At 35.7% G+C, this 260,000-nt stretch overlaps 1 protein-coding gene across 2 annotated transcripts; it reads right to left on the reverse strand.

Annotated features, from left to right (window-relative positions):
* Positions 1-97,433: 97,433 nt before the first annotated feature.
* LOC131061613 (adenylylsulfatase HINT3) lies at positions 97,434-215,080 on the reverse strand. Of its 2 annotated transcripts, XM_057995385.2 has the most exons (8): positions 214,310-215,074; positions 181,384-181,439; positions 151,796-151,853; positions 145,600-145,666; positions 129,444-129,499; positions 129,263-129,316; positions 128,230-128,340; positions 97,434-98,195 (listed from the first exon to the last, which is right to left on the reverse strand). In XM_057995385.2, the coding sequence occupies exons 1-7, from the start codon at positions 214,703-214,705 to the stop codon at positions 128,251-128,253; spliced, it is 777 nt and encodes a 258-aa protein (XP_057851368.1). In that variant the 5' UTR covers positions 214,706-215,074; the 3' UTR covers positions 97,434-98,195; positions 128,230-128,250. The 2 variants fall into 2 exon arrangements, with proteins under 2 accessions (XP_057851368.1, XP_057851369.1); XM_057995386.2 differs by lacking the exon at positions 128,230-128,340 and having other exon boundaries at positions 214,310-215,080.
* Positions 215,081-260,000: the final 44,920 nt, after the last annotated feature.

Consider the following 260,000-nt stretch of genomic DNA (forward strand, 5'->3'; position numbering starts at 1 on the left):
TTAGGGTAAGGAATATGGTTAGGCTTAGGGTTTAGGGTTATGGTTAGGATTATGGCTAGGGTTAGGCTTTACATGATGGTTACAGCTATGGTTAGGATTTACATGATGGTTAGGGTTAGGGTTAGGTTAGGGTTAGGGTTAGGGTTTACATAATGGTAAGGATCAGGGATAGGTTATGGTTATGATTTACATCATCATTATGATTAGGGTTAGGATTATGGTTAGGCTTAGGGCTTAAGATTACGGTAAGAAATATGGTTATGGTTACCTATTAGGATTCACATCATCATTGGGATTAGGGTTTGAGGGTTAATCTTAGGGTTAGGGTTAGGCTTTATACTTATGGTTAGGATTATGGCTAGGGTTAGCATTCATGTCATAGTTAGGGTAAGGTTTAGGATTTACATCATGGTTAGGGTTAGGGTTAGGGTTGGGGTTATGATTATGGTTAGGCTTAGGGCTTAGTATTATGGTTAGGGTTAGAATTTACATTATAGTTGGGGTTATGGTTAGGTTTATGGTTAGGCTTAGGGTACAGGATAATGGTTAGGATTAGGATTGGGATTTTATTCAAGGTTAGGTTAGGTTTAGGGTTAGGTTTAGGGTTATGGTTAGGATTTAATTCAGGGCTAGGGTGAGGGTTAAGGTTAGGATTATGGTTAGGGTTCAAATAGGGTTAGATTTATAGCTTAATTAGGGTTATGGTTCATTTACAATTAGATTTAGTGTTAAAATTAGGTTAGGATTGGAGGGGAGTATTTTAGTTAGAGTCAAGGTTAGAGTTAATTAGGGTTAAGATTCAATTATGGTTAGACTTTGATTATCTTTAGAGTTTAATTGCACTTACAGTTAGGATTTAAGTTTAATTAGGGTTAGGCTCCAATTATATTAGGGTTATGGCCTTTATGTTAGCATTCAATTAGGATTATGGTTCAAATAGGGTTAGGTTTATTTTTCAATTATGCTTAGATTATAGTTTGAATTTGAGGTAGGGTTTAATTGGTCTCAAGGTTAAATTTAATGTTGAATTGTGTTTATGGTTCAATTACGGTTAGATTAGGGTAATGGATAAAGTTAGTTTGGGGTTAGGGTTAAAGTTAGGCTACAACTAAGATTACTATTCTAGGTTAATTTTGGGGTTAGGGTTGAGGATCAATTAGATTTAGTGTTAGGGTTAGAGTTAATGTGCAATTAGGATATTATTACAATTCAATTAGGGTTATATTTAGTGTTAGGACTCAAATAGGGTTAGGATTTAAGGATAAAGCACGATGTTACGGTTAGGGTTCTATAATAAAGCTTGGGTTCAAGGTTAGGGTTAAGTTATTGGTTAGGTTAACATTGGGGTTCAATTAAGATTAGGGATTGACTAGAACTAATGTCAGGATTAGAGTTAGTATTCAACTAATATGTATTACAATTCAATTAGGGTTGCATATAGTGTTAGGAAGGGTTCAAGGATAATGCATGTTTTGGATTGAAAAAGAAGTGTTAAATAGGGCGCTGACCCTTTACATAGCCAAAGACTATCAATTTTAAATAGACCAAGAAGGGGTGCAAACCCCAAAAGACCAAAGTCGGATAGGCCAAACAAACCTATTAAACTAGCAAAAACCCAACCCAACTCAAGAGTGGGGAGAAATACCCAAAACTTGACAATAGGGGGGTTGGGAAAGGGGGGTAGATTTTCCCTTTCGCCTATGACATACAACCATCCAGGAAACACTATGATTAGGAACCTTCAAACAAAAATCAAGTGGGGAAGCCCCCACAGAATCACTGCAAGACTGTTGCTACAGAACCACATCAAGTTATTGTTGTAGAACAGCAACAAGAGCAGAATCACCAAGATAATGCATGTTGTTAGGGTTAGGGTTCTATAATAAAGCTTAATTTTAGTGTTAGGGTTAAGGCTAACATTTAGTTAGGGTTACGTTATGGATTGCATTAGCATAAAGGTTTAATTAGGGTTAGGGTCAATTTTAGGTTGAGTTTAGGGTTAATATTACCTTAGTGTTTAGGTTATTGTTCAAGATACGTTTTAATTAGGGTTAGGATTCATTTAAGAGTTAGTTTATTCTTATGATTGAATTGGGGTTAGATTAGGATTATGGATCTAGGATTAATGTTAGGTTATAATTAAAGTTACTATTCTTAGATAAATCTTGGGGTTAGGGTTAAGGTTGATATAACTTTAGTTAAAGTCTAATTCAATCCTTATTTAATCATAATTAAAATAGTAATTATAATTAAAAATTATACCTAACCTTGATTAGGCCCTAACATTAACTTAATCCTCAATTATAATTGTAATTTCTAAACAAGTATTTCATCTTTTACACCTATTTTAACTTAAAGGGTTATTTACCCTTTTATCTTATTTTAGTTACATTTTTTTAGTTATTTATAATTTTTTTATAAAGTATGCATAAATATATGATTAAAGAAAAATTTCCATAATAAGTTAAATATAGTGCATTAAACTTTTAGATGAAGAATTATTAATTAATTATCGATTTTTCTTTTCAACAACCGATTCTCTAACATAATTATTTAGATATCAATTATGTTTCTACCATTTTAGGGATCTCCAAAGATTAACAAGATTCTTATCACTAAATTAAGACAATCTAAAATTGGATAACTAAATTGATTCAGAATTCTTAAAGAATTTTTTAAGGAATTCAAAACTACAATTCTAAGATAAAGCTTGGGGTAAGGGATAGGGTTAATATAAGTTGTGTTAACGTCTAGCCCTAATTTAATCATAATTTGACAATAACTATAAAATTATAATTACAAACTATACCTAAGGGTATGTGCAAGCTAATGAGTCACAAATTCACAGAAGTCTGTACATTGGAAAACGTGCTCTACAAAACGGGCCCCCATTTTCAAAAAATGGGGGCCCGTTAATGGTTCGGCCTCCCGAGCTGAAAGATGACGAGGGGCCGAAGCTAAATAAAATGGGCCCCCATTTCTAAAAAAAATGGGGGGCCATTTTTAAATAACGGGGGGCCGTTTTTAAATAACGGGGGGCCGTTTTGAAAAAACGGGCCCCCGTTTTTAAATTCTAGTTTTACCATTTTTTTGGGGCAATTTTTTCATTTTCACCATGACAGTGAATTGACAAGAGGAGATCAAAAATGGGCCCCCGTGCTGTGGTTTCCATTTCAAGCCTCCACCACTATCCCAGGTACACATTCAGTCATCTATTTTCACATTTCATAATTTTCTTGTATATTTTTCTTTTTTTTTGTGTATTATTTAGTTTTTTTTGTATTATTTTAGTTTTTTTTTATAGTAGCCTATAAATAAATTATTTTTTATATTTGTAAATTCTTGATTTTGATCTAAAATATTTTTGAACAGTTAACCCTAAAACGTAATCAACAAATTTAGAAATCAAAACCAAACCTAGATAATTAACAAAACGAAATCGACACAAACAAAAAAACGAAAATGAAATGGAAACAAAAACAAAAATGTTCGAAAATGAAATCGAAATAAAACCGAACATATGTACCTAAATTTTTCTTAATCCTCATTAGGCAATACAAAAGTTACCACTAAATTAGTATAACCTTAAAATTAATTAACATTACTCTTCAAATTTTAGATATCAAAGTTTAGGCTTAGGTTTATGTCATGTCATAGCATAAAGGTCCTATTATGGTCCTATTATGTCATGTGATGGTATAAAAGGATCAATTATGGACACATTATGTCATGTCATGGCATAATAGGACATATTATGACATGATGGCATAATATGTCCTATTATGCCATGACATTGCATAATGGGTTCATAGTTGGTCCTATTATATCATGTCATGGCATAATAGGACCTATTATGCCATCATGGCATAATAGCTCCTATTATGCCATGACATTGCATAATAGTCCACCTATTATGCCATCATGGCATAACAGGTCCGTAATAGGACCTATTAAGCCACAACATGACATGATTTTCTCAAAAATTGCCAACTTCATCATCTAATTCATCTCCAACACTAAAATTATGCTAATTCGACATGTTTACTTACTATGATAGGACCAATTATGGACCTATTATGCCATGATGGCATAATATGTCCTATTATGCCATGACATTGCATAATGGATCCATAGTTGGTCCTATTATGTCATGTCATGGCATAATAGGACCTATTATGCCATCATGGCATAATAGGTCCTATTATGCCATGACATTGCATAATAGTCCACCTATTATGCCATAATAGGACCTACTAAGCCACAACATGACATGATTTTCTCAAAAATTGCCAACTTCATCATCTAATTCATCTCCAACACTGCAACTATGCTAATTCGACATGTTTACTTAGTATGATAGGACCAATTATGGACCTATTATGCCATGATGGCATAATAGGTCCTATTATGCCATGACATTGCATAATATGTCCATAGTTTGTCCTATTATTAGATTTTTAAAAACTTATAAATATCCTGTGTATCATTTAACATATCCACACCTAAAGGATTTGGTTTTGCATAAAAATTAAAAAAGAGAGAAAAGGAAACATAATTTTTTTATTCATGGTGAAAACCGTTCTTATGACACCTTGGACAAGTACCTTGGCATCATGTATAATTTTTTTTAAAAGTACCCTACACTTGGAGCGTACCACAATCCATTCAAATTCTCTTTATTCTCAACCATCCTTGTCATCATCCATATCATGTATCTCACATTCCTAGTTTTTGACCTTGATTCAAGTCTTGGTTCGGCCCCACATGGATACATTATGAGTGTACATTAGTTGCATGATCAATCACAACATTTCAACAATCTTCCACTTGGATACTGATCAGGCTCCACACCAAATAATATCCCACTTGGAGACTGATCCCAAATGACACTGCTGCACTTGCAGCTCTCACTAGATAAAACACCTAGACTTGGTTGTTCCTTAATTCTATGATATTCAGTCAAGAATTCCAATAGAAATTGATGATGAAGTCAGCTTCTCTTGTGTGATTGCCTTCATGAACATATCTATAGGATTTTCACTTGTGTGAATCTTTTCAAGTCGTAACTAGTCATCCTCCAAAATAGATCGTATCAAGTGGTACCTGAGTTGAATGTGTTAGAGGATTCTAAACTCCCTAAAAAATCATATATCTAGAAAATAATATTTATGTGTTAGAGGATAATAAATCTTATATCCTTTTACAATCTCACTATAACCAAACAAGATGAATTTCCATACTTTTGGATCTAGTTTAGATCACTTCTCTTGAGGCACCTAAGAAAATCCTCACAAATAAAGACCCTTAAGTTTGAAACAAAAGCCTTTCTACCTATCCACACTTCATAAGGAAAATTATTGATAAGAGTTGAATAAGGAGATTGATTAATCAATTAATATGCAGTACTTACAACTTCTACTCAAAAGCATCTATCAATCTTAGCACCACTCAACACGCTTCTATCTCTTTCCACAAAGGTTCAATTCATTCTTTTTGCTATGGTCCCATTTTGTTGTGGGTAATATAAGGACTAGTACACTACTCAATAATAAATGCATGCTTACAACAAAACTCATCAAATTCACTAGAACAATATTCACCCCCATTATCAAATCTCAACATCCTTATCTTATAATATAATTGTTTCTCAACTAAGTCTTTAAATTCCTTAAACTTAGTTAATACCATAGATATTGCATGCATAAATAAATCCACATGTATCTTGAAACATCATCAATGAAAGTAACATAACAACAATAATTTCCAAAATAGTCAACAGCCACTAGCCGAAACACATCACAATGAATGATCTCTAATAATCTCTCAAACTTATTGGCACCATGGGTAAGTGCACAAAGATGGTGGTCAGAAAAGTGGACACACCAAAAAAAAAACATGAAAAACACCAAAACGCGCACAGGATATTTCAAATTTAAAGAACCCCGTACGCGTTTAGGCTCGTTTTGCCGAGCCTAACCAAAGCTAAACCGCATGCACAGTTTAAAACATAATAACCGCATACACGGTTTAAAGAATACTAACCACATACATGGTTTAAAGCATACTAACTGCGTACACAGTTTAAAAACTAAAAGCACGTACGCGGTTCTGTCTATCAATAAAATGCAATTCATTTACATTCCATTAGGTTTTTCAATAGGATATATACATAAAATATAACATTTAAGTATAAGTGATACTTAAATGTTATATTTTATGTATATATTGTTAGGATGTTTGAGAGTGGTTCCAGATCTCTAAGAGTTATAATGCAGATTCTATTTTTTTGAGTATTCTTATAAATTTCAGACTTAGTCAAATTTCAGTAATCAGCATGCTCATATCAGCATTATGTCTCTCATCTCTTCCCTACATTCCCCCTCTCTCTTCCTTAACCCCTACCTTTTTGTCTCTTAGGCATCTCCCTCTCTACTCTCTTCCCTCTCTCGGGTATCTCTCCGTCTCTTTCTCATCTCCCTCACCCTCTTTCTCTCTTTCATATATCCCTCTCTTTCTCCCCCTCTCTCAAATATCTCTATCTCTCACTCTCTCCCCATCTCTTAAGTGTCTCTCTCTCTCATTCTCTCCCTCTCCCTCCCCCTCCCTTTCTCTTCCTTTGTCAAGTATTTCTTTCCCTCTAACTCTCTTTATCTCTCCCCCTCTCGCTCCATTTCTCTTTCTCTCAAGTCTCTCTCCTTCTCTCTATCATATCTCTGGCTATCAACCTTTATCTCTCTCTCTCTCGCCTCTTCTATAAAGTCTCTCTCTCTCTCTCTCTCCTCTCTCTCTCTCTCTCTCTCTCTCTCTCTCTCTCTCTCTCTCTCTCTCTCTTAAGTCTCTCTCCCTATCTACCTCTATCTCTCTATCTCACTCTCCTCCTCTATCAAGTGTATCTCTTTCCCACTCTCTCCCTACCTCCCCACCTCCCTTTCTATTTTTCACTTAAGTCTCTCTCTCTCTCTCTCTCTCTCTCTCTCTCTCTCTCTCTCTCTCTCTCTCTCTCTCCTCTTCTCTCTCTCTCTCTCTCTCTCTCTCTCTCTCTCTCTCTCTCTCTCTCTCTCTCTCTCTCTCTCTCTCTCTCTCTCTCTCACACACACACACACACACACATTTATCTCTTGTCTCTCCCTCTCAGTCTCTATCTCGGTCTCCTCCTCTCTTAGGTGTATCTCTCTCCTATTGCCTCCCTCTCCTCCCCCTCTCTCCCTCTCTACGGTCAAAAGGTATTCTTAGGGGTCATATGGTATCCTAGGGATCCATGCATGTTTCCTAAGGGATCATAGGACACCATATGACCCATAACGACACATAAGAGGTCATATGGAGTCCTAAGGGGTCATAAGACACCATATGACCCCTTAGAACACCATACGACCCATAATGACACCAAATGGTATCCTAAGGGGTCATAAAATACTATATGACCTCTTAGGACACCATACGACTAATAACGACACCATATGGAGTCTTAAGGGGTCAAATAGTGTCCTAAGGGGTTGTAGGAGACCATATGACCCCTTAGGACACCATATGACCGCTAATGACACCATATGGTGTCCTAAGTGGTCATAAGGTGTCTTAGGGGTCATATGACACCATAAGACACATAACGATACCATGTGGTGTCCAATGGGTCATTGGACACCATATGACCCTTAGAACACAATACGACTCCTAACAACATCTAAGGGGTCATAGGACACTATATGATCCCTTAGAATACCATAGGAACTACAGTGATGCCAAATAGTGCCCTAAGGGGTCATAGAACACCATATGACCCTTTTGGGCACCATATGGTGGTGTTATGGGTCGTATGGTATCCTGAGGGGTCATATGGCATCCTATGACCCCTTAGGACACCATATGACCTCTTAGGAGACAATATGACCTCTAATGACACCTAAGGGATTATATGGTGTCCTGGGAGGTCATAGAATACCATATAACTCTTTAGGACACCATACGACCCATAATGACACCATATGGAGTCCTAAGGGATCATAGAACACCATATGACCTGTTAGAACACCATGTGACCCATAACGACATGTAAGAGGTCATATGGAGTCCTAAGGGGTTATAAGACACCATATGACACCTTAGCACACCATACAACCCATAATGACACCAAATGGTGTCCTAAGGGGTCATAAAACACTATATGACCTCTTAGGACACCATACGACCCATAATGACACCATATGGAGTCCTAAGGGATCGTAGGACACCATATGAGCCCTAATGACACCATATGGTGTCCTAAGTGGTCATAAGGTGTCCTAGGGGTCATATGACAACATAAGACACATAACGATACCATATGGTGTCCTAATGGCTCATAGGACACCATATGACCCTTAGAACACAATATGAACCCTAACAACATCTAAGGGATCATATGGTATCCTAAGGGGTCATAGGACACTATATGATCCCTTAGCACACCATAGGACCTATAATGACATGTAAGGGATCATATGGTATCCTAAGGGTTCATAGAATACCATATGACCCTTTAGGACACAATATGACCCATAATGACACCATATGGAGTCCTAAAGGGTCATATGGTGTCCTAAGGGATCATAGAACACCATATGACCCATAACGACACCTAAGGGGTCATAATACACCATATGACCCCTTAGTACACCATACGAACCATAAATATTATCCAACTAATACATCCACACAATAGAAAGAAACCAATACGTTCATTTTCTTCAAACGTTCTACTATATATCCTATCTTCTTTTAAAAAAAAAAAGAAAACCGACCACCTTGTCAATCTTCTTATCACCTTATATATATGCAAACAAAAAGAAGATATATTGGAGGGAGAGAGAGAGAGAGAGAGAGAGAGAGAGAGAGAGATGGGCTATGGAGGAAGGGAGAAGGGGAGAGAGGGAGAAGGAGTGAGAGAGAGATGGGGAGAGGGAGAGAGTGGGGGAGAGGGAGAGAGTGGGGGAGAGAGGGAGAGGGAGGGAGAGAGAGAGAGAGAGAGAGAGAAAGAGAGAGAGGGAGAGAGAGAGAGAGAGAGAGAGAGAGAGAGAAAGAGAGGCACTTTTTACGTGCTTGAGAGTGGAAGAGACTCTTAAAAAAATCATTTTCAAAAGAAAAATTCATTTCTTCGTCCGAGACAATACACATAGATACACACATATGTGTGTATATATATACTTAATTTATTATATATATATATACATATATATAAATATTATTATATATTATTATATACATATATATAAATATTATATATTATATATTTTTATATTATATATAAATAATATATTATATATATACACATATTATATATACAATATCATACTATACACACTCCCAAAATTTAAACGTTAAAAGTGCATACGCGCTTTTTATAGTAAAAAGCGCGCTTCTTACACCATAAGTACCCCATACGCACTTTTTATACCATAGGTACCCCGTATGCGCTTTTGACTGTTTAGGCTTGGAAATAGGCCTAGATGACAAAGCTACAGTTTGGAAGTTTGATTTCCCTCCATTTCCCTCCTTTTTGACATGTTTTATTTTATCAACTTGGTTTCTCAACTCTGTCATCATCAGGTTTACACTTCATCAAGTGGGTATTTCTAAAATTGCCACCATATTTTCACCCATCTTCTTCAAACGTTCTACTTTATATCCTATCTTCTTTTAAAAAAAAAAGAAAACTGACCACCTTGTCAATCTTCTTATCACCTTATATATATGCAAAAAAAAAGAAGATATATTGGAGGGAGAGAGAGAGAGAGATGGGCTATGGAGGAAGGGAGAAGGGGAGAGAGGGAGAAGGAGTGAGAGAGAGATGGGGAGAGGGAGAGAGTGGGGGAGAGAGGGAGAGGGAGGGAGAGAGAGAGAAAGAGAGAGAGGGAGAGAGAGAGAGAGAGAGAGAGAGAGAGAGAGAGAGAGAGAAAGAGAGGCACCTTGTACGTGCTTGAGAGCGGGAGAGACTCTTTAAAAAATCATTTTCAAAAGAAAAATTCATTTCTTCGTCCGAGACAATACACATAGATACACACATATGTGTGTATATATATACTTAATTTATTATATATATATATATAGACACACACACATATATATATATTATTATATATTATTATATACATATATATAAATATTATATATTATATATTTTTATATTATATATAAATTATATATTATATATATACACATATTATATATACAATATCATACTATACACACTCCCAAAATTTAAACATTAAAAGCGCGTACGCGCTTTTTATAGTAAAAAACATGCTTCTTACACCATAAGTACCCCGTACGTGCTTTTTATACCATAGGTACCCCGTACGCGCTTTTGACTGTTTAGGCTTCGAAATAGGCCTAGATGACAAAGCTACAGTTTGGAAGTTTGATTTCCCTCCATTTCCCTCCTTTTTGACGTGTTTTATTTTATCAACTTGGTTTCTCAACTCTGTCATCATCCGGTTTACACTTCATCAAGTGGGTATTTCTAAAATTGCCACCATATTTTCACCCATCTTCTGAGCTTTCTAACCATATAATTTTTTTAAAATTTGAACAAAAATAACATATTATTATTGAATTTCTTTTACCAGTGTCTCCATAGTTCTCACAGACATATGTGCACCATTTTTTTAATAATTTTTGATATACTTATCCAAATTTTAAAAAAATTATATATTATTGTAGTGCACTTGATTATTTACAATTTTAAAAAAAAAAAATTATTTTCGATTTTTTTAGTACAACTTATGCTTCGCGCATGAACAAGTACCTAATTTTCAGGATGTGCTCGATTGGAAAAATCATTAAAAAAAAAATACTCAACAAAAAATTACAAAAAAATACACATCTTCTAGTCCTCACTCTTAACTATCTTTTTGCCAAAGGATTTGTCAAAATAATAAATCTAACTATGAATTTTTTGATGCGCACGTCAGACACTATGTTATGTTTTTCTGAAAAAATCAGGGACTGTTTTTCGTGCGTGAAGGATTTGACCCCCTTAATCTTATCCAATTTTGAGAAAATTTAGTAGTTTGGAAACTAGATTCAGAGTACTACAATATTTGTTCTTTGATTATCTTCATATCCCAAGTGGATGACTTTCAAATTTTGCCTCCAAGTTCATGTTCACCTGATTTCAGAAAAAAAGTGTCCACTTATACCCCCCTTTTTTACCACCATCTTTGTGCACTTACCCCCATTAGAAAATGATGACCTATTCTATTTATCAAACACACAGTGCTCATAGAAATCATTTTTTCCAACAAAATAATTAGAAATACCATCAACCAAATTTATATTCAAAACAGTCTTAAGACCCTTTTTAGTTATGTAAGCCAATTTATGGTGGCACAACATACATGCATTTTTAGTGTCGGCTACATTGGTAGAGTTACAAAAAGTGGAATCATTAAGCCTTAAAAAATTCTCTATCTAAGATCCCTTAGCAATCACCAAATTGTCTCTCACCAACCTACAACTAGACTTGTCAAATGTCACATATATTTTAGGATCATTCAACTTGGATACTAAAAGTAAACTTCTATACGTCTTAATGTGTAAAACATTAGAACTAGGTTTTGACCCTCCTATTACTAGAACACAACTTTACCTTTTCATTATTGATAATATTCCTTGTATTTTTATCATCGAGAAAAACCAAGATCCTCCATCATATTCTAAATATTTAGAAAATTGCTCCTTGTGAGGACTCATATGGTAGGAGCAACCTAAATAAATAATTCAAGAATAATTACAAATAGAGTTAGTTGAATTAAATAAAGAATTAAAATCATCATCATCAAAGGACTTTTTCATGGAGGAATTTGCACTCTTTATCTTGTTCTTACTTTCCTTCGCATGCCCTCTTTTGTAACAATTTCAACACTTCACTCTTCTCTTTCTAGGGGTCTTAGAACATCCTTTTGACTTGTCCTTTCTTTTATCCCCTTTAGGTCCTTTCTATTTAGACCTTATCGATACATGCAAGGCATCTTGAGAGCCAACTTTCACAAAATTTCTCTACATCTCCTCTGAAAGAGATATATGAATAGTATTGTCCGTCTTTGGTTCTATACCACCACTACTTATGACAATTATTATATTTTCCCAAGATTCAAGCAAAGAGAAAAGAAACAAAAAAGCACTTATCATCATCTTCTAACTTAAAATTTATTGATTCACGTTGACTTATCATCAAGTTAAAAGCATTCAATTTTTTTCAATAGAATTAACATCCTTCAATTTTAATGAATGCAAACATCTTTTAGATATAACTTGTTAGACAAAATTTTGGTCTGGTGTATTTTACCTATCTTCCTCTACAACTTGTATGTGGTGTCTTTTGTAGAGACATTCAAGAAGACCAAATTTATGGTTACCTATGCCTTCTTGTCTATCTTATTCCAATCTTTGCATGTTATTGCAGATGGCTTTGATTCTTGTGAAATCCATAACCATTGATCTCTCTCTTCAAGGAGATCATCCACCTTTAACTTCCACATCTCATAACTAGTTCTAGTGAACTTCTCAATATCCTAGCAAGAGTTGGTGGCCATGGTATACAATCTTCTTCAAAATATTGCACAACCTACAATGTAAAATCTCCCACTTTAGCTAAAAAACCTTCAACACTTAAGAGAAAGGTGTTCCTCTCTCAACATAATTATTAGCTCTAATACAAGATGTTGAGATTCAAGGTGAATAAATCTTGCAATATGAACTTAAAAACAAAGTAATCCAAATTCAAAAACTAAGATTACCAATGTAGAATATTTCATTTCACATTCAACGTAAAGAATAAAATCAGAAATACCAAAGATAGCACTAGATTAATGTGGAGAAACCCTTTCAAAAAAAACTACACTAGAAAAAGAGGGAAAGTATATTATTAATCTCAAAAGATGTATACAATAATATGCTTCATTGCAATCATGTGAGTATCTAACAACACCCTGTTATCTTAAACCTCCAAATGAATCATATAAAATTACTAACTCAAGGCTCTAATATATAGAGATTTATGAGGAGGAGAAACCATTGTTCTAAAACAACAAGCTAAAACCACTTGGAAAACCCATGCCTCCCTTAGTGGATATCCTATAAATATAGTAAATAATATCTAATGTCCATGTGACCTTCACATGGGCACCTAACCCATAGCCAATCAAAAGTATTAAAACCCATGTGCTTCATTACTATTCAATGGCTCTAATGGCCCACTACCAAAACATGCAAACTTGAGTGCCCTACTTTGGGTAACATGCAAGAGTGTGTGCTCCCCACCTAAAAAGTGGATGCCTAGGAGGAATATTCTCCCAAAATGCTCTATAACCGTCACCAACAAGTGGCTACCTCTATGGGATGCAATTAAAATATTCCATTTGCAATAAATAACAAATATTTTATCTCTTATGTCCCCTAGAATACTTTCAAATGAACGTGGAGACACATGAAAATGACTTAGGAACGCAAGGTTAATGTCACCTATCCTAACAATATTCTTCATTAATTAGAAATTATTAGTTGTGATCTCCATGATGCTAGAGAAATATTGGTAAGCATTTTGCTAACTAGTTTTAGATAGGCATTAGTCAAGCATGAGAGTGATGTCTAAAGTTAGATTTTAGAGAAACCCAAAAATGTCTCTAATTCCATATGTTTTCTATATAGAAACATGACCTTTATATGCATAAGCAAGGAAAGAAAGGAAATATTGTTGGTCATCAATAAGTGAGAGTATAGAAAGCTCTAGAAATAGAAACTAAGTGTGTTCATCCAAGTGATGCCTATAAGGATGATGTTATCTCTCTTTCAATCCATGTGGTTTATCTTTCTCCAATATTTGTTGTGAAATGATTTTATTTTGATATGTACAACTTTATTTATTATTAACATATAAATTTCTTGACCCTATATACTTATAGTTATTAATCATAATAATAATTTATTCAAAATCCATTAACATTAAGGACACTTAAAGGAACTTTTTTATTCTTTAAAAAGTGTTATATACACAAGTAGAAGTGGTGGGGACATTAAATTTTTTTTAATTCTTAAAAAATTAATTATTTTTCAGAAAATTTTTACCACATGGTTTTAGTAGATACTTTCAACTGGCCAAAATATATCTAAACTATAATAAATTGCTAGTTGGAAATGATTTTTTAGTCAAAAATATTTAAAGTCAAGTAATTGCCCAAAATGGTCATACGGATTTGTGGTTTTACATAGAGGTTGATTGTTATGGTGAGTATCATATAGGTGGGATGTATAGAAGTGGAACAAATCACAATAGTATCAGGAGGAGAAATGGTAGTGGTCATAAAAATATTAATATGGGAACCTATGTACAACCAAAAGTAGAGGTAAGTGAAGTACCAAAAGGTAAATATTATGGGGAAGAAATAATACGTAAGAAGTTAAAGAAGTGGTTAAAATTAAGAACGAGAGGGAGGAGGAACAACACTAGAAGTGGGCATGGTTGAAGGTCATGGAAATGTATGTAGAGTAGGAATGGTAGTCTCTAGAAGAACTAATAGACGTAGATGTATATTGAGGAGTCTTGATAGGGTAGAAGATATGGACATGAGAATGCACAATTTCTAATTTTTTAATTTATTTCTATCCTTATGACATTGGTGAGGATTCCTTCTAGTAAGTTAATATGTTCAAATGGGATGGTAGCAACATTAGGACTTATGGTATTCTTGACTTCTTAAAATTGAGAAATGATCTTTATCTTTTGAATAAGTCAAGATTTCCTTGATAAAAGTTATTAGTTAAAATAAAGAAGGAAATGGCTTTAAGTTAGAAGTAGATGAAGGAAATAAACTATCCATAATAGGATGTATGCAATGGGCTACAATGAGATATGGACCTAGAAAAAATATGATTAGTGGCTTTATGATAAGTAATATGGTAGGACACATGAATAAAAGGGTATTAAGAACAATAAAAATAAAAAATATAACAAAGGATAATTGAAGGTGAATGGTGAAGGAAAATAAAAAGGTAATAAACGTGGATGAAATAGTATAAATAAGGTTTATAGTTGGTAGAGACAACACAAAAAAAGACAAGGTAAAACAAAAAATAAGCTAAACTAAGACACCCAAATTATAGCACAATAAAATCACCCTATTATGAAAATGGAAATTAATAAGGTACAAGTTAATTTAACAAATCAAATAAAAAATATTTATTATAAGATAATTCCAACTTCACCAAATGAAAGAATACAAAATTTGCTTCTTATTTGTAAAATTTATAGATGTTAAGATAAATAATTAAACTAATAGTGTTATTTTATGCATGTATATTAAAATGATAAAATAAAAATATGTAAAATTTTAAGCTGGGGAGTATTACCCTAAACTAATCTCACATACACTATAGTTGATACATACAACACATTTGGAAACATAGAATTAGAAGCTAACTAGAAAATTAGCTTTGTAAGAAATATATGTAAACATTAAATGAATAACTTATGCACCTAGGAAAAGAAATATATGTAAAGATGAGATGACTACGATTATCAAAAAAATCTTACTACGAGGTTTGGAAACTCCAAGACCTATATTTTACAAATGGGCACAAACTCCCTATGAGGGGATACAAATGACACCATACTAGACTAGAATCAACAGAACTAAAGATTAAGTTCTAAAAAGTGACACTTAATTATATTAAAGATAAAACAAATTATTTTCCCACAATCCATGATAGTTGCTACTATTGCTTCTAGTTTTGATTGTGTGTGACTTTTTGTATCAATGTTTTGGATCACAGAGTGTGATCTGAAACGTTGATGCAAAAAATCACACACAATCAAAACTAGAAGCAATAATAGCAATTTCAAAGATGTGAAAATATAAAGAAATATCATAGTGAAAATGGTAAAAGCACAAAAAATACATTAGAAAAACAAACATCATATAGAGATTTGAGCATGCTACAAATAATTAAAATTTTGAAAAAGAGGATGGATTTAGTTGGAAATGATTAAATATATCTTATACAGAACATTGGTTATGTTGTCATCACTCTCGAACATAATGATGATTTCAATATCAAGATAATCCCAAGTGGTGTAAGTGGCACCAATTCACAAAATGGTCTACAAAATTTATGAGACTTCATGAAGTTTTGAGATTCACTTCTTATAAATATCTCTTTATGTGAGTCTACTTTAAAAATTTACAAAACAAGAAACCCTACAAATAAAAAGTAGTAAGGAGGATCACATATGAAGTAGCCCCCTAGGGGTTACTCCAACAAAGAACACTACATGAAATGCTTGAAAAATGACTCCTAATCTAGGGAATGAAAATAAATGGCTATAATAGTTAAAAATGGTAGAAGCAAGAAAAACCCTAGAGTGCAAAGGCTAACCCTAGGAGGTATACAAGAACAATAATAATTGGGAGATGAAAATAAATAGTTATAACAGATAATAATAGTAGAAACAAGAAAAACCCTGGAGAGAAAAGGCTAACCCTAGGAGGTATACAAAAATAATAATAATTGGGAGATGATAAAATGAATATAGATTAGGGATTTGACATAAAAGGAAGATGGGAGAGAGTGTTGGAAAGAGAGTATGTACAATTGGGAGACTAAATGGGGTTCCTAGTGGCCAGGGAGATGGAGAAAATGAATGCTTGATATTGATGAAAAAGGGAATGAAAGAGCCATAAGATCACTAGATTGAGGACAAGGCAAGATCGAAAAGAATTAGCTTCACTAGAACCAAGATTCACTAATATTTCCTCAAGAGAGCACTCGTATAATGAAACTATCACTTTAAAGTGTAAGTATCGGTGCAAAGATGGATTGTAATGATGAGTAAATGAGAATAATAAAGGTTTTATAGGATTTTAGAGGATTTTTCATAGATGAATATGGAATGAAAAGGTGGTGTCATTAATGAGGTTTCCTATGATTTTGGTGGTGGATCTCACCAAAACCAAATGCATTAGGTAAGGAATACAATTGATAGAAAAAATGTCATAGGAGGTGCAAATGTCATATAATGTTGGAGCACCCAAACTTTACGAAGAGGAGAAGGGGTCTAAAATAATCTCATAGGAGGTTGCCAAGATTATTATTATAGAAAACATTGTTTTTTAAGTGATCCTTGGGAGAGGCTATAAAGATTCAAAATCATATTCAAATTTTAATAGGGATGAGGATTTGGACTTAACTAGAAGTATCATCAACAAAATAATTATTATAAATTAGTGAATTGCAAGTATAAATAATTATGTTATTTTATTAAGGTTCAATTTTGTATTTTTAAGTTAGTGACATATATTTCATGAGTCGTAGTTTGCACAAACCCATCTCTAATGAGCATGAATAATCCACATAGCACTCATTGCATCTAGTTGATGTTCATAAGGTGAAGCGTTCAAACTTTTTGAGAGGTCACCCGTGCCAGTTCTATTTCAACTCAGACATGCTTAACTATGGAATTCATCCTAAGATCAAGCAAGCTTAACTTACTACCTCATTTGTAAAACCTTCAACAAATAGTATGTTATAAACAATTAATTATATAGCTCTTTAATTGTAATTTTTAACAAAAAAAATCAAATAACGTTACTTGTCAATATAATTTTATTTTTTTCAGCTATATATTTAACATTTTCTCATATAATGGATCCAATGATTACCATGTGCTTTCATCTTCATTACACAATAAATAATGTGACATGATAGAAAACTTCTAATTCGACTTTGGATCAGATTGAAAGTTGAATCATTCAAAAATTTAGATAATGATAATAAATTTGAGCCCCAATTCAAATGTTATGTCCAAATAAAGACATTTGAAGCACAATCATAGAATCATAAAATCAGTTCTAATGACTATTGATTCTTTGTATTAAAAAATTATACACAAACCATTTAGATGGACCGTTGCCTTCTTGTGTTTAGAATAAACAAAGGCGAATTTAACCATTACAAACGTTTTTACAAAGTGCAAATTGCTTGTATAGTATAATAATATCTAGGAACAATTATGGATACGTTAGCAACATTGAGAGAGTTATTATGGGGGAGAGGCGTCTGTTCGTTTCGACGTAAGGATTGAGCTCTATTTAAAAATCTTAGACAGCCACTTGCCAATCGTCTGTGATATTGTAAAGATTGAGAAAAACATTTGATTTTAGAATTAAATCTATATAGAACTTTCCCAATGAAACTCCCGCGACGTGGAAGTGGAAGTGAAAATAGCGCTGCAAATCAAAATGTTGCGGCTTTTGTTGAAAATGTCATAATACATGCTACTCAACTACTTACCATGCAACTGGAATGTATACACGTTGATTCACGTAGTAATGCAAAGAGATCTATTGTAGCAGCTTGGCTTAACAGCTTGTTTGACTCTCTACATCTCCCAAACGTGCCTTCTGAAGAAGAACTAAGAAGGTGTTTGAGAGATGGAAGCCTTCTCTGCCATCTTATGAACAAAATCAATGCGGGAAGCATACCAAACATCATATTATTCAGACTATCAGAAGGTGCTAAATTTTCAGAACAGGAAAGATTTGATAATGTTAGGAATTTCCTAGTAGCAATAGATGGTTTACGACTACCCACTTTTAAACAGTGTGATTTGGAGAAGGGTAGTATGGTGAGTGTTGTGGACTGCCTTTTATCTCTAAGAGAATATTATGTTTTGGGTAATCAGCAAAAGTTGTGTAATATGTCTGCTGATGAGTCACCAGAGAAAATAACAGGGGAATCCCCTCTAAAGATGGGTGATGTTAGTTTAGACAAAATGTTTGATCCTGAAAACCCAACATGGATGCAAAGAGGACAGCAGAAGTTAAGTAATATGTCTGCTGATGAATCGCCAGGAATGAATGGTAAAAGAGCAGAAGAATCTCCTCTAAAGATGGGTGGTGTTAGTTTTGACAAAATGTTTGAGTTTGAAAGCCTTTTCTCTGATTCAATTGTGCCCAATTCTGCTATATCAAATTCAACATGGATGCAAATAGGACAGCCCTTCCAGGAGGTTATGCAAGTGAAAGCAATGACATCTCCGGATGTTAAATCAATAGAGAAATCTAAGTTGTTGAAATCTATTGACAAAACACCACCTAAACCTCTTTGGAGTGTTGTGAGGGCTGTTCTTGGTGACAAACAGATTGATGAACTTCATAATGTGGTAGAAGTTGTACTGAAAAATGTAATGGAAAAGTTTGAACTTTGCCTTCTAAACCAACAGGAACACATTAAGGAACTCAAACATATGTTAAGGTATGGATTCGAAACCATGAAAAGGAAGTATCAAGAAAATGTGGAACAATTGCAGTCTGAAAAAAGGGAAGTAGAATTAGGGTTGCAGAAGAAAATAGAGGAAATTCAAGATAAAGAAATTAAAGAGAGGTTGCAGAGCGAGGCTTCTATTTGTGCTTTGCAGGATGAATTAGAAACTATGAAAAAGAAAAATCAAGAAAATGTGGAACAATTACAATCTGGAAAAAGTGAAGTAGAAGAGTTGCAGAAGAAAATAGAGGAAATTCAAGATAAAGAAATAAAACAGAGGGTGCAGAGCGAGGCTTTTATCTGTGCTTTGAAAGACGAATTAGAAACCACGAAAAGGGCTAATAAAGAAGAGTTAGAAACTATGTGGAGGACTAATCAGAAACATGTGCGGCAATTGCAGTTGGAAAAAAGCAAGGCTGAATTAGAGTTGCAAAAGAAAATAGATGAAACCCAAAATAAACAAATAAAAGAGAGGGTGGAAAGTGAATCTGCAATCCGTGCTCTGAAATATGAATTAGAAACTGTAAAACAGAGCAATCAGGAAGAATTAGAGGCTATAAAAAGAATGAATCAAGAAAATGTGCAAAAACTGCAGTCGGAAAAAAGGGAAGTTGAATTAGACTTGCTTACGAAATTGGAAGAAAACCATAATACAAAAATGAGAGAGAGGGTGAAGAGTGAGGCTGCTATCCGTCTGTTAAAAGATGAATTAGAAACTATGAGTAAGACTAATCAGGAGCATGTGCAAAAGCTGCAATCTGACAAAATGGAGGTTCAAATAGAATTGCAGAAGAAAGTGGAAGAAACCATAGAGAAGGGATTAAAAGAGAGGCTGGAGAGTGAGACTATTATTTGTGCCCTGGAAGCTGAATTAGAAACTATGAAAAAGACTAATGAAGAACATGTGCAACAATTACAGTCCGCAAAAAAAAGGTATGTTTAGAGTTGCAGAAAACAAATGATAAAATACAGGCTCTTTTGTCTCAACGAGAAAGGAAAAATACTGAGCTAGAAGAGAACTCTTCCCAGGAGTTGAAAAAATACTGAGCAATTAAATTCACAGTATAACCTTCATTCTGGCTGAATAATGTAGAATGTCTTTTCAGTCTATTAAATTTTGAGGGCATATGGAGGTTTGATCAAAGTTTGATCATAAAAAAGACACTATAATTCTATTGATCAGGAAATAATCGAACTTAAGTGCGTAGTTGTTTAAGGCTAGTGAATGCTTTAATATGTGTATTTCCACTCATTACAAGATGCAAAAGAGGAAAAAATAGAGAATATAGAGAATGATTTATCAAACATGTTGAGGAAGGGCGTAAGGACGATCCATATGTTTAAAGGCCCAACTACATTTCAAATATGTTTTATTTTTTTTTGACATAATATGTTAAAGTTCAAAAAGTAAACTAAATTAATATAATTTGTTAGGTTAAAAAATTGTTGTGATAACTTTTTAAGTATAAATATATTGATATGAATTTCACATCTTATCTCCATCATCATCTTGATTTTCCAACATACTCTTATTCTTCACAAGGGTTTTCTAATCTCTAATTTCTAATTTCTTGAGACCACTCATGTTAAGCATTATACTAGTTACATAGTAGAGAGCTATGATATGTAAAAATATGGTTTAATTTTGAAGGTTTGAAAATAAACAAGGGTTTTATCATAAATTAATTAGATGCATTCTCTAATTTGTTCACATTATCAACTACTTTCTTAAAATTGTAAGGTGTGAGATAAGATTTAAAAGGAAAGGTAGGATGGAGTAGCATTTCACTTGAGGATTATGAAACAATCTATTTCAAATTCTTAATCTCAACAATATATCATCAAAAGTTATTTGAGACAAATTGGATATATCATAATGTTGGGAGTCTTATAACTAAGACATTCCACTAAGAGAGAGTGGGTAGAGAAATAGTAGAGTTGCATCTTCCAAAATTTCTATTGGAAAAGGATAGTAGTGTATGTGAAAAGTTTTTGACAAAATGTCTCTAAAGAAGAGGAAGAGATGTACCATGAGAAGACCTATGAGAATTTTGTATTGGGAAGAATGGTGAGACAAGAGGTTTAAGAAATTTATTATTGAAGAACTTATAAAGATCTAGGATAGATTGAATATGATGGAGATTGAACAAACAAAAGAAATTAAAATGGGTAAAACATCCTTTTTAAAGAGAACAACAAATAAAAGAAAGAGGAAAAGCAAAGATTTGGCAAAAAGGATAGCAAAAAGAGGAAAGAGAAAATGCAAAGTTGTAGCCCTATGATGGAAAGGACATGGAAAGAACATGTGGCAACAGTCCACAAAATTGTTGATGAAAGAAAGTAAGTAACGAAAATAATGGAGAAAGAAAGAGAAAATGGACTTTCAGATTCTTAAGTTTGATAAACAGATACATGAAGATGAAGATGAAGATCTCCTATTGAAAGAGGAGATAAAGAAGGAAGAAAATTTATTTGAAGGAGACATGACAGAGAAAATGAAGCTGGGAAAGATAAATAGCATGTTTTACATGTCCTAATATTGGTTTGAATTTGTGTAAATGAGAAGATGTAGTAGCTTGTCATGTATATTGCACTGAAGAAGAAAAAACCTCATGTGAGAGGATAAAGAAGAGGATGAGGAAAAGAAAAAAGTAGCAACTAATATATGTCTTTTTAAAATCATAAAAATGAAGGGAAATGAAGTTACATGCATAGAAAAAGAAGTTCTAGCAGCAAAAATAGAGGTATTATCTCATTCTTCTGAGATTTACAAAGATAATATTGATGTTGATTTTCATGTACAAAAGATGGAGAGATATGTTGAAGCAAGTAATTGTGAATTTAGGGTTGCAGTTGGTCCTTGGAAGGACATAATGATGTTGAAGAAAATGACACAGTTGAGTGCAATGAAGAAGATAGAAAAAGAAAACAACAAGATTTCAACTAGAATAACAATGTAAATCACATACCTAATGGGTTATCTTTTTTATATTTGCAAGAGTGAGTTTGATGTTAATAAGGCAAATATTTTTTTAGATGTGAAGATGATTAAAAATAATAGTATTCTTGCACTAAATAATAATAAAATGGCAAAGATGAAGAATAGTAAAGTTGTTACAACAAAGTATGGTCCTATGAAGGATATTGAAATAATGAGAAATCTAAGATAGTAATGCCAGGAGAGTACATGGAAATGATGATTGATGAAAAGAGTGAAGAGGCAACAAAAAATGAGGGAGATGACATATTACTTCAAATTGCAAAATCATTTAAAAAAAGAAGAATAAAGAAGAGAGGAAAGCAAAGAAAGTGGAAAAAGAAAAATTTTGCATATGGGAAGTGGAATAAAAGGCAATAACTCAAAGATGTATTCATCATGCAAAGTGAAATGAAATTAGGAATTTATTCTCCAATTTTTCCTTTGTTTCTCTCTAATCTTATTCTCTTCTATTTTTGTAAATGCATATGTAATTGTTCATTTGAACAAATAAGCATATAAATTTTTACTGGTGAAGCTTTACAAAATGTACTCAACCCTTTGAAGGAAAAATATTTTATCATTGTACCAGCAAATAGCATTTTTTGTAATCATGCTATTTATAGGAGTTGAGAAATACAACCCCACAGTAGCCTGAAGATCTTCTACAAGCCGAATAACCTGTTACAAGGAGAAGAAATGAGGCAAAATCTGAAGAACAAGAAAAACACAGGAAAAATATTCTCCAAAAAAAAGAGCTCCAATTCACCAGAAAAAGTATATTGAAAAAGATAATACAATGAAAAGAAAAAGTAACCTCTAATAGGTCAAGAAACCCTAAAAAGGGAAAACCCTAGGTTTGCACATAATAATTAATTAAAATAATTAATTATATGCACCTAATGTTAGCTTAAGTGTAAAAAGATAATTGGAAACTTAAAGAATTAAACAAATAATGTTTAATTAATCAAGTAAAGACCCAATTACTCTAACACCCCCCCTTAAGCTAGACTTAGGGAGAAGCTAAAACCTACTGAGATAAAATGTCATCATGCATTGTTTACTTGGAATCTTGCATATCTTATGTCTTGTTGTACATGCACTGTTGATCAAGTGCCATGATGGGGTTGATGTTTGCCTGTTGTTTGCCATCTTCCTTTGTCAAGTGAGTGTTCCTTCCACGACATTCGCCTCATGATGATGTGTCTCAGCACCTTTGATGTTCTTGGTTCTTCGTCATGCAGTTGTTTTTGGTTGTCCTTTTCAGTGTTCCTGTCCCTCTCCCCCTTCCGCATTATGGGGAGGTTTATCCTATTGGTTCTAATGCTTCTGTGGTTCGATTGATCAACTCTTCAGGCTTTGGTTTCTCATGCCATCTGTATCTTCGATTTCAGTTGTTTTGCCTTGTTTGCCTCCTAATTTGAGTAGTGTCATTTGAGGGCACTCATGCAGATTATAGTCTTCTCTACCTGGTCATGTTCTAGTTCAGTGGATGTTCTTCAGATCAGCAGTTATTCTTCGACAAAGTTTGCAGGGTCTTCATGCTTCAGTGATATTTTTTCCATCTCCTTTTGGAGTAGAGTTTTGTTCCCATGTGGTTTTCTCTATTTCTCCAGTTCATAGAGATTTTATTGTATTTGGGTACCTGATCAGGCCTTGTTGTCGGGACCCATCTTTATTGCTTTCAGGAGATGTTCTAGGTTTTAGCTTCTCCCTAAGTCTAGCTTAAGGGGGGGGTTAGAGTATTCGGGTATTTACTTGATTAATTAAATATTCTTTGTTTAATTATTTAAGTTCCCTTTATCTCTTTTACACTTAAGCTAACTTTAGGTACATATAATTAATTATTTTAATTAATAATTATGTGCAAACCTAGGTTTTCCCTTTTTAGGGTTTCTTGACCTATTAAAGGTTGTGTTCTTCCTTTTCATTATAAGAATCACATTACATATTTTTGTGAATATTGAGCTCTCTCTTTTTGAGCATATTCTTTGTGTTTTGTATGTTCTTCAGATTTTGCTTCATTGCTTCTCTTTGTAACAGGTTATTCGGCTTGCAGAAGATCTTCGGGCCGGGCGCATGTGGTGCTTGGGTCGAGCGCAGGAGGTGCTGCGGCGGAGCGGAGCTCTGCCCGGTGGTGGTGGCTCGCCGGCGAGGTGGGAGTGGCGGTCGGAGCGGCGGCCGAAGCGGAAGGAAAGGCACCGGCGGGAGACGGAGCAGCGGCCGACGGCAAGGACTTCACGGATGGCAAGGATGGCACGGACGGCGAGGACTGCACGAGCAGCGAGGACGGCACGGACGGCGAGGACGACACGGACGGCCGAGAAAAAAACACAGACAGCAAGAAAATGTCGGCGGGAGCCAGAGGCAAGGGCCTATGGTGCCAATGGGGTCGGCCTGACAGGTCCGTACGGCGTCAGACTGTCAAGTCCGGTACCCTAAAATTTGGGTTAAAAAAACATTTTTTTTAATGCTTCTTTTTGATTTGTTTGGTTTTTTTTTTTGTAAAATTTTTTGAAAAATCAAAATAATTCGGCCTGCATGCCGTAAAAAGGCAATTTTTTAATTTTTTTTGCAAATTTTTTTCCTCGATTTGCGTGCCAGGGTCGTACGGCCTGGCTTGGAGAAAAAAAATCACCCAAATGCTCAGGGGTCAAAAATGGACAAATTTTATATGACTATAGGGGTTTTTGGGACTTCTGAGCACGATGGTGAGGTCCGTTTAGGCCCAAAGTGCTCAAAAAAAAAACCTTAACCCTAAGCACACAAAAAATGCATGAAACCCCAGATCTGCTTCAAATGCAAAATTCTCAACTCCTATATGGTATCAAAGCTTTCCAACGCCTATTCATTTTTGAAAAACGGAGTCTGTTTGCCCATTCTAAGACCCCGAAAGTGCAAAAAGAAGCCCGACTTTGACTGGTAAAAAACATAGTCAAATAGTAGATCCAGGAAAAAAATCCACCACCACGAGGTCCGGCTTGGAATCGCCTTTCCAACACCTATTCGTTTGCCAAAATTCGACTCTGGATGTACGATCTAGGCCCAAAAAACCAACCCCCTCTCAAAAAGACTAGAGAGGAGGGGCTGGTGGTGCTCCGGGCGGAGGTGGCTCTCGGGCGGGGCACAGGTGGTGCTCGGGCCGGGCGCAGGAGGTGCTGGGGCGGAGCGGAGCTCTGCCCGGCAGTGGTGGCTCGTCGGCGGGGCGGGAGCGGCGATCGGAGCGGCGGCCGGAGCAAAAGGAAAGGCGCCAGCAGGAGACGAAGCAGCGGTCGATGGTGAGGACTTCACGAACGGCGAGGACCACACGGACGGCGAGGACTCCACGGGCGGCGAGGACGGCATGGACGGCGAGGACGGCACAGACGGCCGAGAAAAAAACACAGACGACGAGAAAATGCCAGCCGGAGCCGAAGGCGAGGGCCTGCGGCACCAGTGGGGCCGGCCTAACAGGTCCATACGGCGCCGGACAGTCAGGTCCGGTACCCTAAAATTTGGGTTAAAAAAACCTTTTTTTTTAATGCTCTATTCAGATTTGTGATCTTTTTTCTTAGAATTTTCGCCAGATACATGAGATATCAGTTTGAAGTTTTTTTGCTTATGCACTACTTCCTTCTCAGTACTATGTACTAGGGTTTGGGTTTCTCCATTGTGGGGGGGTGTTTTTTTCTCTCTTTCTGTCATGTATATCAAAAATCAGGAACACCTAAACTCTCAAAACAAACAAACCCTTCTGCATCTTCTGTCTATTCTGAAAGATCACATAATAAAAACAACCAACAAGCATGTGCAAGTGCAGAGTTCTTTTCTTTATTCTCATGGCAGATCCTTCAGTTGAGTTGTTGACTTCACACAACTGTCACACCTGGAAGCCCTGCATCACAAGGCTTCTCAGGTCACGCGGGTTGTGGGCTACATTGGATGAGGTTCAGCCAGACCTTCACCGTCCTTATGAGGTTCTTATGTACCGGAACAAGCTGGATGAGGCCATGGGTTTGATCGCTTTGCATGTCTCTGACAGTCTTTTGTTTCACCTTGATGAGTTGCTTACTCCTCGGGATATGTGGTTGAAGTTTGATTTTCTCTTCGGGAGGGTCAATGAGATTCGGGCATTACAGATTGAGGCAGAGTTGACTTCATTGTTACCTGATACCTTTCCCACTATTGAGAATTTTTTGAACAAATTCAAGACTACCAGATCTGTTCTTCAGGGATGTGGAAAGAACAAGACTGATACAAAGTGCATTCATTTGATTCTTTTGAAGCTTCGGGGTCCCTTTCAGTTTTTTGCCTTTGCTTTCTACTCCACTATGGATGGTTTGGGTACTAATTTCACCATGCCTAGCTTTGATGTCTTTTGTGAGTGCTTGTCTCGTGAGCAGTCTCATCTTTCTCAGTTGGATATGCTCTCAGGCTCGAAGAACAAAGCATTGGTTGCTCAGTCCTCTAAGGAGAAGGACAAATAGAAGCAGAAACCGAAGCAGAAAAAGCCTTCTGCAAGTAGTGAGAATTCCTCCAAGCCTGCTCCTAAGTCTGATTCAAAACCAATTCCTCCCAAACAAGGGAAATATTCACAGTCCGGTGAGTCTTCCTCCAAGACTAAGAAGAAATCATCAGACACTTGCAGTTTTTGTGGAAAGGACGGATATCCAGTTTCTAGGTGTTGGAAACGATTAAAGGCTTTAGAGGAAGCCATGCAGCAGCATCACATTTCCTCACCTCAGGCATCTTCTCCTTCCACAGGGAAAGGTCATGCTCTCACTGCTCGAGCTTCGACCTCTGGGTCCACTTGGATTCTAGATTCTGGTGCTTCTCACCATATGACACACACTCAGTAGTTGGTTACTTCTCTTGCCTCTTGTGGTATTTCACATATTATAGTGGGTGACTCAGTTCAGCTTTCCGTCTTGGGTTCAGGTTCTGTCTCTTTGGATGGGGGTACTCTACAGGATGTTCTAGTTGTCCCTGACATCTCGATGAACCTCTTGTCCATTTATCAGATTTGCCACTTTGGCTCTGGTAAGACAGTTGAGTTCTCACCACATGATGTGGTTATTCAGGACCTCCATGACCCTGATTTGGTTGTGGCTTCTGGTAGTGTGGATTTTGCATCTCGTCTCTACATATTTGACGAATTTGAGCCCTCTTCGGGTACTGGTTCATCTCTCATAGCACATGCAGATTCAGTGAGTAAGCTTTGGCATGAGCGATTGGGCCATGTCAATTATAGATATCTTCAGCAGATGAGTACACAGGCACTTGTTCTTGGGCTCCCACAGATTTCCTGCACTGATGGTGTTTGCCATGGTTGTGTTCTTGGCAAGCATCACAGAGATCCCTTTCCCAAGGGGAGAGCCTCTCGTGCTTTGGCACCCATGGAGTTCATTCACAATGATCTCATGTCATTTCCCACACCTTCTTTTTCAGGGGCCAAGTATGTACTCACGTTTATTGATGACTTCTCCAGACGCACATGGGTGTACTTTCTTAAGTACAAGTCTGATGTCTTTGATTCATTTCGAATCTTCAAGACATTTGTCGAGAAGCAATCTAGTTGTTCTATTCGGCGGATACGTACAGATAATGGGGGGAGTATGTGAATCAGGCTTTCAGAGATTTTTGCACTGAGCATGGTTTGCAACATCAGTTTACTGTTCCCTACACCCCTCAGCAAAATGGTGTCGCTGAACGCAAGAACAGAACTTTACGGGAGATGGCGAATTGTATGATTCAGTCCATGTCCATGGATTCGTCTTTTTGGGCTGAGGCAATCAATTGTGCCAACTATATTCAGAATCAGATGTCTCATAAGGTTATTCGACATATGACTCCTGAGGAGGCTTGGTCTCATGACAAGCCTGATGTTTTCTTTTTTGGGTATTTGGTAGTGAGGCATGGGCCTTTATTCCTGATGCTCAGAGGAAAGCCATGGAGCGGAAGAGCCGACCTCTCATTTTTGTTGGCTACTGTGAGGATGTTAAGGCATACAGGTTGTTTGATCCTGATTCCAGAGAGGTCCTGTTTTGATGGGATGTTCAGTTTGATGAGCGTCTTCCCACAGTGGATACCCTGACTCCTGTGTCTACTCCTCTGCCTACTCCAGCCACTGCACCACTTCAGGATCTTTTTGAGGATGATTCTGATGATGGTGCTAATGATCCACCATCCCCACCACCACCATCCCCACCTCCACTTTCTCCACCTCAGATGCCCAAGTGGGCTCGCCTTACTGTTGCAGCGGCAGGTCCTCTGGCTAGTGACCCTTCACATACTCGTCGCACTTGTTCTCACACAGTGGGTTCTAGTCTTTTGAGTCATGTTATTTTAGATGATCCTCAAAAATTTTCAGAGGCGACAGGTCACCCTGAGTGGGATTGTGCTATGGAGGAGGAGTATTCTTCTTTGATGAGGAATCATACATGGGATCTTTGTCCTCTTCCTAAGGGCAGAAAGATGGTTAGGTGTCGCTGGTTGTATCGCACTAAATATGCTGCTGATGGTTCCATTGATAAGTACAAGGCATGTCTTGTTGCGAAGGGTTTTTCACAGGTTGAGGGTATTGTTTACTCTGAGACATTTGCCCCTGTCGCCAAGATGAATTACATTCGCTTTGTACTCTCTCTTGCAGCTTCTCGGCGTTGGCCTGTTTTTCAGATGGATGTGAAGAGTGCCTTCTTGCACGGCGATCTACAGGAGGAAATCTACATGGAACAACCTCAAGGATTTGTGCAGGATAGTTCTTTGGTTTGCAGACTTCGGCGTTCATTGTATGGTCTCAAACAGGCCCCTCGGGCTTGGTATGAGAAAATGGACTCTTTCTTGCTCTCCATTGGATTCTCCCGCAGTCATTCTGAACACACCGTCTACATTCAGCTTCTTGAGACTGACATTTTGATTCTTGTGCTATATGTTGATGATCTTCTCATCACGGGTAGCTCATCCTCTATGATTCAGCATATTCAGCGCGCCTTGATGGATCAGTTTAAGATGACAGATATCGGTCTCTTGCACTATTTCCTTGGTCTTCAGGTGATTCGGTCTTCTGATGGGATCTCTCTCTACCACTAGAAGTATGCTCTTGACATTCTTCAGCGCTTCGGCATGCTTGATTGTAAGCCTTCTCCCACACCATTTCAATCAGGGGTTGTTTTGACCACATCTTGTCCCACTCCTTCAGTCAATTCTACACTTTACAGGCAATTGGTTGGCAGTTTGTCGTACCTGACTCACACCCATCCTGATATTTCCTTTGCGGTTGGTCTTGTCTCTTGATTCTCCCATGATCCTCATGAGAGTCATTGGCAAGCTGCCAAACATATTTTGAGGTACATTTAGGGCACTAGTTCTCATGGCATTCATTATACATCAGGGGAACCACACATTGTTGGCTACACTGACTCAGACTGGGCTGGTGATGTCACTGATTGGAAGTCTACTTCCGGCTTTATTTTCTGTCTTGGCTCTGGTCCTATCACATGGTCTTGCAAGAAGCAGACTGCCCATGCATTATCATCTACAGAGGCTGACTACCGCTCTGCTGTGCTCGCTAGTCGGGAGATCTTATGGCTTCGACAGTTGCTGACTGAGTTTGGTTTTCCTCCTGATAGTCCCACTGTTCTTTGGTGTGACAATCAGAGTGCTATTCATATTTCCCGCAACCTGGTAGAGCATCAGTGGATGAAGCACATTGAGCTTCACATGCATTTCATCTGTCAGTTGATTCAGGATTGTGTTCTCATTATGGAGTACATTCCCACTTCTGAGCAGGTTGCAAACATCTTCACGAAACCTTTTGCATTGCCGTGCTATCTTCAGTAGCGCTCTATGCTTGGTGTGAAGGAAGTTGTCCTTGTGGGGTCTTTATGAGGCCTTCCTTCCTTCTTCTTCTTTCAGCATGTTCTTTTATCTCTTTTTGGAGAGGAGTTCTTTTCCCACTGGGTTTTCTTCTTTGTCTCCGTTTCATAGAGATTTCATTGTATTTGGGTACCTGATCAGGCCTTGTTGCCGGGACCCATCTTTCATGCTTTCAGTAGTTGTTCTAGGTTTTAGCTTCTCCCTAAGTCTAGCTTAAGGGGGGGTGTTAGAGTAATTGGGTCTTTACTTGATTAATTAAACATTATTTGTTTAATTCTTTAAGTTTCCAATTATTTTTTTACACTTAAGCTAATATTAGGTGCATATAATTAATTATTTTAATTAATTATTATGTGCAAACCTAGGGTTTTCCCTTTTTAGGAGCAGCGGTCAGAGCGGCGGTCGGAGCGGAAGGAAAGGCACCGGCAAGAGATGGAGCAGCGGCCGGCGGCGAGGACTTCACGGGCGGCGAGGACGGCACAGACCGCGAAGACTTCACGAGCAGGGAGGATGGCATAGACGGCCGAGAAAAAAACACAGACAGCGAGAAAATGTCGGCGGGAGCCGAAGGTGAGGGCTTGCGGCGCCAATGGGGCCGGCCTGACAGGTCCGTACAACGCCGGACTATCAAGTCCGGTACCCTAAAATTTGGGTTAAAAAAACCTTTTTTTTAATGCTTTTTTTTAATTTGTTTTTTTTTTTTTTCTAAAATTTTTTGAAAAATCAAAAAAATTCGGCCTGCATGCCGTAAAAAGGTAATTTTTTTCTCGATTTCCGTGTTAGGGTCGTACGACCTGGCTTGGAGAAAACAAATCACCCAGATGCTCAGGGGTCAAAAATGGACAAATTTTATATAACTATAGGGGTTTTTGGGTCTTCTAAGCACGATGGTGAGGTCCATTTAGGCCCAAAGTGCTCCAAAAAAAAAACCTTAAACCTAAGCACACAAAAAATGCCTGAAACCCCAGATCTGCTTCAAATGCAAAATTCTCAAAAAACAGGAACAGGTAGCTGCAGATCTGAGCTCTGATACCATATAGGAGTTGAGAAATACAACCCCACAGTAGCCTGAAGATCTTCTGCAAGCTGAATAACCTTTTACAAGGAGAAGCAATGAAGCAAAATCTAAAGAACAAGAAAAACACAGGAAAAATATTCTCCAAAAAAAGAGCTCCAATTCACTAGAAAAAGTATATTGAAAAAGATAATACAATGAAAAGAAAAAGTAACCTCTAATAGGTCAAGAAACCCTAAAAAGGGAAAACCCTAGGTTTGCACATAATAATTAATTAAAATAATTAATTATATGCACCTAATGTTAGCTTAAGTGTAAAAAGATAATTGGAAACTTAAAGAATTAAACAAATAATGTTTAATTAATCAAGTAAAGACCCAATTACTCTAACACTATTGATCATTTTACATTATCTATTTAAGTATTTTAGAATGAAATGCAATGGTAAATATATTCCCGCCTTATTGTTTTATACTTGTATCTTTCATTTGTAAATTTTTAATTATCAAACCTCTAATAAAGTAATTATTATTCCAATATCACTTCTATTGTTGCATCTATGTTCATTTTATTTTGTGATTTCAAATTGTGTATCATGTACACAATAAGTCATATACAAGTGAGAGGATTTTATAATTGGTGCATTATCAATTTTGTTAGGATTTGTTTTCCTATTTCCTTCTTCTCTTTTCTCTTCAAGGTTGAAAAAATTCACTAAAAATTCTATGAAGATTCAAATTCTAAACTCCTAGAAGTTATTTTGCAAACTACATCTCATGTTTGTAAATATTCCCATATTAATGTAGGTTTGTATACGAGTGTAACTTTTAGGTGCAAATTTTAAATATTAATAATTTTAGCATGCTCAATGAGAAATGAATTAAATAACTTGATCATTGTTTTATTTGACATTGTTTTAAATTTTATGATTTTAGTAGGGGAAGAGCACCAATAGCCATTATAGTTCCAATAGGCGTTCACTCCTTGTGCACTTAACCCTCAATTACTAACTTTAAATAAACTAAAAATAATAATAACTAAAATTCCATTGATAAATTTCACACATGCCAATTGTTGCTCACTTTTTTAGCTTTATTGGACCATAATTGGCTCATTTGTGCACAACTACCAAAGCATTTATGCACCACTACCGGGCCATTTGTGCATGACTGTTGAGCCATTTGTGCATAAGAATTAGAAATTTTAAATGCATAGTTATTGGGGCACCTTTGAGTAAGTATCGGGTGACACTGTAACATGTGTGTTTTTTATCCTTGCGTGCAAAATAGATCCTACAATGTGCATCCTTACCACCCAGAGGGCAAAACGATATCTATAAACAGTTAAGTTGCATTCAAAGACAACCAAACAAAAAAATTTGAAATCCAGTGTGTCATTTAGGATTTGTAGGAGGACAAAGTTAGCTATAATGGCTACTAGTACGCTTCCCCTAATAAATAACAAAAATATCATCTCATATAAGTATGAATCTTCCACTTGGTGAATCCATTGAATAAAAGATTCAAAATCTTTGTTCTTGTAGCAGCTCATAATATTCATGTGCATTTGGATAATGTGAAAATAAATCTACCATTTACAGCATGGTATTGAAGTGGTCCTTTCTTACAATGACAAAGGTGTTAGATTATTTAAACGATATTGAAAGTATTACCTCACTTCTATGGAGATGGTTTCATTTGCCCTTGAGAAGCATTTTGTGATATTGGAAATTTATGCAATATTCATCAAAACAACAATGAAAATGTGTCTCTTTGAATAAATACTTATTTTCTCTCTTAGAGGCGAAGCATGTGATTTGTACAAATTATTGTAACCTCGATCAACTACCAATTGGGATCAACTTAGTCATTTTGTTTTTAATCATTTTGAATAAAAGGTGCGTACAAGATCTCTTTAACAAACTTCATTGGAATCAAATTATTTCCTACAGGAAATATGCATGACTTCGTATCATGGTTTGACAAGACATGGAATAAATTCCCTATCAATGTTTGACCACCTCCAGGATTTGCATTCTTCTATTTCCTAAAATATTTGAATTTTAAAATTAGGGAACTAAAGAAGCAAGTTTCAAAACTGAAGCATTTCATTGTAAAGAAAGATATTGTTTAATAGGTTTGAAAAAACTAAAACCACAAAAATGAGCATCATCTACTAACACATTCTTAATAAATGTCATCTACTCCTCTTAGATTAACTAGCTTATTATTGTTATTATTGTTATTATTGTTATTATTGTTATTATTGTTATTTTTATTATTGTTATTGTTATTGTTATTGTTATTGTTATTGTTATTGTTATTGTTATTGTTATTGTTATTGTTATTGTTATTGTTATTGTTATTGTTATTGTTATTATTGTTGTTGTTGTTCTTGTTGTTGTTGTTGTTGTTGTTGTTGTTGTTCTTGTTCTTGTTGTTCTTGTTGTTCTTGTTCTTGTTCTTGTTCTTGTTCTTGTTGTTCTTGTTGTTGTTGTTATTGTTATTGTTATTGTTATTGTTATTGTTATTGTTATTGTTATTGTTATTGTTATTGTTATTGTTGTTATTATTATTATTGTTATTATTATTATATATCTAAAATACACCGAGAGATATCCTTCTTGAATCGCCTATTTGACTTTAGGGTTTTAAATTGACAAAAAATAGGCACCTTGAGAAGGATATCTCTCAACATATTTATATACAATATTAATATATATATATAAGCTACTAGTAATCACGACACGACGCGACATGAAAGATGTTAAATAAGAATATATAATTATACTATTGTATTATTAGGCTTAGGGTTAAGGTTAGAGTTTAAGGTTATATGATTATGATTAGGGTTAGGGTCTATATCATGGTTAGGGTCGGGGTTAGGTTTAGGGATAGCTTATGGGTTAAGATTTAGGGTTTGGTTTAGTTATGACCTTATAGTTAAGTTTAGGGTTAGAATAGGATTATTGTTAGGGTAAGTGTTTAGGGTTATGGCTAGGTTAGGGTTAGGACTAGGGTTAGGGTTATGATTGTGATGAGGGTTAGGGTTTAAGGTTATGGTTGTAGTTATGGTTATGGTAAACATCGTGGTTGGAGTTAGTGTTAGGGTAAGGAATATGGTTAGGCTTAGGGTTTAGGGTTATGGTTAGGATTATGGCTAGGGTTAGGCTTTACATGATGGTTACAGCTATGGTTAGGATTTACATGATGGTTAGGGTTAGGGTTAGGTTAGGGTTAGGGTTAGGGTTTACATAATGGTAAGGATCAGGGATAGGTTATGGTTATGATTTACATCATCATTACGATTAGGGTTAGGATTATGGTTAGGCTTAGGGCTTAAGATTACGGTAAGAAATATGGTTATGGTTACCTATTAGGATTCACATCATCATTGGGATTAGGGTTTGTGGGTTAATCTTAGGGTTAGGGTTAGGCTTTATACTTATGGTTAGGATTATGGCTAGGGTTAGCATTCATGTCATAGTTAGGGTAAGGTTTAGGATTTACATCATGGTTAGGGTTAGGGTTAGGGTTGGGGTTATGATTATGGTTAGGCTTAGGGCTTAGTATTATGGTTAGGGTTAGAATTTACATTATAGTTGGGGTTATGGTTAGGTTTATGGTTAGGCTTAGGGTACAGGATTATGGTTAGGATTAGGATTGGGATTTTATTCAAGGTTAGGTTAGGTTTAGGGTTAGTTTTAGGGTTATGGTTAGGATTTAATTCAGGGCTAGGGTGAGGGTTAAGGTTAGGATTATGGTTAGGGTTCAAATAGGGTTAGATTTATAGCTTAATTAGGGTTATGGTTCATTTACAATTAGATTTAGTGTTAAAATTAGGTTAGGATTGGAGGGGAGTATTTTAGTTAGAGTCAAGGTTAGAGTTAATTAGGGTTAAGATTCAATTATGGTTAGACTTTGATTATCTTTAGAGTTTAATTGCACTTACAGTTAGGATTTAAGTTTAATTAGGGTTAGGCTCCAATTATATTAGGGTTATGGCCTTTATGTTAGCATTCAATCAGGATTATGGTTCAAATAGGGTTAGGTTTATTTTTCAATTATGCTTAGATTATAGTTTGAATTTGAGGTAGGGTTTAATTAGTCTCAAGGTTAAATTCAATGTTGAATTGTGTTTATGGTTCAATTACGGTTAGATTAGGGTAATGGATAAAGTTAGTTTGGGGTTAGGGTTAAAGTTAGGCTATAACTAAGATTACTATTCTAGGTTAATTTTGGGGTTAGGGTTGAGGATCAATTAGATTTAGTGTTAGGGTTAGAGTTAATGTGCAATTAGGATATTATTACAATTCAATTAGGGTTATATTTAGTGTTAGGAATCAAATAGGGTTAGGGTTTAAGGATAAAGCACGATGTTACGGTTAGGGTTCTATAATAAAGCTTGGGTTCAAGGTTAGGGTTAAGTTATTGGTTAGGTTAACATTGGGGTTCAATTAAGATTAGGGATTGACTAGAACTAATGTCAGGATTAGAGTTAGTATTCAACTAATATGTATTACAATTCAATTAGGGTTGCATATAGTGTTAGGAAGGGTTCAAGGATAATGCATGTTTTGGATTGAAAAAGAAGTGTTAAATAGGGCGCTGACCCTTTACATAGCCAAAGACTATCAATTTTAAATAGACCAAGAAGGGGTGCAAACCCCAAAAGAACAAAGTCGGATAGGCCAAACAAACCTATTAAACTAGCAAAAACCCAACCCAACTCAAGAGTGGGGAGAAATACCCAAAACTTGACAATAGGGGGGTTGGGAAAGGGGGGTAGATTTTCGCTTTCGCCTATGACATACAACCATCCAGGAAACACTATGATTAGGAACCTTCAAAGAAAAATCAAGTGGGGAAGCCCCCACAGAATCACTGCAAGACTGTTGCTACAGAACCACATCAGGTTGTTGTTGTAGAACAGCAACAAGAGCAGAATCACCAAGATAATGCATGTTGTTAGGGTTACGGTTCTATAATAAAGCTTAATTTTAATGCTAGGGTTAATATTTATTTAGGGTTAAGGCTAACATTTAGTTAGGGTTACGTTATGGATTGCATTAGCATAAAGGTTTAATTAGGGTTAGGGTCAATTTTAGGTTGAGTTTAGGGTTAATATTACCTTAGTATTTAGATTATTGTTCAAGATACGTTTTAATTAGGGTTAGGATTCATTTAAGAGTTAGTTTATTCTTATGATTGAATTGGGGTTAGATTAGGATTATGGATCTAGGATTAATGTTAGGTTATAATTAAAGTTACTATTCTTAGATAAATCTTGGGGTTAGGGTTAAGGTTGATATAACTTTAGTTAAAGTCTAATTCAATCCTTATTTAATCATAATTAAAATAGTAATTATAATTAAAAATTATACCTAACCTTGATTAGGCCCTAACATTAACTTAATCCTCATTTATAATTGTAATTTCTAAACAAGTATTTCATCTTTTACACCTATTTTAACTTAAAGGGTTATTGATCCTTTTATCTTATTTTAGTTACATTTTTTTAGTTATTTATAATTTTTTTATAAAGTATGCATAAATATATGATTAAAGAAAAATTTCCATAATAAGTTAAATATAGTGCATTAAACTTTTAGATGAAGAATTATTAATTAATTATCGATTTTTCTTTTCAACAACCGATTTTCTAACATAATTATTTAGATATCAATTATGTTTCTACCATTTTAGGGATCTCCAAAGATTAACAAGATTCTTATCACTAAATTAAGACAATCTAAAATTGGATAACTAAATTGATTCAAAATACTTAAAGAATTTTTTAAGGAATTCAAAACTACAATTCTAAGATAAAGCTTGGGGTAAGGGATAGGGTTAATATAAGTTGTGTTAACGTCTAGCCCTAATTTAATCATAATTTGACCATAACTATAAAATTATAATTACAAACTATACCTAAGGGTATGTGCAAGCTAATGAGTCACAAATTCGCGAAAGTCTGTACATTGGAAAACGTGCTCTGCAAAACGAGCCCCCATTTTCAAAAAACGGGGGCCCGTTAATGGTTCGTCCTCCCGAGCTAAAAGGTGACGAGGTGCCGAAGCTAAATAAAATGGGACCCCATTTCTAAAAAAAGTGGGGGACCGTTTTTAAATAACGGGGGGCCGTTTTGAAAAAACGGGCCCCCGTTTTTAAATTCTAGTTTTACCATTTTTTTGGGGCAATTTTTTCATTTTCACCATGACAGTGAATTGACAAGAGGAGATCAAAAATGGGCCCCCGTGCTGTGGTTTCCATTTCAAGCCTCCACCACTATCCCAGGTACACATTCAGTCATCTCTTTTCACATTTCATAATTTTCTTGTATATTTTTCTTGTTTTTTTGTGTATTATTTAGTTTTTTTTGTATTATTTTAGTTTTTTTTATAGTAGCCTATAAATAAATTATTTTTTATATTTGTAAATTCTTGATTTTGATCTAAAATATTTTTGAACAGTTAACCCTAAACCGTAATCAACAAATTTAGAAATCAAAACCAAACCTAGATAATTAACAAAACGAAATCGACACAAACAAAAAAACGAAAATGAAATGGAAACAAAAACAAAAATGTTCGAAAATGAAATCGAAATAAAACCAAACATATGTACCTAAATTGTTCTTAATCCTCATTAGGCAATACAAAAGTTACCACTAAATTAGTATAACCTTAAAAGTAATTAACATTACTCTTCAAATTTTAGATATCAAAATTTAGGCTTAGGTTTATGTCATGTCATGGCATAAAGGTCCTATTATGGTCCTATTATGTCATGTGATGGTATAAAAGGATCAATTATGGACACATTATGTCATGTCGTGGCATAATAGGACATATTATGACATGATGGCATAATATGTCCTATTATGCCATGACATTGCATAATGGGTTCATAGTTGGTCCGATTATATCATGTCATGGCATAATAGGACCTATTATGCCATCATGGCATAATAGCTCCTATTATGCCATGACATTGCATAATAGTCCACCTATTATGCCATCATGGCATAACAGGTCCGTAATAGGACCTATTAAGCCACAACATGACATGATTTTCTCAAAAATTGCCAACTTCATCATCTAATTCATCTCCAACACTGAAATTATGCTAATTCGACATGTTTACTTACTATGATAGGACCAATTATGGACCTATTATGCCATGACATTGCATAATGGATCCATAGTTGGTCCTATTATGTCATGTCATGGCATTATAGGACCTATTATGCCATCATGGCATAATAGGTCCTATTATGCCATGACATTGCATAATAGTCCACCTATTATGCCATAATAGGACCTACTAAGCCACAACATGACATGATTTTCTCAAAAATTGCCAACTTCATCATCTAATTCATCTCCAACACTAAAACTATGCTAATTCGACATGTTTACTTAGTATGATAGGACCAATTATGGACCTATTATGCCATGACATTGCATAATATGTCCATAGTTTGTCCTATTATTAGATTTTTAAAAACTTATAAATATCCTGTGTATCATTTAACATATCCACATCTAAAGGATTTGGTTTTGCATAAAAATTAAAAAAGAGAGAAAAGTAAACATAATTTTTTTATTCATGGTGAAAACCGTTCTTATGACACCTTGGACAAGTACCTTGGCATCATTTATAATTTTTTTTAAAAGTACCCTACACTTGGAGTGTACCACAATCCATTCAAATTCTCTTTATTCTCAACCATCCTTGTCATCATCCATATCATGTATCTCACATTCCTAGTTTTTGACCTTGATTCAAGTCTTGGCTCGGCCCCACATGGATACATTATGAGTGTACATTAGTTGCATGATAAATCACAACATTTCAACAATCTTCCACTTGGATACTGATCAGGCTCCACACCAAATAATATCCCACTTGGAGACTGATCCCAAATGACACTGCTGCACTTGCAGCTCTCACTAGATAAAACACCTAGACTTGGTTGTTCCTTAATTCTATGATATTCAGTCAAGAATTCCAATAGAAATTGATGATGAAGTCAGCTTCTCTTGTGTGATTGCCTTCATGAACATATCTATAGGATTTTCAATTGTGTGAATCTTTTCAAGTCGTAACTAGTCATCCTCCAAAATAGATCGTATCAAGTGGTACCTGAGTTGAATGTGTTAGAGGATTCTAAACTCCCTAAAAAATCATATATCTAGAAAATAATATTTATGTGTTAGAGGATAATAAATCTTATATCCTTTTACAATCTCACTATAACCAAACAAGATGAATTTCCATACTTTTGGATCTAGTTTAGATCACTTCTCTTGAGGCACCTAAGAAAATCCTCACAAATAAAAACCCTTAAGTTTGAAACAAAAGGCTTTCTACCTATCCACACTTCATAAGGAAATTTATTGATAAGAGTTGAATAAGGAGATTGATTAATCAATTAATATGCAGTACTTACAACTTCTACTCAAAAGCATCTATCAATCTTAGCACCACTCAACACGCTTCTATCTCTTTCCACAAAGGTTCAATTCATTCTTTTTGCTATGGTCCCATTTTGTTGTGGGTAATATAAGGACTAGTACACTACTCAATAATAAATGCATGCTTACAACAAAACTCATCAAATTCACTAGAACAATATTCGCCCCCATTATCAAATCTCAACATCCTTATCTTATAATATAATTGTTTCTCAACTAAGTCTTTAAATTCCTTAAACTTAGTTAATACCATAGATATTGCATGCGTAAATAAATCCATATGTATCTTGAAACATCATCAATGAAAGTAACATAACAACAATAATTTCCAAAATAGTCAACAGCCACTAGCCGAAACACATCACAATGAATGATCTCTAATAATCTCTCAGACTTATTGGCACCATGGGTAAGTGCACAAAGATGGTGGTCAGAAAAGTGGACACACCAAAAAAAAAACATGAAAAACACCAAAACGCGCACGGGATATTTCAAATTTAAAGAACCCCGTACGCGTTTAGGCTCGTTTTGCCGAGCCTAACCAAAGCTAAACCGCATGCACAGTTTAAAACATAATAACCGCATACACGGTTTAAAGAATACTAACCACATACATGGTTTAAAGCATACTAACTGCGTACACAGTTTAAAAACTAAAAGCACGTACGCGGTTCTGTCTATCAATAAAATGCAATTCATTTACATTCCATTAGGTTTTTCAATAGGATATATACATAAAATATAACATTTAAGTATAAGTGATACTTAAATGTTATATTTTATGTATATATTGTTAGGATGTTTGAGAGTGGTTCCAGATCTCTAAGAGTTATAATGCAGATTCTATTTTTTTGAGTATTCTTATAAATTTCAGACTTAGTCAAATTTCAGTAATCAGCATGCTCATATCAGCATTATGTCTCTCATCTCTTCCCTACATTCCCCCTCTCTCTTCATTAACCCCTACCTTTTTGTCTCTTAGGCATCTCCCTCTCTACTCTCTTCCCTCTCTCGGGTATCTCTCCATCTCTTTCTCATCTCCCTCACCCTCTTTCTCTCTTTCATATATCCCTCTCTTTCTCCCCCTCTCTCAAATATCTCTATCTCTCACTCTCTCCCCATCTCTTAAGTGTCTCTCTCTCTCATTCTCTCCATCTCCCTCCCCCTCCCTTTCTCTTCCTTTGTCAAGTATTTCTTTCCCTCTAACTCTCTTTATCTCTTCCCCTCTCGCTCCATTTCTCTTTCTCTCAAGTCTCTCTCCTTCTCTCTATCATATCTCTGGCTATCAACCTTTATCTCTCTCTCTCTCCTCTTCTATAAAGTCTCTCTCTCTCTCTCTCTCTCTCTCTCTCTCTCTCTCTCTCTCTCTCTCTCTCTCTCTCTCTCTCTCTCTCTCTCTCTCTCTCTCTCTCTCTCTCTCTCTCTCACACACACACACATTTATCTCTTGTCTCTCCCTCTCAGTCTCTATCTCGGTCTCCTCCTCTCTTAGGTGTATCTCTCTCCTATTGCCTCCCTCTCCTCCCCCTCTCTCCCTCTCTAGTGTCAAAAGGTATTCTTAGGGGTCATATGGTATCCTAGGGATCCATGCAGGTTTCCTAAGGGATCATAGGACACCATATGACCCATAACGACACATAAGAGGTCATATGGAGTCCTAAGGGGTCATAAGACACCATATGACCCCTTAGAACACCATACGACCCATAATGACACCAAATGGTATCCTAAGGGGTCATAAAATACTATATGACCTCTTAGGACACCATACGACTGATAACGACACCATATGGAGTCTTAAGGGGTCAAATAGTGTCCTAAGGGATTGTAGGAGACCATATGACCCCTTAGGACACCCTATGACCCCTAATGACACCATATGGTGTCCTAAGTGGTCATAAGGTGTCCTAGGGGTCATACGACACCATAAGACACATAACGATACCATGTGGTGTCCAATGGGTCATTGGACACCATATGACCCTTAGAACACAATACAACTCCTAACAACATCTAAGGGGTCGTAGGACACTATATGATCCCTTAGAATACCATAGGACCTACAGTGATGCCAAATAGTGCCCTAAGGGGTCATAGAACACCATATGACCCTTTTGGGCACCATATGGTGGTGTTATGGGTCGTATGGTATCCTGAGGGGTCATATGGCATCCTATGACCCCTTAGGACACCATATGACCTCTTAGGAGACAATATGACCTCTAATGACACCTATGGGATTATATGGTGTCCTAGGAGGTCATAGAATACCATATAACCTTTTAGGACACCATACGACCCATAATGACACCATATGGAGTCCTAAGGGATCATAGAACACCATATGACCCATTAGAACACCATGTGACCCATAACGACATGTAAGAGGTCATATGGAGTCCTAAGAGGTTATAAGACACCATATGACCCCTTAGCACACCATACAACCCATAATGACACCAAATGGTGTCCTAAGGGGTCATAAAAAACTATATGACCTCTTAGGACACCATACGACCCATAATGACACCATATGGAGTCCTAAGGGGTCAAATAGTGTCCTAAGGGGTCGTAGGACACCATATGACCCCTAATGACACCATATGGTATCCTAAGTGGTCATAAGGTGTCCTGGGGGTCATATGACAACATAAGACACATAACGATACCATATGGTGTCCTAATGGCTCATAGGACACCATATGACCCTTAGAACACAATACGACCCCTAACAACATCTAAGGGGTCATATGGTATCCTAAGGGGTCATATGACACTATATGATCCATTAGAACACCATAGGACCTACAATTATGCCAAATAGTATCCTAAGCGGTCATAGAACACCATATGACCCTTTAGGGCACCATATGGTGTTGTTATGGGTAGTATGGTATCTTGAGGGGTCATATGGAATCCTATGACCCCTTAGGACACCATATTGTGTCGTTATGGGTCGTATGGTGTCTTAAGGGGTCATATGGTGTCCTAAGGGGTCATAGGACACCATATGACCTCTTAGGAAAAAATATGACCTCTAATGACACCTAAGGGATCATATGGTGTCCTAAGAGGTCATAGAATACCATATGACCCTTTAGGACACCATACAACCCATAACAACACCGTATGGAGTCCTAAGGGATCATATGGTGTCCTAAGGGATCATAGAACACCATATGACCTGTTAGAACACTATGTAACCCATAACGACATGTAAGAGGTCATATGGAGTCCTAAGGGGTTATAAGACACCATATGACACCTTAGCACACCATACAACCCATAATGACACCAAATGGTGTCCTAAGGGGTCATAAAACACTATATGACCTCTTAGGACACCATACGACCCATAATGACACCATATGGAGTCCTAAGGGGTCGTAGGACACCATATGACCCCTAATGACACCATATGGTGTCCTAAGTGGTCATAAGGTGTCCTAGGGGTAATATGACAACATAAGACACATAACGATACCATATGGTGTCCTAATGGCTCATAGGACACCATATGACCCTTAGAACACAATATGAACCCTAACAACATCTAAGGGATCATATGGTATCCTAAGGGGTCATAGGACACTATATGATCCCTTAGCACACCATAGGACCTATAATGACATGTAAGGGATCATATGGTATCCTAAGGGGTCATAGAATACCATATGACCCTTTAGGACACAATATGACCCATAACGACACCATATGGAGTCCTAAGGGGTCATATGGTGTCCTAAGGGATCATAGAACACCATATGACCCATAACGACACCTAAGGGGTCATAATACACCATATGACCCCTTAGTACACCATACGAACCATAAATATTATCCAACAAATACATCCACACAATAGAAAGAAACCAATACGTTCATTTTCTTCAAACGTTCTACTTTATATCCTATCTTCTTTTAAAAAAAAAGAAAACCGACCACCTTGTCAATCTTCTTATCACCTTATATATATGCAAACAAAAAGAAGATATATTGGAGGAAGAGAGAGAGAGAGAGAGAGAGAGAGAGAGAGAGAGAGAGAGAGAGAGAGAGAAAGAGAGGCACTTTGTACGTGCTTGAGAGTGGGAGAGACTCTTTAAAAAATCATTTTCAAAAGAAAAATTCATTTCTTCGTCCGAGACAATACACATAGATACACACATATGTGTGTATATATATACTTAATTTATTATATATATATATATACATATATATATATATTATTATATATTATTATATACATATATATAAATATTATATATTATATATTTTTATATTATATATAAATTATATATTATATATATACACATATTATATATACAATATCATACTATACACACTCCCAAAATTTAAACATTAAAAGCGCGTACGCGCTTTTTATAGTAAAAAGCGTGCTTCTTACACCATAAGTACCCCATACGCGCTTTTTATACCATAGGTACCCCGTATGCGCTTTTGACTGTTTAGGCTTGGAAATAGGCCTAGATGACAAAGCTATAGTTTGGAAGTTTGATTTCCCTCCATTTCCCTCCTTTTTGACATGTTTTATTTTATCAACTTGGTTTCTCAACTCTGTCATCATCAGGTTTACACTTCATCAAGTGGGTATTTCTAAAATTGCCACCATATTTTCACCCATCTTCTTCAAACGTTCTACTTTATATCCTATCTTCTTTTAAAAAAAAAAGAAAACTGACCACCTTGTCAATCTTCTTATCACCTTATATATATGCAAACAAAAAGAAGATATATTGGAGGGAGAGAGAGAGAGATGGGCTATGGAGGAAGGGAGAAGGGGAGAGAGGGAGAAGGAGTGAGAGAGAGATGGGGAGAGGGAGAGAGTGGGGGAGAGAGGGAGAGGGAGGGAGAGAGAGAGAAAGAGAGAGAGAGAGAGAGAGAGAGAGAGAGAGAGAGAGAGAGAGAGAGAGAGAGAGAGAGAGAGAGAAAGAGAGGCACCTTGTACGTGCTTGAGAGTGGGAGAGACTCTTTAAAAAATCATTTTCAAAAGAAAAATTCATTTCTTCGTTTGAGACAATACACATAGATACACACATATGTGTGTATATATAAACTTAATTTATTATATATATATATATATATATATATATATATATATATGTATATGTATATATACATATATATATATATACATATATATATATATTATATATTATTATATACATATATATAAATATTATATATTATATATTTTTATATTATATATAAATTATATATTATATATATACACATATTATATATACAATATCATACTATACACACTCCCAAAATTTAAACATTAAAAGCGCGTACGCGCTTTTTATAGTAAAAAACGTGCTTCTTACACCATAAGTACCCCGTACGTGCTTTTTATACCATAGGTACCCCGTACGCGCTTTTGACTGTTTAGGCTTTGAAATAGGCCTAGATGACAAAGCTACGGTTTGGAAGTTTGATTTCCCTCCATTTCCCTCCTTTTTGATGTGTTTTATTTTATCAACTTGGTTTCTCAACTCTGTCATCATCCGGTTTACACTTCATCAAGTGGGTATTTCTAAAATTGCCACCATATTTTCACCCATCTTCTGAGCTTTCTAACCATATAATTTTTTTAAAATTTGAACAAAAATAACATATTATTATTGAATTTCTTTTACCAGTGTCTCCATAGTTCTCACAGACATATGTGCACCATTTTTTTAATAATTTTTGATATACTTATCCAAATTTTTAAAAATTTATATATTATTGTAGTGCACTTGATTCTTTACAATTTTTTAAAAAAAAATTATTTTTGATTTTTTTAGTGCAACTTATGCTTCGCGCATGAACAAGTACCTAATTTTCAGGATGTGCTCGATTGGAAAAATCATTTAAAAAAAAATACTCAACAAAAAATTAAAAAAAAATACACATCTTCTAGTCCTCACTCTTAACTATCTTTTTGCCAAAGGATTTGTCAAAATAATAAATCTAACTATGAATTTTTTGATGCGCACGTCAGACACTATGTTATGTTTTTCTGAAAAAATCAGGGACTGTTTTTCATGCGTGAAGGATTTGACCCCCTTAATCTTATCCAATTTTGAGAAAATTTAGTAGTTTGGAAACTAGATTCAGAGTACTACAATATTTGTTCTTTGATTATCTTCATATCCCAAGTGGATGACTTTCAAATTTTGCCTCCAAGTTCATGTTCACCTGATTTCAGAAAAAAAGTGTCCACTTATACCCCCCTTTTTTACCACCATCTTTGTGCACTTACCCCCATTAGAAAATGATGACCTATTCTATTTATCAAACACACAGTGCTCATAGAAATCATTTTTTCCAACAAAATAATTAGAAATACCATCAACCAAATTTATATTCAAAACAGTCTTAAGACCCTTTTCAGTTATGTAAGCCAATTTATGGTGCCACAACATACATGCATTTTTAGTGTCGGCTACATTGGTAGAGTTACAAAAAGTGGAATCATTAAGCCTTAAAAAATTCTCTATCTAAGATCCCTTAGCAATCACCAAATTGTCTCTCACCAACCTACAACTAGACTTGTCAAATGTCACATATATTTTAGGATCATTCAACTTGGATACTAAAAGTAAACTTCTATACGTCCTAATATGTAAAACATTAGAACTAGGTTTTGACCCTCCTATTACTAGAACACAACTTTACCTTTTCATTATTGATAATATTCCTTGTATTTTTATCATCGAGAAAAACCAAGATCCTCCATCATATTCTAAATATTTAGAAAATTGCTCCTTGTGAGGACTCATATGGTAGGAGCAACCTAAATAAATAATTCAAGAATAATTACAAATAGAGTTAGTTGAATTAAATAAAGCATTAAAATCATCATCATCAAAGGACTTTCTCATGGAGGAATTTGCACTCTTTATCTTGTTCTTACTTTCCTTCGCATGCCCTCTTTTGTAACAATTTCAACACTTCACTCTTCTCTTTCTAGGGGTCTTAGAACATCCTTTTGACTTGTCCTTTCTTTTATCCCCTTTAGGTCCTTTCTATTTAGACCTTATCGATACATGCAAGGCATCTTGAGAGCCAACTTTCACAAAATTTCTCTACATCTCCTCTGAAAGAGATATATGAATAGTATTGTCCCTCTTTGGTTCTATACCACCACTACTTATGACAATTATTATATTTTCCCAAGATTCAAGCAAAGAGAAAAGAAACAAAAAAGCACTTATCATCATCTTCTAACTTAAAATTTATTGATTCAAGTTGACTTATCATCAAGTTAAAAGCATTCAATTTTTTTCAATAGAATTAACATCCTTCAATTTTAATGAATGTAAACATCTTTTAGATATAACTTGTTAGACAAAATTTTGGTCTGGTATATTTTACCTATCTTCCTCTACAACTTGTATGTGGTGTCTTTTGTAGAGACATTCAAGAAGACCAAATTTATGGTTACCTATGCCTTCTTGTCTATCTTATTCCAATCTTTGCCTGTTATTGTAGATGGCTTTGATTCTTGTGAAATCCATAACCATTGATCTCTCTCTTCAAGGAGATCATCCACCTTTAACTTCCACATCTCATAACTAGTTCTAGTGAACTTCTCAATATCCTAGCAAGAGTTGGTGGCCATGGTATACAATCTTCTTCAAAATATTGCACAACCTACAATGTAAAATCTCCCACTTTAGCTAAAAAACCTTCAACACTTAAGAGAAAGGTGTTCCTCTCTCAACATAATTATTAGCTCTAATACAAGATGTTGAGATTCAAGGTGAATAAATCTTGCAATATGAACTTAAACAAAGTAATCCAAATTCAAAAACTAAGATTACCAATGTAGAATATTTCATGTCACATTCAACGTAAAGAATGAAATCAGAAATACCAAAGATAGCACTAGATTAATGTGGAGAAACCCTTTCAAAAAAAACTACACTAGAAAAAGAGGGAAAGTATATTATTAATCTCAAAAGATGTATACAATAATATGCTTCATTGCAATCATGTGAGTATCTAACAACACCCTGTTATCTTAAACCTCCAAATGAATCATATAAAATTACTAACTCAAGGCTCTAATATATAGAGATTATGAGGAGGAGAAACCATTGTTCTAAAACAACAAGCTAAAACCACTTGGAAAACCCACGCCTCCCTTAGTGGATATCCTATAAATATAGTAAATAATATCTAATGTCCATGTGACCTTCACATGGGCACCTAACCCATAGCCAATCAAAAGTATTAAAACCCATGTGCTTCATTACTATTCAATGGCTCTAATGGCCCACTACCAAAACATGCAAACTTGAGTGCCCTACTTTGGTTAACATGCAAGAGTGTGTGGTCCCCACCTAAAAAGTGGATGCCTAGGAGGAATATTCTCCCAAAATGCTCTATAACTGTCACCAACAAGTGGCTACCTCTATGGGATGCAATTACAATATTCCATATGCAATAAATAACAAATATTTTATCTCTTATGTCCCCTAGAATACTTTCAAATGAACGTGGAGACACATGAAAATGACTTAGGAACGCAAGGTTAATGTCACCTATCCTAACAATATTCTTCATTAATTAGAAATTATTAGTTGTGATCTCCATGATGCTAGAGAAATATTGGTAAGCATTTTGCTAACTAGTTTTAGATAGGCATTAGTCAAGCATGAGAGTGATGTCTAAAGTTAGATTTTAGAGAAACCCAAAAATGTCTCTAATTCCATATGTTTTCTATATAGAAACATGACCTTTATATGCATAAGCAAGGAAAGAAAGGAAATATTGTTGGTCATCAATAAGTGAGAGTATAGAAAGCTCTAGAAATAGAAACTAAGTGTGTTCATCCAAGTGATGCCTATAAGGATGATGTTATCTCTCTTTCAATCCATGTGGTTTATCTTTCTCCAATATTTGTTGTGAAATGATTTTATTTTGATATGTACAACTTTATTTATTATTAACATATAAATTTCTTGACCCTATATACTTACAGTTATTAATCATAATAATAATTTATTCAAAATCCATTAACATTAAGGACACTTAAAGGAACTTTTTTATTCTTTAAAAAGTGTTATATACACAAGTAGAAGTGGTGGGGACATTAAATTTTTTTTAATTCTTAAAAAATTAAATATTTTTCAGAAAATTTTTACCACATGGTTTTAGTAGATACTTTCAACTAGCCAAAATATATCTAAACTATAATAAATTGCTAGTTGGAAATGATTTTTTAGTCAAAAATATTTAAAGTCAAGTAATTGCCCAAAATGGTCATACGGATTTGTGGTTTTACATAGAGGTTGATTGTTATGGTGAGTATCATATAGGTGGGATGTATAGAAGTGGAACAAATCACAATAGTATTAGGAGGAGAAATGGTAGTGGTCATAAAAATATTAATATGGGAACCTACATACAACCAAAATTAGAGGTAAGTGAAGTACCAAAAGGTAAATATTATGGGGAAGAAATAATATGTAAGAAGTTAAAGAAGTGGTTAAAATTAAGAACGAGAGGGAGGAGGAACAACACTAGAAGTGGGCATGGTTGAAGGTCATGGAAATGTATGTAGAGTAGGAATGGTAGTCTCCAGAAGAACTAATAGACGTAGATGTATATTGAGGAGTCTTGATAGGGTAGAAGATATGGACATGAGAATGCACAATTTCTAATTTTTTAATTTATTTCTATCCTTATAACATTGGTGAGGATTCCTTCTAGTAAGTCAATATGTTCAAATGGGATGGTAGCAACATTAGGACTTATGGTATTCTTGACTTCTTAAAATTGAGAAATGATCTTTATCTTTTGCATAAGTCAAGATTTCCTTGATAAAAGTTATTAGTTAAAATAAAGAAGGAAATGGCTTTAAGTTAGAAGTAGATGAAGGAAATAAATTATCCATAATAGGATGTATGCAATGGGCTACAATGAGATATGGACCTAGAAAAAATATGATTAGTGGCTTTATGATAAGTAATATGGTAGGACAAATGAATAAAAGGGTATTAAGAACAATAAAAATAAAAAATATAACAAAGGATAATTGAAGGTGAATGGTGAAGGAAAATAAAAAGGTAATAAACGTGCATGAAATAGTATAAATAAGGTTTATAGTTGGTAGAGACAACACAAAAAAAGACAAGGTAAAACAAAAAATAAGCTAAACTAAGACACCCAAATTATAGCACAATAAAATCACCCTATTATGAAAATGGAAATTAATAAGGTACAAGTTAATTTAACAAATCAAATAAAAAATATTTATTATAAGATAATTCCAACTTCACCAAATGAAAGAATACAAAATTTGCTTCTTATTTGTAAAATTTATAGATGTTAAGATAAATAATTAAACTAATAGTGTTATTTTATGCATGTATATTAAAATCATAAAATAAAAATATGTAAAATTTTAAGCTGGGGAGTATTACCCTAAACTAATCTCACATAAACTATAGTTGATACATACAACACATTTGGAAACATAGAATTAGAAGCTAACTAGAAAATTAGCTTTGTACGAAATATATGTAAACATTAAATGAATAACTTATGCACCTAGGAAAAGAAATATATGTAAAGATGAGATGACTACGATTATCAAAAAAATCTTACTACGAGGTTTGTAAACTCCAAGACCTATATTTTACAAATGGGCACAAACTCCCTATGAGGGGATACAAATGACACCATACTAGACTAGAATCAACAGAACTAAAGATTAAGTTCTAAAAAGTGACACTTAATTATTTTAAAGATAAAACAAATTATTTTCCCACAATCCATGATAGTTGCTACTATTGCTTCTAGTTTTGATTGTGTGTGACTTTTTGTATCAATGTTTTGGATCACAGAGTGTGATCTGAAACGTCACACACAATCAAAACTAGAAGCAATAATAGCAATTTTAAAGATGTGAAAATATAAAGAAATATCATAGTGAAAATGGTAAAAGCACAAAAAATACATTAGAAAAACAAACATCATATAGAGATTTGAGCATGCTACAAATAATTAAAATTTGAAAAAGAGGATGGATTTAGTTGGAAATGACTAAATATATCTTATACAGAACATTGGGTATGTTGTCATCACTCTCGAACATAATGATGATTTCAATATCAAGATAATCCCAAGTGGTGTAAGTGGCACCAATTCACAAAATGGTCTACAAAATTTATGAGACTTCATGAAGTTTTGAGATTCACTTCTTATAAATATCTCTTTATGTGAGTCTACTTTTAAAATTTACAAAACAAGAAACCCTAAAAATAAAAAGTAGTAAGGAGGATCACATATGAAGTAGCCCCCTAGGGGTTACTCCAACAAAAAACACTACATGAAATGCTTGAAAAATGACTCCTAATCTAGGGAATGAAAATAAATGGCTATAATAGTTAAAAATGGTAGAAGCAAGAAAAACCCTAGAGTGCAAAGGCTAACCCTAGGAGGTATACAAGAACAATAATAATTGGGAGATGAAAATAAATAGTTATAACAGATAATAATAGTAGAAACAAGAAAAACCCTAGAGAGAAAAGGCTAACCCTAGGAGGTATACAAAAATAATAATAATTGGGAGATGATAAAATGAATATAGATTAGGGATTTGACATAAAAGGAAGATGGGAGAGAGTGTTGGAAAGAGAGTATGTACAATTGGGAGACTAAATGGGGTTCCTAGTGGCTAGGGAGATGGAGAAAATGAATGCTTGATATTGATGAAAAAGGAAATGAAAGAGCCATAAGATCACTAGATTGAGGACAAGGCAAGATCGAAAAGAATTAGGTTCACTAGAACCAAGATTCACTAATATTTCCTCAAGAGAGCACTCGTATAATGAAACTATCACTTTAAAGTGTAAGTATCGGTGCAAAGATGGATTGTAATGATGAGTAAATGAGAATAATAAAGGTTTTATAGGATTTTAGAGGATTTTTCATAGATGAATATGGAATGAAAAGGTGGTGTCATTAATGAGGTTTCCTATGATTTTGGTGGTGGATCTCACCAAAACCAAATGCATTAGGTAAGGAATACAATTGATAGAAAAAATGTCATAGGAGGTGCAAATGTCATATAATGTTGGAGCACCCAAACTTTACGAAGAGGAGAAGGGGTCTAAAATAATGTCATAGGAGGTTGCCAAGATTATTATTATAGAAAACATTGTTTTTTAAGTGATCCTTGGGAGAGGCTATAAAGATTCAAAATCGTATTCAAATTTTAATAGGGATGAGGATTTGGACTTAACTAGAAGTATCATCAACAAAATAATTATTATAAATTAGTGAATTGCAAGTATAAATAATTATGTTATTTTATTAAGGTTCAATTTTGTATTTTTAAGTTAGTGACATATATTTCATGAGTCGTAGTTTGCACAAACTCATCTCTAATGAGCATGAATAATCCACATAGCACTCATTGCATCTAGTTGATGTTCATAAGGTGAAGCATTCAAACTTTTTGAGAGGTCACCCGTGCCAGTTCTATTTCAACTCAGACATGCTTAACTATGGAATTCATCCTAAGATCAAGCAAGCTTAACTTACTACCTCATTTGTAAAACCTTCAACAAATATTATGTTATAAACAATTAATTATATAGCTCTTTAATTGTAATTTTTAACAAAAAAAATCAAATAATGTGACTTGTCAATATAATTTTTTTTTTTCAGCTATATATTTAACATTTTCTCATATAATGGATCCAATGATTACCATATGCTTTCATCTTCATTACACAATAAATAATGTGACATGATAGAAAACTTCTAATTCGACTTTGGATCAGATTGAAAGTTGAATCATTCAAAAATTTAGATAATGATAATAAATTTGAGCCCCAATTCAAATGCTGTGTCCAAATAAAGACATTTGAAGCACAATCATAGAATTATAAAATCAGTTCTAATGACTATTGATTCTTTGTATTAAAAAATTATACACAAACTATTTAGATAGACCGTTGCCTTCTTGTGTTTAGAATAAACAAAGGCGAATTTAACCATTACAAACGTTTTTACAAAGTGCAAATTGCTTGTATAGTATAATAATATCTAGGAACAATTATGGATACGTTAGCAACATTGAGAGAGTTATTATGGGGGAGAGGCGTCTGTTCGTTTCGACGTAAGGATTGAGCTCTATTTAAAAATCTTAGACACCCACTTGCCAATCGTCTGTGATATTGTAAAGATTGAGAAAAACATTTGATTTTAGAATTAAATCTATATAGAACTTTCCCAATGAAAATCCCGGGACGTGGAAGTGGGAGTGAAAATAGCGCTGCAAATCAAAATGTTGCAGCTTTTGTTGAAAATGCCATAATACATGCTACTCAACTACTTACCATGCAACTGGAATATATACACGTTGATTCACGTAGTAATGCAAAGAGATCTATTGTAGCAGCTTGGCTTAACAGCTTGTTTGACTCTCTACATCTCCCAAACGTGCCTTCTGAAGAAGAACTAAGAAGGTGTTTGAGAGATGGAAGCGTTCTCTGCCATCTTATGAACAAAATCAATGCAGGAAGCATACCAAACATCATATTATTCAGACTATCAGAAGGTGCTAAATTTTCAGAACAGGAAAGATTTGATAATGTTAGGAATTTCCTAGTGGCAATAGATGGTTTACGACTACCCACTTTTAAACAGTATGATTTGGAGAAGGGTAGTATGGTGAGTGTTGTGGACTGCCTTTTATCTCTAAGAGAATATTATGTTGTGGGTAATCAGCAAAAGTTGTGTAATATGTCTGCTGATGAGTCACCAGAGAAAATAACAGGAGAATCCCCTCTAAAGATGGGTGATGTTAGTTTAGACAAAATGTTTGATCCTGAAAACCCAACATGGATGCAAAGAGGACAGCAGAAGTTAAGTAATCTGTCTGCTGATGAATCGCCAGGAATGAATGGTAAAAGAGCAGAAGAATCTCCTCTAAAGATGGGTGGTGTTAGTTTTGACAAAATGTTTGAGTTTGAAAGCCTTTTGTCTGATTCAATTGTGCCAAATTCTGCTATATCAAATTCAACATGGATGCAAATAGGACGGCCCTTCCAGGAGGTTATGCAAGTGAAAGCAATGACATATCCGAATGTTAAATCAATAGAGAAATCTAAGTTGTGGAAATCTATTTACCAAACACCACCTAAACCTCTTTGGAGTGTTGTGAGGGCTCTTCTTGGTGACAAACAGATTGATGAACTTCATAATGTGGTAGAAGTTGTACTGAAAAATGTAATGGAAAAGTTTGAACTTTGCCTTCTAAACCAACAGGAACACATTAAGGAATTCAAACATATGTTAAGGTATGGATTCGAAACCATGAAAAGGAAGTATCAAGAAAATGTGGAACAATTGCAGTCTGAAAAAAGGGAAGTAGAATTAGGGTTGCAGAAGAAAATAGAGGAAATTCAAGATAAAGAAATTAAAGAGAGGTTGCAGAGCGAGGCTTCTATTTGTGCTTTGCAGGATGAATTAGAAACTATGAAAAAGAAAAATCAAGAAAATGTGGAACAATTACAATCTGGAAAAAGTGAAGTAGAAGAGTTGCAGAAGAAAATAGAGGAAATTCAAGATAAAGAAATAAAACAGAGGGTGCAGAGCGAGGCTTTTATCTGTGCTTTGAAAGACGAACTAGAAACCACGAAAAGGGCTAATAAAGAAGAGTTAGAAACTATGTGGAGGACTAATCAGAAACATGTGCGACAATTGCAGTTGGAAAAAAGCAAGGCTGAATTAGAGTTGCAAAAGAAAATAGATGAAACCCAAAATAAACAAATAAAAGAGAGGGTGGAATGTGAATCTGCAATCCGTGCTCTGAAATATGAATTAGAAACTGTAAAACAGAGCAATCAGGAAGAATTAGAGGCTATAAAAAGAATGAATCAAGAAAATGTGCAAAAACTGCAGTCGGAAAAAAGGGAAGTTGAATTAGACTTGCTTACGAAATTGGAAGAAAACCATAATACAAAAATGAGAGAGAGGGTGAAGAGTGAGGCTGCTATCCGTCTGTTAAAAGATGAATTAGAAACTATGAGTAAGACTAATCAGGAGCATGTGCAAAAGCTGCAATCTGACAAAATGGAGGTTCAAATAGAATTGCAGAAGAAAGTGGAAGAAACCATAGAGAAGGGATTAAAAGAGAGGCTGGAGAGTGAGACTATTATTTGTGCCCTGGAAGCTGAATTAGAAACTATGAAAAAGACTAATGAAGAACATGTGCAACAATTACAGTCCGAAAAAACAGAAGTATGTTTAGAGTTGCAGAAAAAAAATGATAAAATAGAGGCTCTTTTGTCTCAACGAGAAAGGAAAAATACTGAGCTAGAAGAGAACTCTTCCCAGGAGTTGAAAAAATTGAGGCTGAGGTATTCTTGTATCCTAAAACTGCTGGGTGTACATGTTGCAGCACTTCGAGACATTAAAGAAGTCTCTCAACTGACAAATGAAGAAATCTCAATGCTGGAAAAACAACTAAATGGGTTCGCAAATAGTGCAGCAAACTATTCCAAGGTTGTTGCAGAGAACCGACAGCTGTACAATGAAATTCAAGATCTGAAAGGAAATATTCGTGTATACTGTAGGGTGAGGCCTTTCCTTCCCGGTGAGTGTGTGAAACAAACTACAATTGAATGTACTGGTGAAGAAGGGGAGCTGTTAATTTATAACCCTAAAAAGTCAGGCATGGAATCCAAAGAGACATTTAAGTTCAACAGAGTCTTTGATCCTTCTGCTTCTCAAGAGGAAGTATATCGTGACACTGAACCACTTGTAAGGTCTGTTCTAGATGGGTACAATGTATGTATTTTTGCATATGGTCAAACCGGTTCAGGGAAAACCTACACAATGTCTGGTCCTAATATCTTGTCATCAAAAGAAGATTGGGGAGTAAATTACAGAGCACTAAGTGACCTTTTTCAAATTTCACAAGCAAGAAGAGAGTCAATAAAATATGAAATTGGGGTCCAAATGATAGAAATATATAACGAGCAAGTTCGTGATCTGCTGATTAATGGTGACTCACCAAGAACCCCTCGAAGAAAGAGCCTTGAGATTCGAAGCACATCTCAGTCCAGTGGGCTTAGTGTTCCTGATGCAATAATGTGCCATGTTGAGTCAACACAGGATGTTTTAGATTTAATGAAAATTGGTAAGAGAAACAGAGCAGTAGGTGTTACTGCCCTTAATGAAAACAGTAGCCGTTCTCACAGTATCCTGAGTGTACATATTGAAGGGACGGACTTATCTTCTGGAGTAACTCTTAGAGGATCCCTCCATTTGATTGATCTTGCTGGAAGTGAGAGGATTGACAAGTCTGAGGTCGTTGGGGATAGACTTAAAGAAGCAATGCACATAAACAAATCTCTCTCTGCTCTTGGGGATGTCATATTTGCTTTAGCTAATAAGAGTGCCCATGTACCATATCGTAACAGCAAACTTACCCAAATTCTTCAGGATTCCTTGGGTGGCCAAGCTAAGACGCTCATGTTTGTACATCTCAATCCAGACATTGATTCTTACTCGGAGACAACTAGCACATTGAAATTTGCAAGAAGAGTCTCTTGCTTGGAACTGGGTGCTGCACGTAGCAACAAGGAAAGCAAGGAGGTTAGAGACCTTAAGGAACAAGTTTCCAAATTGAAGGAAACTATTGCAAGAAAAGATGTTGAGCTTAAGCGTTTGCAAAAAGTGAAACCGTGAAAATGAGCTGCACACTGATAATAAATGCCACCTACAGATTACTTCATAGTTATTTTTCACGAAAATTCTGGCAGTTTGGTTTGTGTTAATATTAACTCCTTCAATGAGACAATTTCTGGATTGCCGCTCTTGTTATTACTTTGGATTTGTTTTAGATGAACGTTATGCAATTGCTGTGATAGCTAATCTTATATCATTATGTGATTATAATTCTTTGTTAATGTTGGATTCATGATTTTTGGATTTAATTGTGTATTTGTTTTTCATTAATATTTGGGAACATGTTCTATGATTCATCATCAGAATGAGAATTAGGAACAAAAAACAATACTGATTATTTCATCCATTTAATTATCTGTAATGGTGTTATTTTCAAAGATTCTCACAAGAGATGTTCACCTGTATTATTGTGAGCAGCATGTAACAAACCATCTCTAATATAGCGAGATACTATAGTCAATAAGCATATATGATGCAACAAAGGGATATGAGAATTGTCCAAGTGGAATAGTGGTAATACCAGCCTCATAGTTATGAAGGCCATGAAACAGTGAATGAAAGAACAATAATGTCAAAAACAATATCAGAAGCATATATCGGTTGACAATAGTTGAAGGGGTTAGTTATTTTCTTAAATCAATGTAAGTTGTAGAGCATTAGGTTAAAACAAAGACTTCAAGAGCAATTAAATTCACAGTATAACCTTCATTCTGGCTGAATAATGTAGAATGTCTTTTCAGTCTATTAAATTTTGAGGGCATATGGAGGTTTGATCCAAGTTTGATCATAAAAAAGACACTATAATTATATTGATCAGGAAATAATGAAACTTAAGTGCGTAGTTGTTTAAGGCTAGTGAATGCTTTAACCTGTGTATTTCCACTCGTTACAAGATGCAAAAGAGGAAAAAATAGAGAATATAGAGAATGATTTATCAAACATGTTGAGGAAGGGCCTAAGGAGGATCCATATGTTTAAAGGCCCAACTACATTTCAAATATGTTTTATTTTTTTTAAGACATAATATGTTAAAGTTCAAAAAGTAAACTAAATTAATATAATTTGTTAGGTTAAAAACATTGTTGTGATAATTTTTTAAGTATAAATATATTGATATGAATTTCACATCTTATCTCCATCATCATCTTGATTTTCCAACATACTCTTATTTTCCACAAGGGTTCTCTAATCTCTAATTTCTAATTTCTTGAGACCACTCATGTTAAGCATTATACTAGTTACATAGTACAGAGCTATGATATGTAAAAATATGGTTTAATTTTGAAGGTTTGAAAATAAACAAGGGTTTTATCATAAATTAATTAGATGCATTCTCTAATTTGTTCACATTATCAACTACTTTCTTAAAATCATAAGGTGTGAGATAAGATTTAAAAGGAAAGGTAGGATGGAGTAGCATTTCACTTGAGGATTATGAAACAATCTATTTCAAATTCTTAATCTCAACAATATATCATCAAAAGTTATTTGAGACAAATTGGATATATCATAATGTTGGGAGTCTTATAACTAAGACATTCCACTAAGAGAGAGTGGGTAGAGAAATAGTAGAGTTGCATCTTCCAAATTTTCTATTGGAAAAGGATAGTAGTGTATGTGAAAAGTTTTTGACAAAATGTCTCTAAAGAAGAGGAAGAGATGTACAATGAGAAGACCTATGAGAATTTTGTATTGGGAAGAATGGTGAGACAAGAGGTTTAAGAAATTTATTATTGAAGAACTTATAAAGATCTAGGATAGATTGAATATGATGGAGATTGAACAAACAAAAGAAATTAAAATGGGTAAAACATCCTTTTTAAAGAGAACAACAAATAAAATAAAGAGGAAAAGCAAAGATTTGGCAAAAAGGATAGCAAAAAGAGGAAAGAGAAAATGCAAAGTTGTATCCCTATGATGGAAAGGGCATGGAAAGAACATGTGGCAACAGTCCACAAAATTGTTGATGAAAGAAAGTAAGTAACGAAAATAATGGAGAAAGAAAGAGAAAATGGACTTTCAGATTCTTAAGTTTGATAAACAGATACATGAAGATGAAGATGAAGATCTCCTATTGAAAGAGGAGATAAAGAAGGAAGAAAATTTATTTGAAGGAGACATGACAGAGAAAATGAAGCTGGGAAAGATAAATAGCATGTTTTACATGTCCTAATATTGGTATGAATTTGTGTAAATGAGAAGATGTAGTAGCTTGTCATGTATATTGCACTAAAGAAGAAAAAACCTCATGTGAGAGGATAAAGAAGAGCATGAGGAAAAGAAAAAAGTAGCAACTAATATATGTCTTTTTAAAATCATAAAAATGAAGGGAAATGAAGTTACATGCATAGAAAAAGAAGTTCTAGTAGCAAAAATAGAGGTATTATCTCATTTTTATGAGATTTACAAAGATAATATTGATGTTGATTTTCATGTACAAAAGATGGAGAGATATGTTGAAGCAAGTAATTGTGAATTTAGGGTTGCAGTTGGTCCTTGGAAGGACATGATGTTGAAGAAAATGACACAGTTGAGTGCAATGAAGAAGATAGAAAAAGAAAACAACAAGATTTCAACTAGAATAACAATGTAAATCACATACCTAATGGGTTATCTTTTTTATATTTGCAAGAGTGAGTTTGATGTTAATAAGGCAAATTTTTTTTTAGATGTGAAGATGATTAAAAATAATAGTATTCTTGCACTAAATAATAATAAAATGGCAAATATGAAGAATAGTAAAGTTGTTACAACAAAGTATGGTCCTATGAAGGATATTGAAATAATGAGAAATCTAAGATAGTAATGCCAAGGAGAGTACATGGAAATGATGATTGATGAAAAGAGTGAAGAGGCAACAAAAAATGAGGGAGATGACATATTACTTCAAATTGCAAAATCATTTAAAAAAAGAAGAATAAAGAAGAGAGGAAAGCAAAGAAAGTGGAAAAAGAAAAATTTTAATAACTCAAAGATGTATTCATCATGCAAAGTGAAATGAAATTAGGAATTTATTCTCCAATTTTTCCTTTGTTTCTCTCTAATCTTATTCTCTTCTATTTTTGTAAATGCATATGTAATTGTTCATTTGAACAAATAAGCATATAAATTTTTACTGGTGAAGCTTTACAAAATGTACTCAACCCTTTGAAGGAAAAATATTTTATCATTGTACCAGCAAATAGCATTTTTTGTAATCATGCTATTGATCCTTTTACATTATCTATTTAATTATTTTAGAATAAAATGTGTAGTCTTTTGTTTTAATTAAGTTTCATTTTAATTTCAATGGTAAATATATTCCCACCTTATTGTTTTATACTTGTATCTTTCATTTGTAAATTTTTAATTATCAAACCTCTAATAAAGTAATTATTATTCCAATATCACTTCTATTGTTGCATCTATGTTCATTTTATTTTGTGATTTCAAATTGTGTATCATGTACACAATAAGTCATATACAAGTGAGAGGATTTTATAATTGGTGCATTATCAATTTTGTTAGGATTTGTTTTCCTATTTCCTTCTTCTCTTTTCTCTTCAAGGTTGAAAAAATTCACTAAAAATTCTATGAAGATTCAAATTCTAAACTCCTAGAAGTTATTTTGCAAACTACATCTCATGTTTGTAAATATTCCCATATTAATGTAGGTTTGTATACGAGTGTAACTTTTAGGTGCAAATTTTAAATATTAATAATTTTAGCATGCTCAATGAGAAATGAATTAAATAACTTGATCATTGTTTTATTTGACATTGTTTTAAATTTTATGATTTTAGTAGGGGAAGAGCACCAATAGCCATTATAGTTCCAATAGGCGTTCACTCCTTGTGCACTTAACCCTCAATTACTAACTTTAAATAAACTAAAAATAATAATAACTAAAATTCCATTAATAAATTTCACACATGCCAATAGTTGCTCACTTTTTTAGCTTTATTGGACCATAATTGGCTCATTTGTGCACAACTACCAAAGCATTTATGCACCACTACCGGGCCATTTGTGCATGATTGTTGAGCCATTTGTGCATAAGCATTAGAAATTTTAAATGCATAGTTATTGGGGCACCTTTGAGTAAGTATCGGGTGACACTGTAACATGTGTGTTTTTTACCCTTGTGTGCAAAATAGATCCTACAATGTGCATCCTTACCACCCAGAGGGAAAAACAATATCTATAAACAGTTAAGTTGCATTCAAAGACAACCAAACAAAAAAAATTGAAATCCAGTGTCATTTAGGATTTGTAGGAGGACAAAGTTAGCTATAATGGCTACTAGTACGCTTCCCCTAATAAATAACAAAAATATCATCTCATATAAGTATGAATCTTCCACTTGGTGAATCCATTGAATAAAAGATTCAAAATCTTTGTTCTTGTAGCAGCTCATAATATTCATGTGCATTTGGATAATGTGAAAATAAATCTACCATTTACAGCATGGTATTGAAGTGGTCCTTTCTTACAATGACAAAGGTGTTAGATTATTTAAACAATATTGAAAGTATTACCTCACTTCTATGGAGATTGTTTCATTTGCCCTTGAGAAGCATTTTGTGATATTGAAAATTTATGCAATATTCATCAAAACAACAATGAAAATGTGTCTCTTTGACTAAATACTTATTTTCTCTCTTAGAGGCAAAGCATGTGATTTGTACAAATTATTGTAACCTCGATCAACTACCAATTGGGATCAACTTGGTCATTTTATTTTTAATCATTTTGAATAAAAGGTGCGTACAAGATCTCTTTAACAAACTTCATTGGAATCAAATTATTTCCTACAGGAAATATGCATGACTTCGTATCATGGTTTAACAAGACGTGGAATAAATTCCCTATCAATGTTTGACCACCTCCAAGATTTGCATTCTTCTATTTCCTAAAATATTTGAATTTTAAAATTAGAGAACTAAAGAAGCAAGTTTCAAAACTGAAGAATTTCATTCTAAAGAAAGATATTGTTTAATAGGTTTGAAAAAACTAAAACCACAAAAATGAGCATCATCTACTAACACATTCTTAATAAATGACATCTACTCCTCTTAGATTAACTAGCTTATTATTGTTATTATTGTTATTATTGTTATTTTTATTATCGTTATTGTTATTATTATCGTTATTGTTATTATTATCGTTATTGTTATTATTATCGTTATTGTTGTTGTTGTTCTTGTTCTTGTTCTTGTTCTTGTTCTTGTTCCTGTTCTTGTTCTTGTTCTTGTTCTTGTTCTTGTTCTTGTTCTTGTTCTTGTTCTTGTTCTTGTTCTTGTTCTTGTTCTTGTTCTTGTTCTTGTTCTTGTTATTGTTACTGTTACTGTTATTGTTATTGTTGTTGTTGTTGTTGTTAATATTATTATTGTTATTATTATTATATATCTAAAATACACCGAGAGATATCCTTCTTGAATCGCCTATTTGAATTTAGGGTATTAAATTGACAAAAAATAGGCACCTTGACAAGGATATCTCTCAACATATTTATATACAATATTAATATATATATATATATAAGCTACTAGTAATCACGACACGACGCGACATGAAAGATGTTAAATAAGAATATATAATTATACTATTGTATTATTAGGCTTAGGGTTAAGGTTAGAGTTTAACGTTATATGATTATGATTAGGGTTAGGGTCTATATCATGGTTAGGGTTAGGGTTAGGGTTAGGGATAGCTTATGGGTTAAGATTTAGGGTTTGGTTTAGTTATGACCTTATAGTTAAGTTTAGGGTTAGAATAGGATTACTGTTAGGGTAAGTGTTTAGGGTTATGGCTAGGTTAGGGTTAGGACTAGGGTTAGGGTTATGATTGTGATGAGGGTTAGGGTTTAAGGTTATGGTTGTAGTTATGGTTATGGTTAACATCATGGTTGGGGTTAGTGTTAGGATTAGGAATATGGTTAGGCTTAGGGTTTAGGGTTATGGTTAGGATTATGGCTAGGGTTGGGCTTTACATGATGGTTACGGCTATGGTTAGGATTTACATGATGGTTAGGGTTAGGGTTAGGGTTAGGGTTTACATAATGGTAAGGATTAGGGATAGGTTATGGTTATGATTTACATCATCATTACGTTTAGGGTTAGGATTATGGTTAGGCTTAGGGCTTAAGATTACGGTAAGAAATATGGTTATGGTTACCTATTAGGATTCACATCATCATTGGGATTAGGGTTTGAGGGTTAATCTTAGGGTTAGGGTTAGGCTTTATACTTATGGTTAGGATTATGGATAGGGTTAGCATTCATGTCATAGTTAGGGTAAGGTTTAGGATTTACATCATGGTTAGGGTTAGGGTTAGAGTTGGGGTTATGATTATGGTTAGGCTTAGGGCTTAGTATTATGGTTAGGGTTAGAATTTACATTATAGTTGGGTTTATGGTTAGGTTTATGGTTAGGCTTAGGGTACAGGATTATGGTTAGGATTAGGATTGGGATTTTATTCAAGGTTAGGTTAGGTTTAGGGTTAGGTTTAGGGTTATGGTTAGGATTTAATTCAGGGCTAGGGTGAGGGTTAAGGTTAGGATTATGGTTAGGGTTCAAATAGGGTTAGATTTATAGCATAATTAGGGTTATGGTTCATTTACAATTAGATTTAGTGTTAAAATTAGGTTAGGATTGGAGGGGAGTATTTTATTTAGAGTCAAGGTTAGAGTTAATTAGGGTTAAGATTCAATTATGGTTAGACTTTCATTATGTTGAGAGTTTAATTGCACTTACAGTTAGGATTTAAGTTTAATTAGGGTTAGGCTCCAATTATATTAGGGTTATGGCCTTTATGTTAGCATTCAATTAGGGTTATGGTTCAAATAGGGTTAGGGTTATTTTTCAATTATGCTTAGATTATAGTTTGAATTTGAGGTAGGGTTTAATTAGTCTCAAGGTTAAGTTTAATGTTGAATTATGTTTATGGTTCAATTACGGTTAGATTAGGGTAATGGATAAAGTTAGTTTGGGGTTAGGGTTAAAGTTAGGCTACAACTAAGATTACTATTCTAGGTTAATTTTGGGGTTAGGGTTGAGGATCAATTAGATTTAGTGTTAGGGTTAGAGTCAATGTGCAATTAGGATATTATTACAATTCAATTAGGGTTATATTTAGTGTTAGGACTCAAATAGGGTTAGGGTTTAAGCATAAAGCACGATGTTAAGGTTAGGGTTCTATAATAAAGCTTGGGTTCAAGGTTAGGGTTAATATTTAATTAAGGTTAGGGTTAAGTTATTGGTTAGGTTAACATTGGGGTTCAATTAAGATTAGGGATTGACTAGAACTAATGTCAGGATTAGAGTTAGTATTCAACTAATATGTATTACAATTCAATTAGGGTTGCATATAGTGTTAGGAAGGGTTCAAGGATAATGCATGTTTTGGATTGAAAAAGAAGTGTTAAATAGGGCGCTGACCCTTTACATAGCCAAAGACTATCAATTTTAAATAGACCAAGAAGGGGTGCAAACCCCAAAAGAACAAAGTCGGATAGGCCAAACAAACCTATTAAACTAGCAAAAACCCAACCCAACTCAAGAGTGGGGAGAAATACCCAAAACTTGACAATAGGGGGGTTGGGAAAGGGGGGTAGATTTTCCCTTTCGCCTACGACATACAACCATCCAGGAAACACTATGATTAGGAACCTTCAAAGAAAAATCAAGTGGGGAAGCCCCCACAGAATCACTGCAAGACTGTTGCTACAGAACCACATCAGGTTGTTGTTGTAGAACAGCAACAAGAGCAGAATCACCAGGATAATGCATGTTGTTAGGGTTAGGGTTCTATAATAAAGCTTAATTTTAATGTTAGGGTTAATATTTATTTAGGGTTAAGGCTAACATTTAGTTAGGGTTACATTATGGATTGCATTAGCATAAAGGTTTAATTAGGGTTAGGGTCAATTTTAGCTTGAGTTTAGGGTTAATATTACCTTAGTGTTTTGGTTATTGTTCAAGATACGTTTTAATTAGGGTTAGGATTCATTTAAGAGTTAGTTTATTCTTATGATTGAATTGGGGTTAGATTAGGATTATGGATCTAGGATTAATGTTAGGTTATAATTAAAGTTACTATTCTTAGATAAATCTTGGGGTTAGGGTTAAGGTTGATATAACTTTAGTTAAAGTCTAATTCAATCCTTATTTAATCATAATTAAAATAGTAATTATAATTAAAAATTATACCTAACCTTGATTAAGCCCTAACATTAACTTAATCCTCAATTATAATAGTAATTTCTAAACAAGTATTTCATCTTTTACACCTATTTTAACTTAAAGGGTTATTGATCCTTTTATCTTATTTTAGTTACATTTTTTTAGTTATTTATAAATTTTTTATAAAGTATGCATAAATATATGATTAAAGAAAAATTTCCATAATAAGTTAAATATAGTGCATTAAACTTTTAGATGAAGAATTATTAATTAATTATCAATTTTTCTTTTCAACAACCGATTTTCTAACATAATTATTTAGATATCAATTATGTTTCTACCATTTTAGGGATCTCCAAAGATTAACAAGATTATTATCACTAAATTAAGACAATCTAAAATTGGATAACTAAATTGATTGAGAATTCTTAAAGAATTTTTTAAGGAATTCAAAACTACAATTCTAAGATAAAGCTTGGGGTAAGGGATAGGGTTAATATAAGTTGTGTTGACGTCTAGCCCTAATTTAATCATAATTTGACCATAACTATAAAATTATAACTACAAACTATACCTAAGGGTATGTGCAAGCTAATGAGTCACAAATTCATGGAAGTTTGCACGTTGGGAAACGTGCTCCGCAAAACGGGCCCCCGTTTTCAAAAAACGGGGGCCCGTTAATGGTTCGGCCTCCCGAGCCGAAAGGTGACGGGGGGCCGAAGCTAAATAAAACGGTCCCCCATTTCTAAACAAAATGAGGGCCCATTTTTAAATAACGAGGGGTTGTTTTGAAAAAACAGGCCCCCATTTTTAAATTCTAGTTTTACCGTTTTTTGGGGCAATTTTTTCATTTTCACCGTGACAGTGAATTGACAAGAGGAGATAAAAAACGGGCCCCCGTGCTGTGGTTTCCATTTCAAGCCGCCACCACTATCCCAGGTACACATTCAGTCATCTATTTTCACATTTCATAATTTTCTTGTATATTTTTCTTTTTTTTTTGTGTATTATTTAGTTTTTTTTGTATTATTTTAGTTTTTTTTATAGTAGCCTATAAATAAATTATTTTTTATATTTGTAAATTCTTGATTTTGATCTAAAATATTTTTGAACAGTTAACCCTAAACCGTAATCAACAAATTTAGAAATCAAAACCAAACCTAGATAATTAACAAAACAAAATCGACACAAACAAAAAAATGAAAATGAAATGGAAACAAAAACAAAAACGTTCGAAAATGAAATTGAAATAAAACCGAACATATGTACCTAAATTGTTCTTATTCCTCATTAGGCAATACAAAAGTTACCACTAAATTAGTATAACCTTAAAAGTAATTAACATTACTCTTCAAATTTTAGATATCAAAGTTTAGGCTTAGGTTTATGCCATGTCATGGCATAAAGGTCCTATTATGGTCCTATTATGTCATGTGATGGTATAAAAGGATCAATTATGGACACATTATGTCATGTCATGGCATAATAGGACACATTATGACATGATGGCATAATATGTCCTATTATGCCATGACATTGCATAATGGGTTCATAGTTGGTCCTATTATATCATGTCATGGCATAATAGGACCTATTATGCCATCATGGCATAATAGCTCCTATTATGCCATGACATTGCATAATAGTCCAGCTATTATGCCATCATGGCATAACAGGTCCGTAATAGGATCTATTAAGCCACAACATGACATAATTTTCTCAAAAATTGCCAACTTCATCATCTAATTCATCTCCAACACTGAAATTATGCTAATTCGACATGTTTACTTAGTATGATAGGACCAATTATGGACCTATTATGCCATGACATTGCATAATGGATCCATAGTTGGTCCTATTATGTCATGTCATGGCATAATAGGACCTATTATGCCATCATGGCATAATAGGTCCTATTATGCCATGACATTGCATAATAGGTCCTATTATGCCATGACATTGCATAATAGTCCATCTATTATGCTATAATAGGACCTACTAAGCCACAACATGACATGATTTTCTCAAAAATTGCCAACTTCATCATCTAATTCATCTCCAACACTGAAACTATGCTAATTCAACATGTTTACTTAGTATGATAGGACCAATTATGGTCCTATTATGCCATGACATTGCATAATAGGTCCTATTATGCCATGGCATTGCATAATAGGTCCATAGTTGGTCCTATTATTAGATTTTTAAAAACTTATAAATATCCTGTGTATCATTTAACATATCCACACCTAAAGGATTTGGTTTTGCATAAAAATTAAAAAAGAGAGAAAAGTAAACATAATTTTTTTATTCATGGGTGAAAACCATTCTTATGACACCTTGGACAAGTACCTTGGCATCATGTATAATTTTTTTTAAAAGTACCCTACACTTGGAGCATACCACAATCCATTCAAATTCTCTTTATTCTCAACCATCCTTGTCATCATCCATATCATGTATCTCACATTCCTAGTTTTTGACCTTGATTCAATTCTTTTAATCATTTTGAGACATGTTTTAGGAAAATTCTAATATATAAAATCCTATTTACAGAGAACTGTTACAAAAAAATTGAGAAGATGAGTAACATATATCCACATCTCTACCAAAGTAAGGAGTATGAGTTGAACATGTGATGCCTACCTAGGTAGATATCTACCCAAGTAATCTTATCCTATCCTCTAGGTGCAAATATGCAATACAATAGTTAGGTAAATGCAAGAAAATAATGATGCACGAACAAAGTGAGTGTACACATTGAGGTGACACATAACATAAAAGAGAAACCACTAGATATGACATGATTTAATATTTTATGTTTACTTCATATTCTATTACTTCATGTGTTTTATCTCCTATTTTTACATTAAATCTAATCTTTACTAGTAACTACTAATTTCCCATAATGATTGATGTCTTATACTTTAATCTTTGTTCTAGCTTATGATCTTCAAGACTATTTGCTTCACATGTATGTTCATATAGTGTTTTTTTAATCTTATTAAAGCATTATCTTATGTTTGTATATTGGTTAATCTATCTTCTCAAAGTATTATCTTATGTTCATACATTGGCCTATTATTATAGAGAATATAATAGATTATCACTATTTGATCACGCATTTTTGCATCTTAATATCATATGATTGTGCCTCACATGACGATCTTATGATCATATCTTGGTTTATAGAGTGTAATGATCTTAAATTTCAATATCTTATTTTAAGCACTTATCATCAATCCTTATATATTCTTACACTAGAAGGAGGGTCATCTTATTTCTCACTTCTTTATTGATCTTATGTATGAAATATTTTATATTGATTTTAATAGTTGATGCATTTTACAAGAAATGAATTTATTAAATTGAATATATAATAGATTTATGATGTTTCATTGAAAGTTTTTATTAAGTTTTGTGTGCAAATTTTATATTTAAAGATTCAATAGTATGTACATGTATATTTTTTTAAGTTCAATATTATATTATGTATTTCATGTGTATCTCATTCAACAACATAGAAATGTTACTATTTATAAATATGTTTTTTTTTTTAATTTAGTAAAATAGATTCTTCTTTGACATAGAGTTGTATATAATTCATGTATATCTTTATATATGTAGGAGCTCTTTGTTATCATGGATGTCTTTGACATAGATGAACTATTAGGTGAAAATCCCCCACCACAACCCCCTCCTCCTCCTCCTCCACCTCCACCACCACCACCACCTCCACCTCCACCCCCTAGATTGGATGAAATTTTTTTAAGAGAATGAATTAATGAAAACCTACAAGTGATTGAACAAAACATTGCTGCTATCCAAAATGAGCAAATCACACCACCCCATCTTGTAGAGTTTGCAAAATCAATGCAAACTGTTGTCGAGACAGTTAGATCTATTGATTCTCAATTAGATCAATTTCATAGACGACGACAAGAGGTACCTGATTTTTATGCCAATAGTTTAACTTATAGGCAAATCACTGATTTGAAAATAACCAAAGCTCATTTATGTCCATATTTTACCAACCCAAAAACAAGAGAACCAATGCAACCTAACCAGAAAAGAATTTCAATTAGGTGGTGTGTGCATCTAGAAATGGCTAGATACTTTTGGGATAGATGGTGGATGGTTTTTGATTATCCACCACATCGTAATTATGAGGTCCCTTTTTATTTTTTTAAGAAATTATACTGTGAGTTTGTAATGAACCAAAAACCAAATTATTTTGACATTAAGTCATTCCAGGGTGTTGGTCGTGGAATGCCATAGCATAGATTAGTGGCACGGAGTAATAATCCCCTACCGGATCCACCCATAGTTCCACTTGTTGCTCCATCGATCCCTGCAGATGTCCAAAATACATCATTCATTTCGACATTAGATGCTTTGACTTCCCTCACAGGTAACCTGAGTGAGCCAGTTGCTCACATGGCATCTACTCCTCGATGGATGCCACATATGTGTTCGAGTTGTCATGAGACATGTGTAGGTCCTACTACTACTGCAAGATCTACTTCAGTTCCAGTTGAGCATGATGCAGCAGATGATAGTATGATGACATCTTATATGGATTTTCTTTGCTCGGATGTTCATCTTGACCAGGTATAGATATATATACATGTACATGTCAATCTTTTTATACTTCATTAAATATAGGTATAAACTAAGTGCATCTCTTTTTTTTATACAATCTAATATTTCATTAAATAAATTTTGTTTATGGAGATAAGGACTACACCTAATATTAGAGTCAATATTGCATATATTGGAACACAACTCGACACACCTTATGGGGTATAGTATAAATTTCCATCTAGACATTGTACTATCTTTTTAAGTTAATATGTTATCATCATATACTATATAAATTTTCATGTTGATACATTGAATGCTTCTTTCTCCAGGATTCAGGTCATGAGGGACCCTCTACATCACATCGAAAAGAGGGTCTGACTACTGTGACACCATCTATGGTATGTATCTTATAATTCTTAAATTAAATATGAACTCTTACAATATTGTAACTTAACTTCAAATTATTTAGTACACATATATATGTTCACTAAATATGATTTCATTAAATGCATGTATGCAGGTGGACACTACCATTAGGATAGGTTATCCTCATAATTTTGATCAGAGCCAATTTGAACGCACATTGACATCCTTTGAGGTATTAATATGTAATACTTAATTTGATCTTATTTTGACTCTTAATTTAATATTTAATTGGACACTTTGAATTTGACCTTGTACAGGAGTTAGCTAGCACTACATTTGTGTTGATACTGCACAAGATACTGCTAGAGGAGATACTGCTAGAGGATCTGATGAGCATATGGTAAGTTTGTAACTTAATTTATGAATTCTACTATATTTGATAAATGATTCTTTTAATAGTTAATTTCAAGTAATATTTTAATATTATTTTTTTATTGTACAGCATGAGACGGGTGGATCTGGACCATGTCCCGGGGACAAGAGAGATACTGCTAGAGGATCTGATGAGCATATGGTAAGTTTGTAACTTAATTTACGAATTCTACTATATCTGATAAATGATTCTTTTAATAGTTAATTTCAAGTAATATTTTAATATTATTTTTTTCTTGTACAGCATGAGACGAGTGGATCTGGACCACGTCCCGGGGACAAGAGACCACGGGATGTTATTGATGATAGCACTTAGATTTTGCTGTTTATTTGGCTTTGATATGTACTTTTTTAAGGACTTTACACATTTGTTTACACGTGCACATACTTTATATATATGGATAGTTGCATAATAGGATTAGATCATATATATTTTGTGCATACTTTATATATATTGTGCACATTAGATATTATGTGGAGTGAACATCATGTTACCATCTAGATATATATATATATATATATATGGATTAGATATTATATGGATTATGTGGACTTGAAATTTTATTGTTTATTTGGCTCTGATATGTACTATTTTATGGGCTTTACATATTTGTTTACACGTGCACACATACTTTATATATATGGATAGTTGCATAATAGGATTAGATCATATATATTTTGTGAATACTTTATATATTTTGTGCACATTAGATATTATGTGGAGTGAACATCATGTTACTATCTAGATATATATATGGATTAGATATTATATGGATTATGTGGACTTGAAATTTTACTTTATTTGTCTCTGATATGTACTATTTTATGGGCTTTACATATTTGTTCACACGTGCACACATACTTTATATATATGGATAGTTGCATAATAGGATTAGATCATATATATTATGTGCATACTTTATGTGTATTGTGCCCATTAGATATTATGTGGACTTGAAATTATGTGCACATTAGATCATATATATTGACTTGAAATTATGTGGACTTGAAATTATGTGGACTTGAAATTTTGTGCATACTTTATATATTATGTGGACTTGAAATTTTATTTATGGAAGTTGTGCTTAAACAACTTTATAGGCATTATGTGGACTTGTAATTTTATTTTTGGAATTTCATTTAAATAGTTCTTGTGATTAGATAAACTAAAGGTGCATAAATCATGAACTAAGTATCGAAACATATCTTATAATTATAACATATTCTAAATTAAAAAGTATCAAAACAAATATAATGAATAGAACTTGATTAAAACATAATTATCTCATTCATAAATTTGACCAATAGTCTCTCATTTATGTATATTATACACAAAATGTAATCAAGAAGACATATCTAAAATAAAATAAACAGTCTATTTAAATTATAATAATAAGTATTTATATCTCTCAAAATACAACATAAAGTATGCACAAACAATAGTAGTCATTGAGGCCAAGTCTACTCTGAGAGACCTGGAAAAAATAAATACATATGATTAATTTTTATAATCAGGATGCTTTGAATTTAAAATACAAAGGGATTTGTCTTAAGGGTACCAAAATTTAACTTACCTGTAATTATTCAAAATGAAACATAAAGTATGCACAAATAACTTTATTTTCATTGATGCCTTCTACTTGTGGTAGACCTGAAACAAAATTTTACTAGATTAGATTTTATAATTATGATGCATGATATAAAATGCTATATATAATATGCATCATGACTTTTAAAAGAGAGGTGGATTAAGGGTTTAAATTATAACTTACTTGATATTCATTCCGTTATACCATCTGCATCTTCTCTCTTTTGCAAAGCATCTATAATTGTCTCGTGCTCTTCCATAGAGAGAGTCCATAATTGTTTATTAGTAGGCCTGCCACGATATCTATCCAATTTTATATTAGTTGCCACTACCAAATGCGAGTAATGTATAATCTTCTTCTCTAATTCATAATCTTCAAATGCGGGCAATCCATTCTTTCTTGTTAGATATTTGCATAGCCAAGTGCCAACAACAACCACAGATCTTGTTGGATAGTCATAACCATCATCATCTACTCGAGGAGTGGTTAGCTTATGTTTTGGCTCTACACATCGAGCCAACCAATACTCTGTCCCCTCTTCATTGTCCTATGCAACAACAGCATAGACATGTCCTATGCACAAAACAATTTTATTTTAATATTTAATGAGAAATAAAAACAAAAATATACACTGTAAGATTTCATAAATATGTACTATTTAATAAATCAAAACAAATTTCAAAAATAATTTTACCTTCTTGTATAAGATCTGAAATGTGATCATAGTCATTTGATGCAAACATTTGATCCATATCTTCATCAGTTCTTTCATGAGGATCATTTGCATCTATGGGTGTCAATGATCTTTGTTGCCATTCTTCAACCCATTCTTTATTCTCACAAAATTCCCAATCTCTGGAAACACAAAACTGACAAAAGCAAGCAAGTTGCCTTGTGAATATAGTCCATGTGTTTGAATTAGAACTCTTAAACGAATGCCATTTAGCTGATCCAATGATGGTATTACAATCATGCCGAGTAGGAATACTATCTTCCTCTATCAACCAGAAGAAACGTCGAATTGTAGAGTTTTCAGTTGATCCTTTTGACAACTTTGAATTGCACCAATCTACAACTGCACGAGCACCTCTGAATTTCACTCCATCCTCGAATTTCAATTGTTCTCTAGCAAGAGCTCTTTTTATACAGGCACCGGCTCCATCGTGTTCCCCCTTACCATGTCCTGCTTCAAAAAAACTCCATAAATGTTGGACATTCATTATCTTGTGAACTTTGCATAGCCAATAAAACATTCTTGCATTTTTGAATTGTCCAGTGCAGTTATCTGACCATATCATATGTTGTTTCATGTCAATTTCTCTTTCCTTAAGATTATCATAAAATACCTCGAAGCAATGTTGAACAAACTCTGAAGAGTGTAATCGATTATCGCTAACATAGAAATGATATTCCCTCAAAAAATTTATGTTATCTTCTATACTGTCATGGTCATGTCTATATATAATGTGCACAAATATGGCCACTTGCATTGAGTTGTAGTATTGTGATCTAGTTTCCTCTTGTGGGTTTAGAGTATAATTTTCTGCAAAATCCACAACTGATACGATTGTTCCAACTGGAAATGTGTTCTTGCATATGTGAAACTGTCCATCAAGCCATCGGGCATGTTGGGAATGTTTCACATATTTTGGAACAATATGAGTTTTAAACTCACTAATAAATGCATTCACACTATTCTATTCTGTAATCAATTCTAAATGTTTCCCCATCTTTCCATCCTTTAGAGGGTATTCTATATTTTCAAATCTCCTAACATCAACCATTTTTTGTCCAAACTCAGATGAAACATGTTCATGCAAACATTCACCTATCGAAGAATAGTTCCCACATAAATTACAAAGGATATAAATGCATGAACTGGAAAGAAATAATTGTTCATTAGGTGGTTTACAAAATAAACTTCCAATAAAATCTTTTATAGTTTCAGGTGGAACATAAACACCACAATCCTGCACAAGATCATTACCATGCAACATACAACGTATATATCGAAAAACATCATAATAGTAACGAAACTGAACATGAGTTTTACAACAACAAGATATTCTTTGTTTATTGATTTTAACATACCAGGGTTTGCATTTTTCAAATGATCTTTGACTAATTCATAAATTCATTAACATAGATTCATCACTAAATTTTTTAAAGAATTCAGTTTGAGTCATGTCAAGAAGATGGTTTGGATGAGGATCACGAATTTTTGATCCCACCCTTAACTTTAAAACATCTCTAGCATTTGATGAAACTCTAGTGTTATCATGCCAAAATTTTGCAATTAATTTTTTAGTTTCATCATTTAATTTCATGTCCGACCTTTGAAGTCTACCACTAAGACTCCAACAATGGTTTAGTGGATCAATTTCAATTGTCTCTCTTCTTTTGGCCGCTCTTGACAAGGTTCTACGATGTAAGTTCAAATAGCCACTTATATCACTTAACATTCTTTTACTAACAATCATTTTGTCAACTATAGCAGTCATTATAACTCTACGTACTGCATTCTTATCTTTAGATCAACTTGTTTTTCCTATAGAATCGATGGCACTGGCAACAGTAGATACAACTTGCTTATATGATTCATCTTTTCTTTTTGGTTTTGCATAAATACCTATTTTTTTCATGACTTTACACATTTTTAACATTTTTATTAATTGTAGCATTAATTGACATTAGAATCCTAACTTTTTATTATAGAAAAATTGTTTATATAATCTATTTGCATGTGTTCTGATTTGTCTCCAAGAAACTAACCCATTAAGATTATCTAGCACATTGCTATCAATAGTAAACAAATTACATTCATTTTCTTTCAGAGAGGGTGGTGTAATATTTTCAATTTTTATTTCTTTTCGTATTGGTGTATGAAATTTATATCTAGCTTCATTTAAATCAGCAATTTGATTGGCATCATAGTCATCAGGATTTAAAAACATGCCAGGATTCGCATCCACATCAACATTTGCATCAACAGTCATACCCGTGTGTGGTTCTATGTTTCTTGCATCCATCATGATGTCTTCAATGGTCTCATCTACAACGGGCACTGAACTAGATGCTTCAGAAGTGTTATTCAATTGTCGTTGTTGTGATCTTCGATCTCTTTGGCGTTTTGCCTCCTTTTCTTTTTGTGCTTGAATTTCATCCACTGTCATTGTCCTCTTTTTTTTCTTTTGACGTTGCTTAGAACCCATTTTTACAAACTTGTCTTCAAAAAATAATATCTTTTTACTGAGTTCTTCAAAAAATCGTGTAAAAAATATTAAAAAGTACAGCCAAATGATATAAAAAATCTTTGTCGGTATGGATTTCAATGATAGTGTGGTAAATCGATGCAATCTATCTTTTTTTTACAGTAACGGTTATTTAGAAACGGGGGCCCGTTATTAAATCCAATGGGCAAAAAATGGAACGGGCTTCCATTTATAAAACGGGGGCCCGTTATGTACAATTTGAATTCACAACCCGCCACTTGCCTCAGGATTAGGCTCGGGATAGGCCTGGGATGGCCACACCTAATATATGAACTTGCAAATTCAAAGCTCCATGAATGAAAGCATAAATATGAACTTCTGAAATAGTTTACGTGCCTCTAATCAGAGAATTTTTATATGAAATTTAAACCCATTTCAGATTATACTATCTAGATTCTAAATATGTAAATTAATTTAAAAATTGATTATTTTAACTTTTTTTCATTTAATTTATACTAAATCAGGTCCATAAATTTGAAATATTAACTAATTTTCTTAATTTAATAGCTTTTTTATTTTAATGAATTTTGAAAAAAAAATTATATGTCATCAATCTACACAAAATTATTTTCTATTTAAAAAAAAAATTCAAAAAATACTAAGTTTATGTCAAATTATGTGGGTCGTACACGTCAAATTTTTAAAAAGATAATTACGGCCATTAAAAAATTAATTTAAAAAAAATATATCTGAAAAAAAAATACAGAAAAATATGCTCATCAATCTTCAGTGTGTTACAAACCATTTCCCAAAATGGTTTGAGAAAATAATTTTAATTGTGTCAAAAAGTGTGGGTCGTACACATGCATGGTATGGTCCTGAAACAGGCATTTTTAAAACATAGTTTTTAGAACTCCATTCAAAAAGTTATTTTTTATTATGTGGGTATTAAAATAAATTACATATTTGAAAAATACACTCAAAGAACTATCTTTTATATTCCTGACTTTTTCCAAGATTCAATCTCTAAGTGTTTCAAAATTTAAGCTCAAATGAGACAAAATCTGAAAAACAGGAAAAACACTTCCACTTTTTGGCCAAAAAGTGGACTCATCTTCTTGCACTGACCAGTAACCTTAATTTAACCATTTCCATAACTTAACCTTAAATTATAATAGTAATTTCAAAAGGCTTTTTTCACCTTTTACACCTCTTTTAACTTAAAGGGTTATTGATCTTTTTATCTCCTTTTAGTTACAATTTTTGAATTACTTATAAGGTTGTTATTTTATACAAGATACATAAATATATGATTAAAGACACAGATTTGTAATAATTTAAACATGGTGGATTAAACATATAGATGAAGAATTATTAACCAATTATAGATTTTTCTTTACAATAGTTGATTTTCTAACATAATTATTTAGCTATCAATTATATTTCTACCATTTTAGGGATATCCAAAGATTAATAAGATTTTTATCATTAATTAAGATGATTTAAAATTGGCTAACTAAATTGAAACAAAATCATAAAAAAAAATTAAGGAATTAAATAATAGTATTTATGATTGAAGTTGCTATTTGTAAGAATTAGCTATAGCAACTGAATATCTAGAGGCAAATTGAATAGTATAAAAACAAGAGAGAACAATAGAGCCAAGAACAAACTGTATTCTCATAAAGATGCAAATAGTTGGATGAATAAGCATTATACATAAGCTTGTTTATATAGGAAAGCTAAAAGGAAATGAGAGCACACAATAATGGCATGTGGCTCAATGAAATGCAAGGGTAGGTAGGATTTAGTTAGAACACAAGCACCCGACACAAATAACTATGCATCCTAAGAAAGGATAAGTCCACCTAAAATGAAAATGCTCCAACTACTCCCATGCAATTCTCTAAGTAATCTTAAGTGTAATCATACCCTAAGAGATAAATAAAATAAGTTAACTACACCAACACCCCCTTAAGTGTAACATAGGGGAACGTAGACTCGAGCTAACAATGCAAGATGGGTCCCAGCTATTAGGCCATGTTAGGTACCCATGTACAAATGCAATGCAATCTCTCACAAAAGGATAAAAGGAGAAAACCCCATGGAAAAAAACTCCCCCCCAAAAGAGAGATCAAAGCACAAAATAACTCTCAAAGAAGAATGAGAAGGACAAAACATCAAGTGAGGAAAAATTACCCTCCATAAGAGAATGGAGAATTCACTTGAGCCCTCTAATGAAATATCACACACCCCCAAGAGATCTTGCAACTTACGAAACTTACTCTCAGTGAAGGGTTTGGTGAAGATGTTTGTGTATGCTGGAAATGTGGTGTCAACCTGCAGGAGGAGAAAACAATTCAAACACACACATGAAACATTGCATTAGAGGTTAAAAATCAAAACAAATCAAGTTAGTAGATCTGAACTCTTAAAATCGTTCCATACTCCTCTATCTCCAAGGATCTTCAAGATTCAAGGTGGCTCTCAGCTTGGAAGAGCACTTGATTCTTTAAGATGACAACCTAAAGAACAAGATTTATGATTTGAAGATCTAAATGGAATGCAACCAAGATCCTAGTAGTGATGATTTAGATATGATGCTAGATGATGATAAGATGCAAGATATTGATATGAAGCTTGAACTAGTATGAAAATGATACTAAGATGAAGCTAACATGATATATCTAAGATTAGAATGCTATCAAAATGATCTAGCATGCTATTCTATCAAAGAGAGATAATATGCTTAATGTTATGAGACTATAAATTTGATGCACAAAGACTTGATTGTTTTGAAGAAGGAATGGGCTCTATTTATATGGATAATAGGGCAATGGATGGTCAAGATTGGATAATCTTAACAAGGGCCAGGATTGAAAGTTAATCAATCCATATTCGCAATTCTCACCAATGAAATGGTGACAATTTTTAACAAGAGGTTGCTTGAGAGGAGATGAAAGAAGCATTAAATGCTTGAGAAGACCTCATGGTTACCCTAGGAGGTAAGGGTTAAGGTTAGGTTAGGATTACCCATTGGATAAAGATTTTACCCAAGAGGTAAAGTCTTGTGCAAAAGTTAAAGGGATAACCATGGTCAAAGAAATGAATGCTTAATGAGACCCTTGGGTTAGATGAAGGTTGAGTTAAGAGAAAAAGCCTCTAATCATGCTAGAGGGTTGAGTTAACCATTAATGGTTTGGAAGACTTTCAAGGTTAACTTGTTGAAGACATAAAGCCTTTAATGGTTTTCAAAGACTTTGAGGGTTTGAGAAGTGACTTCTCTTTGCTTCGAGATGTGACAATATTTAGGCTAATGGGTTAGGCTAATTTAGAAGTGATTAGAAGAATCTAGAAGAATTTAGGAAGGGAGTTTAGAAGGAAAGTGGGAGATGTAGGATTTTGCAAGTGGGTGGGGAAAATAGAATTTAATTAAAATAAAATTAATTTATTTCAATTGTGGTTGCAACTTGCATTTGTAGGATTTTACAAGTGGAGGATTTAATTAAATGGGCTAGAAGGGGGATTTTAATTAAACGTAAATTTAATTAAATGGGCTAGAAGGGGGATTTTAATTAAATATAAATTTAATTAAATGGGTTAGAAGGGGGATTTAATTAAATATAAATTTAATTAAATGGCTTAGATAGAAGAAGGGTAAATTAATTAAATCTTAATTTAATTAATTGGAAGAATTAAGAATAATTAAATGAATAAAATTCACTTAATTTATTGTGCAACTTTTAGGTGTCTACATTTTGCCCCTCTTTGAGTTAACATGTGACCACATGTTGATTCAAATAAAATTTGTCGGATATGATGCCAAAATTCGATTGATATGATGTTGTGGATATGAAAAATTGTTTTGATATGAAAAGTCGAAATGATGCCCCATATATGAAGAATTGATTTGATATGAAACTGATATGAAATTGATGTCGAGATTTGATATGATAATGCCCCCTCGGAAGATCGTTCGTGCACAAAAGGCATGAATGATCTCTCAAAATAAGAAGAATGCTATTTGAAAGATAGAAGAGTGAATAGTGATGACATGCATGAGTTTGATAAAATTGATTAGATTGATTGGATTGAGATTAAGATGGATTAGATTAAGATCAAGTCTGGTTTCAGGTATGACACTTCCTATATAAGACATGGATGATCGAGCATCTGGTTTCAGGAATGATACTTCTTGTATAAGACATGGATGATCGAGCATCTGGTTTCAGGAAAGATATATCCTATATAAGACCGATCAAAACGTCTGGTTTCAGGAACAATATATCCTATATAAGAGCTGATCAAAACATCTGGTTTCAGGAACGATATATCCTGTATAAGAACTGATCAAAACATCTGGTTTCAGGAAAGATACATCTTGTATAAGAAATGATAGAAGATAGTTTGAAGAATGATAGAAGATAGTTTGGAAGAATGATGAAGATATGAAAGTGAAGAAAGATTCGATGATGATGCAATAGATATGCATGTGAGGGATGCAATGATGAATGATGAATGATATGAATTATGTTTCGATCTGAGATTTTATGAGGATGATTTGATTCTTAGATAATAATGCTCTTGATTTTGATTATGTTGTGAATGTATGATTCATGATTTTGATAAGAAAAATATGATGATGCATTGCTTTGATTTATGAGATGATAATACTGTGAGATGTTTATGATAATGATAATGATAATGAAATGATACTAATGCAAGATTAAGATGATAATGATGTGCAGCTAATGCAAAGCTTAATATGCATTCTCGTTCTTAATGTTGTCATCTATTGTGATCAAAGTGCCAGTGCTTCCTTCGTTTTCATCATCGAGCCTTGATTTGTTGAAAGTTGATACAAGCATCATGGTATAATTGAACCATAATGACCTGAGTATAACTTACATGGATTTTGATATTGCAAGATGACACAAGCATTGAGGTATAATTGAACCAAGATGACCTGAGTGTTTCTTGCATAAAAAGACAAGAGTTAACCTTTGTCCCATACAAATCCAAAATGTCCTCAGCGATATGCCACCTGATTGTTTCATAGGACAAATTTGCATGATAAAAGACTTCACTCATAGATAGAAGACAAATAAAACATCACATTCCTTCCTTGCTTCTCTAGTCGTAAGATATCCTGGAGGTGCTTAGGAGATATGATAAGCAAAAATTAACAACTATAGGTAAGCATGCATGCTATTTGGACTGTATTCTTGTGAAATAAAACATCTTGCAAATAGATCTTTGTTTAGTTGAAATCAGTTCAAGTCTGTGATGTTTAGCCTTCTTGCATTGACGATTGTCATTTGTTGGTTGTTCTGATCCTTGTTGTCTTGCTACGTGTTTGGTCTAATGTTGAAAACCCTAAAGGGAAAATGCCCCCAGCGAGGTCAGGATTTTGCCCCTTGTTGTTGATACTACTTCGATATGGATATGTACACTGATCACCAAGCCATGGTGGAATACGATTTGGATAATTGATTCAGATAAATCAAGGACAATGACTATGCTAAGTATGTCCAGGATTGATAAGCATTTTGTAAATTTCTGGTGATGTCTTAGATGGGTGGATATGATATGTACAATATGACTTGTGAAACATGTACTGCCATCAATTTGATAAATATAAGGCTAACTAGAATAAAATCCAGCAGTCATATTGATCTATGTCATTGTTTTGATTTGTTCAATGATTGATAAGAATGTCTAGTTTCAAAGAGTGAGTACCCCGTATAAGACCGATCTGCTTGGTTTCGAGTGTACCTATTCTGTATAAGACATGTTGATGTTGATGGATAGATTGATTTTCAAGACTCGATGATTGATATGAATGTCTGGTTTCAAAGAGTGAGTACCCTGTATAAGACCGATTTGTCTGGTTTCGAGTGTACCTATCCCTGTATAAGACATGTTTGATATTGGTGTTGATTTCGAGTAATGAATTGATTAACAAGATATGTGATCAGTTTGATTATAGAATTTTGAGAGTTTGCATGTTGTTGATGTGATTTGATGGATGGTCCATGCTTTCATGTTTTTTATTTTCAATTTTGATTTGATTTTGTCGATTTTTTTATTTTTAGTTTTTGGATTTTTTTTTATTTTTTTATTTTTATTTTTTTATTTTTTTTTTGGATATTTTGAAGAAAGATGTATTTGGTTGCCCCAATGTATAGCAAGACAAGAAATATTATGATTGAACTATTGAGGTGGAAATTGATAGGAGAAAGATGAAGGTAGCTTAAGAGCTTTTTGAAATCATGTTTTTGTCCTTAGTTTTGATCAAGATAAAGGATGGAAAAGGGGATATGGATAGAGATAGGATATGGATAGCACTGGATGATGGAAGAAATGAATAGATAGGATAGATGGTATGGATTAGAGGATATGGATAAGGTGAAGAAAGATCATAGATAGCACTGGATGATGGAAGCTATGAATAGATAGGATAGATGGTATGGATTAGAGGATATGGATGAGGTGAAGCAAAAGCATAGATAGCACTAGATGATAGAAGATATGAATAGATAGGATAGCGAAGCAAGATTGTAGAAAGAACTGGATGATAGAAGATATGAATAGATAGGATAGGGGATATGGATTAGAGTGAAGCGAGATTGTAGAAATAATTTGATGATAGAAGATATGAATAGATAGGATAAGGGATATGGATTAGAGTGAAGCAAGATTGTAGATAGCACTGGATGACAGAAGATATGAATAGATAGGATAGCGAAGCAAGATTGTAGAAAGAACTGGATGATAGAAGATATGAATAGATAGGATAGGGGATATGGATTAGAGTGAAGCGAGATTGTAGAAAGAGCTGGATGATAGAAGATATGAATAGATAGGATAAGGGATATGGATTAGAGTGATGCAAGATTGTAGATAGAATTGGATGATAGAAGATATGAATAGATAGGATAGCGAAGCAAGATTGTAGAAATAACTGGATGATAGAAGCAATGAATAGATAGGTTAGATGGTATGGATAAATTGAAGCAAGATTGTAGAAATAACTGGATGATAGAAGATATGAATAGATAGGATAAGGGGTATGGATTAGAGGATATGGATGAGGTGTAGAAAGATTGTAGATAGCACTGGATGATAGAAGCAATGAATATATAGGATAAGGGATATGGATGAGGTGAAGCAAGATTATAGATAATGATGAAGTTAGATAGGGTAAAAGATATTGAAGGAAGGATAATGGGAGATATGGTGGGAAGAATAGAGTGGATGAACTTTTCCCCCAAGCATAGAGGTTTCCATTTGCAAAAAGGTGATCTGTAAGATTGTCACAGCATTTAGCACCATCCGAATAAGTGCTCTTGAACTTTTCAAAGATAGAGACCCAACCCACACTTAGAACCTCTAGAAAATTCAACTGAACATTTCTAGCAACTGGGAAGTAGACTCAAAATGGAAGAAGAATCCCAAACTGGATCAAGGTACTTAGTCTTTGATTACCCATGTGTGTGCAAGTGAGTTCATTTTGGCTTATATGATCATTGTAATCTTCAAAATCCAACATGGCTAGCTACATGAGTTACCTTGACTTCAAAAGCATCCTGAATAGAGCCTCGCTGCCAGCGAGCGTCCATAGCCCCGACGAGGTTATCATTGTAATCTCACAAATATTGCTCCATTGCCAGCCAGGCGTCTATAGCCCCGATGGAGTTACTTGCATGTTCCCATAGCCAATCATTTTGATATTGCATTTCATTGTATTTTTCTTTTCTTGATATTGAATTTCTTTCTCATGCTTTTGATAGTTCTTTTTGCTCTTTATTTTTCTTGCATTGGCTTGTAAGTGATGAAACTTACATGGGTCTGATAATTACAGTGGCGCTGAAGCAATATTTTAGATTTTTCACTAGCCATGTCTTCAATTTAAGAGATCACAATGATTTAGAGCAATCGATTAAGTGTATGAGATACAGTAATCAAAAGATGTCAGTACCAAGATACGATAAGTGGTTCTTTTCTGGATTGAGTATGTATCCCAACCAAAAGAAAATGTTAAAGAGGAACAACCTCAGATTCTAAATCATTTCATGAATAGATATCGAGGAAAAGGATTGAACAGTAAATTCCAGCATGGGCAAGTATGTGACAAAATGACACAAATACCTATTTCATAGATGAAAGATTTATGTAAAGGATTGAATGATAGGGATTGAAGGATAGAAAAGAGGTGTTGGATAATAGATAGAATGTTTGAAGATTTGTGTGAGGATAGATGGAAATGTATTCAGGATGAGTGTTGGTACACAACTCGAAAAGTGATGAAGAGATAGAGGAAAATTGAATTTTGGGACATAAGGACCCAAAATAGATAGAGGAAATGATGGAAGAATAGATTTGGGAAGATGTTTAGATAGATGGTTGAAAGAAGTTTAAAGATGGGTGCCTTTGTTGATCTTTCTTATGGATCATTTGAGGTGATGGATTAGTGGATGGATGAAGGTAAGGACCCAAGATGGATGGAAGGGATGGAGAGTTTGATTGTGGAATGAAAGGACCTAAGATAGATTTGGAGGATGAAGAGATTGACTTTGGAATGAAAGAACCTAAGATAGATTTGGAAGATGAAGAGATTGACTTTGGAAAGAAAGGACCTAAGATAGATTTGGAGGATGAAGAGATTCCTTGATCTTGATCTTGACTTGGAGTAGGATCATTTGACTTTGTGCTTTCCTCTTCATTTGAAATTAGACTAGTGGAGGAGATGGCCGAAGGGATATCATGTTCTTTCTTAGGAGGTGGATGTTGAATGGGACTTTGCTCTTGAGATGGAAGGAGATCATCATGGATGGAATACCAAAATATTAGGGGATCATCATAAGACTCTTGATAGGTGGGATCTTGATCAAAAATGGGATTAGATTGGAGAGCCATGATATCTTGATCTTGATTTACGCTAGGAGTCATTTCCTTTGACTAATTTTCCTTTTTCTTGGTTTGATGATGAATGGCCATACGAATGATCAAATTTGATGTTTTTGATAGGTTGATGTAGAGAAATTTACTCCTTTTGATAAGGGTCCTAGGACTAGGTTGTCTCTTCTTTAACTTAGTTTTGTGATTAAGACTTGTTTGTCTCAAAATATGAGGAGTGGTCATACACGAATGATCAATGGTTTCCTTCGATGTTTGGATTGAGATGCTTCATTTGAAAACTTAAGTCTACTTTTATCAAATGAAGGTTTAGATGCCCCCTCATGACAAAGTGTGTCAAATGATATGGATAAAGTCTCCCAATATGGAAACTTGATTTGACAACTTAAGGTTTAAACTTGGTATGTTGTTTGTTTGATAGAATCCATTGGATGGCGGACCATTTGATTAGTGTGATGATGTAACCTAATTTTGATAGGAAAAAGTGTTATCTTTAGCTAGTTTTGGATTTGACAACTTTTGTTCTAAGGCTGACTTGTTTGATTTGGAAATGATTTCTTTGGTGTTGCTGATTTGATTTCTTATGACCATGTTTGATATTGGACTTGAAAGGATACTCAAGAAGTTTGAATTTTTTTTTTTCAGAAAGGCTTGTTTTGCTCTCTGGTTTTCTAAGTTTTGACCATGCACTAAGCTGGAGACTAGATGCACTAAAGAATGATCCAAATGTGCTATAGGAAGACCCTGATGTGCTCAGTTGCCTTTGCTATGTACTAACTCAAATTGTTTGATTTTGATTGGTCTGGATAGATTACGCGCTAATATGTTTCGATTACGCGCTATTGTTTGAGCTCAAAGTGCTATGATATGTCTTGAATGCGTTAAGCTGGTGTCTGAATGCGCTAGACTGATGCTGACAAGCGCTACTGGATATTTCACCAGTATGATACTGGTTACGCACTATTTTGGTTGCTGAAAGCGCTAAGATTCGGCTTGTATGCGCTAGAGAATGTTTCAGATGTGCTAGGAAGTTGCTCCTACTCGCTAAACTGCCATGATTGCTCTATTTTTGTTGTTTTTGAATTTTAACACTTCTGATTTTGATGGATAATTTTGTTTTGGATACTCAAGCTTACTAAGTTGAATAGATAAACTCTTGATTACTTGGTTTGATATTCCCCTAATCTTGTTGGATGAAAGTCTTTCCTAAAGATAGTTGAAATGTTGATAACCATCTCAAAAGATGCTTTGTTGGATTTGGAAATCTTTTTCACTTTATGATTTTTCCTTGTTTGAATTGACTTTTGAGTTTGATTGTTGGATACTTTACAAGATATTTTAACATTTGTGACAAGAATATAGAGCACACATGAAGACAATGGTCATCCTAATGCTAAACATTGAGTGTATGTTCTTTTGAGGATGTGTTCAAATCCCCAATGTTATCACTTGCTTGATTTACAACAAAAGACACATCAGATAGACTCTTTATTCAAAGGTCATTGTCAATATCATAGCCCACTAGTCTCGATACTCTGTCAGCTCAAACAGCCTTGTCACCCCCTAGGGGGCGCCCATTTTTTTGCCTTTTGCCAAAAATTAACTCAAAGTGAATTGCTTCACAATTGAGTAGTTATCTTGGGAGATATATGGTGAGCAATCTTGGGGGCGGATTCTTCCCCACCCTTGCATTATAATATTACCAATGTTTGGCAACTGATTCAGCTCAAAGTTTTTAATGCTAAGGTTCGTAATCAAGCTTCCTGTTCGGCCGTCAGTGATAAACTCCCTCAGGAGGCTTCCCAACCTTTAGAACAAAGGCTTTACGTATCTCAAGGATAGTAAGGGAAGGCTAATCGCTGCGTGCAACCGTTGAAAAGGACTTTCGTCACTTTCCACTTTTGATTATAGTGGGTTGGAACACTTGGTGTCAAAGTTGTTTCTCACTTAGGTCGTTCCCCTCACAATGGCCAAAGAATGGCTTTAAGAGTTTTTCAACCCCTCGGGAAGGCAGGTCTGCTAAATGTTTTATTGCTTGAAATACTGAAAGCGTAAGAGTTGTTTGGCTTTTTGATCACCCAACTAAGGGGAGAGCATATACCTTCCACTTTCGAGACAAGGCAAACAAGACTCTTTTTAGCCTTCAAGACAATGATTTGCTAACTTCTACTTGGAGACGTTGCTCCAAAAAGCGTGGTGTTCCTTTTAACCCTTCATAGAAAAGTGTGTATTTCCGAAAACCTTTGAAAAATAAGCCTGGTCAACAAAATAAATTGTGATTTTGGTCAACAAAATTAAAGTCGATAAGGGAAAGTTTTCCCTCTTTGCTTTGCATAAAATGAAGATGAGGTTCTTTTTCCTTTTGCAAAATAAAGTGAATCCTTTTAAACACCAAAGGATGGTGAGGTTCTTTTTAAAACTTTTTCCAAAGTAAAGATTCTTGGTTCTTTTTACAGCTTCCAAAATAAAGTGTTTTTCCTCTAATCTTGCAAGAAAGCAAATATGAAGTTGTTGTTCTTTTTACCTTGCAATAAAGAAAGATGAATTTTCTTTTAAAACACCAAAAAGGAAGGCATGAAGTTCATTTTATACATCCAAATGAAATGATGAGGTTTATTTTAACTTTTGCAAAAGGAGAGTGAGCTCTTTTTAACCAACTTTTGTTGAAAGAAAGTGAAAAAATGAAACTTAAAGCCTCTAACTAACTCCTTCCTCTACACAAAAAAAAAGATTAGAACCTACACATAGTCAGTGATCAAATGTTAGTGTGGGCTTACACAAGCCTAAATTCTGATCTTGGTTACAAATTTTACAATTTTGATCCTCAAATGCCCTGAAATTTGACTAAGTCTAAAATTTGGAGGATCTTCCAAAAACTAGATTTTGCATTATATCTCCTAGAGGTCTGAAACCCCTCTGAAACATCCTGACAATATATATGGAATATAACTTAAAGTATAAGACTATTATATTCCATATATATTCTGCCTCCCACAAGCCTAATTTTTGACTCTGCTACAAAATTTTGCCTCTGTCAGCTCTATACGCTAAACTATTGCACAGATGCGCTAAGAGATTATGTCTATGCACTAAGAAAAAGCACCCATGCGCTGTTATGTAGCCCGAATGCGCTAAAACAGTGTTCCTATGCGTTTGACAAGCAAAACAGGAGATGCACCAAAAAGAAGATCAGATGTGCTAAAAGATGGTTTCTATGTGCTAATATGTGTCATCGATGCGCTAAAGTTTAGCATAGATGCGCTACAAAAAGTTCGGAATGCGCTATTCTGGTATTTTTGCGTGATTGTTGTCTTCTACCTGCACGAAAAACATTGTTATTTTTGGGGACATGCCCAATGGTGGGCGCTAGAAATGTATGCTAGAAATGTGGTGTCAACCTGGAGGAGGAGAAAACAATTCAAACACACACATGAAACATTGCATTAGAGGTTAGAAATCAAAACAAATCAAGCTAGTAGATCTAAACTCTTAAAATCATTCCATGCTCCTCTATCTCCAAGGATCTTCAAGATTCAAGGTGGCTCTCAGCTTGGAAGAGCACTTGATTCTTTAAGATGACAACCTAAAGAACGAGATTTATGATTCTAAGATCTAAATGGAATGCAACCAAGATCCTAGTAGTGATGATTTAGATATGAAACTAGATGATGATAAGATGCAAGATATTGATATGAAGCTTGAACTAGTATGAAAATGATACTAAGATGAAGCTAACATGATATATATAAGATTAGAATGCTATCAAAATGATCTTACATGTTATTCTATCAAAGAGAGATAATATGCTTAATGTTATGAGACTATAAATTTGATGCACAAAGACTTGATTGTTTTGAAGAAGGAATGGGCTCTATTTATAGGGAAAATAGTGCAATGGATGGTCAAGATTGGATAATCTTAACAAGGGCCAGGATTGAAAGTTAATCAATCCATGTTTGCAATTCTCACCAATGAAATGGTGACAATTGTCAACAAGAGGTTGCTTGAGAGGAGATGAAAGAAGCATTAAATGGTTAAGAAGACCTCATTGTTGCCCTAGGAGGTAAGGGTTAAGGTTAGGTTAGGATTACCAATTGGATAAAGATTTTACCCAAGAGGTAAACTCTTGTGCAAAGGTTAAAGGGATAACCATGGTCAAAGCAATGAATGCTTGATGAGACCCTTGGGTTAGATGAAGGTTGAGTTAAGAGAAAAAGTCTCTAATCATGCTAGAGGGTTGAGTTAACCATTAATGGTTTGGAAGACTTTCAAGGTTAGCTTGTTGAAGACATAAAGCCTTTAATGGTTTTCAAAGACTTTGAGGGTTTGAGAAGTGACTTCCCTTTGCTTAGGGATGTGACAATATTTAGGCTAATGGGTTAGGCTTTAGTTTAGAAGTAATTAGAAGAATCTAGAAGAATTTAGGAAGGGAGTTTAGAAGGCAAGTGGGAGATGTAATATTTTGCAAGTGGGTGGGGAAAATAGAATTTAATTAAAATAGAATTAATTTATTTCAATTGTGGTTGCAACTTGTATTTGTAGGATTTTGCAAGTTGGGGGATTTCATTAAATGTAAATTTAATTAAATGGGCTAGAAGAGGGATTTTAATTAAATGTGAATTTAATTAAATGGGCTAGAAGGGGGATTTTAATTAAATATAAATTTAATTAAATGGGTTAGAAGGGAGATTTAATTAAATATAAATTTAATTAAATGGCTTAGATAGAAGAAGGGTATATTAATTAAATCTTAATTTAATTAATTGGAAGAATTAAGAATAATTAAATGAATAAATTCACTTAATTTATTGTGCAACTTTTAGGTGTCTACAGTTTGCAACCTACTTTTCTATAGGACAATATTGCAAATCAATGACCTACTCGACCTATATCAGCTCACATGATGTAGTGCATGTGGATCTTATTGTGTTCACTCCTCTAATGGTGAACCAAGTTCTTCAAGATCTAAATGGCACTTCGATTGTCACAATGAAGGATTGTAGGCCATGGGTGGTGAAGTCAAACTTTGATAGAATATTTTGAAGCCAAATAGCCTCAATAACTACATTAATAGCCTCTCAATACTTAGCCTTATTCGAAGAAAGAGAAATGGAATGTTGCTTCTTACTCTGCCAACAAATGGGATCGGAACCAAGATGAAATTGGTAGCCTGAAGTCATCTTACGATCATCAAGATTTTGAGCCCAATCAGATTCTATGTACCCAACCAAGTCAAGTCATGTACCTATTGCATAATTAATCCCAAAGTGATGTGTACCTTGTATGTAATACAATGTGTTTAACAACTTTCCAATGGAGTTCATGTGCTTCCTACATAAAGCGTGAAACGAAGGCAACTACAAAGGAAATATTAGGGCGTGTGTGAGTCAAGTGGATAAGACTCCCAACAAGATGATGATACAGTGTGGCATCAACAAGTGTAGTGGAACAGTTCGCCTCAAGATTGACTCCTAAAAGAGAGGAAGTTAGCGCAAGCTTACAATCAGCCATGTGGAATGTAGATACAAGATTAGGAGCATACTTGGCTTGAGCAAGAGTGATCCCAAAGATAACTGTGAGATCTCAATTCTGAGAAAGTAGTACAAAAGGCCTAAATTAGTCATAGAAAATATCACATGCAAAGAAGATTTGACATTGTCAATGATGGATGAGGTGCTCCCTGTAATGATCAAGTCATCAACATAGAGCACAAGTAGAAAATGGAAGTCATCCTATTACAAAATGTAGACATTCAAATTTTAATGACACCTAGTAACAACTATTGAGAGAAGAAAGGAATCAATCTTGGCATACCAAGCCCTAGGGGTCTGCTTGAGGCCATGGATAGATTTCCTCAATTTGCAAACCAACGAAGAATCCTCAATGAATCCATGCAGTTGCTCCATGTAAATCTCCTCCTGAATATCCTCATAAAGAAAGGCACTCTCCACATCCATCTGATGTACAACCCAACCATGAGCTACAACAATAGAAATTTTCAAGTGAATGGAGTTTATCTTAGCCACAGGGTCAAAGGTCTCTATATAATCAACACCAAGAACCTAGCTATGAGAAACCTTTTGCCACAAGTTAAGCTTTAAACTTGTCCACACTTCCATCTACTACAAACTTATTCGGATATATCCACTTACATTGAACCATCTTTCTCCCCTTAGGGAGAGGAACTAAATATCATGTGTTGTTCCTCATCAAGGAACTATACTCTTTCTCCATTGTTCAATCCCACTCAGGAACTCCTAAGGCTTCCTATAAGGATTGTAGATCAAAAGCACTAGCAGTTTAAACATGTGGAAGATGCTAATGTTGGGACCTAGTCCTTCGAGTGTCTGAAGGATCCTAATATGAGTACTTGCTAACTCAACAGTTTGTCGAGCCCAACGAGATTGTGTAGGAGATGAAGGACAACTCTCCTCAACTGTAAGTAGACCCTGCGGAGGTGTGAACCTACAAGTCTAAGTTAAGGAGGAATCATATTTAAGTCACTTTCCACTATGGAGGAAGGATGAAGATGAAAGAGACCAACCTAGGAGAGATTTCCTCAAAGTGAACACTCCACTCAATGAATAGCTCATGTGTCTCTAGACCCAAAAGTCTATTATCCTTGACACTCTCGGGATACCCAACAAACATGCAAGGCTTACTTTGAGGTTATGATGCCTTTCACTTTCTGTGAAGGTATGTGTGCTCATGTTGGACAACCAAAAAACTTTGAAGTACATCTCACAATCGGTTTTCTACCAGAAAAAGCCTCAAAAGAAGTCATACCTTTCAATGTCTTATGAGGAACCCAATTTTGGGTGTGTGGCACAACTAATAACTTCTGCCTAAAAATTTGGACCAAGAGAATGAGCATGAATCATGGAGCTAGCCATCTCCTTAAGGGTTCTATTCTACCTTTTTGCAACACCATTTTGTTATGGAATGTAGGCAATTGAGTGCTAAAGATCAATCCCCTTAAGAGTACAAAATTTCTCAATTTGTTGGTTCACATATTCCCTTCCATTGTTTGTGTGGATAACCTTGACTTGCTTCCTTGATTACTTCTCAACATAAGCCTCGAAGGCTAGAAACTTGACAAACACTTCGCTCTTGTGAAAAAGAAAGTAGACCCAAATGAAGCGGGATTAGTCATCAATGAAGGTGAGGACATAACAAGCCTTGCTAAATGATGGCACTGAAATGGGCATGCTCCATCACTATGAACTAATTGAAGAACTTCCAAAGCTCTCAAAGACTTCCCTTTGTTAAACTTCTCTCATTGAGATGCCCATGGAACAACTTGAACATACACCATATGAAATACTGATTTGAGGGAGTCATATGACTGTTTCCTTGGAGCTAAGTTGTTGAAGATAGCAAGATTGAGATGTCTAAACTGCTCATGCAATAACTTACTTTCTAAATTTGAATGAGTGAGAAAGGTTGTAAAAAGAGAATGAGGCACAAAGTGGAAGAATGAATAAATTCGAGTGTTGTGATCAACTTGTCCCACTATTACCAAGGCATCATTCTCAAGTTCTTTGACCACAACTAAATCAGGTAGAAAATCAATTTTCTTTCCATATCCAAAGTGAGTGATTTGGTAGATTGAAGGAAAGTTGGTGCTCAAGTTAGGAACATAGAGAGAATTCTCAAATGTTCCATCATCCATGTCAACCAAATCTTTCCCTTCAACTTCCACTTGAGTATCATTACCTATGAAAATGTGAGGTACCTTGGATGGATAGAATGAAGAAAAATGTTCCTTTATAGAACCCATGTGATGAGAGGTACATGAGTCAAGTATCAATTGTTGTGAAGAACTTGTAGTTGCCACAAATGTTTGCCCTTTTCCTTTTGATTGTGAGTAAGTGGAAGGAGATGAATCCTTCTTGTAGGCGGATGGCAAATTGATGTTGTTCTTTTTTGATGATGTTTGTCAACTCATCAATTTGCTTAAAGTGACAATGATGCTCATCATGACCAACTTTCTTGCAATATGAACAAGTTGGTTTATCCTTCTTGGTTGAATTTTCCTTCTTGGAAGAAGAGGAAGAATTGCCTCCTTGTGAAGAGGACGATTGTTCTCTATCCTAGTGTGGTTTCGCTTAGATTGTTTTTGGTTCTTTCCTTTGTCGTGATTCCTTTGATTCTCTTGATCAACCACCAAATCTATTGACTTGGAAGACTTGGCAATCCCCATGTTGATCAACTTTTCTCACTCAAGCATCAACATTTTTGTGAATGAACCAAATGATGGTATAATAAAAGAACTACCTGAGGTCAACGAATGGGTTTGGAAACTAGAAACAAAGGCTTCATACTCTAATGAAAGCTTGTCCAACAAATTGTAGACCAATTGTGCATCCTTCTTGTCAATGCCACGATCCTTGAGTTTTTCTCTTGGCTCAATTGCTCTAGTTACATAATCTTGGATTGTACCAAAATACTTAGGATCCAACATTGTGATTTCATTGTCAAGCTTGTAGCCCATAATCTCATCAACTTGGCCATATAAATCAGCAAAATTTTCCCAAGCATCTTTGATTGTCTTACACTTATCAATGTGAAACATAAGTTCATTTGATACATACTTCCTCAATGTTCCAAGAGCCATAGTATTATTAGTGAGTCATTCCATTTGACCATTTAAATCAGCTTTAGGATCCAGTGGTGCTTAAACAATTCCATCAATGTAATGATTCAGTCATTTTTTCATTAATTTACTCCATGCTTTCATTTTCGATGATGCATAATTATGTGGAGTTAAAAGTGGAAATTTAGGAGAACCCATAACTAAAAAATGAAAGAGAACAAGAGATGTGGAGAGGCACAAGACACTCCCCAATTCATCAATAAAAAAGCCACCAAAAAGGATGATTTGGCACTTTATACTTAATGTGTGTACAATGGGCCACTTGTAAACCAAGGCAAAGTGCGCTTTTGATTTCAATGATTTACAACTACCACAAATCGGCTATAACAGATTCTAATTACTAATGCAAAAGACCTTAGTGGGATCTAAGCATGACATATGTCAAATAGGCCAAAAAAAGAAAAACTTTTGAACGTGATGTTTTTTTCTCTCAATGATATAAAATTGATAGAACCACAAAAAAGGAGACAAAAAATTATGCACTGTTAAAAAAAAGGGCACCTGAAAGGGAGGTCCTATGAGCCTAAACAAAGCCCTAAAAGTTGCAGAAACGAGGATTAGATATGTATAGTTGTGAAAAACTAAAAAAAAATGGAGAATTTGTCCACCAAAATTAGAAACCAACTACACCACAATGAAGTACACAAAAAATTAGATCAAAAAAATTTGCATTGAAAAAGGCCTCAAAATGACCAAGATATGAGCCTTCAAAGTTGGACTACAAAATTGGAAACCTCAATGGAGGGGTCTACAAAATTTTAGAAAGTGTTGACGCAATGCTAATGTCAGCAAAACACATGATTAAATTTGATAGTCGTATGCCCGTCATGCAAAAAAAGCCTTCCTATGTGGATGTTCATATTGTACAAACTGTTGATGTGGCTTTGGCGTGTCAAAGGATGTGGCAGTACAAAAGATTGTGTGGCAGGATGACATAGCAGTATGGAAGTCTATGTGGCAAGATGGCATGGCAACTAATGTGGCAAGGTATGTGGATCATACATTGATGCGTCTTCCATTACGGCAAACACGTAGATGCTAACATGGCATGAATGACTGTGCAAGTCGTACGATGAGGTGGCACGTCATAACTTGTTGACTAGGACTGCCTATGTCAGATCTAACATGGTCGGTAGCTTAGTTGACTGTGCACGTTGAACAGCCTAGGTCACGGGTCGCATGGTACCCCATGTTAGGAAGTAGCGGTCACTGAGATCGGGTTGTCAACGTTGGGAGGTTGTCGAAATGGAAGGCTAGTTGAGGGAGTTACTGGCGGGAGGAGGTGTTTCCAGAACATAGAGCCATTGGAGGAACAATCCTTGTTGGGAAGGAGAAGCCACCATTGCTGGAATGGAGAAGTCGTTGCCAACAAGGCAAGTTTGACAAGGTACGAAGGGGGGCAGGTCTGCGAACATGTACCCTCTTCGAAAACAAAAAACACTTGCTCCAAACAAAACTTTTTGTTTTTTTTAAATAGAACTTTTACACCTAAAAAATTCTATGATAAATAAAAAATTAAATATGCAGAATTAAAAAAAAAAAATTTAAATAAAATCATACCTCCTATGTAGGTAGGGTCGTACATCCCGCTTGCAAAAGAATTTTTGCCTCGAAATCAACTTTCACTTAATATAAGCAAGTTTATAATCAATTTTTTTGAAAACAACCTCTTGAATGCAATGGTGGGCTCAAATTTGGCATAGGACGCTCTTCAAATGCACTTCACCACAAATCTCTCAATATGCCAACCTTCAAATGCACCAAGATCTCTCCAAAGATGATTATCAATGGCACCCTATATGCTTTGATACCATGTAGGAATTGATTATAGCAACCCAAGATTTAGAGGTCAATTGAATAGCACAAAACAAGAGAGAACAATAGAGATAAGAACAAATGGTATTCTCATCAAGATGCAAATAGTTGGATTAATAAACAAAGTACATAAGCCTACTTATATAGGCAAGGTGAAAGGAAATGAGAGCATGCAATAATGACATATGGCTCAATGAAATGCAAGGGTATGTGGGAGCTAGTAAGAACATAACCACCCAACACAAATAACTATGCATGTCCTAGGAAAGGATGAGTCCACCTAAAATGGAAATGCTCCAACTACTCCTATGTAATTTCATAAGTAAGCTTAAGTAAAGTGTAATTATATCTTAGGAGATAAATAAAATAAATTAATTACACTAACGCTACTCTAGGATAAAACTTGGGGTTAGGATTAAAGTTGACATAACTTTAGTTAAGCGCTAAACTATGATGGGGTGGGATAAGGGGGGGATGGTGGGGGGTCGGCAAGGGGGCAAGGCCCCTACTATTCTATGGGCTTCAGATCTGGAACTGAAATTGTTGCCTATGCCTCTATAGGTGAACTATCAGTTCTCACCCGTAGGGGCCTTATAGATAGTAGGGCAATCGCCTAATTGAATCTTTATTTAACTATAACTCTAACAGTAATTATAAATAAAAACTATACCTAACTTTATTAAACTCTAGCCCTAAATTATGATAGTATTTTCTAAAGGCTTATTTCACCTTTTACACCTATTTTAACTTAAAAGGGTTATTGACCTTTTTATCTCCTTTTAATTAAATTTTTTAAGTTATTTCTAAGGTTGTTTCTATAAAGTATACATAAATATATGATTAAAGAAAAAATTTGATAATAATTTAAATATAATGGATTAAACTTTTCAACAAAGAATTATTAATAGATTATATTTTTATTTTCAATAATTGATTGTCTAACATAATTATTTAGATATCAATTATATTTCTACCATTTTAAAGATCTACAAAGATTTATAAGATTCTTATTATTAAGTTAAGGCAATCTAAAACTCGATAATTAAATTGAAACAAAATCATAAATAATTTTTTAAGAAATTCAAGACTATTATTTATTTTTATTTTTCATTTTCACTTTTGCTCCATAATCAAACTAAATTAAAATAATAATTCACACGTAATCCACACCAAACATGAATTTGTTTGGACGACAAACAAAATTTCTGAATGTCATCCAAAAAAAAATTCAATACAACAAGATCATATTGGATGCTTACCACAAGTTCTTTAGATTCAATCCAATGAAGTTTATAGTGCAATTCAATCTTTCATATACTTGATTGTCGTTGCACATATGGATGCATCTAGCATGTTGAATAGCCCCAGTTGTTTCTTTTATTATATATCTAGCACTCGCAAAATTAAAGAGATCTGTATTGAAAACGAAGTTAATGGGCTTCCATCATCGATGCAACATGGATGAAATGGTTGGCATTTCATATGAAATGCCAAGACTCTTCAAATTCCATACATTTTTAATTTAATATGCCACTTCAATTCTAACTGCTCATTCCTTTATGTTTCACGGATGTGCTGAGATTATATAGGAACGCCTCTCGACGTAATGAAATTTATATGATTAATTCTAAATCTCGTCGTTTTAAACTTGATCTTGAAATTAAAATGATATAATATTTGTTCATATAAAAGCATGTGTGTTGTATTGTACTCAGAGACAGTATCAAGCAACTAATAAAGCAATTGATGAATGATGTCATGTCCCATGTTTGATCATTTAACACAATGAAGTAACTAATAAAGCAACCATAATGTGTATATCCCACATAGATTCTTGCAGCTTAAGCAACCCAAATATTTTTATGGAAAAATTCTATGAAAAAATTATTCAAAAGAAAGATAAGAGAAAATTGAACCATTGTTCACTAAACATTCTCAAATTCAACCTTAATTTTTATATATTTCCTATTAAAATCAACATGAAGATATTATAGTTATCAGTTGTGCAACAGTTTGTAAGTTTTTTACATCATGCTCCCTCATGACAAAAAAAAGAATTACATTTTATATCTTAAATTAAATAAGTTTATATGATTGTCAATTTGTCACAACCATACATACTAATTGTTCTTCCTATTGACATAAATCATGTTTTTGATATGAACCAGCTAGGACTCGAACCTAGGACCTTCCATATGTTGTTGGAGTGCTCTACCACTAAGCTATTGGCCCCTCTTGGACCAGTCCATCGTTGGTCCGGGTGTAGCTTATTTCCAACACCAACAACCCCCCTTAAGCCACACCTCTCATGTGTTTGGGGCTCCTAGACTGGACCTGGCTCTGATACCATGTTGGGACATGGACCAGCTAGGACTCAAACGTAGGACCTTCCATACGCTGTTGGAGTGCTCTACCACTGAGCTACTGGCCCCTCTTGGACCAATCCATCATTGGTCCGGGTGTGGCTTATTTCCAACACCAACAAATCAATCTTATATATAATTCATTGTTTGTGAAAGGTCAACATATATGTTGACAATCGAAAAAGTAGTTGCTTGCCTAACTAAAAACACTACTAATCCACGTGTGTTTTAAAAGCATAGTAAAAAACCCTAGGGCTTGATGATTAAAGTAGATTCATTTTCGATTTTTATAAATAAGTGAAAAAATTACTTGATCTAGAGCCTTCTGAAATGTTTTATTAGCTTTCATTTATTATTTAAACAGCAAGCTCCTAAAAGACTGCAAAATTGTTTGAATTGTACCATCGAATATATTTCTCTGTTTAATCTTTAGTACACAAACAAAAAAGATAGTCTATCATCCACACCCAACCAAACTAATGACATAGCTCCAACTTGGAGAAAGAAAGTAGTATATTAAAAGTCAGTCAATAATGTTAATAAGTGAGAGCCATATATTACTAACCTCAATACCTTTTCTTGAGAACCCTTTCTGAAATTTAAAAAAAAAAAGATATTAATGTAAAAATACATTTTCTCTATAGCTTATACTAGCAGAAGAGAGTTCTAAAAGTGTCATTTCTCCGTATGCTCTGGACAAAACTAAAATTCATTTAAATCAGTTGTGGTTCTACATAACTACTACATGTTGTCCATAAGGATAAGGGCTTACAATGCACCACAAACCAGAGTTGCATCCTTTAACCCTAAGTAGATTCCCTGTGATAGGAATAATGGAGGATAGTTGTCCAGTAGGCTTGATATCAAATAGGTTAGTTCATTCTCGTGGTATTGTGTGTTCTGTGCATTAACAATGTAGAATTGAATATGTAATCAGCAAGAAATCAGAATGAAATGCAACATTGCAATTGCATAATAAAGTGCACAATTTGAATTGCTAAAGAGAAAAGCTACTTATATTTTTCAGTATTTGGAAAACAAAGTTCACAAATCGGATTGCTGGATGGAAGAGCTAGTAATATATGTTTTGGAGTGCTTGGCAAATAAAGAGCACGAATCAGATTGCTGAATAGAAAAGCTAATTACATAAAAGTTAAAAACATATAGCTTATGCAAAGAAGTAGGTTCCTTCCTCCTGAAGACCTCTCCATACGTCTTCAAGGGAAGTATAGAACCAGTACCACAATATGCATGAAAAAATGCAATTGGGAATAGAGTGGTGAAAGATCAAGTTATAGAATTCCCAGAATAGAATTATCCTCTCCTCAAGTGATGCACTGATGGGGAAGGACCAATTCAAAAATGAACCACCAAATGTTTAACCATATCTTTGTTAAAAATGAGATACAACATTTTATTTTACAAATTCTTTTGCCTGTAACTTTTTAATGTTGAAATGACCATTATTTACTTGTCACAATTAGGAACCAGAATTCCTCAAATCGTCTCCACATCTGCTCATATTGAGATCAGAATGTGAGTACTCAGTATACATCTTCAATTGTTAATAAGGTAAGATTAGAAATAGAGACAAATAGAAACCAGCATGCAATCAATATCTTCCCTCCATAAGATCAAAAAATGAATACAACCATGCAATGGAATCTAGCTACGTGTATCAGCAAGCAGGTATCATCACAGATAAATCTTCAGCAGGAAACTGAAATCTAACGAACAATTCTGGAGTTTCTTCAACCTGCTCAAAGTCCAACAAATTTCAGATAAGATATCTTCTTACTCAAAAAAATGCAGATGAGACCAAACATAGTCATAGAATTCTGATTCTGAAATCCAGGAAATTCGCCCCATATCACTCATCTTTGTTCAAGAGCACATCCCTACCCACTAATCTATCCATTCATCTAATTCCATGTGCATATGAAAAATAAAGCAAAAAAAAAAGGATGTCTATTAAGATACAAAAATGCTAGTAAGCCAATATTATAGACTTTAAATGTCATCAAAGTATTTACTCTCAAATGTTTCAGCTACTAAATAGTTGTACCACCAATACGTTAATGATACCAATATTCACAATTAAAATGTAATTTAAAGCTATGTTCCACAGCATTTCTGTGACAAGGGCAGCACGAAACTTGGGGACACATTTCTAGGACAGCAGAGAGCATGAGGCCTTTTTAGGGTATGGCAATTAAAAAATAGGGGAAATATAAAAATACAGGAAATTTTCAAATGTTCATATTATAAGGCATTCACCGTTTTCATTATATAATATATAACCATATTATGAAACATTATGGCTGAATTGAGAATTCACAACAAAACATACATATTAACAAATTTCAATGTCCAATCATTTGAGTTTTGTTAACAATGTGCACATACAACAAAATGACAAGGCTAAAAGATTACAACTACAAAATGACAAAATGTAAACTAGAAATACTACTGCTATGCCTCTGCCTCGTCTTTGCCTATATCAATATCAAAGTTTGAATCTAAGTCATTACCACCATGAGGAAATGCCTCATCCAACCCCAACCAATCCATCCTATGCCACCTTCTCATCAACACGTGCGGCATCTTTGGGATCAACATCCCACTAAGCAATTGGAGTTTATCAATACTCTAGAGTCTATGAATCTTTAAGTCACGAGGCACTATGCAAGGCCACCAATTCCTCCACTCATCAAAAGGAAGCCTATTCCCTAACTTGACTGAATGATAAGTTCTATGTAAAACAGAGGAACTAACAACTTGCGAAAGGAGGTGAGCCGAAAGTGGACCCTCTCTACATACATTTGCATCAAATTGAGCTTATGTAGCCCCATCTATTTCTCACCTCTAGTTTGTTAAATGTTGGACCCTAAAGATCAACAAAAGCAATCCATTATCCTCGAAAAAAACTTGCCTACTCAATGCTATACATCTTTTGAAGGACCTTCACGAACCCTTCTTTCACCTTTTGATCATCATAAGAAAGCACTCTCCCAAACACAATGCCATAGCATTTAGGATTTAGAGTAGACATTGCCATATAAAGTAGGGTGTTCATATCACTCAACTGCCACATCACAATGGACCTATATGCTCCTCAAGTTATCCTAAAACAAGATCCTTGTAATGAATTGATTGCTTCATCTATTCATGCATGTTGCCAAATGTCTCATAAATCTCTCCCAAACTACGATAGTCTGTATCAGCATATCTAGAACTTGCAGAATAAGTAAGATGTAAGAGTCTATTAACAATTTTTTTTAAAAAAAATAGGACTCAAATGATAGAGTGAGTATTAATACAATAAATTAAAATAATTTACAAGTTACAAAATTAATTACCTCACAATGGACCACCAATCATCATCAAGGATCTTTTGCTTCACACCCTTTCTTTGAATTATATTTGCCTTTGCACATCTACCCTACTCTAGATTAACTACCATTAACTGTAGAAGTTCATGCAGCTCAAACATCCTCTCTGATAAAATAAAGTAGTTAGCATGCCTAGTATCCACAAGTTTGAGGAATTATTTCCTTGAAAAAGTCCTAAAGGGAGTAATTGATGTATGGTGGTTGCAAATGAACATTTATATATCACTTACTGGTGGTTGCAAATGAACATTTGTATATTTCTTACTTCTGCCACCACTCTCTTCACCCAATCTATCTTCCCTATACCTTTCAATGTATTGTCCAATGCATGAACACAACATAAGGTCCAAAAAATGTGGTTTTAGGTACCCTCCACCATTATACCAAAACACTTACATATACATGCTAAATTGGTGACCAAATGTACAACATTTGAGGACCCAATCTCCTTTATGGAACCAATCACCCTTGCACTTCCTTGGACAATCAAAAACTCTAAGAAAACAAGAGCTAGGTACACATGTGACTATGATATTGATGAATGGTTGATGTCTAATATTCGCCTACCCATCCATGATAAGTGATCGACCTATCTTTAGCTAGGTTTGCCTCATATCCTCCATCAACAAACTTACCTTCAAACATTGTTTGTCGAGGAGATTGGTGTGTAGCCAATGTTCTCTAAAGAGGACATATGAGGAACCATTGTTGTTTGTTTTCTTCAACATGTTCTTAAAATAAGGGGGATGTGTCATATGAAATACATTGGCATGGCATAAAAAAATAGGTAACTATATCATCTATCTCTTCCCATGCTTTAACATTTAACATCCCTACCATCGTCCCCAACATTGCATTAGTCTTACTCTTTCCTTTCATAGAAACCTCACCGCTACAATATTGTTGTTCTTGTGGACACTTGAAGATCCCATGGTCAACTTCTCCACATCAATAGTAAGTGAACCATCTACATCTACACCTTCCTCTTGGTTCTTGATTGCAATTGTGAATTCAAGAAGTGATGCTCTCTTTCACTATTTTTTCGTCTTATATCTTCATCAAATTGTCCTCTTCCTCTAGAATTTTTATGTTGCTTCCTAACTAGCTTCTCATGTGCTCTCAAAGCACGCTAGTAGGCTTATTCTACCTATCTCACTAGGATCATGCTAAACAGCCATGCAAAGTCCATTGATGTAACTTGCAACATTTTCTTCATCATCCCCTACATAGCTAGCTCAATGTTGAAGATAAAACTCTTTGATATAAGCTTTGATAATCAACTCTCTATAGTTTAAGTTCTGTAATTTCTTGACCAATTTTAGACTGTAATTTGTAGGTAGAAAATTCAACTTCAACTTTGCCACCATTTGATCCCATAATCGAATTTTTTCTTTTCCCCTCCTCTCAAACTGTACATGATCCCATCAAAGGCATGCATGACCCTTCAACTTGGTACCAGCAAGCTTCACCCTCTTGGGCTGTTCTAAATTCAATTTTTAAATTACTTATCCATCTTTGCAATCATTTCCATGAGCTCTTCAGCATTCAACTTGCGTTATAGCATGACGTCTCTAACCATGGTCAATTTCAATAACAGATACTACCCCTTATGAAAGGCTCGTTCATATATTATCCTCCTTGTTCAGTTGGTTCTTATGATTTTTTTTCATCCTCACTTATATTGTCAACAGGTATACCTCTCCTTTGTGCTGTTTCCAAGGCCTCTTCTACCTTACTACCATTGCCCTTAAGCATCTCTGCCACTCTAGCATTACCATGTGCCATCTTTTCTTCTTAGCCTTGTACAACTATACAATCCAAACACTTGCAACAAAACCCCTCAAGGCCTTCAAGATTGACTTCTTCAACAATCCCATGAGCTTGAGCAGCTCTAATACCAATTTATGTAGTCCAATATTTGGTTGCCCAAACATGGGCAATAACTCAAGGCAGCCACACACACAAATTCCAATATAATGTAACAACCAACAAGAAGGATAGCGAAGATTTCATAAATATGTAAATACCAACATTATAGTGATTCAAGAAACATAATTTCAGAACTACAAATTCCCAACTAAACCTACATGCATTCCAAAAAACACTTTCTCAACATCATAGGTGCAAGTCCTAAGCAAGGATAGATAACAAATATTGGAGTTGATAATCTTGTGAGGATTAATACCAATAAACTTGTTTCTCTTGCTTTCCTAAAAACCACCTTCCCCCTTCTACAATCTGCACAAGTGTTGGTGCAAAAGTGGTTTTATTCCACTCACATTTAATTAAGTTTTCCTTAGGTAAGCAACATATTAAATTATTAGATATTAATTGCACATTATTTAATAATGTTCATAGTACATTTAATTTTTTCACTTGGTAGTTAGATGGCAGTTATTGCTACCTCATCACACCTCTACCATTTATACAGGGTATTTGTACATTTGTAAATCAGGTTATTGCATGAAATTCTACCCCAAATCAAATTGCTCTAAAATTGGAGATCTTGAGCCTAAGTTATGGCCATTCAAAGTTGGAATGCCAAAACCAAAATGTATATAGTGAGGGAGCAAGTAGGTTGGGGATTGGTTCCTGATGTTAGTAGTTGGAAAACTAAAGTTCATCAATATTTTCTCCAAGTTAACCAAATATTCTTTTTGACAAAGCAGTATATTCTATCAAAATATTCTTCTATCAAATTTTCTTGAGAAATAGAATCCCAAACAGAATAAAGAATATTCTTTTGTTGGTTTTAAAAATGCCCACCAACTACCTTGCCCTTTGCAGTGGCACCACGAGGCACTCGTTGGGCCCACAAGTATTCTGTTGACATAAGCATACCCAACCAAATTTTATTTTACTTATTTATTAATTTTGAAAATTATTCTGAAAATCAAAATATAGGCAAAAAAATTCCTTGAGGGCCTGGGCAAAGTACTCATATTTTGAAGATTTGATAATCAATCTCAAGGTTCTTGGCCTTCCGAACAAAATGGTAGGGTATGCTTAAATCCAAAAGACTCCAATATTGCAGCTACCTTATAGATTTGGCAACCACCTCCCAACTTCAAACCCTTGTAGATTTGGCCTCGCACATCCAATTTGGATGAAACAAAAAGCAAAATTGACTTTGTTGGGCACCCTGAACTCAATGGTGAGCTCATATTTGAACCAAAAAATCTCCCAAATGAAGGTTTAATACAAAATTACAAGGAAGAGCATACTCAAATTTTCCAAAACAGTGTTTCTCTAATTCTCCAAGTCGTATTTGGATGCAAGAGAAAAGAAAACTCAAATTTTCAAGATCCACCAAGATTCACAATCTAGCAAAAGCTCATGCACAAATCACTCTCAAGTCTAAGAAGTTGATTTGCAAATCTGAAGCTCTTAATCTAATACCAAGTTAGAGTCAAGTGGACTCAAGCTCCCAAAATCACATGCAAAACCAGAATGTCTTCCTACAAGAGTAAAGATCAAGTGCATAAATTTGCAATTGTTAAAATAGGATTTAATTTATATCAGACTAATATTATTTGTTCAATGTGCAGATTTAATATCGAGAATTCTAATCCTTCAAGATGAAAGTCAACAATATGTTAATGGTGCTGGAGTTTAATTTCTAACACTGTATTTGCTGATTCAATGGAGAGAGCATAATTTTCGATTTCTATTATTTTCTCCTTCGAAATCGGTTTGTATTTATATCTTCAATAGGGGCACGTTATGTGGGGACATGTCTCTACAACATGGAGGCATGTCCACACACAATGTGTCCCAAGGGATGCATTTGCCTAAAGATTTGTTAACTATCATTTAACTAATTCACAAACACAATATTTATTTATAAGTTCGATATTAATAAATGCGAACATGAATGTTTGATCAATCAATACAATCATGCAACCTTGCACTCGTTGGATGTATTAAGCCTTGGATATCCTTCCACGATTCAAGGCAGGAGAAAAGACAAGGATCTGATCACATACAGATCAGAATGGAGATTCGTTCAGGCATAGAAAGACGGCATGAAATATGATTATGTTTTATTCACACAAGAATGAAGTATGTGTGTATGTATGTCAGTTCACATGGTGGACTGACATACATACAAACATGTTTATGTAGGATTCATATCAATTCGTCATTCCAACGTCTGACCGATGCTATCATTCATCAACACTCCCTCTTAGCTAAGGGAAGATGATTAAGTATGGAGATATCAACTAACTCGTGATATTGAAGGATGAATTAAGAACATCAAGTCACATGAGCATCCTAGTTATGATATGCGCACTGACATCACATCTCATGATGTCTATCATAGCAGGTCATGGCATTTTCATGGATATTACGTCACATAATACCCACCATGATCATCTCATAAGAAGCATAATGATATTCAACTAATATCAAGTCTTGTGATATCTATCACTAAGCCCAAGAAATATAAACTATCATGATATGTCCATGAATATCAAGTCACATGATAATCATCATGATAGTGGATAGATCCTTGTAAAGTTGTCACCTTTCAATAATGTACACAGGGCAGGCCCATAAGTCATAGAATCACACATATGACAAAAGAGTTTACGCTTTAAACATCTTTATTTATATTAATACAATAGAAATTTAGAAATTCTTTCAATAACTTACATTTCAATCATACCAAGTTTCTTCCTGAAGTATTCAACTTTTACTCTGGGGAGAGGTTTGGTAAGAATGTCAACTGTTTGATCACTTGTATTAATATACTCCATCCGAATCACATTCCTTTCTACCATGTCTCTCACATAGTGGTAAGGAATCTCTATATGCTTCGATCTATCATGGAACACTAGATTTACAGACAATTTGATGCAACTTTGATTGTCACAGTGGATGATAGTAGACTTTAGAGGCTCTCCAAATAATCCCACAAGTAGTTTTTGGAGCCATACTGCTTCTCTAGCTCCCAAAGATGCTGCAATGTATTCGGCTTCTGTTGAGCATTGTACTATTGAAGACTGTTTTCTGCATATCCAAGAAATCATAGCTGATCTCAAACTGAAGCAACATCCTGATGTGCTTTTCCTATCAGTCACACTTCCAGCCCAATCGGAATCAGAGTAACCATGTAGATTTAGATGATCATTTTTATATTTGAGTCCAAGTACAATAGTACCTTGAAGGTACCTTAATATATGCTTAGCAGCAACAAGATGTATTTCTCGAGGTTCACACATAAACTGGCTCAAGGCATTTACTGCATAGCAAATATCTCGTCGAGTGTTAACCAGGTACATCAATGACTCAATAATCTGTCTGTAAAGAGTGGGGTTAGCAAGTCTGGATTCTGCCATTGCTTCTTTTAGTTTATGTTAAGTTGGTTTCCATGGGTGTTGACATAGGTCTGCAGCCCCACATTCCAAATCTTTTTAGAATATCTATGGTGTATTTCCCTTGATTTAGAAAAATACCAGGTTTCTGCCAAACTTCCAATCCAAGGAAGTAGTGTAAACTGCCCAAGTCTTTCATATCAAATTTTGATGCCAGGTCCTTACATTGAATAATAAGATGATCTTCTCCTGTAATTAGCAGATCATCAACATATAGGATAAGTATCAAAATATCACCATTAATTACTTTTAAGTAAAGATTTGGATCTGCATCATTTTTGGTGAACCCTAGACCCAACAAATAGATGTCGATCCTCTCATACCAAGCTCGGGGAGCCTGTTTAAGTCCGTATAAAGCTTTCTTTAATTTGCACATATGTGAAGTTGCATTATGAATCACAAAGCCCTCAAGTTGTTCTAGATAGACTTCCTCATCAATAGTCCCATTTAAGAATGCAGTTTTCACGTCCATCTGATGGATCTTCCATCCTTTAGCAGCTGCAATAGCTATGATTGCTCTAACAGAAGTATACTGGGCAACATGTCCAAATGTCTCTTCATAATCAATACCTTCTTTCTGTGAAAATCCTTTGGCAACAAAACATGCTTTATCTTTCTCTGTACTGCCATCTGCAGCATGTTTGATCTTGAAAAGCCATTTGGAGGAGACAACAGATTTCTCTTTTGGTCTAGGAACTATATCCCAAACATTATTCTTTAGAATGGATTGGTACTCTTCTATCATAGCATCCTTCCAAACTTAATGCTTGAGGGCCTCTATAACACCAGTAGGTTCAGAATTTATGATTTCACTCATTAATGCACCATATGTCAATTTCTAAGGCCTCTTGCTCTCTCTGAATGTTCCTTTGGGTGCTGTAAGGATTTATGCTTCATGCATCATCTTTCTGGCCCAAAGTGGTCTCTTGTGATTATTTTCTAGTTCCTCTTCTTGAGTCTTAGGTAGAATCTGACTTTCATTTGTAGTTTCATCTGTATACTCCCTCTGAAACTCAGGGGAAATATCTTCTTCCATCCTTTTATGTGAATCAGGTGTTTCTACCTCATCTGATCTCTTGGACTTCTTAAAGGCAATGCCTTCTTCAAAGATGACATCTCTACTTAGCTCAATTTGTCTTTGTCCAGGTATATATATTTTGTAAGCTTTTGAGGTTTCACTGTAGCCTACAAAAATTCCTCTTCTCCTAGAAGGTTCTAGTTTCAGTCTCTTCTCTTTGGGCACATGAATGTAGACTAGGCACCCAAACATTATTAAGTGACTAATATCTGGTTTTACACCAGTAAAGGCTTCTTCAGGAGTCTTATTTTCCAAATGTGAGTGAGGACATCTATTTTGAATGTATATGGCTGCATTTGAAGCTTCGGCCCAGAATGAAGTTCCTAGGTTTTGATCATAAAGCATAGCTCTGGCTGCTTCTACTATGGTCATGTTTTTCCTCTCAGCAACTCCATTTTGTTGGGGATTATAGGGTACAATAAACTCCCTCTTAATCCCTACATGTACACAAAACTCTATAAAAATTTCAGAAGTGTATTCTTTTCCATTGTCAGTTCTAAGTATTTTAACTTTCTTTACAAAAGAATTCTCAGTGATAGCTTTCAATTCTTTAAACCTATTAAGGATCTCTTTTGATTCTTTGCACTTTAAAAAGTATATCCAGGTCTTCCTGGAGAAATCATCAATGAAAATTACATAATACAAAAATCCCCCTTATGGAGGGTATGGACATGGGTCCACATAAGTCAGAATGAACTAATTCTAACACAGCTTTAGTTTTACTCAAACTATTAGGAAAAGTACTTTTATTATTTTTATCCAAGGCACATCCTTTACATGCCCCATTGTGAGTTTGAATCATTTTAGGTGGTTCGGTTACAAATTCATCCATGGAAGTTAGGGCACGAAAGTGAATATGGCCTAATCTTCGATGCCAGATCTCGTTAGGGTCAGACGTCTCATGTATGAGAGCTTGATTCAACTCAGTGCAAAGTTTGTAAAGGTGTCCTTTCCTTATGCCTATAGTTTGAGCCTTTTTTATGGTTGCGTTTTTTGCCCATGCTAGGTCTTTTCCTTCCATGAATGTAATTTTGTATCCGTCATCTTCAAGGGCTGATATAGATATTAATTTTTTCTTAATACCTGGCACATATTCCAACTTTTACTAGATGTGTCGATTCGTCCCCAATTGTAACTTCTTCGTCAGATTCTTCCATCATGGTCTCTAGGTGATCTCGGTATCCTGTAATGTGCCTAGATGATCCGCTGTCAATTACCCATGTATTTAATTTGTTTGAAACTTGATTGGATAATGCTGAGTAGAAGGCAAATTTCTCATAATCATGGTCTATATTCGTCTTCCCTGTTTTAGCAAATGAGGCTTGTTTTGTCCTGTTAGGGCACTTGACTGCATAGTGTCCGTATTGGTCACACCTAAAACACTGAATTTGTGATAGGTCCTTCTGCTTGGATGAACCTTTTCCATGATAATTTCTCTTCCTTTTAAAGTTCTTCTTCTTCCCTTTCTTATGAGAATTTGTGTTGAGTACATGAATATCCTCATCTATGGATTTCTGCTTTCCCTTTGTTATTTGCCTTGACTCTTCTTGTAGACAGACAGATCTTAATCGATCAAACTTGGGGAGCTTGGATCTTGCGCTTATTCCTTGAACAAAATATTCCCATGAGTTTGGAAGACCGCCTAAGGTTATTAGAGTCAATTCCTTGCTATCAATTTCATAACCAACTGTTGATAGTTGATCCCTTAGTTCAATGAATCTTATGAAGTATGCATTGAGAGATTCTCCCTTGTTCATACTTATATTGTTGATTTGTCTTTTTAGGGCAAGGGTTCTACCTGTATTGTTTATTTCAAATGCACTTTCAAGAGATTTGAACATAAGGTATGCAATTTCATGTTTTGCCAATATAGGTACAATATGATCTCTGACTCCATCCACTATAAGTTTCATGGCTTTCTCATTGCTTTCAATCCATTGAGTTTCTCAGGTTCATTTTCAAGCTCAGTTTTCTTTTCTTTCACGAAGGAGTATAATTTATTCTCCTTTAGAAGCATCATGATTCTTAGCTTCCAAGAGATGAAATTGTTGGCTCCTTCAAGTCGATCTTCAAATCTGATCATGCTTGACATTTTGAAGAATGAAGTGTGACTGTAATATTGAATAAATAATGGTCTGATATCTCAAACTTAATCTTGGATCTTCCTTTACCAAGGCTCTAATACCATGTTAAAATAGGATTAAATTTATATCAGACTAATATTATTTGTTCAATGTGCAGATTTAATATCTAGAATTCTAATCCTTCAAGATGAAAGTCAACAATATGTTAATGGAGTTGGAGTTTAATTTCTAACACTGTATTTGCTGATTCAATGGAGAGATCATAATTTTTTATTTCTATTATTTTCTCCTTTGAAATCGGTTTGTATTTATATCTTCAATAGGGGCACGTTATGTGGGGACATGTCTCCACAAGCGTGGAGGCATGTCCACACACAACGTGTCCCAAGGGATGCGTTTGCCTAAAGATTTTTTAACTATCATTTAACTAATTCACAAACACAACCGCCGATTTATTTATAAGTTCGATATTAATAAATGCGAACCTGAATGTTTGATCAATCAATACAATCATGCAACCTTGAACTCATTGGATGTATTAAGCCTTGGATATCCTTCCACGATTCACGGCAAGAGAAAAGACAAGGATCTGATCACATACAGATCAAAATGGAGATTCATTCAGGCATAGAAAGACGGCATGAAATATGATTATGTTTTATTCACACAAGAATGAAATATGTGTGTGTATGTATGTCAGTTCACATGGTGGACTGACATACATACATACATACTAACATGTTTATGTAGGATTCATATTAATTCGTCATTCTGTCGTCTGACCGATGCTATCATTCATCAACAGCAATAATGGATGCAAAATATATAGATCAAATGTGATCAATAAGGTGCATATGTAATACGAAATGTACCATATGAGACCTTGCTTATATGGGCAAGGTTGAGAGGTCCGACTACCTTCGATGATGACAAATGTCTTAATCCTATGTCATGTGAACAGCTAGGGGATAAGATCCCATGACTACAAGAACTTTCTAGAAAGATTCCTAACTTCTTACGTAAGCCTAACATGTGAACATGTGTGAAAATGGATCTAACTAGGAACTAGTAGGATAATTTGTCGTGTTCTTCACACTACAAAGGGGGGAACCAAATAGAAAATACCCTTGTTTACACCAACACTCTTGACCACTAGTCATTGTGACTCATCCATCCAATAGGGCATATAAATAGTTGTATTTTCTTTTCATTAGGAAAATTAGAAACCAATGAGAATGTCAATTTCTATTAATATGGGCTTTCATTTTCAGTATCAATATAGAAACTTGGTAACAACAATGCCAAAGATCTTGGGTAAAGTTTTTAGGGTAAATTTGAAAATCCTGCATTTTCCACTTGGTGTTTGTGTTTCTCATGGAACTTCAGTAGGTTGTCTTTTGCAAAGGTCTGTCTCCAGTGAGGCTAAGTGTCATGTCCCTTTCCTGATTGGTTGGCCAAAAAATTCAATCTTATGGCCCAATTATCGCTTTAATTGGGCACTCCAATAAAGTATCCTTAATTATGATATTAGGGAAAATTAATTTGAATATAAGAGACCAAAAATAATGTCTGTAAGGGCAAATTCTAGCACCCAGACTATTAATTTCATGAAGTCAATTTTCCACTGGAGCTTTCAAGGACAACTGCCCTTGGTAGCAGGATCTAGGGGACAAAACCCTTTGGAGGCAAAGTGGTTTCTGGACAAAAAGGCCCAAGCTCAAAGAAGAAATTCATATCAGCTGAGTAGCAGCCTTTAGCACGCAAGTGTTGAGGTTGGCAAATTCATTGCTGCACCTTCAGCAGCCCTTTGTGAGGCAAACATATTCATATTTTAATTTATTTTCCCACTTCTATTCAATGGTCAGGTAATCGATTGTTAGTTTCATAATAACTGTCTGTGGCACTTTCATTCTGTATTTTATTTTTATTCCTTAACTGTGCACTGAATATTCATTTGATAAGATTCAATTATTCCGCACTCTATTCTGGTTATTATAATTGCTGGTTACTATGGTCATTTTAAATTGTGGCCATTTGAATCATATCACTGGTTAATGTTTATATATTGCAATCTGGAATTTAATTCATACCATGGTGATTAAGACATCTACTGCTTAATATTTATGATCATCTAAATCCAAAGAATTATCATAGCAAATAAGGATCACTGTTAGCCGCTAACAGTCCGCAATTTATGATATTGCTTTGCTGTCATTCTGCTGTGAATATTGTAGGGTAAATTGTAAAATTTTATCACTTTCCCAATTGATATGGACAAATAAAGTAATAATAACAATCAATCAATCAATCAATATATATGTGTGTGTGTGTGTGTGTGTGTTACAATGGTAATTGCATTATTTTATTCAATGAATGAAGATGTACATATAGCAATAACAAAGACGATGTTTCCTAAAGAAACAATCATTCACTGAGAACGGAATTAGAAAGAACCTAATCTAACTAAGATTACACTAAAAATACATTATTGACCATTAATAATAAGATATGCAAATATTATTCTAATACCCTCCCTTAATGGTCAATCTATCAATTACACCAAGTTGCCCCTTAAATTTTACAAACTTGTCTAGCCTCAGAGACTTCATGAGGATGTTGTAGTCTAATCCTCAGTTAGAACATATTGCAACCCAATCCATCTTCTACAAGCTTGCGAATGAAATGACAATGAAGCTCAACATGCTTGGTCCGCTTATGGAATACTGGATTTTTGGCAAGTTTGAGCACCCCTTGATTGTCACAAAATAGGGGTGAAGGAGCTGCTTGAGACATTTACATGTCAAAAAACATCCTTCAAAGCCAAGCTGCCTAACAAGCTGCTTTAATAATTCCCCAATATTCTGCTTCAGTCAAGGGGAAAACTACTGCCCACTACTTCTTGATGGTCCACATGACTACACCAATGCCTAGATTGAAGACATACCCAAATGTAGATTTCCTGTCATCAGCAAAACTTGCCCAATCTAAGTCTATGAAAATGATGAGTCTAGGATCTTTGCTTCTACCATACAGAATGTCAATGTCAGAAATGCCCTTCACATATCTCAGCACAAGCTTCGCTACAACCAAGTGTTCAGCTTTAGGAGCTCTCATTAAGCGAGAGATGTAGCTCACAACATAACTAAGGTCAAATCTAGTGGCGGTGAGATAGATGAGACTACCCACTAGTTGCCTAAACGCAGATTCATCCACCACAAAGAAATTTGATTTGGCTGACAACTTTAGCCCTTTCTCCATAGGTGTGGATTCTAGAACTTATCCAACAAACTCCTTTCATACTTTGATTGAGAGATGAAGATACTATTATTTGTCTACCAAACATCAACACCTAAGCAGTAATGCAAAAATCCCAAGTGTGTTGTGTCAAAGTACTGGCACAAACTCTGTATGATCTACTTGATTAAAAGTGTCGAACTACCAGTAATAATCAGATCATCAACATAGAGGACAAGTAGAAGAATATCACCACCAATAGTTTTGACATACATATTGAAATCGGAAGGACTTCTCTGAAAGCCTTGATGATTGAGGTACTTATCAATTTTTATGTACCAATCCCGATAACCCTGTTTTAGGCAATAGAGTGCTTTCACCAGTCTGCAAACACGGTGTTCTCTATTGGAAACCTTGAAACCAGGAGGCTGCATCATATTGACTTCTTCCTACAACTCACCATTGAGGAATGCACTCTTAACGTCCATTTGATGGACTTTCCATCCAAACTAAGCTGAAATGGCAAGGACAAGCCAAATGGTACTCATTTTTGTTGTGGGAGCGAAATTCTCCTCATAGTCAATGCCCTTCTTTTGTAAGAACCCCCTAGCAACTAGTTGAGCCTTGTACTTATCAAGGGTTCCATCAGCCTTATACTTAACTTTATACACCCATTTGTAGCCAATGGGCTTCTTCCCTGGTGGAAGATTAAACAAGACCCAAGTATTGTTCTTCAGAAAACTATGGTGTTCAGCTTCCATAACCTTTTCCCACTCAAGTATAACTTTAGCCTCTATATATGTTTGAGGCTCATAAACACTATGAATGTTGGCCATAAAAGCAAAATTTACTGTATGTTGCCGCTTGCTCTTGTTTCTAGATGATCTACCCTCAATGAGCTTGTTAGTTGAAAATTTTGTACACTTGGGGAAATATACAAAATTGTGGTTTCAACCATAGCACACGAGTAAAAACTCTCCTAATTAAGGGAAGGTTCCCCCTATCTAACTAAAACTGAAATAAAAACAGGATGGTACAGCAATCTTCCTTCTTTCTTCAAGAAAGACAATATCCTTTTCTCTTCACAGAAAAGGATAGCGATTGAATATGTACAACAGTAACTACTTTCAAGTGAAATGAGAAAAAGAAAATGAAGTTTCCCTGAAAGCGCAAAGACTTCCGTCACTTCCTTCGGGACAGGACAGCAATATCAAGCTCAAAGACTTGACTATTGGAAATCCTATCTACCCTTTGCTATACTAAATTTTACAATGAATAAAAGACAACAACTCAAAGACTGGAATAATCTATTCTTTCAACACAAAGACAAGAACTAATGCAAGCTCAAAGACCTGCTGCTATTTCTTATCAAACAGTAATTTTTCCTCAAGAATAGACACAAGCTCAAAGACTTGCTGCTCCTTCTAGAGATTTTCCTATTTTAATTAATCTTCTCTACTTGCAGCTCAAAGATTGCAAATCAGATTGGACTAAGCTCCTTTAGAAACACTTTGCATAGAAGAAATAAAAAGATTCAAACTCAAACATGTAGCTCAAAGACTCAAAACTTGAGTAATCCTTCTTTATTATTCTTTAAAACCTTCAATTCACATACATAAGCTCAAAGACTTCTTGCTGTAAATTTGGCAGAGTTTTTGCTTGTTTTCCAAAAGATATCAATTACAACAAACCCCTCAAGTATTTATAGAAGAGGAGCCTTGAGAAAAAGGTGGGAGGATCCTAACTAACTTGAGAGATTCTCTCAACCACCAAGACTCATTCAATAACTAACTAAGACTTATTCCAACTAAAGTCCTAATCGGACACAACTTGTAGTTGCCTTACATGTAATTACAAAAGTGCAAGTAATGTGTAACTTGCATTTTACAAAAAATACTTTTACATGTAACTTGTCAAAACAAAATTACAAATGCATAACTAAAACTATTCCATGTGTCTAAAGACACAACTCTAACTGCAACATTCTTTGTCTGTGATGATCTTCATGTCGCTTCAGCATGCTAGAAGTTGAAGTATTCTGGAGTGGTAAAGACATCTTGAACCGGAACGGGAACTTGCATCCTTATCTTCTTGCTTGTGGTAGTACTAGATTTTCAAGAACGGGTGCCTTCCTTTTTTCATGTCATGACCATCTTTATCTTGAAAGCATTCTATGCTCTCAACCATGAATTGTTGTTGTATCTCTTCTTTGTATCATCCTTCATTCTTAAGATTTGCTTGCAAAATAAGGCCCATGCCTTAATCCATTGATTTGGTAGATCGTGTGTGCAAACCGAACTGACAAGGGAAGAGAGAAATTGATGCAAAAATGGGCTCACAAGTGAATTTCGGGTTTTGGAAGCTGCGTTACATGTGTGGGATAAACAAGAGCATTAACTTGCAATTGTGGGGAGCAAACATGCAACTTCATATGTGTAATGGGTAACTACAAGTTTGCACTTGTAATTGGACCTTTAAAACTCATTTTCAAGTGTTTTTTGAGTGCATTTTGGACCAATTTTGGGTTCTGGATGGCTGACTGCAGGTAGACTTTTAAATGGGGAAAATGAATGAAGGTGTGAAATGAATGGATGAAATGGTATGTACGGATGATGGAAATGAATATGAAAAGATTTTGGGAAGATCATCTTCAAGAAAATGGGAAGAACTTTCAACATGTAATCCGGTTCTAAACACCCGATTTTGAAAGAATGGGTATTTTCATCTTTGCAACTTCATATTTAAACAAAAGATGGTTAAATCTTTTATCCGTAAGGGAAGAACAATGATTTTCATCCAACTTGTAATCGGGATTTAAAATCCCGAATACAAGTAAAGAGGGAAAATGGGGAAGAACAACGCAATTCACAAATTGCTATCAAAGGGGAAAATCTCTCTCACAAAAACCGATTTTTGGGGAAGAACCAACCATTTACAAATTTACAACTAGAAAGAAAAAACAAGAAAACAAGAAAACAAGAAAAATGAAACAAGAAGAAAATAAATCTTACCTTGCTCCAATCTGAAAATGCCTCTCCAAAAGATGATCAATCTTTGAAATAAAGAAGAATATCTCTTAAAAAGAAATTAACCGTATTCCAAAACCCTAGCCACGTTTTTGAAAAAAAAGCCCAAAACTTAAAAACGTGGCAGCAAATGCATGAGAAATGGCATGGAAAATGGCCAAGACTCTTTCTAACCTCAACGCCTTAGCATACCAAGCCAAAACGATTCATAACATTGCTGATTCGTGGCATTCCAAATGGCCAAAAAACGTGGTTTTTGGTAAAAACATGTTTTCTATTATAAACCAAAAAAACAGCAAACTTAACCTCCATGTGGCGTGAAAGGTGTTTGAAAATGCATGGAAATAGGAAGGAATCCAAAATGCCTTCTATCTCCCAAAAAATCTCCACAAAAATTTGCTTAAAATCCTCAAAAAAAAAACGTTTTTCCTTGCAATTTGGGTTTTTTGGAACAAATGGCAAGTTTAAAATGCATGAAACAATGAAAATCGGGTTTTTTGGAGAATATAACAAGTTTAAAATTTCACTTTTTCAACATGTTAGGCAAAATCGGGATTTTTTGGCCAAATAGCAAGTTTAAAATGTCAAAAATGCACTTTATGAGCAAAATCGGGTTTTTTAGACCAAAGTGCAAGTTTTAAATTGTCACTTTTTCACTTACAAGGCAAAATCGGGATTTTTAAGACAAATAGCTAGTTTAAAATTTACTTTTTCACTTACCAAGCAAAAATCGGGATTTTTTAGACAAATGACAAGTTTAAAATTGTCAAAAATGCACTTGCAAGGCAAAATCGGGGTTTTTGGAGAGGAATACAAGTTTTAATTACTTGTAAAAGGGAAATAAAATCCCTACAACAAATTAGAAATACTTGCACATATGTAATGAGGATTTAAAATCCCTATTACATGCAAAAACCATTAAAGTAGGGGTTTTTAGACCAAACTGCAAGTTTACTTGTAATTTAGCCAAAAAATCCCTATTTTAACTAAAAAAGACCAAAAAACAATAAAAATGATAAAAACAACAAAGGAGAAATTTAAAACAAATTACAAGTAACATCTTTTAAATAAAAGAGCACATGTAATAAGCCAAAAATTCCCCTACAAAGACCAAAACAATGAATATTATTTAAAATTGCATTTTGAAGAAAATTCTCCACCTGCAGTCGGGGTTTTAAAACCCGAAATTGAAGGAAAGACATAGCAAACAACCCAGAATTTGACGAAATTCGAAACATAGTTCGAGGATGGACTGAAGATTAAGCCAGTCTAAGAATTAGTCAAAATTTTGCCTCAGGAAGCATGCCATAGAGTAAAATCTTCAACTTGTAGTGACTGTTCTGAAACCCGAAATTGCACAGAAAGCTAGGAAAAGGAAGACCAAAACTCACCAAAACTTAGACAATGATGGAAAAGACACCCCCAATGATTTGACACTATCAAATGTGAGTTTTGTACCTCGTAAAACGTGCCTTGGAGACAAAAATGACACTTTTTAGGCAAAAATTTGTAAGGGTTGTCACATTTTTTAGAATCCAAAAATGAGGACAACAAAGCTCATCATCATGAAGATCACCTATGGTCTTGGCCCACCATTTAGCCCGAAAAGTAGAAGTGCCAACATCTGATTCAGGAGAAGCAACTGGACCTAGGATGGCTAGAACAAGTTCATCAAGATGTAGATCAACATCTTCTTGAGGAAAGTCGGGCGGTGCAATAACATACCCAAGAGACTCCACAACTTTAAAGTCAAAGTTGACTGAATCCCTCCCATCAGGTGGACTTAAGTGAAGACAAACACCCTAATCCTTAGCCTTCAAAGGTTGATCCTCAAGGCTCAAAACAGGAGAAGAGAGATGAAAAGGCCCTAGTTCTTATCAAAAACATCCCAACTAAATATGATACAATCAATGTCTACATCAATCAACCGATAAGCTTTGTGGTTTTCACTATATCCTATGAACATGAATTTCTAGATCTTGGAATCTAGTTTGGTGCGCTTGGCATTTGGAATCCAAACATAAGCTATAGAGCCAAAGACTTTCAAGTGACTGATTTTGGGCTTCCTGCCAGACCAAGCTTCCTTTGGGGTCTTCTTCTTCACGGCTTGTGTGGGAGACCGGTTCAGAAGATAGACAGAAATGTAAAATGCTTTTGCCCAAAAAAAAAATTGAACACTTCTATGTTCCAACGTAGACCGAACCATTTCAGTGATTGTGCGGTTTCTCCGCTCAACAACACCATTCTGCTGAGCGGTGTATGGTGTGGTAAGCTGACACTTGATGCCATGTGCACATAAGTTGGACAAATCATAAGAACAAAATCCCCCCTATTGTCTGACTTAAAGAGTAATTATCTGATGACCGGACTCTTTCTACTAAGGACAAACTTTTGAAACATGCTAAACACCTCTTATTTTTGTTTTAAGGAAATACAACCACATTTTGCGACTAAAATCGTCAACAAAGAACAAAAAATAACTGGACCCAATAACCAAAGGAGTGTTCATTAGTCCACAAATATTAGTAAGAACCAATTGTAATACCTTGGAAGCTTGCCATGTATCACCATCCGCAAATGGAGTTGATGTTACTTTTCAGGCTAAGTCTGAATCTCAGGTAAGCCAACAACTAGACCCTCGCGAACTAGCTAAGATAGATAGTGAATGTTCAAATGCCCATACCGCTAATGCTAGAGATTGTTGATGGAAGAATTTTGGCTGCCATGGCATGCTCCTAGGAATCACCAATGTCAACAAGTCTATAAAAACCATGATCCTCAATACCCGCACCAACTGTAGTGTGAGTCTCCCGATCACCAATACTACATTTGTGTGAACTAAATACCACACCCAACCGAGGAGAGTGTCCCATAATCTGACTAACAGAGAGATGGTTGAGTTCCATGCTTGGAACATAGTATACATTGAGGAAAATTCAATTCCTCCCACTAGATTGAATCTGCATGTTGCCCTTGCTGACAACAGTATACTCTTCCCCTCCTCCAACCATCACTGAATCGGTGAAAGGCATGTAATCTATGAACCAATCCCTTTGATGAGCGAAATGTCTAGAAGCACCTAAATCAATGTACCAGGTAAATGACTTAACATGATCTGCAGGTATTTTAGCCATAAAGGCGTAAAAGGCAGATTCCTTCTACTCAATGCGCTCTACAACATCGACCTTTGGTTGAGACCCTCCCTACTTCTTCTTTTCAGAATCTAAGCATTGCCAATAGTCTTTCTTCATGTGACCATACTTGTGGCAATAATTGCACTGAATGTTCTTCTTGGAGTTGTCCTGAGATTGACCTGGACCATTCTACTAAGAGGAGTGACTTTTCCCTTTGTCCTTAGCAAAGGATTTTGTTGTGAAGGCTTGTTCTGTGGAGAACGAACTAGCACTGTTACCGATCTAATGTCTCCATCATTTGCTGCAAAGATCTGGAAACTTCAAGTCAACATTAGTTTAGGTAATGTTGAGCATCTCAATAAAGTGCTCATAAGTTTTTGATAGACTTTTCAAAGTGATGACTACCATGTCTTCTTCCTCCATCTTCTGACCAATCACCTCTAACTGATCACAGATGTCCTTGATTTCTATGAGATGCTCTTGTAGAGACATCCTCTCATCCATCATGATCGAAAAAAAAGTTCTTCACAAAGAACGCATGGCTCTTGTTGGAATTTTCATGTACATCCTTCAAATGATCCCAAATTTCGGTAGTTGTCTTACCTGAGGGAACCTGTGGTAGCTAATCATCAGTGACCGACAATTTAATAGGCCTCAAGGCTTCTCAATTCCACTCATCAAATTTGTCCTAATCTAAACCCGTCACTGTAGGACGTGTAGACTTGCCCATAACAATCTGGTCAAGACACATATACTCAGAAATCATCATTATTAGCTACTTCCAAGTGTTGTAGTTGCAGTCGATGAATTTCTAACTGCCTTCCCACATAATGTTGGTCAAGGAAGCCATTCTTCACATTTTCTAAGACATGAAAAATGAGGAAGAAAAGGATGATTGGAAGGCACAGATCACAAGAAAAAAGAAGCTATGAACCCACAATCTGCATGGAAAGATTTCAAACCCTCGAAACTCTTAGGTTGTAGTTCTGCAAGAAATCCTGGTTTGAAAGCACTTTAGTAGTTAACCTTGTGACAAACTCATGTGGCATGAAATAAGGGTTAAACGTGGGCTAGATGTAGGAGTAGATGCACAAGCTGACTTCACAAACTCCCGCAACTTGCAAAAAAAGACTCGTGACCTGCAAACAAAGGAGTCACTGCCTACAAACGCCTAGAAAAATAAAATACCAGAAGATCTTTGTCGTTGTTGAAAAACCCTCGCCAAAAAAAATACAGAGGTCAAGCATAGAACAAAGACCCCCGATGTCACACGAAAGAGAAACCATGCAAAAAAACAGATGCGAAACTGAAAGAGTCCCACGAGAGTCAAGATAGAGGTCACGGAGGGAGAAAAAACCATCACGCATTTTAGATGTGTCCAAAAAACTCAAACTAATCCACAAAAATCAAAGGTCGCAAGCATTAAAGACCTTCGAGGAATCACCCATGAAAATAACCCTTCCCGACAATAATAGAAGCCACGAACAAAGATGTCACAGACACACACAGGAGCAGAGATCGAATCCCGTCGCACAGTAATCCTCACAGGACTATTTCAAAAAATCCTTGTGAAAAATTTTTAGAATTATAAAAAAAATTATATTTTTTCAAAATATCATCTCCCGCTCTGATACCATGTTACAATGGTAATTGCATTATTTTCTTCAATGAATGAAGATGCATATAGCAATTACAAAAATGATGTTTCCTAAACAAACAATCGTTCACTAAGGACGGAATTAGAAAGAATCTAATCTAACTAAGATTACACTAAAAATACATTATTGACCATTAATAATGTGTGTATCTGTGTGTTTGTGTCTGTGTGTGTGTGTATATATATTAATTGTCTAGGTCTGAATAGTTATTGCTCATCAAATACTCTGGTAGCTTCCACTATTACAGACATTGAATTGAATTCAAATTGCCACAAAATCCTGTCATATAAACTGTGTATTTTATTTCTATTTCCAGTTTATGATCCAATTAAAATAAAATAGTTATATAGTTGAATACAATCTTGTTTATTAAAAAAGCACGAAAAAAAAAAACTTACAGTTATAGCCGACTTTGTAGTAAGCATCTAGATTGAATTAGACTTCATTTCCATCATTAGTTGTTCCACGAGGATGCATCCCCATCCCCCACAAAAAAACCCCACGTCCCCATATGCGAACATTGCCAAGACTTGGGGGCTTGAGCAAAACGCCCCCCTGCAGTACCATCACCTTTGCCACCTCTATCAGTGGTGTCACTGGGTCACTTGCTTTATGACACACACCATTACATACTGATTGCAACCTTAACTTTGTGAAAACTAGTTTGTCTTTCATGGGGCACTCGTAGAGATGCTATATTGCAGATTTCAGTTCACCTCAATTTGTATAACAATGCTGCCCACCACCTCCCCCCCACCATAACCACTCCTCCATCGTCCCCAAATTTAGACCCTTGGTCCATGTTGGTTGCAAACACACACCCCATTCCAAATGGGGACCCCTCTTTTTGGCCTGTTAGTCTTAGTTGTTTAGCTTTGTTTTGCTTAGCTTGGTGATAATTTTAGTCTCTGGGTTTAGAATGAGAGGGTTTCATTTTGTCAAATCTAGGAGTCCATGAATGAAATTGTGAAATCAAGTCTTGCATGGAAGTGAAACTTCAAGGATAAAAGTTATGAAATTGTGACAACTCAAAGCTTGAAGTTGCAAAAGTGAAAAAGAGCAAGTAATGGGTCAGGAGTTGGTTAAAGTGGTAAGATATCCTTGCAATTCCACTTGGAATTTGCTAGGGCTAGGAAGTGGAATTGTAAGGATTATTTTCGTTTCCCCTAAATCTAATGAGCCTCTTATAATTTAGCTTGTAATTGAGTAAAGAGTTCGCTTGAAGTTGCAAGGATAAGGTTCAAATTCATGCATAAGTTCTATCTCCACCTTGCATTTTGTCAACTTTATATATGAACCTCCAAAATCGCCAAAAATTTCCATGCAAGAATGCTCTAAAACCCTTATCAGAATTGTGCATGAGGTGGTGAAATCCCTGAAAAACTCTATGCAAGACCTTTCAGAATACCCGATTTTATGAAATTTGGACAAAAAATGCAAAGTAATGAAGGTAAAAAACGTGTGAGACAAAATGAAAATAATGCAAACATAATATGCATCCTCGCCTTGCACAAAGTGTGTTTAATGCATGCAACGGCAAAATCCCCACCTTGATTTCAACAATGCACAAACCCTCAAAAACCCTGATTTCAATTATACATGAGTATTCAAAAATGCTGATTTTCTCTATGCAGGCATTCCTAAATTCACCAATTTTTATTGTGCATGCATTACCAAAAACCTTGAAAATATCAATGCATAACTTGCAAAAATCCCCAAAATTTTGAGGGAACTGAGCAAGTTCAAGAAAAAAAGATTTCAAGGTAAAATGTGTGTAGAAGGTGAAAGAGCCGATTTGTTTTTGAGGCAAATTAGCAAAGAAGATTAATGAAAATCAAAGGAAACGCGTGAAACAAGAGGCCCAACTTTGATCAAGGGTGTTAAGTTTTGACGATCAAAGATGTAAGTAATCAGACATATTAATTGGGTGCTCGTTTAACCACCGGCAATGACTCAGATCATTGTTGCCCTCCCAACCATAAACGATAAACTGGTATCATCACCCCCGAGCACATTTCCTCTGAAAAGACCTACTTGTCTTAGAAAAATGATTAATTGTGAAGTGAATGAAATCGTACCTCATATACATGGGTGATACCCTTTCACAAAGGGTCGACCCTCATGACTCAAGCAATAATTAATTAAATTCATTTCATATTTAATATATGAATTGCTTCATCAAGGTCGGCTCATCTAGCAAATATAAAACATAGTGTATTAATAGCTTTGGGATATCTTCCACTGCTAACCACATACATCAACACTCCCTCTTTAGTTAGGGAGATATCTTTCTTGATATCTACAAGTCACATCACCTCATCGTAATGACTAACACAATGACTAAACTCATGTGTATGAAAGAATTTTATCATCTCATCGTGATGTCTGACCACAATGGCTACTCCCATGTGTGGAAAGGAAAGATATCACCTCATCGTGATATCAACCATTATTGTGAGATCGTCGCCTCACAATGATGGTAAAATGCACAAGTGTTCATCATTGTGAGAATGTCACCTCACAATGACATTCACCATGGCTCATCCCAGAGGGTGAATACACAAGTACAAGAAAATCATCACGGTCTCTCTCACGTGATGTTGTCATGGTGTCACACACATGACACCCACTATAACTCACACAAGCGCTAAGTCATGGAGTCTCTCACATGATATCCACCATGCCTACTCGCAAAGGGTGGATCAAGGGCTGGAACCTCAAACTTCTCTCACAGAGAAGAATGCACAACAAGGGTTGATACCTCAAACTTCTCTCACGGAGAAGAATGCACAACAAGGGCTGATACCTCAAACTTCTCTCACGGAGAAGAATGCATAACAAGGGCTGATACCTCAAACTTCTCTCACAGAGAAGAATGCATAACAAGGGCTGATACCTCAAACTTCTCTCACAGAGAAGAATGCATAACAAGGGCTGATACCTCAAACTTCTCTCACAGAGAAGAATGCATAAACCAAAGGATGTGGCTTCCTCTAAAGCTGAAAAGTCAAGCTGCCTCTGAAGCTGAAATGTCAAGCTCCCACTGAAGCTAAAGCGTCATGCTCCCTCTAAAGCAAAAATCAACCTTTTGACCTCTCCATCCAAGGTTACTTCTAACGATACGTCAGACTCCCTTTGAATGTTGATTCTTCCTCTGCGAAGAAATGCAAGCAATCTTCCTTCCTTGAATGCAGTCTCAAAGCATCTAGCGAAGATCTGATGGTTGCGTGGCCTTCGGCCCTTGCCATCCCTCATCATCTATCTTCAGCTCAATGACAACATATATAGATCACTCAAAGCTGTCAACACAGTAGACTGAAATATTATGTGACCATCCATAGAGAGTCTGCTCAATTTTTCACTAAAGAGGATAAACCTTAAGGCCATTAGCCCTGAGAGAAGGATTCCCAAAGAACTCTCTGAAGCTTGCCATATCTTGTTCCACACCAACATTATTCCATGCAGCCAGCATATGGGAAGCTGCTAACACAAAGGATTTGTTGTCTCGAATATAAGAGCCCGTGGAATTTCTTTGATTTAGACAATTAGAATTTGTCATCAGATTTACGAGGAGGAGAGCCCGTTGCTCTGTGCAGATCGTGTTACTACCTCTGTGTGTTCTCTATCGCTGCTGAGGGGTGTCATGACGTGGATGACCCATGATCGCAGGGTGGCTATGCATGCCAATGGGTGTCACCTGAGTGTTGTAGACCCCCACTCATCGCCGCTCTGCAAAGGCCACGCAAAGGAGTCCCCATAGACCCCCTTCGCCTCTATGTGCAGCCCGCATGGAGGAGGTGTGACACGTCGTTGCGTAGAGCTGCCAGCTAAGACATAGACCTCGCCTAGAGGGTGAGCGACAACAAAGACAAGGGTGAGCTACGAGGGTCGAGGGTGAATGCACAGTCGCAGTCAAATGCATCGTGTGAATGCATAGCACCGTCTGTTGATCACCAAGGGCCTAGGTGGGAGGGTCATGGATGTATGCCAATCCGCCCTTCAAAACCCTTCGCATGGATGATGAAATGTAGGTTTGATGCAGGGTCCAAGATACAATTCGAGAATCATCCAGGACTCCCAAACATCCATGATTCCCACTCGATGAAGGAAACTAACACCACAGAAGCTCCGACTTAGATGAGATGTCTAGATTGCTTCAACAAATCTAATCAAATTTCACAACCTTTTCTGATACCATGTTAAGTTTTGACGATCAGAGATGTAAGTAATCAGAAATATTAATTGGGTGCTCCTTTAACCACGGGTAATGACTTGGATCATTGTTGCCCTCCCAACCATAGACGATAAACTGGTATCATCACCCCCGAGCACATTTCCTCTGAAAAAGACCTACTTGTCTTAGAAAAATGATTAATTGTGAAGTGAATGAAATCGTACCTCATATATACATGGGTGATACCCTTTCACAAAGGGTCGGCCCTCATGACTCGAGCAATAATTAATTAAAATCATTTCATATTTAATATATGAATTGCTTCATCAAGGTCGGCTCATCTAGCAAATATAAAACATAGTGTATTAATAGCTTTGGGATATCTCCCGCTGCTAACCACATACATCAACAAAGGGAAGAGCAAAATCCAACAAAAACATGTTGAATAAATCAATAAAACTCCAAAAAAGGCAGGCGACCTAATTGAAATTGCAAGATGTTTTAAGGAAAGCATAAGGAACCAAAATTAAAGTACTCCCTTGGCCGACCCCTTTTGACAAACACAAAGTGTTTTGTGAGAAGCATATAAAATAAGGGCCTAAGAAATCACTTTCCTATTCAATTCATTCCCAAGCGAATTACAGAAACAGAGACAAATTTCATGGTAAAAATGCACAAATTTCAGAGTAAAATCAGATTACAAAGAAGTCAAGTTGAATGAGGAAAGGAGGTGTTTGATGAACAACTAAGATGCTATTAAGTGAATCAACTCGCACCAAAGAGAAGTAGAGAAGAAGCGAATACAAGCAGAGCATGGGGTAAATCAGAAGTGAGTTCAACAACAGATATAGAGAAATTTGATGCAAAGAAGTCTCACCCAAGTAAGTGATAAAGGAGAAAGAAGAGAGAGTTAAAGCTAAAAGAGGGTGAATTGTGAGGAAAGTTAGTTATTAACAAGTTAGTCTCATACAGATCTGACCTATTTCCTCCCCATTTCATGCATTCTCCGGATTTGAGAATCCATTTCCAGAATTCCAAGTTGAATTCCCATTCATTGGAAAGGGTTTGTGAGGTATTTTACATGGATTATTGAGGTTAAGATAAAATGTCTTTACAACTTTCTTTAAGGATTGAAAGGTTAAATTTTCATCTTATTATCACACTGTTTTTGCATTTCATTCTTGTTCACAATCACGATTCATGGGGTTTTCTCTTTTTAGGTGATTGCAAGGAAGCGGATGGAAAAGGACTCGACAATGAGAGGAAAGATAAGATCCACATTTGCAAGAAAATGACAAGGGGGGATTTCTCTATAATGAAGGACTCAACAAGATCAATGAAAGACAACATCAAGATGTTCCAGATGATGATAAAGAAGATGATTACAACATGGAGACAACAATGTGAAGGAGATCATTGAGAAAAGTATTAATGATTTCTTCTTCTTGAGCCAAAATATCCTTGTGAATAAGGAAAATATTGGGAGAGATACAAGCATGATTCATCTCAACATCATGTATAGGGGGACTATCAAAGGTGCAATACGAAACATCTACCAAAGCTTTTATGAAAGCAAAACATGCTATGAACATCTCTCAAATTTTCATTACATAGCAATATGAAACATTTATGAAAGCTTTTAGAAATGAAATAAATATCACGAACATGCTTGAAATCATCATTATGCAATACATTAAGATGCAATGAATCAATGCAAGTAAGATGAAATGGAATATACCTCTTTCCAACAAAAGATCTTAATAAATGTAGCTAATTAGCAATGTAATCAAATGTGAAAGTGCAAACCAATCAGATTTTGTAGGATTCATGAATTAAATAAGAAATCAAATTTGAAAATTCTGAATCAAAATTATGCAAAATGTAAGAAGCATCACGTTCTCCAAAATGAAACGTATGGAAATGGGGTCTTAGCCTAGGGATGCAAACTAAGAACTTATTCATTCACCATTTCCAATTTTAATCATTTCATTGGGGGAACAACCAATAAGGTTCAACTTCAATCCTCAAGAAGAGCTGAACACCTTGATTAATCGTTCTCCTTTTTAATTTGATTTGATAGGATGTGATTTTTATTATGATTATGTGAGATCTAGACAAAGTGATAGGAAATTGACAACATTTGGTATAAATAAAAAGATAAAAATCTGGAGCCAACATAGAAATACAGATTTGGGATTAGGAGACAAAGAAGAACCTGTGACAGCAATATAAAGCTTAGCTGTCGGGCCTGTGTGCTAGGTGCCCTAGTCAGAAGGTGTCTTCATTAACAAAAAGCTTCAGATTTTGAATTGGGTGGCTTTGTAGATCTCTTCCTCCAAAATTCAACCTAAAAGCATTGGATAGGTGTGCAAATCAACACAGTCCAAGAGTTTTCACCTATTTGAAACCTAGGACTATCTGTCTTAATTTGTCTTAATTTGCTATATGCAAATTTGCAATTTTCAGTTGTCGTATATGTACTTGCATACATGAAAGAGGGCAAAAATGGTTGTGCTATATAAGGGCTTGCCTAAGTCAAACCCTGTGTTGGTGTTCCCACCTTCACAACAGCACTGATTGTGTAAAAGAGTGCTTACCCCTAGTAGGGCAAAGGCTAAATCATAATTGAAATGCTAAAATGAAATGATATTACCTTAGGATTGATAATAGTGCTTATACAATGCTCTTTAGACAAGTTTTTCAAGTGTTGATGCAATAACATGACAAGCCCTCCGTAGCTTGTTGCTCCTTATGCTCAAATCTAAAGATACTTGCTCAATAGCAATTATAATTCTTGCTCTTCTTGATCACTTAGACTTTGTGAATGATAAATGATTGATTTATATAGGGTTCTCAAGGTATTTACGAATTTAGGCCAACTTCCAACAGTCAAATGAAAATATCGGGATCAGATCACAAATGGCAAAAGCCAATGCTCACACATATTTGAATCTGGGCCCCTTTTGGAAGCACTAGGGCATTGAGCACCCTAGTCCACTCAAAAAGGAACTAGAGAAATGTGGTTGCAAAGTATCAAGACCCAAGACATAGGATCTCAGCATATGACAACAATCAAGCAAGATAAAGCCAAAATAGGCATAAAATGAACTAGGTGAGAACACACTAAAGAAAGGGTTAAAAAAATAGAGTGTGAAATTGTAAGGGGATACAATTTACGACACTACATATAGGTCATTGTAGATTTACTTGTATTAAATACTATACACTTTTAATGCACAAAAAGGATATTTGATAATATTGGACTGAGGAAAACCATGTGAAATCCCACACATTTGAACAAATGTATTTCATTCCATACATGTTTTAACATTACATTGAAAACCTCATATGGTGTCTCTAATAGAAAGTGAAACTAATATTTATGTATCAAATATTTGTGCATTAAGGTCTACAAATGTATTACTTATTATTCCATTTGAAGAATCTCTAAACATATTTAATTATATAGTTTACTATAAATGTATGCTTTCTAAATTGTATTGTAAACGTATGGCTTATCAACTGGATTTCAAGGACTAACATAAAATCGAGAATAGATTCCTTTTGGCAATGCCTTGGCACCTATAGACTCTATTGGTGATTATAGAACAAATATATTTGCCATCAGATGAATCAATATTGCAGATTGAATTACAAATATAGGCCATTGCTGAAGATGCAGGAAATTATTTCCCCAAGAATAGAATTAAAAAAATGCTATATGATGGTTAGCAGATTTTCAAACACAAATATAAAATGTTTCTCTTCTCTTTCTAGAATATTATAATTCCATTTTACATGAAACAAGGCAAAGAAGCACAAGTAAACTAAATGTGCTATCACAAACAGAATGGACAGTCTACAAATTACTAACTTCTATGTTCTATCACTACTGGAACTTGGAATAATGAATTACTTGCAAGAAAGTAATACAGTTACTTGGGTACCATCAGAATGATACCGTTGAACTCTTCTCATTAACAGTACCCACTGCCTTAACAAAAGAATAATTGAACAATAATATTTCATTAGTAATGTGTGTTCAGTCAAATTTGAGACATAAAAACTGATGCATATATTTTTCCCAGTAAATTAGAAAAGATAATTTTAAAAAACTACAGAATAAAAACAACTCAAAATCCAGATATGATGATCCTTGCCTAAATAAAACATAATCAACAATACTGCTTTAATCAAATGATTGACTAATCTTCTATGTATGATTATTGAACAAATATGATGATGCATTCTTAAGAAAACATTGAATAAATTTGACACTTGTAGACTACAAATAGTAAATAATGTCATAAGAACATTAGTGTGACTTTGCTACTACAGTGAAAACCAATGCCTTTCAAACGACATCTAATGTTAGATTTCCATAGTTGAATATCGCATTGTTCCATGATGAACTGACGATGAGGATACATTCTCAAGAAACATGTAAACCAATACTTATAAACTGCAAACACTAAATCATACCACAAGAATGTTAGATTTGCATAGCTGATTATTGCATTGTTATGTCCAGTAAGGCTTCAGATGCATTCATACAGTCATATTGGGATAAAGCAGGCTTCAGATGCATTCATACAGTCATATTGGGATAAAAAATTTATTTCTGATGCTTACCAAGGGAATATGTTGTTCATATCATGTTTGCAGAGCTGATAACTTTCCCCGAATGCAGTCAGCAAGAAGAGCAGTCTCTTGATTCAAACATAGGGGTCTTCTCCTGGCATTCTGTTAAATGGTTCAGGATAAAATGGAGATGTAAGCTCATTTTGGTAAGAAAATTATTTTCCATTCCCAAAATATATGGGCTGTTTAATCACCATGATTTTCCCCTGAAATCCTAAATTTACATTTAGCTTAAACCTTTTTCTAAACAAACCTACAGAACTGAAAAAAGTTATCTACAACGGGCCTCACAAATGATATGGTGTGTTTCAATATTCATCACTAATGTCAGTGTCTGTGTGTTGGGGATTAGAAATTTATTTTCTATTCGGAAAATATATGCACTGGCCCCTGAACTGCTAAAATTATATTTAGAGTAAATATGTTTTATGAAAACCTAGAAAAGTAAAAACCTTTATATCAAATAGGTCCTACAAATTATATGATGTGCTTCAATATTCATCTCTTGTGTATCAGTATGTGTCTGTGCACATGTATGCATGTGTGTGTTTATCTGCATGCTTGTGTACCATTCCCATACTTGTATGTGAATGCATGCATGGGGGCATGTGTAAGTGTGTGTACATGCATGTGTACCTGTGAGTCATACTTGTGTGGGTGCACACAAAAGGACATGTGTGCACATAATTATGCATTGAAGTGTGTGTGTATATATGTGTACAAGCATGTGCTAGCATGTGTTTGTGCATCCACACTTGCGTGATGCATGTGCATCAATGTGTGTGTGATGGGCAGATGGGTGCATGTGTGAGGGTATGCGTGTGTACGTATGTGTCTGGTCAAGCTGGTCAAGGCAATATTTTTGTGCAGTTTTTATCTCCAGAAAATTGAGACAATAACCAGAAAAAGAAAATATATCCTTTATTTCTATTATTACAAATATCCTAATAACTTTTATCAAAACCCTGATTAAGCATGAAAGAGCTTTTTAAACAAAAAAATGAAAATGGGTATTAGTACTTACCTCGGATCTCCAAAGTTTATCATGTCTACTTCTGGGAATAATATGAAAATGTGTCTGCAACGCATTATATGCCACTAGTCAGAAACAATATTGTATAGATATATAATATAGTATACTTTTTCAAAGTATAATAATTTACGAAGGGATATTTCATGAAAAATGACATATTAAAGTGCCTTACATGAAATATTTCTTGCCCAGCAGAAGCACCACTGTTAACTAATAAATTGAATGAATCTGCCATGTGAGAATCGGTCAGATCATAGAAGATGCATGTTTATCTTTGCAATCACTTCATTAAATTATTAATGCATATTTTGTGAAAGAAAAAGGAAATACAATGTTACATATTTCATTCTTGCAAATTTTGCCAAGTTCAGTTGTCCATTCCAGGATATACGTAATACATAATATGTAGCGAATTTGCTTTTTTTTACTTTTAGAATACAACAAAGACAAAAAAAAACCTTGATTTTATGTCTTTTGGTTGTGTACAGAACGTGACAATTCACTAATTATTTTCGAACTTATAAAACAAGGAGGTTATGGCATACAAATCAGCTGAATGACATTCTTTGAAGTATTATCTTGCATAAAAATTTCTAGGATATCATAATCAGTCAGTGTTGTGCACTCAAAAATTAGAAAAAGAGCATGCTCCTTGTTACAAAACATGAATAACCTTTCATTGTAACACTTGTTCTTGAAATTTTGAATCTATATAATGCATGCAAAGTAATACTCTCAATATTCATAGAGTGATGCATAATTATCATATAATACCAAGTTACTAGCCCATGTCGTTCGACAATAAGCGCTAGATAAAATGCAAATGGACCTTTTACATTTAATGCCAGCTATTTGCAGGTAAATTAGACCGGTCATTTACCCTTCATCAAATATCTGCAAAGAAATTCCATCAGCATTGTTGAGACATGGACCAGTTAGGACTCGAACCTAGGACCTTCCATCGCTGCTGGAGTGCTCTACCACTGAGCTACTGGCCCCTCTTGGACCAGTCCATTGTCGGTCCGGGTGTGGCTTATTTCCAACACCAACACCCCCCTTAAGCCACACCTCTCGTGTGCTTGGGGCTCCTAGCTTGGACCTGGCTCTGATACCATGTTGAGGCATGGACCAGCTAGGACTCGAACCTAGGACCTTCCATCGCTGCTGGAGTGCTTTACCACTGAGCTACTGGCCCCTTGGACCAGTCCATCGTCGGTCCGGGTGTGGCTTATTTCCAACACCAACAAGCATGACATCAAGATAAGATTGTTCCTTTATGTATCAAGCTTTGACCCATATCTAACCTACCTATTGTTAAGAGTCTATAATATTCTTGCAATAACACCCAGACTTCTCGAAGTATCTTCAAAATTCTAGCATTCATGTTTGGGGCCACTTCCTGAACAAAACATAATTGACCAAAACATTCACAGCCTTGCTATAAATTTGTTAACAATAGTTAAATGAAGAATATCTAACCTACCTATTGTTAAGAGTATAATATTCTTGCACTAACATCCAGACTACTCGAAGTATCATCAAAATTCTAGCATTCATGTTTGGGACCACTTGCTGAACAAAACATAATTGACCAAAACATTCACAGCCTTGCTTTAAATTTGTTAACATTAGTTAATGGAGTGCAGAGTTTATCTACAAATCAAATGACCTTTAACAAATCTTACAGTCTTCCCAATATAGTTTGGCAATGACTAAATAATCAGAACATGTACTGATGTATGTAATAATTATTTAATAGCTGTTTGTCCTCCTAATTCAATACTCATAGAAACAAAGTAATTCTCTATTTCTGCTTTTTTATGTTGAGAAATATTTTATTCTAAATTGTACTTATAATTCCTCTTTCACTCAGAGGTATTTGCATACACATAACATGTGGAGGAACATTTGGTGCTGAGGACCATTTGGTATCGAGGACCATTCACACTAAAACAGACAAAAGAATAAAACAAATGAACTAAACTGATTATCATGCTATTATCCAGATATAATAAAACATCTAGTGCACGTGAGCCAAAAACCGAGCACCTAAAGCCTCATAGAATTCCGCAAATTTGATTTTCTAGCAAAGAGAGGCTAATTCTAATTTCAGAGCTCTTTGGTAGAGGTTATATATAAGCAAATTGCCTTCCAAGAATCAACAAAAAGGTGGTAGTGAGTCTGATGGCATCTTCCCACCAAACAATTCAGCCCTTGGTAGAGTCTGAGTCTGAAGGCTGAGAAACTAAATTCCAGATTCTGAATAAGCACAAGCTCTCTCATGATCTCTAGAATTACAAGCTTCAAAGAGTAGATAAGAAGCTTTCATATTGGCTAACCAAACCTCTATCCTCGGCTTGCAAACTCAAGATATGCCCCTTGCAGCCACTCATGTTTATTCTTCCTTCTATTGGGTTCCCTTTAAAGCTACCTTAACTTCTATGGATTTTAATGGGCCAATCATAGGAAGAAGTAATCTACTGTATAGGGTGGGATCTCTATTATATAAGCCTAATGATTCAGGCACATGGACCTCTGATATTTAGAAACTCTTTGTGCTAAGGAGGTTGTTAAAGCCACTCGGGAGCAAGAGGCTTGGAAATTTCTACTAGGGAATTGCATTTCTTCTGGTAGTCCCTATGGCTAATTGTTCATGTGTCTTTTGTACACGACCAAACACAGAATAAAATACCTAAAGGTATCTTATCCTCTCTTGAACAAAGTTTCCTGACTGTTGAAGATCTCGCTGAAGGATCAATCGGAGTAACTCCAAGGTTCTGATATGTAGGTTCTCTACGTGTGGATAAGCTCTTTGCGGTACGATGTGATTTTGCTGGAATCACAAGGGGACTTACATTCGATGACCTGAACCTCTGATTTGCTGGAATCACAAGTCCTATTTACTAACTGGAAGATAAAGAAATGGCAAAAGATACAAGGTTTAGGAAGTCTACTCTAAGACCTAGAATGCAAGAAGATGAATGAATGACTAGGTGGAGTCCAACTGGGCTAGGTCTCACCATCAGGTTGAACAATTCAACACCAACTCAGTGCGATCTTCTAAGGGATGTTTCAAATATGTCCAAATCGTACACCATCAGATACTGATCACCATTCAAGATAATGCGTGAACAACAGAGGTGTTATGACTCGGGATTAAGCTCGTTCTATGCCAGTTGACCACGCAAGGTGCTCTTACAGTCAGCAAGAGGCTAGTGGTTTGGACTAGGTGGATTCCATGCGAGTGCATTCAATAACTTCTTTCATTCAATTTAATTATCTAACATCTAAAATGAAGATTCAACAAGAGACCATGCATATTGCAAAAAAACAACACACTTCACCATAACTTCAATGAAAATGGAGTTTATTTACAATCAATGGCAACAATTTCTTGCCTTATCCTCCTAATCTACTCTAATTGTTGTTCTATCAGCTGACTATTCACTATTTCTAACTATTCACCAACTATTAACCTTTACAAATGAGGAGCCAGAGCTTTATATAGAGAACCCTTTACAAATTGATGGCTCTGATTAACTTAGAACCAATGGCTAGGATTGCAAGATAGAAACCCTAATTAGGGTTTGTTACAACAAATTTCCTTAGCCAATTAGAAAATTACATTCCAAGGGTGAGGACCAATAGGAAGCAGGGGTAGGTACATCGAAGTTTGTGCCGCCTCCGATAAAATTAGGTACATTGAATCTAGTCATGCTGAGGTGGACCAATGCGACTGGAGGAGCAGTGGCTGGGATGCCACCTTGTCTAACGCTTGTGACTTGGTTGATCCTCCTCTGTCTTTGATATGATGAATGATGTACTTCCTTTGCTTGACCAAGCTTCCTTATTGTCAAGTCTTCCTTCTCCAGTAGCATATCTTGCCTTGAAGTGTTGGCAAAGCCTTTCTTTGTCATCTTGTGGTAGAATGAGGTCTTGAGGCTAACTTGAATTCCTTGAACACCCCTAGTCTTCCAATGCTTCAAAACACCCTAAATCCTCCCTTTTTGCATGTGGAACACCCTTGATGATGATGGACTGGAAGAGGTCGTCCTTGCCCTGGCCTAATCTTCTTCCATCTGCAAAACCAACCAAAAGGTGATTAAGGACACATAATGGATTCATTCTAACATAGCATTTCCTACCTTAAATCATCAACAAGAAGACATTAAAATGAAGCTTGCTCAAAATCCTTCCCAAGGACAAGCCCTATAAGAATTTCGCTTTGGACCCTTTGGAAGGGTCAGGGGCAAAATTTGCATTCTTGGCCAATTTAGACCTCATTTCATCATTTCATAATCTTAGGCCTAGCCTTCAAACCTCTTCTCATCATAATCTCACAACTAGCCCTTTGCCTAGCTCAAACAAGGTGAAAAATAAGAGTTTCAAAGGATTTCACCTTAGACCCTCTAGAAGGGTCAGGAGCGAAATTCTTGTTTTAAGTTCAAATTCCATCATTTTATTGGTTCAAAATGCCTCCAAGACAAGCATATGCTATCTTTCTCTTGTCCAAAGCCTAGGAATCCATGTCTTGACCTTCATCATGAGCAAATTAGGTGAAATTGAGAATTTCGCCTTGAACCCTCTAGAAGGGTCAAGAGCGAATTTCTACCCTTATCTCAAAATACTCACTTCTTTCACTCACAATCCCCTATAAGGCATGCTTGTGGCAATATTTAAGCCCAATCTACCTTGATCACGGTCTTGGCCTAGCACAAATTCGAAGGAAAATGACATTTTGAGAATTTCGCACTGGACCCTTTGGAAGAGTCAGGAGCGAAATTCATGTTTTTGCTTGTTTTCCTTCGCTCAACTCCATTACTCTCACTTTGCCTCTCACCTCTGGATCTATCTCTCAACTTGCTTGACAACATTTACTTGGCCTCAAAAATGGCTAAAAGGAGAATTTCGCTAAAAAACATGGCCAAGGACAAGACCTATCTAGGATTTTGCTCTGAACCCTCTGGAAGGGTGAGGAGCGAAATCCTTGTCCAAGCTTAGAATCTTCATTTTTGGAGGCAACAATCCATTCAAGGGCAATCCTAGGGGCATCTCCCAACTTCTCCCACCTTGGTCTAGGCCTAGCTTGGCACAAATTTTGGAGGATATGATGGGTTTTAGGATTTTCGCTCTGGACCCTATGGAAGGGTCAGGAGCGAAAATCTTGTTTTGAGCTTATTTCTTCATTCTTTCAACCTCAATCATCTTCAAAAGACAAGGACACACCTTCTCACTCCCATCCACGCCATAAAAACCAAAAGTTTGACTTGATTTGCAAGGGAAATAGGTGATCTTGGGAATTTCTCTCTGGACCCTTTGGAAGGGTCAAGAGCGAAATTCTAGTTTTTGCTCAATTCCTTCATCCTTATTGATCACTAGCAACTCAAAGTCATTCCTAAGGACAAATCCAATCTCAATTCATCTTGATCCACACTTGTCTTGGCACAAAATTGGGAGAAAAGAGAGGTTTTGGGGAATTTCGCTCTGGACCCTTTGGAAGGGTCAGGAGCGAAATTCCCATTCTAGGCTTGATATTTCATCTTTTCAACTCCAATCTTCTCTGGAAGGCAAACATACATCACTCTCCTTGCATCCACGCCAAGTTCCTGACCTTATCTAAGGAGAAAATGAGTGTTTTCAAGAATTTTGCTCTGGACCCTTTGGAAGGGTCAGGAGCAAAATTCAAGTTTTAAGCTAAAATTCTTCATCTCCTCCACCTCTAGTCACTCCCTAAGGCAAAAAAATGTCAAACACTTCCCAACATGCCTTAGAAACTAAGAATTTGGTCTGAACAAGGGAGAAATTGAGGTTTATGGGGATTTTCGCTCTGGACCCTTTGGAAGGATCAAGAGCGAAATCCATATTCTTGGCTAGTCTTCTACTTCCTTCATCCAATTCTTCCTCAAAACGCAATCAATTCAACTTCCTTCCACCCCAATCAAGGCAATCCACCATCAAAGCTAGCTCCAGACAAGGCTAACCTAGGTCTTAAGGCAAAAAGAAGGTCAAATGGAGGATTTCGCTCTGGACCCTTTGGAAGGGTCAGGAGCGAAATTCTCCTTCCAGGTTGATTCCCATCATTTGATTGCTTCAAACCTCCTTTCCAAGGTAAATATGCATTCAAGGCCTTCAAATCATTCCTTAGAAGCTCCAAACTTGGTCAAGTTAAAGAGAAAAATGGAGAAAAAATGAATTTCGCTCTGGACCCTTTGGAAGGGTCAAGAGCGAAATTCTTGTCTTGGACAAAATCCACATTTTGCAATGCCTTTAATCACTTCTTAGGGCTAGAACATACCAATTTACCCTTACCATGTCGAAGAAACAAAACTTTTAGTGCAAACAAGGCGAAAAAAGGTGTCTTCTAAGAATTTCGCTCTAGACCCTTTGGAAGGGTCAGGAGCGAAATTCACATTTAGGCTCAAATCTTGACTTCATTTCTCACATTTCTTCATCCAAACAAGTGTTTTGCCCTCAATAATGCCTGGGAATGAGTTATTTCTAAGTTTGGGTCAAAGTAGAATGTCTTATGGAGAATTTCGCTCTGGGCCCTTTGGAAGGGTCAGGAGAAGTATAAGTGACATTTCCTTAATCTTTCTTCTTTCTTATACTTTAACTTATATTCCATATATACTGTCAGGATGTTTGAGAGTGGTTTTGGACCTCCAGGAGTTATGATGCAAAATCTAGTTTTTGGAGGATTCTTCAATTTTCCAGACTTAGTCAAATTTCAGGATCAGAATCAGGATGACAATCCAGACTTAGCCAAATTTCAAGACAATTGAAGATCAGGATGACATTCCAGACTTCATCACTCACCAATGAATTAACTCAGACCTCCAAAGATGATACTCACTTACCAAGCTTCATTGACCTCCTCAAACTCAAACAAGACACAATTAGCAACAAGAACAAAACCTTGTCCTAAGGAAGACTTTCAAAGAAACCCTAACCTGGAGCACCTGTTGACTCCCCTTGGCTCAAGCAGAACCTGCCATCCTAGTGATCCCTCTGGCAACACTCAGCATGCAAAGGCTAACAGAAAAAACCCTAAAAGACCTAGAAAAACAAACCCCAGAAAGCAAAAAGTAGGGGGTCCCCATTTGCAATGGGGCGATGTGTGAATACGTCACAACACTAACAAGTTTGGAGAGGGCTTGGATTTTGTTCCCTTTTCATTAACCCTGTCCCTATTAAGATCAGTGGTACATTTGTTGCTGAAAGCACTTGGAATCTTGTGAAAGAATCAAATCTTGGCTTTTGTGAGTGGGTACCCACTTTATGAATGGCCTATCCATTAATAGCCATTCATTGTGGTAGTCTCACATTTCTTCCAACAATGGAAACAGTCTAGCTGAATCTCTAAAAATTTAGGCTAAAACATTTCTGAAAGGGCATATGCATAATTTCTGTTATATTCTGAAACAGTCCTAATATTGGATGATTTGGCTTGCTTTCAAAACCAAGTATAAGCTGTGGTAGAGACTTTGAAACCTAAAATGAGACATCATGGCTACTTCCACAGAATATCTCCGTAAGATGGATCTTTTCCCTCCACATCTGATGGATAGATTGACAATTGCAGATGGATTCCCTTTTTCTTATAAATCCAAAATGGGTTACACTTGCCTCTCGCCTTAGCAATCTCAACTCTTCCTAATACACTTCAGCCAGGAGACTTACCGCTATTTGATGGGAAATAGTTGAGCCCAAAATTCCCGTCTGTCTTACCACAAACTTCCAATTGGGGAAAGGCTTTCCATTATAGGAATTAAAATTCCCAAATAATCCTGCAACCAGCCAGAATCTGTCAAGCACACTTTTTGGTTTAGGTCCTGTACCCAATTAGCCTGAAAGTGGATTTGTTCCTTTTTCAAATGCTTTATCTTAAATTATTTTCTTCCAAATGGCTGAGGAGACCATAAATTGTCTCGTGTGTTACCAAATAAAATAATCTCTTTCTTCCTAATAAATTATTTGTTAAAGTGGATTTGAGTAATGATTGAAAGTTCTTTAGCTTGTTTAAAGTAGAATATGAAATAGACATTTGGTTTATTTTTAGTACTCAATGTGATCCAAATTGCTTCTAATATTTTTTCCATGTGTGTGTAAGATGCTATAATACTATTGAATAGATCATTGAATAACTCATGACAATAGAGAGCTCTAGAGACACTTGCAGTAGAGAGAAGATAGAGAAAACTCCTCTAGACTACCATCACACTCCATTATTCTTGCAAGATCAGTGAGCATCAGTCATTCCTAAATTAATGGGCTAACTATCTGTTTCATGCAAGCTCTGGAGATCTCTTGCACCACGTTAACTTTCTCCACCAAGGATAACTCCAGTTAGCACAACACTTAAATGTCATTGCATGATAATAGCATGATCTTCATGATAATAAGGAATGATTTGGTCAAGTGAACTAAAGAATAATTTCTTCATTCATGTTGAGCACTTGAAGATTTCTTAGAAATTAGGCACAAAGAAAAAGTCAAAAAAAAAATCTCCATAAAACAATGATATCTCCCTCATTTCTTAATGAAATTCAAACATTCAAAATGATTTGGAAAGCTTAAATCACGGGGAACAAAACCCAGAACCTATTTGAAGAGATTTGCAATAGTGAAGGAGTAGTTAATGACAGAAAACAACTGATGAAGGACCACAATTGCAGTTTATTGGGAGTTTGATAAACACCTTCTCAAAAATAGTATCTCTACTCCACATTCTTAGTGGATTGATTGAGTAGATCTAGAATAAGTATTTTATGAATACATTGTAAGCAATTGATCAAAGGGGCGGATTAGAAAGGGCTTGTTTTAGCCTGAGGAAGTAGGTCAGATCTAGTTTGATTTCCAGAGTTGTATTTCCAAAATTTTCTAGAGTAAATTTGATTTCAGCAAGCATTTTATTTCCAGCAAGTGTGAATTAGATTAGCCTAGTCCATTCCTGCAAGTGTGAGTTAGACTAGCCATTTCCTTTCCTGCAGGTGTGCTTTATAGTAGTTTTGATTTATGCATGTGTTGTAGAAGAGATTGTTATGCAAGTTTTCTCTCTTCTTTTTTGCATATAGCCATGGAAACTGCCCTGGATTGATAAATTAAATGATGATGATTACGACGACCCCATCAATGGCCCAAAGTAGATATTTTGCACTTCCAACAAAATTTAGGAAAATTTGGCACACTTTTTATCTAGAATTTTTTTTTCAAACTTTTGAAAACGCTTACGACAGAATAGAATGGTCCTTTGTGATTGATGTGCTAAAAGCTCTTGGTTTCCCTCCTACATTTTATAGATGGATAAATATACTGTTCCAAAACTGACCTTAGTGATCCCATCTCGATCCAAATGTCAATCAAGCAACAATGTCCTTTAGCCCTTGCCTTCTTTGTCTTAGCTGCAGATGCTCTTGATTATCTGCTTAGAAGTAGCTTAATCAATCCCCCTATTCAAGGTATTAGACTCCCAAATAATGACCAGTTGTTGAATGCCCAATTTGCTGATGATACAACCTTATTTGTTTTGATGAGAAAACAAAACTTTGATAATGTTTTTAACCATTTGGATATATTTTGTTTGGCTTCTAGTGATAAGATATCAAGTCAAAGTCTTCAATTCTCAATTGGGACCCCGGTCCTCTAATTTGGCTTAGAGAACAACCGTGGCAATGGTTGGGCCCTCATAAGATTCTAAGATATTTGGGTATCCCCTTTGCTATCTTGGCTAACATGTGCAAATGGTTGTTTTTTAAAATTGAGAAGAAACATCATAAGTGGCAGGCACCTCCTTTCTATGGCAGGTAGAATTCAGGTGATTTAGAAGGTGCTGGCTTCTCATGCTATGTATTTCTCTTCTAGTTGGTTGTTTGCTAACTATCACTTTAATAAATTGCAAAAAATTCATAGGGATTTTCTTTGGTTTGAGGGGTTGGTAAGGGGAAAAGATATGCAAATAACTGTAATTGGTGTTGTCTTTCTAAAAGCAGTAGTGGTATGAGGCTTAAAGACCTTGGGGTCCAAGGTGTTCTTTGGCTGTTAAATGGGTCGTAAGGGCATCTAAAGGTGATGAGCCTTGGAAGGTGCTCATCAAAAATAACTTTTCTCTTTCTAAGCATATAAAGGGCAAAAAGTGGAATTCTTCATATGTATGATACTTTGTTTTGTAACTTTGAAAGCAAGGTCTTAGGTTTGCCAATGTTTAGTATTAGAATATTTAATTATATTTTAGTCAGTTATCTTCAGTTATTCTATTAATGGTCATTTAGTTCATTTAGTTTTTTAATTTATTTAGTTTAACTATTGCTTCTTTTATTAGAAGGCATAGTTAATTTTTTAGCTTTCTAAGTGTATTTAGCTTTCTAGCTAGTTTGTTCATTTTAGAAAACCATCTTGTAATTCTCTATATATACATTGTATATTCATTAATAAAGTATTCGATTATTTTTCGTGGTATCAAAGTATGGAAATAAATAAATAAATTGAAATTTTTGTTATTCTACAAAATTTTTGAAAGGAATTTTTTTAGTGAAAAATTTCGAAGAGTTTTTTTAAGAGTTTTTTTCTGGGTGACTATTTTTCAAATTGTGGGTTTTCTGAAAATATTTCTGCAGATGGTGTTTTGCTGGATAGGGTTTGTGCATTGATTTTTTTTCCGCTAAGATTTCATGGATTTTTAGCGCACACTTTTCCAAGGAAAAATGCATTTTCTGGAAATCACGATTTTTTTGGCCTTTGCAACGCATTTTTTGCATATGGTTTGCAAGAGGGTTTCTGGGTGGAATTTCGTGGCTGCGTCTTTCAGATTTCTGCAACGCGTTTTTCTTTTTTGGACCATTTTTTATGCACGACTTGTTCTATTTCGCAACCTATTTTCAGCAATCTATCTGCAATTTTCTGGAGTTTTTTCTAGGGTTCGCAGGCAACACAATTTTCGTGTTTTTCTGACCCGTGTTTTTTTTGCATCTGATCAACTCACTGCAACACTGTCTGTTTTCGCGATTTTCAAAAAAATCGTGGATTTGCTAGGGTTTGTGTGATGGCCTGTGTGTTTCCACGATTTTGCACAGGAAAATCATGAGTTTCTGTTTTTTTTGGCACTCAAAAATTTATATTTCTGGGTTTTTCTAGCAAATCTGAAAAAAAATCTTCTGCAATTTTTTTATGATTTTTTTTACAAACATTGTTTATTGTCTTTGCTCTATTTTTTTGACGTTATTTACCTCGGGATCTATGCCAGTTTTTTGCTGATTTTTTTTTTGCGACCTAGAGTTTGCAGAAAAATTTGAGTTTTTTAGCAAATCTTGCAATTTGTGCATTGGGATTCGTGCCTTGAAATCTATGTCAAGGTTTTCAACGTGTTTTTCTACCTTGGAATTTATGTCGTTTGATCAACAGCCTCTATGTCTTCTATGCCTTCACAAAGTTGACTTGTTCAAGCTCAATTTCCATGATGGCATCTTTGACCAACATCATTGTAATGTCCCCACTTTGGAATAGAATTTAATAATAATAATATTAAAATAGAAAAGAATAAAAAATAAAATTTATTTTAAAATAGAAAATAATATAATTAAAATTTAATTGAGTTAATGAATGGTCAAAAGACATGGAAGGAAAAGTTATGAATCCCTCATACATGGGACATAAAAGGGAGAAGAGAACCTCATTTTGAGAAGGGGAGAATTTGGAAATGAGAAGTGCAGATCTGATTTAAATAAGAGGTGCAGATCTAATTGTGGAAGGTTGTGTCCCTTTCAAAGGGCAGCAATAATGAAGAGTTGCACTCTTTCAAAGGGTGCTAATGGTGAAAGGGTGTGACCTCTTTCTCACATTGAGAGATATAAAGGGAAGGAATCAAAAGCATCTAGTGACATCACCATCAATCAGATCAGATCAGAACTATTATTAAGTTACAGGATTTGGCAGCCTCCTAGTAGGGGAAATTACAATCATGTTTGAGCACAATCAGAGATTCAGAAGTTCAACGACCACAACTACAGCACCTGAAAACAATGCATACTGACCATTTTTAAGTATCGTTGTCTTGATCAGATTATTCAGGGCACGGCTACTCGTCTTGTAGCGGCAGGTACAAACCAAGACAAACATGATGAATGAAATTGGGAAGTTGTCATGCTCATCAAGTTGTCCATAACAGATGATCGACTCCCTCAAGTGTCGTCCAAGAAAATAGCTAAAGAGATCTGGGATCTCTTGAAGGAACTTCATGAAACATCCAACAAGAGCCGAGCTTTCTTTCTAAAGAATATGTTGTTTTCTATCATGATGGATAAGAAGACATCTCTCCAAGAAAATCTTCGAAGATCAAGGACATTTGTGACTAGTTGTAGGTTATTGGCCGAACCATGGAGGATATGGTAGTGATCATGCTAAAAAGCCTATCCCGATCCTACGAGCATTTCATTGATATGCTCAATATCTCTTCTCCTAGTGTTGATTTAAAGTTTCCTAATCTTTGCAACAAGATAGATGAAAGCAATAGTTTGGAAGCAGCACTAGTTCGTCCACTCAGCAGGCCTTCACAGCCAAAGCTTCAAATAAGAACAAGGGTAAAGCTCTATCTATCCAACAAAAAGGACAAGGTCAACCTCAGCAGTCTTCAAAGAAGAGAAGTATCTAGTGTAACTAATATCACTAGTTTGGCCATTTGCTAAAAGATTGCAAGAAATTGTTGGCATCCACGCAATCTAAACAGGGAGATTCTAAGCAGAAGGCCCATTCAGCAACACATTTTGACCAGAAGTAATCTTCCTTCTATGCATTCATGGCCCAATGCCCATCTGATGATGTGAAACCATCAACCTAGTACATTAACTCTAGCGCTTCTCGGCATTTCACAAATCGCCAAGATTGATTTACAAAGTACACACCTTTCACTGATTCAGTGATCTTTGGAGGAGGCGAAGAGTATACTGTTGTCGGAAAGGGCAATGTTCAAATTTCATCTAGTGGAAGAGATTTGATATTTCTCAATGTATACTTTGTACTAGGTATGGAGCTCAATCTACTATCAGTCAATCAGATTATGCATCATTCTCCACAACTGGATGTCGTCTTTGGTCTGCACAAGTACAACATTGTTGATAGGGAGACTCACACTACAGTTGTTGGCATTGAGGATCATGGTCTTTCTAGACTTGTTGATTTTGGTGATTCTCAAGAGCACACCTTGGCAACCAGGAGTACTTCAATCAACAATCTTTGGCATCACTAATATGGACACCTAAATATTCACTATCTCTCTCAGTTAGTTCGAGGCGGTCTAGTTGCCAGGTTACCTGAGATTCAGACTCAAAATCATGGAGTTTGCAAATATTGTCAGGCGAGAAAGCAGCATTGGACTTCATTTTTAGATGGAGACACTTGGAGGGCCTAACAAGCTCCACAAACTCCATGTCAGCACATTAGTGGCTTCAATGTGCTTATCATTGGTATGTCTCTTATCCATGTTCTCAACTTCTTCCTCCAAAAGCAATTTCTCTAACAATAATAACATATCGAATTGATATTTTTGAAATGCTTGAAAGAAGTCATTCATACCATTCATAAGTTCGTCCATATGTCAATCATTTCTTTGTGGACTTATACTATCCTTTCTATCCTTCCTTGATGAACTTGTATCGCCTTTATCCATTGTTGTAACCTTTTTTACACCTGTTGTATATGATGCTAATTTTGGAAGGAAAGTAGGTAGCAATCTTCCATCTATAATTTTACCCATTGTTGTGACCTTATATAAACTTGTTGTATGTGGCTGAAACAACTGATTTCAAACTGAATTTGTACCCAAAAGTTGACAAGATACTATGTTGCATTACTCATTCCCAGTGACATGCAAAAAAACCCACAAACATGCAACACTCAGAATCAACATGCAACTATCTGGGTAGTCGCCAAACTGACATCCATTAGGAGATTGCACTAGGCTTGTGGAGATGTTTGTTGCATGTTGAAGCAAGACTTAGTTGAATTTCATCAAAGATTGTCCATTGCTCTTACATTCCTAGAGTTAGATTAGTCTTTCTCAACCCTTATCCTTTTTCCTCTTTTTCAAATCAAGTGAATTTCCATGTTCCGACATCATTCGAGCATTCAAGCATTCAATGTAAGTCCACCTTGTGATCCCAGCAATATCACATCATCAAGACCTGACATTCGAGAACCTTGGAGTCGTCCCACTTGATCACATAGCTTATAGCATTTGGAAGTCTTTTTTTCAAGAGAGGATAGAATACTTAGTATTTTATTATATGTTGCATAGTGCGTAAAAACACCATCAACAAGTCTACTCCCAATCTGCTTTGAATTCAATTTAATTTGATGTAGAAATGAGATGATTTCTTCTCCCATATATACGCATTTCATGTTTGAATTGTACTTTCCTCTTACAAGGCCGACCTAGGTAAAAACAACATTTGCATTTTAATTTTAATTTGCCCTAAGGCAGCTGACCCTGTTACCTTAACACCTCCTCTAGTGGGTTTTGCATGTGTGCAAGGATAAAGGAGCGCATTTCCATCTTAAGCAAGGATATTTGCAATATTTCCTTGTGATTAAAAGGAAATTTCTTGAGCGCTATTTCAACTAAGAGGTGGATTTTGTTGCATTTCCATGTGATGGAAAGGAAATCTCTTGCATTCCACGACTTGGAAGTGAAATTGTTAACTTTTTCCATGTTGCAGAAGGATTTGTCAAGAATTTTCCAACATATTCCTGCGTTGGAGAAAAATTGTGAAGCATCTACGACTTGGACAAGGAATTTTGCTAACTTGTGACTTGGAGGAGTTTCCATGCCATTAAGGTAAAATTTCTTCATTTTCCTTGGATCCCATTGACAATTTTCACAAATTCCTTAACGAATTTTCTTTTAAACTTGGAATTCCATACTAGACCAATGATTTTCCATGGAAATTACAACCTTGTCAGAATTTATTTACAAAATTTCCTTTATTTTCCTCTCCTACCAAGGTTGGAAAATCTGACCTTGACAAGGAATTTTCCTTATCTAAGTATCACATTCCTCATTTTTTCCATACTTAGCACTTTTCAAATTTCATTTTCTTTACAATTTTCCTTGACGACATTGACAAATTTTCTTCAACAATTTTGACAACATTTTGCGCTTTTGACAACTTTTCTAATTCCATTCTCTATCAATTGAATTTCCATAATCTCACCCCATTTCTCATCTTTGAAGGTTGTCCTAGACTTTGCTATTTAGACAAGGATTTCCACATTCCAATTTTATATTTCCATATTGTAAACATGGATTTTTTTTTCTTTAGAAACAATCCTTGGAAAATCATCACTCCTAATCTCTACCTAGGAATTCCTAACTTGACTCGCCCATTCTAGGCTTGAACATACCTTTCCAAGGACAAACTCTTACAATGACTCCATGGATTCAACAATACATTCCATCTTGATTGACAAGACATCACTTTCCTTATCAGAGCTAGGAGACAAAATTTACTACCAAGCTAAACAAAACTAAGAAAACAACTATACAAACAAGGAACAAAGAGGGGGTTCCCATTTGCAATGGGGCGTGCATGTTTGTAACACAACAAAACCCTCAATGAAGTATTGTCTTGTGAATTTTTGGGAAGTTCTATGAGTTTTGCTCTAGCTCTAACCTTCTTGTTGTCATAATATTCTCTACAAGTGCAATCTCATGAGACTTTCTAACATCATTCAAAGCAGTTGCAACTTCTACACATATCACGATTTTCTAAAAGGGTACTCCTATAGCCTTTAAACTCCATGTAATTGTATATTATGACTAGTGCCCTTTGCAAATGATAGCATAATCTTCAAAAAAATCACTTAGATGTTTGCAATGTGATCGCAAATGCCACTATGACTAAAAATAAAGCTTTTCAATAGAAAAAATCGACAACTAGCAACCTTTGTGACTTTAAACCTTTTCCTAGCCACGACTACAATGATACCTTGTTGATAGAGACTATCTTTACTGAAAGAAAAAGGTTACTAGCAAAACTTAGAGGTTTCTTTTCTTTTTATTCTAGTAAATGCAGTTTCCAAACGATAGAAAAATGTGTTGTGACAATAGTATAGGAATGTTGATTAAACAATCAATGCATACATACTAAAATCTTAAGGGAAATTAATAATGTAGCTTAACAGTATATGTATTAAGAGGGTCAGCATGTTCATGTTCTTTTGCTAAAGTTCAGTGTTGTCGCAAGTTGTATAGTGATGCAACATTTTCCTCCTATGATAAAAAAGAACTCATAATTTTTATAATCAAATTGAAGGAGAACAAAAGTGTAAATAGTCCTCACCAGCGCATGTAGCTTTCATTATAGCATTGCCTAAAACAGGTACGATGGCACACATGGCCGCTGCTACCTGAATTCAGAATATATTCCATACATAAATGATAAATTCATCTTCAATGTCTTAAATGGTAATCATTCATAAGCCGTCAAGGGCATCCTAATCTCAAACTGCATCTTATCACATATCAGAAACGTACCAAATACATAGGTCTATAAATTCACTCCCAATATTTGTTGTCTACACATTCTTGAATCACATTAAACTGTTTGAGATCAAAGACATTGTAAGAAACTCAAGACAAGTATGATATAAAGAAAAGATAAACCACGTGAAACCAAATCCCTTCCAGTCAAAGACAAAAAATAAAAATAAAAATAAATATAAAATACTGAAAATGGCACTAAGTCCCAAATGTTATATTCTGCAGACCAATCAAGCAAGATTGATATATATAAAGTGAACCATATTTCTGTTGTGATTTTGCAGCTAGTTTGTATCGGTGTTCTGAATTCAACATCAACCTTAAGTAAATTACTTCATTTAGACTATGTGAGTGGACACATAAACCCTCACTCTAAATTTGAATATCATTCCATCCTCTTTATACATTTAAACATACACTATTTTGCATAGTGTGCATTCATATTGTAAAATCTCGTTGCAGGTACTATGTTGGGCACAATCTACTATTGTTTATGCAAACTTCACGGTGAAGCCCTTTAAGGTCGTGGCAAGCCCATTAAAGCGTCCCTATAAATTATGATCTTTTGAAGAAAAAATCAATTAGAATTTAAGCCATCTAATCCTTAGAAATTGTTTATCCTTTATCCCCACATTTTCATGCTTTCATATAACTCCAGCTTTGATAATATTTAAATAAGTCTTTGATAATATTTGCAAAATTATATTGAAAAATTAATAGCCAAGGTACATACTTTAACATCTCCATATTTGTACTGAATTCTTGTGTTTGATAATCATATCCTTGTCTTGCAGCTGAATTCAATCAGCTGCAAGCTTTGCATTCACAGACACTCTCGCTTTCTTTAACATCTTTCCAGAATTTTCCTTGCAGTCATCACCTTTATGGCAATCTTCCATCCTAAGTCAAGGTCTTCCAGTTCTGTCTCTGTATTCCTGGAACTACAGTTTTCCTCCTCCACTGTCATCATTCTTTTGGAAGAACTTGTGATTACCTTTAAATACTCCACAATAAGGCATGATGTGAGAACTTCTGTCTCACTTCCACATCCTTTGCAATGATTAACTGATTCGTGCCTCTACATTATGACTTAATTTGTTATTAGTTAACTAACTAATGCAGATCGAAATTCTCCTTCTTGAACAGTGATAAGGTAGAAGATAATCTCTTGTTCGGGGATCAATCTATATTACCTCCTTGACAACAATTATGTAGAAGGCTATTTACTCGTTCATGCAATCTGTAGTGTCTTCTTTGACAGCGGTTATGTGTGAGATGATCCATGCCTAGAATTGACCAGTTAATTCCCTTCCTTGATTGTGATCCATTTCTTGCTACTGACTAAAATGAAAGTGTTCTAGGCCTGCCACGCCTGGACCATACAAGGTTCCTTTTGCTTATTTGGTTTCAGAATTTAGACAGACATTACAGATAAATAAATAATTGTTCTGTTTTGTAATTGAGATTATTAGTTCCCAACCACATGTGCATTGGTAGTTGGCAGTTACCAAGGTTGGTGCCTTCCAATTCAGTACATTATTTATATGTCAGGACATCTCTCTCTCTGGTGTTAAGTATTGATTGGACATCTATTACTGGTAATAAAGATACATCTTTCGAATATGCTGCAAGTAGAATAGCGAATAAACCAGAGAAACGAGAATCGCCCAAAATCACCGAGTTTGAGTGATTTCCGAGTCGAATCATGTTCGCCGAGTCCAGTGGGCTCGGACTTGGACTTGAACGAGTCTGGGTCAAAAAATCGCCCGAAATCACCAAGTATGGCTAGTCTCCACTCCCAAAAGTCAGCCGGCAACATGTAACTTTAAGATTAAAAAACACAACTAATATGTTTTGAATTGATGATTTTTGGTTTATATTATGCTTTGAGACTAAAAGTGAACTTCATTTCATTCATTTCGCAAAATAGGAGGAGAAAGGTGAGTTGTGAGGAGAAACAAAAGAAACACACCCGATGCCCCCAAACCCCCGTCATAAAATCAAGGGGGAAATTGTGTCGATAAAAGTAGGGAAATTTTAACCTCTAAGTCTGGTTATGCTCCAATTCCATATAACAACATATACTTTCATTTGGTGCATCAAGAGTTGGAAAGGAAGAGTTTGCGTCTCATTTGATCATATGATGACATGGATTTTTTATTCCATGAGTTATGTAATATTGTATAAGTTTGACAATATTTATATATCTATGTTTGTTACTTCCTTTAGCTACAATTTGTGTTTATGCTTATGTGATTGAAGTATACTTGTGTATGTAATCAAATTAGCTTCTATTTGATGATGTTATTGTGTCTTTAACGTGTATTTAATAAAGCGTGCATGAAACAAGTTTTAAATCTTTAAAAATCTCTAAATTTCTTGAGTTTTTCATTTTGCCTAGTCTGAGCTGAGTTTTAACTCCCGAGTCCAAGTCCCAAGTCGAGTCAGCCTCACCGAGTCCAAGCCAAGTCCGAGTCTCATTTCTTTGGAATAAACACACCAGGTTGCTATGCTAGAAAGAAAATGGAAGGTCTAATATGAATCATAAACCCTTGCATATTCCATTCTCAATCTCTAATGGTATCAAATTTATAACAATACATGAATCATGTTTATCATTGTTAAGGACAGTGGATTGTGTCTACAAGAGTATCAAATGATTGCCTTTAGCACTATATCAATGTGTAGAGGCAATGACCTGTAGATAATAGTGAAAAAGTGTAGAAGACTTCAGGATGAATGTTCAGGATGATGTGGAAGTAAAGAGAAAGATGCATTCTAGATTACTTTTGGAGCTTATCAGGAAATGTAAAGTTTATAGAGTAGCCAATCAAGCCCAGGACAGTGGTAGATATCTCCAATCATCTTATGAGAAGGAAGACAAAGAAGTGAAGATAGATTGGAATGAACAAGAAGTTGCAGACCTGAGAGCATTGATGGACCCAGTTTTAAATTGCACTCGCAGATGGGTGGACGTACAGCATCAAAAATTGAAGGAGCAGAATATAGACATGGCATTCACCTTAGAAACAAGAACAGACGAAGGAGAAGAAAGTGTGAGTGAGAATACTTCTCATTCCAAGGGGTCGAAGAGAAAGGAGGGACCTGAGAAGAAAGAACCATCCAAGAAGAAACAAAAGGTGAATCCCGATCATCCATCGATTACTTCTTCTAGACATGGAAAGGAGATAAGTCAAGGAGAGGATCAAAGAGAGAAGGTGTATGAAGTAGATGAGTCTATGGAATCCACAGTGCAGAATGATAAACAAGGCAAAGGACGAACACCTCAGCACTCATCAAGTCAATCTCTTCCTCTCCAAGTTGGTGCTAATGAGCAACAAGAAGAAAACAATGAGGATGAAGCAACATCTCCTTTCAAAGACGAAAGACCTCTGCCTAAAGAAATACAAGTAAAGGAAAGAAAGTCTTCCATTCCAGATTGGCTGAAAGAAAGACTAACGAGGGTAGTTGTAGTTGAGAAGGAAGAACAAGTATTCAATTTGGAAAGTCTTCTAGGAAACTCCCAAGAAGAAATCGAAAAGAAGAAGACTACAAAAATGTCAAAGGTAATTAGAGATGATGCAGGATCCAGAAAGATACAGGTAGCTACACCAGCAATGGACAAGTATGAGGATGTGATTATGGTAGAAGAATATGATTTAGAGACATTTGATCTTGGTCCACTTACCTCTGAACAGGCCATGGAAGAAGCAACTGATTCAGTGAGAGCACTTAATGATAAACTCAAGGAAGAAACTAGAAAGGGAGGTTAGCGCTTGGAGGAATTATTTTAACCACCTTAATCAACCATTAAGGCGACAGGATCCAGCAGTATCACCTTTGCATGCACTTCCTCCTGAATCAATAAATGAGGTAGAAAAGATGAAAAACTTAGCCCAATTCATGAGTTCATGGATTGATGAATCTTACAAGGTAGCCATTGAATTTGTAACAAGAATGATGAAGACAGTCCACAGGGCTATCCAAGTCCTTGAGATCATTCATAATCTATTGATAACTATGGATGCATTCACTCACACTAGAGACATTGTCATCCCGGTCTTACAAGTGATAAGAAGGACGCCAAGGCAGATTTTAGCACAAGAGAAGATAATGGATGGAAAAACCCATAACCTTCTGCAATGGTCAACTTTGCTCCAAATGAAGGAAGTTCTTTTCGAAGACATTAATAGCAGATGCAGCCGAGTTGAAAGCACTATCCACCCTATTCAAGACAAGGTGTTTGATGTATTATGTACAATCCTTGATAGAAGGATAGAGATTGAAACAGACGTGGATCTCCAAGAATTGGAAGATAGGATCAAGGTTATTTTTTGCAAAGAAGAGAACATGATCACAGACAAGCAACGAGATCAGATGTATGCTACTATGTTCCTGATCGAGAAAACAAAAGAACTAGAGCATGGGTGGGAGATGACCCTTCTTGTAGCTTATGACCAGGTCCTGCGCTTGGAGGAGCGAGTGAAGAACTTTCATGAGATTCCCATTGCAGAAATTGAAGGGATTACATCCAGATTCATTGAATATGCCAAAAAGGAACGTAGAAAAGGGAACAAAATTCTAGATGAGAAGTTGTTGTGAAATGATGTGGCAACTCTATTCCTATTGGGCTATGTTTCCTCGTTATTTGTGACAATTTCTATTGGCTATGGATTGATAATGTTTATCTAAATAGGGATATTTCTGTAACAAACCCTAATTAGGGTTTAGGTGTCAAGATCTCAGCCTTTGATCTTCTTTAGATCCAGGCCATTCATTGTAATTGAGAGTGCTATATAAAGCCCTCACTCATTTCATTTTGGAGAGAGAGAGAGAAAAAAGAGAAAAAAAGATTAAGATTGTTAGCAGCAAAGAAAGAAGTAGTGAAGAGAGAAAGTTGAACAATTGTTGTTTTATTTTGCTATGAGATCAATGAAATATTGAAGTTATGGTGTTTTATTGCAATCCTTGTGGCTATTTTCATGGTTGTTTATCTTCTTGAATCACTCTTAGTAGAGATAGTACTTAAATTTTAGAATTAGATTGAAGGACGAATGTTGTGTTTGACCTTTGATAAAACTCATAGTCCAAACCACTAGCTCCTTACTGATTGTAAGCACGCATTGTGTGGTCAACTGGAGATATTAAGATTGTTTAAGAGTTCAATCATTGTTGGAAATATTGATAGTATCTATTCCATTGATGATTCGAAAATCATTGAATCCCCTTAGAGGATCGCATCAATTCCAGTAGAGTTGTAATCTTTTGGTAGTACTGAAATTGGTAGAGTTTTATCAAGACCGCTCCTCATTTAGTCATTCCTAGGCTTAGTTCAACATCGCCTTCTTAAACCCCTTATCTTTTCCCCCTTTTTTTGAAACATCAGTTAATATTAGGAGAATTTAGTTTCCTCATTGAAAAGTACTTGCAAGAACAAGCTTTCTTAAAGTACGTAAGGCCCCTTGTAAAACAGCAAACACAATGACCATTAGTGCTTATCCACGAGTAGAGAACCTACATAACAAAACCTTGGAGTTGCTCCGATTGATCCTTTTGCGAAATCTTCAGCATTCGAGGAGCTTTATTCAAGAGAGGATAAGATACCTCTGGGTATTTTATTTTGTGTTTGGTCATGTACAAAAGACACATCAACACCACCCCATGCCCAGCCTTAAAACACACATACACACATAAGTTAATATTTGTGCTGTCATGTACCCTTCCCTATAACATTTTATTTTACAAGGCTACTACTTCTGTTGATGGTTTAAGGTCGTTCCTAGGGATTAATTTAATTTTTTTCACACTCTACAATATACTTGACATTCTCTAGTTCTACATGTTCATTTATATATATTGCCTCATAGATACACATCTTCTTTCAAAGCTACCCATGGATGTTCAATTGATTACTTTTGGCTATAAACATGGAAATAAATATACCCAATTGTGTAATAAATTCAGAATGAAAATGAACAAAAGGAAAAGAAACTTACTGCTGAAGGAGTAACCTCTAAAGATGAAAAATGAATTTTTGGAATGATAAGTGAGTGCCTGTACAAACGAGATGGTTAGAAGAGAATACTAAAGAAGAACTGCTAGATGTTGTGTTTAAAAGATAGAAATATGTAAAATATGACAGAACAAAGCAACAGCTCATATGGTTGAAAATCTCATTCATATATATGAAATAGACAAATCAAAGTGTCAACATACATATGATGACTCTCAGATTGAGATATTCATGACACCCAAAGTCGTATTAATATAAAACTAGTCTTTTGTTAGATATTGGGTGGACTGTGATAATGTAAACACTCTACTAGCCAAGGAATAAAGTATTAAATTACTAAAGTGCCCAACGTCAACATTACACAAGGTGGCTTGCTGAATTTGCTTAATCTTGTCAAAAACTTCAAAGAAAGCAAGTCAAAAAAACAAGGTTGTTCACCATTCAATAAGACCAGAAAAACTACATCTCAGGGTTAGAAATTTTACGAAGGATATACCTTTTTATAAACAACCATTTTCATAGTTTGTGATCTGTGATTTCTGCACTTCGCCAAATTAAATATTATAATTTGTTGTATAAAATTGGAAACAGAGAAATAGAAAACTGTAGAATATGAAGTAAAAAAACATAAATGAAAACTTTAGTTAATGAACTGTATATCATGCAGGAATGTACTGCTGAGGCATCTAGGTTAAATTCAAGAATGTATGGTATCTCGATCTGTAGAATATGTGGATCATCTCTATTTGTGATTCAGCATGTCAAATGGTGAAGGAGCAGACACTCAGTTCCCTCAGGCTGCTTTTATTTCATCAAACCCTTGAATCCTCTTCAAACAAGTTCATGGCATCAGTGATTGAGGTGACGGACAAGCAAAAGGTTCATGCAGATTATAGGTTTGAAATGTCTGTTAGGAAGCATTGGAAGAGATTCCCATATTGTTCAATCAAGAAAAATGGATCATATCAAATTTTAGCTACTCAAGGTAAGATATGTGGATACTTTTGGACAAAATCTTGATGATCTATAACTGTAGACCAAGAAGAATTAGAAAACCCAAAACGAATATGAGAATCTACCATGTCCTTGGGCCTACAAAATTAGGAGGATATGATTCTGGAGCAAATATATATTTGAAAGGATTGGAAATCTTATTTTGACAGCTTTTCTATGATTCTAAGGTGACTGCTGCTTGTGGCTTTGCTAAGCATGCCATGATATTGAAGATGGCATATCTATAGACGTCTTCCAAAGGACATCAAACTCCATTTTAAAGGTTTGGAATGGCTCTAGGAAAAGATTATGAATATATTCTATTTTGTTTAAGGCTATGTGGTGAATAAGTCATCTTGTTACAGAATATCATTTGCCCCTCAAACAAAAGATTGATTCAAATCCTAGCTCATGTAAAATAGCAAAATCAAAGAACTTTTCAAAAGCCAAAGAAGAAATTCACTACGAAGCCCACAAGGAAAAAGGAAGACACTATTAAAGTCAGGTCAACAACAAAGAAATTTCTTTGTGGCTCTAGAGGAGTTTGTCCATGAAAATCAACATGAATCATATAAGGATGCAAGCCCCAACAGTACTCTGCTAAAAGTATACAATCAAGGTCAAATACTCAAGAATGTTTCAGAGCATAACAATTAGGAAGATATGGAGAATAATAGCCTCCAAGTCACCAAAGGAGAAGAGGTGACCGTGGCAGATATCACCAAGGATGAATAAGAACATAAATTAGACTTTCAAGTATATGAGTCTGAAGCAAGGAAAGGAAATCAATTGCCAAAATACAACTATAAGCAGGGAGAAAACAAAATTCAAAAGAAAACCAGGATTGAGTTGATCTAAGGTTCTTAATCCCAACTTAATGATGTTATTGGTTTGAGTAAAAAACTTTGTTAGGTTTAAAGTGGGGAACAGGGAAGGAAACAGACGCCTTAACTATAAGCTAACACAAGAAATGTGAATCATTACCGTATTTGTCCTTATTGGGTGTTTATGATGAAGCTGCCACCCTATCTGTTATGGTGACAACAGTTATACTATTTGAGTTTCATATTTGTCTTCATCGGATGTTCAAAATGTAGATTTTCTCCAAGGCTCGCATGTAGAGAAGAAGAAAGAAAAAAATTACCCGATGACCAAATTAGATCAATGGGACTCTAGAGAACAGTAGTTTCCAATTGAAAGTTCTTGGATGAGAAAAAAAAATTACCCGATGACCAAATTAGATCAATGGGACTCTAGAGAACAGCAGTTTCCAATTGAAAGTTCTTGGATGAGAAACCTAGAAAGGCTCCATAAAGAGGATGAACAAAAGAAAAGAAATACAAAAGAACAAAGGATCACCAACACAAGTCAAGAAACTAGTACATATGACCAAGAAGGAATAACACGAACCTCAAAGAGAACAATAAAACCTACATGCAAAAGAAAAGCATGTATGTGAACAACAAGGAAGGAAAATTTGCATGCATAGAAAATACCTAAGTTACCAGTTTGACTTCAGGTACATGGGTCCACGTATGTGGATATGGCCAGGGGGAGGGGAGGGATCAGCTTGTTATGGATCATCCATTCAAAAAAAATATAAAAGTCATCAATATATATATGTTTGCAGCCTTAAAAACAAGAATTAAGTTTAGAAAACCACATAGCATTATATAATAAACAAATGCACCACTAAAATTAAAAATACTCCAACATCATGATAAATATTCACTGTTCACTATTAAAAAAATAGAATTGGCAATCAGCATTATATGGGTCTTCAAAAAGATCATCATCATCAACATTAAATTTAGGAAGACTAAACAAATCACAAGTAGCACCTATATTAAAATTATGTTGTTGGCTACCTAATTCCTCCAAAAATTAACAATGTTAAGAAGTGGAAGCATCCAAGTCAATATACTTTGGCTCTCTATCCCATAGCTTCATTTCCCCTTCCCTATAGTCATTTTGCTTATGCAAAAGAAGGAACATGTTGGAATGCACACACACTAAGTCCTTTTGCCTTTTTTGATTTCAATCAATTGCACTTTATTGAGTGGATGGAGTGTGTGCTCCAGTTTTGATCAAATAAAGACAAACTAGCAACCTGTCGAGACCCAATTAGAGTGAAAACAAAACCAAAAATACTCAGAGGGGGGAGTGAATCAGTATTTTCGAAGACACGATCAGATAAAAGATAAAGAAAACAAACTTAAAACATAACACAGGATTTATTTCGTGGAAAACCCTCTCGAGTAAAAAACCGCGGTATTAAAGCTTTTATTTTAACCAAAGGCACCAACCCGTACACAAATAAGAGCTCCAACTCTACAAAAACCAGAGGCACCAACCTCAACTTACAAAACCTTACAAAGGCACCAACCTTATTTAACAGAGGCAACAACCTCTAAATTTCCGAGGTTTTTAAAGAACACGGAGACCCAAGAATGCTCATGTTTACAGGGTACAATGACAACCATAAGGCTTACCAACTGATTGATGTAGACTCTGATCGTCTTACCTTCAGTCGTAAAATGGAAGATAAGACGATCAGGAATCCACACATAAGCTAAAGAGCCAAAAACTTTCAAATGGCTGATCCTAGGTTTGCGACCAGACCATGCTTCCTTTGGAGTCTTATTTTTAACAGCCTGAGTGGGTGACCTATTAAGAAGATAGACAGTTGTGAACACTACTTCTGCCCAATATTCCTTAGGAACGTTTCTATGTTCCATCATAGATGTAGCCATTTCTGTAATGGTGCGGTTACAACGTTATACAATGTCGTTTTGCTGAGGGGTGTATGGTGTGGTTAACTGACGTTTTATGCCATGTGTATCATAGAAAGTAGAGAAAGCAGAAGAACAAAACTCCCCCCCATTATCAGACCTAAGAGTAATAATAGAAGAACTAAACTCTTTTTCTACTAATGCCTTAAATTTCTGAAATACAGTAAACACATCTGATTTTTTCTTAAGGAAATACACCCACATTTTACGACTGAAATCAGCAACAAAAAGCAAGAAACACCTACACCCAGTAACAGAAGTAGTATTTATAGGACCACATACATCAGCATGGACCAGCTGCAATACCTTAGAGGTTCACCATGAGTCACCATCCTTGAACGGTGTCCAGTGTTGCTTCCCAGCTTGGCAATCTTTACAAACACGATGATTCTGAGTCTGAATATCAAGTAGACCATGTACTAAGTCTTCCCGAACAAGCTGTGCAAGATAATGAATGTTCAGGTGACCATATCGCTGATGCCAGAGACTGCTGATAGATGAAGATTTAGCTGCGAAGGCATGCTCAAGAGAATCGCCTGTATCCACAAGTCTATATAGACCATGATCCTCAATGCCAACAGCTACAGTAGTACTAGAAGCACGATCAACAATCAAGCACTTATGTGTATTGAAAACGACATCCAACTAAGGAGAATGCCGCATAATCTGACTGACAGAAAGGAGGTTAAATTCCATACTAGGAACATAGTACACATTGAGGAATATGAGATTCCTCCCTCCAGACTGTATCTGAACGTTACCCTTGCTGACAACAGTGTACTCTTCACCACCTCCAAAAATAGCTGAATCAGTGTAGGGAGAGAACTCAACAAACTAGTCACGCTTGTGAGTGAAATGACGAGAAGCACCAGAATCAATGTACCAAGCAAAAGACTTCACATGATCTGCAGGTCTTTTAGCCATGAAGGCATAAAAGGCAGACTCCTTCTGCTCTGTGTGCTCAGCAACATTGGCTTTAGGCTGAGACCCTCCCTGCTTTCGCTGCTCGAAGCCAATCTAGTACGGCAATCTTTGATCATATGACCAAATTTGTGACAGTACATGCATTGCACCTTCTTTTTCTTGGAACCATCCTGAGACTGAGAAGAGCCCTTCTGCTGAAAGGACTGGGATGACTGAGAAACAACAGAATCAATGTACCAGGCAGAAGACCACATGATCTGCAGGTCTTTTAGCCATGAGGGCATAAAAGGCAAACTCTTTCTGCTCTGTGTGCTTAGCAACATTGGCTTTAGGCTGAGACCCTCCCTGCTTCCGCTACTCAAAAGCCAATCTGGTACGGCAATCTTTGATCATATGACCAAATTTGTGACAGTAATTGCATTGCACCTTTTTCTTGGAACCATCCTGAGACTGAGAAGAGCCCTTCTGCTGAAAGGACTGGGATGATTGGGATTTGCCTTTATCCTTGTGAAAGGATTTGGCAGCAAAGGCGTGTTCTGAGGAGGCTGAAGTAGCACCGCTACCAAACTATTGTTTCCAATGATCCTGCTGTAGAAGTTTGGTGCATAACTCTCGAAATTTCAGATCAACCTTAGTAGAAGTAATGTTGAGAGTCTCTATAAAGTGCTCATACGGTTTTGGTAGACTTTTCAGAGTAATGACTACCATATCCTCTTCCTCCATTTGCCGACCAACAGCTTCGAGCTGATCTCGAATGTCCTTAATATTTGTAAGATAATCCTGTAAGGACATGCGTTCATCCATCATAATGGAGAACAGCTGATTCTTCAGAAAAAAGGCTTGACTCTTATCGGATGTCTCATGCAACTCCTTCAAATGCTTCCAGATTTCTGCAGTTGACTTGTCGGAAGGAATCTGAGGTAGCTGGTCATCTATAACAGAGAGCTTGAGAAGCATAACAGCTTCTCAATTGCAGTCATCAAACTTGTCCTGGTCAGCTCCAGGTGTTTGAGGACGAGACTCCGTGCCCAAAACAAGATTATCCAGGTGGCGATTTTCAAAAATAGTCAGCATGCGCCTCTTCCAGGTGTTATAACTTTTCCAATTAAATCGTTGACTGCCTCCCAACATCAAGTTGGTCAATGACGCCATCTTGCACGTTTCCCAATGCATTGAAAATGAAAAAACTGAGAAGAGGTGCTGGCACGGAATTCAAAAAAATTGAATCCCAATGCAAAAACAGAGGCAGATGCAAGTACAGACTTCAAAAAAATGAAGTACGACGGGCACAATTTTCAAGAAAAAAAATTCGACTGACCCAAAAAAATCCGAAGACAACCTAGAAATCCTTGCGAAAAACCCAGAAAGAATCTGTTGTCGGAATCTAGATCCGCTGGCTGGAAAAAAAAAACCCTAGTCGAAAATGCAGATTTCCGTCCAAAAATGGCTGAAAAAAATTTGCAGGCAGGAAAAAAATCTTGTCGCGTGGTCGCGCGAAATGCAGGAGAGATGGGTCACGGGAGAGGGCAGAAAATAGCTAGAAAATAGCTGAAAACCATAGTAGCCGCAGCCAAAATGATCTGCCAAAAACAGAATCGTGGAAATAGACTGCAGAAGACAAAACGCAATTTTAAATCACGTCACTGTTCATGAGCAGAAAGAATGACGCGAAAAAACCCTCGACCAATCCACACAAACCAGTAGCAATTTCGAATAAACAAAGAAATTTTTCAAAAAAAAATGTTAAAAAATTCGTCAATTTTTAATTGAAAAATTATTTCGAAAATAACCAAGGCTCTGATACCATATTACGCAAGTAATTGGTAAAAAATTGAATGTAATATTAACAATGAGGCAAACACTCAATAAATAGAATTACAAAGAATTACAAGAAGGCAAGTTTCTAAAAAGAAACTGCCAATAAGATCGAGCAAGATCTTATTAAGATATTTACACTAAGTTTACAATATTGAGCATTAATAATAAAATAATAAAGTATTGTTCTAATAAGTTTATGATAATACGTAAGGGAATTACTAAATATTGTTTATGGTTTAAAACACAGTATTCATTAATGACAATAAGAAATATGCATTGCCTAATATAAAGATTAATGTATATTAGAAGAGACTAACAGTCATCATTAACAATCATTTTTAAAGTTCGTATCTGACATAAGATTATAAAGGTAATCAGACTTAATAAATTTAACTTATTACTGATAGAAAATAGGATACTATATGAAGCTAACACTACTAATACAACAAAAGGGATGAAATAAGAAAATAAGGAAATAATGAAAGAAAGAGGGCAGCAGTAATTATATTGTTGGGAATTATCTACAGGTATAAATACGAGATATTGAGACTGCTAACAATATATATATAGTATCATACTGTAAGTGCCAATTAATACTGTTAATATAATATATGAGGAAAAGCATTAATATAATAATACTGTTAATATGAGGTAACAATATAACATGATGTTAGTATAATCTGATTAATATAATCTAATAAAATCTGAAGCTAATACGGATAATGAAATCTGATATAATATTACTAGTATAGTATGATATTATCAATGTAATACAATACTGAAATGACATATAATAAAATATAAGTAACATATTTTATGTATATTCATAATGAGAATAATGCTTGAGGATCGTGATGTATAATTTGTATATTTTATCATTGTTTGCAACTGTGATAGAAGGAAGGGGCACAATAGGGGGAACAGTGAGAGATTCCTCACTAGGCATAACGCCTCGTAAAGATGGCCAAGGACCACTGGTTAAGGACCACAGGGCCACCTCATGATGATGGTTAAGGACCACATGAGGCAAAGGAGGATAAGGTCCTAACCTTGGGCCTAGGGTTGAGGAACAAAGGCACCCTATTGTAGCTTCCCTACTATCTCCACATGGATCAATTGTTGAAATGAATCAATCATAAGAGATGAGAGGTTGATGTGATGGAGGAGAACAGTGTAAAGCCCTCACTAGGTATGCCACCTCATGATGATGGTTAAGGGCCATCAGTTAAGGACCACGAGGCCACAGAGGATAAGGTCTTTCTGTTGGGCCTAGGGTAGAGGATACTTGGGGCACCTCATCATGACTTCCAACCCAACCCTCGTTATGGTTGAGTGTCCATGCAATTACTGATATTGGTTGTGTAATTTATATATACAAATCCTAACCCTAGAATTGGATGTATTTCATGAGTTATATCTACATTGTTGTCCAATCTTATTGCGAGTTTCAGAAAAATAGACTTATCTCATCTTATTTTTAAATGAAGATTATATCCCTAACTATGTTCTACCCTTATTTCATTCTAGATTTGTGAATTTAAGGCAAAGTATAAGGTGTTCCCAAAAGGGGACATTACAGTTTAACTACTTTATTCACTTAAACTAAACTTAGGTGCTTTTTCCTTTTATTAGATTAGGCTAATAATAGCTTACGTTGTCTCATTCATTATAATTGTGATACTTGGAATTGGCTAATTTAATCTTTCTCTAGGATTTTATCATTATACTTTTATAAGCATTCATTGTATTTGTTGTAATTCATCCAATTTCATTACAAGTTAATCTAATTATCGGATTCCTCTTTGGATCAATTCTCTCTCAGGTTGCATAGCATTAATTACTTCTTCTCTTCATATGTTATAGGTGTTTCGCTTGCAAGTGATTCATGGGCATGTGAGACTGAACAAATAACTTCAACATGGTATCAAAGCTCTAGATATGTTAAGTTCCCATGCAATTTTTGAGAGATCCACAATTGAGGAGAAAAATCAACACATCTTGAAGAAAAACAATTTATGGGTATTCTTCACAACCACAAAAAACTATTTAATTCACTCTCAATTTTCCAAAATTCGTCAAGTTTTGCACTAAAAAAAAAAATTAAAAAGGACAAAAGAGGGAATAAAAGCAAAAGGAAATCAAGATTTGGCCATAACTTTATCAAAAAAATTTGAGAAAAAAGATTTTTAGAATTTATTTACAACCCCAAAATACCATCCAAGTATTTGTCCAATTTTGCATTGAATGAGCAAATTTTCAAAAATCAAATCGTGTTTGCTGGTTATCAACTAGCTAAATTTAGCATGTTTTTCTTTGTCATAACTTTTGCATATGGCATCCAATTTTCAAAAAATTTGTATCGTGAGAAAAGTGGTTCCAAGCCCAATCTAGTGGTGCTCAAACTTTTGGTATATTCCCAATCTAGTGGTGCTCAAACTTTTGGTAGATCCCCAATCTAGTGGTGCTGGAATTTTTTGTAGATTTTGCTCCTAGTGAATACTACAAGGGTCTAAAGTCGGATCTAGCTGCTTGCACTCAGAGGGCCATAGCTTTCACGTTCGCACTCCATTTTTTGTGATTCTTGTGGCATTGAAAGGCTCATTGAGTCCTTTACACAAATCTTAGGCCCTTTTATCCAAAATCTTTACCAAGTGTCTACTATTTCAATTATATCTCACATCTTGTTTTTGGGTTCCTTTCTTGGAAAACTTACAAATCAGATTCATATTTGTATTGAGGGTATTTGTTTTTTCACCACTTTGGAGATTATCTTGAGGAGTGAATCATGTATGAGGGTTGTAGATGTAAATACTATGGGAATATCAACATGGTCATGAATGGTGTCCTCATGTCTCACATAATGTTATTCAACTCTTGCTTGAGAGTGCATTTGGTCCATCATATGATACCACTTCAAAATTTCAAGTTATTCCTCCACCTGCAAAGACAGTTGTAATACCTTCATTGCTTTAGACTCTTATTCCTGTTAAGCAAGATAATTGATTTTTTGTTGGTGATTCATTGCGTACTACCAATGATTCATTGCAACAGGTATCCGATTGTCTTCCTAATTGAGATTCCTATTTGTTAGACATTACTTCATTATTTGTGGAGTCTCACATTTCACATTTGGATGATACATTTGAGGGGTTATCACTCCTAGTTGATGACAGTCATGGCACAACTATTGTCACATCGTGTTTGTCTTTGGAGCTTGTTCAAAATTAGTTTCCGTCAATTCCTTGTTTGTCACCTTTTATTGTGATTGGGCACGTACCTGATTGGTTTCTGGCATCTTCATCATCCAAGGACTTGTCAACACGATCGTTTTTCAGAAACATCATCATACATTTGGATTCCACTTCCTACCAATTCCTATCCAAAATCAGAAGCATTCTTGCATGTGTACTTGGTTTATCTTCTTTCCAAGGGGAGAAATGTTATTTTTTATGTTTTGTCTTCAAACACTCACCATTTTTTTAGAACAGTGCACATTATGGGGAGCTATGTGGTCTCTCTCTTTCATTCTTATGGGAGGATACTTGATTGTATATACATGATGCATGTAGTCCTTGGGGGTATCGTTGATTCCTCGATGCATAATCATTTCTCATTGTTTCTTTTCTCTCTTTTGGAGAGGAGTTAATCTTAAGGGGGATGTTGAAATAATTAGAACATTACCTAATTATTTAATTAATTAGGTCCTTTAATTACTTTATTCACTTAAGGTACACTTAGGTGCTTTTTCCTTTTATTAGATTAGACTAATAATAACTTATGTTGTCTCATTCATTAAGATTGTGACACTTGGCATTGGCTAATTTAATCTTCCTCTTTTATTATTATGCTTTTATAAGCATTCATTGTAATTCATTCAATTTCATTACAGTTTAATCTAATTATCAAACTCCTCTTTGAATCAATTCTCTCTCAAGGTTCCATAGCATCAATCATGGCTTCTTCTCTTCCTATGTGATAGCTGTTAATGCATTAGTAGCTTCTGCAAGATAAGACTTTCCTTACCCGTTAATCTCCTCTATTCTGTTTTGGTTTACTCATCTATGCTATTAGATTATCTGATTTATGCTTTCCGAACTGAATATGTTTATCAGATTATAACATTGATCATGATTATAATATTGACATTGATACAGATGAATTAGATCGACAACTTGCTTAACAAAGTTAACCATCGATCTAATGCAATTAAGTTATCATGCTTATTTACTTTGACACCGATTCACTATCGGGTGTGTTTAACAATCTGTTATCATTTACAATGTCATAACCCCACATTTTTGTAATTATAAAAGATAACATTTATACCTTCCATTATTTAATCGAAAATGACTCCTTGTTTTATATTAATATAATAATGATGTTTAATTATTAACTCTTGATTTAACTTTACCATAAAATGTTGTTAATTGAATATATAATTATTGATGCTAATAATGTGTTACTAAATAAATATAAACTATAAATATACAATTTAATGCATTGTTAATTGAATATATAATTATTGATGCATATAATGTGTTATTAAATAAATATAAACTATATAAAAACTTAATGCATTATAAACATTATTATTAAGAAATGAGATTTTATAACCTTACGATAATATTAAAATGAATCCCATATTAATATGCAAAACATTTATACTGATCGATACCCAATTAAATAAGCGATAAACCTTAAAGATTATCGAGGGTATCGCACCCAGCAATCACAGTATGTGTGATGCGGTGCGTCCAGCTTCAAGGCGCCAAAAAGGAGTTTCGGGTGGGCCAGGGAACGGTGACTCCAACAGTCACCCCGCTCACTCCTCCCTCAACAATCATGACCCCTGGCTGGGTCCGCCGCAACCCCCCGCTGGTATTAAAAGCCTAACTCATGGGCAAGAGGTGGGGAGAAGGCACGCAAAAGAGAAGATAGGGAAAGGAGAACATCAAGAGCAGAAGGGACACAGGTAAGCACTCCACCGCCAATATCAATTCTGCAATAAGTTTATTTATAAATCAATATAGTTACATACCCAGGGTAGATGTTCATTAAAATCATCAATATATAAATGTATGTAGTTTAATTAATTCAGTACATAGTATATACATAGATGTGGTTGGAATACAAATGTATAGAGACTAAATAATGAAAATCAATAATATATATTAACATATAATATATACATATACATATATATAGGGGTATGACAATGTGAATAAATTCTCATGGGCTAAATTAACTAATAAATAGACTACAACTACTATTTGAGGAACAAACAGCATTATGCAATTAAGGACTAGTAGGAATGATATAAGATACTACCAAAATAATGAATAAGGCAATTGCATATCCAAACCCAGTGGGATAGATGAGGAATTAGGCAACAAGGATGGCAAGAACTAGGCCTCTGTCAGGTAGGCCACCCACTGCAGTCGACTAAAGGTCTACTGACAGTTGGGCCAAGGGAGAGTGTACCGCCCTTGGGCCTAATAAGCGCTACGGGCATCCTATGGTAGCTAGTCCTCTCGATCCCATTGGGAACTAAATATGGGAATTGACTTATTGATAACAAATGATCTTAAGTGAATTTGGCTAATTACACTCTAGATAAATTATTCATACCCAAAAATCAATTGTTGAAATTCATTGTTTATATGTTTTCTTTAGATTGCGGAGTTGGGGACATTACATACAATGACACCAATTCACTATCGGGTGTGTTTAACAATCTGCTATCATTTACAATGACACCGATTCACTATCAGGTGTGATTATCGATCTGTTATCATTTGCAATGATACCGATTCATTATCGGGTATGTTTACAGACTTGTTATCATTTACACTAGCACCAATTAGTTATCACCGAGTGGATCGGTTGCTGTTGGTAAGAGTCACGACCAAGTGACATCTTGGTCGGACATGTCTAAAAGACATGTCCGATCAAGGTGCCACTTGATCGTGGCAACCTTACTATATATACATCATTCAAAAGAAAGGAGATGACATTGAAATCGATACATGTTCATCCTCCTTACCTGCAGCAAAAGAAAGATAACAATATTATTGTCATAGATATAATATCAAAATTTTAAATACACCATCCTGCATATAACTTGTTCTTTAAATTGGAAATTGCAATAACATTTACATGGTATCAGAGCCAAATTGATTGAACTTGAGGCTATTCAATTTCGCGAGCAATTTAAGACACAAGGTTATATACTACATCACATTTCTCCAATGGCCAGTGCTATCAAATTCGAAGACAGACTCGGAGGTGGCAAACAAAGTGGATTCATTTGTTCAAACTAAAAATGATCTTAAAGGAGAACAAAGTGGATTCATTTGTTCAGCTTGGAAGTTCAGAATCCACATGATCTTAAAGAAGAACAAAGTGGATTCATTTGTTCAAACTAAAAATGACCAACCTGAAAATGAACCTGACAAAACGGCATGAATTGAAGGAAATGAAAAAGCCATCAAAATAATAGTTGATGGGGTGAGAAACAACATAATGCCCATCATAAGAAAACATCAGACAGCCTATAAAATGTTCAAAGCACTTGAAAGCACATTTGAGATTTCGAATGCAAGTCCAACTCTAGCACTAAAACGAGAAATAAATCATATCACCATGAACAAGGAGGAGACAATCAACGCCTACTTTATGCGGATATCAACTCTAAGAGATGAACTAGCTACTCTGGATTACGAGATCAAAAGCAAAGAGTTAACACTCATTGCTCTAGATGGGTTGCCTATTGGATGGAGCACATTTGTCCAAGGCATCAGTGCAAGGTCCAAGTATCCTAAGTTTGAAATATTAAGGGACGATTGTCTCCAAGAAGAATCAAGATTGAACAAGATGGGAATAAAACAAAAGAACATAGACGAAGACCTTCAAGTTCTAAATTCTAACACAAATAAGACAACTAAGAAGAAGCAATTTAGGAAGAGGAAGGGTCATCAAGGCAAGAACACTTCAAAGAGAGACCTATCAAATATTCAATGCTATAGGTGCGATAAGTTCGGGCATTTTGTTGCAAAATGACCAGAGAGAGCCAAACAAGCCACATTTGCCAGAGCAGGAAAATCTAAAAGAGAAGATGACTCCCAGAAATATGTCCTCTACTCAGCACTTACAAGTCATGCATCAAATAAGTCTAACTTCTGGGTGATCGACAGTGGCTCATCCAAACACATTACAGGGTTTAGAGAAGTGCTAGACTCCATGATAGAGGATAATGATGAGAAAGTAACCATCGGAGATGATTCCTCACATCCAATTAGAGGAATTGGTTCCTGCACCATCAAACTGAAGACAGGCATATCATTGCAACTCGAAGGAGTACTATATGTCCCCAGCATCAAGAGAAATCTAGTCTCCATATCAGCCCTAGAAGATAACGGATACAGAGTAACCTTCATGGAGAACAAGGTGTTGGCTTGGCCAAGACATTCTTCCATCAAGAAAGCTAAAGTCATTGGTCAAAGACAAGGCTATTTGTATGAGCTGTGCACAGAGCCCAACCTAGCCCTAATTCATGAAGCAACAAATGCAAATGAGGTTTGGCATAGAAGACTAGGCCACCTGAATTATAGAGCTTTATCATCTATGGGAAACCTTGTCACAGGTTTACCTAAGTTGAATACATGGTTGGGAAGATTACTGAGGAAGATCGATGCCACATTGATATTGATGAGTGTCCTGTGCGTGGCATATGGGCTCAACATCTCACAGATCCTGGTTATGTCAGATGAACACAACAACTAAAAGTATATGTGTCAAAGAGCAACCATCAAATGAGATCTAAATCTTCAAGTGCAAAGAATTAGGAATGTACAATTCCTGGATTGCGAGGAAGACTAATAAACAAAGAGATAAGTAATCCATGTTTGATTAATGATCATGAATTTCATATGTAGTTATTAATTCATGCAATTATATTATGTGTGTTATTTGTGAATCAACATTGTCAGTAGGTGTCCGCACAGGACAAGCTACATTTGAACATCTTGTTTCAATCAATGTACTATGAGAAACTTGCCCCTTACATGCAGAACATCTTCAGAATCACAACTAAAGCAGTTAAAAGTGATGAAGAGCTTGTTGCTCCCTAGGCTATAGAGTTTTGAAGTACAATTTGTGATGAAGAATTCAAGAAGAATACGGAGGGGACTTTAGTGGAGATTCTGAGATTTCGCATTCCCATCTATAAACAAGTATTTGCCTGTAGAAGTGCAACAATCCATGAGGAAGCAATATTGACCATAGGGGCTCTTGTTTATGCTACTAGTGGTGAATTTGCTAAGTACATGCCAGAGTTCTATAAGTCATGTTTTGCAGGTGATCTTTCGAGATAAAGAAAGGACAAACCAAGAAGCATAAGAGATTTCATTCAAGGGAGAAAGAACTCGATGCTTGCAGTCATAGGACTGAGTTGATGGCGGTAAGTATTCATCGAAGAAGAAGAACCCATACAATTTGTCCTTGCGATCTGGTTCTTCGAAGAGGAGGTCAGATGGTTGATATCAGATTCAGAGGGAGTCTAACATTTCATCAAAAGCAACATAAGACAAGGAGGTCAAAAGGTTGATATCAGGCTCAGAGGGAGCCACACCATCATGAAGATATGCTTAATGCATCCTTCTCTGTGAGAGAGAAGTTTGAGGAGCAAGCCATTGCTTAATACATTCTTCTCTGTAAGAGAGGAGTTTGAGGAGCAAGCCCTTGTTAATACACTCTTCTCTGTGAGGGAGAAATTTGAAGAGAAGGACCATGTTCCACCCTCTGGGAATAGCCATGATGAATGTCATCATGTTAGGTACCGTGATGAATCGTGTTCCACCCTCTAGGAGTAGCCATGGTGGATGTCATTTCATAACTATATTATTAACAAGGATTCCTCCCTAGCTAAGAGGGAGTGTTGATGTTGTAGTGGCCACCCTTGTGAAGAGACAGATGGTGTCATTGAGGACCGACCCCTTGTGAAAGGGTGCCTCCCTCTTATATATAGAAGATGCAAATTCATTCTCTGATCCCTTCAATTTATGTGAAGAGCAGTTTATATATTGGTTAGAGCAGGTCGACCCTATGAAGAAGGCCAATCAAATTTGTTCTTGTGAAATTTGCTTCAAGGAGTGAAGCAACATGTATTGGGCCCGTATCTTGCATTATTGCTAGACATATTTGATATATAAAGAAGACATTTTTATGTTGGGTGTTTCTCCCTCGAGTAGGAGGGTTTTCCCTTGGAGATCAAACTGCAGATATTCTAGCCAAACCTCTTTCAGAGTGAAGGTTGATCACTTCAGAAAAGGTTTAGGTATGATAGAAAGGTAATTTGCTTTGTAATCTGTATTTGCATGTTTAATGTGTAAACTTCTTTGTCATGACAGGACATTTTGGATTTTATCCCCTAGGTTCATATCTAAGAGGTGACGATCTCTCAAGATAATGAACACTTGTATGGAGACATTATAAGGTGACGATCTTATAATGTCCAAACCAGTTATCATGGTGGATCTCTGGTGGATCATGGATGAAGCCATGATTGTGTTGTGGTAAAACATTCATATGAAGTGTTAGCACACATACCACAACTTGGATAAGATGAGAATTTAAATCTTTCTCATACAATTATCCTTAAGTATTGCATGTTTAGGCAATACTGATATCACGTGCTTAGGTGATATCTTGTCATCACAAGATTGACGTGATGGACATTTGTATCATGTGTCTAGATGATACTTCATATCATGTGATTAGGTGATATGACATTTGTATAAGGTGTTTTTTGCACATACCACAACTTGGATAAAATGAGAATTTATGATTATCCTTAAGGATTGCGTGTTTAGGCAATACTGATATCACGTGTTCAAGTGATATCTTGTCATAATGAAATGATGAATCTTTTAGGTGATACTCTATGTCACATACTTAGAGTAATGTTTTATATTTGTATCTTATGTCCCTATGGTACTTCATATCATATGAATAGATGATATATATTATTGGAGACTGACATTATGGAAAAGAAATGTGATGCAGGTTACTTTATCTATCTTCCAAAGCTAAGAGGGAGTGTTAATGCATTAGTAGCTTCTGCAAGATAAGACTTTCCTTACCTGTTAATCTCCTCTATTATGTTTTGGTTTACTCATCTATGCTATTAGATTATCTGATTTATGCTTTCCGAACTGAATATGTTTATCAGATTATAACATTGATCATGATTATAATATTGACATTGATAAAGATGAATTAGATCGACGACTTGCTTAACAAAGTTAACCGTCGATCTAATGCAATTAAGTTATCATGCTTATTTACTTTGACACTGATTCACTATCGGGTGTGTTTAACAATCTGTTATCATTTACAATGACACCGATTCACTATCAGGTGTGTTTAACAATCTGATATCATTTACAATGACACCGATTCACTATCGGGTGTGATTATTGATCTGTTATCATTTGCAATGATACCGATTCATTATCGGGTATGTTTACAGACTTGTTATCATTTACACTAGCACCAATTAGTTATCACCGAGTGGATCGGTTGCTGTTGGTAAGAGTCACGACCAAGTGACATCTTGGTCGGACATGTCTAAAAGACATGTCCGATCAAGTTGCCACTTGATCGTGGCAACCTTACTATATATACATCATTCAAAAGAAAGGAGATGACATTGAAATCGATACATGTTCATCCTCCTTACCTGCAGCAAAAGAAAGATAACAATATTATTGTCATAGTTATAATATCAAAATTTTAAATACACCATCTTGCATATTACTTGTTCTTTAAATTGGAAATTGCAATAACATTTACAATAGCTGTTTTGCTTACAAGTGATTTTCATCGGCTCGTTAGGTTGAACAAATAACTTCAACATTTCAGCATTTCAAATTGAGAAGTTTTAGCCTTTGAGGGGAGTCTATTGTAATATTAAGCATTGTCAATGGTGGGTTCATATATGCTTTACAAAATAGATTCATAATAGTTAATAAAATATGATTTCAAGTTTTTGATGCACAAAATGCATACAAACACTGATCTCGGATCTCTAAATACATCAATTAACATGTTTTGTTTCAGCTGGAAGACAACCTTGATGACTAGGCATCTATTGTAATATTAAACATTGGTGGGTTCAGATACACTTGGAAAAATAAATTCATAGTTGTTTATGCAATATATTTTCAAGTTTTTGATGCACAAAATGAATATAAACACTGTTTCCTCAGATCTCTAAATACATCAAGTAACATATTTTTGTTTCAATTGGCAGACACACTTATGACTGAGCATCTGTTGTAGTATTAAACATTGTCATTGGTGGGTTCAGATATACCATAATGAAATATGATTTCAAGTAATTGATACACAAAATCATATCAAACATTGCTTTCTCAGATTTCTAAATACATTAAGAAACATATTTTGTTTCAGGAAAATGTTATCACAAAAGCTTGCACCCTTGCTGAGCTATCAACTCAACAACCTTGTGAAACAAGGAAACAACCCCGAAGTGTGGAACCTTGCGCAAGGGGGTTGAGTCTCCGGAGAAGGTCGGCTTCCTTCTCAATCCAGGTTCAGGTGTTGAACCAACTCAACACTTCAAAACTAACTCCTAAGCCTATCCTAACAAAGTGCAGAGGTAAAGGGAAGAGAGAACGCTTGAAATAAAAGTAGGTGATGCACCAAGAAGAGATTGTTCCTCTCCCTACCGAAATGGCACAAGGAATCAACTAAATTACCCAAGAGATGCACAACTTCAATTGCATGAGTGACCCAAATGCATGTATGGAGGTTAGAATTCCCACAAGTCACACTCAGGAAACAAGTTAACACAGCATATATGCAGAGAAGAGCCACAAAACATACACATATGATGAAGGTAAGGAAACATACACAACATGCATAAGTTGAAAGAAGGCAAGAATGTAATTTCAATTCATTCAAGGGCCAAAGGCCAATCTTACAGTTACAGAAATGCAAAAATGATTACAAGTCTTCAAGAGAAGAGAAAGAGCCTAGGAAAGCTCAAGGCAGTAGGGAGAGAACCCTTTACAATGAGGCTTAACAGCCTTTATATAGAAAAAATGGTTACAAGGGTGATCATGACCCCTGCATGTCAGTTTGGAAATGCAGGGAAGTGCATGCACTTGACTTGTACATGCAAGCAACCTAGCCATACCCACAAAGGGCAATCCTGAGAAGGTGGATTGACTAACCTTCCAAAGTCAGACATGACATAAGTCGCCAAGCATGGCCCCGTACCTCCCTTGATGGAAATCCTGCCAAAAACATTTAATGCACCCTTGTGGCTCCACAAAAGAAAGTGCAAAACTGTCGGAACATTTAAAGCCTTGAGTGTCGATCATGCCATCCGGAAGTGTCGCCAGTCGGAGGGAAGTTCGGAGACTTTGGAAGCTCAGACTCCCAAAGTGAGGAAGACAAGGGAACGAGCAAGGAACTTCGAAACCTCGAGGTTTCGGAGTTCCAAAGAACTTCAAAAGGCTAAGGAAAGAACTTCGGAACCTCGGGGTTCCGGAGTTCCGCAAAAACTAGAGAGAGAAGGCAAAGGGGCAAGGGGTTCCCAAGTTCCGGAGAGAAGAAGGGGAAGCAAGGAAGAGAACATCGAAACCTCAAGGTTTTGGAGTTCAGAAAAGAGGGAAGAAAGACTAGGAGGGAACTTCGGAACCTCGGGGTTCCGGAGTTCCAAGGAAGGCAAGGGAAGGGAACTTCGGAACCCAGAGAACCTCTGGGTTCCGAAGTTCAGGAAAGAAGGAGAGGAACTTCGGAAGCTCGGGGTTCTGTAGTTCCGGGTAAAGAGGCAGCAAGGGAAGGAACTTCCGAGAGAAGGAAACAGGAGAGGCCAAGGGAAGAACTTCGGAATCTCGGGGTTCCAGGAAAGGAAGAAAAGGCCAAGGGCAGAACTTCCTCTGGACAAGGCAACACTTCACACTTCATATTGTTTTTCTCCTTGATCAATTGAGGTAGTGCTGGTCCATGGAACATATCTCTGATTGGTTCTCACTGATGGACCAAGGGTGTCATAAAATGATAACATTTTTGGCGATTTTTGCGAGATGCTTGCCTACTAAGCATAAAGTCCAGAAGACTTAAAGCATCCATTGGGCACTAATCGAAAGAACCAAACATGTGTGTGCCAGCACTTAGAGGAAAACTGAAAACTAGAGCGCACACCCTCTTAACGAGAATGTGGCATGTGCATAAGCACTTGTGAAATCAAAACAACCTCTAGTCTAATATTTACATAGTCATCAACACCCTCTTTAGAAGCAGGTCTTGAGATGAATCCCATTTACTGGGATTGGAAGAACTTCGTCATCAAGCCTGGAGAGATGAAATGCATTGGCCTTCTTGCAACTAGTGATGACATATGGGCCACTCCAGATAGCATCCCACTTGAGAACTAGATCTACCTCTTTGAAGACCCTATTAGTCGCCTTTTTGTCAAAAACTTTCTTGACCTGCCCTTGATGAGTCTCAAGTGTATGCATAGCCCAACTTCTAACCTCCTCCAACTTCTAACCTCCTCTAGCTCCATCAGCTCTGCTAGCCTTACTGTCATGGCATCATTCTCTATTATTTCCAGTTGATGTGCTAGTTCAAGAGAGGGTAACTCTAGGGAAGTTGCGAGTCTTGCTTCCTTGTCATATACTAGCATGAAAGGGGAGTTACCAATCGCCCTCTTGGGTGTGATCCTATCAGCCCATAAGGCTGTCCTCAACTTAGTATGACATGCCCTCTGATTGTCTTCAATTGTCCTTTTAACTATACTGATGATGTTCTTGTTGGAAGATTCAGCTAAGTTGTTACCCTGAGGGTAATAGTTGGATGATGTCTTCAAGTATACGCCATGCTTAACTGCCCAAGAACTGATTTGGGTTCCAACAAATGCCCTGGCATTGTCTAATATGATGGAGGGAACGTTGAATCTTGTCACAATTCCCTCAAAGAATTCTGATACTGAGGCCTCAGTGGCATCCCTCAATGGGACTGCCTTTGTCCACCTAGTGAAGTAATTTGTTGTGGCCAAGATCCACTTATGGCCAGCACTAGAAGGTGGGTTTATCATGCCAATGAAGTCTAAACCCCATTAGGTGAACAGTTGATCTGCTTGGATGGGGTGAAGAGGTAGTGCAGCTAGTCTTTTCTTCCCAAAGAAGAGAGCACATTTCTTGCAATTCTTCACCCATTTAAGTGAGTCACTGAATAAGGATGGCCAGTAACAACCAGCCCTCATTATTTTGACAATCGTAGTCCTTGCAGAGAAGTGGCCCCCTGAAGAGACATCATGAAATTCCTCTAGCAATCTGCTGACTTGGTTTTGCTCGATGCATCTTAGTAAGACTCCATTAGAGTCTTTTCGGAAAAGAGTGCCACTCACTAAGACATGGGAATGGACTGCAACCTGAAGTGTCTTCTTTTGGTCTGGTCCAGACCTTGGGGGTATCTACCTTCCATTAAGAAGGTGGTCATGTCACTTACCCAACTGAATTGAGTGTTGTTGTCCGTTGGTTGATCCTCTTGTAACACAAGGGCGACCTCTGAAGTAGTCTCAGAAGATGAGACAAGTTGTTCACATAGGCCCCTGCCTCTTACAAGCTTAGTGATCTTGATGTTGATATCATACTCCCATGAGCTTGGTTATCCACCCAGCCCTCTTCTCACTGATGTCCTTGTTTAGAAGGAAATCTTGGACACTTGCATGCGGAATTAAGTGTTGGATCCTGTTGTTGGACAACGTGTCTAAACGTTTTTAATGCCCTTACAGCAGTGAGGACTTGCTTCTCTACATAGCTATACTTAAGCTCATAGTCCTTTAGCCCCTCACTAAAGAAAGCAAAAGGTTGCTCCAAATTGTCATCGTTCAGCTGTGTTAGGACAATTGAGATGCTGGATTCTCCTCCGAAGGTATAGAGGATAAAATCCCTTTCATAATTAGGATTGACAAGGCTAGGGGCCTGAGCAATTGCTTGTTTGATCTCTTCGAAACTGGCCCTTCCCTCCTTGGTCCAATTGAAAGCCAAGTTTTTCTTCAACATGGAAGTGAGGGGTCTTACCATGGTGGTAAGGTTGGGAATGAACCTCCTCACAAAGTTGATCCTACCAAGGAAACTTTGCAATCCTTTATTGTGACTAGGGAGTGGAAGAGAAAGAATAGCATCCACTCGCTCTGGATCAATGGTCAAACCCTCCTTGGATACGATGTGTCCTAGCAATCTTCCTTGATCAGTAGCAAATACACACTTGCTAGGATTCAAGGACACACCATACTCTTTGCATTTCATGAACACTTGCTCAAGATGACCAAGATGGTCAGTTGCATGCTTCAAATAAACAGTTATGTCATCAAGGTATACAAGCACAAACTTTGCTAATACACCCTTGAAAGCCATGTCCATCGCTCTTTGGAACGTGGCACCTGCATTGGTTAGCCCAAAGGGCATTTTACAATAAGCATATCTACCCCACTTAGTAGTAAATGCAGTCTTGTATTGGTCTGATTCTTGGGCCAAGATCTAATTGTAGCCTGAATACCCATCCAAGAATGAAAATCTTTCTGAGCCACTGACCTTTTGTAGAATCTGCTCCATAGAGGGAAGGGGACAATGATCCTTGAGGGAGGCTCTATTGAGATCCCTAAAGTCTACACATAGCCTGATTTCCCCATTCCTCTTCCTTACAGGGACAAGGTTGGCCACCCAAGAGGAGTGCTTGATAGGGAAGATGATACTGGCTTCTATGAGCTTGGTCAACTCCTTCCTCATTAGTGGCTCAATCTTGGGGTTTATTGGCCTTCGCTTTTGTCTAACTGACTTTGCATCCGTGTTTAGCTCTATGGTATGTTGTGCTAAGCTAGGGTCAAAACCCTTCAAATCTTCATAGGTCCAAGCAACTATGTCATCGTATTTTTGACAAAGCTCAACAAAGGCCTCTTGTTCGGTGGAGGAACACACCTTGCCCAAGTTTAAGGACCTACCTTCGGCGACAGCAATTGGCTTGTAATCACCCCTCTTTGCAGCCAAGTTCACCTTCTTCTTCAACTGATCATCCGAGTTGAAAATGCCTTCCAAGGTAACTAGACCTTTAGGCAACTTGTTGGAGTTGAGCTGCATAATTTGATCTCCATATTGGTCTTGCAACTTAGGCTGATTTTTAACAGAAAACTTTGCTTCATTTTGCAAGAAGTTGACGATCTGTTGATCGCTTTCAAACACTTGCCAGTTTACTTGATTGTCTGGGACAGCAGGCCTCACAACAAGCTTGATGTGTTGCTCCTTCTCACTTGCAACATGTGTTGGTATGTCGAATTGAGCACCAACCGCTACAAGCCTATCAACATGCTTGTTCTGACTTCTAGGAATGCTTTGAATATTGAAGACCTTGAATCCTTCAATCAAATCCCAAACCATTGTATGATTTGAGTAGGTTGTTCTTTGCTACACTTTGGGCTCGGATGTGTTTAACAACCAACTCACTATCTCCAAATACTTGCAAAGATCTGATCTTTCTGCTTTGTGCAAGTTGGAGACCTTGGATCAAGGCTTCATACTCAACGACATTGTTGGTACAACCAAACTGAAGCCTAAAAGAGAAGAAGTATTTCTCCTGCTCAGGAGAAACAAGCATCACACCGGCACCTACACCATTCTTGTTTCTTGAACCATCAAAAAACATGTTCCATAACCCCTCTGAGTCTCCTTGTGTCTTGATGAGGTTAGGGATAGGAGTATCCTCTTCATGGATACAATAGGTGCTAAGCCTAGTCTCTTCATTCTCAGCTAATGGATCAAACTGAAAAGCATTGGCCCCATTCGTCCAGCAAGCAATCAGGAACTTTTTGCAAAAGAGTGGTAGGCTCACGGACAGTACACTCCTCCCCCTCTTCATGTAAAGTGCAACTCATGTTTATAGGGCAAGGGGTGTAGGGTTCTATGTGGTTTTGGGCAATGGATTCTGCCCTTATGGTGACCTTGGTACCATACCTTGTTCGAAATAGCATATGGGACCAATCAGAAGACAGGTAGCCACCTATCTTGGCTGTGAAGTCACTAGACAGGCAGATGGCAAAGATGGCAAAGAAGGCAGGAGGTCGATGATTGATATGTCTTGCAAGACAGTGCAACCAGGGCATGCATGCAAGGTTAACTTCAAATTTTTCACCATCCCTACTGTCTAAATAGAAGTGCCATCTAATTGGACCACCCCTTTGGTCACAGGTTCGTATTCTATGCCAAGAAGATCAGCTACCTTCTTGGGCATGACTGAGCTACTAGCTCCTGAATCTATCATGCAGTTGTGAACCAAATTGTCTCCTATAATTAAGAAGAGATAGAAAGGGGGAGGCTTGCTGATTTTTCTTGAATCTTCTTCCTCCTTGGGTTGCACCAAGCTGGTGGAGACTGCCTTTCTGTTGACTGTTGCCTCATCTCCTGACTGATTGACATCCTTCAGTGCCTCTTTAAGCAAATCCCTTTGAGATGGGATTGAAAGGGCCTCCCACATAGTTACGTTGAGGTCAGCCTTCTTCATTTGATCAACTATGTTGAAAGGAACACCAGCTGACTTTAGAGGCCCCTTTGAGGCTAAAAGGTCTGCCTTTGCTCTTTGGACGACTTGGGCCTCCTCCTGCTTCTTGTTCCCTTGCATGGTACTTTGGCTTGTATCATTGATGACTACCTTGGGTGTTGGAGCTTGGGTTGATGTTGAAGGTGAGGCAGCCTCCATGGCTCTCTTCTTTGACCTTGCATACTACAGCATGGACTCACCATTTGTTTGGTTCAAACCACAAAATTCTGCCTCCTGCCAATTGACGAAGGTAGAATCTCCTTGTAAGTGGGCCTCAGTGCCAACACTAGGCTGATTTGGGTCATATTGTTGGCTAGAAGTGGTCGGCTCATCTTGCACTACTAAAGTTCGGACAAACCCTCCATTTTAGCATGCACCTTGGTTGTGTGGCTGATTGCATGGTTGACACCAATCTTGCTCTTAGGCGAGGTTATTTTGCATTGGAACTATCGCCTTTGAGTTGCTTGCGGTTGTGGGGTTCACGCTATTCAACGGCTTGGCATTGCTCCATTAGTTTTGCCCTTGAAAGGATGGCCTATTTTGCTGATAATTCTGACCTTGTGCTTGGTAAGGTCTTCTAACCTGGGTTTGTTGTCTTTTTAGTGCCACCAATTCATTGCCAAAGTTTTGCAGTAGAGCCTTGACCTCATGGAGCTCATTGGAGGATGTAGAGGGTGTGGATGATTGCCCTGCAGGAGCCATTGGGATAGGAGGCAAGGTGGGTTGTTGAGTAGGAGCTTCTGGGAAGAGGGGCATTGGAGGCCTTGGAGCTATCTTCCCAACCCAAATCAAACATTTTTCTGCTCTTATGCCTATATCATATGCACCAGGTAGAGAGGCTCCACCCATTGATTGTACCATGACAACTATATCGTTGTTGCGAGCTCTAAGATAATACAAGAAGGCATGATTTGGAGATGGCTTCACTAGAGCAGGAATTCTATTCCATGTCTTATAGAATCTGAAATTGAAATCTCCCATGACTCGTGGGGTGCCCTCTTGATCATAGTCAATTGCTCCACAAGTGATAGGTGATCACTTTTGTCTTCGAAACGGTTGCACAACCTCTCCCCCAATTCATCCCAATTGTGAATGGAGCTAGACGGCAACCCTCTATACCACTACAAAGTTTTGCCTTTCAAAGATGTGGCTAAGAGTCTAACAGCAACATCATCCTGAGTGATATTATGGACGGAGCAGATGTTTGCAATGTCTTGAATGTGCTCAATGGGTGTAGTAGTTGTTTCACCAGTGAAGTATGGTATACTCTTCAACGCAGCCACTCATATGTCATTCCATTGAGTCAAAATAAGGGGACTACCCCCATTGAAGGTAACAAAAACCTGATTTCTTGCCATGTGAAACAATGGTCTATTGATATGAGTGGTGGGAGCCCTTGATAGTAATGGTCTTGTAAATGGAGGGGTAGAATGAGACCTGGGAGATGGAATGTTTACAACCCTGACCTCCCTAACTGGAGATAATGAAGGTCTACCTCTCTGCCTTCTAGGACTACAGATGGGAGCTCTATGAATTGGAAACTGCCTCTAGAAGACACTCTTGTATGAATTTTGGGCATGAAATCCGCAACCGACCTCGAAAGTTCGGAGGTCTGGAGTTGCGGAGTATGACCACTTCGGCACCTCGAAACCTCGGGGTTCTAGAGTGAGGAAGTGCGGGAGTTCGGAACCTGGGGACTCCAAAGTTGCAAGGTTGAGAGAACTCAGGAGCTCGGAGCTCCGGGGGTCCGAAATTCAGCGACTAGTAACGAAAAGCTCAAAGTTTTGGGGTTCAGCAAGTAAGCAAACTCACAAAGCGCTTGAAGATGATTCCCTCTAAAGGCTGAGATACTAAGAATAGCACTGAATCCTTAGTATGTGAATCGAATGAAGTCCCACCGAGCATGCCAAAAACTGTTATCACAAAAGCTTGCACCCTTGCTGAGCTATCAACTCAGCAACCTTGTGAAACATGGAAACAACCCCGAAGTGTGGGACCTTACGCAAGGGGGTTGAATCTCCGGAGAAGGTCGGCTTCCTTCTCAATCCAGGTGCAGGTGTTGAACCAACTCAACACTTCAAAACTAACTCCTAAGCCTATCCTAACAAAGTGCAGAGGTAAAGGGAAGAGAGAATGCTTGAAATAAAAGGAGGTGATGCACCAAGAAGAGATTGTTCCTCTCCCTACTGAAATGGCACAAGGAATCAACTAAAATACCCAAGAGATGCACAACTTCAGTGGCATGAGTGACCCAAAAGCATGTATGGAGGTTAAGTGTCAAGAGGGGAGAAGGATTCTAACAAGTAACTTCGAAAGGCTAAGGAAAGAACCTCGGAACCTCGAGGTTACGGAGTTCTGGGATAGAGTTCCAGAGGAACTAGAGAGAGAAGGCAAAGGGGGAAGGAACTTCAGAACCTCGGGGTTCCGGAGTCCCAAAGAGAAGAAGGGGAAGCAAGGAAAAGAACTTCGGAACCTCAAGGTTCCAGAGTTCTGAAAAGAAGGAAGAAAGGCTAGGAGGGAACTCCGGAACCTCGAGGTTTCAGAGTTTCGGGGAAGGCAAGGGAAGGGAACTTCGGAACCTCCAGGTTTCAGAGTTCCGGGGAACTGCACAAAGGAACTTTGGAACCTCAAGGTTCCGAGAAAGGGGAGAAGAAAAGAAGGAACTTCGGAACCTCAGAATTTCGGAGAGAAGACCAAAAAAAAATAGGAACGAAGGAGAGGAACTTCGCAAGCTCGAGGTTCCGTAGTTTCACGAAAAGAGGCAGCAAAGGAAGGAACTTTGGAACCTCGAGGTTCCGGAGTTCCGAAAGAAGGAAATAGGAGAGGCCAAGGGAAGAACTTGGGAACCTCGGGGTTCCAGAGTTCCGGGAAAGGAAGAAAAGGCCAAGGGAGGAACTTCCTCCGGACAAGGCAACACTTCACACTTCATATTGCTTTTCTCCTTGATCAACTGGGGCAGCGCTGGTCCATGGAACATATCTCTTATCAGTTCTCACTATTGGACCAAGGGTGTCATAAAATGACAACAGAAAACACTGTTGATGACTTGACATGTTTATAACAAAGGCCCAAATTGCTGAATTAACTACCCATACAAAAAACACCTGGAAATTGGGTATATTGATGGTTAGATATATAGAGACATAAAAAGCTTAGTAAAATTCTCAATGAATGTACAAAACGGGGATCATTGTATAAGCACAACTTGCATATCTAGAACTGTGAATAATTTCAGTAAATTTCATTTTGTAACAATACATCAGACTTCACAGACTAAATGGCAAGTGAAATATTTGTACCATGACAATTCCATTTATAGCATCAAAGATTTGTTTCATTAGTCCAATTGATGAGAAAATGTAAATGCTATTATAAGCACACAACAATGTTGTGGATGTGCTTGTTAATGGGCTAAACTGGGTTCATCCATCTTGCAATGAGAAAAGAGTGGTTGAGTGGATTAAACCTGAGGGATGGATTAAAATAAACTTTGACAGGGCATCCAAAGGTAATCCAGGACCATCAGGGGCCAAATGTGTAGCTCAAGATTGGTCGGGAAACATTCTGGCATGAGTGCTCAGAAGCTCGAAGATGGGACCAATAACAAAGCCAAAGTGAAAGTTGCTTTGCTTGCCATAAACATGGTTAGAAAATTATCAGTCTCAAAGATTCACTTGGAGGGTGATTCACAAATTACTACTAATGCAATAATCAAAGATGAAATGCAAGTGTTGAAATTATATAAATTAATTAAATAATTGGACAAAAACCAAATTCCTTTCAAAATTTCAAAATCACGCATACATTGAGAGAGTGAAATGAAGTGTCGGATGCTTTGTCTAAGTGGGCATTCGTATTTAAGACTGGCAAGGATGAGATTTGAGAAGATTTGAGAGAGGTGAATTTCAAGGACGGAGAGGTACAGAAGAAATATTATGGGAAGACAATCCATTGAATGTGATGGTACTCCTGAGACAGTTGATTCATGTGGGAGAGGTTTTATGGAGGTGGAAAGATGGCATTCTCACCACAATTTGGAAAGCAACAGTTGCGAAGGACCGAGAGATAAGTGTGCAGAATGGAAGCCAATTTCTCTCTGCAAACAAGGAAGCAAATGCTTGCGTTTGGGGGGGAAACTACTGAGGATAGATTGAATAATATTTTCAAGATTGAGAACCCGAAGTTTCTTCAGGTGGTGAAAATGATGTTGGGTGAGGAGTATTTGGCAGCGGAATACAAATATAGGATGAACATTGATGTGGCTTCAATGTTTTTGGCATGGTGCTTAGAATTGGGCAGTAAGAACGGAGCTTATTGGCTCGTGAAAGAGTGTATCAAAGGAGTGTATCAAAGAGTGGCTCATGAATGGTGCTAGGGAGTCAGCGCATTCATTGCAATTGCCAAACCTGGAGAGGGTTTTGTGGTGCCCAAAGGAGATTGGCTCCATGTCACTGAATTCACTCCTCCATTGGGTCCCTTCTTGATTTGGGGTACATCATGTGATAAGGAAGATCATTGGGCAAAGGCACTAATTGGGTGTAATTTATTAAAAGAATACCTATGAGACAAGGAAGCAGAGGTGAGGGCTGGTGGCACTAAGGGGAAGTCAACAGGGAGGAAGCGACTGCAGTTCAACAAGAAAGACTACTGGAGCACACAGCCACAGACAAAGAAGAAAAAAAAAGAAACTTAGTATATTTTTGTTTATAAGTAGTGGTAGAATCTGTAAATTATGTTTAAACGAATGTGGACATGGGTTGGATGTAAATGACGTATATATTAGGTGAATAGTAGTGTCATGGTCTGTGGTAGCAAAGGAAATTTTGTACTGTGGATGGTAGAATTTTTTTGTAGATGGATTGTTGGTGGCTAGACAAAATTGAAAACATTATTGTATATTTTTTGAAAAGTAATACAAAACAAACCTCTTACCAATCAAAAAAAAAAACGTTGCTGTGGATGTAATCCCCATTCTCTAAAAATATGAATCAGTATGACACTATCTTAATAAGCAAGTAATTACTTATTACATTAGAATTGTGGAAACGAACAAGAAAATCCATCAAATTATTAGTTCAAATACTTCTTGAACTTCACAGTGTATATTATTCTGTACATTGTATTGTTCAATGGGAACTTAAAATTACCTTGTATGTTTCTTGGAATTCCTAGATAATTTAAAGAGCTGTTCAGTGAGTATTTAAAATTACCTTGTAAGTTCCTTTAAATTCCCAGAAAATATAAAGGCTACAGTGGAGGATGACTGGAAATATAAATATTCATGCATCAAACAGAAGTTTCATTTCTAAAGAGCTTTGCAGGTTAGGTTTTGTATTTTAATCACAAGAGACAAATATTATTTAATTCTAAAATTGCAACATGTACCTCTACGTTACAAGAGTTATAATTACAGCCATACCCGTGGCTCAGGGGGTTGATGTCCAGAATACAAAGACATGTTTCGTCTTCATATAACTGCAAAGCCATCAGAAAGATTAAATCTCATAATCAATGAAAAACCATCAAAAAATAGGTACCGGAAAAAAAAATGGCTAAAACAACCAAAGTTTATTGAGTTGAAGTTGAACTTATACAAAACATTATGTTCAAGATATGAATTCAGAATCTTGATAAAGGCTTAAAGATATAAATATGTCCATGATTTTAGACAATATTAAGATTCCATTTGCAGCAAGGCAGCCAGAAAAGAGATCTTACCAAAACTTACACTTCAATAAATATTATGAAATATTTTTCCTTTCCTAGTAAGTAATATCACAAAAATGTCTAAGAAAAACTTTTATGAAAACAGATATTAAATGTTTAGAATGTCTAATGATTGAAGTTGGAGGATCCAAAGGATCAACAGAAGGTAGAATTGTAACAATTGGAATATTACCATAGTCTTGGAAACAAAGGAAACCCAACAGGTAGCAGATTATTGTTGACAGGAACACGTATTATTATTTAAACCAAATGAATAGAATTTCACATATATGTCATAAGGATTATCTTAATAAGCAATATATTTCTAGAAGTTTGAAGTTCAGGTAGCAGATCATTGTTCACGGCAATTTGTGCTATTATGAATTGTCCAAGTCAGATGCCAAAACCAGGAATAAACTGCAGTTAATTGCTGCCCAACACCAAATGTGCTGAGTCAACTGAGCTACTTTTCTTTTTGAGGAAGACAGGATTTTGATTGAAAAATCCACAATTGCAATTTTTTGGTGGTAATTTTGGAAAACTGCCTCCATTCACTTATAAGAACTGGTTTTTTTCACTTTTGCTTCATTTTTACAGGTTAAACGACAGAATGAATATTTCCAAAAGCACAAGCGAACTATAGAATTTGGAAATCTGGGATTCAAAGGATTGTTGGTATCAATCAATTAAGGACACCCTCGAGCAAGTCATTTCTGTTGTTTTTAGATTTCCAAGATCCTTCTAACCTTCAGACTACCACATGGAAGAGGTAAGGCCCATAAGCACTTCTTTTTTATTTGGTTCAAAATAAGAGTGTTTTAACATTTGTGTTAGTGTTAGGGTTTAAACTTAAAGTTTAAAAGTAACAAAATTTAACTTTAAAGTTTAAACCCTAATGTTTATGGTTTAATGTTACCGTAAAAACCTACTAATATGGGTTTAAACTTCGAACTTTTCGTTTAAACATGAACCCCTATCCCTAATCCATGTTTTTAATAATCTTAAGTCCTAACCCTAAACTAATTTTTTTATTTACTTAAGTTTCAAGTGTTTTTTAAGTTTAAAATCTTACCAAGTTACCCTAAACAATTTTTTAAGTTTAAAGTTAGGATCAGCATATTTTTGAACTTTTTCTTAACCACTCCTAAGTCCGAACTCTAAGCTAATTTTTTTCGTTCAGGGTTAAAGCTAGGGGTATTTTTTCAATTGTTAGACATTGGTTAGAGTTAGTGCTAAGGACTTTTTAAATTTTTATTGACCCTACTAATATTACGGTTAGGAATTTTTTATGTTTATTTTTGCAAACCCTAAACCTAAACAAATATTTTTAGATTAGGGTTAAGAGTAGGATATTTTTCAACTAACCCTAATGCTCCTCTGTTTTTGCTTTAGTTTAACTCATAATGCAACAAGAAAGGAATTTTTCATGGACTTGTTGCAACTTTGTGCCTAATCAGCCCAAGCTAAAATGCAATATCTATGGGAATGAAAATGGTGAGAGGGAATTTCAATGACATTTGACAAAGTCACTAGCACATGATGTGAAGACTTGTAAAAATGTCCCAATCACATAACCCACCAAGCCTTATTGTCTCTTAAGGTCTTTTTGAAAAACAAAGTTGAAAAGGCAAGGACTACTTTTGAATAGTCCACAAGGTCATCTAATGATTGTGGGGTTGGAAGAAAATTTTGGGCATGAAAAAACTTCCACAACAATCTCATGTTAATATTTCTACAACTTGCTTTTTCAAAAGGCCTAATACTAATGGGGCAACATAGGCACTACTTTTATGCCCTATGCAATAGATCCCAACCATCTTTGGAGAGAATGGAATAGACATGTTCATGCACAAGTTAGAAAGTATTGGAACTTTGGTGTGCTATTCACCTAAAATGAGTTCCTAACAAAGCACCTAGTGAGAAAAGTTGGTGAACTTGTTCTTAGTTCATGTTCAAGTCATTTTATTGTAGACTAATAAAAACTAAAGAGTTAGATGTGGTCAGTTGTGGTAAGTTGCAATGAGTTACAAATGTTGTAGTTTAACATGGTGACTATCCAAGTCTAGTGTTCCTGTGGTTGCAACTGCAAGTTATTTAGAGAAATTTGTAATGTCACATTTCTAACCATGTCCAATTGAAGGTAGTATTAACCAATTGCCTGTCTGTAGTGGTGCAAGGTATGAAAAATGGGAAATAACAATATAACATTTAATTGTTGTAACTACCAAACCCTAAAATTTATAAGCCTAGAAGTTGTCTTTCAATTTCCTAAATTAACAGGGAAAAAAAATCAAGTGTCAACAGATCTTGATTTTTTCTTAGTTAGCAAGTTTGTGAACTCCACAAAAGTGCTATAAGGTTTGCGAGTTCGCCAGTTCATTGAAAGTGTGACAAGGTTTGCAGGTTTGCCAATTCGCTGAAAGTGCAAAAGTGCAAAAGTGCAACAAGGCTTGCAAGCTCACCAGTTTGATGAAAATGTGACAAGGCTTGCAAGTTTGTCAATTTGTTAGAAGCAAAGATTAGAAAATCGCCAAAAAACGCCAAACTCGGCGAGTCCGAGTCTAAGACATGCTCGTCAAGTCTCTAGAGCTCGGACTCGGGCTCGGTCGAGTCTGGCGAGCAAACTCGGCGAGTCTCGAGCCTCAAACTCAGTCGGCGTCTAGCAAAAAAGAAAGACAAAAAAAAACATTTTTACTAGATTTTTCAAGTCCATTTTTTTTGTTTAGTTATCTCTAACCCCTAAAAGTGACCTTCATTTCATTCACTTGCAAAAATAGGAGTAAAGTGAGTTGGGAAGAAAAACAAGGGTGCATAGAAGAAAAACCAGCAAGGAGGAAGCTCAAGTTTTCTTCAATTTATCACTTTGGGGCTGCATTGTGTTTGGATTTGGTGCATCAAGAGTTGGATAGCAAGAGTTTGCAGCTCATTTCAAGCTTGTTGTAAGAGGTAAGATTGGTTTTTTGAAGATTTTTTTGTTTCTTGTATGCAAAAATTCCATTTTCTATTGATTTATTTTTAAAGTTTTACATTTTCTTCCTAAATCTTTTGCATGTTTGTAACTTTGTATGTAGCATGTAGTATGTAGTTGTACCATGTAGGGTTGTATGCAGGGTTTGTAAATTTATTTATTTTTAAAGTAGGGTTTGACAAACCCTAATTTTTTTTTAAAAAAAATTTACAAACCCTACCTTAGTTTTTTTAATGTATGTATTAATTTCATTTTGTATTTGCAATGTTTTATTGCAGCAAACTTCACTTTATTATTTGCCTCAACTTCAAGTTTCACAAAACTATCCTACAATGTCTACTTCAGCTTCTAGACCCCCCATTAGAAAGGACCCTGCTTGGAAATATCATGAGGATTTTCTAGGGCAAAGAAAGGGGCAAACAAAATGTACATTTTGCAAAACAATATTCTATGGAGGTATATATAGACTAAAATACCATATTTCTGGTGTGCGTGGACATGATGCTGAACCATGCCTAAAAGCACTTCCTGAGGCCGTACGTGATTGTTATGTAATGGTTGAGGAAATTGAAAGGAAAAAGAAACAAAAGGAGGATCGAGCGGCCATTGGGAGAGAGGCAACTTTAAGAAGAGGGACATAGTTAAGTTGTGTTGGAGGCCCATCTTCCTTACCTTCATATCGTCCCACTCAGTTTGCTACTGCTGGTGCTTCCGCTTCTACTTCTGTAAGTGGCAGTGCCACCGCCACTTCTCATGCTCCTAGCACTAGTAGTTGTAGTGGGAGTGTTAGCATTGGACCTAGGATTCATAAATCTAGGTTGGATACCTTCTTTGTGCCTCGCACTACTCCTGGGTCCCAACAGTCGCTTGAGGGCATTGGTTGGGACAAGGAGGTCCATGATGCCGCTAAAATGGCAGTTGGCAGGTTTTGGACCTACAGCAGTATTCCATTCTTTATAGCCATGTGAATGTTTTATAACTTTTATGTTTGATTGTTTTAATTTTTATAATTAGCTTATCTCATTGAATTTTTATACTTACCTTATCTCATTGAATTTATTTGTGACAAGTCTCCTTATTGGCAAGAAATGGTTGATGCCCTTACCATATGCAGGTCGGGGTTCAAAGCCCCAACTGAGAGTGATTTGAGGGGACCCATTTTGTCTCAATTGGTGAATGATGTGAAGAAGGATTTAGATGAACAACGCTAGATATGGAGCACTAAAGGTTGCACCATCATGACTGATGGTTGGACGGATAGAAGAAATAGAACTCTCCTTAATTTTCTTGTTTCTTCCGCAGGTGATTGATTAATTTTAGTTTCATATAGTCTTTAATTTTTTATTTTTTATCTAATGGTTTATTGAATGATCATTAACCTAGCTTTATTTTTTTATTTCAGGGGGCACTGTTTTCATCAAGTCCATTGATGCCTCCGCCCATTGCAAGAATGCCACCTACCAATGTGAGCAAATAGAGGAGGTGATTGATGAGGTGGGTGAGGAGAACGTGGTACACGTGGTGACTGACAATGCAGCAAATTATGTTGTTGCGGGTAAACTTTTGATTACAAACTAATTTTGTTTGCAAATTAATTACTATTTTGTAATTTGTACCTCCATTAATTACAATTTAAAATGCAACAAATTATGTTGCTGCAGGTAGACTATTGATGGAGAGGCACCCATCTATAGTTTGGACTCCATGTGCTGCCCATTGCATTGACCTCATGTTGGAGGATATTGGGAAACTCCCATGGGTCAAGATATGTGTAGAAAGGGCAATAAATGTGTGCAAATTTGTATATAATCATTCATGGGTGTTGGCTCTTATGAGACAATATACAAAGCAGGATGAGTTGCATCATCCAAGAATCACAAGATTTGCCACAAAATTCATCACATTGCAGTCCATGCTTAGCTCTAAGTCGGCCTTGAGACGTATGATTGTTGGTGAGGAGTGGTCTTCCTCATCCTATGCTGCCACCCCTGCAGGGAAAGATATGGCAGACTGCATTTTTTATGAGCGAGACTTTTGGGTCCCTTGTGATGAGATAGAGAAGGTAAAGTTTTTATAAATTCTACAATTTAACTTTGTGTTTTATAAATTATTATATGTATTCTCTTATTTGCTCATTTTTCTGAATTACACAATATTTTCAATTTTGTAGTTTGTTAAGCCCTTGGTGGTTTTGTTGCGAGTTGCGGATGGAGAAAAGCTCGAATGACACTGATTGGATCAACCAGGCAGATATAGAGGTTGAGGTTGTAGCCATGGCAGAGGAGCAGAGAGCACAAGCAAAGACAAGAGATACTGAGAGTGACACAATTGTTCCTGATGTTGGTGAGCATGGCATGGTGTCACAGGGAGCGACTATGGTTGCTGAATCATCCAGGACCTACCTTAAACGCCTTCGCAGGGGGCCAGGGCGAGAGGGTGCACGCTCCTCTGAGCCATAGGCTTGTAGTTGTATTTACCTTTGGTATTTGTGTGGAACATTTGATGACGATCATATGATGACATGGATTTTTTATTCCATGAGTTTTGTAATATTGTATACATTTGACAATATTTATATATTTATGTTTGTTATTTCCTTCAGCTACAATTTGCATTTATGCTTATGTGATTGATGTATACTTGTGTATGTAATCAAATGAGCCAGGTTTGATGATGTTATTGTGTCTTTAAGGTGTATTCAATAAAGGGTGCATGAAACAAGTTTTAAATCTTTAAAAATCTCTAAATTTCTTGAGTTTTTCACTTTCCCGAGTCCGGCCAAGTCTGACTCCGAGTCCCGAGTCCGAGTCCAAGTCCGATTCGGCCTTGCCGAGTCCGAGTCCCGTTTCTTTGGTTAGAAGTGAAAAAGTGCAACAAGGTTCACAATTTTGCTAGTTAGTTGAAAGTGTGAAAGTATGACAAGTTTCACAAGTTCACCAATTCACCAAAAGTCTGAGAGAGTTCAAAAGAAGTTGAATGTTCCATGAAAAAAGTCTAAGAGTTTCTAAGTTCATGAACTGACAAAAAATGCGACAAGTTAGTTAAGGGCCAAAACTCCAACCTGCGTAATAAAGGCAAATTTAAATTTTATGCAAAAAAGTGGGGACCCAAAGTACTTGCATGCCACAACCAATAACATCTATTGTACATGTCACCTGTTCTTTGAACACCAACTACTGTGGTTAGTGAATCATCGATTACCTATGAGATCTAAGCCATTTTCTTGGGCAAAATTCATTACCAATTGTAGATTCCTATGATTTAAAGAGCGAATGTGTTCATTGTAGGAAAAAAAAATTCACAAAAAACTCTTGTCAAAATTGTTAAGAGTGCTTGTGTTCGAGCAATCTAAATTGAAGACAAAAACCCTTAGGCTGTCTAGAGATCGGAGGACAAAAACCTTTTGGTTTCACGAATCAGAGAATGGCCCTTTCGTTCCGTTTGGAAATCTAATCCAGAGGTTGTGAATGAGCTTTCACAATTGTGTATCTCAACTTCATCAAGTTTGCACAAATTGCTATCTGTTGTGGATTTAAGTAGTGTCCTTTCCATTTGTTGTTGATGTTGTGGCAGCTATTTTTTGCTATTGTAGCAGAACATTTTGGAAATGAGAAAAAAATCAAGATTTTATCTTCCTTTTGTTGGCCCCCCATTTGTTAAGATTAGGTTCTCAATGTTGTGTGAAGTTTGAAGAAAATTTATGTTTTAAAAATATTCAAATTTTCAAAATTATTCATGTGGTCATTATAGCAGTATTAGAGCATAGATCTTGCCAACCTGCAGGGTATTTTAATGATTGATAATTCCCAATGGCAGAGAAATTGAATATCTCAAACAGGAGCAAACAAAATTATAGATTGAAGGATCAAACAAAAAAGGGTTTTAAATGCAAAAAAGGTTATGGCTGACAGAACAAAATAGAAAAAGAAAGTGACAACAGGAAAAGGAGTTATTTTAGAGGATTTTATTAAATCTCCATCTAAGCCAAATCTGAAAGAAAAAGGGAGTCAAATGAATTAATAAGAAAATTGATGGAATGATTAAAAATAGGAAATCTTCAAGAATGGGAAAACCCATCAATGAGTAGTAGAACAGCAGTTAACTCCGTATTAAAATCTTCAAAATCCATATTTTTATCAGAAGAACAAAAGATTGTAGCGGCATCCAATACTTCCAATGAAGAATCATATATAGAAGAAATTGCTAAATGGTATGAAAAATACATAAACCAATCTTAAGATTTAAGGCAGCCCTATCATTTGAAAAATTTGTAGAAATAACAAGGAAAGCTTTGTTGGTGTGCTCAGTTGTTAATCCCAAATCCCTAAAGCTAAATATCCTTCCAAATGCCATGAGTGTTAAATTTGGAAAGAAGACTGCACACTCATGATCAAATTCGAGAATTTGAGAACCATTTGTTGAGGTGGATAAGACCTCCTTCGCCTCTAGTGAGGTGGGTCTCCCTAAGATACTGCAGTTGAATGATATTACAAAACATGAATAGTTTCCTTCACACAAACCATGCCCACTGCACAGTGTACCCCTAATTTAGTTGTCACAATGTACCTATATGCTGGTTTGATTCAGAAAGGTCAAGCACCTCTACTTAAACAATGGAACACTTGCCACAAGGAGTGTTTCAAGATATGGATATTACAACCCCTATTGTTGTTATACACTCTAACACATGGAAGCTAGAAGAAGAACACAACTGAAAATGATAATTATGTTTAGTTTGTTTTAAATGTGTTGATTTGATGGAGTGAAGAGCAAATAATAGACTTATGCCTGTATCCAGTTGGGTATAGAATCTGGAACTTATTCAAAACATGTAGCCGCTGAAACCACATAGCATACCTTGATGAAAATATATCCAAACTATATCTATCCAAATGCACACATAAACCTAGTTCTACAAATGCAACTGAACAAATAATAGAAATTGCAAAACTTTAAAACAGTCTACTTCACAATCCAGAAATAAACTTGTATGTTGCCTTAATTGTCTTGAGAAGATACATAACAAAATCTTTGAAATGATTTTATGGTCTTCTGGCTAACCAACCAGTCGAGAACACATCAAAAAATACACAAGATACTCTTAGAGACACTCCAACAATATCAAATCCACAATTATATTCATTCCTCAAGGTTACAAAGAGTCTGTTATACATTTTGAACAAACCCACGTCAATACAATATCATAAATACAATACCTAGAACTATGAATTGAAACCCTGGGCTTACTATGATATTCTTCTAAGTTGCCGATTCTGGTACAAGTACAGATTCAGGTATGCAGGTATAGCAAAAAATAAAAAACATATTTTACTAAACATTACTAAATATATAAAAATAAATTTAAATAAACTTTATATCAATTGCTCTATCATTTTGTAAACTTTAAAGTTTAAACAATATTTCCTGCAATTTCATAAATAAATATTTCCTTGGCTTAGCCTTTGCGTGTGGAGCCAAGTGTTATATCAATCATTGCTTAAATTTTATTATACAAATTAAATATATCTAGCGATTTCATAAACTTTATATGTTATCGATTTTGGGCATTTTCGTAAACAATGATTTCCAGCAATTAGAAGGCAATCTCCTTGTGTCCAGTACCCTATACGAACGAACCCATGGCCAAACCAGGCTCAAACCCAGACCTGTCTCAAACCCAACCCCACACCCAAAGGCTAACGCATGATTTCAGTATCACAGATATTCTTTTATTTCTGGTTTTGTAACTGACCTTATTCTCTATTTCCCCGTCCTTTTGCAAATGAATGTTTTTTTCCTTAAGATTTGCCACCAGCCAGCAAGGGCATCAAATTTGCATTTGGTCTAAACATCTTCTAATTTGTACTTTGCAATGGTTACCCATACCCTTCAGGTGTTTCTTTTCCTTGAATCACACCTAGAATCATGCTCTAAACATGCCTAAATGTACCCTAAAGGCATGGAAAAAAGCTTCCTTGAGATCTGCTCGTGCCATCTCTAATAATAGTGATTAAAGTCGTAGTATTTGAAAGTACATGCACCATCAAGCTTAGTAACTTAAATTGCACTTAACCCAGATTTTTAAATTGCCAATCGCATCAACAGAATTGCATGGTTATGTTCAGTTTCAGTTGAAATTTCAGAACTATGTGCACTTATTCAGTTCCACAACTTAATGAAATGTTAATTAATTACTTTGATTTTGTAATTAAAAACTCAAGAAGGAAACAAAATACTGCAAACAATAAGAGAAAACCGAAGAGACGATGGCAGGTTTGATAATGGAGTTCACCCATATGTTCGGGCTACATCTCAAGGTCTGCTTCTCAATGTGGAACCACTTTTATTAATGATGCCAAGCTTAAAATTGCCTTATTACATCAAAAATGCTTCAAACCTGCAATAAAAAAGCTTCACACAGTCTCCCCTCAACACTTAGGAATCTTCCCATATTTTCCCTTTTCCTTAGGTTGGAGAATTAGGCTTCAAAAGCCTTAAATTTCCCAATTACACTGGAAAAAAATACAATTTAAAATTGACATTGTGCATACATATTTTCAGTCTTCATGCCATGCCCTAATGGCAAAGTATTTTGGGTTAATATAGATTGAACCCGACCCCCTCATTCCCCGGTCTTATGCATTATCCAAATAACAAAACTTAAATCGTTCGTTAAATATGCCAAATAGCGCTCATTGAGCATTGGTTGGGCGCAATTGTCGCATATGGGTGGTTGGCGGTTCAAACTGCCTGACCCCCCCTTTTCCCTCTTCTCCACTATTTACATAATAAAACAAATATTGTTTGCCATATTTAGCAAAGATTGTGCATGTCATAATGGCTAAGAGTAATCACAGGCGCATGGGAGGTTGATGGTTCAAACCGTCAGCCCACCTACTTGCCTTACACAAGCATTTGATAAAATTTAAATAGGATTTCGCATATATATGTTCCGAAAAGCCCGCGTAGCCTATCGGTAGTGTCTAAGATTAGGATGGGGGAGGTCAAGCATTCGAACCTCCCCTTCAAACTTTTAACAAACAACCACTGGGAGGATGCCGCTGTGGTGCCACGTGGCACAATATTATTCGCCCATTTAGTGACATGTGTCACGCTTCAATTGGACCACATCAACACCCAATACACAGTCAACCTGCCACATCACTATTCTCGCCAGCCATACTACCACATCAATGCCACGCGTCAACACGAGTCTGCCACATGGCATGTCTATACAGCAACATGATCATGCTAACATCAGCATCTGTACCTGGTCAACCTTTTCTGCGCAACTTTGACTGGCCATAGCTTTCCCATACGGACTCTAATTGACACCGGATCATATCGGCGAGCTCTACGCAATGGCAATGGTTTCGTTGGATTCCAAGACAATGAATTTTTGAGGTCTTCTGGATCGTCCTAGATCACCCTAACTAGTCGACAGGTGAACCATTAGCCTATTCAGTCGAGTTTGTATACACTAATGAGTTAGAGAATAGGGAATTATGGAGGCAATCTTTCTAGTTTTGGGCAAGTTTCAAGTACTTACTATTTTTAATAAGTCAGGTCGGGTCATCGACAGTGCCTATGATCAGTATTGCTATTTTTAGAAGTGTCAATGGAAGCATTCGAAATCAGCATTCCTAAATTTTATGTGGTCCAAGACTTTATTTTTAAAATATCTTAAGGAGTTAAATTAAATTAAAATATTTAACTTATGTTATTTAAAAAATATAAAGTTAAGTTATTGAGAGTCTCAATAAACATAAAGTTGTTTTAAAAAGGGGGACTCCTAGAAGTTGGCGCCCAACCAAGGGAGGCATAAGGAGTTATTAATAAATTAAAAATAGAATGTTTCTCTTCTTTTCTTGGGCATGAAATTGTGGTTTTGAAAGTGGCGCCCTTTTTAAAGTGAATTGGTGCTTTTTGGAGATTCGTTCTAGCATGCATGTTTTGGAGTTTTGGCTGTACGTTCTCTGGAGGCTTTCTTCTTGGTTGGTGAGGACGAAATCCCTTACTGATGACATCTTCTACGCTATTGAAAGATACAGTCTAGGAGATTTGATGGTTTTTTCATACAAGAAACACACAAGGACTTATCAAAGTATGTGATTTCTTCAATATTAGGACTTGTTGCAAATTTGTTGGAATTGTTTGAGCAGATTTAGGACGGTTTGAATAAGTGAAGGAAAGTTTTGGCATTTTATGGCAGGCTACACACATTACTATGCTGGTCATACCATCCAAATCTGACATGCAATTATTCCCTTAGCTGGCGTGAGACTTCTTGGTCTAAGCGTTGGGTATTGGGTTGTCATTTCAGGCTTGTTTGTGCCAGTTAGGGGCAGCAAACATTCCTCCATCCTTTCCTTGACACTTGGCACTCAAATTTGGAAATTTGCAGGACTGATATCATTACAGCAGTGGGTTCAGTACAACTTTTTCTGGGTATCTTTGATATAGGTATGTAGGGTTGTTTTACCGTTACAAACTTGGTTGCTGTTATATTGATGAAAAAACTATTATTTTGCCCAGCATATAAATCTGGAAATTTCTGCTACTATTTTGCATGGCATTTACACTATTTTAAAATTTATAATTGCTACAATTTATTATTGTTATATGCTGAATCATCAAACATTACAAACAAACAAAAAAACCCTCCTACATCTTCCATCTGGTTTGAAAGATCACAAAAAAAAATAACGTAGTATTTTAATTAAAAAAACAAAAAGGCAGCATATTACAATGGTATCAAAGTACAGCTTGTCTTGCCATCCAATGGCTTAATGTGAATCTATGAGCATTAGTGACAGAGAAAGAAGATATCAGGAAAGACAAAGGAAAAGAAATATTGAAATTTGGGACATTGGCCTTCACACCTAGAGGAACAACACTCAAGTAACCACTTTGAACATTCAGCAAATTCATGAAACATGGATGGAAGAGGTGAAGGTAATAGATAACCAGAACCCGATCAAACAACACTTCTTTTGGATGCTTTACTCAGAAGCCAACACCAAACCAATCAGCACCTTGCTCAAATGGAAAATGCAATTACTAAATTGGGAATTCACAATAGGGAATAGTCAAGATGGAGGTTAGAGAGGTGGATTGGAGCAGTGTGTAGCAGCAAATCAGCACTATAAAGCAGCTATGGCTAGACACTTATGTCTATTTTTCCACCCAGAGTGAAGCCTCTAGCAGCGAATGAACTTACATTGGCTGAACTACACGAGGAGCTTCGATAGGATCGGATTGGTGCCAGACCAGATTTTCAGCGTGATATATCTTACATGATTATATTGATCTGAGGATGAGACATATGCCTAACAAAGGGGATAGGGAACAACATAATGACTTGCACAGAAAGGTTGCGAAACTTAGCCTACCCTATTTTGATGATCCAGTGAGACTTCAGCGAGAGCATGGATCCAAAAAGTGGACCTTATTTCAATCTTGACCCTATGTCTAAAGAAGAGTATAAAATATGTTGCTTTGCACTTAGACAAGATTGCTCACGAGTGGTGGCATCATGGTGTGCTCACCATAAGACATTCATAGATCACATCCTATGCAAAGTTCACTGAGAGGTTAATTGAGAGATTTGACAAGGATCCAGAGCTACATTTCAAGGAATTAGCATATTTGAGACAATGGGGTTCAGTAGATGCATATGTTGCTGATTTTCAGCGATTACCAATCTTGGTAACGGATATTTCTGAAAGGAGACTCATTATGATTTTTATAGATGGGTTACTTGAACCTTTGAAAAGATAGATTAATCCATTCAATCCACCTACCCTACAAGCAGCAATTAAAAAGGCTAGAGATATGGAGACTACCACTTCAAGGAGCAAATTTCAGTCCAAGGGTTTCCCCAAAAAGGACAAAGACAAAAAATATTTTCAAAAAAAAATCACATCAGCCACGAAATGATTCAAACAGGTTGGACAACGAACAGTTGAATGATCTCAGGAGGAAAAAGTTGTGTTTTCATTGTAGGGAACCATGGGATCCTTCACATAAATGCAACATGAAATCAAAAGCAAAACAATTAAAGTATTTTTCTGCTGACGAATCTGCATCAGAAAAATCAGATTAGTCATCTGATTTGAAGAATGGTGAAGAAAACACTTTAGAAGAAGAGTCCAAGGATGATAGGACCCTTGCCCAACTCTCTAGTGCCCAGAAGGCGATTAGTTTCATGGAGAAAGGTGTTATACAGGTGCAGCAAGTAGCTGCTTTGATTGATACAGGAGCATCACATAATTTCATTAATGAAAGGTTATTGGCTAGAAGAGGACTGCAAATAGAAGTGCATAACGGGTTTAAGATAAAATTCCTTGTACTCACAAAATTTCAAATTTGATTATACAATTAGGAGATAATCAGCTGCAAGATGACTTTTATGTGGTAGATATATGAAAGGCAATGATATTTACTTGGCATGGTTTGTATGATGTCACTTGTGGAGTTCTCTTCCAACTTACAAAAGTTGGAAATTAAGTTTAAACATCAAGGGAGAAAGGTGGTACTCAAAGGACTTTCAAATGGTGGACAAAGAGTAGTGTCACTCAAGAGGATGATGTTGAGACATGGACCAGCTAGGACTCGAAACTAGGACCTTCCAAATGCTTTTGGAGTGCTCTACCACTGAGCTATTGGCCCCTCTTGGACCAGTCCATCGTCAGTCCGGGTGTGGCTTATTTCCAACACCAACACCCCCCCTTAAGCCACACCTCTCGTGTGCTTGGGGCTCCTAGCCCGAACCTGGCTCTAATACCATGTTGAGACATGGACCGGCTAGGACTCGAACCTAGGACGTTCCAAATGCTGCTGGAGTGCTCTACTACTGAGCTACTGGCCCCTCTTGGACCAATCCATCATCGGTCCAGGTGTGGCTTATTTCCAACACCAACAGATGAAAACGTTGATTAGACATGATCAGGTTAGGTGTGTAGCAAAGTGTCTTATTATGCCCAAGGTTCCAAAATTTCAAATCAACAAACGAACAATTACAATCCAGATATTCAGCTAATGCTATCTAAGCATAGCAAGGTGTTTGGGAGTATTCCCCTAGAGTTCCATCTGAGAAGGGTATGGAGCATGTCATTGAGTTAGAAGAGGGAGCTAAACTTGTGATTCCAACTCCTTATCGACATCCTATGAGGCACAAAGAGGAAATTGAAAAGGCAATTAAGGACTTACTTGAAATGGGACAAATAAGACCCAGCAAGAGTCCCTCGGCATTAGCAGTAGTCCTAGTTAAAAAGAAGGATGGTACAATGTGGATGTGTTTTGATTTTGGGGCCTTAAATAGAGAAAAATCAAAAACAAGTACCCAATCCCCAGGATAGATGAGTTGATTAAATAGTTACATGGAGCTCAATATTTTTCTAAGATAGATTTGAGATTAGGATACCACCAAATTCAGATGAGATGGGAGGGCATAGAGAAAACTGCCTTCGGGTGCCATTTTGGACATTTCGAGTTTCTGGTAATGCTCTTTGGTTTGATGAATGCCCTAGCCACTTTTCAGGGTTGCATGAATCAGGTGTTCAAGAAGCAGTTGAGGAAATTTATTTTGATATTTTTCCATGACATCTTGATTTTCAAAACAACTTGGGAGGAACACATGTAGCATCTTGAGGAGGTATTGAGCATCCTGGAGAATGAGTCTCTTTCTGCTGAGTCAAAGTATGATTTCGAGATGACAAAGCTTCTTTATCTTATTAGTGTAAAGGGAGTGAGAGTAGATCCTGAGAAGATTAAGGCTATTATGGAATGGCCTACTTCTACCAATCTAACACAACTTAAAGGCTTCTTTGGTCTTTGTGGGTTCTATAGGAGGTTTGTTAAGGGGTTTCTTAGGTAGTTGCAACGCTTACCAACTTGACTAAGAAGGGAGCAATTGTGTGGTCCAATTCAACATATAAGTGTTTTGAGCACTTCAAACAGGTGATGTCCACGTCCTGTATAAGCCATACCAGACTTCTCCAAACCTTTCAAGTTGGAGTGTGATGCTTGAGGTGAAGAGATAGAGGCAACGTTGATGCAAGATAAACACCCCATCGCATTCAAGAGTAGGAAGTTGAGAGATGTGGAGAGAAGCCACTCAATTTATGATAGAGAGATGCTGGCCATCATGCAACCCTTGGCCAAATTCAGACCATACTTGGTTTAGGTGTAATTTTATCATCAAAACATACCATAATAGTATTAAATACTTCATGAATCGGAAGGACATCAATAATAGGCAACAAAAGTGTGTCAACAAATTGCAAGCATATGACTTTAACATTGTTTATGTCAAGGGGAAGAAGAATATAGTTGCTGATGCACTTTCTAGAAGACCTCATATATATTCTCTAGTGGAGATTTATGCTCATTGGAGAGAGTTAATTGTAGTAGAGTATACCAAAGTTTCATGGGTAGCAAGGATTATGGAGAGCACAACACATGATGGCAAGTACACCATGGTTAATGAGTTGATCACATATAAGGACGGGATTTATTTGGTGCCTTCTTCACAGTTTAAGATGAAGATTTTGAGTTGATCACATATAAGGACGGGATTATTTGGTGCCTTCTTCACAGTTTAAGATGAAGATTTTGAGTTGATCACATATAAGGACAGGATTATTTGGTGCCTTCTTCACAGTTTAAGATGAAGATTATGAGAACTTTTCATGATACACCCATGGCTGGCCACCCAAGTTTCTTTAAGACTTACAGAGAGATTCGTGAGAGATTCACTTAGAAAGGACTTAAGAATGAAGTCCTTAAGTGTTAGTTTTAACACTTTCAGATTAATATAAACTCAGAAAAATCAGAATTTGTTTCTAACTAAATTGATTAAATTAGGGATTTATAGTTTTCCAGATTTAGGCATAGCAAATAAAGAGAATAAATAAGAACAAGACACAGTTACCTCGGAAAAACCCAGCCAGAAAAGATCCTCAGATCTGATTATGGATTAGATTCATATGATGATTACACACTTATCTGGAGTATAGATGTTGCTGTCACAAGAAGGATGGCAGATTTGAGGTTGCAGTCTACAAGATTAGCTCACTGTCACAAAGATGATGATTGCTGCCACTTGGATGATTTTCACTGCACCTTTAAACTAGTTCGCAGTCCTTCAAGAGGGTTTGCTGAGCCTTCAAGGGAATTCGTTGTGCATCTACAAGGGTTCGTTGACTTCTAATGATGATTTGCTGCCTTCTAAGTATAATTCGCTAAACAGATATGCTTGTTGTAGGATACCGATATATAACGGTAATCGCTACTTCAACCTTCACATTGAGCAAATATATATTTTGCATGGAGAGATATAGTCAGTGAGTAATGAATGTGAAGTTGACATTCATTTATATGTGGAGCAAGGTTGTTTAGTTAGGCCGACCTTGCTTTTATAATTAACCTTTTATTTATTAATTTCCCTTTTATCGAAATGCCTTAATAGGATAGGGTAGGCCCTATTTTGTGGGTGCACTTTAGAATGTGGCATGAGGTTTAGTATGTGACATGAGAGAGGGTCCAGCCCTCCATGCTAAAGAAGGGACCAGACCTTTAGGCAGATTCCAATGTTGCCTAAGGCAATTGGAATCCGCCATCCCTAATTACAATCAACACTCCCTCTTAATTAGGGAGGAGAATCATAACCATAATCTTCCATCTTGCACACAAGCATATAGTGGAACTACATAATATAATCTTCCAACTGGCACACAAGAATAGACTGGATCCACCTTACATTGCCCGCAAAGGGTGGAGAGGATCTTTTCTACCATCTTACATTACCCGCAGAGGATGGTTAACAATTACATTTCTCCCTGAGAAGATTACAATACCACCTTACATTGCCCGCAGAGGGTGGTTTGATACAACACAATGTATCACAGAGGTTGAGACTCCCTCTCAATTAGGGTTTCATTTTCCAAAACACCAAGTTTGTCCCTGAAGTACACAAACTTCACTTTGGACAGAGGCTTGGTAAGAATATTTGCAACCTACTCATCAGTGCTGACATACTTCAACTGAATGGCGCCTCTTTGCACCATATCTCGAATGAAGTGATAATGAGTTTCCACATGTTTTGACCTGTCATGAAACACTGGATTGATAGACATTTTGATACAACTCTGATTATCACAATGAATAACTATAGGATCCCAAGGCTGACCAAACAACCCAGCAAGAAGCTTATGAAGCCATACTACTTCTCTAGAAGCTACACTTGCTACAATATACTCAGCTTCAGCAGTACTTAGTGCCATTGAGGATTGTTTTCTGCAAGCCCAAGAGATCACTACGGATCCTAAGCTGAAACAAATGCCGGAAGTGTTTTTCCTGTCTTTGACGCTTCCAGTCCAATCTGCATCTGAATAACCTTCCAAGAAAATTGAAGTGTTAAGTGGATACTTCAGCCCATAACCAACTGTGCCTCCCAAATATCTTAGGTATGCTTGGCTGCAACAAGATGAACATATTTGGGCATGCTCATGAACTGGCTGAGAGCATTCACTGCAAAGCATATGTCTGGTCTAGTGTTAACTAGATACATCAATGATCCAATCAACTGCCTGTACTCCGATGGATCTGCAAAATCAAAATTAGTTGCAGAAACACTTAACTTATTTATGTTAGATTCCATAGTAGACATAGGTTTACAATCCATCATTCTAAATCTTTTCAAAATATCAATAGTATACTTCCCTTGACTTAGAAAAATTTCATTAGATCTTTGCCATACTTCTAGACCTAGAAAATAATGCACTAGACCTAAGTCTTTCATTTCAAATTCTAAAGCTAGTTCTTTCTTACATCTAATGATAAGTTCATCTTTACCAGTAAGAAATAAATCGTCCACATATAGAACTAGAATTAGCATTTCATCAATGGATAACTTAAAGTAGATGTTAGAGTCAGCATCATTTTTACAAAAGCCTAAACTCAACAAGTATTTATCAATTCTTTCATACCAAGCACGAGGAGCCTGTTTGAGGCCATATAGGGCTTTCTTCAATCTGCACACATGAGTCATTCTATCCTGAATCTCATAACCCTCAGGTTGTTCAATATAGACTTCTTCCTCAATGACACCATTAAGGAAGGCAGTCTTAACATCCATCTGATGTAGCTTCCAACCTCTAGCAGCAGCAATAACTATTATAGTTCTAATAGAAGTATATCTAGCAACATGAGCAAATGTTTCTTCATAGTCTATGCCTTCCTTTTGAGAAAAACCACGAGCTACAAATCTAGCCTTATATTTTTCAATACTACCATCAACATTATGTTTAATTTTAAATAACCATTTAGAGGAAACAACAGATTTACCTTTAGGTCTGGGCACAATATCCCAAACATCATTCTTGATGATTGACTGATACTCTTCATCCATAGCAAGCTTCCAGGCATGATGGTTCAAGGCTTCTTCAACATTGCAAGGTTCAGATTCAATGAGATTGCACATCAATGCAACGTAGTTGGAGAATACTTGAGGTCTCATGGTTTCACGGAAGGTGCCACTGGGAGCAGCAAATCTTTCGACTTCTTGAATGGTGTTTCTTACCCAAAGTGGCCTCTTTTTGGTAACAACAATGTCACTAGGAATATCAATGGGATTCATGGGCTCTGGTGGATCATTATGTTCTTCTTGAGGTGGAGGTTCAACAAGCTCCCTCTGAATCTCAGGGTTAGTATCAACATTCATAGCTTGATTGTCATTAGCTTCATCAATAACTGAAGAACCTTTTGATTTCTTAAAAGCAATATCTTCTTCAAAAGTAACATCCCTACTTACCTCAACATACCTTTGACTAGGAATATAGATCTTGAAGGCCTTGGAAGATTCACTATATCCGACTAGCATGCCTTTCTTCCCGGAGGGTTCCAACTTGGTTCGCTTTTCCTTGGGCACGTGAACATAAACAGGACTTCCAAAAATTCTGAGGTGACTAATGTCCGGTTTGGATCCTGTGAAGGCTTCTTCAGGGGTCATGTTCTTTAGAACACGATGAGGACATCTATTCTGAATATATACGGTTGTTCTAGAAGCCTCAGCCCATAGAAAGGTCTGCAAATCTTGATCATGAATCATAGCCTTTGCAGCCTCAACAATAGTTCTATTCTTCCTTTCAGCAACTCCGTTTTGTTGAGGATTGTAAGGAACACAGAACTCCCTCTTAATTCCTGACTCAACACAAAAATCATAAAAGCTACCAGAGGTGTACTCACCTCCATTGTCAGATCTTAAACATTTAATTCTTTTACCAAAGGAGTTTTCAGTTAATGTCTTCAACTCTTTAAATTTACTTAAGACTTCATCAGAGTTTTTAGATTTCAAGAAGTAGATCCAAGTTTTCCTAGAGAAATCATCTATGAAGATTATGTAATAAAGAAATCCACTAGGAGATGCTATAGACATAGGACCACATAAATCAGAGTGAACAAGTTCTAGTTTATCTTTAGCTCTATTTTCACTTTTATGAAAAGGACTTTTAACATTTTTACCTATAGCACAGCCTTTGCAAGTATAATCATGAATTTGACTGAGTTTAGGCATACCTTTGACTAACTTTTCAAGTGAGAGAAGTGCTTGATAGTGTAAGTGTCAAAGTCTTCTATGCCATAACTCACAAGATTCAAGAGCCTCATTAATGAGGGCTTGAACAGGGTTAGTAGAGAGCTTATAAAGACTATCATCTCTATTACCAATTACACGAGCAGATTTAAAACTAGATTTCTTAGGCCAAGCAAGTACTTTTCCTTCAGAAAATGCAATTTGATAACCTTTATCTTCTAGAGCAGAAATGGAAATTAAGTTTCTTTTAATTCCAGGAAAAAACAAGATGTCACTAAGGTGAAGTGAAATACCAAAGTCTAAATTTAAAGAAGTAGTGTCAGAACCTCTTACTGAATATCGAGCATCATCACCAATTACCACGTGTAGGCTGGTATCCTTTTCTACTAAGTCTGAAAGATGATCATGGTAGCCTGTGATGTGTCTGGAAGCACCACTATCAATCAGCCACGTATTACTGTTTGTAGATATGCTGCTTGACAGAGCAAAGATAAATAAGAAGTCATCATTTTGTTCTGAGACTTCATTTAGGTTGGCTTCTCTTTGAGTAGGATCATTCTGACATTTTTTAGCATAGTGACCAAATTTGTCACATCTGAAACATCGAACACGAGAGATATCTCTTGGTTTCTTCCAAGAGTGCTGAGAACTCAGTGGTCTCAATACTCTATTTCTCTTTGGATAATGTTTCTTCCAATTTCCACCTTTCTTGCATTGGGCTGCAAGCATGTGTTGATCATCTACATGAGGACTTTTGGTTTGCCCTCTTGTGATAAGGCGAGACTCTTCTTGAATGCAATCATTCTTAAGACGATCAAGGGTAGATAACTTAGTTCTACCACTTATGGTTTGAATGAAAGACTCCCATGAGTGAGGTAAACCATTTAGGGCAATCATGACAAGGTCTTTGTCTTCCATGTTATGTCCAATTGAACCTAGTTGATTCTTTAGTTCTGAAATTCTCATAAAATAGGAAATAACAAAATCTTCTTTTGACATTTTGATATTAAGTAGTTGCTGTATTGAAGTAATTGCCCTACTAAGATTGTTAATTTCATAGGTACCTTGTAGATGGTTGAACATTTTCCTTGCAGTAGCGAATGAGGCAATGGAGGTGACTAAGTGGTCTTTAATTGAATCAATGAGAAGCTTTCAGGCCTTGACAGCATCCTTTTTGAATTGTTTTAGCTCAGCTGCATCCATAGGTTCAGTTAGCTCTTTCACTTCTATGAAGTGAAGATCTTCTTCCTCTAGGGCCAACATGATTTGAACCTTCTATGTAACAAAATTGAGATTTCCATCAAGCCTATCTTCAACTTCCAGCCCCATTGACCTATCCTGTGAATGAGACAACTATCTGGAAATAAAGGAGTACTAAATTCTGAAATCTGAAAGTAGATCTAGCCTATAGCTCTGATACCATGTTAGTTTTAACACTTTCAGATTAATATAAACTCAAAAAAATTAGAATTTGTTTCTAACTAAATTGATTAGATTAGGGATTTATATTTTTCCAAATTTAGGCATAGCAAAGAAAGAGAATAAATAAGAACAAGACACAGTTACCCTCGGAAAACCTCCTAGGAGGAAAAACCCAGCCAAAAAAGATCCTCAGATCTGATTATGGATTAGATTCATATGATGATTACACACTTATCTGAAGTACAAATATTGCCGTCACAAGAAGGATGGCAGATTTGAGGTTGCAATCTACAAGATTAGCTCACTGTCACAGAGATGATGATTACTGCCACTTGGATGATTTTCGCTGCACCTTTAAACTAGTTTGCAATCCTTCAAGAGGGTTTGTTGAGCCTTCAAGAGAATTCACTGTGCATTTACAAGGGTTCGTTGACTTCTAATGATGATCTGCTGCCTTCTAAGTATTATTCGCTAAACAGATATGCTTGTTGTAGGATACCGATATATAACTGTAATCGCTACTTCAACCTTCACATTGAGCAGATATATATTTCGCATGGAGAGATATAGTCAGTGAGTAATGAATGTGAAGTTGACATTCATTTATATGTGGAGCAAGGTTGTTTAGTTAGGTCGGCCTTGCTTTTATAATTAACCTTTTATTTATTAATTTCCCTTTTATCGAAATGCCTTAATAGGATAAGGTAGGCCCTATTTTGTGGGTGCACTTTAGAATGTGGCGTGAGGTTTAGTATGTGATGTGAGAGAGGGCCCAGCCCTACACGCTAAAAAAGGGACCAAACCTTTAGGCGGATTCCAATGTTGCCTAAGGCAATTGGAATCCGCCATCCCTAATTACAATCTACATTAAGTATGTTAGAGAGTGTTCAGTCTACCACCAAAACAAGAATGAGCATACATTTCCAAACTAGTCTACTTCAACCATTGCCCATTCAAAATCAGAAATAGGAGTGCATTTCAATGGATTTCATTAAGATGGTGCCTAAGGTTCAAGGCAAAGATAGTATTTAAGTGGTGGTTGATTGATCAACTAAATTTGTTCACTTTTTTGCCATCCCGGCTACATATACAACCGCACAAATAGCTAATTTGTTTTTAGAGAGACCTTTAGACTGCATGGATTGTCCAAGAGCATTGTGAGCGACAGGAACAGCAAATTTTTGAGTATCTTTTGGCACGAGCTCTTCAAGTTGAGTGAGACTGAGCTCACTCCTAGTAGAGCTACCACCCACACATAGATGGGCAAATAGAAATAGTTAATAAATGGGTGGAATGGTATCTCAAGAACTATGTTTCTGAACAGTAGAGAGCTTGGATGGAGTGGCTGCACCTAGGTGAGTATTGCTACAATACCACCTACCATATGTCTATAAGGATGACACCATTTATGGCTTTATATGGATATGAGGCTCCCAACTTCATAGATCTTCTTCTTGGAGATAACAGAGTGCCTATGGCAGAAGACTTGTTATAAGAGAGTCAAGACATCATGAAAACATTGAAGGAAACCCTACAAAAAGCACAGAGGTTGTATGCTGATCAACAGCTAATAGAATGCAATTTTGAGGCTGGAGACATGATTTATTTAAAATTACAGACATAAAAATAGTCTACTCTCAAGAAGAATGGAGCAGAGAAGCTCAAGCCTAGATTTCATGGACCTTTTAGAGTTACCAAGAGGGTTGGGGAAGTTGCCTACAAGCTTGAAAATACACGATGTTTTCCATGTATCTAGGCTCCAGAAGGCACTTGGACATAATGGGTGCCCTCATTTGCATTACCACCATTGGATGAGGAGGGGAAGCTGATTTTAATATTATTGACTTCAAAGAGCGAGTTCTTTAGAAGCAGGTCATGAAGGAGTATTTGATCGAATGGAAAGATTTGTTAGTAGAGGATGCAACATGGGACAATTAACAGATTTTACAACATTCAGAGTTGAAATAGCTTGAGGACAAGTAATTTTGGGAAGGACAAATTGTAATGTCGCCTCCCTAACCAGTCAACAAGGCGAACCATTAACCTATTTAGTTGAGTTCTTGTAGGCTAATGAGTTAGAGAATAGGGAACTCTGGAGGCGATCTTTCCAGTTTTGGGCGAGTTTCCAATACTTACTATTTTTAGTAAGTCGGGTTGGGTCACCGACAATGCATGTGAACAATCTTGCTATTTTCAAAAATTGTCGATGGAAGCATTCAAAATCAATATTTTTATATTTTATGTTGTCCAGGACTTTTTTTTTAAAATAAGGAATTAAGTTAAATTAAAATATTTAACTTCAGTGTTCCATGGGCGTTGGGGACGAGGGGACGCGGCGACGAGTTTCCGGGACAGGGGGACCAAGGGCCTAAGTTTGGGGACGGCGAGGGGACGGCAGGGGGGTGGCGGGATGGTGGTGCTGATATAGTTATTGTTGATGTGTATTTTGTACACAACCAAACACAGAATAAAATACCTAAAGGTACCTTATCCTCTCTTGAATAAAGCCTCCGAATGCTAAAGATGTCGCGAAAAGGACCAATCGGGATGACTTCAAGGTTCTTTGTTGTAGGATCTCTACGTGTGGATAAGCTCTCTGTGGTATGATGTGATTTGCAGGAATCACAAGGGGACTTACACTTGTCAACCTAAACGTCTAATTTGCTTTGAATGTTGCTGGAACACAAGATTTTACTGGCTTAGATTAAAAAAAGGAAAAAGGACGAGGGCGAGGAAAGGATCTAATTCTGATACTAAGAATGTAGGAGCAATGAATGATCTTTGATGAAATTCTAACTAAGTCTTGTTTTGACATCCCAGGACCATCTCCACAAGGTTAGTGCGATCTTCGAAGGAAAGCTTTATGATGTTCAGATCATCACTACAGGCATAGACACCATCAGGCTGATGCATATCAATGAAGAAGCGACAATTGAAGTTAAGCTTAAGCTGAATGATTCCAGTTGACTACACAAGGCAAGTCTGCAATCAACAAACTGCTAGTAGTATGGATATATGAATTTCACCATCAATCAAACACATTTCTTCCACTCATCTAATAACATGAAATCAAATATGAGAAGTATAGAGACCATGCAAATTGTTGAATCGACCCATAAATTTCACCATTTCTTCAATGAAGTTTTACAAGTCTTTTACAACAACATCTTGGCAACAATCTCTGCCTTCTCCTTCTATTCTACTCTAATTGCTATTCTATCAACTCACTATCTACCATTAGCTAACTATTCACCTTCTAACTACTGACTAATTATTTTCTATTCACTCACTATTATCCTTTACAAATGAAGAGTCGGGGCTTATATAGTGCCCTTAATACAATTCAATGGCTAAGATCAATCTGAGATCAATGGCCAAGATTCTACAATGAAAACCCTAATTAGGGTTTGTTACAACAAACTCAATTCTGACCAATGAAATAATTGTATTAATTGGACACATGTATTCTCTGGAATATTCGACCAATGGATAGCCGGGGTAGGTACATCGAAGTTTGTGCCACCTCCCATGAGTTAGGTACATTGAATCTGGACACGCTGAGGTGGACCAATCCGACTGGAGGAGCGATGACTAGGATGCCACCTTATCTAACACTTGGAACTTGGTAGATATCCAATTTGGTGATGCTGAGAAGCTAGCTTTAATTAACTCCTCTGGAACTATCTGCTTCTTCAACGAACCCTTGCTCTGACTTCTTCTGTCTTTGATGTGCAGGATGATGATGTACCTTGCCATGGAATGTTGGATTGGAAGAGGTTATTCCTGACGATGCTTGACCTAAGAAGGTCGTCCTTGTTGATGCTAGACAGGAGGAGGTCGCCCTTGTCCTTGCTTGATCTTCTTTGATGAAAGTCTGCTAAGTAATAGATCCTCCGGCTTTGGGTGGTTATTTGATGCCTACACAAAAGATTAAAGTTAGTCTTTGAGCATCAAACCTTAAAGCATAGAAATTTAAGACCTTTCAAGGGTATAACTTATACTAATTTGAAAAAGACATGATAAATCAAAAATTACACATTTTCAAATTAATTATGAATGGAAATTGGATTTTCAAGACTTAGACTTTACAAAATTGCTACGAAATCACAATAAGTCTTGAATAAGAACTTCAAAAAAAAATGATTCTTCATACCTCCTCCTTGAATGCTTAACTATAAAACCTTGGAAAATGATGAAAGAAGACCGGATTTTGGTTGAAAAGGGTTGAATTGTGGTCTTCCTTTGGATGAATTATGCCTCCATTAGCTTCCAAAATGAATTTCACCTTCTTTAGTCTCCACACTTAGCAAAAAATCGCCTTCAAACACCTTCCAAAATCTGGAAATTATCCTCCAGCTTGCTCAATTTCGCACCTCCAAATATGCTCTTCAAGTTTGCATGAGAGATAATGCAAGAATGATTTGAATTTGCTAAAGAACCTCTCCCATTATATAGAGCACTCACCTCTTGTATCCCCAAGGCCGACTTGCTAATAAAGAGGTTAAAATAAATAAATAAAACCTTTAAAAAAGGTGGGCTGACTTGCCAAATAAAGGCAAAATAATGCCTTGAGCGCTCATTAACAAATTTTAATTTAAAAAATTAATTTTAGATGCCTCTAAGATGCCCTTTTGATTATTTCAAGGTCAAAATTAATTCATTAAATTAAAAACGCCTCTAATTTAATGCAAATTTGATTTAATACTTCCAAAGGGGGATTTGAGAAATATCAATGCTTGATTAAGGTATCAATGAAGAATGCCAATAACTTCGCCCTGGATCCTTAGCAAGGGTCAGGAGCGATTTTTCAAATTAGGCCTTGAATACCCCATTTTTATAAATCCAAAACTTCACCTAGGCATTCTAAATGGCATCTTTTACTGGAGTTTGGGTTTGATTTCACTTGAATTTTGGAGGGAAAGTGCATTTAGGGTTTTTTCGCCCTGGACCCTTAGCAAGTGTCAGGAGCGATTTTTCTTCCCTGGCTTAGAATCATCAAGTTTTGGAAGCAAATCCTTATTCATCATGTTTTTGAAGGCCATTTTTACCCTAGTGCATCCTTGTCTTAGCCAAAACTCAAAGGAAATAGGTTGATCATGCAATTTTTGCCTTGGGCCCTCAGCAAGGGTTAGGAGCGATTTTTGCAATTTTGACTAAAAATCTTCATTCTTTTAGCTCCAAATTATTTCTAAGGCATAACACACATGTCCTTCTCCCATCCAAGTCATAAAAACCAAAATCCAATCTTGAAATGCAAGGAAAATAGGAGGATTTGAATATTTCGCCCTGGACCCTCAGCAAGGGTCAGGAGCGAATTTCCCTTTGGGCATCAAAATTTGCATCTTTAGCCATCCAACCCAACTTCAAGGCAATTCAAATGTCATTTCACACCCATGTCTAAGCTTGGCCTTGCTCAAATTTTGGAGGAAAAGATAGGTTTTAGGATTTTCGCCCTGGACCTTCAGCAAGGGTCAGGGGCGAATTTCCTTTCCTAGGCTTGGTTCTTCCTTTTTCAAACTCAAAATCAACTCAATTTGACCAAACAAGGCAAGAAATGTCTTCTGCTAAGATTTTTGCCCTGGACCCTTAGCAAGGGTCAGGAGCGAAATTTTGGTTTTAGGCAAAATCCTTTATTCTTTTAAGTTAAAACTTCTTCGGAGGGTAAAGGGAGTTGTCCTTGTTTCATCTATGTCCAAAACTTGACTTTTTTCCATGCAAGATGAGAGCTATTCAAAATTTCGCCCTGGGCCCTCAGCAAGGGTCAGGAGCGAATTTGCCTTTGTTGCCCTTAATACATCAATTTTCATGCTTTCAAACCTTCAATTGCATCAAGTGACGTCCACTCTTCCTTCTGGGAGACCCTGCACAAAACAAGTTAGCCAAAATTAGTGAAAAATAAGCTCATATAAAATTTTCGCTCTGGACCCTCAGCAAGGGTCAGGAGCGAAATTCACAATCTAGGCTAAATTGCTCAATCTCTTAGTTTCAAACCACTTCACAGGGCGAGGTAAGATCATTTTCAAGGCCAGGAACAAGGTTTCAAGCTCAAACAAGGTGGCAAATGAAGTTTATAATGAATTTCGCTCTGGACCCTCAACAAGGGTCAGGAGCGAAATTCCTAATCTTGGCCAAAATCGATCATTTTTTTAAAGGTTTTCAAACATTTCCAAAGTCCAAACAAAATGCCTTGCAAGTCAAAATTTGGTCAAATAAGGCAAAAAATGAGTCCTAGGTTGATTTTCGCCCTGGACCCTCTAGAAGGGTCAGGAGCGAAATTCGCTTTGGACCTCCTGAGAGGGTCAGGAGCAAAATTCGCTTTGGACCCTCAGGAAGGGTCAGGAGCGAAATTTGACTTTTTGAACTCTCCGTCAGGATAATTTTATGGAATATATCTTTCTTCTTTCTTATACTTTAAGTTATATTCCATATATACTTTCAGGATGTTTGAGAGTGGTTTCAGACCTCCAGGAGTTATATTGCAAAATCTAGTTTTTTGGAGGATTTTCAGTTTCCAGACTTAGTCAAATTTCAGGATCAGGACATTCCAGACTTAGCCAAATTTCAGGATCAAGACTTTCCAGACTTAGCCAAATTTCAGGATCAGGACATCACTCAAGCAGGACCTGCTATCCAGGTGATCCCCTTGGCGACACTCAAAAGTTAAAGGCTAACAGACAAAACCCTAAAAGACTTAAAAACGAACCCTAGAAAGCAAAAAGCAGGGGTCCCCATTTGCAATGGGGCGATGTGTGAAATGGTCACAACAGTTATACAAATACATATAGTACTTGAAAAACTAGTTTTGAAAAGATGTATGACAGTATAATAGTATAAGAATTACATTTCAAATGAAACTATAGGAAATTTGAAATACTAAATGTAAATACCAATATTTCTTCAATGCTACTTATGTTGTTATATGGAGCCTAATAAGACTCAAAGGTTAAATTTTCCCTACTTCCATCAGTGTGGTTTCCCCCTATATTTTAATTTTAAACATTGCATATACGTGGGGGTGATGGGAGACGTCTGGGTGTCTCCCCAGCCCTCAAGAGACGTTTGCACGTCTCCGTGTCCGGCGGCGCTTGGGTGGAGGTGGCGGGACAACGGGGGACGTTGTGTCCCCGTCTCCGAGACACGGCCAAAAAGGGGGGGGACGCGTCCCCGTGGAGCACCGTTTAACTTATGTTATTTAAATTGTATGAAGTTAAGTTATTGAGGCACCCAATGAACATAAAGTTGTTTTAAATAGGGGGACTCCTAGAAGTTGGCGTCCAACCTAGAGAGGCATAACGAGTTATTAATAAATTAAAAATCGAATGTTTCTCTCCTTTATTTGGGTGGGAAATTGGGGTTTTGAAAGTGGTACCCTTTTTAAAGTGAATTGGATCTTTTTGGAGTTCATTTTAGCATGCATGTTTTGGAGTTTTGGCTGTAGCTTCTTTGGAGGCTTTCTTCTTGGTTGGTGAGGACGAAATCCCTTGCTGATGACATATTCTACGCTGTTGAAAGATATAATCTGGGAGATCTGATGGTTTTTGCATACAAGAAACACGTGGGCCTTATCAAAGTATGTAATTTCTTCAATATCAGGCCTTGTTGCAAATTTGTTAGAATTGTTTGAGCAGATTTAGGAGGGTTTAAACAAGTGACAAAGAGTTTTGGTATTTTATGGCAGGTCGCACATTCCTATGCTTGTCGTACCTTCCAGATCTGACATGTAATTATTCCCTTGGCTGCTGTGAGACTTCTTGATCTGGGATCTGGGTTTTAGGTTGTCATTTCAGACCTGTTTGTGGCAGTTAGGGGCAGCAGACATTGCTCAACCCTTACCTTCAGATTTGGCACTCAAATTTGGAGGTGTGGCACCCAAATCTAGACTTTTGCAGAGCTAATATCGTTACAGAAATGGGTTCAGGCCAACAAATTTTTTTGGGTATGTTTGATTTAGGTATTAGGGGTATTTTACGAACTGAGTTGCTGTTATATTGGTGAAAAAATTATTATTTTCCCCAGCATATAAATCTGGAATTTTCTGCTACTATTTTGCATGGCATTTACACTGTTTCAGAATTTATAATTGCTGCAATTTATTATTCTTATATGCTGAACCATCAAACATTACAAACAAACAAAAAAACCTTCTACATCTTTCAACTAGTCTGGAAGATCCATAGATGAAAAAATCTGCAAAAAAATTGTTTAACTCCCAATTTATTGCAAGTCATTTATAGGAACGATTTAATCTGCAAAAAACTCAAGATTCTTTTGAAAAAATTAGGGCAATTTATTGAAAAAATCGGGAGAAAAACTGAAATAAATCTGCAGTAATGAATTGTCGGGTATTCTTTTACTGAATACCATCATGCAATTGATTACATAACCTTGCACCTTGCCATTTGCGAATCAATTAGTGTAACTTTGTGACTATCCACAACAAGTTAAAAATAGGTGCCTTCAAGAGATGTGGCATCTCTGTGGGAAGAATGTGAATCGTTTGGGTGTATGTGTAAGGAAAACTTCAGTATGGTGTTTTTGCATGATATGGTAGTTTCAAGTGGAAGTCTCATGCTTCCTGAACCATGTTCTTCAAGCTGAAGGTATGTTGTGAAGGCTAACAAAGTTCATCAATGTATATGAGACGAGCTGAAAATTTGAAAGGCATTGTGTGCACATGCCAATGCCAGCTATTGAACAAAGTATTTATTTTATGGAAGATGTGAAGTAGAGGAGAACTATAATTCTACAGAAAGGAGATTCAAGGAATACAAATCCTCTATAATATGTAATGAACTCAAATTCATTTAGAGGTTGCACTTATTTTTTGGTATATGATATGTATTTAACTCAGACTTTGATTTATATATCATGGAAATCAGTAATATGTTCTACAAATTCAGTGTATATGTGTGTTTTTCAAGAATGTTTTAAGAATTATATATTTTCAAATGTTCGATAAATTTGCCCGAGTTTTTGCCAAGTCCCGAGTTTTCAAAAATTTTGGGCCAAAAGAGTTATTGCTGAGTAAGAGTTTTTCGTCTGTGGAAAGATCTCAAAAAGAAAAAGATAGTATTTTAATTAAATAGAAGAACAGGGCAGCATATTACAAAATCCAGCATGAATGGAATGGTGAACAAATCAGGCATATAGGTGGAACATGGTCACAAAGGTTTCTAAGAATCGTTGTAGTCAATTGGAAGCAATATGGAGAAGTTCCAGAAATTTGACAATGGATTGGATGTGAAGAAGTGGAGGAAGAGATTTCCGAATGGACACCAAAACTCTGCAAAGCAGGGAGAAAGGTATATGTGAAAAATCTTAGCAAAGCCAGACATGGGACGTGGATGTGATGCAGATGTCTACACCCACATTGAAAGTCCCTAAGGGCGAAGGAAAAATGGACTATGGACCTATGGGAATTTGGAGCGGGGAAGTATATAAGGCCAAGATGCACAAATATTTAAATGAGATATTATCATAACAAGCCATCAAGTTCTGCAAAGGTGGAGATGAATGAATGCAAAATAACTATGTGAAAGTAAATGGAGATGAGATTCTTTGTCATAATCACTCTATCTAATTTTTGGCGTTAATATTTAAAGAAGCAGCTCATTCCATATTTGACTCGAATCCTCTTCTTGACGGAAATCTATGACCAGGGTAAGTCCTGTCTCGTAGGTGATATTGGACAGTAATATTATTCTGGTGTGGTAAGGTGAAAGGCAGATTAAATCATGAATTCTATTCTTGCTTACAGCACCTTCTTCTGAGGTCGTGAGACCACCATGAGTTGCACTAGGTATGGGAAAGATATCACTAATATTTTGAAGGAGTTTATTCACTTCTATCGAACCTCCCCCACTACCCCCCCCCAGCTAAGCAATATCTTCTATGTATGATGTCCTTATACCTTAATGCTCAGACCCATTCTTATTGGCGGTTCCTCCTTGGATGCAAATATTCATGGCGTGAGACTTATTACTTAACATGATTATTTCTGGAGGCAGACTGTAATAAGGACCTTGTTCCATCTACAGCATGGAGTATTGAAACGGTTCACTTTCTGTAGCGCATGAGTCTACCAGACAAGTCCAAGACCATCAGGGGAGGGATTTGATGGCCATATACTTGGGGGTCGCTATGTTAAAGAACATCATATGTAAACTGACAGCGGTAATGTCTGAAGAATTAAATGTATGTAGGAGAAGGTAATCTCTAATATCTCTTTCTTCAAGCTATTCATGGAAATTGAATGGCGTTGCTACAATAGGAGGTCTTGAAGGTAACACCCTATGCAAGGCGAATTGCAATGCCAAGCATTAACTTCCTTATGATTTTGATGTGTGAAGAAGATTTTAAAATACAGGCCAGATTTGTCATTATCTGAGAATAGCAAAAACAAAAGCATCTTCTTCTATTGTTGCTGCCTGAAATTGCTCCCTGTTATGTGCGGCAAGTTGAGTTTTTGGACTGGTGTTGGCGTGAACAAGAAGAAGGACCAATTATTATCAGCTTCTCCTTCACAGCCGACGAAAAGCTCTTCTTTTCATATTCAGTTCTGAGCTAGGTGATTTCTGCCAGGAAAGGTCATATCTGTTTCAGTTTGTAGCTACTGTTCTGATATTTGAATACTGCAATAAAAGGTCAGGAGTTTATAGTACTAATCCTTCAATGTGAATTCAATCTATTTGCAATTAAAGGTTTATGTTATTCCAGCAACTGTTCAGTCAGTGAAAGTTTTTATTTGTTTAAGAGACTGCATAAATTCACCTCAAGCCCATTCATCTTCAAGCATACTTGTAATCAATTCTTGCACTCCTGTAAGCAAACCGTTTGACAAAATTACCCAAAGTGAAAAGTTAAAAATAAATTGGATCAGATTGCAAGTAGGCTCTTGCATATTAATAGGTTAGAAGTAGATTTGCAGAATTCGTGTTATCAGAACCTTATTCTTAAAACTATTTCTCAAAGGCTTTTTCGTTTTATAGTTTAAAGAATGGTGTGAATTTGCTTTTCCATAGTTCTAAAAGTCTATTGTGGACATATTGTGTAATTTCTCAAGTGTTCAATACACATTGCTGAGACTATCTCTATTCTTCATCTGCTATTGCTTATAAATGGGCTAGTTTTCTGAGTATGTGATAAAGTTAGATTGGTTTCTTTAATACTATTTGAATTGCGCTTGATGCCAATTGTGTAAATTGAAAAATTCACAGCAAAGTTTCAATGAAAGATAAGTGAGAGAGAGAGAGAGTCAATCTATTCTAAAATATTGCCCATGAAGAGCAAGTTCTCCATATCAGCAGTTAAGTCAAGGTAAGGTCACTAGTAATGGAAATTTATCGAGTGAATTAGCCGGAAGAGATCACTCCATAGCGACTGGTTAGCAAAAGGCAAGGTTACCCAATTATGAAAGTTTATCCAGTGAAATTATTGAAAAGATAACCTCCTGACGTGGCAATTAAGCCAGAGAAATTTATAAGTGTGAAATTATCAACTAAGCCAAATGTTATTGTAGAAGAGAAATCTACCGAATAAAAATAAGGGGGTTTAGTTAAAAACACTCGTGTCATTGAGAAACTTCTTTTATAAAGACTTTTATAAAAAGCAGAGCCGATACTGAAAACGTAAAGCACAATCATGTAAACAAATTACCTTTAACGCGGGGGCTCGACCTCGTACAACGTCACAGAAAACACAGTTTTCTTCATCCTCTTTAACAATTTCCATACTCCTGGTCATATGCGAACGCACAACTCCTTTACTCATCTCACTACATTGTTCTTTAGCATCGTACACCCTCCCGTTGCAGCCTACCCCCTGTTCCACACTAAATTCTTCTGTCTTCACGACGGAATTCGAATTGCCTGTAACATTTTCACGGCAACAGACGCCAAATTCGTCCGTCTCATTTGCGTCTCCCTCTTTACCACCACAACCCTCGCGTTGTAGCGGCATTCTCTGCATTCGACCGCAATCACCCCATGACCTCGGCTGGTTTGTTTTTGCAGAAAGATGAGACAGAATAACTGCCAACCTCCGCCTTTCCATCTATCTCAAAACTCTTAACCCTTAATTCTGCTGCTGCATTTCATCATTACCATAACAATTCTGTATTCCTCAATTAAGCTGTCAGTTGCTGTAACCCTAACTTTCGGAAAATTCAACTGTGAAAACCAGGTGCTTCGCTTCGCTGTGCATCTCCTATCTAGCTAGTTGAAGACTGTAATCGGATCCAATTTAAATTTATTGTTTGGTGCAAAGATGAAAGTAGCATCAAATCAACGAGTTTATTTTGGCTCTACGTTACTGAGGATAAAGTTGGAGAAAGCGGTTTTGTCGGTGGGGCCACCCTGTCTTCTAGTGCAGCGACAATGGTCTCATGAGATTTTGATAAGAGGGATGTTCTCCAACTAACGTTTGGATTGTTTTCACTAACGTCTGCATTGTAATCTCTATCCCACGTCATGGAGAACATCTATTGAGTGAATTATTTAGCAGTCGCTCGTAGGGTATGGTCCCATTAATGGTTTTCATACCTTTCGGACGTGCACTAGCAACTTGACCCATTTTAAGTTTAATGGGCACGCTGATTTTACAAAGTTTATATCACATTAAAATTTTGTTAGAGGTAGGTAATTTTTTTTATAGTTAGTTTTGTGTATCTATATTTTAAACGATATAACAGATTTTGATTTTTTTTTTTTGGTTATTTTTGCATCAAATTAAATAATTTGTAGCTATTGTTTTTGTTTTTGTTTTTGGGTAGTAATGATGCATGTTGTGGTATTTGTTACGCGTGCAATGTTCAAAAAATACACATTTCAAAGTGTCGTCCAATACCTACTTAAAGATGCCCCAATAACCATGCACTTAAAGTTGTCACTACTTATGCACAAATGTCCTAAAAGTTGTGCCCAAATGGGCCAATTATGATCCAAAAATGCTAAAAAATGGTAGCTATTGGTACATGTGAAATTTATTTGTATACCTGAAAAATGATGGTAGTCAATTAAGAGCAAAATAACAAGCATACCAATGAAACATTATATGTAAAGGATCTAATAGATAAAACAAGTTAAATAAGTAATCCTTCCAAGTCGTCTCATTGTTCTCTATCTCCAAGGATTCTTTAAATCAAGGTTGCTCTCAAATCATTGAGCACTTGATCTTTTAGAATGACAACCTAAAGAATGAGGGATGAGTTGATAAAAGATCTATATGCAAATGCAACTAAGACTATGTTATGATAATGAAACTAAACAAGATGTGATATGGATATTATGTTATACTAACATGTTATGGTATGGATATTATGTTAAAATAATATATGCTAACACTAAAATGCTCCTAAATGCTTAAGCTTGCAAAGAGAGGCAAATGTGGATTCTTGATAGACAATAACCTGGATGCATAAAACTTGGATAATGGATAATGAGAGAAATGAGACCTATTTATAGAAGAAATGGGGAATTGGATGGTTAAGATTCAATTATCTTAACAAGGGCTAGGATTGAATGAACCTCAATCCATGTGATACTTTCAACCCAATTTCATGTTGACAAGTGTCAATATGAGAAGGCTTGAGAGGGGAGAAAAGAGGCATTAAATATCCAAGGAGACATGAGGTCACCCTAGGAGGGTTTGGTTAGGGTTTAGTTAGTGGATAAAGCTTTTATCCAAAAGATAAACTCTCGTGCAGGAGTTAAAGGGATAACCATGGTCAAAGCAATGAATGTTTGAAGAGACCCATTAGTTAAAAATGATGGTTAGGTTAGAAGGAAAGTCTCTAACCAGAGGTAGAAGGTCAATTAACCATTAATGGTTATTGAAGACTTTAGAGGTTAACCATTTGAAGCCATAAAGTCTTTAATGTTTTATGAAGACTTTGCATATTTTCTAGAAGTGACTCCTTCTTAAAGAATGTGCAAATGTTTAGGAGGGGATTAGGCTAATTAGAAAGGATTTAGGAGATTCTAGAAGAATGATTAGTGAGCAAGTGGGTTTTGTAGGAGAATGCAAGTGGGAGGAATTTTGGGATTTTCAATTAAAATAAAATCATTTATTTCAATTAAATGGCGCAACTTGAATGAGATAAATATTTAAATAAATATTGATTTATTTAAATGTGAATGTGAATTTTGGATTTTATTTAAATAAATCTTAATTTATTTAAAAGAGAAAAAAGGGGGATAAAGCATTAAATGCTTGAAGACTTGAAGGAAGTCATTAGAGGCTTAATGAAACCATTAAAATTTTGAAGACTTTGAGGAAAAACATTAAAAGGCTTGAGAAATCTCTAAAATGAAACCATTAAAGGTTTGAAGACTTTAAAGGAAGCCAGTAAAGGTTTGAGTTGATGGGTTTTGGGTTAACATTTGGTTTAGGAATGTGTAAACCATTACAGGGTGGTTAGGCTAATAATAGGGCTTTAAACGTGATTGGGAGAAAGATTAACTTGCAACTTGCAACTTGCATTTTCTAGAAAGTGCAAGTGGGTGAGGGATTTAGGATTTTAAATAAATATTAATTTATTTAAATGTGAGGAAGGGATTTTAGAGATTTAAATAAACATTAATCAATTTAAATGTGAGAGATGGGATTTAGGGATTTTAAATAAATATTAATTTATTTAAATGTGAGAGATGGGATTTGGAGATTTTAAATAAATATTGATTTATTTAAATGTGACAGGTGAGATTTATTTAAACAAATGCAATTTATGTATTTAATTAATGGAATGAATCCGGTTAAGTGAATTAAATCAAATAAATCGAGTAATTTATTTAATTAATGGGAGAAGAGTGCTGGGATGAATTAATTAAATGTTAATTTAATTAATAATTGAAAAAAGAAAAGGATTAATTAAATGTGAATTTAATTAATAGTTGGATAAGTGATAATTAAACAAATATAAAATTCATTTAATCAAGTGGACAGAAATATGTGTCTATATTTGCCCCTCTTTGAAGTGATGTGTGACCACACTGTGATTCAAAGAAAATTTGTGTAATGATGTTGATAAAAAAATGTATTTGCCCCAAATGCTGGTGGTTGGATAATGATGTGATGATGCCCCCTTGGGAGATGAATCGTATAGATTTATGCATTTTTGGGATTTGGACAATTGATTCATTTCCCAATTAAATACTTGAGGTTGTTGATTAACTTGATATATCTTCCAATAAAATGTCAATTTCTTGATTTCATTGATGTGTTTGCTTATTTAGATGATTGATTGAGTTTGATTGCCCTCATGATTGATGAGTGTCAATGATATAAACTCATGATTTGATAGGTTTGAAAGGTTTGATTGATTGTGCAACCTCATGATTGATGAGAGTCACTGATAGGTTAGGTTTTGATTGATAAGACTTGAGGATATTAACTCCAAATGTGATGATTGTGTGACTTCGTCACTAATAGGTTAGGTTAGATTAACCTCCTGATTGATAAGAGTTTATGATAGAAACTCCAATTTTGATGATTTTGTGACTTCGTCACTAATAGGTTAGGTTTGATGAATCTTTTATTGATAAGAATTCATTATAGAAACTCCAATTTTGATGATTTTATGACTGCACCATTGATAGGATAGGTTTGATGAACCTTTGATTGATAAGAGTTTATGATAGAAACTCCAATTTTGATGATTTTGTGACTGTGCCACTAATAGGATAGGTTTGAGGTTGATTGATTGTGTGACCTCATGATTGATGAGAGCCACTAATAGGTGCTCAAAGAGATTGATTAAAATATCGAGGGAGCTGATAGGATAATTGTTTGATAGATAATTGATATTTGATCGATTAACATCACGTTGCAGGTAGATTTAGATGTGTTGGTGTTTGTGCATCCAAGGGAGCAACAGGGTGTATTGATATGCTTATGTATGATGATGTGTAACTAATATGCAACGATGATGATGATGATGATAATGAATGTAAATGATGATAATGAAGGCAACTAAATGCACTAATGATAATAATCTATGCAAGTAGATAATTGTGTCACATTGTCATTTCGTCAGTCAATTGTGTGTGCCCTTTTTATCATCATTGAGCTTTTAAAACGTTGAAAGTTAGTACAAACACCGATGTTATAATTGAACCATGATGACATGAGTACAACCTACATGGATTTTGATATTGCAAGATGACAAGGTATAATTGAACCAAGATGACCTGAGTGTTGCTTGCGTAAAACAGGCAAGAGTTAACCTACATCCTATGCAAACCCGAAATGTCCTCGATGATATGTTACCGATCACTTCTTGAGACAAATTTTCATAGTATTAAGGATTCACTCACAAACAGTAGACAATAAAAATATCAAACTCCTTTCTTGCATAGATCTAGTTTCAAGACATCCTTGAGTCACTTAGGAGATATGATAACCAAAAATCAAACTACCACAGATGAACATTCAGGCTTATTCTTGTCACTTGTCAGATAAAAACATCTTGCTAATGGATATTTGTTTGGTTTTTTTTTAATATCACCCATCTGTTTTAATCTTGTTTGGAAGATCACCATTGATTTTATGATCTTAGTTTTGCAAGGTATGTCTCTGTTTGTTAGATTGTCTACTTGTTTAAGCTCAAAAAAGTAAGTTGCCCCCACTGAGTTCAAGATTATGCCCCCAGTCTTAGACACAACTTTCGATACGGATATATATATCGATTACCAAGGCATGGTGAGCCATTATGTGGATGACTGTTTTGACAATTACGAATAGTGACTATGTTAAGTGTATCCAAAATTGCACTTCATTAAAAGCTTTGTGAGTTGTGAATACTTGATGATGGGTTAGATGAAATGAATGCAAAAGGTATGACATATGTATCAATAGATAGGAGAGTTGATCTATCACAAATAGTGCCTATTTCTAGGTTTTCACTACTTTCTTTTATTTCACTTTTTTATTTTTATGAATTTCTTGTATTTTTTGTATTTATTTTTTGTTGTTTTTATGTGCATTGGATGTCTCATGTGTAGAACCTTTTGAGATGGATGTTATTGATATGTTCATCAAACAAGTCCCCTTCTGATGCAGAAAGGTTGATATGCCCCTGATACATATGTTGATAAGATGACGAAAGGATCAATCCAATTTGGTTCAAACTTGCATTTCTTTTCCTGATCCTATTAATTGCGGGGATTTTCTTTTAGTACCAAGTTGCCGACCTGAAATATTTGTGGCTTCACTCTATGATTATAGCTTTTGGACATTCTTTGCTAATATGCTTTTAGATTATCAAAAGCATGTTGATGACGTTCGTCTAGCAACTCTAATTCTTGCAGCCTGTTTATTCAGTACTCCTAATATGGGATGAGTCCTTTCAATGATACTCTGAGTGAAGGTATTTCGACCTCAATGGGTAAGATGGCTTCTGATCCATATATAAGTGCATATGGTGTGGCTCCAGTAAGTGTGTGGATGCTAGTGCCATATGCCCATAAGGTAGGATTTAATTGGACATGCTAATCATGGCCAGCATCATTCACTATCTTCTTTACGATTTTAAGGATGTTTTTGTTTAAAGCCTTCGCTTGGCCATTCCCTTGAGGATAATAAGGTGTGGATAAGTGATGCTAGATATGAAATTTTTCACAAAGTTCTTCCACATCTTGATTTTTGAAAGGTCTACCATTATCAGTGATAATGGAACTAGGAATGCCATACCGAAAAATGATATAGTTAAGGATGAAGTAAGATATGTGTTTGTCGGTAACAATAGTCAATGGAAAAACTTCAATCCACTTTGTAAAATACTCGATGGTTGTGATTATGAACTTGTGTCCATTTGATGAGGAGGGATGGATCTTGCCCACGAGGTTGAGTCCCCATTGACAAAATACTCATCATGTAGTGAATGGTTGCAATTCCTGTGTCGATGCATGTATAAGATTGCCATGGATTTGGCATTTTGAACACTTTCTAGAAAATTGGTGGGATTCATTTTCCATAATAGGCCAATAGTACCCCATTCTTAGAAGTTTCTTGGCTAGAGTAGGACCACTTGAATGTGTTCCACAAATGTCTTCATGAAGTTCTTTCAAGGCGGTTTCAAATTCATTACTGTCAAGACTGAAGGAGAGTACCATCAAGACTTGAATGTGTTCCACAAATGTCTTCATGAAGTTCTTTCAAGGCGGTTTCAAATTCATTACTGTCAAGATTGAAGGAGAGTACCATCGAGACCTTGTCGATAAAGCGTATCACTAAAGGATTTTCTTGGTGTGGAGTGTGTTTGGTGACAAAGATGAGTAGAGGGTTGAGGCTCAAATGGGTTGGGTTTCACTGAAGAAGTTTTTGGACGTGTGGGAGTTGGAGAGGAAAACTCGGATTATGGAGTGTGATCATATGCAAGGCCGAAGAGGTAGAGATGAGACAGAGACCCAGGAGCTCTGACCGAATGGTACACTATAGGAAATCTAATTCGCATAGCTTGTGGTTGTTGGGGTTGATGTTTTTGCATTTTTTGTTAATGTAGGGTTTGTTGAGAAACCCTTTTAAAATGAAAAAACTTGTTGATACCGTATCTCTACTAGTTTATATGTAAAAGGGGGTCGGGATTAGTTTATAATATGGAGCATGGCTCTAATTTTGGTAGTGCATCCTATGATTGTTTGAGGATGGCGGGTGATAGTTGTAGGGGTAGCAAAGGTTCTAGTCTTAGCAATTTATGATGAATTTACAATACATGTATACTTTTCATACTAATTAATATAACTATCTATTATTGATCAAAAACTAAAAAAGAAATTGGAGGGTCATGTGTGCAAGGAGTGAATGATTATTGCAACATGGACTCTTCTCCTATGTCAACATTTTATTAATTAGTCAATAGATTCTTTATGGTGAGCTTTGCCCACTGGATTTAAAAGTTCTCACGTCGGTAAGATTATTCACAACCTCCCATCCAAAATTTTGTGGATGTCGAGATTATTAATTGTTGGAATGCCCATGCATTTATTTATTAATCGATTATGTCTCTCATCCTATAGGTACATCCACAGGTTTTATTAATTGTGAAATGCTTGTACGTTTATTAGGACTTTGGTCATTGCTTATAAAAACCATTGCCTCCCATGAGAGTTTAAATATGCAAGAGGTTGAATAGAACATGTAGCAAGACAAAGACAACTTGAGAGAATCAAATAGAAGAAGGGAAAATCTTGACTGACATTTGTAAGGATTTGCAGCATAATCCAAGTACTTTGTCTCCTTTCCACATTGTTGATCTTAGTGCAAACTTTTTTTTCTAGTGAAAACTTTTAGCCCATCAATCAATGTATACTCATTTGCAAATCTTTCTTATCTTGGTTGGTGGATTGATCCTTGGGTTCCTTTTTTGGGTTCCTCAATTTGTACAAAGCTTAGGTTTTTTGTATCTAAATATGGTGTTCATTATTTTTATGTTCATTATTTCTCACTAGTACATTTGGAGCGGTTTTCCGACGACCAGTCATCAGAACTCAGACAACTAAATGTCAAAATTCAAACATATTCGTGGAGAAAATCCTTGTCACTATTTTTTTGTCGGTGATTCCGACGACAGGATTCACATCAAAATTTCGACAACACCACGTCGAAAATTTCTATGCACCCGTAGCATTTTTTTTTGACGAGGAAACGTCAAAATTCTGACCTCGTTGCATCATTTATCACCGTAACCTTTTCTAATGACCCTTTATTTATCATCATAACCTTTGTCAATGCATTTTACTTTTGCCAGTGTCCATCGGGATAAGTCTTACCGATAGCCTCATCGGCTATCGACAAGACAAGATTTCTCCATTACCGTTAGACGACATGTTTGTTTGACAAGGAGAGGTCAAAATTTTGACCACGTTGCATCCTTTATCGTCGTAACCTTTGCCAATGCATTTTAATTTTGCTAGTGTCTATTGGGATAAGTCTTACCGATAGCCTCATCAACTATCAGCAAGACATGATTTCTCCATTGCTGCTAGTGTGTGTTCTGCCAATGGACCATCTTCAAGGAGATGTCAAAATTTTGACGATTACGATGACGGACGAGGCTGCATCTTATGACGTTTTTGTTATCGTGGGTATGACAACATCGTCAGTTGTCTTGTGGTGTTCGTCGTAATTCCGACCTTCCCCAACATTTATTAAAAAAAAAGTCCAATTGCTTTTGTCTACACTGATGACCCTTTATCACTGTAACATTTGCCAATGCATTGTACTTCTTTCCAGTGTCCATCGAGATAAGTCTTACCGATAGTCTCATCGACTATTGACAAGATAAGATTTCTCCATTGCTGCTAGTGTGTGTTATATCAATGGACTTAAACAGTATATACTATCCCAATCACATGCTTCTACTTGTCGGTGTTACCATCGGGTTGACTTTTGCCGATTACAAAGGATTAATATCAACAACATTAATATCAGTGAGCTTACAAAGGATTAAGTGTAGTAGGTACTTCATTATCAAGAAGACAAAGATAAAATAGTTACAAGAATGCATGAGAAGACTTATCATAAGGAATCATAATAGTAAATGCCAAAAATGTCTTGTAGCTAGTACATAAAGCATTCATAAATAGTCATACAGATAGTCATATTTTTGTTTAAAAATACTATCAAAGGAGGATATTATAAAGATAGAGACCTAGAACTCAGCATGCAATCATGGATAACATTGTAGGGTTGGGTATAGTCATAGACCTTATCTAAAGGGCAACATGTGATAGTGCACGTTCGCCTAAGGAAAACTCTACAAAATAGTGAGCAACAAGACTATCAAGAACAATATTCCAGTCTTACGCATACATAGCTCAAGGAGATAATAATTAACAAAGAAAGCACTTACAAAGATATATCTAGTCATGAAATATAATCATCTGAGTTGGAGACATGAGAATATTGTAGAACACAAAGTAGACAGTGTCATCATAAGGCGTACACTCCATTTCAAGGCTCCAAACTTAAGGGCAATACAAGGAGATTCCATCAATGCCAATTATAGTCTATAAAAGCCTTGTCGCAAAGAAAATCAAAGACAAAGTACAATAATAGAGAGATAAGAAGATCAAGTCTATCAAAGAAAAAAAAGAACTCAAAGGCATTCAAAGATATAATAGTCATAAGGCATGCACAAAGGCTTAGTACAATGGTGATACAGTGTTGTAGACCAGTAATGAGGAGTGAAGAATAAGGATTGTGATAGAAATTAGGTTCTAAATATAGAGGCACATGACAATAAGTTTGAGATTAGACAATGCAACATGGAGATAAGATCACCTTCTATGAGAAATGAAAGTGTAGTCATGATAGTATTTTTTAGTAGATTGGACCACCATAAACATGCACATGGAAATGACTAAAGGGTGGAAGTTTCAATTAAGTGAACTTCAAGTTAGAACGCAAGTTCTTAGTATCATTTATCGGTTCAAGCATTAACTTTTAGAGAAAATATGGATTCCTAAGTTCATCACCAGTTTGAGGCTTGAAAAGGTGGAGTTTTGAGGATAATTTCATCAGTTCTACATTAGTTAGAAGCCCCTCATAGGTCATGCATAAGACAAGATGGTTTTTTAGATAATTTAATAGCTTAGTTACCGATTCGGGTACGCATACATATATGAAATCAGGTACGAATTCACGGAATCAGCAAAAAAAATCCTTGGGTATGGGTATGGGTATGTTTGCATGCACACACACACACACACACACACACACACATATGACATAAAATCTACTCCAATGATATAAAAGCAGCTGAGAGAAAATGTAATCTTGAATTTATTTAGTTTATGACAGACTGAAATGAAATCAAAGTAAACACTCATATAGTGAACTGCATAGATGCAGAAACTGATTTGATTAATGATGCTCAATTTGGTCTTGAAACCCTTAGAAAAATATTGACAATGCTAGATCTAGTCATCAAGATAGTAGGACGACAAAATCTAGTGATAAATAATGCCACTATAACTATTGGACGATCTCAAAGCTAATTACTAATCCGTATGATAACTAGTTGACCAATAAGAAATCACTAATAACAGTTTCACATCCTTATGACAGTATGAAGAAATCAACAAAAATAATAATAAAGATCATATTGCACCAATGATAACAGGCTATGCATTTATGATAATTGCAATTTAAATAGTAGTTTGGGTCAGATCACACCCCTTACAAAAGGTTGCAACATATATGAGATAGCAATTTAAATTGTACACTTTGCAGCCAACACTACTTTATTAATTTGCCCCAAAATTAGGTACAACAGATGATGAATAATCACTAAGGACCCAACCACCTAAGAAGGACCTTGGAGGAATCCAAGGGGAATCAGGCTCAGATCAGGACCCAAGCAAAATCAAAATCAGGATCCAGGGGTTTTAGTGAAGAATCAGTAACTTAGTTTAACAATCAGTTTCCAACAATTCCACCTCCTTTTAAACATGCTCTTTCTTCAAATTCGACCCAAAATAAACTCAAAATGAACAATGAATGAACAAAATGAGGCAATGTATCTATTCTAAAACAAAGTGAACAAATGCTAAGGAATGAACAAAGAAAGTATGTATATTCTAGAACAAAATAAACTCACAAAATCAATGAGGCATGCATTCACTTGTAAAGGGGAACTGTCTCATAGAAGCATGTTCACAACCTACAACACTGAATATGTAACCTGCAAACAAGATGCTTAGCATCAATAAGATTAACAGTGGAGCATAGTGAAATATTGAAAAGTGTGTTACCTTATTGATCTTCTCTTTGTTTCAAGAATAGTTTAATATTCTCTACTGAACAAGGCCAACAATGTGAAGGTGGAAGCTCATTCCCCCCCCGCCTAATATAACTCTAAATTCCTTGTTAAGGTCTAAAATTCTTTCATCCATCAATGAAACATAACATGCATTCATTATCATGTAACATTCATTAACACATAACTTTCATTAACACGTAACATTCATCAACATTCATTAACATTCATTAACATATAATTAAATTCATTAACACCTAAAATCTAGTTGTTAACATATAATAAGATTACAATCATTTTTTTTCTTTTTTTTTTAGGCTTGGAGGTAAAGACGAAGTGGACCATCGTTGTCCTCATTATTTGCCCCCTCTTTAGTTCTTCTGCCCTTTGCTCATGATCTAGTTAATGTATGCATAGCCTTGTACTCACGATGAGGACGCATATGCAAGGGGGGTCCGCTGCAATAACAAAGAAATGGGTTAAATTCATAAGTTTTATTATTGTTGTTGTAGACACCCAAAATTGTCATGTCTAATTAAATAAATATTTTATTTATTTAATTATCTAAGCTTAATTCTTCTATTAATTAAATAAATCTTTATTTATTTAATTAATTCATTTATCCTCTTCTAGCCTTATTTCTCATTTAAATAAATACATTTATTTATTTAAATTATCCTTTTCCTAAATTAAATAAATATTTATTTATTTAATTGATCCCTATTCTTCTATTAATTAAATAAATCTTTATTTATTTAATTAATTCATCAGCCTTTTCTACACATGACACATGTCATTCATCTCTTAATTCCTACACTACCTACCCCTTTCATTATTTTACTATTTCTTCTACCTACCCTCTAATCTTAGCTGACCTCCTCTTTTTACACCTCTCAATCTTATCCCTCCATTTCATATTGTGTCTTCTATTTAAGGAGATGCCTTCTTCATTGTCAAACCCTAATCACTCATCCTAATGACTAATGATCATTTTTTTGACTACACTACGATCCTACTTGCAACCACATTCCGTTCTTTGTTGAGCTCTTGTGCATATAAAAATCTGAGAGCAAATATATTAAGCAAGATCAATGGAGATAGGAAGAATGGAGATCAAAACCCTATTGGACATGTGATGGTATAATCTTTGTGATTTCATGTGATTTGCATTGTCTTAGGTAATCTTCATATGTTATGGTGGATCTTTGTTGATTGTTGGGCTAGGGTTTTGTCGTTGGATTCATTTAGCCTTTCAATATTATTATTATTATCCATTTTCACCGTACACAATTGTTACAAGTATTCTATTAATTAAAAGAAAATTACACAGGTGCTCTTTACCTGATGGGGCCACATCATCTTCCTGATCATTTTGTCTAGCCTCATCCTCAACATCTTGAACACCCTCTAAATCCTCTAGAGTTGAAACATGAAAGGCTGCATTAATCAATACAACAATTGCAATTAAATTCTTTTAAAAGAATAACAATGGTCCTCTTTACCTAGTGGGGCCCCATCACGTTCCTGATGTTGTCTACCTAGACCACACTCAACTTGCTCACCACGATCTACATGCTCTAAAATAAAAACAAAAAAGGCTACATTAATTACTACACCAATTTCAATTAAAGATGTTTAATTGTAATAATCATTACATAAAAAAAATGTTTAGCACATGAATACCTCCAGTACTGGGATGCACACCACGACCTTCATCATGTGTAGGTTATGTTCCACCCTGTGCATGTTGCATTCCAATATCATATGCATTGTTATGATTGCTTGATTATTTAAAACAAATATAGTCACATTATGTTGGAAATTAACATCGAATAGATTATTGCTCAAGTATTCAATTTTAAATCATTTTCATTTAGCTTATTTACATGATTGACGGATGCACCAGATTCTTCTATTTTCCCACTCAATCCTTTTAGACGTTTAGCCACAACTCTAAAGCCCTCCCGGAAAGCAATTTTTATGTCATCTTATGTGGGCACTCTATTGAATTGAGAGCCTTGCATTTTTTGCTTAATATCGTGAATTTTGCTTGTATTATTTAATGATTAAAAAAATTGTTTGCAATTTATTATTTCGATGTGATATTTTATCTATTGATACTTTCAATTCGTGCGGCAACTTTCATATAACCACCAGAGTTGGGTTTGTGTTAACCATGCTTTTTTAGTCTTGCCTTAGTTGCCTTTGATGTGTCGAGCAGTCTATGAAAAGTTTGAAATATGTTAGATTATACAAATGTAAAGAGTAATTAGTACATAATTACATTCTTAATAGTATCACATACCTTCTTCTTTCTTGTGGTGTATTTCCTTTTTTCCTTTCAACTCTCTCATTTGCATCTAAAATCAGGTCCTTCCACTCCCTCTTTGGAATCATGGGGGGATGCTCGTACTTTTTATTCTTCTCTAAATGTGTCCTATACTGGTCCCTCACATACTTTAGATGTTTCCTAACTTGGTCAAGGACCTTGCATTTCTCGAATGTGGCATTTCCAAACAACCCAACCAAACGGTTTATGAGCTCATCTTTAAACTTTTTTTTCTTACTCATTTCATCATTTACATTTGGTGGGCCCGAAGATCTCCAATGTAATTCCATTAAGATTTTTATAAAAAATATCATTTCCTACAAACAAATCATGGGATGATTAGTCCAAAACAAGTGATCAATAAGTAAATTACAATTACTCTATATAGTATAATAATTTTAAAGTACCTGGAACCTTCTCTATCTTTATGGGAAGCAAATCTTTGGTCATGATAAATGTGACCAGCAACATTCCCGTACTAGCAATACGAGAAGATCCAAGAAATGCTGCTATAGTATCACCACTAGTGGCCTCTGCATCCTCATGTACATGTCTTGTTGCAGATAATGAATCCACTGTGAAATGCCCCCAATAAATAACACTTCAAGGGAAATAAACACATAACAAAAAAGAGAGAGAAATAGGGATCTACCAACTCCGGGGTCAATATGATGTGCAGTAGTGGATGTCTACATTTTGCGTGTTATCGACATTGCAATTGACAATATAGGTGGGGATGATGGTCTTTGATGAGGCGGTGTTTGCACAAGAACATGGACATCACCTAAAGAATAATACATTAAATATACAAAACATTAAATATATGAGCAATAACTAGGGCGACAACAAGCACTCAAAATGTAATATCTTCTATTTGCTTTGCCAAATAAGCCCACAAAGGGGCATAAATCTGTATTATATTGTGTACTTTAATTTCATCAAGTGTGCAGGGTTTTCACTCCAAGTTTGGCACGTGATTTGAAGACTTTTGGGACTATATTGGGTGTCTCAGTCCAAGAAGGATAGTGAAAAGGTAGATTTGTGAGGGTTTGGTACAAAAGTACATATGAATGAGTGTTGGTAAAATTGTTGGGGATTGAATAGGGTGTGTGTGGAGTCATCTCAAAGATTTAAAAGGAGTTTTGAAGCCTTAAAAGACCTTGAACCAAAGATGTGACATGATTGTCCTCTTGTATTGCCTCATGACAACAAACTTGAAAACAATGATAAAAAGTTTTTGACACGTGAGGGTTAAATGAAAAATAGTCTTGGAAGATAGTGTGGATGGAAACCTCAGTGTGTGGTGTATGTTTAGAAGGAGGGTTGAGTGTCTTGAGTCAAGATTGGGTCTTTATGATAAGTGATTGCCTAATTCCTTTGTGACTGTCCAAAACTTTATATAGATTGTCGAATTATGAAAATAGTGAGGCATAAAAAATAGAGTCAAATGATGTGTGAGTTAGATGACCTTGACTGGAAGGTTGTCCCTAGTTGATGAGTTATAGTGTGGATGTTCTGCAACAATTATAAAATGTGCAGGGAAGTCACATGTTTGATAACAACAAGGAGCCTGTAAACACATAAAGGATATATCAAAGCATCAAAGTAGTTTTAATGTATGTTAAGCATGTGATCGTGTAGCACCACCACAAAGAATGACGATGAAGTAAACATACATTCTATAGGCCTGATTTTAAAAATTGATCATTTGTGATGCACGTGCCGACAACGAAGTGCATGGTGGATATTTGATAGTGTGTTGCCCATCTGAATTTCATTACTTCATAAGCCCAACTCCATTAATAGATTGTAAGGAGATAGGTGTACTAAAATCTTTCCTTAATAATAGAACGATGGAGCCGGATTTAACTTGAGATCTTATGATTACAGCACAATAAATTTCATATGTTTTCTTCTTTATGTCTAAGAGCTTGGCTATGAATGTCGTAATTGAAGATCTAACATTCTACTTTAACTTGCGCTCTATACATCATAAAAATTAAACAAGTGGACTTAAGGCTTTTATACCTAGGTTTGTAGTTGACAAATATGAAATGTATGTATATTCAACTGTAGTTGTTGAAATCATTAGCAATTGCATCAGGCTTTTAACTCTATAAATAGATTATAAGTGACATTCCTCCACTCTATTTAAAATTGGCTAAGTAGAGTTGTAGATTTTTCCCCAATTTAAGTAATATACTTTTATATTTTAAAATTTGTGTGTTTTTTTTTCAGCCAAATTTAATTCTTAATAAAGGAGAGCTAGAGATTTTTTTCTCAAAGTTTAATAAATTTGCCCTAAATAAATTGAGATTTTGCTTCTTCCTATTTCAAGGAAGTCAAAATATTTGTCGTATATAGTGTGTGGGATGCCATATCTGCTATTGGGGCAAATTAGTTGGTAACTTGAATTTGACCTGGTTATCCATAAAAGAACTCCAAAGTTATTATGCTAGTCAACAACTACTGAAAAACTGTTTTAAAACCGTATTTATAAAGTAAAAACAAAAGCCAAACAATACTTTGTCCAAATAACAGGGCATGAATAAACCAATGTTGTCAAGTCTAAGTCAAACTAGTATGGATAAGAAAAATGCGAGATCTCCTCTCACAGTCGAATGCTAAAAGGTAGAAGTACGATCAAACGTGGTTCTTTGAAATTTGTATAGACATATTTTTTTTAAAAGATTAGAACATAAAAAAAAAGACTTTTACATTTTTTAAGTCTAAAAGCATCAATCAATGAGCATGAAGAATTGAAAAATATTAATTTTTTAATGTTTTATTTATTTCTATTTTTTAAACATTTCCAATTTTTTTAAATTTTTATTTCTATTGGCTCATAGCAATGTACAAGCGGATTAGGTCATCTTGAATTGTTGTGTTCAATATTTTTTTTCGCAATTTTATAGTACTATTGATTAATTTTAAAATGTGGGTAAATAATGTTACTATTTTGCAATAAGAAACTCTTACGTAATACTGTGATGATAAAATCAGATTTGTCTACTTCAATTTAGATTTGCTTCTGCAATTGCCTGATTAGACGTGTATGAACGTTTGGCCATTGATAATAATTGACCTCTTTAGATCACTTTGAATTAATGCTCAATTGCGTAGTTTGTTTCCTGGAATTATTTTTGCATAAATACTAAATTTTACAACTGGTTTGCATCACGTAAATCTTTTTTGCATTAATAGCGAATTTTATGTTTGCATCATGGAAAAACAACTCAAATTAAGGACAAGAAATGTGGAGTTTAATCTACCTATAATTGTACAAATTGTTTCCCTCTATTTATTCCACCAATTAACATGGCTCGTCAATCAGTATTACTATATAGTTTCCCAACTGTAGACTAATAATTACAAATTTTATACAAATATCACACGTTTGTATTGAGAAAAGAATATGGATGGTGGTGCTGACATCATGAGCTGGGCTATTTGTGAAGTCTGGCATGGCCATTCGTGCGAGCAATATTTGTGTATGTACATCATTTTCCCTTTCTTCCCGTGTGCAGGAAATGGGTACAAAGCTGCAATTTTTCAGGATCAACATTATTTACTGAGATGAATAGGTTCCCTCTTGGATGGTAAAAAGTTCAAAGGACTAGATCGATGGGAATTTTGGTCCCAACAATTTAGGTCGACCTTCTAGGAACATATCCGAAAGTTGAATATACATACATTTCATATTTGTCAACTACAAACCTAGGTATAAAGGGCTTAAGTCCACTTGTTTATTTTTTATGACATATAGAATGCAAGTTAAAGTATAATGGCAGATCTTCAATTACAACATTCATAGCCAAGCTCTCAAATAGAAAGAAGAAAATATATGACATTTATTATGCTTATATCATAGGATTTCAAGCTAAATCATGCTCCATTGTTATACTATTAAGGAAAGCTTTTAGTACATCTATATCCTTACAATCTATTAATGGAGTTGGGCTTATGAAGTAATGAAATTCAGATGGGCATCACACTATCAAATATCCACCATACACTTCATTGTCGAGATGTGTGTCACAAATGATTGATCTTTAGAACCGAGCTTGTAGAATGTATGTTTACTTCATCGTCATTCTTAGTCCCATAGCTACCACTTTTAGTTCAGTAAATAACACTAGAATATTTCAAAAATCGTACAGGTACAGCTTCCATGAATAGCAACTCCAAAGAACATCTTAACTATAATTTGTCGCATATTAGGGATATATATATAAGAAACTCTTACGCAATGTTGTGATGAAAAGATCATATTTGTCTACTTGGATTTAGATTTGCTTCTGCAATTGCCTAGTTGGACACGTGTGAACGTTTGGCCATTGATAATACTCATCCTCTTTAGATCATTTTGAATTAATGCTCAATTATGTAATTTGCTTCCTCGAATTATTTTTGCATAAATACTAAATTTTATGATTCATGTCCACCACAAAAAGTATTTTGCATTGATACTGAATTTTACGACTAGTTTGCACCACACAAAGTTTTTTTGCATTAATAGTGAATTTTACGTTTGCATCATGAAAAAATAGCTCAGATTAAGGATGAGAAATGTAGAGTTTAATCTACATAAAACAGTGCAGATTTTTTCCCTATTTATTCCACCGACTAACATGGCTCGTCGATCAACATTACTATATAGTTTCCCAATCGTAGACCAAGAATTACAAATTTTGTACAAATATCACACGGTTGCATTAAGAAAAGAATATGGATGGTGGTGCTAACATCATGAGCTGGGCTATTTGTGAAGTCTGGCATGGCCATTCATGTGAGCAATATTTGTGTACATGTACATCATTTTCCCTTTCTTCCTGTGTGCAGAAATGGGTACTGAGCTGCGACTTTCAGGATCAACATTAGTCACTGAGATGAATAGGCTCCCTCTTGGATGGTAAAAAGTTCAAATGACGAGATCAATGGGCATTTTGGTCTCGACAATCCAAGTCGACCTTCTAGAACATATTTGAACATTCACATATTTCTCAAATCTAGGTTCATGGCTCAATTTGATGATTATAGCTCAATGTTTATGCGTAATTGCTTCAATTTACATACATTTACCTTAATATCCACATTTTCTCAATTCAACTTAAAAAGAGGGAATTAAGTCCTAACTAGTGAATCTAATTAGAATTTATCAACCCCATATTTGTTGGATTGAGGCTAGATCTATTGGATTTACCATTCTTTAATGTAATTGGTTCCTAAGGAAAAATTAATGGTTTTACTACATCATTGGGTGAAACCTTAATTTTTGTCCCTTTTCAAAGAGAAACAAATTTTCTAACACTACTATCACATGAAGAAGACCTCATGTTGATGGAATGTATGCATTCATTAAAGGAGATGTCTAAGGAATGTTTAGTGATTAACATACATCAAACGAAAGCAAGAGGGATAGGAACTTGGCATAGATGCCTAATATATTCACATGTATTAATTCATCCTCATCAACATTAGAACCCCTCATGTGTGATAAGGAAATAATATAAGTTTAAGATATAAATCGTGATGATGTTATAAGACCGTGGATTTTGGTGTCACCTTGATGATAATAGCTTTTACATTATATTTTTTGTTCGTTTTGGGAGGAAAATTAGGCTAAAGAAAAGGATGATGTGGTAATGGACATGAGGATAATGAAGAGAATGAAGCTGATGAAGAAGTCTTGGCAAGAGAGGAGGCTAATGAGGAGGATGTTGCTAATGAAAAGGAAGTCTTGGCAATAGAGGCGGCTGATGTAGAGGAAGTCTTGGCAATAGAGGAGACTCACTTTTAGCTTCAATTAGATAAAGAGTAAATTTAATCTACAGTTAAACACAAAAGTACAAAAAATTATCTTACAAAATATTGAATAATCTAACACACCATTGAGAAAATGATTGGAAAGAGAAAACACAGATGGGTGAGTTCCAAGAAAAACATATATAATCTAATCAAAGGCAACAAACTATCATGATATTTGCAAATAAAATAAAAGTTGTTTGGAGGAACAAAACTTGTTTGCATTAACTGACTATTCAAAAGTTGAATGAAATTTAGAAGGTAAAAAAAGGGAAATACATCTCAAATCAAAATTCAAAATAAGTGTTTAAATTGACCAAATATAAAGCAAACATTGAGGAGTTATTCATTTTTTTCTTTGAGTGAAAACAAAATTAAATATATTGACAATGATCGGAAACAAAAGAAACAAACAAATATAGGAAAGAAAACTCATTTCAGTAATTAAGAAGTATTATATTAGACCTCACAGAATGGAGCTCAATCAAGCCTATCTACCCCACATTCAAAAATGAAAAACAAAAAAAAAAGTATATGTACCTTTCTCTTTGGTATAAATTCCCTTATTTAGCAGCTTCCAGCATGATTTTTCATGAAATAGAACAAATTGATTAAGAAATATATTAAATAGATTTTTGGAGCATTGAAACTACAAAAGATCGTTATAGTTAAATGATGAACCATATAGTTTTAACTATATGGAGGCAAATTCTCCATATAGCTTTAAAGTGAGAGAGAGAGGGAGGGAGGGAGAGTATAAGGTGTTGGCAACAATTTGGGTAAATGAGAGGGGGGGTGAATCACTTGTCCCAAAATACTTAAACAAACTTTAGCATTAAACAACTTTAACTTCATCTATTGGATCAAAAGAATTAAACATGAATTATTGAATCAACAAATGAAAGCATTACAATAACACCACATCATTAACACACTTAACACCAAGATTTTGACATGGAAAACCCGGTTAAGGGAAAAACCGCGGTGGGGTTGAAACCCATAATATCAATATACCTTGTTAGAAGTATATAAATATTACATAAGTGGAATGCACATGCATTCAGTGTAATGCCTGCCAAAATACCCTAGAGAAACTAAACATCTAACATGCAAATGGAGATATATATTTTTAATTAATATCTAATAACAACTAGTATAACACATAACCTCTCCATCTAACTACATTCATTAACCATTTAGCCATTATGGACATAAATCATTACACATTTCATTAATCAACGCAAGCAAAAATAACATAACATCGTTAACTTTTCCCTAGGATACTTCAACATCATTACTTAATTAACTACCTTAATGACATTTTACTCACAAGATAAGCATATTCCATCTTGAGTTAATGCATGTCATTATACCATTCTACTAGTATATTTCATTCCTACTTCAAAATGCAAGACAATCCTATAACCCTACATTCATTTTATGCACCAAATCTAAATGTGTTTTAACCCAACATTTCCTATCTACATGCTCTTTTCCTTTTCATGATAATGCAATCCTAATGCATAGATATGATCCATCTTTACTAATCCAATTAATACTTTCTAACATAATCATTTCTTACTCTATGAACATTCTTCTTCCAAGATTACTTTACTTTATAACTTGCTTCCTAAACATTCCATAAAGTAATACAATTAAATCATAATGCAAATTCAATTCTATTTCAACCATAACCATTTTAATTATAAAATACATAGATCACATCCTTACAATAATCAATTACATCCCCAATGTCTCATTACAATTTATATCATAGGCCCAATTCCAATTACAATCCATCTTACAATTACAAGTACATAAAATACATCATGAGCATAGCTCTTCCTACTACAAGATTCCAACTACTACATACAAGAATATTACATGTATTCCTTCATATTCATTACATTGATTTGCTACAAGGTACATCCATAATCATCATGAAAAAGTATCCACATCAACGCATGAAGAGTCCAAGAGAACATCCCAATGGCTAAAAAGCACCAACCACCCGACCATGTGGAACCAAAGAAACCACCCCCCATTCTAGTAGATGACACAAGGTACCAACACACACTCTAGACCTAAGTTGGCATCCTAACCAAAGAGACTAACCACACAAGGAAACTCGTGCAAGAACCCACACAATACAACAAGAATAAACTCCCAGAGGCGTATAACTCATCAAGACATAAATGCATCCAATAAGACATATTCATAAATAATCAGGGGGAAACATGTAGGGGTGGAGTGTCATCACATGTCATCCTCAAAACATAATAACACAAGGCACTAGCCTGATGGACATGTGGATCCATCTCAACCTATGAGAGACCAAGGGAGATTAGCTTACTATCTTCACGACCTTCTCATGCTTATCCTAAAACATCCTCCCTAGGAATAAGTCATGAGGATCAAATCAATTTCTTATCTTATTAATGAATATAGCTATCCAACCCATTAATTATTAGGTTATCACTTATTAAAAATCATGGTAAACTCCCAATGTGTCCTGGCAGTCTAGACTTCATGCATACTTACAAGGAACCTCATGCAAGCCTATCTCTCGTGACCTCGATTATCACATGGAATCTCACTCCCCCTAATATGACCCAAACAATAAATGCAATAAGAGGCTCATAATAACAATCAAATTTGGAATCATAATCATCATACAACCATACACATACATGGTCATCCAAAGGTCATAAAGCCAAATAAACATCAAGAGCCTCATAACATAAAAATGCATTAATAAGATAACCAAATATGCTCATCAAATGAAATAAATAACAATAGCAAGGCATATCAACTTGTTGGACTGAGCACAATAAATAATTCTCTCTCTACAATGGCTTCTCAACATGATAGAGGCATAAATCAATCATAAAGATAACATAGAAGTGAAAACCATGAAAGATTCATCAAATCAATCAAATACTCAATCTGGAGAATCATCAATAAACATCTGAAAAGCCTTTGGTACAAAATCAGATTCAAAAAAGTCAAACAGATAATCAAAACTGAGAAAAATGCTAGAAATCCATAGATTAGCGCATATGATATTTAGTCTAGCGCATTTGACTATTTATTCAGTGCATATGATAAATCCTTCAGCGTATATAAATCATCTTTCAGTGCATATGACCAATAATTCAACACATACAAATAACATAATAGCACATATGGATAATTCTATAGTTCATATGACAAACTAATTAGTGCATATGATCAATTCTTTAGCACATACAACCACTATTTTAGCGCATGACTCAGAACAAAAAAACACGGAAAACAGTAAAATTACGAATCTAAATTAAAAATCAAGGGAAAATTTCCAAGTCTCGAAACCAACTGAATAAGTGACGCCCCGACAAGATGAAATGAGAGCAACAAATGGAACTAAAATCCATAAATATATGAAGGAGAAAATGCAATTCAAACATAAGATCTTTCCTTCCATAATACACATAAAACTTAATACAGAGAATTCAAACCAAGACTAAGTCACATTCTCTAGACAAGACCACACTCAAGAACCACAAAGAATACAATATAGAATCAATTAAAGACAAGGGAACACAAGATTAACTCTCTGCGAGCTTCCTTCATGGTAGTGCCCGTCTAGAGAACTCATAGGAGTAATCCCAATGTCCCAAATAAACCCAAAATTGTTGAGCACAACCAAACTTCTCCAAAGATCCTTCAAGCCAAGCTACACTAGGAAATCCAAAAGCCGAGTTTCAAACAATAGGAATTGCATAGAGTCGTGCATTCACGACAACACTCGCTTAAGGATTTATCTTTCTAGATTGATGACTTGTGTAAATGAATGTAAGAATCATTGTAAGATATATGGCTATGTGCGAATAATGTATTGATCATTCAGAAGCAGAGCAGAAGTGCGAAGATGTGTGGATAAGTGTGAAAGAGCAGAAAGTGTGCTTAACTAGAATTGTAACTAGGCATTTGTAGATGCCATTCTTTAGTTCATACTACTGGAGGGTTTCTGGAATTTTTTGTTGTAGCAGAATCTTATGTAAGGTAGTGAGCCTTCCCTAGGTTGTAGCCCTTATTGTAATTGTCGTGAATGCACGACTCCATGCAATTCCTATTGTTTGAAACTCGGCTTTTGGATTTTTTAGTGTAGCTTGGCTTGAAGGATCTTTGGAGAAATTTGGTTGTGCTCAACAATTTTGGGTTTATTTGTGAGATTTGGATTACTCCTATGAGTTCTCTGGATGGGCACTGTCATTAAGGAAGCTCGCGGAGAGTTAATCTTGTGTTCCCTTGTCTTTATTTGATTCTATATTGTATTCTTTATGGTTCTTGAGTGTGGTTTTGTCTGGAGAATGTGACTTTAGTCTTGGTTTGAATTCTCTATATTAAGTTTTATGTGTATTATGGAAGGAAAGATCTTATGTTCGAATTGCATTTTCTCCTTCATATATTTATGGATTTTAGTTCTGTTTGTTGCTCTCATTTCATCTTGTCGGGACGTCACTTATTCAGTTGGTTTCGAGACATGGAAATTTTCCCTTGATTTTTAATTTAGATTCGTAATTTTACTGTTTTCCTTTTTTTTTGTTCCGAGTCATGCAATAAAATAGTGGTTGTATGTGCTAAAGAATTGATCATATGCACTAATTAGTTTGACATATGTACTATAGAATTATCCATATACATTATTAAATGTTATTTGTATGTGTTGAATTATTGGTTATATGCACTAAAAGATGATTTATATACGCTGAATAAATAGTCAAATGCGCTAGACTAAATATCATATGCGCAAATATGTGGATTTCTAGCGTTTTTCTCAGTTTTGATTATCTGTTTGACTTTTTTGAATCTGATTTTGTACCAGAGGCTTTTCAGATGTTTATTGATGATTTTCTAGATTGAGCATTTGATTGATTTGATGAATCTTTCATAGTTTTCGCTTCTATGTTATCTTTATGATTGATTTATGCCTCTATCATGTTGAGAAGACGAGGTAGAGAGATAGTTATTTATTGTGCTCGGTCCAACAAGTTGATATGCCTTGTTGTTGTTATTTATTTAATTTTATGAGCATATTTGGCTATCTTATTAATGCATTTTTATTCTATGAGGCTCTTGATGTTTATTTGGCTTTATGACCTTTGGATGACCATGTATGTGTATGGTTGTATGATGATTATGATTCCAAATTTGTTTTTAATTATGAGCCTCTTGTTGCATTTATTGTTTGGGCCATGTTAGGGGGAGTGAGATTCCATGTGATGACCGAGGTCATGAGAGATAGACTTGCATGAGGTTCCTTGTAAGTATGCATGAAATCTAGACTACCAGGACGCATTGGGAGTTTACCATGATTTGTAATAAGTGATAACCTAATAATTAATGGGTTGGGTAGCTAGATTCATTAATAAGATAAGAAATTGATTTGAGCCTCATGACTTATTCCTAGGGAGGATGTTTTAGGTGGTATGAGAGCTTTAGTTAGTATCATTTGGGTGGAATCCATCATAGCACATATTACAAAGATATAATCAAATACACCATAATAATGCAAGCGAACCAATCTAATGTTGGCTAAGACATAATATTGTATGCCTGGAATGTGGTATCAACCTACAATAGGGGAAAACACTTCAAACACACACATGAAACATTGAATTAGAGGTTAGAAATCAAAACAAAGCAAGTTAAATGAATCTAAACTCTTTAAAAATGTTCCATGTTCCTCTATCTCTAAAGATCCTCAAGATTCAAAGTGCCCTCACTTGGAAGAGCACTTGATCTCTTGGATGACAACCTAGAGAATGAGATTTAAATGAATCTAGGATCAAAATGGATGCAACTAAGATCCTAATGAAAGCTAAGATAATAGATTAAGATGAGATGCAAGATGCAAGACTAAATACTCAAGATGATGAAGATGAAACTAGGTTAATTCCAAATTGAAGATTAAATGCTACTAGATGAGTTAATTAAGCTATAAAAAGATATGCATTTAAGCTAAATGAAACTAAAATGCTATGAAATTCTTGATGCTTGAAGATGACTTGGATGAGCTCCTTAGCCTGCAAAAATGACTATAATTTAGATGCACAAAAGACTTGATTCATAAATGAAGAATGAGAGCTCTATTTATAGGAGAAATAGGGCAATGGATGGTTGGGATTGAATAATGTCAACAAGGGCTAGGATTGAAAGTTATCAAACCATGTGAGGGATTCAATCCAATCCCAAGTTGACAAATGCCACCTTGAGAGGGCTTGAGAGAAGATGGTGGTTGGATAAATGAAGTCTTTAATTCATTTAAAATATTTTCTTCCAATTTTGAGAAGTGGCCTCCTCAAATTTGGGGAAAGGATATGATTAAGTGGGTGAGGAAAAATAGGCAATTTTGATAAAATAAAATATTTATTTTAACCAAAATAGAGGATGCAACTTGCATTTGTAGGATTTTGCAAGTCGGGAATTTTTAAATAAATTTAGATTTATTTAAATGCAAAAGGGAATGGGGGACAAATTTGTAAGATTCCTCCCAAATTTGGGGCACTCGACAAGTTAACTTGTTGAAGAAATGATGTCTTTAATGCATTTAGAAGACTTTCTTCCAAATTTGAGAAGTGACCTCCTCAAATTTAGGGAAAGGACATGATTAAGTGGGTGATGAAAATTAGGTAATTTTAGTAAAATAAAAGATTTATTTTTGCCAAAATAGAGGATGCAACTTGTATTTGTAGGATTTTGCAAGTGGGGGATTTTTAAATAAATTTAGATTTATTTAAATGCAAAGGGGATTTTATTAAATATAGATTTAATTAAAGAGGAAAAGGGGGGAAATGGAGATTTTTAATTAAATGTGAATTTAATTAAAATGTCTAGATGGGGGATTTAATTAAACGTGAATTTAATTAAAATGGCTAGAGGGGGGATTTAATGAAATGTGAATTTAATTAAAATGGTTTAGATAGAAGAAGGCAAATATTAATCAAATATTTAATTTGATTAATAGGTGCCTAATTAGAAGAATAGGGATATTAATTTAATCTTAATTTAATTAATTAAAAGAGTTAGGGATAAGTAAATGAATAAAATTCACTTAATTTGTTATGCAACTTTTAGGTGTCTACAAGTATAGACCAAAACCAATCACCATGAGCGTGCAACAACATCCGTAAACAACCACAACACACTACAACCACAATATCAGCTAGAAACATGAGTAGCACCACCGAACCAAATTTTGTGCACAATGATCAATGTAAATCATCAACTCAAATAGGAAATAATCTAGAAACATCCACAAGCAATGTGAATTATTACATGAACATCTACACAAACTCACCATACTAGAATCAACATCAACTCTATATCAAAGCATAAAACCATCAACTAAATTCTTTGAAAAACTGAAAGATTCACTTGCAGAGCACCAAATTGCAAACCATCTGAATTGAGGACACATATGATCATCCCAAACATCTCCTATGTATCCGCAATCAAAGATATTACATTTCCAGATTAGTGCATATCAGAATATCAAACACTGTTAATACAAAACAACAAAAGAACAAACTATTCTAAGGATCCCATAACTTGATCAATTATTCATGTGGACCATGGAAACTCGGGTTGAATAAACTAGACATACATATCTTAAAACCGTTTAATTCACATCATCTCATCTGCAATGCATTGGCATAATCAACTCACACAATCTGACTGAACACACTGAAGAATATATTGACATCAATGACAACACTATGTTCCAAGATACATCTCACAAAGAGCTTCTCAAACTCATCTCGGAAAACTTCTCATCAATCTCCCCCTTTGGCATTGATGGAAACATATGATGTGAAAAACACACCAATACCAACAAGCCAACAAACTCTCAAACTATAGGGTTTTTTTACATGCTTCTCTCCCCCTTTGACATCAATGGCAAAGGCTCCATCAAGATTTCCCTCCCCCTTAGAACTAGCTCACAAATTTGAACAACTAAGTAGCAACATCAACTCGTCAATCCATACAAGAAAATAAGACTATGAAGTCCACCGAATTGATGCAACTCTATGCATCTTAGTTCCCTCTGAGATATTCAAAGGGATCTTTAGGCAAAAAATTCGTGAAGATATCTACAACTTGCTCCTTTGTAGACACATACTCCAATCTGACTTCCTTTTCATTCACTTTATCCCTTAAGAAATGAGACTTAATTGACATATGCTTTGTCTTACAATGCAATACCAGATTCTTAGAAATGTTAATAGCACTCGAGTTATCACAATATATAGAAATAGGCTCACCGTAGATTACTCTTATATCATTCAACATTTGTTTCATCCATACCAACTAAGTACAATTGTTAGCAACAGGAATGCATTTTGCTTCTACAATAGACAATGAAATAGCATTCTGCATTTTACTCATCCATGAAACCAATTTCTTACCCAAGAAAAATGTACCACCACTAGTACTCTTTTGGTCATCAACATCACCTACCCAATCAACATCAGTATAAGCATTTAAAGTTAAATCATCATCTTTGGGGTACCATAAACCACAATCAGTTGTCCCTTTCAAATATCTGAATATCCTATTTATTGCAATAACATGAGACTCTCTAGGGTCAGCTTGAAATATAGAAACAAGGCATACAACATTCATGATTTTGGGTCTTGTTCAATTTAAGTAAATTAATCCACCAGTCATTGATCTATATCTGGTTTGATTTTATTTTGGAGATTCATCATCCTTAGTCATCTTGCATCCTCTTATCATATGAGTTCCAACTGGCTTTGCATCATCCAATCCAAACTTTTTCAATAATTCTTTTACATGCTTGAACTAAGATATGAAATACCTTTATTTAATGGAGTAATTTGTAATCCCAAAAATAATTTCATCTCACCAATCATGGACATTTCAAATTCATTCTGCATATCATCAACAAAATTCTTGCACAAACTATCATTTCCTCCAAAAATGATATCATCAACAAATACTTCAACAATAAGAATGTTATCATGATCAATTTTGAAGTATAAATTACTTCAGCAGTACCTTAAAATATTGAATCCCAGCTTCAATAGATGTTTGTCCAATCTAGCATACCAAGCTCTTGGGGCTTCCTTCAATCCATACAATGCTTTCTTCAACCGACAAACCATACCCTTCAAATTTGTCAATTGAAATCCATCTAGTTTCTCAATGCAGACTTCTTCTTCTAACTCACCATTAAGAAATGCTAACTTGACATCCATCTGATATACTTTGAAATCTTTCTAAGCAACATAAGGAAGAAATAATCTAACAGCTTCAATTCTAACCACCAGAGCAAAAGTTTCTTCAAAATCAATCCCTTTCATTTGTGAATACCCTTTACATACTAATCTAGCTTTATTCCTAACAACTTCACCTTGTTCATCCAATTTGTTTCTAAAGACCCACTTAGTACCAATCGCATTTTTATCCTTAGGTCTAGGAACAAGAATCCATGTATTATTATTTTCAATCCGATTCAATTCTTCTTCCATTTCTTTAACCCAATTTTCATCTTTGCATGCTTCATCAAAATTCTTAGGTTCAATCTTGGAAATCAAACAAACTTCTTCAACAAGTTTTCTTCTAGTCAACACACCTCTATTCTTATCACCAATAATTTGATTCTTTGAGTGATTCAATTTCACATACCTTGGAGTCCTAGGATTCACTTGATTTTCTGACTTTTGATTTCTTTCTTCTGCAAATTCTTCTTTATTCTCCAGAACAACATGAATTGTTTCCTGAATCTGCAATTGCTTTCCTTTAAGTGAATTGTCATCCTAATCATTAGAATCATATCTACAAGATCTGATCTATTTTTCATTTCATTCATCAACCTTCACATTAGTACTTTCAACTATTTTTCTCAGTCTCTTAATATAACACTGATAGGCTTTGCTTTTAGAAGAATAACCAAGAAAGATTCCTTCATCACTTCTAGCATCAAACTTCCCTAAATCTTCATCTCTTTTGATATAGCATTTATTTCTAAAAATTCTAAAATATTAACATGGCCAAACCATAGCTCATAATGAGTCTTACTGGAATGCTAATAGCTTATCTCCAATATATCTTCGAAATATTTCCTTTAATCAACATAGTCCTTGTAGCATCTAAGATAGTTTTGTTCTTTCTTTCAACAACTTCATTTTGTTGAGGGGTTCTAGGAGTAGATAACTATCTTCTAATTCCATGCTTGTCACAAAATGAATTAAACTCATCGGATGTAAATTCTCCTCCTCTGTTTGATCTCAGACATTTCAGCTTCAGTCCTATCTCTGTCTCTACTTTAACTTTGAATATCTTAAATCTCTCCAATGCTTTTGATTTCTCCCTTAGAAAGGTATCCCACATAATTCTTGAATAATCATAAATCAATAACATGAAGTATTTATCACCTTGCATACTTATCACTTTTGTAGGACCACACAAATTAGTATGCACAAGATCTAATAATCCATTAGATGTATATTGCTTACTCTTAAATGAAATATTTGTTTGCTTTCCCATTTGACATTCCTTGCATACCAGATTAGCAGGCTTAACAATCTCAGGCAAATCTCTAACAGCTTGACTAGAGCTGATCTTAATCATGGAATCAAAATTAACATGATATATCCTTCTATGCCATAACCAACTTTCAGAGCAAATTTTCTCACCAACATTCAAATGAAAGATATTACCTTTTGTCTTAGTTCCTGATGCAATCTTTAGACCAGAGGCATTTAGGATCTTGCATTTGTCATTTTTGAATTGCAAGTCATATCCCTTATCAACCATCTGTCCAACACTTAAAATATTATGCTTTGGACCTTCAACATACAAGACATCATCAATGTTATGCTTACCATCAAAGGAAATAGAACCTCTACCACGAATCACACAAGCTTTGTTATCTCCCAATCTCACAATATCACCATCATACTTCTCTAAATAAACAAATTTGTTTTTATCACCTATCATATGATGTGAACATCCATTGTCAATTACCCATTCATCTTTATCTTTGATCTTTGTAGCAAGGCTTTCTCCTCAACAGTGCAGCTTGTAGAATCAATAGGTACCAAATTATTTTCTTTGATAGTAATAAATAGAATTTCATCCTATGAATTCCCATTCTCAGACTCTTCATCTATCACATCTTCATCATCATCATATTAACATTTCTTCTGATACTTGTAGTTCTGGTTAGACTTGTAGGACTTATCATACTTATCATGTTTTTCATATCTATTATGCTTATCAAATTTTTCATTCCTATCATACTTTGCCATCCTTTTCGGACACCTAGAAGAAAAATGTCCTATCTTATTACAGGAAAAACATTTCAAAGGCAATTTTCCATCATACTTACCGAATCCCTTAGATGATCTCCTAGCAATCAGTGCTTCAAGCTCTTGCACCTCTCTCTCTTGCTCTTCCATATCTCTTATGTCTTTTTCATATCTGAATCTATATGAACTTTCTCCCAGATCATACTTCTACTTTCTAGATATAGATTCTCCAAATGCAGTTTCTATTTTTTCATGTGATTCTCCAAATTTTCTCAACTCAAATGCAACAAGTTATCCAACCAACATATCTCTTGTCATAGTAGTCACACTCTGGATCTCATCAATACTAGCTACCTTATGTTTCTAAGGAGGAGGCAATGATCTTAATACCTTAGCAACAATTTCATCTTTTTCAAGAGTTCCATCGGCACATCTAATACCTAGGACAAGCTCATTCACCTTAGCCATAAAGGATGGTATGTTCTCATCTTCTCCCATCTTCAACAACTCGTACTTCCCTTTCAAGCTCTACAATTTAGCAACTTTGACATGTTTATCTCCTTCATACAAAATTTCCAACTTCTCCCAGATCTCATGTGCAGTCTATAATCCCATTACATTAGTCATCTCTAAATCAGTCAAGGCACTCAACAATGCTTCCTTATCTCTTATATTTTTTTCAGCATCCTTAATCTTAGTAGCAATAACCGGTCCATTCGGAGGAATAGTGTATCTAGTACCCCTTCTCGATTAGACTTTTTAGACTTACGTTTGACTTCAGTTGGTTGTTCAGTGGATACATTACTGTTATACTTTATTCAAACTTTATGCAATGTTATTTCATGCTTTAACTTGATATGTAGTGTATGCTTTCATGCAGTGTTTCAGTACTTATGATTAAATGTAATTTTTTATGGATTACTGACATGGATTGACACATTTACTTTATATGTGTAATGTGTTATTTATATGTTCCATGTTTGCAAGTGTATGGTATGCTAGGGGATGATTTTCCTTCACTCACTCTGGTGAGAGGGAACGTAATGATTCTCCTTCATCGGTGTGAATTTCATGTCTGTTTATATATTTGTCTATATGCACGTGTGGTTCGTTGATGCAGGACATTGCAGGTACAAGTATCGGGTAGGTATGAGGTATCGATTCCACCTGGTTTCACAGGTCTGAGCGTGCCTTATTTGTTCGATGGGAGTGGAGGAGATAGTTGTTGGACCCTAACTTGACCCGCAGTTACATTCATGTGAGTGTTGTCAGTTGATCATCTTTCCCGTTTGACCAGTATGCGAGTCATAGTGCTTTGGTATTTTTGTTTTGTGAGTCGTTGTTTGATCTTCCTCATTTTGCCTGCTTCTAATTATTTGAATAGTTATTAAATTGAGTGAAAGATGTTATTTGTGTTGGCGTAATTAGTTAGTTAATATGCCCTTGAGTTTATTGAATTAATTAAATAAATGGAGTTGCTAGAATTAAATGGTTAAATTTGCATGATATATTGTGATGTAGTTGTATTAAATTATTGAAAAAAGAAATAAGTAAATGCTTTGCTTTTTAAATTTTAAAATGTTAATGTTGAGTTTGTTAGGCCCGATATGGAAAGTTAATGTACTGAGAGGGGAGGGGTGAATCAGTACTTCAAATCTTTTCTTCAACAATAACTTTACTGTTAAGCATAAACCAAAAACTGATGTAACATAATATAATGCTAAAACAAATAAATAACAATCATACATGATTGACTCCATAACACATATATTTTGGTTATACAGAAACTCCTTGTTAGAGAGAAAAACTGCGGTGGGGATGGCACCCACAACTTCACTACTGCAATAATAAAGGTTGCTCGGTTAGAGCTACATGTTTAGCTATTTCTAATAGCTTACCTTGTTAGGAGTATCAAGATCTTTAGATCTACCTTGCTAAAGGATTTTACAACACTTATTCTAAATGTTGCACCTGGTTAAAGGCTTTACAATTTATAGACTTTGTCAGAGTCTTTTACCCTGTTAAAGGTTTCTCTTACAACTCAAAATATTACAATCAAAATCTTACAAAATATCTGCAACTTCACATCTGAAATGTTATAGCAGATTCTATGTTTTCAAAATGAAATTACCTTGCTTATAGCATACCTCGATAAATCATAAATTAACTCAGTAAACCTTTCTGTTTACTCTGTTCCTTGACTGTTCTTTGAAATCCTTCTCGGTGACCTCTGTGTATCTCTGTCAATCGTATCAGTCATAGCACTCTGTGCTTTCCCATGATTTTTCTTTTCACATATGTCTTGCTTTACATACATATGTCTTGCTTTTCACACACATATTTTGATCCACAATTCATGCTGTATAAATAGATCTCTTGTGACGGTGATCTTGTTCATGCTTTGATCTTACAAACATGATTCATTAAATGAATAACTATACAAAATTATTTCATTGGTTAGATGACCTCATAATCATATAAAATCTATAAGTGCAATTTCCAATGTGTTAACGGTTTCTTGCTCCTCGATCTTTGTAACACGTTTCCCATATGTGTCTAGGTTCAATGAATCTGGTAACACATTTCACTCGGTGTGTATCAACTTGGTATACCATCATTGCTGCTCGGTAGTCATAGAATGTTACTCAGTAGACATCTCGGTGTATACTAAACTTTGTGACTTGTAACTTCTGTAACCGACTGCTCTGTGTTTACCGACTAAATATTTCGGTAGTAATAACCGACTAGAGTATATAAAATGACTTTGGACATAAAACTAATGACAACTTAGTAAATAGTAACAATCTCCCCTTTTAACATTAGTTTTGAAATGTTTGACAAAACTTCTTTCAAAGTCATAACTCAAAAATCTATATACTTACAAAATTTGACTAAACTGACAGTATATACATTTTTCAATAAACTAGTATACTAAGATATACTCCCCTTATCAAAATCTGTACGTAATTATGATTATGCATGCACTGTGATCAATATTTTGTATTCACTGCTCGGTGATCACTATTCCCCTTGTCAAAATTATCTGTACACCGATCTGCTCGGTATACACTATACCCTGAACCGAGTTCAACTAAAGAAAGGAACTACGAAGACACCATATGAGATCTAGTATGACAAGAAACCTAATGTAAGTTATTTTAAAATCTTTTGAAGTAGATGCTATGTTCACAAAGATGAAAGAAATGGAAAGTTTGAACATAAAAGTGAGGAAGGAACATTTCTAGGTTATTCTTCTAGAAGTAAAGCATTTAAATGTCTGATCAAATCATCTAACAAAATAGTAGAAAGTACAAATGTGAAAATTGATGAATTTGCAGAAAGAAATGATGAAGGAAATTCCAAAGAACTAGAAAATTATGAAGAATTTGTTTATGTTCAACCGAGAAGTCCTACCGAGAAAGTTGTTGAAGAAAATGAAGAGAATGTTCAGTTACCAAGTGATGAAGACGATCATACAGAACCTATCGAGCTTATATTAGCCAAATATGTCAGAAGACATCATGCATCAAGTCAGATTATAGGAGATAAGGATGATCCAATGATGACAAGGAACAAATTGAGACATAACACATGTCTGATATCTGAATTTGAACTGAGAATAGTAAAAGAGGCATTTAACAGTGAAGATTGGGTAAATGCTATGATAGAAGAAATTGATCAAATCAAGAAGAATGACACATGGACACTGATTCCAAGACCAAAGGATAAAAATGTAATCGGTACAAAGTGGATTTTCATAAACAAGCTAAATGAAAAAGGTGAGATCATTCGCAACAAAGCAAGACTAGTTTGCAAAGGTTATGCTCAAGAAGAAGGAATATATTATGGTGAGACCTTTGCACCTGTGGCTAGACTTGAGGGAGTAAGAACATTGTTGGCATATGCTGCTTTCAAAAATTTCAAGGTATATCAAATGGATGTTAAATCTGCATTTTTGAATGGTATACTAGAAGAAGAAGTTTACATTGAACAACCTGAAGGATTTGTTGAAGACAAGAATAAAGATCAGGTATGTAAACTAAACAAAGTTTTATATGGTATGAAACAAGCACCTAGAGCATGGTATGAAAGACTGCACTCTTATTTGATCAAGATTGGTTTTATAATGACAAGTGAAAACAACAACATGTACATGAAGAGTGATGAGGACAATGAAATACTAATCTCAGCCATATTTGTTGATGATATTATTTTTTGTGGTAATGACTCCTTCTGCAAGAACTTTGGAAATGAAATGAGCAAAGAATTTGAGATGTCATTAATCGGTGAGATAAAGTATTTTATAGGTTTACAGATACTGCAAATGAAAGATGAGATTTTCATTACTCAATCCAAGTACATAAAGGAAATATTGAAGAAATTTGGAATGGAGGATTCTAAACCAATAAGTACTCCTATGACTACTAACTGTAAACTATCAAAGAATGATGAATCTACATCTGTTGATGAGACACTACCGATCTATGATTGGAAAATTGCAATATGTTGTGCATAGTAGACCAGATATAGCACATGCAGTAGGTATTGTAGCAAGATTCTCTGTAGATCTCAAGGAAACCCATATGACAGCAATCAAGAGAATTTTCGGATACCTGAGAGGCACTGAAGATTATGGCTTAGTATATGAAAAGAGAAATGATTTTGATTTAAAAGTTTATACTGATGTTGATTGGGCAGGCAACATAGATGACAGGAAAAGCACAAGTGGTGGAGCTTTCTTTTTAGGAGAAAGACTAGTAAGTTGGCTTAGCAAGAAACAAAGATGTATTTCACAGTCAATAGCAGAAGCTGAATATGTTGCTGCAGCATTGAATTGTACCAATATAGCATGGATAAAACAATTGTTGGAAGGTATAAATGAAAAAGTTACCAAGCTAGTAACTATATTCTGTGATAATACTTGTGCCATTAACATTTCGAAGAACCCGGTAATGCACTCTAAGACAAAGCATATATCTATAAAGTATCATTATCTCAGAGAAGAAGTTCAAGAGAAGAAATGCTGAAATATATTAGTTCAAAGGAGCAATTAGCAGACATCTTCACAAAGCCACTGCCAAGGGACACTTTTGAGTATCTCAAAAGCAAGTTAGGGGTCCTATCCCTATCTTCTACTCACTAATCGAGTTCGGTGAAAGCATCAATTCTATGAATCTACAGAATATTATGTGTGGATTGATGTTGATTTACACTTTAGGAGGTCACCTAAAGTTGTGCAGGAAATAGTGAATAGAGACACGTTGCTCTGACCGAGACTAAGATGATACACAACAAGGCAAATCACTTCACAGAGGAAGAAATCATGATTTAGTTCTTTTACTTTTTGGCATTGTTGTCAAAGGGGGAGAAGACTAAATGGTTGATTGAATGATAAAGTCCTAAATGAAGAGGATGAAAGACTAATGACAGGGGGAGAAGATTACACAAAAGGGAGAAGATTACACAAAAGGGAGAAGACTTCAGGAGATTTTAACAGATCAAGGATAACAGGAGAAGTCTAACAACAATCTAAATCTGAATCAATTTGAATATCTTGTTGGTATTACCATTTAAAAGTTGGTTTTACCATCAATGCCAAAGGGGGAGATTGTTGACATTTCAATAAGGATATTGAGAAGGTTGTTGAAGACTATTTGATATAACTGAAGAAGGATGATAACTATCTTTATAACATTATTTTGTCATTGATGTCAAGAAATTGATTTTCTGATTTAGTATGATGTTGCCATATCTTGAGGAGATTGATTTGAAGAGAATTAAGATGTCGGTAAAAGACACAGAAAGAATGTGATAAGAAAGGGGAGAAATAAGTTATTCAATGGGCAACTATTACTGAGTTAGACAATGATGAGATCATGATATTTAGATTGTTTTGATATCCTACATATGTTGTTGACTGTAAGGTTAATACTATACTATGTCACCCTAAGGAACCTAGTCGGTAAACCCTAAGGTTATCGATATCGGTTAATGAAGGCGGAATGTCTACCGAGTAAAGTTTAGTATTTATTGAGTTGCAACTGAGTTATGATAGAGCGCATTGGATGAATACAAGCATTATTTAATGAAGGACAATGATGAGTTGGAGATGTATAAATGATTGGAATGTCGCGCATGAAGTTTGTTAAGGATCTATGGCAATAAAAGATTGACAAGAAGATCTACAACGTAGATTGAACCGCAATAACCTTGTGCAAGTTCCAAGAAAGGACTGCAAGTCCCTAGGCAAGGTAAAACATTTTCAGATCGAAAGATGTTTTGAACCTAGTCAAGTTTGAAGATCTGATGGCTAAGATTGATCATGGGAAATGTGATCAAGGAGATTAAGCAGTTAGAATTGTTTATAAATAAGAAATTATTGATGAACAATGTATGCGGGCAAGTGTAAGCACATGGATGCTACATAGTGATTACTGAGTATAGAAGCTTGAAGACCTGTTTGAATAATAGAGTAAGGATCCCAACAAAAGACTAGATAAGTCTTATGACTAGATTGTTTTGAGCAAATAAGAATCTGCTTTAGTATTTTTAGATGTGAAGTTGCAGATATATTTTTATTATTGTTATTTTGTAAGTGACAGAAAATCTCTTAACCGAGTGGACTTAACAGTCTTATTTGTAAACCCTCTAGCAAGGTAACATTCTAAATGAGTGTTTGAAATCCTTTAACAAGGTCACTTCTAACAAAGTGAAGATCCTAACAGATCTGAGGGAAATCCCTTAATCGGGTCACATCTAGCAATGTGTTTGTAATCTTTAACAGGATTTGCTTTTAACCGAGCATACTCTAGAAGATTATATTTCTTAGTGGGTCCGAAATCCCACAATGGTTTTTCCCTATTTGGGTTTCCACGTTAAATCTGGTGTTATATGTTTTATGATGATTATGTGTTTATGAGTTTGCATGTTTAACAATTTTTGGTTATATTACCGAAGCATAAGTTACCGAGGTTGAATCTGTTGATTTCATGAAAGTTTAAGTTTGTATGATTCACCCCCCCCTCTCATCTTGTTAGCTATTGGCATCAATACTTTACAATTAGTATCAAAACTATCAATTTTGATCCACAATTCATGTTGTATAAATAGATCTCTTGTGATGGTGATCTTGTTCATGCTTCGATCTTACAAACATAATTCATTAAATGAATAACCATACAAAATTATTTCATTGGCTGGATGACCTCATAATCATATAAAATCTATAAGTGCAATTTCCAATGTGTTAACAGTTTCTTGTTCCTCGATCTTTGTAACACGTTTCCCATATGTGTCTAGGTTAAATGAATCTGGTAACATGTTTCACTCGGTGTGTATCAACTCAGTATACCATCATTGTTGCTCGGTAGTCATAGAACGTTAATTAGTAGATAGCTCGGTGTATACTAAACTCTGTGACTTGTAACTTATGTAACCGACTGCTCTGTGTTTACCGACTAAATATTTCGGTAGTAATAACCAACTAGAGTATATAGAATGACTTTGGACATAAAACTAATGACAACTTAGTAAATAGTAACATAGTTAAAGTCTCATGGGAAAAGAAAATGAAAATAAAAATAAATAAAGGCATTTCCCTTTTTACCTTTTTATTAAACTTTTAGATTTTATTTTGTTTAAAAAGGGATTGTGTCATGAAAAAGGAAATCAAATTTCTTTTACTTTTTAAATACTTTATTCTTATTGGTTGGAAAAACTTTTTAACCTAAAAGTTTAGGTTGAAATATTTTTTTTGGCTATATTGCCTATGAGTTCACGAGAAGGGAGGAGGATATTTTTGAATACAAAAATTTGGAAATCCATTGGAAGGAGGAATCTGGATTTGGAATTGGTATGCAGGGTTGAAACTCTTCCACAAATTTGCTTCCTAGATTGCTTTGCAGGTTGGGTAGTTTTCTTCGTGTTGCAATTAAAATTTGAATGTTTGAGCTTTCTTCCTGTGTGTTTGTTTAAAATTGTGAAATCTTATTAAGATTCTTGTTGGAAGTTGGATTTGGAAAATAGAGTAGTTGCTATTGAATTTTATTGAATTCTAAATCAAATGTGTTGTATGTTGAAAGGAAATGGCTCAATATCTTGTTGGTTGTATGTTCCCAAGTTCTTGCAAAATTTAGTTGTTTGATTATTTCCTCTATTTTGTATAGAAAGGAATAGATTTTGTTTTTTGTATGATTGCAAGTTTCTATTTGCCCAAGATTTGGGGGTTATGTTGGCAAAAATTGTTAATTTGCCTCTTGCATGATGCAAGGATTCTTCCTGTGTGTGAAGAGATCAAATAATGAATCAAATCCCCTCTAATTTCTTTAAATTCTTCTGAAATTTTGCCCAATATACTTAGATTTGGGTCTTTTGTGCTTAATTGGTTTACTATATTTCCTTATTGAAAGATATCATTGAAAATTTTAAAATTCTGCTCACTGTGTTTTCTACCAGTGATTTTGTGCAGGGAATGGTTTTAATATTAATTAAATTTAAAAAATAAAAAAAATAAAAAATATATATATATAACCCCCCACATGGCAGGGAAATTCCACCACGTGGGACGGTAGCTGTTGCTACCGAGTGGTAGCAGCACTACTGGCGGTAGTGCCTGCTACCATAGGGTAGCAACACTACCAACGTAGCAGCACTACCGGTAGCACTACCCGCAGGTATGCTAAGCCATCGCCCTTTGCTATATTTTCCCCTTTGCGGTGTTTTAAAAAAAAATAGTGTTCGCTATTTAATAATAGTGTGATTAAATTTATACTTTAGTTTTAAATTTTATTTTATTTTACTTGTCAAATCAAGGCATTACTTATGTGATTTAATTGGTAAATTAGATTTAATTTGGAAATAGATAAAACATTTTCATAAAATTCATATTTTAATTGTTATATATTTAATATGGATTTTATTATTTTGTTTGGATTATGGTATGGAAAATAAATAAAATTGAATGACGTTTTAGAATGATGTATTATATGTGGAGTGTTTTATTTAATTTTCTATTGATGAATTTGCAAGTGTTTATGATTTTGATATTCTCAAAGATTGTTTGAGTTCAGACTTAGTAAATTTAGCTTTCCTTGCAAGGGGTTTACTTTGTTGTTATTTCTCATCTATGTTTAGTCGTCCTGTTGTGGCGTATTTTGTACGTCTTGATCAGGTGATGTATTATGCCCTTGTTGTCTTGACCATGTTGTGCATATTCCTTATGGTTAACCAAGGGTTAGTAAGTCTTTATTTTGGCCACTTGTAGTTTATAGTGGTGTTATGGTTGTCTATTAGGGTCCTCGTAGAGTGACCATGTTCGTTTAGTGTCCTATGAGAGAGTGGCTTTCGAGTGGGAGCCACACCCGAAGTGGTTGGCAGGATAACCCCTCGAAAGTCAGATAATAAGTGATAACCTAATAATTGATTAGAGGGTGGGTAGTTTTTAATATTAATTAAGATATTGTACCCCACGCATGGTTAAGTGCTCGTATAGGCTCAAGATGTAGTGGGAAGGCCTGGAATGGCAAACCGATCTCCTTGTCATCATGAAGGGTTGGTAGGGTCCGCATGAGACTTAGATGGAACGAGGGTTCAGGAAAGGTTACCAAGATAACCCAGGATGGGGGCCAAGAACTATGGAGGCCTATCTAGGGCAACCATCATAAGCTATGTGATGACACTCTCTCTTTAGGGTCACTAGTGTATTGTGATGTTGCGTTCACCTGGAGTATTGTGGAGTCCTATTGTACTGTCGTCCATGTCTTGCTTATGCTTGCTTAAGGATCTTCTTCTATCTCCTAGTATGGTGGGGTGATTCCGTTTTGGGATCACATGGTCAGGTGGTAGTGCCACTTCCCATCAGATGTTCTTGTTCGTACCTTCATGCGAGGATTGGCTTCGCAGGTGTTCCTGTGGTTCATGACTCATGCATTATCTCACGTTAGAGATTTTTGTACTTTTGAGACCTATGTGGTCATTTGTATTAATGAATTTATGTAACCTTGTAATTGGTAATGATGTAAGTTTCCATGTATTATTGGGAGCCATGTATTTGATGAACAATGTAATATTAAGTTATTGGATGTTATTTAATCAGTTATCCTTATGCTTAGTGCAAATGCTTTATTGAAGAGAAATTATATTGTAATACTTCCAATCTTTAAATGTTGAAATCTATTTTTTGTATATGGTTTATTATGTTCTCTGGGTAACTGATGGTTAATTGGATTAATCTTAATTATGGAATTTAACCTTTCATTTAATTCTTCATTGGTAACCCTTTATGAATTCTTGTGTTAGTCTTCCGGTCATGTTATTATTGTGCAATGTAGTAATTAAAGCACTTATTGTGATTTATACTTAAAAAAATAAATTATTTAGTTGCTTAGTTGTGTGGTTTACCTTTGGGGTTCCTGGCGGGGCATTATAGTGTAGGTATCCTTTGTAATCTTCCAATAATCTTCTCAAGACATTTTAGGTGCACTTCCATCCGATTCTTCCATACAATAAAATTGCTTCCATCAAATCTAGGACTCTCCTTCTTGAACACAAAGGTTGCCATCCCGGATCACCTCAAGTGGTCAAGCTCTTTCAAAGGATATAGCTCTAATACCAATTGTTGGCAACAATACAGACAACTGAGAGGGGGGGTGGGGGGGAGGGGTGAATCAATTGTCCGAAAATACTTAAACAAACTTTAGCATTAAACAACTTTAACTTCATCTTCTAGATTAGAAGAATTAAACATGAATTACCAGATCAACAAAATGAAAGAATTACAACAACACCACATCATTAACACACTAAACACCAAGATTTTGAAGTGGAAAACCCGGTTAAGGGAAAAACCACTGTGGGGCTAAAACCCACAATATCAATATACCTTGTTAGAAGTATTTAAATATTACATAAGAGGAATGCACATGCATTCAAGCTCACTTCTCAAATTACAATAAGGGATACAACCCAGGGAAAACTCACTACCTTACATAAGATTCTGCTACAACAGAAAATTATGGAAACCCTCCAGTAGGTTATGAATTGAAGAATATCATCTACAATTGATGGGAGAGCCTCTTATCAACTCTTCTTGTGATGATCATCAAGATATCTCTCCTGAATTAAAAATTGCAACATAATTAATTGGTAAGAGTCCCACATAACTCCTTTCTCCGACGGAGGAAGCTGAGTGTTGTTTAATTATACAATAGTTGATGTCCTCAATGGATGAGGAAGAAAATGAGGGTAGTGGGGAGGATAATATTGAACCCTCTAATCCAAATATCTCTCCTCCTAAGGATGAGGATTCATATCTAACTAAATCTAATGATAAACTTCTTAACATGAGATCTCAGAGACCCTTGGGGATTAAATCATTATACCTAGGTAGAGATAGTTCGGTTTGTGCTAAAGTCCCAAAGGGTCGTGGCAAGAAATATCTTGTCGAGTTGAGATCGATAGATGGTATGTCTAAGGAACAAGGCAAATTGGCTGCCTTATTTGATGTCAGGAAGGGGAAGGTCCTTCCCTCCACCCAATTAAAATCTCCTCATGGAATGTGAGGGGCTTGAAGGCCCTTAGCAAACAACCTTTGGTTAAGCATTGTATTTTCTCTTGAAAACATGACATCATTCTTCTCCAGGAGACCAAACTGGCTTTAGAGGAGGCAAAATCTTTAAAAAAGAGGATAGGTCTTCTGAGATTTGAATACGTTCATTATGTTGGAACTTCGAGGGGTTTAGGTATTATTTGGAATCCTAGGAAAGTTTCCCCCTTTCACATGATTGGCATTGGTTGTCTGGAAAAGTGTCGAGTCACTTCAGTAATTTATCTTTTCAATTAATCAACATCTATGGTTCGATCCCTGATGCGGGAAAATGAGCAATTTGGAAGGAAATCTCAAATCTTTTTAGGCTCGATATTAATGCGAATTTCATTTTGGGTGGAGACTTCAATGCAATTTTAGACTTATCAGAAAAATGGGGTGGTATTCGTAGAGAACCTCAATCTCTTGAAGACTTCCGTGAATGGGTAACCCAAAATAATATGATTGAAATTGCTACTAATAATGGTAAATATACATGGAATAATAGGAGATCAAGATTTAGCCAGATCACAAAAAAATTGGATAGGTTTTTATTTAAAGATAATCTGATCAACTTTCCCTATGTTTTGTCCTCATCCATCCTCCCATCATTAGGGTCAGATCACTTCCCTGTCTTACTAAATATAGATGGTGATAACCCTCCTCCCATATGTCCATTTAAGTTTGAGAAGATGTGGATGCAGGATCCAAAATTCTTTGACTTGATCTCCCAATGGTGGGGTGAGGTTTATTTCCATGGCTCAAAAATATTTTGCTTTGTCTCTAAGATTAAATATTTCAAAATCAAGCGACTTAGGTGGAGCAAAGAAGAATTTGGCAATATTTTTGAAATCAAATCAATCTTAGAAAATGATCTTGTTGTTCTAAATGAAAGAGTCTTAAAAGAGGGTATGGACCAATCTAGCTACCTAAAGGAAAAAGAGCTTTTAGGGAGATATGAAGAGATCCTATCCAAAGAGGAGATCTTCTAGAAACAAAAGTCCAGGGAAAACTAGCTCCAAAATGGGGATAGAAACACAAACCATTTTCACAACAGTACGAAAGCAAGGAGGAATACCAATAAAATTTATAATATTTTAGCTAGGGATGGATCCATCTTAGAAGAACCACAAGCCATCGTCTCAGAATCTATTAATTTCATTAGGACTACTTTTAGTATGGAATCATCGAATTTAGAAGCCCATACCTCATTGCTAAGGAACATCCCGAAACTAATATCAGGAAGCCAAAATAAAGTGTTAAATAGTAAATTCTCAGAATCAGAGATTAGAACCGCTCTTAATCAACTTAGTCCAGAAAATCCCTGCGTGCTGATGGTTTCCCAGCTTGCTTCTATAAAAAATGTTGGCCCATCATTGTTAAAGACTTGGTAGAGGCTCTAGATGCGGTTAGAAACTTAGGAAGTATCCTTAAGGAAATCAATAAAACCTTCGTAAAGAGCATTTAGAAAGCTTTGATGACTTCAGACCTATCTCACTATGCAATACTATCTATAAAATCTTCACCAAGGCCCTTGCTAATCGCCTAAAACTAACTCTTCCATGCATCATCTTAGAAGAGAAAACGGGTTTTGTTCCAGGGAGATCTATCTTTGATGGTATCATCATAGCTCAAGAAGTTATTCATTCAACACTTCATAATCAAAAGCCTGTAATGCTGATTAAATTGGATATAAAGAAAGCTTATGACAAGGTTGATTGGAGATTTATATGTAAATTTCTAGAGTCCTTTGGTTATTCTAAGCAATAGGTCGACCTAATGTTTGAATATATTTCTACTCCTCAAATCTCAATCCTTGTTAATGGAACCCCAAATGGCTTCTTCAAGATTTATAGAGGTATCCACCAACGAGACCCTACATCTCCCTTCCTCTTAATAATTATGTTTGAAGCATTAGGGAGATCTTTATCTAGGGCTAAGTCAGATTAGTTACTCAAAGGGATCAAGATTACTAGGGATATCAAATCTTTAACCCATCAACAATTCACGAACGACATAATGCTTATGGGGGAAGCCACCAAGGTCGAGACTCTTGAATTTAAGAGGATCCTTTCCTCATATTCCTTAGCATCAAAGCAAGTTGTAAATACTGGTAAAATAGAAATATTCTTCTTCAACACTCTAGCGGAGTAGGAAGTTGTAATTAGTCATACTTTGGATTACTCGCAGGGTAGGTTGCCTTGTAAGTACTTGGGCATCCTGATAGACATAGGCCAAAGATCTATGGGATAGCATTTTAGAAAATATGGACCACATATTAAAATCTTAGAAAAATAAATGGTTATCCTCTGCAGGCATATTAACGTTGATCAAAGTTGTTATGTTAGCTAGTCCAATTTATCAAATGTCATGCCTTCAACTTCCAAAGGGGGTCGCAAGGGAATGATTAGGAAAATGAGGAATTTCTTTTGGAATGGAACCTTAGATAAGAAGAAATTTTCTTTGATATCCTAGAATAAGATATGGCGATCCACAGCCGAGGGAGGTGTAGGAATTAAGGAGATGGAGGCCCAAAATCTAGCATTAGGAGCTAAACTAGTCTGGAAAATTTACTCGGAACCCAATCTCAAGTGGGTTAAGATAATCAAAGCTAAATACCTTATCAACAATAATCCAAACTACATCTTCAGAACTTAGTCCCCTCCAAATGGCTCATTGGAATTTTCTCCTGAAATGTAGAGAGATCATAATGGAGAAATTGACATGGGATATTGTGGATGGTTATGATGCCCTCTTCTGGGATGATTTGTGGGGAGGTTTCCTGATATTAGATAATCTAGGTATCAGTGAAGGCAACATTATTTCTTGTAAGGAGCATAGGGGTCTATATGTTAGAGATTATGTTAGCTTTTCACATGGCGATTCCGCATTATGTTGGGAGTGGAAACCTCTGCATGACCTAGATTTGTCTGACCAAGATAAGAGGAACCTCATGAATATCTTAAGCACTAGGAAAATATCCTTCCATAGTGGTAGGGATTGATTAATTGGGGCAGGTGGATCATCTGGAATATATAAGGTAAAGTAAGGATATACCTTACTTAAAGCTAGACAAATCCTCACAAACAGTAACATTCCAATTAACATTTGTTGGAACAAACTTGGATTACCTAAAGCGAGTATCTTTGCATGGGAAACATCTCAGAAAAGAATCTTAACTATAAATTGTTTCACTAAATCAGGTTATATGGGGCCCTCAAGATGCCCCCTCTGTGAATCCGAGGAAGAAAAGCCTAACTATCTTCTTTTAAATTGTAAATTTAGTCAGACGTGCTAGGATTGGCTCAACAATAGCTTAGGGTGGCATGCCTTGAGACCAAAAGACATTTCAGAGTGGATATTAAGTTGGTCACCACCCCCATCTAATGATGTCTTCTCTTTGATTTGGAATATCGTGCCAGCCATTCTAATCTAGGATATTTGGAAGGAAAGGAATATGAGGATTTTTAAGAACAAATCTATGCCGGTGGAGTCTTTGATTAACAAAATAGAAAGCTATAGTGGAAATCACTAACAATAGACTATTGGCCAAACAAATA

This window comes from Cryptomeria japonica, chromosome 4 (assembly GCF_030272615.1).
Source record: "Cryptomeria japonica chromosome 4, Sugi_1.0, whole genome shotgun sequence".
NCBI classification, from domain to species: Eukaryota; Viridiplantae; Streptophyta; class Pinopsida; order Cupressales; family Cupressaceae; genus Cryptomeria; species Cryptomeria japonica.

Bases quoted from the DNA above. Each gene is read 5' to 3' on its own strand.
- LOC131061613 (XM_057995385.2), bottom strand. From the start codon at position 214,705: ATGGAAAGGCGGAGGTTGGCAGTTATTCTGTCTCATCTTTCTGCAAAA. The intron at 145,667-151,795 runs GTAAGTTTCTTT...TTCTGAATTCAG, and splicing joins TAGAGGTTACTCCTTCAGCA to GTAGCAGCGGCCATGTGTGC. The intron at 129,317-129,443 runs GTAAGGCACTTT...AATGCGTTGCAG, and splicing joins CTGGGCAAGAAATATTTCAT to ACACATTTTCATATTATTCC.